The following is a 283,644-nucleotide window of genomic DNA, read 5'->3' on the forward strand; positions in this document are numbered from 1 at the left end:
ATTGAGGAATGCCAAACGAAAGGGCACCCTTGCTAAAAGGACACTCCCATTCAAGTACATTAGCAACCGAGCAAACATGAGTTCTCACAACACCCACCACAACCCATTCTCTAACAACCTTCAAAGGCTTGCCAATGAAGAATTGAAGCTGGAGAGGGAGATTATTTGGAGAATAGAAAGCGGGAGGATCGAGACCCTGAACCCTAAGAATGATGAGGAGGAACAGAAACGGAGACGAGGCTGGAATTTGGGCCTGGGATATCTGATCGGCGAGAGTTCACTAGAATCGGAATTTGGGTTCATCGAAATAAGGTATAGGTTTTTCTTTCTGTATTTTTTTTTATAGTGTTGTAATGGGGTTAATATATTTGTCCCCGTATAAAGTTTTTTTTTAATATAAAATAATTGTGGGTTATTTTCAGTTTCTTGGAATTTTGAAGTAATATACATGCTCGTTTGTTTGATATTAAGATTCATAGGCATGTAACAATGAGAAGTGGAATGTGTTTACTGTACAATGGTTGCAATATAGAATTTCTAAACTGGCAGAGGAGTTTCTAGTAATGTGAATGTGAGTATGGTCTAACCATAAGTGTTAATTATCCACATTTAAGGTTAGACAATAGAATGGTACTCCTAAAATTGAAGTGTCTAACACTCCTCACTCCTCCATCCACCCAAGTTGCTGCATGAATTTCTGTGTTTTTTGCGTTCATAGGGAACATGATTCAGAAAAAGGCCACAAAAAGCAATGCTATGCCACTTCAAAATATTTGCATAGACGGTACTCCTAAAATTGCAGATCACTCCCCCCCTCAAGTTGGTGCATGAATATCTCTATGTCTATTGCGTTCATGGGAATATCTCTATGTCACCGAGGTATCCCACGGCATCACACCTTAGGTTGATCGGTTGGAGAATTGCTCATCCAAGGCTTGCACAGAGCAAATGGGCTTATTCATAGCATTCATATCTCCTCTCAAAAATAGGAAGAAGGCCTTACACGTATAGACCCTTAAACTATGACTAATTAGGACTCTAATTTGCTTAAAACTTGGACTCTTCAATTTACTAAAACATTACATGGTCTCTCCCACTTAAAATTTCCGTAATACACTCTTAGACTAAATAAAAGACTTTTAACTCTTGTGATGGGCTCCATCTTCCTAGTTAAGGAGGATATCATTTCCCTTTGTTTGTCTTTTTTTCCCTAAATGTTGTTGCATTTTCATCAACCTTTTGTTTGTCTTTTTCCCATAAAAGTTGCTGCATTCCATCTCCTCTTGTCTGTCATTTCCTGAAAATGAAGCCATTCTCAGGAAAAAGACAACCAAAAGGGAAATGATTGCATGGCTCTCTATATGTATGTGTGTGGTTTTTGACATTTTAGTCTGTGACTAACTTGAATTTTCTCTAATCAGGGAAATAACTTTGATCACCATTGATATCTTGGTGGAGACGTGTGATATTATCGGAAATCCTGAGATTTTTAGGGGACTTCACACAGGCTTCAATGCAAACTCGCCAAAGGATATTGAGCAGTTTGAAGCAGAAAGAGATGAGTTGATTCGGGTGCATGAAAGGAAGAAGACTGAACTGAGGCGCAAGTATTTGGAGGAAGAGGTGGAACTTGAGAAAGAATTCAAGGAAACACTCACTCAACTTATGGAGAGCTTTGTTTCCCCACCTGATCCTCAGCAATTCTACAATCAACAGCCACAGCTGGGAGGGACACTCTTTCATTCCTATGGAAAGAATTCAAGGAAACACTCACTCAACTTATGGAGAGCTTTGTTTCAGGGCTGATCTTGTAGGTTAGTCTCATAATTGGACACTTATGTGTAATCAGTACAATTGATGTTGTAGGCCTAGCTGAACATCCGATGCCAATAGACAATTTTTTAAGAAATAACAAATTTGAAATAGATGGGGCTATTAGGCTCCTTCCTAACACACACTCTATAGATCAAGGGTTAGGATCATCCTATGGAAATTTTTTTTCAGGAATTTTAAATTCCCCAGTTTGGTTTCACCCCTTACGAAACCCATAAATTCCAATGACACTTTCTACCTCTTGCCTCAAATCCAGCTGAAGCTGCTTCTCTTGTTAATTTTGGACTTGAAAATAAAGAGCTATTGTGTTGATTTTGGCCAACATAAATTCAGAAGAACCACGTATGGAAAAATCACTCTTATTGGCAAAGTTGTTGATTATAGAACATATCCCTTGTAATTTAGAAAGGACGAGAAACGAATGAGGGGAACGGGTGCAACTCGGGTCGGGTTGAGGCCAACACGAACCTGACCCGAGCAACCATTTGGTCAACCCGAACCCGACCCGATCCGAGGAACCCTTTTTGCCAACCCCAACCCGAGATTTTTACCTAAAAAAATTATTAAAAAAGTCGGTTCACTTGGGTCGAGTTGCCCAAGCCCTCAACCTGAACTCAACCCGGGTTGAGAAAACCCAACCCGACCCGACCCGAACTGAACTCAACCCAACCCGACTTTTTCCTGGGTTGAACCCGTCGGGTTCCGGTTGAGCCCGCCCAAGTTGCACCCCTATTGAAGGGTGTCAATTATGAAAATAAATTTCATATTTTCAGCCCCTGCCAAATACAATTAGGCATGATTTTAAGGCACGGTGTGCTCTGTATAGTTTTTCAGTCTATGATCAACCACAAAAAATACACATTACTAGAAATGATTGGTGTGATTTTGGGGCAAAAATCAAGAAAGGACATGTAGTTACTGTGAAATGAACGTTTTGGGCTCGAAAATTAGGAAGGGCTTCTTCAGACCCTCATTCACAGGAGCCTATGAGGGTTCCGTGACAGGAGAAACACGTGATTTTCCGACCTGTAGGTCCACTAACGTAAAGCGAGGAGTTGAGCCTGAACCGAAGTAACTTTCGGAAACATTTACTAGTATTCTAGGCCCATGCTATGCATTGATGTAAAATGATGGGCCTCACACCATCAAAACATGAGGGATAAAGTGGTGGGGTCCACCATGATGCATAGGTTTGGATAGAGATGGACCCTACATCATCAATAATATTAGGAGTAAATAGTAGGCTCCACCCTATGCATTGGTTCAGGTAGAGATGGTGGGTCCTACCCACCAAAACCTGAGATGTTAAATGGCAGGCCCCATCCCATAAAAAATACGAGGTGCAAAATGTTGGCCCCGTCCCATCAATAACATGAGATGTAAAATGGTGGGTCACACCCTATGTATGGGTTTGAGTGGAGATGGTGGCCCTACCACATGAAAACATGAGGTTTAGAATGGCGCGCCTCACCCATGCCAGGCATGATTATAAATTGTTGGCGCCAACCCCATCATAGCATGAAGTTCCGACCGTAAGTTCTATAGGAAGAACTCTAGTTGGCTTCTTGCCACCTCCCATGAATTGATGACCATGACTTTGGCCGGGATTAAATTTCTTTGTTCTTTTCCTAGTTTCCTCATCATAATGGACGGAATGATTTTGACCATTGCACCGTTGTCAACCAAGACCCTAGTTATAGGCCGACCGTTCACGTGGGCTTTAACATAGAGTGACTTAAGGTGGTTTTCCATCTCATCAGTCACTCGTTCAAACACAATCTTTGGTGCTTCACTATCATTATTCATCATAAATTTTGCTGTTTTCTCTATCTTTTCAATTGGCTCGTGGATGATTTCCAAATCCAAGATCTCAGAGATCTCTTCTCTTGGTATCTCAACATCATCTTCTACGTACGAAGGTTTCTCGGGTTGGTCCGGGTACAGTTTGGGCAGGATGCATACCACATTGACCACCACCTTGTCAGGCAGAGCTCTCAAGGTTCGGACTTGCCGCTCGAAGTCCCCATCCTTTGAATTGTACATTTTCACCCTCAACCCATTTGTACTCAGATTACCCAAGGTTCCTTCATTGGCAGTGATTCCTTCAGAGATCCCATTCTGGGGGCGCTATACCTTCCTTTGTCAGTCTTTCTAACCCATTGGAGCGGTCGAACCTTCATCGTTTGATCCTGACCAAACTCAATTTATAGTCTTCTGAAGAGTGCATGCTGCTGTTGCAACCTCCTTTTCTGAGTCTTGGTCAATGGCATAAGATCATGTGGGTACTGATAGAGACTGACTCGGGTTCATTATATCTAACTCTGAAAAGTTTGGAAGTTCCATATCCATAGGGATCTAGAAATTGATCACTCTGATCGTCATCCGAGTCCGGTATGCATTTGAACTTTGCTTTTCTAACCTTGTGTTTGCACCAATGACAAAGGGTCTTAAAACAATCCGTTTTAAACTTGCACATCCGTTTGGAGAGTTTCCTGGCATTATCAGGGGCTTCGTCAATTTCATTTTGAGTTAAACTGAAGAAAGTAAGGCTAACATTCCGGTCAAAAAAACACTATGTGACCGAAAGTTGTCCTTCGGTGGTGTCTCGGCCTTGCCCTCAGTCTCATTCCGATCCGGCACTTTGGTTGTTTTAACAATTGGGTTTTTCTTGGATTTCCCATATCTATTTTAGTGAGTTCAAGATCACTTCAATTTATAAAGTTTTTTATTGTACGTTCTTCATTTTATGAAAGCCTGTGAAATTATTATTCCCCACGACTATACTTTTTAGTCTTTAATTAACGGATTCTTAATTTTTGGGTTTCTAATGTGCATAGTTTTAAGGATTAATCTTCAGTAATTGCTGAGTTCTATCCAATAGATATCTTCATTTTCCTATCTCCGTGTCTCAACAAAATTGAAAACTTATTCTAAATAATGTTTTGCCATGTGTTATTATCATTTCCTCCTCTGGCAATTTCAAAAATTCAAAATAACCTCCTATTCAAGTTTTCAATCTAATGTATTGGGTATTTCTATTTTGGCACACTCATGTTGTTGTTAGCCGCACATTAATTGTGCCTTTGCGTGAATACAAGGATTTTGTTTGATTTTAGATGTAGAAACGGAATGTACATGGCTTAGGTGAAATTTTTGTGTTTGGTACTAAAATCTAAGAATTAGGTTTTGGGCAGGACAATATTACTATGGATTGTATGTTGAAAATGGCTGTTTATAGGGAAAAATATTAGCTATTTTGATAGATATTATAGTAATTTATTGATTATTGAATAAAAACCACCGTTTGCCCCTCGTGGAGCAAACTCCTAGCTCTGTCCTTGATGTGAGTCCAAAGCTGAATATTGGACTCAAATTTACATTTTACTTTTGAGACAAATAATCGGTTTGAGACTCACAATCAGTTATCACATTATAAAACAAGCTTGTCCTAAACCTTAGGCTGTGTTTCAATACCGAAATCTGGAATTGGAGGCCATGTCCTATTTCAATTCCTATGCTGGTTCCCTATAAACTGAATGTAAAAAATTAATTGAAAAAATCTAATAAAAATTTTACTCCGGAATCAGAATACCACATCTTGGGGGCGGTAAACACATTTCCCCTTTAATTTTGCTCCGATGTCATTTCCACCCCTAATTATGTTCATTTTTCGAACTTATTAGAGTTACCTAGAATTAGAATTGGATCCCGATTCTAGTGCCTCATTCTTGTAATGGAATCGCAAGTGAAGTATATATGTTGGAGTATACGAGTATGTTAATCCAATGCCTTTGAAACACACATGAAATCCTTAACGTATCTTTGTCGATTCGAGTATGCTGATTCTTGCAATCTAAAAAAACCCTAAAAAATATTTGTTAAATTTGCCATTTTTGCAGGGATGGCACATTATAAATAGCTTCACCATCAAAAGTGAGGAGAAATAGAGCACAATGAGTTCTTCTTCTTCCAACAACAACCTCTCCTTCAACCCTCCCTATCTCAAAACCATGTCCTTTCCTTCCCCTGTCAGAGCCTGGAAGATTTAACCATCCTCATTCCTTACATCCCCCAATCTTTATACAAACCCTATAATTGGGCAAATTGTGAAGGCATAAGAATGGCCATGGAATCTGGCCACCAAGCGAATTCCAATCACCGATTAGACTCCCAGCCCCAAATTCATGGAAACCCCAACAAGGGTGTTTTGAACCCCCATCACAAACAAAATACAATCTCAAACCACCCCCTCCAGTAAATAAAAAAATACAAGAAAATACAGAAAGAAAAACCCTATACCTTATTTCGATGATGAACCCACATTCCGATTCTGGTGAAGAATTCGACCACTGAACGAACTCGCATCGCCAATCAGATAGCCCAATGTGGACCCCGATCCGAGGATGGCGAGGGAACGGGTCCCTAACACCATCTAGGATCATCCACGTGAATGGAGAGCTCTACCAAGGAACTCTCGAAACGGTTGCCACCCTCATAGCATAGCACGAGTGGCGATGTAAAAAGAAAGAGATATGTCTTGATCAGGAGCCAAGGCTCGAAACCGAGACATACCTAAAATAAACTCAGAGTCGTCATCCATGGATATGCCATAGAACCCTAAAATCAAATCCTCTGTGCAATGGATAACCAGAAATATATATATATATGGGTTCATGCCGGGTTACGAATGGAGAAGGTCTGAGAGCACCCCCAATTCATCCGAGTGCAAGCACTTGGTCTCTTATGCCATTTTCATTAACTCCAAAGAAGTTTGGGTAAAAATCATGTGAAATGGAAACAATCATCAGGAATCGTCTACCTAAGCATGCATTTCTTGAGGATAAAGATAATAAACACACATAAAATAAAATGAAAGATGTGTCACCTAAGCATAGCTAGATTATGAGTGACAAGCTTAATGGGTGTCTAAGTTCTGATGTGCAAACACATGCAAGCTATAGCTAAAAGGTATAGGATCAGTACGAGAAAGTAAGAAAACACATCAAAACATATAATAACAACACAATAAATCCTAAGACTCTAAATGATTAGCCCGAGTCCTCGGATGGTCTGGTATTCATTCAAAGAAGCCTACGTATTCCCGCCTCCACGAGAATCAAGGCAACGTAGTTCTTCGCACCTATTCTAAGCTAGGATGCCTAAGACACCTAGACCTCTATCCTAGACTTGATCTAAAAGACCGGACCAGTTCTTAAAGTTTCTTGCACGATTATTTAAATTCCAGTGAATTGTGGATTTTATGACACCCTATATGCCCTAACTAAATGCAGATTAGCCTTAAGCTAATGTAAGTGGCTCCTACAACCTATGTGTAACTAGGCTGTGTTTTCTGAGGAAAACAAATGGTGGGCTAACGTATCCTACTCTAGTCATCACTCGGCGATGTGGATCGCCGACTGACCGGACGAAGGCGATCCTATAACTCTAGGACAGACCCCTAACTCTAAAACAAGCACACAACAAACAAACAAACAAACAACCTATCAAAAGAAACTCCTAACTCTGAAACTCTCTATTTAGGAGAAACTCCTAACTCTAGAGGAAGATCTTTTGAAAACAAGGTTTTAAAGGTTGCTTATTCAAAAGATTTAAAAAAATGCTATTTACAAAAGTTTGGCTGGACTTGGGATATAAATCCCAAGCTGCATTACGTACCTCGGAAGAGGATCAAGCCAACGTAGTTCGAAACAAACTCTCCTAATTACTACTTTTAAAACACTCAACACTTTAGGCTTTTTTTAAGGTTTTTCAAATATTTTTTATGTTTTAAATTTCTAATGTTTTTGAGTTTTAAACGTATTCAATGTTTTTGGTTTTAAAGCTTTTATATGTTTTTTGGATTTCGAATTTCTGATGTTTTTTAAATTTTTAATTTCTGATTTCACCCTTTTGGTCAAAGACCTAAGGGAAAATGCAAAGCAACACCCTAGGGTCAAACCCTAGGGCTAACAGGGGAAACCCCTAAACTGAATAAGCTAGCTATCAAAAGTAATGAGATGATCTAAGATCACAACTAAATAAAGCTTTAATAAGACTGTGCTAGTCTCTAAAGAAGAGAAAAGACACCAAAACTAAAGACAAACTCTCTCTAAAAATAATACCAAAAGCGAAGGTAAATGAGTTAAAGACTCTCGAATAACGCTCCTAAAAGGACAGATGAATCAAGGACTCTCTAATAACACTCTCTAAAGGACGAGCGAGTCAAAGACTCTCTAATAAAAAACACTAACGAAGATAAATGAGCCAAAGGCTCTCTAATACTACAACTTAAAGGAGGAATGAGTCAAAGACTCTCTAAAAGGAGCTGCTCTAATATAAGGCTGGGTAAGCCTTCTAAAAATGAAAACCCTCTAAATGAGACAAGGCTTGTCTCCAAATAGGGGCTCTATAAATGAGGCAAGGCATGCCTCCTATGGGTATACTCCCTATCAAACTAAAGGCAACCTCCCTGAGGGTAGGCTCTAAATGAGGCTTGTCTCCAAAGGAGCATGACCTAATGAGACATAGCATGTCTCCTAGTGATGACTCTATGAAGAACCCTAAAATGGAAGTAATCCCTTAACCTGCGAAAGTTCTAGGCAGGAAGGGAAGGGGTTGGGTCAAGAAACATTCCGTCATAGCCCTTCCCACAAAGACAGATTCCCAAGTGAAGAGAATCACTTCCCTTAGAAAAAGCCACTCCTAACAACTAGAAATGACTTCTAATTAAACAGGTTGCAGGAGACAGTCATATCATTTAAAACAAGTTTGGGGGAAACCACGAGAGGCGATATTCTGATGAAAATCCCTAATCATTGATAACAATGGTATTGATGTCAAGCTTTTATGAGAGTACTGAAGCAAAATATTCCATTATAATCTGAGCACAGGAAAACCAAACTACACTATTCAAATAATCGTGCTAGGATGTACTGTCACTTTCAAGGTCATACTTTGTTACTTTGTGCACTAGTATCCCATTACTATTGTCAGGTTGCTTGATTAACTGCTGAACCTCTATGAAGGAAAATGGCATCACAAAGTCTTAAACTTCAAAAATGAATGCCATTAAACATATGTTCAATGTCACCTCCAGGCTATCGTTAGAATATCACCTCCCATGGATTCTCTGAGCAACAACAAAATTGGTATACCATCTCAAAGTGAGGACAAGAATATTTTTGGGGAAATAGAACGCCAAGAAACATAAAGGCCCGACTCTTAGCAAATAAGATGAATCTCTAAAAGCACAAGTTTTAAACCTTTTGAGGAGAATTCAAGATTCAATATTGTGAAACTGGGCATGACAAACTATGCAATTCACATACACATGAGTACATGAGGTGTATGAAGATAATAGCAACCAACCCTCTATTCTATTACATTGATCTTCAACAGATTGGACAACGACAATTAATAACACAAGTTGGGAATTTAATTGACAACCAAGATAACCTGTTTTAGCAATAGCAATCATTCAAATTTATAATCATTTAGAATACTCTTGAAAAATATATAGTTTAAATCAAAGCAGAATGCAAGATCCATGAGTCCTCATGTAGAGGTGCAAAAATCACTTCAAGAATTACAAACACACAAATCACAAGGAAAGTCACAGACCGAATGACAGACCCATGACCATGCTCTAATGATATGGGGGGTCAAGTATCAGCCTTCCAATGTGATTAATCTCAATGAAGGCCAATCAACATGTAACTTGAAATAATACCATGTTCATGGTCTTCCCTGTTGTAAGGTGCTTATTAAAAACATGTGAAATTTGAACAAGTCCATGATCCAGCAACAATATTACCCAATCCAAACCAAACCACTAGCTTCAATTAAAACAAGAGTATCACTAAACTTTATCAGTTTATCCAGATTTCGAGAATCAAAAACACAGAATTAAAACAAGCTAAATAACAAACATATTTAGAAGCTCGATTATCTCGACACAAGCGCCAAAATCATAAGAATTCAGGGTAAATTCAAAGCAAAAGCTGTATTGAAGATGAACAGAGAAGATACCTGATTTTTTTTTTGTTGAATTATGCTTCTTACCTTCGCTCTTTCTTTTCTTAAGCTCACCTCATCAAGCAAACAGAGCTAATCCCCTTGATTTCTGCCAGAGCTCCGGCGGACTCACTAAAGAAGGAGAACACATATTCCTTCTCTGCCAAACCCCAATTGAAGAAGGGAAATCTCCGGATCTACTTGGGATAAGTAAAGGATGGTCGGAATCCGGAGGACTTGCCGAAGAAAATGACCAATTCTCTTCTCTCCTATTCTCTACTCTCTCTGCTATTCTCTTTCTTTCTTAATTTCTCAGATCTGTAAAAAAGAACAATAGAGAAACCTCCGAATATAGGGTCTCATTGAAAGCTTTTAAGTAGAATTTGAAGGTGGGAGAGATAGATCGGATCTGGGGTAGATGGATTTTGGAGAGGGTTATGTAGTGGATGGAATGGCTCAGCCAAATAGAGGTACGGGGTAGGGCGGATTTAATGGAGGAGGTAACGAAAGAAATGGAGGTGATGGTGTGGTGGTTGATTTGGGTAGGGAGGTAGGATTCTGGCAAGCTTGCCGGAATCGATGGAGATGGCGATGGTGCTGGCTGACGAAGATGGAGGAGAAATGGAGGAGGGTTTAATGGGGTTGTGAAGATGGAGGTGCGACCGGAGTTGGGGTCGATCGGAGAAAATGGGTATTGACCAGAGATGGGTGGAGGTAATGGTGGCTGAAATCAAAGGAAATGGTGAAATGGGTTTGGGGTAATAGGTTTTGAAATGGATTTGGCTTGGGATTATAAAGGTGGATGGGATGAGGGATTTGAGGAATCCGGTGGGTAGTGGCCGGAGAAGACGACGAATCGTCTGGGTTCGCAGAGAAGAGGTGAAGGTTTTGATGGTGTGGGAAGATGGCCGGAGGTTTGGGGTTGATGAGGCCGAAGAATGGCCGGAATCAATGGCCACCTTCTTCTCCTTCGATCTTCTTCTCTCTCTCTCTCTCTCTCTCTCTCTCTCTCTCTCTCTCTCTCTCTCTCTCTCTCTCTCTCTCTCTCTCTCGGCTCTCTCTTTTTTTCAGAAAATCCTATCCCTCTCTGTTCGACAACGAAAAATCATCTCCCCTCTTTTTCTTTTCGAAAAAACAAGAAAAACCCTAGATAATTTCTGAAAATCTCAGATCCAGATCTGAGATTTTCTCTCAAAATCTCAGATCCAGATCTGAGATTTTCTCTCAAAATCTCAGATCCAGATCTGAGATTTTTTATTTTTATTTTTTTCAAAATCTCCTCCTTCTCTCCTCTCTGCTCGAAAACGAAAATGATCTCTCCTTTTTTACAAAAAAATGATATATTTGCCCCCCTTTTCCGTGGACAACCCCCGACTTAACTAATACATCCCCCTTCCGGATTCGCATCACGCTTATTGTTTCGGTTTGCTGGCTAAGTGAATGAGCTCGGATCTTGACGAAATTTTGCAGGGACCATGGTGGGACCCTAACCTATCCTAGGATGAAGATTGGGACCCTAATGAACTGATTTGGCAAGCTTTCGATCAAACAAATTTAATAAGGGAGCGGTCAAAATGGGGTGTCTACACCCAGCCCCAAATTCATGGCTTAGCTTCATTTTTTTTATTCTCATCATCGTCATTCTCATTTTTTGTCATTCCTGCCGAATTCGAAATCCAATCTCTCATAATAATGTCCATAAATGTATTCCTGCCTATACCTGTTTTGCTCATCAGAGAGGATTATGTGGTCATGCCACTGCCACACCCGATTGTTTGAATCCCTATCAACATGGAATGCAATGGATATATGGTGATCACCAATTGTAACGCCTTGAGGAGAATTAGGATTTAGGGTCTCGGTCTTCCCACTGTCGATTATTCAAATAATCTTCCTCTCCAACCTCCATTCTTCGTTGGCAAGAGGCTCGAGGTAGTCACAGGAGTTGTTGCTGTTGTTGTTGTTGTAAGAACTCATGTTTGGAGGAGTCTTACCTACCCACTTAAAATTTTTGGAGTCTTCTTACCTACTTACTTAAAATGTCAAAATTACATTTATCCCTCTTTGAGTTTTAATTTATTGCAAAGAGAGACAATTCTAACTCATTTCCTAAAACCCATTAGCGGAAAATTTTCCTTTTCAAAAACATTTATCCCTCTTTGAGTTTTAATTTATTGCAAAGAGAGACAATTCTAACTCATTTCCTAAAACCCATTAGCGGAAAATTTTCCTTTTCAAAATTGATCTCCACTCCCATCTCTTCGATTTCCCCTCTCTCAAGGCATCAAGTTTTCCCTATCCGACGGTGACGGCTAAGGCCTAAGGTATGCTCTCTCTCTCTCTCTCTCTCTCTCTCTCTCTCTCTCTCTCTCTCTCTCTCTCTCTCAAACCCCCTATTGAATATGGCAGTACTTGTATGGCTCGTGTGCTGAAAATGGTAGCAAAAAATGACATGGTTTTGGGGCCTAAAAAGATTTCATGATCATGATTTTATTTTATTTTTTGGATCTAGGGTTTCATGATCAAGGTTGTGGGTTATTTTTGACTGGATTATACCTATTGAATCGAATGGATTCCTTCTTGCTAAGGTTTTGAATTTTCTGGATCTCTGCATATTTCAAGTGCATTTTTTCAATTTGAGTTCCAAAATTTCTTCAAAATAGGATAATTCTGAGTGTTTTTAGTTCTGATAATGTTGAATGTTTCACATTCAATTGCTCATGATTTTGAACTTCAGTAATTGTGTAATTTTTTTTTCTCCAAGGCTGTCTCTGAGAGATACATCCTTGAATTTTTCCTAATCTAATTATAAATTTCATGAAAGTATCTTAGTGAGTTCAAGATCACTTCATTTTCTAAAATCTATTTGTTGTGCATTCTTTAATTTTAAGAAGCTTATGGAATTATTATTTCCCATGATTATATTTTTGGCCTTTAATTAACGGATCCGTAACATTTGTGTTTCTTTTGTGCTTAGTTTTGAGGATTATTTCTCAATTGTTGAGATCTAATAGATATCCACATTTTCCTATCTCCGTGTGTCAACAAAATTGAAAACCTGTTTATCAAGTGTTCAAAAAAAAAAGGGAAGAAAAATATTGAAAGCTTGTTCTAAATATCATTTTACTACGTGTTATTATCATTTTCTATTTTGTCTCAAAAATTCAAAAGAGACTAGCTACTATTCAAATTTCCAATCTAATGTTTTATATCTATCTCTTTTGGCACAGTTAAAGTTGTTGTGAGTCACCCACTGAGGCCCTGTTCGTTTAAGATTATTACAACCGATTGCGACTGCCAAACTGATTGTTGGACTCAAATTTAAACATAATTTTAATTCCAATAATCGGCTGGGCACTCATAATTGGGTGTCATATTCTTTAAACGAACAGGGCCTAATTGTGCCTTCGTGTGAATATATGAATTTGTTTTGATTTTGCATATAAAATCGAAAATGTAGGAGACTTAGGTTATATTTTTGTGTTTGGGACTTAAATCTAAGAATTAGGTTTCGGATAGTATTAATGTGGATTGTCTGTTGAAAATGAGTTTATTAGGACAAATGATTAACTATTTTGGTGGATATTATAATAATAATTTATTGGACTCAGATTTACATTTACTTTTGCGTCCAATACTTGGCTTGGGACTCACAATCCGTTCTCAAAATCTAAAACAAACGCCCCTTAAACCTTAAGGTTGTGTTGGATGATTGAAATCAGGAAAGAGAGTCGATGAGGAAAAAGTAAAATAAGAAAGATGATTCCTAGACTCAAGGGCGCCCTTGCAAAATAGAGAGGAAAGGGCACTCCATTGGTCCATGTCATTTTTACTCAACCGGGATTTTTTCCCTTTTAGCACATATATTATGATGTGGACCAATTGGAGCACCATTTCGGCTTTATTCTGTAATGGCACCCTTAAGTCTAGCGTTCCACAATAAAAAACGAATTAAAAAAAAAAAGAGAGAGAGAGAGGAAAGATAGACTGAAGGGCGCCTTGCAAAAAAACCAGTTACAAGGACACTCCTATTGCTCCTTATAAGCAAAGTGCATTGATGATTACAGTTGTCAACGTTATTTTCATATTCCTTTTGTGTAACTTTCTTGCTGGGGACCAATGAGAGTTATGTTTTTGGAAGGGTGCCCTTCAGTCTATCATTCCTCTAAAAAAAATCTAATAAAAATTTCATTCCGAAATAACATCTTGCTTTGTACCTCTAATTCTCTTCTGTTGTTTTTTCCAACCAGTCATGCGGAATTGCAACGGGAACGCACGCGAAATCCAAATATATCTTGATGGGTAGGGGTACGCCTATTGTTGGGTTCATAAAATCTTTGCCGATAGTGAGAGCATACTTTGGAGCATTATAAATAGAGGAATGCCAAACTAAAGGGCGTTCTTGCAGATATCAGCTAAAAGAGCTCCCCCATCCAAGAACATTAATACCAAGAGCAAAAATGGCTTCTTCCAATAGCAACAACAACTCCTCATCTAAGCGTCTTACCAACGAAGAATTGAAGCTAGAGAGGGAGATTATTAGGATAATCGATAATGGGAATACCGAGTACTTTATTTTTTACGGTGACGCAATTTTTTAAGGAAAACTCTTGTTTGGCAAGGCAACTCAACTCATAGAAGTAGAAAAACTCAAGCATGGCAAACTCTAGTTGGAAAATGATTATATAATAACTAGTCCAAAGAGAATAAATTGATGCATTACCATTTGAAAATGATTATACTCATATGAGATAAACAACAAACTATTTAGTGCATTAACTATTTAGTTGAAACTTGAAACCATAGAGCTAAAGGGGGGAAACGAACAAAAGATGGAAATAGTCCCTGTGATTGCGTGCGTTCGTGAGTTTTACTTTTAAGTTTTCACTTTTAAAGTAACAAAGTTTTAGAGAAAAAAAAATACACATTATAACTTAAGTAACTCGGGTCGGGTCGGGCCCCTTCAAACCCGGCTCGAACCGAGATTCATGCGGGCTTTTGGATCGTAGACCCGGCTCGACCCGAAACCCGAGAAACATGAACCCAACCCAAGCTATTTTCGGGTTGGGTCGATGCGGGTCTTGTAAAACCCGACCCAAGTTGCAGCCCTAGGTGTGGCAGTGGCACGACCACATTATCCTCTCCGATGAGGAAAATGGGTATAGGCGGGAACACATTTATGGACATTATTATGAGAGATTGGATTCCGAATTCGGTATGAATGACGGAAACGAGAATTACGATGAGGAGAATCAGAAATGAAGCCGAGCCATGAATTTGGGGCTGGGCTATCTAATTGGCGATGCGAGTTCGTTCAATGGTAGGATTCTTGACCGGAATCGGAATGCGGGTTCGTCATCGAAATAAAGTATAGGGTTTTTTTTTCTGTATTTTTTTGTATTTTTTTATTTACCGGAGGGGCTGGTTTGCGGTTGTATTTTGTTTGTGATGGGGGGTTAAAAATACCCTTGTTGGGGTTTCCTTAATTTTACAGTTTTCTCTTAAATGGGATTAATATATTTGCCCCCATATAAAGGTTTTTTTATATGAATTAATTTTGGTTTTTTTCAGTTTCTGGGAATTTTGTAGTAATATGATATTAACATTCATAGGCATGTAAAGATGAGAAGTGGAAGAACTTTCCTGGAATGTGAATGTGAGCATGGTCTAACCATATGTGTTAATTATCAACATTTATGGTTAGATAATAGAACATATTTTGACTGGCAGGAACATTTTCTTGAAATGTTGATGTGGGTATTGTATAAACAAATTCGTTAAAATTATATTCAGCGTGGAGTTTGAAGATTCTAATTTTAGGTAAACACTTGTGATTCCAGTTCACTAGAACTAGTATTCTAGTTTTTTGGGGCACAACCTATTTAGGCTCTGGCCCATCTAATGGACGGTTTGGATCATCCTATGGTGCGGGCCATACCACACCATAAGCTTATACTTTAACAATAGGGAAACCGATTCAGAAAGTATGTGATAGCTCGTTGATTACCATAAATTATGTCCATAAATGTTAAAGTAACGCCATCTCCAACAGCATAAGCTTATGGAGTAACTGGTAGTTTCATATGGTATCAGAGCAAAGGTCCTTAGTTCAAACCTCCCAGATAACAAAAATACACATGCAATGGCCAAACCCAAAAGAGGGACACATGTGCCACGTGTAAGCCAACCCTAGAAAGAGGGGCCACACGTGACGGAGAGTGTTAAAGTAATGCCATCTCCAACAACTTAAGTAACTGGTAGTTTCAAAATAAATTAATGAATCTTCCCTTTTTAATAATTTTTAGTGTATTACATATCATATAGGCTTAGAAATAGTCAAGTCAAAAACTTGTTTTCTGTTTCTTAATGAATTATGTAGAACATCTTTAATCCATGTACAAAGTCCAACACTCAAAAGGGAAAAGGAGAAGGAAGAGAGAAAGAAGAAAATTAAAGAGATCTCTAATTGATCGACTTTGGAGGACTGAAAATGTTTTATTTTATTTGTTGATTGAGGGAATATTAGGGTATTTAATTCAGTTTAAGGAACTTTTTTAAAATCCAGAAATTAGAAACAAGAAATCTGAAATTTAAAATATGATCTCCCCAATTTCAAATAGGACCATTGTATCAATCTGAAATTTAGACCGATGCGGTTCAACACTAAGAAAATCAACCACGTCCTATTTCAATTCATATTTTGGTTCCCTATCAACTCAATGTAAAAAATTAAAATAAAAAATTGATTTTAAAAAATCTAATAAAATTTTCATTCTGGAATCAAAATACCACATATGGGGCAGGAAACACATTTCCCCTTTAATTCTTCTCTGAAGTCATTTCTAACCCTAATTTTGTTCATTTTTCGAACTAATTAGAGTTATCTACAATCAGAATCAGAATTGGACCCCGATTCCAGTGCCTCATTCTTGCAATGGAATCGCAAGCGATTTATATATCTTGGAGGATTCGAGTATGTTAATTCCATTGCCTTCGAAACACACCCGAAATCCTTAACATATCTTTGTTGATTCGAGTATGATATTCGTGCAATCTACAAAAATCCTAAAAAATATTTCTTCAATTTGCCATTTTTTGAAGGGATGGCGCATTATAAATAGCTTCACCATCAAAAGTGAGGAGAAACAAAGCACAATGAGTTCTTCTTCCGACACCAACAACCTCTCCTTCGACCCTCCCTTTCTCAAAACCAATTCCTTTCCTTCCCCTGCCAGAGTAGAAGATTTCCGGCAAGAAACCATCATCATTCCTTACATTCCCCAATCTTTATACAAACCCTATAATTGAGCAAATTATGACGGCATAAGAATGGCCATGGAATCTGACCACTAAGCGAATTCCTATCGCCGTTCAGATTGCCCAGCCCCAAATTCATGGCTGGGCTCTGTTTTTTATTCTCCTCCTCATCATTCTCGTTTTTGTCATTACCGCCGAATTTGAAATCCACTCTCTCATCATAATGTCCGTAGATATACTCACGCATATACCCATTTTGGTCATCGAAGAGGATTATGTGGTCGTGCCACTGCCACACCTAATGGTCTAAATCCCACTCAGCACAGAATGCAATGTATATATGGTGATCTCTGATTGTAAAGCCCAGAGGAGAATTAGGGTTTAGAGTCTCGGTCTTCCCACTGTCGATTATCCTAATATTCTCCTTCTCTAGCTTCCATTCTTCGTTGGCAAGACGCTGGAGGTAGTCACAGGAGGAGTTGTTGTCGCTGTTGTAAGAACCCATATTTGCTATGTTATTAATGCACTTGAATGGGAGTGCCCTTGTAGCTAATATTTGCAAGGGCGCCTTTAAAGTGACATTCCTCAATATATAATGCCCCAAAATATGCTCTCGCTATCGGTAAAGATTTTACCCCTATCCACGAAGATACGGGTAAGGCCCTGCTTGTTTTGGATTCTTAGCAATAAGGGAGTGAGTGGGGGCAATTGGACCCCTGGAAATTTTTGGATGAGTCATACCTACTTACTTAAAATGTCAAAATTACCTTTACCCCTCTTCGATTTTTAATTTACTACAAAGAGAGACACGATTCTAATTCATTTCCAAAACCCATTAGCGGAAATTTTTCCTTTGCAAAATTGATCTCCACTCCCATCTCTTCGATTTCCCCTCTCTCAAGGCGTCTAGTTTTCCCTATCGACGATGACAGCTAAGCCCTAAGGTATGCTCTCTCTCTCTCTCTCTCTCTCTCTCTCTCTCTCTCTCTCTCTCTCTCTCTCTCTCAAACCCCCTATCGAATATGGTAGTTCTTATATGGCTTGTGTGTTGAAAATGGTAGCAAAAAATGACATGGTTTTGGGGCTTAAAAAGATTTCATGATCATGGTTTTCCTTTTTCTGGATCTAGGGTTTCATGATCAAGGTTATGGTTTATTGATTTTACCTATTAAATCGAATGGATTCCTTCTTGATGAAGGTTTTGAATTTTCTGGATCTCTACATATTTCAAGTGCATTTTCTCAATTTGAGTTCCAAAATTTCTTTAAAATAGGATTCTTCTGAGTTTTTCTTATTTCCGATAATGTTGAATGTTTCAGTTTCAATTACTCTTCATGATTTGAACTTTAGTGATTGTGTACTTTTATTTTTCTCTAGGCTTTCTCTGAGAGATACATCTCTGAATTTTTCCTAATCTAATCATAAGTTTCATGAAAGTATCTTAGTGAGTTCAAAATCACTCCATTTTCTAAAAGCTTTTTGTTGTGCATTCTTTAATTCTAAGAAAGCTTATGAAATTATTATTTCCCATGACTATGCTTATTGGTCTTTAATTAACAGATCCGTAACATTTGGGTTTCTTTTGTGCTTAGTTTTGAGGATTATTTCTCAATTGCTGAGATGTAATAGATATCCACATTTTCCTATCTTTGTGTCTCAACAAAATTGAAAACCGGTTTATCAATTGTTAAAAAAGAGAAAAAGAAAAATATTGAAAGCTTGTTCTAAATATTATTTTGCTACGTGTTATTCTTATTTTCTCCTTTGTTTCAAAAATTCAAAAGAGACTCCTATTCAAATTTCCAATCTAATGTTTTGTGTCTTTCTCTTTTGGCACACTCAAGTTTTTGTGAGGCACCCACTAATTGTGCCTTTGCGTGAATACGAGAATTTGTTTTGATTTTGTATATAAAATCGGAAATGTACAAGGCTTAGGTTAGGTTTTTGTGTATGGGACTTAAATCTAAGAATTAGGTTTCTGATAGTATTAATGTGGATTGTCAGTTAAAAATGACAGTTTTTTAGGAAAAATTATTAGCTATTTTGGTGGATATTATAATAATTTATTGATTATTGTATAAAAACCATTGTCTACCCCTGCTCGAGCAAATTCCTAGCCTAGCGTGTGTCCAAAACTGATTACTAGACTCAAATTTACATTTACTTTTGAGTCCAATAATAGGTTTGGGACTCACAATCTGTTATCAAAATCAAACGGAGCCCAAACCTTATGCTTTATTTGGATTGCCAAATTCAGGAATATATTGGAGTCGATGCGCTATTTCAATTCCTAATCAGGTTCCAATAAACTCAATGTAAAAATATTAAAATAAAAAAGAGGAATTCTAGATTCAAGGGCGCCCTTGCAAATAGAGCGAAAAGGCTCTCCCTTTGGTCCACATCATGTTTGCAACCCAGATTTTTTCCTTTTAAGCACATTTAAATGATGTGGACCAATTGGAGCAACCTTTCAGCTTTATTTTGCATGGGCGCCCTTGAGTCTACTGTTCCTCAATAAAAAACTAATTCTTAAAAAGGGAAAGATAGACTGAAGGGCGCCTTGCAAAAAAACCAGTTACAAGGGTGCTCCTATTGCTCCTTATAATCCAAGTGCATTGATGATTACAGTTGTCAACGTTGCATTTTTTTTGGGAAATATTATCAGCACTACTGTATTTTGATGAAGGGCACTCCTCACTTTATTAAAAGTACGGTATGGCCGCACCATAGGATGATCCAAACCGTCCATTAGATGTACCACAGTCTAAATAGGTTGTGCCCCAAAAATTATTTTCATAGGTTGATCCTAACCCTCCTATCTATAGAGGTTTATGATCAACCCTCTATCCTTCAGATCAGAGGGTTAGGATCAACCTATGGAAATTATTTTTGGGGCACTACCTATTTAGAGTGTGGCCCATCTAATGGATGGTTTGAATCATCCTAGGGTGCCGACCATACCATACTTTTAATAAAGTGAGGAGTGTCCTCATCAAAATACAGTAGTGCTGACAACATTTCCCTTGTTTTTGTGCAATTTTCTTGCTGGGGACCAATGAGGGCGCCCTTGTGACTGTTTTTTTGCAAGGGTGCCCTTCTGTCCATCATTCCTCTCAAAAAAATCTAATAAAAATCTCATTCCTCTCCGAAATAACATGGAAGAAACAGATTCCAACATTTCCCCTTTCATTTTGCTTATTTCTATTCTACCTCTAATTCTGTTCGTTTTTTCTTCCAACCAGCCATGACTCATGAGGAATTGCAACGGGAACGCACGTGAAATCCAAATATATCTTGTTGGATACGGAAACCCACGCCAAATCCTTACATATATCTTCATAGATACGGGGGTATGCCTATTCTTGCCATCATAAAATCTTTCCCGATTGTGAGAGCATGGTTTCGCCCACTATTAATTGAAGAATGCCAAACTAAAGGGCGTACTTTCAATTATCAGCTAAAAGAGCTCTCCCATAGTCCCACCCAAGTGCATTAATAACCGACCAAACATGGCTTCTTACAACAGCAACAACAACACCACCTACCGACAGAGGCTTACCAACGAAGAATGGAGGCTAGAGAGCGAGATTATTCGAATAATCGACAGTGGGAAGACCGAGTCTCTAAACCCGAATTCTCCTCAGGGCGTTACAATTGGAGGTCACCATATGTACATTGCATTCTATGATGAGAGGGCTTCAGACTATCGGGTGTGGCAGTGGCACGGACACATAATCCTCTCCAATGACCAAAATGAGTATAGGCGTGAATACATTTACGGTCATTATTATGAGAGAATGGAATTCAAATTCGGCGGTAATGACGAAAATGAGAATGACGATGAGGAGAATCAGAAACGGAGCCCAGCAATCAATTTGGGGCTGGGCAATCTGATTGGCGATGCTGTGAGTTCGTCTAGTGGTCAGATTCTTCACCGGAATCGGAATTTGGGTTCATCATCTAAATAAGCTATAGGGTTTTGTCTCTGTATTTTTTCGATTTACTGGAGGAGGTGGTTTGAGGTTGTATTTTGTTTGTGATGGGGGGTTAAAAACACACTGGTTGGGGTTTCCATAATCTTACAGTTTTCTCTTAAATGAGATTAATAAATTTGTCCCCATATAAAGGTTTTTTTTGTATAAATTAATTTTGGTCTATAATAATTTGGAGATTTATTCGAGTTGCCTTGACCTAGATCCAAATATCAATGCTGAAAATTCCAGACGTTGATGATAATAGTTGTATGAAAAGATCTCTTATTTAGCGAGAACATTTGCTTGTAATACTAACATTAAGTTACAAGTTGGGAGAGATGCTTAAATGCCCAAGAAAAGATAAAGTTCCCAACTTCCTCTTGTTTTTCCCTTCTTTGCTATAAGATTTCATCATGGTTATACTGCATTTTTCCAGACCCTTGTGTAAAGCACTAAATAGCTGTCAGTGTTTGACTTGTTAATGTCTAATAAAACGTTGCATTGGAGAATAACACATAGTTATTTGCATTTGAATTAGTTCCTGGCACCACAAGATAATGGCCACCAAGTCATTTTTTATTTTTAATCGGATTAATATGTTTGTCCCCACAATACCAATTTTTTAAATACATAAATGAATTATGGTTTATTTTCAATTTTTTGGGATTTTGTAGTAATTTGCATGTCCATTTGTTTAATATTAAGATTCGTGGGCGTGTAAAGATGAGAATTGGAAGGTGTTTACTTGTACATATGTATGTGGTACTATGGTTAGATTGTAGAACTCTCTAAAACTGCAGAGCATGGTATAGCCATAGTTATTACTACTATAAATTTCATTATTGTTGGAAATTAATTCGTGTAGTGGTTGAGAAGAAGATAAGAAGATGCTTCAAGGCGAGTAAACGCTCTCCTTAAGACGATATTCGCCCCCACCAGTAGTTTGCAGGGAGGTATATATGCTTAGATGCCCAAGAAAATATAAAGTTTGCAACATCCTCTTGTTTTTACCTTCTTTGCTATTAGCGTTCATCACGGCTATATTGCATTTTTTTCAGACCCTTGTGTAAAGCACTATATAGTCGGCAATATGTGAATGTCTAATAAAACGTTTGCATAGGATAATAACTCGATCATGGGTATTTGCGAATGATTAAGTTGTTCCTGGCACCACAAGATAATGCCAACCAAGTTGTTCACTTGTTTGAAGTGATAAAGGACTTTATTTTTGGCAATGCATATATGATAGACAAAGGTTCACTTGGTTTCTTTAAATTAAGGATTTGTCATCCATAGATGGTATGACACTTGGAAATTCATTGTTCAGTAGGTGAAGGTGCCCTTTTGGGAACTAATGTTGGAGAACTTTTTTTTTTTTTTACCCCATCCACGAGCTTTTTGGTTGCTTATTAGAGGTTTGTGCACCTATGGTCGTCAAAATTCAGCTTGGCATTTGGAATTAACGCGCTCATCATTATGGGTCACACAAAGCTTAATGTTCTCTATGGCAATCAATTTAAAAAATGGGCCGCATGAGGGTCTTAAGCTATGATGTGAGGGAAACAATGTGGGGATGGCCACAAAAAGTAATGCTATGCCACTCCAAAATATTTGCATAGAATGGTACTCCTAAAATTGCAGTGTCTAACACTTCCCCTGCTTGAGTTGGTGCACGAATATCTTTCTGTTTATTGCAGTCATAGGGAACCCTATTCAGAAAAAGGGCCACAAAAAACAATGCTATGTCATTCCAAAATATTTGCTGAGAATGGTACTCCTAAAATTTCAAAAGTGCAACACTTACCCCCTCAAGTTGGTGCATGAATATCTCTATGCATATAAGTATATTGCATTCATAGGGAACCCGATTCATGAAGATATGATAGCTGGTTTCATAAAATATGTCCATAAATTAATGACTCTCTTCGTGTTTCAATAATTTTTAGCATATTGTCTATCTTATGAGCTTAGAAATAGTCAAGTCAATAACTTGTTTTATGGTTCTTAATGATGTAGAACATCCTTAAACCATGTACAGCGTTCAAGGCTGAAAGGGAAAAAGAGACGGAAGAGAGAGAATAAAAAATAATAAGTTCTCTAATTCGTTGACTTTGGAGGACTGTAAATATTTTATTTTATTTGTTGACTGAGGGAATATTTGGGTATTGATTTCAGTTTAAGGCACTTTGTTAAGAGGTTTTTGTTAAGAGGTTTTTATATGGTGGCCGACCGTCAAACAACAAGGCAGAGAGACAGAAAAAAACCTCCTCCTTAATATTTGATCCAGGTCAAATTCTCTTTTTTGACTTTTACCTTTATCAAAAATCAAAGTGTTTGATTTTTTCTCTCTCCGCCCTTTATATGTAAAGGGCGGCCACTATATAATTTCTCCTTTTTTTAAAATCTAGAACTGGGCAGTATTCATTATGTGAAAAATTAAAGTTATAGTCCCAATCTGATCTCAGTTCCAGATCCCACCTTCGGATCAATTTGAAACTTGGATGTGTGGATGGTGCTTGAAAGGGATTCTAGAATTTGAAGCAAATCTAGTTGTTAGTTCAATGGGTAGGATTGCATGACTAGGACTGGTTGCAGAAACTAAAAACTGAAGAAATGAATGTAGAGAATAGAACAAGAGATGGAGGAACTTTCGTAGGATAGATGCCGACAGGGCATCACATGTAGGTATCCCATGACAAATAGGGGAGAAGGTTGTTATAGCATGTTGGTGCCTGCCATTTCTTACACTTCATGTTTTGATAGCTGGGGTCCACCATCTCCCGTCACAATTTACACCTTTGTAGTGGGCCACTATTTAAAACTCATGTTCTTATGGGCGGGGCCCACTATTTTACACCCTATGGCCGAAGATTGTTCGTGATTTAACTGAGATTTTATATGTTGAGTGCGTTTAGTCCAGTATTTTTCAAAAGTACTATGTAACCCACTTCATAGGATGATCCAAACTGTTCATTTGTTGGGCCACAGTGTAAATAGGTTGCACCTTGTAAATCGTCTCCGATCCAGATTGTGACAACTGATGGTGAGGGCCCCGGCCGTTTATTGGCCCAAATTTTCTGAAAAAGTTTGTAAAGGAAAAATATTCCTAAAATTTCTTTCTCTTTTACACACTAAAAATATAATGTGAACCAACCCACTTCAATTTTTACTTGAGGTGGCCGTTTGATTTATGATAATATTCCTCTAAATTAAACATAATCATATTATTTTCCGCCCCTCATAGTGCTAATTCCTAGCTCCCTCATGTGAATCCAAAACTAAATATTGGACTCAAATTTACATTTTACTTTTGAGACCAAAAATCGGTTTGTTACTCACAAGTCACAACAAGTTAATAAAATCTAAAACAAACATGGCCTAAAAAAATCTAATACAAAATTCATTCAGAAATCAGAATAGTACATCTTGGGGGTGAGAAACCGATTCTAACATTTCCCTTTTAATTCTCCTCGGTTGACATTTCTACCCCTAAATCTGTTCATTTTTTCAAACTAAAAAGTAACCCGGAATCGGAATCGGATTTCGATTCCAGTTCTTCATTACTACAATGGAATCACAAGCAAAATTCTAATTCCAGTGCCTTCAAAACGCACCCCAAATCCTGACATATCTTTGTGGATTCGGGTGAATCGAAATCCGGCATAAGGTATATATAACCCAGCTCTCCAAAGAAGAATCAAAGCTCAAGAGAAGATCATTCGGATAATCGGCAGTGGGAAGACTGAAACCCTAAACCCTAATTCTGGGCAGGGCGTTACAATTGGAGAGAACCACGTCTGTGTTAGATTCCATGAAGAGAGGGATTCTGATTATCGCGCCTGGGAGTGGCACGGTCACATAACCCTATTCAACAAAGAAAATGGGTACTTGCCCCAATATATTTATGGCAATTACTTTGAGAGAGTGGAATTCAAATGCTGCGATAAGGAGGAGAAACAGAAACCGGCATAAGGTATATATAAATAGGTTTTACTGTATGGGTATGGTTAAGATTCTGGGTTTAGTTTGGTGGTATTGACAGTGAAGGGATTTTGAATAGTGATTTTAATTTTAAATGGGATGATATGAGTTTTTTTTTTTATATAGATGAATTGTGGTTTATTTTCAGTTTCTAGTAATTTGGGTGCTCGTTTGTTTGATGTTAAGATTCATAGGCATGTAAAGATGAGAAGTGGAAGGTGTTTATCTGTACATATGTATGGTATATGTATGGTACTGTGGTTAGATTATAGACCCATGAGCATTGATGATTGATCCAATCGAGATTGTGGTGTATCTCAGTTGGTTGGTTCTTTGTGTTGCAACCAAAAGATTGTGGGTTCGATGCCAACCCTTACCTACCAAGAAATAATAATAACAATCCAAGCCCATTTGGTAATGAGGTTCTAATTTGTGACAAAACCAAATTGGTGAGTCGTTATTGTTCGTCCTATTAGTATTACACAGTGTTTAAAAATGCGGATTTGACGCGGAACACGGCCAAGAAAAATCCTTGTTGACTCGGCGCGGACGCGGCCAAGAACGCGGTTAACACGGTTGACAAGGTCATAACTCGGGAGAGTCAAAGGAGTATATTGACTCTGTAAGGCAAAACGCGGAACGCGGATGTGGTGAAACGCGGAATGCGGCCGAGGTAAAAAGGAGTCGACTCGGGTGAGTTCCTTGCCGAGTCAAGGAGTTTTTAAACACTGGTATTACATATGCCAAGAAGAGGGCTCATTTTCAATGTCTAGGTAACTTTCAATGATGCTTCTCACACGCCACCTTTCTACTTTCTTTAGAGTTTTTCCCTTCCCGCATTTTCTCTTTTCTAAACACCTCGCTTCATGCTTCCCGCATCGTTTCACACACTCTCTTCCCACGTTTGTAGCTATGTGTTTTACTTCTTTTCATGCTTTTTTTCCCTCTCTTTTTATCTTTTTCATGTTATTTTGCATTTTCTCTGATGTATTTGATTTTGACATTCATTGAGCTGGGCCCAAGTATCCATGGATATCAAAATTTTGAATTTTTTAGTTGTTATCAGTCTTTGCTCTTTTTCTTGTTATTTTTTAGTTCCCATTTATTTTAAAATCTTTGAGGCATTATCATGTTAGGAGAACATATAGACATTCCAACAGTTGAAAGACTAATAGTAAGACAATAGCCATACCAACAAACATTACAAACAACATATGAGTTATCATTAGAAATCTAACTGTAGAAGAATCCATAAGTCGGCCAATACATGTCAGTTTAGCCATTGGGCAAATACAGTGCCCAATTGGATATTCAAAAGCCTTCCTTGAGACACGTTTGCTGGAAGTCAATTCATGATGGCTGAAGGAAGAGTTGGAGTGCAGAGGTAACTTCATCCCTACACCTTTTCATCTAAAAATAGCATAACCCATATTACACACATTCTTCTGAATTGGTGAAGTCACCATGTCGGATTTCAATTCAGGATTCACTCTTTTATCTGTTTTTATTTTGCCAGATACCACTACCATAACTTCATAATCACCATAGGTATGAGCTTAAACCATTCTAATATAAGTTTTTTTAGTATTAAATTAAAATATTATTTTTACTTAACTTATTAAAATTTTGAATTTTTTAGTTGTTATAAGTTAAACCACATTATTATGTAAAAAAATAAAATTTGAGAATTGATTAAAATAGTTTGGACTTTGGAGAATCCACAAATCTTTCTTTTTTAGGTTTGCCTAATCCAATACTCGATACCTATGTCGGATTCTGACACTCATACTCGTACTGATGCACCATAGAGCATTGATGCAACATAGAGCATAACCTATGGAATTCCCTTGCCCTTATGAATGAAATAATCGAGGGTCTTGCTAAACCTTGCCACCTAGTGTCCAAACGTGATGGAAACCCAACAAGTGCATGAACCTTTTTCCATGGAAAACTCCTTCATGGAAATCTCTGTTTGTGGAGTTTCCTGCTTGTAATCCATTATAACTTTGTTTTCTTCATAGAGTTGTCACCCCTCTTTGACTTTATGGGTTATTGAATCTAGAAGCACCTTAGAAATGGTATTTACTTGCCTTAAATATCTTGAAAGATGGAAACCCGGAAGGGTGTGGCTCTTTGGCTTAAAGTCATGGGTATGCTCCCCAGTGACGCGAGTTCGAATCCCCCTTTAGTAAACCTGATGTGCGTGGTTTACGGGTGATTGTGCACATCCATAGGGATTAGTCCTGCCCTAAAATGGGGTGGGGATACCCTATGTCATCAAAAATATATTGTAAGATGGATTCCACTCTTTTCCATTTGTTTACTTCCCTTCTTCAATGGCAATGTGTTTACTGATTCTTTATGATCATTGCCAATATCTCATTTTGCTTACATTTTTGGCAGCAAACTATGGACATTGCACAGCTCTGATACCAAATGGACATCAAATCCTTCTTCAAACTGGGGTAGCCTTGAAAGGGGCCTTGGCTAGGGAAGCCTAGAATCCAATTTTGGCTCAATTATCAAGTAGGCTTAGCATCAATATTCTTTTTCAATTCCATTATGTATTTCAATCAAATCAGGATGTCTAGGTCAGCCAATGTAGAAAATGACTTTGTAGTGCTAATGAATAGATTCTCAGGCATGCATGAAGGGCTCGGTTAATGTCACAACATTGTAATTCTGTCCCATCTACCAATAGAAGATTATGAAGAACTCAAAAACTTTGCAAATTTAAAGATCATGACATCTGGAACTGGATTTAGAAAAGTCTAAAATTCTAAGATGTTCAGGAGTTGCTCAAGGCAACACTTCCGCTAAACACTAACTGCCATGCATTTAGAGGCCTTTAAGGCTAATGTGCAAACTTGTAACCTGTCAACAAGGGTATTCTTAGGCCTTATGGTTGTCGTGTAAGTGTAGGCATTACAATGAATATTTGATCTAAGCTAGAAGAATCAATGGGAAACAGATCAGAAGCTAAACTTTAATCTTTAAACCTCATCTTTGAGTGCAGGTCAAGTGACAATATATTATCTTCGTTTGGGACTGTGCTTTAATCAACATCAATTAGAACAGTGGCTGAAATGTGTGGTCATGTTTCAATTCCAGAAACATATAATCTCTAACTGATGCAGGTGCATTCCTCCGAATCTCAAAGATCAACCGTCAAGATTGCCAGAACCTTGATCGGACTGCTTGGGACCCTCAGATCACCAATCCTGCGATCTAGATCGTCGATCAAGTTCATGTTATTGTGAAGGAATGCGTTTCGAAGGCTGATTTCCAAAATATCAGGAGATCACAACACCGACCAGATCAACGGCCCATTTGATCAAAGAGTTAAAATAGTTTCTTTATTTTATTAGGATTTTATTTGGGACAAATTTTATTTTAGGTTGGTCATCCAAAGAGTTTTAGCAGTTGAGTTATTTTAGGATTTTGAGAGATTTTTAGGTTGGTCATCCAAAGAGTTTTAGCAGTTGAGTTATTTTAGGATTTTGAGAGATTTTAGGAAAGTGTGAATTTAGATATGTTTTAGGATTTCTTGTTTGAGTAGAAATAGGAAACCTAGTTTTGGTAGGATTTGATATGCGAAAGCCACCCTCTTCTTTAACAATCTAAGTACCTTCTTTTCCCTTATCATCCACCCAGATTCCATCTATTCTCAGCTACCCCTTTGTTATGACAAAACCCAATAATTTTAATCTTCTTTAACCCTTCTTATTTGGAAACCCATCACTTCTTGATCCTTCTTTTAACACCTCTTCTTTGATTCTTCAATCAAACAAGATCCTTCCTTCTTACGCAATTAACTACCCTTTCTAGAATATTTAACCTCCACCATTGGTTCTTGATTTTATTAACAACCTTACAACCTTACCTTCCCATTTTTTGAAACCAACCCTTTCCACCTTTCCATTAGTTTCAACCCTATCAAGTGCCCTTTTCCAGCCCCCCCCCTCTCAGCCTTTCGTTCCATTTTCTCTTTACCCCTAGAGTTTCTGCCTAAATTGCCGATGGGGGACACAAAAAAGCAGGAATTGCCAACGGGGGACACAATTTTGAAAATTTGTTAAAGAGGATTGATAACCCCCTTTTGAGAGTTTGATAACCCCATTTAGAGGGTTGATAACCCCCTTTTAGAGACTTGATAACCCCCATTTCGCCCCTCTCTAACAATTTTTCAAAATTGTGTCCCCCGTTGGCAATTCCAGTTATTTTGTGTCCCCCATCGGCAATTTACCCTAAATTAATATTAAAGCTTCTGCATCACCAACTCTCTTTTTAATTCCGACCTACTGGTTCACAAAGCAACAGCTTGAAAACAGATCTGGATTGTTGCTTTCTTGTAGAACTCCAAATAACATTGCTTCTAGCCAGGGGCGGAGGCACATATAGCATGAGGGGGGGGCATGCCCCCCAATGACTTGCAAAATCCCTTTTATATTGCATGGATGTACATGCATGCTTAGCTAGTTTAGTGGCCAATGGCCCCCCAATGACCAATGCAGCCTAGTGTAAATTAGCGCCCCCCCCCCCCCCCCCCCCCCCCCCCCAAGTTTAAATTCCTGGCTCCGCCCCTGCTTCTAGCTTGGTTCAAATGTTGTCTCTCTCACAATGTTTAATAAGCAATGAACATGCAAGATTGCAGGCATGATATAGAAGAAAAAAAATTCAGCAATTCGCAGGGTAATGCACGAACCGCTAGTCATCGACAACTTCAATTAACCGATCACAAGTTCATTCCAGATTTTCCACTATATGCTTTTCTTTTCTAGGCTGAAATTAGTCTACATGAATTCAACAAAGAGAGATCCAAAACTGGAACTAAAGGATCATTAGCTTCAGGCACAATTTTTCCATTCATTTGCTTGCAACTTTAATCAAATATTTCCGGATTTAGAGGATCTCAACATTAGATGAGGAAAGATACTCATGCATTTCGACGGCCGTTGCAATCTTAGGACAGATCACTCCAAACGCTCTCCTTTTATGATTTCTTGAGTCTTGAACAAATGATCTTCAGCCCTTGCATGGAGATGTAAGGTCAGTGTTTAATGAATACCTTGTGACCTTGTGTTCAACAAGGTAAAAGAGATAGAACTGGAAGGAGGAAACTGAATTTCCTGCTTGAAACCCTAATCCAAACGAAAATTTCACATGATAATCCTCTTTTGCAAGAGGCTTGCCTCCAAATTTCCAGAGTCTAGAATCTAGATCCAAGATCTAAGAGCAAGTCCAAATTCAAATTTCAATTCGAAATGGCAAACTAATACAAATTGTGGGAAAGAGGCTATTTATAGCCTATTACAACGAGAAACTACCTATATACCCCTCCTTAATGGTCTCCTCTAAGAATAGCAAAATGAATAAGCTACCCATCTTTATCCAAAAGACAATAAAGACATGAGAAAATGCTCAAATTACCAACCTTGAGCTAAGCTGGGATAGAACCTGTGAACTCAAGGTTGAGAAACAAATCCCCAACCGTTAGCTATAGGTTCTCAATCAAAATTACCAACTTACCACTAGCCTAATGCATCAAATGAAAAAAAATCCTATGCTAATGACCTATCAATGGCGAATGTAGAGATTCCCAGGGGATGCTCATCCCTGCATCAGGAAGCAACCAAGATTCTGGCTTCTCTGTATTTCTTATTTGTTTTATTCCATGAAATAGACAGAAACCCAAGTAGTAGAAGCAGTTTATTGTTGCTTAGGGATGACAAAATTTTTGTTTCCTATTTTTAACTAATTGCAATCCTTGCCTTCATTGTGACCTGATGGTCACAGGTTCGAGTCACAGAAACAGCCTCTTTGCGAAGGGGTAAGGCTGCGTACATCTAGCCCTCCCCAGAACCCGCAATGGCGGGAGCCTCTTGCAGTGGCTCGCCCTTTTTATTTTTTGCAATCCTTTCCTTCATGTTTCTGTCCTTTACAAGATGGTTGACATTGTTTTCCAAAAAAAATTTCATGCTGCAACAACTTCCCCTTGCACGGTTTCGCGGTGAAGTGTGAATGGTTTGTTCATTTCTCTGGTGAAGTGTCAAAGTTTTTGTATGATCTCGTTTGTCTTATCCATGGGAACTTGCATGGTACCCCTGGCCATAGTTATTGAAAGCTTTATAGTTGGGTGGGAAGCTCGCTTCATAAGCTAAATTCTTTTCGCTTCTCAAATTTAGAAGAAGCATGATTTTTATTTAGGTGATTTTTTTTTTCTAATGGAGTATTTTCTCTTTTTGATAATGCTGACAGAGTGTATTTAAAACTTAAAAATCTCATCTTAAAGTTTCAAACAAAACTTGTAAAGATTCTTTTTTCCAAAACCTTAACATTAAATCTGCACAAATAAAACATGTAAAACCATAAATTCCTAAAACCTGTAAAATCACAGTCCGCCTTACTACTTGTAAACCGTAACCTACATTAGTCCTATCTCTTTAGATATGTGCTTACTACATCACCCTCTACTTCTCTTGGAACTTTTCAATTCCTGATTCTTTCTTTTCTTTTCTTTTTTCTTTTAGGTCTCATGCTTCACTTCCACTTCTTGCGTCGCTTCTCCCACTTGTTTTTCACTCTGAAAAGTATGATACTGACTGTAGTAGAAGTGTCAAATTGATTTTTTTTTTGTGATGGCGATTGGATTTTATGAAGTAGATCACTTTCAGCCGTGTCAACAATCTTCACCTATCTCATTTGGTTTAGTGTCAACATTCTTGTCAAATTTGGGAGTGTCAACCACACCACAACCATACCTTTCTACTTCTACATTGGTTGCTTCATGGATTTGCATAGATTTCTTTGAGAGTGATCTATGTAAAGCTCTATAACTGTATAACAATCTGCACAAGATTGATGATGGAATGAACATTGGGTTTGTATGGCTTTTGGAGTTTTCACTGTGCAGGTATTTCAATTTGGACAACTTTCTGAAATCCACATAGGACCCTGCACATTAGAAATGCTTCATTTGGTCTCTGCAGGTATTTAGAAGTATCCAATGAGGCCCCAAGGGGTCTCTGTGTGTTCATCAAAAAAGCCTCTACCAATTAGAGGGTTAGAATCATCTAATGGGAGTGGATTTTAATCCAGTCTATTCAAAGCAAGGCCTAGTAAATAAATAATTTGGATTACTGAGCAAGTGTACCCTACTTGTCCTTGTACTGCTCATATTTTTCTTTTTGTACCCAATGCACTTCCTTTGGCAGCTGGAGACTAGTAGCAACTGAGCTAAAAATTGGGCTAAAAGTAAACATTAAAGGCCTACTAAATGCTACTATACTAATAAAGGCGTTTATGACGCTAGAGAATATTGTTTTACAATGAGGTCTAATGAAGCATTCCTCATCATTTCTAACACTATTATCACAAGGGAAGTGATATATTCGCCCCCTTTTCTTCCCTGGGCCAACCCCCTCTATTGTATTTCTGAGTTATGGCCGAGGCTTAAAATTTCGGTTTCGGTACCAGTTTCGGACCTTGAAATTTTGAAATTTTGGTCGAAATCTGGTACCAAAAAAAAACAATATTTTATTCATTATTAAATTTCGGTCGAAATTTTGGTGAAATATTAAATTAATATTAAAAAAGACAGATTTTTTGTGTCAAATTTTGGAAAAACCGAAATTTCGACCGAAATTCCCAAATTTTGGCCGAAATAAATGACCATTTCGGTTTTGTGTGGTTTCGGTGTCGGTCTCCACCGAAATCCAAAATTTCGGATTTCGGATTTCGGTTGAAATTTAAAACCATGGTTATGACGACCTTTTTACACTACAAGGGGTGACCCAAGGAAGAAATTGGGGTGAATATATCATATCCCTCATCACAATTAATTGCAAATAATCTTATTTAACTTCAAAACCATTTGCATATAATAAGATTAGGCAAATTATTTCTCCAAGGAGGCCCTCAAGCAGTACCTATTCTGTCATAGGTACCACAAATTTTTATGGATTGACTAGAGAATATAATGGTTGAGAAAGAGACTCTTTATCTTTTCTCATTTCAAGTGGACAAATGGCAAGGTGAGAAAGCATAGTGACGAGATGTTTACTTCAGTAGGAAAATAGAGAGCTTCTCATCTCAAACGAAGTCTACATGCCTTCCAAAACATTCAACTATAGAGACAGGTCAAACAAGTTGTTTATGCCTTCAATTGTCTTTCCTACCATTCATTATATCTGGTAGCATCTTCACTAAAGTAATCTCTACAATCCTTGTTTTCTTAATACCACTCTTTCTTTATTTACACTTCTCTAATGGGTGGTTAAAGGATATTATAATTCCTAAAGGGTATGCTCCAGTGGGGTAAACTAATCATTTACCACCTAGGAAAAAGTGGGGTTGTTTTAGTCAGTTGTGCATTTTAACCATCAGGAGGTTGTAAGTAGCTCCTTTCTTTGACTATCACTTACCCCAAAGTAGACTAAGTCATATACCCCTTTGGAGGTAACTAGAAAGGGGGGGGGGTGTGGGTGGGTGGTCTGATGTGCAACAGCTTCTGGATCACCGGTGATTTCAATTCCTTTATAGAAACAAAAAGAAAAAAACAATTAGCAAGAATGATCTCTACACTCTTATTTTTTACAAGGGTTTTGCTAGGGATTTTTGGGGAAAGGCATTTCACGGCTAATTTTTGCATAGGATAATAGATATGCTAAGGCAATTTCGCGGCTGACTTTTGCAGGAGAGAACAGCCACATGAGATGAATTAAATGAATAAGACAAAATCTGGTGAAAAGTGAGCCTCTGTGGCTGTTCTCGAATGCAAAAGTCAGCTGCAAAATGGCTTTTCCACGAACGAGTTAAATTCCTTTAAAAAAACACTTGCAACAGCCAATTTGATAAGAGTTATAATAAAGTTAGGCGTACCGTTATTAAACAAGGGCTATCTACACTAGGGGTGCAAGTTTGGCCCTGTCAGCCCTGACCCACCCTGAGCCCGAACAGGGTCAGGGCTGGATTTTCCAACCCTGAGGGCCGGTCAGGGTTCATTTTTTAGACCTTGACTCAGGTCGGGTTGGATTCTGGGTTAATGTCTCGGGTCATCCTGACCCGGCCCGACCTTAAGTTTTCTATTATAGAATTGAACCATCTGTGCATGTTTCTTTTGCTAATGTTTTCTATTATCTTGGATTGATGTTTCTTTAGATTATTATTATTAACTGTCTCTACTGCCCGTCATGTTGTTGAATTCATATTGTCTTATTTTGTTCCATTTCTCTGTTTATTGATCATTTTGTTCTATATGATACGTGGTTGCTTTATTTTTGGCACTCTTAACAGGTATTTGCACTAGGGTCAATCAGGTCTGGCCCGGCCCTGCCCAATCAAGGCCAATCAGGGCGGGCCAGGGCCGCGCTGAGCCCTGTAGGGTGGGCAATGGGTTGAGGTTTTTCGGCCCTGACCTGAGTCAGGGCCAAGATAATGGGATCCAGGGTTGGGTTAGGGTTTTGAAAAACCCTGTTGCAGCCCTAATCTACACCTTACCTTACCAAACATAAAGCTTATGTATACGTCGCTTGCTTATCGAAGGATTATAAGTCGGCACGCTTTCGCACGTGAGTGACATGGAGAAGCAGGTGCGCTATATTTGGAAAAGCAAAGTTAAGTCAATTTTGAAAAGGGAACCAATTCTTTACAGTAAGTTAATGCTCATTAATTAGTGTTTATGTTTAGGACGATTGTTCATCATAGTCTGATGCTCAAAATGCGTTTCAATAAATGTTCGAAAATGATATTGGCACTCCCTCACTTTATTAATAACTTTCCTCATTGGCTATACAGATGGTTTTAAATTTCGGTTTCAGTTACCAATTTCGGTCTCGGCCGGTAATCATAAGAAAAATATTATTTAATCATGTGCCAAATTTCGGCTGAAATTACCCAAATTTTGGAATATTTCTATATATTTTAAAAAATATAATCAATTTCTCAAAATTTCGGCCGAGATGTCCGAAATTTTGAAATATGGTAAATCCCGGTATTTCGGAGCTCACCAAATTTCGGATTCGGTCTCAACCGAAATCCGAAATGTTAGATTTGGGCCCAAAACAATTGGCTTAGCATTTTTTTGGAAGAAAAATGTTAAAATGATGGTGACTGTTAGGCTCTTTCCTATCAACATGTTGGGCCCCAAGTTTCCCATCGTTATCTGATGATCCTAGCCCCTTGTTCCATCAAGACTTGTTTTAGGGTTCTAACAAGAAAAATTAAAACGTTGAATTTTCTTTCCTTTCAATGTAGGAAAAGAAGATCTGGGTATGGGTTTTTTCCAAGCTTTTCTACTGAAACAAATTTACTCAAAAACTAATTTATCCAACTTCAGAAAAATAAATTGAAAGGTCATAGTTTATAGACCTATTTCTTGCAATCTAGGGCCATAGTGCTCCTCTATGGCCATCTCAAGCCCTCTTTAGGGTCCTATAAAAAAGGATCAAGTGAACCTAACTGTGAACCCATAACATTGTTAAGTTCAAATCCCTAGCATTCCATCTTAGCTATCATTAGTAAATAGTTAGAAACTTGAGGAGAGGAAAGCTTTTTCAAATCTAGTATTAAACATAAAAGAAATACAATAAAATATATTTAAATTGTTATAAAATCACATTTGCTTTAGATTGAGCTTTTTGGTGGGTCATTGCAACCACAAAGATAGATCAATCCGACATCTCGCCGTTCAATAGCAAACGTTTGTTCATTGAACGTAGAACATCGATCGCTTTTAGAATGAAAATTTTTTTTCTAGAATTTTCTATTTTTCCGTTGTTTGACGACACATGAAAAAAATTAACTTGACCTAGCGCAGTTCGATTTTTTGTACAAGGATCCTTCAAGTAAAATATGTTATCCTTTTAAATTACCATAACCATATCATTTTCGTCTAAATCGTGTAAACACAAAAGTTCTCCATGGCTGTCTCTCTATTTCTTTCGACGTAAAATGGGCCAAATATAAATTTCACACCCTCTTTTGTATTTAAAAATGGGCGCGCGCGCACTTTGTTTTATGCCCATTTTACATTGAAGCTCTTTTTCGGCGTAAAAATGGGCATACAACAAATTTTAAGTGAGATGGGTTTAAAGTTTATTTTCCACCCATTTTATGTTGAAAGCCGATGTAAAATGGGCGTAAGACAAATTTTATGCAATGGAAACATAAACGGAAACAGAGCCCGATGAAAAAAAAAAAAAAAAATCTGCCAGGGATTATTTTTTCCTCCAATCCAAATGGTGGTTGGAAGGAAAAGCTAAAAGAAAAAATTAATTTGAAACCAACATGTAAAAAGTTTAAAAGCAAAGAAAATTAGAAAAAAATTCAAAGCGTACTAAAATAGTTACAATGAAGAAGGCAGACCTAGCTTACCTACCTCAAAAAAACAAGGTTAAAATGGAGAGAAGATTCTAAAAATAAAGTATCTAACTTGGGTAGATCAGCACTAATTAATACACAATTAGACATAATAGAAGATTAGTACACATTTTTTTTCTTTCTGAATGGTAAGATTAGTACACATGTTAATCTTTTAAAGTTACTTAATAAGCTAATGTATCACACAAAGCATTATAGTACAAGACAAGAGCTAAGTGCTTTTGACCTCAAACTTCAAACCTAGTCAACCCATTAAAAAATAAATCAAATAAAAAATAGATGTATAAACAAAACCAAACAAAAATATAGTTCAAAGTCTTATGAATCTTAATTTCTTTCATTGTCTCATGTGGAGGAGTAGAAATTAAATAATAAGATGAAATTACAGTTACACCCAAGTTGATTCCTTGGGTTTCCTTACAAATTATTAGTGTCTAATGTGTTATCAAAATAGTTTATTAGTTGTGGATCATTGTGATCTTGATGAACGAAAATGATCATGAATTAGTGCAATTGCGGAATGTTTATTAGGCGATCTTGACCGTTGATCTGAAAGGACACCAGCTCTGATGCCAAATGGAGATCACATTCATGAGATTGATCGCTTTTAGAATGATCTTGATCGTTCAATAAGCAAACTTATGTTCAAAGCGTACTAAAATAGTTACAATGAAGAAGCCAAGGAGGCAGACCTAGCTTACCTAGCTACCCCCAAAGAAAAAAAAGGTTAAAATGGAGAGAAGTTTCTAAAAATAACTTATCTAACAAGGTTAATAGAAGATTAGTACACATGTTAATCTTTTAAAGCTACTTAATAAGCTAATGTATCACACAAAGCATTATAGTACAAGACAAGAGCTAAGTGCTTTTGACCTCAAACTTCAAACCTAGTCAACCCATTAAAAAATAAATCAAATAAAATATAGAATATTTTTAAATTAATACAAAGGTTGAAAAACACATGTAAAAACAAAACAAAAATTTTATAGTTCAAAGTCTTATGAATCTTAATCTCTTTCATTGTCTCTCGTGTGGAGGAGTAGAAATTAAATAATAAGATGAAATTACAAATACACCCAAGTTGATTCCTTGGGTTTCCTTACAAATTATTAGTGTCTAATTTGTTATCAAAATAGTTTATTAGTTGTGGATCATTGTGATCTTGATGAACGAAAATGATCATGAATTAGTGCAATTGCGGAATGTTTGTTAGCTGATCTTGACCGTTGATCTGAAAGGCCATTACAGGACGAACAAATGGGTCTAGGTAGATTCGTCCACACATCAATCCGGATCATTCGCATGATCAAACCTTATTCCATGGTATTTCCATGAGATTCCTCTTTCTTATTCTTAAACAAGCCCCCGAGAGGGCTTAGTTGATCCATGATTTATGTTTCATCTTTCTTTTCCTTTTCATTTGTTTCGAGAAAGAGATCGATCAATTCCGATTCTTTCTTTTTCTATTGATTCTTTTCCTATCGAGATGTATGGATCCGTGGATCTATGTGTCTATATAGATCCTGCTCGTGGATTAACGAAAATGCGATCCAATAATTCCCATTAAGAATTGAACGGTTAAAAATAAAATGATAATGAATGGCGGAAAGTCACGGTTGGGATAGGGAAGTGATATATTCTCACCCTTTTCTTCCATGGGCCATCCCCTCTAGTGTATTTATGAATTATGACTTCTTCTTTCACAATACGAGGGGGTGGTCGAGGGAAGAAAAGTGGTCAAAAAAGGTGTTTTGACCAGATCAAAATCCAAGGGCAGATGGTTTGCCACCTAGCCCTTGAGATTTTGACGGTCGGGCACAATATAAAAACTCTATTAAATCAAGACTATTGATCTTGGAGAACAACATTTGGAGAACCACATGGGCCTATTGACATCCCATGCATAAGATAAAGGACTACAAAATTTACTGGTTTAGCATTTTCTAGCGGAACCCTAATTGAAATTTGATGGATCAAGGGCCTAGGATCATCCGATCAGTGTGATCTCAATGACATTTGGGATCTTTGTTCAATCAACGGAACTGATCGCATACAAGTAGGCACAAGAAGACCCAATAAGTGCCTTTTAGGAAGGAACCTTTATTTGGACGGTTCAGATCGATGTACACGTGTTATTATGTGATGAAAATCAACCTCGATTCCCTCTCCCACGTGCTCCATATTTTGTTACAACATCAGGTTTATTTTGGTAAATCCACCACCCCCAGTTTGAAAAACCAGGAGTCAACCCCAGTCGGACCCGGAGAAGAAAACATTGAATGCCGTGACAAAATAATCAAACAAGACAGAGAAGACAAATAGACGTTTTTTTTTTTTAAATAAATAAATAAATCTTGGGCGATGATAAATTCGCACCCCACACTATGATGATTCGCACCACTTGTGCACGTAAAAAGCGTTGTGTCTTCCCCAATTCACGTGTTAACAGAGGAGCGCATCATCCTACAGGGGGTGCGAATTTATAATCTCCCTAAATCTTTTATAGTCAGAAATCGAAAATAGCAAATTAGCATGTACTGAAAGTGAAATAAAACTGAAAGGTTTCTAAATAAAAACAACCCCCCTCTATATAAAGGGCGCACCCCTTTTTCTAATCTTCTTAGGCAGAGCATTCAATGTCCTTCAACCACAAAACACCTTCAAAAGGAAAGACCTGTTGCAGCACTCCAAAACCCTTCCCCTCAATTAAAACCCTAAACAGCCTCGATTTTCAGATCCTTCTCTTTCTCAGCAACTTCCGATTCCGATAGTAAGCTTTAGAGATTTTTTTTACAGAATGCTTAACTTCTTTAGCTCAAATCCGAGTTGATTTCTTGATCTTTTGATTTAGATTCTTATAGATTGCAAATACTTTGAATTTTCGTGACGTTTCAGAGATTTTTTTTTTTTTTTTTTTTTCCATTGCTGTTCTTCGTATCTTTCTCGCTTTCATGTTTTTCGATGTTTGAAAATGAGTGAAATTTTAGGTAGAGATTTCAGTTCTCATCAGAGCGATGTGATTTATTGAGAAAAAAGAGGGAAAAATGCATTTTTTTTGGTTCGTCTACGTAATTTTCTTTGAAAATGCCTTTCTGTAGATCTTTTCTTCTTAAAATTAATCGAGTATTCTTCTTCTACTTGATATTGGCACTGCTATGTTTTAATAATTGCACTAACTTACCTTTTTTTACTTTTCAAGATCTGTCAAGGTTATTACACTTCCCAAAAGGCTCTCGAAAGTCAATTAGAAAAGAAAACGACATGGTGAGTTAGTGCAATTATCAAAATAAAGCAGTGCCAATATCAGTTGCCATCTTAAATCTTCATCTACAAATTCCCCAAATTTATTTGATTTTCTCTAACAAAAGTTTATGGTTCGATTTTTTCCAACCTGAATCTATTTTCAGATCGTTTCTTCAATCCTCGCGAGATCAAAAGCTCTGTTATTTCGTTGAATTTACGACGGAATCTCAATCTTTTGGAATGAGAAACGCTGTCTTTCCGTCTTTTCCTTCACCTTTTTCAAGCTCCGGTATAAAACTTTAAAAACCTCCTTAATTCCTTTTTAATTTTCATCAAGCTTCTTTTTTAATCACGGGATTAACTAATCACTGTTTACTCAATTTTTCAGGGAAAGAAGAAGCTCAGATGCCGAATTCCAACACTTGTATTGATCTACAGAGAATGTACGTATACAATTATAAAAAAGAAAAGCGTTCATGCGCTGCACCGCAGGGAGCTGAACTGCGCCTTAGTGGTTTATAAAGCCTCCCATTTGTTCGTATAGCGGGTCCTCTTTGAAAGGTATAGCGGGCCCACAGGAATGGAACCAATGGGGGCGGCTTTATAAACAACTAAAGCACAATTAAGCTCCCTGCACTGCAACGCAGAAACGCTTTTCTCATTATAAAATTTTATTAAGAAAAAATTATATCCTCAACTCAATCTATCTTTTTTATAATGGCACTCCATACTTCAATAACCCCATTCCTGATTTGGTTACTACGAGTCGACATTCATGGAAACCGTAAGTTGTACTTGTAAGCTTAATAGCCTTGAAAATCTGATTAGAGAAGTGAAAAATAAATAAAGAATTGCCATTATCAATTTACTTAATTTTTATTTATTTAGGCTATTGATGTTGGCACTACCATGCATGTTATGGTAATTGCACTAACTCAGCATGTCTTTTATTATGTAAATAGCTGTCAAAGGTTAACACAGTTCCCAAAAATCTCTCAGAAGGTAATTGAAAATGAAAAGACAAGCTGGGTTTGTGCAGTTATTAAAACATGGTAGTGCCAATATCAATAGCCTTTATTTATCTTTATTTTTAGTCCCGTTTAGTAGTCCACTCCACCCTACGTCTGACCAGTGGCTTGAGGATAGACGGTTGAAACAAAAATTGCAAAAATTCACATTCTATTCGTAACAGGAACAAAGTCCATCGATCCAACGGCTACGATCATTTTGTGGGCAAGATTTTTGTGCTGTCCATCAAATTCACAACAACACGTGTACAAACTAGATTGGGTCTGTGTTCATGGTTTGGTACTCCACGGACAACAGCCTCCCATCCTCTTTCTGTTTTTTCTTCAATTTTTTGAACTTTTGTCTTCAGAATTCCTTATTGGATCCGTACAGTTGGGCCCACCAAAGACTGGAGAGCTCAGTTCGTGTACTTACCAACATGAACTTATTCTCCAATCAATTGTACTTTCATGCAACTTCCCAAGAATGTGAGAATATTTTTTGAGAAATGGTTCCCACATTTGATAATGGCACTTCTTCAATTCTACACTTTTTAAATCAGCACCTAAAAAGCTGTTGCACTTCCCAAGAGACCTAAAATAAGCTAAAAAATGAAATGAAAGCCTAAAAATAACAAGCATAATAAATGAGCGAGTGTCGTCACACATTATGTTTTTCACACCCCCTGGCTGTACTTGCACACCTCCCTTATAAAGTGGCACAAAGTTGCTCACTTTTCACTTCAAATCAGGTCATAAGGGGTGTGCATGTAACGCGGGAGGTGAAAATATCATCTCCCTTAGACTTAATATTCTAAACTAACACATTAATTCTTCTGCGCTTCGTGTTTTTATTTTTTCCAAACAGGAACAACTACAGCGGATTTTTTATTGATTCTCATGTCTCAAACGATCTTCACTTGGGAAACTTTACCCCACTTTCGACTAAAGAAATTTCTCATAACCTTGATCATGTCCCAGGTTTGAAGAATCAAACACAAACCCCTTTTTTTCTTAAAAAATACGAAAGATCTTATAAATATGGACTTGGTTTTGTGAGCAGGAGAAGATTTTATGACAGAATTCGCGTCCGAGAATGCTTCTCTAGTTTCCCGTGAAGAAGTAAGTTCTTCAATCTCTTCTTATATATAATATGTATGATTATAGACGTTGAAATAATATTTGAACCTGTCAAACAAAATGTCATATGAGGTTGCTTCTTGGTGGGTCCTACTGTGGACTGCCCAGCATATAAAAATCATCGAGTTCCTGCAATTCTAACCGTCCGATCAGTAGACCCCATTTTCTATCTCTAACCGTGTCTTCGAAGACCATTGATATGGTTAGGATAGTATATGGGTGTGATTTTTGTACTAAGCAATTTTTATTTTTTTTTGAAAGGTAATTTTTGTTCTAAGCAATCAACAATTAAAAACCTTATAAATGTAAATTTTTTGTAGCTGTTAAATATCTTATACCTATAAATTTTTCTATAGATATTATGTAACTTACATTTTTAATCTCTGGCTATATTTTTACCTCATAAAATTTTAAGGAATGCTAAAATGAAGGGTGCCCTTGCAAAATCCCAGCCGCAATGCATTCCATTGGATACACGCCACCCAAACATTTATTGTTCTTTTAATTTTTCATCTTCACTGCCATTCAATCTAGCATCTCTCTAAAAAGTTGGTCATAATAACAAGTAGTGCGCATGAATAGTAGTCAAATGAAACTTTTCATTCATAAAGTATGTAATAGTTAAATGAAAGGAAGTTCATCCTCCCTGGGCCAGCCCCCTCTAGTGTATTTAAGACTACCCCTTTTCACTAAAAAGGTGTGGCCCAAAGAAGGAAAAGGGCCGGATACATTATTCCCCTTAAATGAAACATTACGTTTATACACAACCAAGCTAAAGGGCCCAAGCTTTCCATTATATACAATTTAGTGTAAAATATATATATAAGCTCAAATAAGGACAAGTTTTGGGCTTATGCAAAGCCCTAATTTGCGGGTTTTATTTATGTGATTTGCTAGGCAATTTCCTGGAGATTAACGATTCCGGCTGGCTTTGTAGGTGAGAACAGCCACCTCAGATGACTTAAATGAATAGGACAAAATCTACTAAAAAGTGAGCCTATGTGGCTGTTATCTCCTGCAAAAGCCAGCATCTAAATGGCTTTATGAGAAATTGCCAAGCAAATCCCTTTAATTTATTTATGGGATTCTTTATGGGTAGGCAAGCTACTAAGCTGGGGTTAAACAGACGATTTTATTATTAGTTTGCTACCCATCACACTTCTTTTCTTTTTCTCCACTTGTAGAAGTCAAACCCCATTTTTAATCTGTATTTTGAACTCTTCTCTCTTTCCATATCCTCATTCTAATGGTAGAAGAAGATTAAGGGCCTCTATGGATACCTCTAAAATTTATTTGTATACAATATTATATGCAAATTGTTTAGAATTTAAGTATGATTACTTATAAATAATGGTTATAATAGTTTTATAAATGCTATATTTAATGGCTTCCAAAGAGGCCATGGTGTTCTATTTGGAGATGAGATAAATTTAGAATATGATCTTAATTGTAAATAAGGAACCAAAAATTTTTGGTGCCATCCAAAGAGTCCTTTAAGTTTGTAACAAAAAGCTTTTGTCTGATGCTTCTGTTTCTTAAAATAACTTTCGTATGTGAAGGTCATGGGAATGGATATTCTAATGAAGGAAGAAACAACCATGAAAGCATCCAAGAAAAGGAAGACCCTGTACACAGATTGCCATCAACAACCTTCTGAAGAATCATCATGGGCAACTCAACAAAAGAGAGTGAGTCAAAAAATGAAGAGAGAGATGGGAATTCTGAATTGGCTTTTGTAAATTCACCATTGTTGGGTTTTTATGAAGCTTATGTTTTAGTTGCAGGCACCGGTGAGGAGGAGCCTCAAGATAGTAGACAGGGTAACTGCTCTTCAAAAGCTTGTTTCGCCTTATGGGAAGGTCAGAAATGAAGAGGAAATAAACAAGAGATTGATTGGTTATTCTTTTCTGAGAAAACTTGTTTTTTTTTTTTCACTAAGAAATGAATGTTTCAATTGCTTGCAGACAAACACAGCTTCAGTCCTTCAGGAGGCTGCTATTCACATAAAGCTCCTTCAAGAACAGATTAAAGTATGTGGCACAAATTCAACTTAATCTTATTTATTGTAAGAAGCATCTTGCATAGCGATGTGGCCCTTAATTGATCTGAACCGGCCATTTGATAGGCTTTGCTTTTTATCTCCAATTGTCCAGAAATCATACCAATCATCTCCTAACATCTAGTAATGCTTATAGCATGGACGGCTAAAAAGTGAAAACTACATACAGACAATGGTTCACATTCAACGGCAAAAAATAAAAATTATTGGATGTTAGGATTGACTGATTGGGGTGATTTTTGAGCCATGATCCAAAGCAAGGCTTATCAAATGTAAAGTTCCAATCAATCAAAGGTGGGACCCACTATACCCTAGTGTGGGACTGTCACATTGTATTACAAATTTACAACGAGGATGCACCCTAAGTATTCCATGCTTTGCATGGGCACAACCCATCAAAACATGAGGTGTAAAATGGTGGGCCTCACCCCCATCAAAACGTGAGATGTAAATGGTGGGCCCCACCAATGCTATGCATGGGGGTGTACAAAAATCCATGGAAAATAATCCAAGGTCTATTGAGTTTTACAATATTCCTTGAAGAGGGAAAAAGTTTTATTTTGGAAAAAAGTTCTATGGAAAATGAGTTGACAAAAATGCTGGAAAATTTTTTGTACAGAAAAATTCCAACTGAAACTTTCAAATGAAAGTTTTCCATAAGAAAAATCATGACAATTTAGTATAGGGAAATGATATATTCACCTCTTTTTCTTCTGCAGGCCACCCTTTGTAGAGTAATAAACCAAAATTCATAAATACACTAGCGGGGTTGCCCTGGGAAGAACAGGGAGAAGATATATCACTTCCCTTTAGTATATATTATAGGGGATTTGCTAGGGACCATGGCAGAAGGCATTTCGCGTAGCGTCTGTCGAATGCAAAAGTCAGCCACGTAGGCTCAGATTTGTCTTATTCTTTTAATTCATCTGAGGTGGCTGCTCTCTCATGAAACAGACGCTCCGCGAAATTCCTTCTGCCATGATCCCTTGTAAATCCCATATTCTAGATAACAACCCATTTGTATGGGAATTAAAATTTGAAAATGATAGTCACCCATTGTGATTTGTGTTGGTCTTTTCCGCCCTTCACTTTTGTTTAGAAATTTTTCATTGGCTCATACAACTTACCAGGAGTTGTACCAACCAAAGTTTTCGAAATAGAAAGGGAGTGGAAATGACCAAAACAACTGAGTGTGAAATCCAGTCTCATTAAACTAAGCCTGCTTTGGTATTTTGCTAACAAAAACCCATGCCATTTCTTTAAAAAATGAAAATTCCTCCCCATCTTTAAGAGGAATGATACCAACCCATATGCATTCAAGAGGTTGAACCATATATTTATATTTATTCATCTGTTTCAGGTGCTGAGCACTCCTTACTTCAGATTTGGTCCTTCTCTGCATCAACAGGTAAACACATATAAATATGCCCTTAATGATTTTAATATCCACATGCCAATATTAGCACTTAATAAATGATGCATGTTTTTATAAAGGGAAATGATAACTGCACCCACCCCATTTTGTTTGCATAAAACTTGCCCTATTGATATTATTATCCACATGCCGATATTAATGATGTATGAATAAAGGGAAATGATACTTGCACGCACACCATTTTGTTTGTATAAATCTGCTCTTTTTGTCTTATTGGATATTAGTATCCACATGCTAGTATTAGCACTTAAAAAATGATGCAAGTTTAAATAAAGGGAAATCATACATGCACCCAGCCATTTTGTTTGTATCTTCTGATTGCAGGAATTTTTTTTTTTTTTTTTTTTTTGTTGGAAAAGTTTGGAAAGGAAAATTTTTCTAAATTTTTTTTATAATTTTTTACATACGGAAAAAAAAAAAAAAAAAAAGAACCAACCCTGTGACCTTCAATTTATGATACTATCCCTCTAATTTAACCACAGACATATCATTTTCCTCTAAATCATGGAAAGAAAAGATTTTCCAAAGAAAAAAAAAATCTGCCATAATATTTCTCTTGCAATCCAAAAGGGGCCTACAACATTTTCCACCCCATTTTTGTCTTCTTCCTTAATCCAAATTATGAACAAAAGGAGGTGGAAATATCAAGAGGAAAACTTCATAGAAAACTTTTCAAAAACAAATCCAAGCAATTTCACATTTTTTACCCAAACATATTATATAAGTTATCTTGATCTTTATTCTTTTTTTTTTCCTATCAATGTTCAGGAGGCAAGAAAGGAGAAAATGGACCTACATAGCCGAGGGCTTTGCCTTGTTCCAATTTCCACCACAGTAAATCTCACAAAAGAAGTAAGCAGCCCCAAAGTGAGCACCTCGGGAAGAACTTTCACCTCTCAATTCTAATCCCATATTACCCAACAACCTCTCTGTCTCCATCTCCTTGACATCTTCATCATACACACGTTTCATGACCCTAGAAAAATCAACAGATGACACAAATGAATGGAGGTTAGGTGTTTTCATACTTCTTTATAACTTATATTCATTTTCTATACACTCTTTTGCATTTTCTTTTTACTTCTCTCCTGTTTCCTTGAAATGGGTTGTTAAGATGGAGTATAATTTTTACATTGCTTCTATTATGTATGCCATTTGGGTCGATAGTAGACAATGTCAGAGCTCTAATTTGATGAGTAGGGCATCACAAAAAAAAAAACTATTTAATAGGCCTTTATTTTGATATTAGCACTCTGTTTGTACCCTTACTTTCTTTATATTAACTTTACTTAAATTTTCTTAAAATGGTTGTTAAGATAAGACTATAATTTTTAAAGGGAGATGATTTCAACACTCCAATGTTTTAATAACTTGTGCGAATGTATCTTGTCTTTTACAATTTAGAGGGCTTGATAGAGCTTTTTGAGAAACGTAGTATTCTTCTGACAGCCATTTAAATGCCACCAGCCAAGATACGTCGTCCCTCTTATTAAAATTGCAGTGTTGATATCATTTCCCATTTTTCAATTGCTATGTATGCCAATTGTGTTCATAGTAGATAATGTCAGAGCTCTGTTCTTCAGGATAGAGCATGACAAAAAAACAAAAAGATACACTCCCTTGTTTTGATATTGGTACTCTACCTTTTTTTCACGTTTCTAATTACTTGTTGGATAGCATTTTAGGACATGTGATCTAACATGTAATAACACGTAACTAGAAAATGTAGAATTAAGTAGTGTGCATCTATTGAAACAAAGGAGTGTGGACATCACTTGCCTTTTAATCAAGGTTTACAATTTCGGTTTCGGTACCGGTTTCGGACCGTGAAATTTCGACCGAAATTTCAAAATTTCGACCAAAATTTCAAAATTTCGGTCGAAATCGGGTACAAAACCAGAAACCAATATTTTATTTAATATTAAATTTCGGCTTCGGTCAAAATTTCGGTGAAATATTAAATTAATATTAAAAATAACAGATTTTTTGGGTCAAATTTTGGAAAAACCGAAATTTTGACTGAAGTTTCAGCCAAAATAAATGACAGTTTCAGTTTTTTGTTGTTTCGGTGTCGGTCTCCTCCAAAATCTTATTTCGGATTTCGGTTGAAATTTAAAACCATGCTTTTAATACGGTGGATGGTATTGCCACCTTAAGATTTAGGCACTTTCTCCTAAGCCAATCTGTCATGTACATATAGAAGAGGCAAGCCCACTATTAAATAATGGGCCCTACTTTTTTATTAACTTAGATCGTCCATCTAGTGGTGCTATGTTTGATCTCTCACGGCCCAAATACTAAACTCATTTTTTGGATTTTGAGAATTAATTTTGAGTACAAAACTGATTATTGGGCTCAAATTTGGGGTTTTGATTCAATCAATTCTCAAAAACCAAAATAAATAGGGCTTAAAAAGATAATTGCATAAAATAGATACACTAAAATGGGTGGAATTGGCTAAATTAATGAGTAGAATGCAAGGGTCCCTTGGTATTTGGTTGTGGACGCTGATAAATTCGCCCCCTGCCAGAAACTATTCGCCCCTTTTTTATTAGTTTGTAAGCCTACGACGGGCACAGCTAGTATATACAAATTTTCTTTTTCTCCTCTCACCTATAGTGTTCAGACCTCTCTCTCTACACAAATCCTTGGTAGGTCCAATAACTAAATGTTTTAGATAAGGAAATGATATAACCACCCCGTTTTTTGTTTTGGACAGCCCCCTCCGGTGGAAAAGAGAAGTCATAAATATACTAGAGGGGGCTGTCGCAAATAAAAAAGGGGGCGAATACCACTTGCCTTTAGTTATTTGAAAAGGTAGACCCCACCAAGGTTTTAAAAAAATATGTGCATCTACGCGCGGAGCCCCTATACTAGAGCCCACTTTGGTCAAAATCCAAACCAAATTTGTTGGGCCCCAATGCAACTAGGCCTCCTCGCCCATAAAATCATCTCTATAGGATGATCCTATATACCCCACTAGCCTTTAGGCCTCTCATAATTACCATGTCCTCTCTTCTTTAGGTCCTGAACATGTCCTACTTTATTAAGATTTTGTACACTTTAATCGAACGTCTTAATGTTTATGCTCCCATTCCCAATAGATTTACCAGTCATATTAACACGGATCCACCATTGCAAAGTTGTTGTACCAAAAATAACTTGTTTCTGAGAGATTTCGTCATGTATAAACTTCCTAACTTTTTCTGAAGTTTGGGTGTCTATTCTTCAGCGATTACATTGTTTATAATTTCGTCTGCAAGATATAGTCGAATAGTACTCACCATTATCAACTCCAACTCTTCCCAATAAGCATCACTCATTGATTCAGGTTTCTTTGATTTTTCATCCAACACCTTATGTAATCCCTATTGCACAAGAGGATCCATATCTCTTCTTTTCCATAAAACAAAATTTACCTTTCCTTTGAACTTTGATTGTAAACTTTGATCCCATTTCCATCTACGAAATTGTAGGCTCTGATACCACTTTGTGAGAAAAAATCATGTCGGACTCAAAATCCGATCAAAGAACACAATCAATGTCTAATTAACTGAAAGCAACCACAAACTCACAACAAAGCAACACACACAAAACACACACGGACTTACGCGGTTCGACACAATGGCCTACATTCATGGGCGAGATCACTTCCTTCCCACTATTAGAGAAATATTACAATATTCATCATTAATATAATCTCTTTTTTTTTTTTTGCCTTTTACACTACAAAAGAAACTCCCCTTTTACACTCACCTTCTTGTCTTCTTCTCCATACAAGGAAATAATCTGAACAATACATGTACTCTTTTCATCTTCATCTTCTTTCCAAGGCCGGTACTTTTTGAAAAATACTGGACTATAAAGCCTTTCATCATATAAAAACTCTACCAAGAGATAGATCTTCATTTTTGTATGTCCAGAGGAAATATACACGAGTCATATAAAAGTTATTGTCCTGTCTGTACTCAACGGCCACTAGAAAGGAGTGACTCTTCCATCGATGAAGTGGCCACAAACGTATTGTCCGAAGAAGGATGTGACAGGCCATGACCCATACAACTTTTGTTCTTCCCTAGTGATAAAACACTACCATTCAAACCATCCGAGGAAAGTTGAAGCAGAGTAAAACCGTTTAAAATCTGCATTACTTGTCTCATGTTTGGCCTAGCCTCTGGCATGGGGTGAGAGCAACGCAAACCAAGCTTCAACACCAACTCCATTTCTTCCACTACATAATCATTTCCCAATTTTGGATCACTCACCTCTAAAATCGCCCCTTTTCTCCACGATTGCGACACCCAATCCACCAATCTAGGCTGCTCTGGGTCGGCTCGAAGTGATATGGGCCTCCTTCCACAAGCAACCTCAAGCATAAAAACCCCAAATGAGAACACATCAGTACTTGTACTTGCCTTTCCAGTTCTAGAGAGCTCAGGAGCAATATAACCCAGGGTCCCCACAACACGGGTCGTTCGAGGATCGGTCCCATGATCGTATAATCTTGCTAAGCCAAAATCGCCTAATCTTCCATTAAATTCACTATCTAGCAAAACATTACTAGCTTTGACATCCCTATGAATCACAACTTGGTCCCACTCTTGGTGCAAATACAAAAGCCCAGAAGCTACTCCTTTAACAATTCGAAATCACTGAGCCCAATTGAGCAGTGTCCTAGGTTGGCCAAAGAGGAACTTGTCAAGACTCCCATTAGACATGTAGTCATAGACTAAGAGAAGCTCTCCTTTACGACGACAATAGCCAAGTAGCTGCACCAAGTTCCTCTGCCGGATTCGACCGAGGCTCACAATTTCGGCAACAAACTCCTTCATTCCTTGTCTAGAATCATGAGAGACTTTCTTCACCGCAATTTCTATTTCAGAATTGGGTAATATGCCTTTGTACACCCTACCGAAACCTCCTATCCCCAAACACTCTGTGTCTCGAAAGCCCTTTGTGGCAATGGATAAGTCCCTATAGGAGAATCTATGAGGCCCATGCTCCCAATCTTCTAATAATTCTGCAAATTTGATCTTCCTTCTAACTATAAGAATGACAGTAGATATTGCGGTTAACACTAAAAATGCCGAAATTAAAGGCAACCCAATTGTCAAAACCTTGGATTTCTCTTTATGACCCGTCCGAGGCAGTGAGGGAAGGTGAGAGAGATCAAGGGCTTGAGCGTCTCCATTCATATTAAAGCTCCATCCAAGAACATAATGAGACGCCCTAATTGTACTCGTGCCGGAAGAGAATCCCACATACATGGATTCAAAGATGATTGATGAAAGATCAATGTTCAAAGACAAGAGTGGCAAACTGGGTTTAGGTATGTCTATAGGAGATATTGTTACATTTAATTGCTTTTCCAAACCATTATATTCTACCCAAACTAGCATAACTTTTCCACTTACAAGGCTTATGTTATGAACCCGACCATTTTCATTAGAAAAATAAGCTGTAGGGGAGGATTTTGTAGAAATTAAACTATTAATATCAATTCCAACATGGTTACCATTTATATCTCCAAATTCTGTGTTTGGACCTGTGTCAAGCTCAATGGCAACAACATGATTAGAAGAATGACCTATGTTGCTCAAATTGAAGAGGCCTAGGTATTGAGTAGATAGAGAGGTGGGGAGAGGACCAGAAGGAGATATGTAAAAAGCCATTCCATGACCATTTGTACTAGGATACTTGGGGACTATTGCAAAGGCAAAAACTGTAGAGAAAGAGAGTGCATTACCGTTTGAAGTGTTCTTGAAATGGAGGGGAATGGAATGGCAAGCATGGGCTTTCTTTGAGAGGTTTGTATTGTTGGTCAGCCTCAAGAGGCCATTGGGCATGATCTCTGCTATGCCCTCTAGGCTCATGTTTGAATTTAGAAATCCGTTATACGTGAATGAATCTTCCTCCCCTGATGCTCCTAACTTTATCAGGACAAACAATAACAGAATCCTGGAAAACATAGTTGGAATCTCAATGTAACCACAATGACCTAATCTATACTTTTATCTGTCCGTGTCTTCTAAATGAGAGAGAAGTCAGAGTAATGCCGTAATGGGACTGTTAGGTCTAAAATCCATCCATCCAATAAGTGCACACGAGACGTGGCACTTAGCTGACCTTGATGCCAAACTTGCCACTTGTGGTACAAGGGCAAGGAGGTCATTTCACCTATTCTCCATGTATATCAACCCCAAGCAAAGAGACTCAAAGCACATCAGGCTTACCACACCCTTGTTGGGACCAGAGTAGAACTCACCCTTCGTCATTTGGTGAGATCCACGTGTTACGAACCCGAATCGGTTTGCAACACAATTGATCTTCTTAGAGGGAAGATCGGCCTCTTGATCAACTTCGAGGGAAGGATCAACACGATCGATCTTCTTAGAGGGAAGATCGGCCTCTTGATCCACTTCGAGGGAATGATCAGTCCTCCTTTGTACACAAGACACACTTTGTCAAACTAATTTGTTCCTTCATTTCCATTAACAACAACATATGCTTATGTAAAGCACTTCATAATAAATATAGAAAGATCTTATTATAAGAATAGAATCCTATTCTAAATTCATATTCTAATCTACTACTAAATATATAAGATTTTTCCATTATTTTACTATCCGTAATAGTGTGAAAAGAAGGCCCGGCTCCAAGTTGTTCAGGAATAGTGGAATAGTGGCGTTGGGTTAAAAAATAGAAGGTTCTTTTCGTGGAGAACCAAAAGGTAATTCAGTTTCCATTCCCCGGACCGTTAAAAAACATTTTTTTTCCTTTTTTCCTTTGTTTTCCATTGGATCTCTATGATGAAATTAAGTGAATATTAGTTTCTTATCATTCAATGAGCATCTTGTATTTCATAGAAATTGGGGGCAATATAATCCTCACGTAGGGGCCAGCCTATCCAACTTTCAGCCTTGCAATGGCGTCTTTATCTCTTCATGTTAAAAAAAACAAGATTGTTTAGATCCGATGGGACTAAATCTCATCAAGGATCATCGTACCAAATTCCAATTGAAATGAAATCTTTAGGAGGAATCAATGGAACAAGAATTGATGAAACGACATCAATTCAAATCTTGGATCTTCAAATTGAGAATAGAAAACAAATAAAGTACGATTGGAATACTCGTATCAATTGTTATTGCATTCATTGCTGCTCCTCCGGAAGATATTGATGGTATTCGTGTACCTGTTTCTGGTTCTTTACTTTATGGAAACATTATTATCTCTGGAGCCATTAATCCTACTTCTGCAAGTCATAATCTATATTGGATTCCCAAAGTTATTAATACAGGGTCAAATGCGAGGAATCGAAGAATTACGGATCAATGTACAAAAAGGGTTTCGTTCTGTGAACCGGAGACTACCATTGTAACTGTTACGGATGTGCGAGGTCGGGTGGTTTCTTGGTCCTCCGCTGGTACTTGTAGATTAAGAGGCACAAGAAGAGGGACACCATTTGCTGCTCAAACCACAGGGATGGGCTTTCTCTCGCTTTTGGCATAGTGGGCCTCCCCGTGACTAGCTATCTCTTCCTTGCTCGACTTTCCAACTTGCCTTTTCTATTGATTCCTACAGATTGGATAAAAAAAACGATCTGGTCTTATTTTCTAAAATAACAAAGTAATTTATTCCATTCTAAATGGGACCCATCTAGGCACGTATCACCACGTGCCCCAAAATTGAACATAGAAGAAGATCTGCAAATGAAATGGCAGACCAATTGGCTAAGCAGGGGATTTGCTAGTGTCCATCGCAGAAGGCATTTCGCGGATGGTCTGTTGCATCTGACAGCAGCCACCTCGTGAATGAAGACAAAATCTGCTGAAAAGTGAGCTTGTGTGGCTGTTGTCAGATGCAACAGACCATCCGTGAAATGCCTTCTGATGGACACTAGCAAATACCTATTAGTAAATGTTGATTTTCAAAAGAAAAAACTTGGAGCAAAAAAGCAAACGCCCTAGAGAAAAGGCCGAGTTTAGCAACGACAATTTTCCTAAAAGTTCAGAAGTTTAAATAGAAACTGAGTTCCATGAGAAAACTCAAAGATCTCTAAGATAGATATGGAAACTCTCCATGCTTGGAAGAGTCCCCGCCAGCAAGTTGTTAAAGATTTTTCAAAATCAAGTGTTTTGTGGTCAAAACAAATTTTGAAAAATATTTTCTTTTAGTTGTTTTGGGAAAGGAAAAACTATTATTTGAAAAAGTTGCTTTTTGCTTTTGCTTTTGGAAATAGTGTAGAAGTGCATTGAAAAGATAGTTCCACATTGCTCCAGAGAAAAGTTGGAGATGGGCATATATTAGTTCACCCATTCCTTTCTCTTGTTTGTGTGCATGTAGGGTCTTAGCCATGGTCGAACCGCGGGACGGTGCAACGCACCGTCAGCGCTCGCGCACGCACGGCGTGGGCGATGGGCAATGGGCTATAGGGCGCATAGTGACGCTTTATTGGAGCTTTTTAAGCGCACTTTGCAGATTTGAGCCTAAAAAAGCGATTTGAGCCTTTAATTTTTTCAGATTTGATCTGGGCCGTTGGATCTAGACGATTGTGGATTGGTCTAGTGGGTGGGCCGAATAGGTCATAGGCCCATCAAGCCCAGTGCCGAATAGTTCGGTTAGGTTGGGCTTTGATTCGAGCCTAACGGTCGGCCCAGCGGGCCCAGTACTCCAACGGTTAGAGGGTGCGATCCATTGGGTTGTGTCCCTTCCCCTAACGGTCAAGAATCTAGGGGGTGTAATCTGTACCGTAGATGTATCATCTAACGGTTACTGAGGAGGACGGGATTTAAAATATCCCAACAGTCACCCCAGGATCAATCTGGATCATTCAATCGGGTATGAGCGTGATCTAACGGCCAGAATTCAAACCGAACTGGAAAGACACTATTCAGGGGTGCTTTTCACACTGGAAAGTCACCAGAGGCTCAATAAAAAGTGCAGAACCCGGTCATTTCAAGACATAAATGAGTTTACCCATTTCTGGACAAATTCTAAAACTTCCAGTACACTTTTAACTCTCTTTTCTATCCCACCAAAGTTATTTTTCTACTGTTTCATTCTTGTTTGTCTAATAACTGTTATATTGCAGAAACAATAATTAGATTGATTCTCTAAGGCTTGTTATTCTCTAAAGGGCATTTCGGATTTGACTCTGTTTGTGCATAGCATCGTCAAATATAGCAGGACATTTCTACTGGCTTCATTGTATCTTGGAGGCAGTTCGCAGATCTCCTTTGTACACTTCTAGTGAGGACAAAATCTGTCTTAAGGAAAGCGATTTCGCGCCTTGAAGCAAACTGGTTTCTATTCTTTCTTCTCCGACAGATACAAATTATCCCCAACACAAGCTCCAAAGGACGAGTGAACAACAGTATCGTACCATATTTTCTACTACCACCTGTGACAGTGATTGAATGAGAGACATTTTTGAAATGCAAGTCTTCCACGGTGGTTGAATGAGAAAGACGTCTCTGAAATGCAAGTCTTCTACTGCAATTGGATGAGAAAGACCATTGATAATGCTCTCTCCTTCAATATGAACGGGTCTAGCCGTTTGTTTCTTATTGGAATCTGCTGTCTTTGCATCTTTTGGTTGTGTGAATCACAGGAAAAGGCATACGAGGTTGAGACGATTAGTCTATGCATGTCTCCTTTGGAAGTAGGTAACACATGAACGTGGGGGAAAGGTGGCTGCCCAGGATTTATTGGTCGACCGCAATTTCCACCTTACACACTGAGCTCCCGTTTCTATTTAGCTTTGGTTTCAATGGTCACTGAAAAAGTTAATTTTGTAGAGAATTTATATGGTGTAAGATGGGAGCATTTTTCACAACTTGTTTTACGGACCGCATCATAGGCTAATCCAAACCGTCCATTTGATGGGTCACAATGTAAATAGGTTGTGCCCCAAAAATCATTTCCATAGGATGATCCCAACCCTTGATAGAGGTATGCAGTTCCTCTGTAGATCGGAGGACTAGGATCTTCCTATGGAAATGATTTTTTGGGCACAACCTATTTACATTGTGTACCATTGAATGGACGGTTTGGATCATCCTATTGTATGGGCCATACGGTACTTTTTGACCACTTAAATTCGAAAAGATTATGTAATTATCAGTCGGGTTCGATTTTCAACTTAGTACCAAAAAAGTCCAAACTATCCTATATTGTGCATTTCCCCGAATTCTACCACATGCGATCAGCTTTTTCTTCACGGCAACACGCTGAAGATATTGACGTTTCTAACTTCTATCGAATTGGTCTACTTAACATTTAATGCTATACGAAACCTCCCTTCTCATTAGGGGTGGACATGGTTTGGTTCGGTTCGGTTTTGGGCTAAACCCAGAACCGAACCATGTATAATCGGTTCCCTGGAATTGGAACCAGAACCGAACTATATATGTGTGGAACCGAACCGAACCAGAACCATATATAATCGGCTCGGTTCGGTTCGGTTCTGGGTTTACCCAACCGAACTACAAACAGCCAAACAGGTATATATCCCTATCAAACATGCCCTATCAAATTATATGTGAACAGTATATATGGACTACAAACAGGTATATACCATTCGTATCAAAGTTTTGGGCAATTCCTAATATACAATATCCAATGCATATCAAAGTTGGGATAACATTTATATATGTGGACTACAAATAGGCCCTATCAAATTATATATGAAGTTATGAACTACAAATCGGTAAAAGGGGGTGAGTTAAAATTTTAAAGGCAAAGGAAAACGTTACAGAAGGGTGAGTTAAATGGGGGAGGACTGATTTTATCAAATCCCTAAGTAAGTAGTGTCGGTTCTCGGTTCGGTTCTCGGTTCCGGGATCCCAAACCCAGAACCGAACCGAATATCCACCGGTTCCAAATTTTTAGAACCGGAACCGAACCATAAATAGCTGGAACCGAACCGAACCGAACCAAATGTGCCGGATCGGTTCTGTTCCCCGGTTCGAACCGGAACCATGTCCACCCCTACCTCCCATCATCTTTAGTTCCCCCCTTTACCCGAAACCATCAAACATAAAACTGACCGCCATCCTCTGCTACAATTTTTAGATTCGCATTTTCTTAACTCCATGAATCTTGAAGCTTGGCATCACAATTCGAAGACTACCTCTCTCTCTCTCTCTCTCTCTCTCTCTCTCTCTCTCTCTCTCTCTCTCTCTAACTTCGTCCTCCTCTATAAGGAACAGAGTAGTGAGGGGTTTTTTCTACACCTAGATAGAGGAGAAGGGACTTTAATCGTCACGGCTATTTTGTGAATGAGAAAAGCGTTCCTGCGCTGCAGAGTAGGGAGCTTAACTGCGCTTAAGTTGTTTATAACGTCTCCCATTGGTTCCTTCTTGTGGACCCGCTATATGTTTCAAAGGGGGACCCGCTATACGAACCAATGGGAGGCTTTATAAACAACTAAAGCGCTTTTCTCTTTGCGAATTAGTAATTTTTCTCTGTTGTTTTACGGAAATATCTTGTCGCGCAATGATTGGGTACTTGAACATCAAGATGAAGAACAAGAAAACTAGGAAGACGGGGAAGACAACGCGGAGAAATCAAAGATAATCTTTTTCTTTTGCTGAGTGGTCATCTTTTCTTTGATGTTACGTGTCGTCGTTCATGACTGTAAAACAAAGACCCTCCAAACAGCAGAGTAAAAAGGCAATCATAGCAGAATTACACTGGATGTTTTGCAAATCATTACTTGTTATTCTATAAAATCAATCCATGTCAAGTCATTACTCAAATATTGGATGTCCAAAGCAAGTGTACAGGCAAAATCAAAGTTAGAACTCTGCTTTTTGTAGGCAGTAATGTTGAGAATTCCACTGATGAGACAGAACAAAAACAAAACATGGCATTTCTCATATACCACACCGTAAGTGCGACAATGAAATATCCTGTTAGCATCCTAGCAGAAATGTCCATTAAATAGTATTACACTCAGACCCAAAACAGCCTGAAGAGGAAAGAGGTTCATTAAACTGATAGTAATCAAGAGTAATATAACAAACTAAGAGATTCCAAATCCTCTTCTCAGATAATCCAATTTCTGGCGTCTTCAAGTTTCTTCAATATCTCACCTGGAGTTCTATCAAGTTCATCAGGGATCTTCCTCTTCAGATCTGGAGGCAGTGTCGGGAACTGTTCGCAGAGATCACCATCAATTACATCCCGCAGAATTTTTCAAACATCTCAAGGTTAATTTAACCCTTCTTCCAAGAGAAAATAGTTTACAAGATTGATTTTTGAACCCAACACATAAAAGAAGCACCTTGCATAGCGATGTGGCCCTTAATTGATCTGAACCGGCCACTTGATAGGCTTTGCTTTTCATCTCCAGTTGTCCAGAAATCATACCAATCATCTCCTAACATCTAGTAATGCCTTAGAGCATGGACGGCTGAAAACTACCTACAGACAATGGTTCACATTCAATGGCAAAAAATAAAAATTATTGGATGTTAGGATTGATTGATTGGGGTGATTTTTGAGCCATAGGAGATCCAAAGCAAGGCTTATCAAATGTACAGTTCCAATCAATCAAAGGTGGGACCCACTGTACCCTGGTGTGGGAGTGTCACATTGTATTACAATGAGGATACCCTAAGTATTCCATGCTGTGCATGGGTGTAACATGGGCCCCACCCATCAAAACATGAGGTGTAAAATGGTGCGCTCACCCAATCAAAACGTCAGGTGTAAATGGTGGGCCCTCCCAATGCTATGCATGAGCTGTACAAAAATCCATTTAAAATAATCCAAGGTCTATTGGGTTTTGCAATATTCCTTGAAGAGAGGGAAACATTTTATTTTGAAAAAAAATCATGGAAAATGAGTTGACAAAATGCTGGAAAGTTTTCTTTACAGAAAAATTCCAACAAAAAATTTCTATATAGGGAAATGAAATCTTTACCCAATTTTCTTCCCTGGGCCACCCTTTGTAGGGTAATAAGAGAAGTGATAACTCATAAATACACTAGCGGGTGGCCCTGGTAAGAAAAGGGGGAAGATATATCATTTTCCTTTAGTATATACTAGTAAAAATGCACGTGCGATGCACATGCTTTCCATTTAAATTATCCATTTAAAATTGTACAGACCACATCATAGGTTGATCTAAACTGTCCATGTCACACAACATCAATAGGTTATGCCCGTAAAATCATTTCCATAGGCTGATCCTAGCCCTCCAATCTATAGAGGTTTTCATGATTGTTGTTTCTCTTAAGGTACCCAGAATTCGTCAGTATTTTTACAGGTGTCCTGCATTCGTAATATCAACATTTCTGTAATTTGACCCGCACATAGTGAATAAGGAAAAGTAGTTTTTTCGTCATCGTTAGGGGTGCAACTTGGGTGTCAACCCGACCCAATTCGAGTTGGGTTGGGTCGGGCTGACCCGATTTGACATGGTACCAATTGTTGACCCCATCAACTCAAGCCGGGTTGTTTTGGATTTTGAGAACCAATAATGAGTCACCAATAATCAGTTTTTAACTCACAATCGGTTCTCAACATTCAAACCAAACAGGAACTAACAATTAACAAAGGGAAATATTATCCGCACTACTATATTTTGATGATCACACTCCTCACTTTATTCAAGTACGGTATGGCCCGCACCATAGGATTATCCAAACCGTCCATTGTGGACTGTGGAGACTATTTTAATGTTGAAAAAGAAAAACACAAATATACAGAACTTCTTCAGATGGAACCCAAATTCGGGTTTCGGGTCGGGTCGGGTTGCCCGACAGCCCAACCCGACCCAACCCGATTTCCAATTGGGGTTTATTTTTCCCAACCCAATTTGCGAAAAAGCTTAATCTGACCCAACTCAAATTCGGGTTGAACCCGACCTGCGTCGGAACATCCAAGTAACAACGATGGTTTGAAATTATATATAATGCTAATGTTCTCACTACCATATTTTATAATGGCACTACTCACCGTATTTTGATGATCGCACTCCTCACTCTATTAAAATGTACGGTATAGCCCGTACCTTGTGTCGGTACTTTTCGTATGTAGATTACGATTTTACCCTGAAATAAATTCTCATAGAGATAGATGTTAGATACCAACAAATGGGTTAATGGTAAAAGAGTAATGCTGACGTATAAATCCCAAACAAAAAGAAAAGAAATTTCTTTTGGATGGGCCACTTCCTACATAGGTTGTGCCCCAAAAATAATTTTCATAGGTTGATCCGAACCCTCCGATCTATAGAGGGTTATAGGTTGATCTAAACCGTCCATGTGATGGAACACAACATCAATCGGTTGTGCCCGTAAAACCATTTCCATAGGTTGATCCTAGCCCTCCAATCGATAGGGGTTTCCATAATTGTTCTTCTTCTTCAGGTGTCCGGAATCCATCAATATTTTGCAAGTGTCCTGCATGAGTAATATAAAGTAGGTCTTTCGTCATTGTCATATGCATTTACCTCTTCTTGGTAGTTTTTTGCTGTAATTGTCATAGACAGGTACCCCTTGTCGGTACCTTTTGTATGTAGATTACGATTTTACCCTCAAATAATTTCTCATAGAGACATATGTTAGATATCAGCAAAGGGGTTAATGGTAAAAGAGTAATGCTGACGTGTGGATATAACGGCACATGACACAAATGCCTTTACATGTGGGATACAATTGGAATTATGGCAGTTGGACACAAGCAGAAATAACGGCAAAGGGTGAAAGAACTTAACCCATGATTTTGCCTTTATATATAGTAGTTAGATTAGATTAGATTATAGGGGATTTGCTAGGGACAATGACAGAAGGCATTTCGCGTAGCGTCTGCTCCATGAGGTGGCTGCTCTCTCATTTAATTCATCTGAGATGGCTGTCTTATAAATGCCTTCGCATATTATAGGTAGAAGAGAACAACCCATTTTCTATGGGTATTAAAATTTGAAAATGATAGTCACCCATATTGTGTTGGTAATTTCCAATCATCACTTTTGTTTGGAAATTTTTCATTGGATCATACAACTTACCAGGAGTTGTACCAACCAAAATTTTTGAGAGTGGAAATGACCAAAACAACTGAGTGTGAAATCCAGTCTCATTAAACTAAGCCTACTTTGGTATTTTACTAACAAAAATCCATGCCATTTCTTTAAAAAATGAAAATTCATCCCCATCTTTAAGAGGAATGATACCAACCCATATTTATACAAGAGGTTGAACCATATATTTCTATTTATTCATCTGTTTCAGGTGCTGAGCACTCCTTACTTCAAATTTGGTCCTTCTCTGCATCAACAGGTAAGCACATATAAATATGCCCTTATCCTATATATATTTACTACTATAAGCCGGGAGGAAAAGACGAGAGTTTTTTCCATTTCTTTGAAAATTACATGAGAATTACACGTCACATTTTTTGACTTTTTTGAACAAATGCACCCATTCAACTCATATAATTTCAATCCTACCCCCTCCTTTATGCTTTTAACAAAGGCACCCATTTAATCATATAATTTCAATCCTCCCTCCTCCTTTATGCTTTTAACAAAGGCACCCATTAAAGCCATATAATTTCAATCTTACCCCCCTCCTTTATGGTTTTTTAATAAAAAATCTATAGGGTGATCTTAACCATCCAATTTAAGAGGAATTATGGAAACATCTATAGATTGGAGGGCTAGGATCAGCCTACGGAAATGATTTTTTGGGGCACAACCTATTTATGTTGTATTCCATCACATGGACGGTTTGGATCAACCTATGACGTGGTCCGTACAGTTGTTTGTCGGCCCGTGCATCGCACGGGTTTTTTACTAGTATAAGTAAAGCGGAATCCTCGAAGCCGTGGTGCTGCCACGTGGCACCCCCACTTCATCCGAAATTTAAAAACGCTTGGCTTTTCTGTTTTTTGTTATATATATATAAATTTAATTTAATCTTTCCACAATTCAAGACGTTTCACCTAGATATTTCATCCCATAAATTAAGGGATATCTCATATCTTCAAATCGTTTCCATATCGTTTGAGATTATTTTCTAATATTAAATGAGGCGTTAAAATCTCTCTCAGATATAACGTTTGGAACACGTCGTTTCTAATATTGACCATATCATCCCAACCCTTCATATTGGCCATGGAATTTCCAACATTTCATTGATAAGTCAATTGAAATTACTAAAAACATTTGGTATTCTACAATATTACTATTTCGGTTCACCGCACGATACCTCTAATATAGAAAACTGACTTTTACCAATTTTTTCCCAGCTACGTTTCTCTTAACCCACCACGAGATTTTTTCCAAGATTTTCTCTGTCTCAAGGATTTTTTCAAAATTTCTGGGGAATTATCCCTTACCCAAGGTATATCTTCTACTATTCCAGGGTTCTCTCTCTCTCTCTCTTTGACGTCACTACCACAAGCACCAATTTGGGAAACACGTTGGTGGGAAAGATAAGACACTAGGTTCATTTTCTTCTTCTCCCACACCCATTATTGCAATTTCTACTAATTTCAACGCCTTTTACGTTACCCTATTCATGAGTTTTTTTCTTTCTTTGGTATGTTTTTTCTGTATTTTTCATTCGTCCTTGGTGTTGATTTTATAATAGTTTTTTTTTTTTTTTCAATTTTCTAATCTTTTTCTTTCTACATGTCTCCAAAGATAGCCTACTCCTACAGCTGCCAGAGAAGATAAAGCTGAGTTTATATTACTGTCTTCAATGCAGGGTCACTTCAAACCTGCTTCTAATCGGCTGACAATGGATCGGTTCATAGTAAAGAAGACATTCAACTGGAAAGTATTTGATTTTTTAACCTTTGATCAAAGTTTAATGCTGGTTTTATGCAAAATATATCATTTAGGTATGTCCACAAATGCTACCAATTTGATGGTGAATAGAATACTTTATGTTTTATTGTGGAAAATGGTAGCAGAAAATGATGAGAAAAAAGGGTTAGGTGTAATTGATCTGGCCAGAGGCTCTTTGGCAGTATAAACTGCATAAAACTTTACTTATCTAAGAGGGGACGAGAAGCGATGCATGATAATCCTCAAGTGAAGAAGATACAAAAACATATATGCAAGAAAAAGAAAAATAATGCAAGAGCTTGTGGAGCCTAAATGAGGATTGCAAAAGACAAGAACAAGAGTTAATGGTTGCATGACCCTCGGCCAGAGTGAAAGCACCCTGTTTTGCCGATTGTAAGTTTTGAATTATTCTTTCGATGATCTATGAGGCTTCAGCCTTAACGAACCGCCTTCACAAGAGTTGAACTGGCCTATTAACAATGACCTATCTTGCCTACAAGGCCCAAAGATGAATGACCTAAATAGAAGATACTGTTCGTAGGTGAGTATGTGAAGGGGAAAAGAGGATTACTAGAGGTTTACAAAATGAATTTACTGTCGCATATCACTCCTTGACTAGCTAGAGTGTAACTAGCTAGTCCGTTGTAATGATCGTTGGATGATCTTCTAGTCACTAAAGAATTGACCATTCACATAATTGTGAGAATGTGTTGTGCAGCAGAGGAGACAATGGCTCATATCTTTACTGACTATATCGATTTCAGAGGTGATATGGTATTCGACATCCTTAGCCTAAACGGTGTGGTTTGGACTTCTCCAAATTATATATTCGTTTGTGTTGAGTCTTGGGCTTTTGCTCCATGGCCCACCTACTACCTTGGATCCTATCTCCCCAGGGGTTATTGTGGTTGATTTGGAAAGATCTTCAAGGGAGGGAGGGTGGAAACGAGGGGAGGTCCCCTCTAGTCTCAGGTTTGTCACTTTCAAGGGTGCAACACGAGGACTTCCCACGAGATCACCCATTACTACTCTTTCTCAAACACGCTTTCATTAATTGGCATGAAAAAGTGCAAGATGGGAACATCCCCGCCTTACCTCTAAACCCAAAGAAAAGAAAGTACTAAAACTATCTACAACAAATGTTAGGAATTCTCAAAGAAACACTTCTCGAAACACCCCTAGACACTCTAGTAAGATCTTTCCTGGTCAAGTAAATATGGCTATTTTTCCTCATAGGAGAACAGTTAGCAAGACTATCAGAAACTGGCGTGATGTCCCAAAACAAAATAATCCACTCTTTAAGGAACTAAAGAATAAGAAACAAAATAATCCACTTATGTAAGAGCTCTAATTTGATGAGTAGGGCATGACAAAAAAAAAAAAAAAAACTATTTAATAGGCCCTTATTTTGATATTAGCAATCTGTTTGTACAGGTTACGTATTTTCTAACATTCTTTATAATTACTTTTCATTTTCCATCCAATCTTATGTATTTATTAACTTTACTTAAATTTTCTTTAAATGGTTGCTAAGATAAGACTATAATTTTTAAAGGGTAATGATTTCAACACTCCAATGTTTTAATAAGCTGCGCGAATGTATCTTGTCTTTTACAATTTAGAGGGCTTGATAGAGCTTTTCGAGAAATGTAGTGTTCTTCTGACAGCCATTTAAATGCCACCAGTCAAGATACGTCGTCCCTCTTATTAAAATTGCAGTGTTGATATCATTTCCCATTTTAAATTGCTATGTATGCCAATTGTGTTGATCGTAGACAATGTCAGAGCTCTGTTCTTCAGGATAGAGCATGACAAAAAAATAAACCCATAACCCTTTTTGCTCTTTCATGGACATTCCTCTCTCTCTCTCTTTCTCTCCCTCTTAAAAACTCCTTTCTTGCTACAAAAGAAAATCCCCTTTTACACTACAACAGAAACTCCCCTTTTACACTCACCTTCTTGTCTTCTTCTCCATACGAGGAAATAATCCGAACAATACATGTACTTTTTCATCTTCATCTTCTTTCCAAGGCCTGTACTTTTTGAAAAATACTGGACTATAAAGCCTTTCATCATATAAAAGCTCTACCAAGAGATAGATCTTCATTTTTGTATGTCCAGAGGAAATATACACGAGTCATATAAAAGTCATTGTCCTGTCTGTACTCAACGGCCACCAGAAAGGAGTGACTCTGCCATCGATGAAGTGGCCACAAACGTATTGTCCGAAGAAGGATGTGACAGCCCATGACCCAAACAACTTTTGTTCTTCCCTTGTGATAAAACACTACCATTCAAACCATCCGAGGAAAGTTGAAGCAGAGTAAAACCGTTTAAAATCTGCATTACTTGTCTCATGTTTGGCCTAGCCTCTGGCATGGGGTGAGAGCAACGCAAACCAAGCTTCAACACTAACTCCATTTCTTCCACTACATAATCATTTCCCAATTTGGGATCACTCGCCTCTAAAATCGCCCCTTTTCTCCACGATTGAGACACCCAATCCACCAATGTAGCCTGCTCTGGGACTACTCGAAGTGATATGGGCCTCCTTCCACAAGCAACCTCAAGCATAAAAACCCCAAATGAGAACACATCAGTACTTGTACTTGCCTTTCCAGTTCTAGAGAGCTCAGGAGCAATATAACCCAGGGTCCCCACAACACGGGTTGTTCGAGGAGCGGTCCCATGATCGTATAATCTTGCTAAGCCAAAATCGCCTAATCTTCCATTAAATTCACTATCTAGCAAAACATTACTAGCTTTGACATCCCTATGAATCACAACTTGGTCCCACTCTTGGTGCAAATACAAAAGCCCAGAAGCTACTCCTTTAACAATTCGAAATCGCTGAGCCCAATTGAGCAGTGTCCTAGGTTGGCCAAAGAGGAACTTGTCAAGACTCCCATTAGACATGTAGTCATAGACTAAGAGAAGCTCTCCTTTACGACGACAATAGCCAAGTAGCTGCACCAAGTTCCTCTGCCGGATTCGACCGAGGCTCACAATTTCGGCAACAAACTCCTTCATTCCTTGTCTAGAATCATGAGAGACTTTCTTCACCGCAATTTCGATTTCAGAATTGGGTAATATGCCTTTGTACACCCTACCGAAACCTCCTATCCCCAAACACTCTGTGTCTCGAAAGCCCTTTGTGGCAATGGATAAGTCCCTATAGGAGAATCTATGAGGCCCATGCTCCCAATCTTCTAATAATTCTCCAAATTTGATCTTCCTTCTAACTATAAGAATGACAGTAGATATTGCGGTTAACACTAAAAATGCCGAAATTAAAGGCAACCCAATTGTCAAAACCTTGGATTTCTCTTTATGACCCATCCGAGGCAGTGAGGGAAGGTGAGAGAGATCAAGGGCTTGAGCGTCTCCATTCATATTAAAGCTCCATCCAAGAACATAATGAGACGCCCTAATTGTACTCGTGCCGGAAGAGAATCCCACATACATGGATTCAAAGATGATTGATGAAAGATCAATGTTCAAAGACAAGAGTGGCAAACTGGGTTTAGGTATGTCTATAGGAGATATTGTTACATTTAATTGCTTTTCCAAACCATTATATTCTACCCAAACTAGCATAACTTTTCCACTTACAAGGCTTATGTTATGAACCCGACCATTTTCATTAGAAAAATAAGCTGTAGGGGAGGATTTTGTAGAAATTAAACTATTAATATCAATTCCAACATGGTTACCATTTATATCTCCAAATTCTGTGTTTGGACCTGTGTCAAGCTCAATGGCAACAACATGATTAGAAGAATGACCTATGTTGCTCAAATTGAAGAGGCCTAGGAATTGAGTAGATAGAGAGGTGGGGAGAGGACCAGAAGGAGATATGTAAAAAGCCATTCCATGACCATTTGTACTAGGATACTTGGGGACTATTGCAAAGGCAAAAACTGTAGAGAAAGAGAGTGCATTACCGTTTGAAGTGTTCTTGAAATGGAGGGGAATGGAATGGAAAGCATGGGCTTTCTTTGAGAGGTTTGTATTGTTGGTCAGCCTCAAGAGGCCATTGGGCATGATCTCTGCTATGCCCTCTAGGCTCATGTTTGAATTTAGAAATCCGTTATACGTGAATGAATCTTCCTCCCCTGATGCTCCTAACTTTATCAGGAGAAACAATAACAGAATCCTGGAAAACATAGTTGGAATCTCAATGTAACCACAATGACCTAATCTATACTTTTATCTGTCCGTGTCTTCTAAATGAGAGAGAAGTCAGAGTAATGCCGTAATGGGACTGTTAGGTCTAAAATCCATCCATCCAATAAGTGCACACGAGACGTGGCACTTAGCTGACCTTGATGCCAAACTTGCCACTTGTGGTACAAGGGCAAGGAGGTCATTTCACCTATTCTCCATGTATATCAACCCCAAGCAAAGAGACTCAAAGCACATCAGGCTTACCACACCCTTGTTGGGACCAGAGTAGAACTCACCCTTCGTCATTTGGTGAGATCCACGTGTTACGAACCCGAATCGGTTTGCAACACAATTGATCTTCTTAGAGGGAAGATCGGCCTCTTGATCAACTTCGAGGGAAGGATCAACACGATCGATCTTCTTAGAGGGAAGATCGGCCTCTTGATCCACTTCGAGGGAATGATCAGTCCTCCTTTGTACACAAGACACACTTTGTCAAACTAATTTGTTCCTTCATTTCCATTAACAACAACATATGCTTATGTAAAGCACTTCATAATAAACATAGAAAGATCTTATTATAAGAATAGAATCCTATTCTAAATTCATATTCTAATCTACTACTAAATATATAAGATTTTTCCATTATTTTACTATCCGTAATAGTGTGAAAAGAAGGCCCGGCTCCAAGTTGTTCAGGAATAGTGGAATAGTGGCGTTGGGTTCAAAAATAGAAGGTTCTTTTCGTGGAGAACCAAAAGGTAATTCAGTTTCCATTCCCCGGACCGTTAAAAAACAAATTTTTTCCTTTTTTCCTTTTTTCCTTTGTTTTCCATTGGATCTCTATGATGAAATTAAGTGAATATTAGTTTCTTATCATTCAATGAGCATCTTGTATTTCATAGAAATTGGGGGCAATATAATCCTCACGTAGGGGCCAGCCTATCCAACTTTCAGCCTTGCAATGGCGTCTTTATCTCTTCATGTTAAAAAAAACAAGATTGTTTAGATCCGATGGGACTAAATCTCATCAAGGATCATCGTACCAAATTCCAATTGAAATGAAATCTTTAGGAGGAATCAATGGAACAAGAATTGATGAAACGACATCAATTCAAATCTTGGATCTTCGAATTGAGAATAGAAAACAAATAAAGTACGATTGGAATACTCGTATCAATTGTTATTGCATTCATTGCTGCTCCTCCGGAAGATATTGATGGTATTCGTGAACCTGTTTCTGGTTCTTTACTTTATGGAAACATTATTATCTCTGGTGCCATTAATCCTACTTCTGCAAGTCATAATCTATATTGGATTCCCAAATTTATTAATACAGGGTAAAATGCGAGGAATCGAAGAATTACGGATCAATGTACAAAAAGGGTTTCGTTCTGTGAACCAGAGACTACCATTGTAACTATTACGGATGTGCGAGGTCGGGTGGTTTCTTGGTCCTCCGCTGGTACTTGTAGATTAAGAGACACAAGAAGAGGGACACCATTTGCTGCTCAAACCACAGGGATGGGCTTTCTCTCGCTTTTGGCATAGTGGGCCTCCCCATGACTAGCTATCTCTTCCTTGCTCGACTTTCCAACTTGCCTTTTCTATTGATTCCTACGGATTGGATAAAAAAAACGATCTGATCTTATTTTCTAAAATAACAAAGTAATTTATTCCATTCTAAATGGGACCCATCTAGGCACATATCACCACGTGCCCCAAAATTGAATATAGAAGAAGATCTGCAAATGAAATGGCAGACCAATTGGCTAAGCAGGGGATTTGCTAGTGTCCATCGCAGAAGGCATTTCGTGGATGGTCTGTTGCATCTGACAGCAGTGACTTCGTGAATGAAGACAAAATCTGCTGAAAAGTGAGCCTGTGTGGCTGTTGTCAGATGCAACAGACCATCCATGAAATGCCTTCTGATGGACACTAACAAATACCTATTAGTAAATGTCAATTTTCAAAAGAAAAAACCGAGAGCAAAAAAGCAAACGCCCTAGAGAAAAGGCCAAGTTTAGCAACGACAATTTTCCTAAAAGCTCAAAAGTTTAAATAGAAACTGAGTTCCATGAGAAAACTCAAAGATCTCTAAGATAGATATGGAAACTCTCCACGCTTGGAAGAGTCCCCGCCAGCAAGTGGTTAAAGATTTTTCAAAATCAAGTGTTATGTGGTCAAAACAAATTTTGAAAAATGTTTTCTTTTAGTTGTTTTGGAAAAGGAAAAACTATTATTTGAAAAAGTTGCTTTTTGCTTTTGCTTTTGGAAATAGTGTAGAAGTGCATTGAAAAGATAGTTCCACATTGCTCCAGAGAAAAGTTGGAGATGGGCATATATTAGTTCACCCATTCCTTTCTCTTGTTTGTGTGCATGTGGGGTCTTAGCCATGGTTGAACCACGGGAAGGTGCAACGCACCGTCAGCGTTCGCGCACGCACGGCATAGGCAATGGGCTATAGGGCGCATAGTGACGCTTTATTGGCGCTTTTTTAGGCGCACTTTGCAAATTTGAGCCTAAAAAAGCGATTTGATTTTCAGATTTGATCTGGACCGTTGGATCTTGACAATTGTGGATTGGTCTAGTGGGTGGGCCGAATAGGTCATAGGCCCATCAAGCCCAGTGCCGAATAGTTCGGTTGGGTTGGGCTTTGATTCGAGCCTAATGGTCGGCCCAGCGGGCCCAGTACTCCTACGGTCAGTGGGTGCGATCCATTGGGTTGTGTCCCTTCCCCCAACGGTCAAGAATCTAGGGGGTGTAATCTGTACCGTAGATGGATCATCTAACGGTTATTGAGGAGGACGGTATTTAAAATATCCCAACAGTCACCCCAGGATCGATCTGGATCATTGAATCACGTATGAGCGTGATCTAACGGCCAGAATTCAAACCGAACTGGAGAGACACTATTCAGGGGTGCTTTTCACACTGAAAAGTCACCATAGGCTCAATAAAAAGTGCAGAACCCGGCCATTTCAAGACATAAATGAGTTTACCCATTTCTGGACAAATTCTAAAACTTCCAGTACACTTTAACTCTCTTTTCTATCCCACCAAAGTTATTTTTCTACTGTTTCATTCTTGTTTGTCTAATTACTGTTATACTGCAGAAACAATAATTAGATTGATTCTCTAAGGCTTGTTATTCTCTAAAGGGCATTTCGGATTTGACTCTACTTGTGCATAGCATCGTCAAATATAGCAGGACATTCCTACTGGCTTCATTGTATCTTGGAGGCAGTTCGCGGATCTCCTTTACACACTTCTAGTGGGGACAAAATATCTCTTAAGGAAAGCGATTTCGCGCCTTGAAGCAAACCGGTTTCTATTCTTTCTTCTCCAACCGATTTCTATTCTTTCTTCTCCAACAGATACAAATTATCCCCAACACAAGTTCCAAAGGACAAGTGAACAACAGTATCGTACCATATTTTCTGCTACCACCTGTGACGGTGATTGAATGAGAAAGACATTTTTGAAATGCAAGTCTTCCACGGTAGTTGAGACTTCCACGGTAGTTGAGACGATTAGTCTATGCATGTCTCTTTTGGAAGTAGGTAACACATGAATGTGGAGGAAAGGTGGCTGCCCAGGATTTATTGGTCGACCGCAATTTCCACCTTACACACTGAGCTCCCGTTTCTATTTAGCTTTGGTTTCAATGGTGACTGAAAAAGTTAATTTTGTAGAGAATTTATATGGTGTAAGATGGGAGCATTTTTCACAACTTGTTTTACGGACTGCTTCATAGGCTAATCCAAACCATCCATTTGATGGGTCACAATGTAAATAGGTTGTGCCCCAAAAATTATTTCCATAGGATGATCCCAACCCTCGATAGAGGTATGCAGTTCCTCTGTAGATCGGAGGACTAGGATCTTCCTATGGAAATGATTTTTTGGGCACAACCTATTTACATTGTGTCCCATTAAATGGACGGTTTGGATCATCCTATAGTATGGGCCATACAGTACTTTTTGACGACTTAAATTCGAAAAGATTATGTAATTATCAGTCGGGTTCGATTTTCAACTTAGTACCAAAAAAGACAAAACTATCCTATATTGTGCATTTCCCCGAATTCTACCACAGGTGATCAGCTTTTTCTTCACCCCAACGCACTGAAGATATTGACGTTTCTAACTTCTATCGAATTGGTCTACTTCAACAATTGATGCTTATACGAAACCTCCCCTCCCACCTTCTTTAGTTTCCCACCTTTACCCGAAACCATCAAACATAAAACTTGACCGCCATCCTCTGCTACAATCTTGAAGCTTGGCATCACAATTCGAAGACTACCTCTCTCTCTCTCTCTCTAACTTCATCCTCCTCTATAAGGAACAGAGTAGTGAGGGCTTTTTTCTACACCCATATAGAGGAGAAGGGACTTTAATCGTCACAGCCATTTTGTGAATGAGACAAGCATTCCTGCGCTGCAGAGTAGGGAGCTTAACTGCGCTTAAGTTGTTTATAAAACCTCCTATTGGTTCCTTCTTATGGACCCGCTATACGTTTCATAAAGGGACCCGCTATACGAACCTATGGGAGGCTTTATAAACAACTAAAGCACTTTTCTCTCTGTGAATTAGTAATTTTTCTCTGTTGTTTTACGGAAATATCTTGTCACGCAATGTTTGGGTCCTTGAACATCAAGATGAAGAACTAGAAAACTAGGAAGACAAGGAAGACAACGCGGAGAAATCAAAGATAATCTTTTTCTTTTGCTGAGTGGTCGTGTTTTCTTTGATGTTACGTGTTGTCGTTCATGACTGTAAAACGAAGACCCTCCAAACAGCAGAGAAAAAAGGAACTGCAGTAAAGATCAGACAGGATTTGCATCTTGCTAGTTTTTTTTATTTCAGACTCATTTTTCATCATAAACCATATATTTTCCGAACAATATTACTTTCCGGTATATACCGCCTTTTGCCGGTCGTCTGATCATCGAATAAGATATAAAAAAGACTTCATATTTTCGTGTTCAAAACGTCTTACTTTCCGTCCAAAGTTTGTTAATATTCTTAAGTACGTTAGTTATATCTCTAACCCATTTACAGTGTTGAAGTCATTGTTTAGGAAGGAAGAGTTAGTGCCGTCCCGACGGCTTGCATTCATTACTTAAGGTAAAATCCCTGTACTTTCCTATGAACCTTACATGTGAAGTCTGCACCGCCATCGTCTCTGAGTGTTTCAAAACATGTTACGTCGGTAATTGAGATATTTACTATGAAAAATTATGGGTTTTGTTCATTAAGGTGCAGTGGAAATGTAAATCTACACATTGTTTGACGAAAAAGACTCAAGAGCCAAGTAAAACTCTTAATCCCTATGTAAATTTATTGTAGATTTACATTTCAACAAACGGGCACTGAGTAACAAAATCCAAAATTATTTAGGCGACAAATGCATCTCGATTTTCATCGTTCTATCCCCTCCTATTTGCGACTATGTACTACTCACAGGTCGGTTTATTGGTACTCAACATAAGGCCTTGTATACATGGGGCGGAAGCGTAGAGCTTGAGTTGGCCAACAGTCAACTATTGTACTCACATGCCCTGGATAATCCAAACCATCCAATCTGTGGAAGTCTCTATAATAGCCGTCCCTCTACGGATTGGACACGTGGGACCATTCTATTTAGTTGATTCTCAGATCCTACCAGTCTCGTGATGAAGAGAAGATGCCTTAATCATCCACTTCCCTCTATAGATCGAACGGTTAGGATCATCCCATGCTGTAGATTCTAAGATCCAGATCAGGCTTGTGACAAACAGAAGTCTAATCCGGTCTTCAACTAAGAAAGGATTGGATCATTGAAACATGTGGACCCTTGTATTTGTTTAAAAAAGAAAAAATACTTTACGCGAAGACACCGTATAAAAACTCCACTTTACTCTAACCCTAGCGTATAAAAGTTCCCATCAAAATCTTTTTCACTGCCTAATCAGCCCCACTTTCAACTGTTAAGAAGTGGTGGATCAAGTAGGGGAAGCAGAGCCCACTTCCCATCTCTTTCAAATAGGGCCCAATACCTAACACTATCAGATTGTAATTCATAGCAGAATTACAGTGGGCAGATTATCACTTGTTATTCTATAAAATCAATCCATGTCAGTTCATTACTCAAATATTGGATATCCAAAGCAAGTGTACAGGCAAAATCATAGTTAGAACTCTGCTTTTTGTAGGCAGTAATGTCGAGAATTCCACTGATGATAGAAAACAAAAACAAAACATGGCATTTCTCATACACCACACCCTGAGTGGCAATGAAATATCCTGTTAGCATCCTAGCAGAAATGTCCATTACCTAGTATTACACTCAGACCCAAAACAGCCTGAAGAGGAAAGAGGTTCATTAAACTTAAAAACTGATAGTAATCAAGACTAATATAACAAACTAAGTGCTTCCAAATCCTCTTCTCAGATAATCCTATTTCTGGCATCTTCAAGTTTCTTCAATATTTCACCTGGAGTTCTATCAAGTTCATCAGCGATCTTCCTCTGCAGATCTGGAGGCAGTGTCGGGAACTGTTCGCAGAGATCACCATCAATTACATCCTGCAGAATTTTTCAAACATCTCAAGGTTAATTTAACCCTTCTTCCAAGAGAAAATAGGATAACAGTTTAAACATTTACAAGATTGATGCATCATTGTTTTTCTGTTTCCTTTTACCAACGAGAATATTTATTAAGAAAGCAGCAAAATTATAGCAAATGTTTGAGACAGCCACAAAGAGTTTAAAAAACAGAGAAAATAACAGAAGAAAAATGAGTAGGTAAAAACGCTAGATGACATGTTCAAGGCAGACAACCACCCAACAACAAGGGGTCACACTACTAAAAACTATACTTTCGTTCCAAGATTGATCATTCAAAACCAATTTCAGGGTATCAGAAGATCTCCATGTTATCCTGCTGTTTAAAAACTCTTTTTCTCAGATAACTCCTGATTGAACTCTTATGATTCAAAAAATAACCAAAAAACTAACAGATTAAAAAAGAAAGGGGTCGAGCCTCTAGCTCATTGGTAAAAGGATTTGTTCCTCAACCAAGAGATCCAGGGGTTCGATCCCAGCTTACCTACCAAAAAATAAAATTAAAAAAAGAAGAAAATATTCCCACAAGCTCAGAGATTACCTTGACTGGAAAATATGCAGATCTATAGGCCATATGGTCCCTTCCGCACAGAGGAGGATGTTCCTGCCTCATATGCATCTCCAAGTGAGAAAAGAAGTCCACATCCTCCCTGGACGTGAACGCAAGCAATGCCCCTAAGCTTCCCATTACAGTACCATAGATGATACACTCACCACCTCCGGGTATGAGAGATGCCTTCTGCAAGGACGTGACAACATCACCTACATGGAATTGTACAATCTCCTCTACCTTGTTGGGGGCCCCATTCAGTTTACCCTGCTCCCACTTTATCTTACCACCCGTTGGATCCTCTTCAATTTCGTCTGAAACATCCTGCGGTAGCCGAACAAAGTATACATTCCCAAACTTGTCTGCACCCGCCATGGTGTCAAAGTCTATGTGGTATGATGTCGTAAGCCATCTAGGCACGCTATCGTCGGCAAATATATACAGCTGGTTTTCATCCCGTCTATACTTACAATAGTGGAATGACTGTAAAGAAACATCCAATGCACAGCCAATCAGCACCATGAGGCATGGAATATGATAAATTAACATATTAAAGATTTTATTTAATAACTGGAAGTAATGCAAACTTACAAAAAATCAATTGAAATGAGGGAGCATAGTGATGTCAAAGTCATATTGCCATTTAAACATGTACTACTACTACTACTACTACTACTACTACTACTGAGTTCAAAGAAGATTGGCTCATCTTCGAAAGAAAAAACTTTTATAACAAAAATAAAATTTGGGAGATGATTCCCCCCGGATTACGTGCCCCCCTTTTAAAGGGGGTGAAAAAATCATCTCCCTAAAATTTCTGCTATATTTATGTTTTCTTGGGATATTGGGCCAAGGTTCAGAACCATGGAAAATCCTATTCATAACATTCTGTTTTTATTTGTTTTTTGGTAATCAATGGTCCCAACCCCCAAAATCATATATCCGCTAGACAAGATGAGGTAATAATCATTCTAGGTTCGAGAGATCAGCTAGAGATCAGTGAAGACCAGCATAAAAATTTTGATCAATTAGACTGTTATCTTTACAGAAACAGATCTTATGACATTCATCATAGAATTCAGAGAATGTGTTCAGGACATAAGGGTGGAAACATGGAAAATGGTGGCAGAAAATGATGAGAAAAAAGGGTTAGGTGTAATTGATCTGGCCAGAGGCTTTTTGGAAGTATAAACTGCATAAAACTTCACTTATCTAAGAGGGGACGAGAAGTGATGCATGATAATCCTCAAGTGAAGAAGATACAAAAACATATATGCAAGAAAAAGAAAAATAATGCAAGAGCATGTGGAGCCTAAATGAGGATTGCAAAAGACAAGAACAAGAGTTCATGGTTGCATGACCCTCGGCCACAGTGAAAGCACCCTGTTTTGCCGATTGTAAGTTTTGAATTATTCTTTCGATGATCTATGAGGCTTCAGCCTTAACGAACCGCCTTCACAAGAGTTGAACTGGCCTATTAACAATGACCTATCTTGCCTACAAGGCCCAAAGATGAATGACCTAAATAGAAGATATTCTTCGTAGGTGAGAGTGTGAAGGGGGAAAGAGGATTACTAGAGGTTTACAAAATGAATTTATTGTCGCATATCACTCCTTGACTAGAGTGTAACTAGCTAGTCCGTTGTAATGATCATTGGATGATCTTCTAGTCACTAAAGAATTGACCATTCACATAATTGTGAGAATGTGTTGTGCAGCAGAGGAGACAATGGCTCATATCTTTACTGACTATATCGATTTCAGGGGTGATATGGTATTCGACATCCTTAGCCTAAACGGACCATTTGGACTTCTCCAAATTATATATTTGTTTGTGTTGAGTCTTGGGCTTTCGCTCCATGGCCCACCTACTACCTAGGATCCTATCTCCCCAGGGGTTATTGTGGTTGATTTGGAAAGATCTTCAAGGGAGGGAGGGCGGAAAGGAGGGGAGGTCCCCTCTAGTCTCTGGTTTGTTACGACTTCTTTTGAAAGTGGCAAGGGTGCAACACAAGGACTTCCCACGAGATCACCCATTACTACTCTTTCTCAAGCACGCTTCCAGTGCATTTGTGCTAGTGTGATGGCACCTAGTATCAGGTTTGTTATACTGACCTTTGATAGATCTAGCTTAGGTGACCAGGCCCTGGAAGGTGTTGGCGGTCTCCTTCATAGAACTGGGAGTGTCATGAGGTAAGATTTTTCAACTCTATCGGTGAGATTGATTTGAATGAGGCGGAAGTCATTTTCCGATTTTAAGAGGGATTCGTCTTGTGGACTCTTGGTGACTCACTCAATGTCATCCATTGGGAGAAGGATGGAAAGGGGTTACCATGGAGATTTGTGAATGCAATGAAAGAGATCTTCGTCTCAATGGACAGTCAAGTGGCGTCTATTCCAAGGTTGCCAGAGCGGGAATCGAAGGCTCCCAGGGAAGAATCCTGCTCAAGGTTGCCAGAGCGGGAATCGAAAGAGGGAATCGAAGGCTCCCAGGGAAGAATCCTGCTTCCTTGGTCTATTCAACATGTCTTCTACTCCTCTAACAGTGAGGTGGATTGGATTGGTTGGTTCGCTTCGGAAAGAAGAGCAATGTTTGAGGTGTTTGATCACCTCCCCATTTTGAGGGGTTCGCTGTTCCTTTTTCCTTTTTTGGGTGTAGCTCCTTGACTAGCTCAGTCAAGGTTTCTCTTTTCTTTATTAATAAAGCTTCACCTTTAAAAAGGATAAAAGAGTATGGCATAGCATAGGCATGCGATAACCTAAGTTGTGTAAATACTCCAATGATAAACAAAGTAAACTGAAGATGGTGTTGGTTAAGAGTAAGTCAAGTCATTTGTAGACCCAATTTTTTTGAATTCCATTAATATAGGTAAAACCCTTTGTTTAGTGATAGGTAATAACATTTTTTAAGACGGTGAATAAATTAAGTAGGGAGAAGAACTCCCAAGATCGAGATGGTCAAGAAATAGTGGTAGGTAATAACATACTTTACATTAATGTGTGAAACACCATGAATCACAATAGCAAGGCCAAATATGCCGCTATGATTACAAGATTTCGCATCCCTCCTGATGACGAAGTAGGTATAGTAAAAATTTGGGTTGATAAGAAAATAGGGTATATGCTGAGGTCAGATGGTTGGAGGGATGTAATGTCAAATGACACTCTGAAATAAACTTCTTGATTATTACCATTTTAACAACAATAGTAATAGAGCTCATGATTCTTGACCTAGTGAATTATAATCATAATATTAAATTTCCACCGAAACTGACAAAGACCGAAATGTTTATGTTTCTGTGAAATGTAGTGTACTTATTTTGTATAAATATTTATATAAATTACATGCGAAATGTGGTATCTACTAAATTATCACATGGGCATGCAACAACGCATGTCATTAGCTGTTCGATCTATTTAAATCATTATGGGTGTTTTTTTTCTTCTGCATAAGTGATGATTTTTTAAGTGTGGATTTGTGCTTATTCAATCACTTCCTAAGGTTACATCTTAAATAGTCATCATTTGCATATGGTTTCATACATTTTTCGGTATAGTGTGTATTTATGCTTATTATATCAGTTCCTAAAGCTTCATCTTAAAAAGTCATCATTTGCATATATTTTAGTAATTTTATAGGATTTCTAACAAAATTTCCATCCAAAACCACGTGTCTACATTTCCATAGCGACCAAATACATGCGGAAACTGAAACCGAAACCTTGATTGTAAGGTGTGAAATCCTTGCAAACCCAATTGCTCACAGGGCAAAGTCAAACAAAAGCATTTTTATAAATTTCCATGCTTATCATCCTACAAGGACAATATTTTTGAAATAAGATGATGCATATAATTCTGAAGATGCAGGTTTTAAGTACATGTACAAGTTGATTGACAAGGTGAAAGATGAATTCAAAGATCAAAATGCAGTTCATATAGCCAATAATAATTCCAAAAATCATTAGGCAACTTGTACAAGGTAAATGTAGAGGAGAAAGTATCTATATTTGGCCATGTGCATTCCATTGTGCAGACCTGATGCTAGTGGATAGTGCAAACATTAAAACTGTCAAGAGACAATAGAGAAGATGAGAATGACTACCAATTTCATAGGTGGTAACTATTATAAAAAGAGAAACGGTAAAGGAAAAACTTAGGACTAGAAATAATTGCAACTTATTGCTGCAATGCAACATGTCCTCATAAGACCGTAGATGAGGATAAAATGATTCACAACCCACCCCCACACCACCACCCCCCGCTTGCTCCTTCTATTTTATCTTTTGAAAGTTAAGGATGAAGTTTGACCCCTGACCTCAATTTGACACATTTAGGGGCATAACCAAGGTTACCTGGAACGTGGTTCGTTTCCGGTACGTGGGACGGGTATGGGGTACAATGGTAGCCCGGTACGATGAGGGTAGGCTAAGTCAGTTGGCTATTTTAGCTCGCGGTCGATTTGGAGTGCAAACCTGGGTTGCTCTGGTACTCTATATATATAATTCCATATATTTTCACAAAAATATCATTATGTAGTCCATACTACATACAATTAATAAACAAAACCAAAAACCTTGTGTATGCCGGTATGCCACTCATATATATTCAAAATGAAAATTCCAGTTCCAATCCAATCCAATCCATGGACGGCCCAGTGCACGAGGCTCCCGCCATTGTGGGGTCTGAGGAGGGCTACATGTACGCAGCCTTACCTCTGATTTGCAAAGAGGTTGTTTTCGTGACTCGAGCCCGTGACCACTAGGTCACAATGGAGCAACCTTACCTTTGCATCAATTCCAATCCAATCCATAATACATAAAATTTGAAGATCTCCAAATATCACTAAATTAAGTACCAACATATATTGCATTCTCGATCTTAAATGAAAGCAAACAGAGAATAACTACCCAGTTCTGAAATAAGAACATAAAAATATGAATAAACTAATAAACTATTGTGCAACTCTCTTTTCCTAGTCCACCGAAGTGTTCCCTCTCTCTATGCATATCTCCCTTTCGTGTGGGTCGCCCGGGTCGCCATTTTTGGTGATCCAGGTCGCAAACGACCCACGTTTCGGGTCGGCGACCCCGGATCGCGGGTCGAAGAGTGGGAGGGCGATCCCGGTAACTTTGGGCATAACCTTTAAGGAAATGCTTATATCAGGTGAATGCATTTTTTGAAAATCTTAAAATTTAGGGTGTAGAGGGCGAGCCTTGGCGCAACGTTAAGGTTGCTCCATTGTGACTTGGTGATCACGGGTTCGAGTCACGGAAACAGCCTCCCTGCAAAGCAGAGGTAAGGCTGTGTACATCTAGCCCTCCCCGGACCTGGTGGTCACAGGTTCGAGTCACAAAAGCAGCCTCCCGGGCGAGCCTCGGCACAACGGTTAGGTTGCTCCATTGTGACCTAGTGGTCACGGGTTCAAGTCACGAAAACAGCCTCCCTGCAAAGCAGAGGTAAGGCTGCGTACATCTAGCCCTCCCCAGACCTGGTGGTCACGGGTTCAAGTCACGGAAACAGCCTCCCTGCAAAGCAGGGGTAAGGCTGCGTACATCTAGCCCTCCCTTTAAGGAAATGCTCATATCAGATGAAGGCATTTTGAAAATCTTAAAATTTAGGGTGTAGAGGGCGACCCTTGGTGCAACGGTAGGTTGCTCCATTGTGACCTGGAGGTCACGGGTTCGAGTCACGGAAATAGCCTCCCTGCAAAGCAGGGGTAAGGTTGCGTACATCTAGCCCTCCCCAGACTCCCGCAATGGCGGGGGCCTCGTGCACTAGGCCGCCCTTTTTTACAAAAAAAAAATTGGGTGCGTTCGACAACCATTCCAAAACCCGCTTTTCCGCATTTCTTAGGTCCGAGAGAGAAAAACAAAAGAATGGTATTCGTTCTAAAAGAAATTGTCACATTTTTAGGTTACCAATCAAATGAATGCATTTTTTGAAAATTTTACAATTTAGGGTGTGTTTGGCAACCATTCCAAAACCCGCTTTTTCACATTTCTTAGGTCCAAAAGAATGGTATTCGTTTTTTTAAAAAAAAATTGGCACATTTTTCGGTGGCCAAGTTACTAATAACCGCAATTCTTTAGAGCGACAATTTGTCGCTTTTGACAATCCAAAAACACGATTTATCGGGTAGTATAACCCGTCATTTACTCTTACGCCCTTTTCATCTTCCTTCTCGTCAAAACCAGGTTGAACCCTCGACAATGGCGAAAAGGGCACATCCCTCCCTCCCTCTGCATTTTATTTCTTCTTTCTGCTCCCATCCACCCTCGCTTATTTCTGAGTCGGCATGGACCAAGAGAAGGTGGTGGTTGAGCCATCATCATCATCGACTGAAAGTTGACCTCTTTCCAAATAGCTGGAAGAGGAACGGTCATCTGCCTTTTGTTTAATACACCCTTTGCTTTTCAATTTTGAGTTGAATATGCCAGTTTGTGAAGTAGTAGTGCAGTAAGCTATTAAAAAAAAGTTGTGTAGTAATCCATAGTGTTCTTGTGTATGATTACTACAATTCTTATCTATTATGTATTTGCTTTAATATAGATGTTTACTTTGGGGCAATCTCTGTTTTTAAGTCTTGGGATCATTCCTTTTTACCTTCGCTTCGGCGTCAAAGCCTCTACCAAGCCCCGGAACTCTCAATCTCAAAAATGGAATACCCAGGTTGATCAGGCTTCATGGACTTGTGATAATATTTATGTGACAATTAAAATCTGGAATTCAATTTTTTGTCACATGCAAATGCCATTCTGCTCAAAAGAAAGGAAAATTGATTCTTGGACATCGGTTTGCCGAACATGATTCTATTGCCAAGAGCACTCAAAAAAATCCATTCGGATTCTTTATTCCACAATGAGAATGAAGGGAATGGTTGCCGAACACAGCCTTAGGATTAAATTCTTACAATACAAATCCAATCTTATGGATTTCGATTTTAATCCCATGATTGAATCTTAATTTATATGAAGCTCTCTGAGCCCCTTCTCTATTTCCATTGTTTCTTTCAACAAACCTTCGATGAAAAACCCTAAGGCACTCAAGCAAAGAACCACTTGGCTTGTACACCATAAAAATAGTTGAATCACAATCCGAGTGGGGCATCAGAAATTAGAGAAGCGAAGGGAGGAGGACTGGCAGTGCCTGCGGTGTCGCTACAATAATTTCGGAGGGCGGCGTAGCTGTAGAAGATGCCCGCAACCCAAATTGTTCATTCCCTCCTCTTCCCGCACATCTTCTGGAATGGAAAGGAAGCCGCCAGGGCAACCTAATCATGATTGAGACATTAGATCTAGTGCATGGTCTTGCTCTCCCTGTTAATATGTGAACTTTATAATTGTCAATGGTGTCATAGGACCCGAATCCCCTCAAAATGGGTTCCTCGCGCTACATCTAAAGAAGAATCTCTTGGTGGTGAGGTTGATCTATGGCCGGACACGGGTAGAGTCTCTAGTCACAATACTCCAGGGATTCCTCTTTTATCTATCTCGGGCAGGGAAGTGGATGTGCGAATGGGTTCCCTAAGAGCTTGCTTGATAGGAAAAAAGTTAAACCATTATGAGACCCTGCAGGAACTTTGGGAATGGGCTCAGGAGTCCTGGAAAATCCCATCCTTACATTGCCCTTCTTTGTTGGCGCAAAATGAAGTCCTTTTTATGTTTGAATCAGAATCACAAGCATTACAAATCCTCGCTAAAGGACTTGTGGCTTTGAATAAACACCTGCTGTCCCTCTCTCCTTGGACAAGGGGTTTTATTCAAGGAGAGGAAGTTCTCTAGGTTCACTTCTATGGCATCCCCCTACATGCCTGGTCTGTTTCTACGGTAGAGGCTTTAGGGGGCCTCTTTGGCAAGGTAGTAGAAATTAAGATGGAAGGAAATCACTGGAATTGTATGAGTTATGTCTTAGCTAAAATTCTAGCCCCCCGCTGGCTGTTCCCTATTTCCGGTGTCAAGCTCAGGATTCTAGACCAAACCTATACTATTGGGGTTGAACTTGTGAAGGAAACTCCTTTACCAGCGGAGTGCTTTCTGACGAGTAAAAAGTCTACGTCCGGTGAGCCGTTGGATCCCGTTTGGGGTTCAAATTCAAATTTCCCAGTTGGGTTGCCCAAGAGTGTGGCATTAGGGTTAGCCTCTTCTCCTTCTTCCTGGTTTTTTTAGATTGATTCCCTAGTTTTAATGGTGTTTCTTCACTGGATTTAGCTTCCTCTCTTCAGATTTCCCTGTTTTATTAGTTAGCTCCTGGTTAGTTCTAGTTTTGTTGTTCTATCATTACACCACTCCTATTGATCTGATCAATTCAGACATCTGGTTCTTATGGTCCACCTCCCCTCAGTTCAGCTATGTTCAGAATTGTTAACCTCAAATCCTAACAATGAGACCCAGCTTCAGTTCAGTTCGGGGGAAGATTCCACAGATGCAGACCAACTTCCCCGCTCCTTTGCAAACCTAAAGGAAGGCTGGTCTCCGGGACTTCATCGAACTACTCTTTCTGATGGACACTCTCCCCTGGTTCTTTCAGATTTACCAGTTGATGATGCCTCAAAAGCTCTTGGGAAGCACATCCTTGATGAGAACTTGGAGTCTGAGAATGAGACTTTCTCCTTTTCTCAGTTAGTCAAGTTCAAAATTGACTCCACACCCAATCCAAACAGAAATTTACAGAGAATCAGATCTCATATCACAAACGGGGATTTCAACCAGATCAGAGCATCAGTCTCAGAAAAAATGAATTTTCTGAAAGAGGTAGAAAAGGAAATAAGCAAAGATCAAGAGTCTTCATGCAAGAAAAAGAAAAAGCATGCCAGAAAGGGAGCCAGGAGATCTGCCCATAAAATCATTAATGAAGACATAAGTCTCTTCTTCCCCCGTTTCTCTGGATATTCTTCTCCGGCCTCCCCTTCAACCTTGGCTGAAAAATGCCTCACCGGAATACCAACCTGCTTTAATCCGGAAACCTCCTTGGGAGGACCCCTGGACACGGCAGTTTTCCCATCTTTGGTCCATGATTCACCTCCCAAGGCACCCTATGTCTCTGATTTGACTGCTCTAGCTGAGTCAATCAGCTATTCTGATATGGTAGGTAGAAAAGTTTTAGTCGGAAAGGACACAGAGCCTTCTTCTCTGCCTTCTCCTGCGATTAGAAATTCCAGCCCTGGATCTGAGAAAGGTGCTGGGCAGGTAAGTTCTAAATCTAATGAGAAGATTGATCCCGAGTCAGTCCAGAAGATGCAGACCCTTTCCTTTTGTATAAATGGCCAGCTTGAAAACATTCCCTGTACCAATGAAAACCATCCTCAGCCCCCATTAGCTTATAGTACAGATGGCAGGCCCTCTGTATTGATAGAAAATCCCATTGCCTTCCCATTGTCTAAAGGGCCTGCTCCTCTTGCCCTTTCTGCTGATAGAAGCATTAATTGATCTATTTCTGGCAGCAAGCATCCAAAGGCTCTTGAAATTTCAAACGACCCTTCCTGCCTAAATTGCATTAAATGCTCTTTGAAAGATGAGCCTGCTTTCCAGGGAGTGCTCTCATCCGATTCAGACCCTCTAAAAAATTTGAAAAACTCCCTTTCCCGCCCAACTCTTGTGAATCTATTCCCCCCTCTAAATCCTTATCTGACAGAGAAGGAAAAGGTTCCAGCTCATTCCGATCCTTCCGGCTCAGCTCCCCCCCATCTCTGCAACTCCCTCAGCGCCGGCAAACTTCCTCACTGAAGGAAAATGGAAAGATCTCTTCGGAAAAAGTTCATCCAAAGCCTTGGACACTTCTGTCCCATTCTTTACTCCAGTGACATCTACAGATGGAATCCAAAAGGCAGCTTTCATGGAGGATGACTTCAATGAAGCAAAGATCAAATGGGAAAACTGTCTCCTGGGCTATTTTTTGGGATGTAGGCCCTACTACACAGCCTTAAAAAATCATCTTCTAAGAATATGGCAGCTGAAAGGAGATTTTGAATTAATTGCCCTACCTAATAGTTTCTTTTGCTTCAAGTTCAACATGGAAGAAGATTGCATAAAAGTCTAGGAATATCCCACCACTTATGGAGGTCGTGCTCTCATCCTGCAGAAATGGTCGGCGGGATGTGCTATGGAGAAGCTGAAACTCTCAACAATTCCAATTTGGATTAAATTTCCAGCCCTCCACCTCAAGGACTCCAACTGGCATTGGGAAACTATCTAGCATTATTGGAAAGCCCCTAAACATGGACTCCCACACTGCAGAGGCCTCCAGATTGCATTTTGCTCGTGTCTGCGTTGAAATATCTGCTGACAAGGTCCTACCTGATGTAATTCACATCCAAACCCCAATTGGTGATGAAACCCAGATTGTTGAGTACGAATGGAAACCCAACCCTTGCAATCTTTGCCAAGATTTCAGCCACTCTTCTGATAAGTGCCCTCTAAGCCACCCCCAGCCCAGGCAGACCATAAAGCAGTAATGGGTTGCCAAGAAGCCGAGTAGTGCCCCTGATGGAGAGGTTACCAATGTTCAAAATCAAAGCAAAACCCATCCCCAGAGCTATAAGGATGCTGATGCTGATCCTGAGCAATCTAAACTGGTCAGTAGAGAACCCCTGCAAAAGAAAGAATCTGCAATTTCTCCTACTTCTCTTATTAGAATCCATAAGAACAAATATTCAGCCCTGCAAGATTCGGATCATTCACCCATCAGCATTGAAGATCACCACCATGGTTGCAACTCAATAGTTCGATCCGAGAACCCTGGCATGAATTCTAATCTTGGAGATTGGCAATTAGTTCAAAAAAGAAAGACAAAGTCTCCCTCCCTTCTCTTCTTAGCATCTACCTCTTGCAGGCTCCCTTTCATCCCCAAGTAGGCGTAGGATCTGCTTACGGTCCTCTTGGGTTTGTTTGGGTTCTGCTCTCTGGTTTATTTGGGCTTAGATTCCTTTGCTTCTTTCTGTTTGGTGTTCTTGTTGTTTGGTTATCTCTTGTCTAGGCCGCTTTAGGTCTTTGTTTTGCTGGTTTCCTATTCCTTGGAGCCTCTTTTTTCTTTGTTTTGTTCCCCCCTCATATGTGTTTGGGGTTGCTGTCTGCTTTCTTTTGTTGTATCTTTCTTTTTATTTTAATATATCTGGTCGGGGTCTGCCTAACCCCAGCTTACCCATCAAAAAAAAAAAGAGTGTCCCATTAATATGCTCTGACAAAGATGTGATGGGACCTAAAGAGAGGTGTGGAGACGCCTCTGAATTGTTGGTGGGTCCCAAGAATAATAAGCCTACAACTCCTAGACAGAACTCTTCTTTTCGTCCTCTCTCTAGAGCCAGGAAAAGTGGTGACTCTCGTGCCCCTGGCTTTAACCCACCGGTCACGAGGTCATTTCAGGAAAGTCACCTTATGAATTTGTTTGGAAAAATCTTGGTGTTAATGTCAGGATCAAGAAGGCTAACCTGTTGAAGCTCCAAAAAATCCTCAAGTCTGGCAGAATTGGTCCTCTCTAGCTATTTTTGTAGCGGTGGATCCTGAGGCAAAGATGTTGATAAGAATTATAACATATATGGTTGCATTGTCTAGGGGGTTGGGCTCAGCTTTGGTCGCTTTTCTAGTCTGGGGACTATTCTCTAAATGGTTCGAGGTTCAGCCATAGGGTTGGGGTAGTGATTCTTTCCTTAGTTATTTAAAGGTAGTTTGGTCAGGGGTCTCTCTTGGGAAGGCGTGAAAAGTCCCTAAGATGAGACGGCTCGTTTAAAGTAAATTTTAATGTCTTTGTACTAGGTTTTCGGGATGGGACACTTTCAGGCCGATTCATAAGACGGTGGCGTATCTTATTTTATGAATTGAGTGGATTTTGCAACGTTTTAAGTGTATCCCACATTCCCTTGTAAGTAAAGATGGAAGATCAGCTTCCCTTGCAGCAGGAATCATCGTCTTGCCAAGGGGGGCGTAAGAGAAAACTGTTCATAGAGCTCATGGTGTTGGAAAATATCCTTAACAAGATCAGAAGGATGTCCTATGATGAAAGGATAGCCTCTTCCAACGCATCTAGAAAATAGTGGAAATTGGAAGAGAGTATGGGATTTCTCGAAGGAGATGGCTATTTCTTACATGGAGGATGAGATTGAATCTCGAAGAAGTTCAGACTTTTTGGAAAGGAATCCGGAAGAGGCGAGCCTACCGATTTCCCACCTTCAAAGTCTACTTGATGAACTTGGTAAATGCTCCTCTTAGTTGATATCCTAGGAGGTTGCTTTTGTTTTAATCATCGTTGGAAGCCTTTGCGCTAGACAATAGGCTAGGGGCCCACTCGAGGAGGGATATAGATAAGTCCCCAAAGGAATTGGGGTTCCTTTAGTATTCACATTTTTGGGTCCCCGAATTTTTTTGGTCTCGGATGGAAGAACATGAGGGCTGTAGGTTGAATTAATCCTAGTGCAGGGCTTTTGGCTTGAAACGGTCGGGGAAAGCTCATGTTCGTCTAGAGTGTAAAACTGCACTGGTTTGACTCAGGGTATGCCCTCGTCAATCCTTTTCGATACTATGTAATGTTAAGCGGGACTCTGGTCCCCTTTGTAATTATTATAGTATCAATAAAAAAAATGTCATCTTTCAAAAAAAAAATTATATGAATCTTGTATGAACTAGCTCCAAAACTATTGTCTATATAAGACAAGAATCAAGAGCTCTATTACTATTGTTGTTAAAATGGTAATAATCACGAACTTTATCTCAGAGTGTCCTTTTGACATTACATACCTCCAACCATCTAATCTTTTAGCACAAACCTTAATGCTTATCAACCCAATTTTTTACTATAACCAACTTGTCATTAGGAGGGACGTCTTGTAGTTATTGGTGTCATATTTGGCCATGCTATTGTTTTTTTTTTCCTTCCTTCTCTGTCGCCTTCCTTCTCATGAGAGGGTTTCCAACGACTTCTAATGCAGAAAAGGAAGGGGGTCTTTTGAAAGAAAGTCCTATTTTAATTTGTAAAAAACTTAATTAGGACAAATCACATGAATCATATGAAGTATGAACGTACAATTGACGATTGAGTCGTAAGATTCAATCGAGAATCGCAAGATTCATACAAATTAAGATTGTGTTAGCATAGTATCATATTTCCACCGAAACCGACATGAAGAAATGTTTCTGTTTCCATCCCCCACCGAAATACATGCTGAAACTGAAATGCATAGCGAAAACATGGTATACTATACCCGTTTGTGTTACATAATTATATTTATATAATCGCATGTGAAATGTAGTGTACTTAATATGTGTAAACATTTATATGAATTACATGTGAAATGTGATATGTAGTAAATTATTAGACATGGGTGACAGTGCAGTGCATGTCACGAGGTGTTCAATCTTTTCTAAATCATTATGGGTGATATTGTTGCACATGTGGTGATTTTTTTTAGTGTGTATCTGTGCTTATTCTATCACTTCCCAAAATTTCATCATGTCAGCATTTGCATATTTCCATACGTTTTCGTAATTTTACAAGATTTCCACGGTAATCGAAATGCTTCCGTTTTCGTGCCGATCGAAACCGAAACCAAAATTTAAAACCTTGCCCAAATATGGCATTGACAAGAGTCCCAAGCCTTCATTAATTGGCTTGTTGTGATCGAAGAGTACCTCAACTAGTACAAAATATCTAAGGACAGTAGAGTCAGGTTCGTCGGGATGAAGTTAGTCGATCACGCTTGCATATGGTGGCAAAATTTGGAGAATAAGCTGAATGTGATGGATCACCCACCCATAGTTCAGTGGCGAAAGATGAAAGACAAACTGAAGGAGATGTACCTCTATAGATTATCAGAAAGAGTTGTACAATCAGATGATCACTTTACAACAAGGTTCTCTAACCGTTGCCGTGTAAACAAAACAAATTCAAGAAGTTGACCATGAGATAACATGCACCTGAAAGCCCTCCCAAATAATTTCACACTACAAGAACGCGTTGTTGCGTTCAGTGATCAGAAAAGAATTTGCCCTCTCACACATGTTCGATCTCGAGGATACTATTCATAACGCTCAGGAGATCAAGAAAGCCATGCGGCAACCCACTACGAGTCAGTTTACTCCGCAAGGTGAAGTAGACACTGGTTGAGGGCCCAGACCGACGCCTACTACTCAACTGAAGACGAAAACGCCAAGAGCCCACTATTGAGCACCATCGAGCACCGCGCCAACCACATCACCTACAAAGAAGGCTCTCGTAAATGAGACTGCCAAGAAAGAACCAAGCAATAACACTTGTTTAAAGTGCAACAGCAAGGGGCAATATTCTTTTTGGTGCCCTACGAGAAGTCTTCATGGTGTTGCCAAGGCAAACATTGAGGAGGTACCTGAAGACGATCCTACTCCAGAGGATGAATATACTGATGATGGTGAGGCCCTGGAGAACCTTGACACATCTTTAACTTGCATAGTAAGGCAGATCTTAACAATGCCTAAAGAAAAAATTTATGAAGATTGACTCGAAAGTTCAATTTTTCAAACCTTGGTCAAGCGTGATGTCAAGGTATGGAAGCTTATCATCAATGGTGGAAGCAGTGTAAACACTTTTTCCCAATCTACCTTTGACTATCTGCAAGTCAAGGCCGAGCCTCATCCACGGCCTTATAAAATTGCGTGGGTTGACAAGACCACACTCCCGGTAATGCAATGTGCCATTATAAATATATCTTTTGGCGCTTACCGTGACTCGATTTGATGTAACATAATACCCATGAACGTCGCACACATTCTATTGGGAGATCCTCGATGTACAACCTAGATGTGCGATATAGTGGCCGAACCAACACAAACCAAAGCAGATTATCCTGAAGCCCATGTTCATCGTGGATATCAGGAGTTGTGAAAAAAGTGAAATCGACAATTCCGAAAAACAATACACTGAATCTAATCGCTGTTTCCGATGAGGAGTCACCTATCATGCAAACCAACGAATCCGTATCAAAGCCACCAATGTCGATCCCTTCCACTTAGAATACGAAACTAGAACGCAAACCAAAGCCTCTTTCGCCGTACAATTTTGTTCCGACAATACTTAGCCCATGCACAATATACAGGGATAAAGATGGCGACAATCTTTATTCAATAAAAGGGCGGCCCAGTGCACAAGGCTCCCGCCATTGCAAGGTCTCTGTGGAGGACAATCTTTATTCAATATGCCAATAAAAGAAGTGTCGCTCAACAGAGTATGCGAGAGCTTCCGTTAGTACCAAAAGACATGGAAGATGTAGCGGGAATACACATGTAGCCATTTATCTCCCCAACAGTCGTGAAGTCCAAAGTCTAAAATGGAATTCCATATCCAAATTGTGCTCAACAGTAGATACAAGTCTATACTAATTGAATTCAAGATCCAAATTGTGCTCAACAGTAGATACAAGTCTATACTAATTGAATTCAAGATCCAAATTGTGCTCAACAGTAGATACAAGGGCTAGACGTATTTACTGCGATGGAAGTACTTGGTTCAATGGAAGGGAGAGCCGGCAGCCTTTATGTACTCATGCACAGGCCATGACTGATGAACTCCCACAAGTGACACCAACCACTATAATCGATGAGGTCAAGTCTTTTCAAACGGGGGAGTATGACGGGGACCATCCCTAGCCATTTCAAATGTGAGGGTGTCAATATCATTTTTGCCTATATTATTATCAACATTATCCCAAGTAGTTTTGAAACTTAAGCTACTTAAGTGCACACAGGGACCACGTGATTTACGTGAGAATTGGAATAGTAGTGTTCCTAATGTCATCAAGAATCCTAGTTGCTATTTGTTTAACGAAAGACAACTAGAGATCTAGTTTCCTTTTTCGTTTTAAGCAACTAAAAGTAGGTTTTCCATTTTAAAGTGAGTTACTTGTTACTTTTTTCTACTCCCTTCTCTTCCTCTCCTCAGCCCATCAACTGCATCTATAAACCACACTACAACCTCATTGACCATCAACAAACCTTCCCCTCGTCCTTGCTACCCTTCAACCTGTATCACTTTTCTTCCCCCACCGAATCCCAACCTGAAGCAATCTTAAATCCCACGAGTAAACTTTAACCTATAGCCAGGATGAAGTCCTGGACCCGCAATCTACTTCTTGCATTGATGACCCCACCTGAAAGGCTGAAACTTTCCCTAGCCTGTCCTAGTACCCCTTTAAACCCTAGATAACCCATAACTGAAACCTCTAAAACCTGCTACATTTATTGTATCGGTCTATGCGCAAACCTATAACAATCCAGATTTACTGCACATAGACCCCATAAACCCTGCCCTTATAACATTCCTAATTTCCTTCCGCTACCTAAAATTTACAGACCCTTTAACCTGAAATAAAACCAGTCATCATATCATCATTATAGACCCATCTTGAACCTGTGAAAATCCTTGTTTATTGTGGATTAATTTACAGTGACATGATTAAGCGTCTTTAGCAAAAGAAATCATACAAAACAAAGCATATTCATATTCGATGCCATAAAATAATTTTCATTAGGAAAAAAGACAGCACAGAGAGAAATTGTAAAAGACGATACCTCTTGGATGTCGCCAACATAAATCCTGTCACGATATGTGTGAATAGAGATAATTGTATTGGGGAAGAGCTTGTTTTCACATTTCCTGAGCAATCTCCTTTTTCCCAATTCATATAATCTCAGCACGGATCCAATTCCAGCAAGCAATCTTCCTTGGAACTGGCACAATGCGAGAGGGACACCTTCTACTTGGGTCTTGTGCAGAAGTTCAAGGCCTTTTCCATCCTCCACAAACCTATAGATATGAATGAACCCAGCTGAGAAACTTCTCTTGGGCCAAAATTGCAATGCCTTCGCAGTCCCAACAGCCAAGAGAGTTCCATGTTCCTTATCATGAAAATTCACAGTACATATGCTAAACGCAGCCTCATTATCCTGCAGCTCCAGTAGACATGTCGTTTTTCCTGACCTTGGGTCGAGAACTCTGATGCAAGACACCCACTTGTCTGACTCTGCCTTTGGATAACCGTACTGTTCATCAGAAAGAGGGTCATCTTTCTCCTCTCCATCACCACCATTCTCCATCTGCTCCTCATTTGTGTTTCCATTTTCCTCGGCTCCAACACCTTCCAAGCATTCTTTTCTCGCAACTTCACGCTCTTCTGCAGTGAAAGCTCCCTGATCGCTCTCAATAACAACCAATATCTTTCGCTTGGGATGAAGAACGAACTTCCTCGGAGTATATCTCAGAGGAAATACTGTCTCATTAAATGTTTCCCCTAGCCGCTCAACAGTGAAAACCCTCAATAGATCTCGAGCCACAGCAACCACACCTTCAGCACACTGATCAGATGAAAACGACGCAGCATATTCCAGGGTCTCATATGAAAGAGGAGTCAACAAGAAATGCCCCTGGTGAATATAGCCGAGCCAAGGCCGACTTGATAAACAAAGCATTGCTCGTCGGCCTCTTATAATGGCAGAGAAGAGTTTTGGGGCCCGCAAACCCAAGAATCGCGAACGGGTATCCGAAAGCTGACCCGTGACCATATCAACCACAGTTCTAAAAAGAACACCATTTTGTAGACCTGCATTAAGGAAAACACTAGCAGGGTGATCAGCACCATCCTCTCCACCAATTGACGCTTGAACTTCAAGTAAGAGAAGTGACTCAGGAGGCGAAGAGACACTCTGTACACTCAAAATCTGCATACAATCATCAGGGTCCAAAGATAAAATACGAATTGTGTTGTCATATGAACCGACAGCAAGAAAACGAGATCTTTGTCTTCCTTCTGGTACTGGGGCAATGTCCAAACATGCGACATCTCCAGGCATTTCATGCTTTTCGACCTCCATCAATTGACCTGTTGAGTCCATCTCGAAATAGATAAGCTCCCCTCCACTTAAAGCAATTACAACTTGCAGTCTGTTAGAACCAACTTTCACAATAGTCTTCTTTCCCGGTGTTTTCCACTCATTAATACGCCCATCCTCCCTTATATGCCTAATACCATTGGGGTGAACTTGCATCAGAGAATCGTCACCTAACAGCGAAACAGAAAGGGATGGAGTCGTATCAAGAAACCCACTATCACTTACTTCTTCAACTGTCTCACCAATCGAAAGCACAAGAGTCACGTTCGCGAAAGATACAACAATGTAAGCATCAAACTCATCATTTACGTTCTTTTTCACTGTCCACACAGCACTAGGAGTACCAGGAAGTGCAGACACAGCCATCTCACTAATGGCCAAACCAGGTCTCAGAATCCGTAGAGAAGAACGGGGTCCACGGCCACAAAGTGTGAAAATCTGAGGTGTTTCTTCCTCGAAAAGATTTATAACTTTCATATCCATGATGGGCATTAGGCTCCCAATATGGTCAATCCTAACAAGATTCTTAAGTCCCCTAGGTTGAAAAAACACAGGCTGAAAACCTTCCTCAGTTTCCATTAACGTAGAAGATGATGACTCAACATCGGCCCCATCTCCTATCGCCTTAAACTGATACAAAGCATGATTACCAAACTCCGACGCAGCAAACAAAAAACCCGTCTTTAAAACACACATCGCAGCTGTAACAGGAATAGTATCAAAATACTTAATCTTCAATTCACTAACATGGTCATTATCATGATCTAATGTTACCTTAAATATATCACCATACTCAGTCTGCAGCAAAAAGAAAAACATAGTCTTTTGTCTATGAGTAGCCGCGGAAACTATAAGCACACCACGCTCCGCAGGCAAATCCGCTCGCCGAGGAATCACAGCCCGAACATCAGGATGACCCTGATTCTTATAAATCACAAAATTCTCAGCACAAACAAGAACCCCACTTGGTCCATCACCCCCACCCGGAACAGTCACAAGCATATTAGCCCCATTATCGATCGGTTCAGACCATTTTCTCGAAACATGATTAAGACCCAAATCAAGCTCATAAAAAGTCAGATGTTTTTGGGCTGCATTCGCAGCCCGCCCAGTCGAATCCTGATCAGCCTCCGAGTAATCAAGCTCAATCGCAGCAAAAATCGGGTTATCAAAACCACAATCAACACCAGCAACAGAGTAAACAATAGTATAAGACTTATGAGCTTCTAAAGGCGAAGATATAGTTAATCTAGCAGAAGTATCCCTATTCAAAACATAAACAAGTTTCTGTTTTTCGCACGCACCGATCATAACAGCACGCCCTTTCGGATCAACGGCGAGATACTGACCGGGAACGATCCTACGGCAGCCTGATTTTCCAAAGGTTTCTTGATGAATCTTATCGAAAACGTTTTTTTCTTTGTTGTATTCAAGGATTACGATCCGACCCGAATCCGAACCTACAACGACATAATCTTTCTGAGAACCTGTTAACCTAAATTGGGCTAAGGATCTGATTGCGCCAAAGACTTCTACAGAGAGGATGGTTTGGATTTTGCCACTCTCGTCAGGGCGTAAGAGATCGAGGACTTTTCCTCTTGCTACTATGATTTCTTGAGATTTTCCGCCTAGAAAGTTACCGTTCGTGGCACAGACTACGCCTGTGGCCTGTTGTAGGGTTAGGTTGTAGAGATACATGATAAACCCTAGAAATTTTCAGAGAGAGTGTTGGAAGAGATTCGGAATCTCGAAACCCTAGGAAGGGTGAATATAAGTAAAAAAACTAGGTTTGGGAGCATAGAAGTAAAATTCTTAGGGTTAGGTTGTAGAGATACATGACAGAATCAGCGGATAAACCCTAGAATCTTCAAATCGAGTGCTGGAAGAATGTCGAAATCTGTAAGCCCTTAAATTCTTCGGAGAGAGAGAGAGAGAGAGATAGAATGAACCGAACGCATTTTATATGGTTAAGCCCTTATAGTCCCTTATTTTTCAAAAAGTAATGTACGGACCACACTATAGGATGACCTAAAAAATCATTTTCATATGATGATCCTAGCCCTCCGATCTATATTGCTTCCTTAATATGTAGTTTCTATATAGATCGGAAGGTTGGGATAATCCTGTAGAAATGATTTTTTTGAGGACAGCCCGTCATATGGACGGTTTGGATCATCCTATAGTGTGGTCCGTACAGTACTTTATGAAAAATAAGGGTCTTTAGTTTAAGGGCTTACCCCGTAACATATAAACCCTACTAGAGTAATTTTTGCAAATAAATGATATCCCTACCCACTGTTGGTTTGTCTTTTCCTAAAAATGAGCATTGTGGGCCCGCCCCATCTCGAAGCAGAGTCGTTTTTGTCCTTTTGCGTTGCTCTATTTTTCTCTCTCTCTTTCTTTCTAAGAAACGCGAAATTGGGCGGGTTCCATTTGGTTTCTGGGTTTTGTATTATCAAGAGAAGAGATGGGGAGTATTTTTGGGAGGAGAATGGCGGGAATTTGTTGTTTTGAAGGGTTCGTCTCTTCGAATCGGTTGCTTTTCTCCAGGAATTTCAGCACCCACCTCTTTGTTTCTAGTAAGCCCTCTTTTTATTTGTTTATTTACTGTGTAATCCATCCCTTTAGAGATTTTTTTTTATTTTTATTTTTTTTTGAATCAAATGGATGTGATCGTTTTTGTTAACTAAACCCTAAGTGCCTGTTTGGATTGCAAGAAAAACATTTGTGAAAGAATTTTTTTTTTTTTTTTTTCTTGCCACAGTTTTGAGGGAAATTAAAAGCAATGCACTTTGCTTTTTTAATTTGCGTTATCGTTGTGATGGTCATGTGCCAAATAAAGGACTTGCTCTGGTGTTTGATTTTTCCAATTCCTATGTTTCTGTTTATCTCCATACATGTAGTGATTGAAATTTGCTTTGGTGGTGGAAATTAAAGAAGGTCTTTAATTTATTAGTTGCTAAAGAGAGTAAGAGACCCAGGAAAGCATAAAAATCAAGTAGCATTTTCATATTCCATAGCTCTTGAAAGTAGAAGCAGATTGGAGTAAGTGTTCCATGGAGAATTGGGTTTACTTTTATATTGCCATGAAGAACTTCTTTAGGATATGTATTGACACAAGTGTTGAGAAAAAATTTTAATTCGTGTAATTGTGAACCTAACAGTCGTCCCTAATAAAGTATTACTAGAAAGAGCATGTAAAGTCATTCCATGATTCAACCCTGCTGGGAATATGACCTGGGTTACCAGGCCCTGAGCTCTAATACCATTTGTAGGGGATTTAACCGGGTAGAACTCACCCCTAAAAGCTAGCCATTAGAGGAAGGGTGCCCATTCCCTTATAACCCATCCCCACCCACTTCACTTCTCCGATGTGGGACTATTTGCTATTGTGTGGAACCCCAACAAACCCGTTTTCAAGCTGGAAGCTATTGTTTGCAGTGTCAATAGTCGTCAAGTGGAAAAAGTTTATATGCTTTCTCCATCTTATTTTATGGTTCTATTTCTCATATTAACAATAGTTTTTTCCTTTTTTATGCATTACATTTCTTGTATCTGAAAATGGTGCAATCTTTTCTTTATCTGTGGATATGCACGGTGGCAATTTTCTCGGATGACAATTGCAATGCTTTCACTGATCAAACTTTTAGCTTTGAATTTTCTTACTGCTTGGGAAGATCCATGCATTATGAACCAGCTGTTGGAACTTTGAAGCAACTTAGTTTCACTTCTTATGCAATGATCTTGTCACTTTATGTTGTAGGGTTATCTTTTTACACTACAGATGAGGAATTAAAGGAGGCGTTTTCACCTTTTGGCAAAGTCATAGAAGGTATTCACCAGAGGGCCTTGTTCATTTAAATTCTTGTCTGTGCTTCCCTAAAAGCCAGATGGTTTTGATTCTTTCTTTCTTTTTCTTTCTTTTTTTTAAAGGTAACACAATTTTATTCATTCAATAGCACAAATACTGGGAACAAGACGTCCACAAATATTGTGGTACAGAAATATTACACGGCTCTATGCCAGATTACAAATTTTCCCCACGATATCTGCCCCTCCAATAATGGTTTCTTCATGGTTCACCCCGGCTTTAGCCAACCCATCAGCAATGGAGTTCGCAGACCTCCATCTGCGAACGAGTTGTGGGCGTATGGATCAAACCAGATCCCTAATTTCGTCGATCTTGGTAGCAAGCCTCCATGGCCCACAACAACGGTTCATGGCCCACGCAATGATGTTAGAAGAGTCGCCCTCCATGATCAACGGTCCCTGATTGTGAGTGTCATACCATCTTACACCAAAGAGAATCGTCGTTGCCTCTGCTTCGTTCACGTCACAACTGCCGGCCGGCCCCAAGTATGCCATCACAATCTTGCTATTGTGGTAGTGTATTACCCCACCAAAACCAGCCCTTCCAGGATTTCCAAATGAACCCCCGTCAAAGGTGAGTTTGTGCCATCCATCAGGGTGAGTTTGTCTTCTTCTCAGTGACAACGGAATTCCAATGTCTAGGGATAGTTCCAACCGAATACGGTATTCCCCCTTTCGAAAGTGCCCATTGAATAATTGAAAGTTTAATGTCGAGAGCCGTATATTGATGTACCCTCGATTTATCATTAAAGATTCTGTTATTTCTCTCCATCCATATGTGCCAAGTAACTGCGCATGGGATAGAAATCCACATGGGTAGACCAAGGCAGCCAGAGAACGCTCCACTCCAATCTAAGATTACCTTTGTTATGCTTTTTTGAAATACCCAGGACATGCCAAAGGTTTTGATTCTTTCTTTCATTCTTGTTTAGTTGATCTTCTAACAAATAAATACCCTATCTTATACCAGAATCTGACAGCCAGTAACTTCTAATATTGTAATTTTGGTGCCATTGATAAAATAGCTCTTCATGACATCTGGTGACATGATCGTTTTAGTATTCTCTATGGTATTAATATTTCTATGATTTTCACATAATCAGTAGTTGCTCTCTTGGCATGCTTGCAAAAGCTCAACAATTTATTGTAATGTTTAACCTCTTTTGTGTTAATAGCCAGGCTTGTTATGGACCAGAGAACTCTAAGGCCGAAAGGGTTTGGTTTTGTGACATATGAGTCTGAAGTGGAAGCACAAAAGGCGGTGAAAGCTATGGATGGCAGGGTATCACTTTCTCCCCAACCCTTATTATCTGTGAAATGTTAGTCTATATTTAGGGGTGTGCATGGGATGATCTCCAGTTGAAATTTAGTAAAAAAAATGAATTGGTTTCTGCCCAAACCCAGCCCTTTCACAAGGTAAACGCTAGGCACAAACCTGGGCTATGTGCCCTCCTGACTATTAGGCATGGCAACGTGTGGCCCACGAGGCTAATTGGGCATCAATTTTACCATGTCATCGAGTGGGCTTGTTTATGGGCTCATTCATTTTTTTTGGAAATCTAAGCTCAAGTCCTGGCCATTGCAACCACTGCTGACTATATGAAAGGAATTAATCTTGTATTCTATGTTATATATAATGTTTCTGTAAAGTTGGTCAAAATGCTTTGCTGTTCTTTTGAACTATAAATTTCCTTGAGAAAAATGCCCTAGGTATGTTGAAATCGATATTATAGAAATTGTAAATTACTGTGTTTCGTTTAAACCCGTTTAAAATGAAAAGTTCATTCAGAGTCTACACTTAGAAAGTCCCCAATTTAGCATCAATACAAGAATGCAAATATATATATTTTTTTTGACAAAATATATGGAAAAAACCAACTTGCACCAAGATAAATACAGTATATTTTTATTATGAGCTGATAACATTTCTCATTGGATGGAATGCTTTTCACCTTTCTTGTTACAAAGAGCTTTAATATGACTCCTGTCTCTTAAAAATTTTTGTAGATAATTAATGGAAGGCTGATTTTTGTGGAACTTGCAAAGCCTAGAGCAGAAGAAGAGGCTGCCATGTAAGATGCTTTTATTGTTTGTTCCCTTGCATGTATTGTCTGTAAATTCTACGCATTTAATTTGCGCCGTTATCTTTTTTCTTTTTCTTTTTGAATGGTTGTGCGGATTATCTTCTTGGTGACTGTGAGACCGATTTTGTTTCTCTTGCATAAAAGAATCAGATCATGCTTACACCCAATGCCTAAAACTACCATATCAGCAATAGCATATCTATTGATACTACAATCTTTAAGCAATTCTAACAAAAAAATGGAGAATTAGAATCAGTAATATTGAAAGGTGGGTTAGTTCAAGATATAATGTTAAAAAACCGACCCCAACTAGTTTGGGACAAAGGCTTTGTTGAGTTGAGTTGAGTTGATATAATGTTAAATACCAGAGTTTATGTTGGAAATGAAAAGCAAACTTAGCTACTTGTGAACTATATCAGTTTGATCTGCACGTCGGGCTCCATGCCTTTGACCTTTCAACCATGTTCGGCAAGAGGATTTGAGATTCCATGAGCCGAATTGATAATGTTTTTGTTTTCGTTCCTCCCTAGCTGAGTGGGCCTTCCCTTTTCCTAACCCATTTTAGGGCCACCGGCTATTGCCGGTTTCTGGGTCATGCAAGAACGGCGGAGAAGGGAACTGAAGGCATACTGAAACCTATGGGTGGAGCTGGGATTTCAATATCCTCCCCACCGACTTTGCGTGATGGGCTATGTTTTTGTCAGGGATTCCAAATTGTTCGATCAGGCAGCCATTGTTTGTTGAATATGGACTGTTGATCATTTTTGTTTTTAACTACCCATTTTAGTCCATTTTTCAGAATGTTAGATCATATATAGTGGATCCCAGTAAATGAGTGATCTCAGACCCTGTAAATGCATACAGCGTGCATAGGCTAGGCTGGGGGGCATCAATTTCTGTTGTGCCTCTGGTTACAAAGAACCAATTCTATAAAAAATGCTGATAAATTCAGGAAAATTATTGCCCTTCTTGTCTGTTAAATGGCTTACGTTCTTCCTTGATAAAATGAATGATATCTTGCTGAACTGAGAACTCAATTTCCTCCGCACCCACCTTAGAATGGGGAGGAAGTAAGCACTGTGATTGCCGGTTTTCATAGTTTGAAATCTTAGAACTGAGCTAAGATTGCAATATCCCATCTTTAACATTTTTAGACATCTCCTCCATCATGGAAATGGCAGCGTTTCAAAAGCGATAGAAATCGTATGAGAAACATCTTTAGAAACGCGAAACGCATTAGAAGCATTTCAAAAGCAATAGAAAATATACACATGGAACACAAGGAAAACACGAAATATGTGGTTTTGTAGATTTAAACACGAAAAACATTTTTCCAATTTTTTTTTATCATGTTTCGGAAACGTTTCTGAAACGTGTTTCCTGTGTTTTATGGGAAACGAGTTCCCACCAGTGAGAAACGGGTTTTGGGGGAAACGGGTTTCCCACCTGCCCAAAAAGTTTCTGGCAACAATGGTTTTACACTCTAGACGAACAAGAGCTTTCCCCGACCATTTCATGCTAAAAGCCCTGCACTACAATTAATTCAACCTACAACCCTCATCTTCTTCCATCCAAGACCAAAAAAATTCAGGGACCCAAAAACGTGAATACTGAAGGAACCCCAATTCCTTTGGGGACTTATCTATATCCCTCCTCGAGCTGGCCCCCAACCTATTGTCTAGCCCAAAGGCTTCCAACGATGATCAAAACAAAAGCAACCTCCTAGGATATCAACTAAGAGGAGCATTTACCAAGTTCATCAAGTAGACTTTCAAGGTGGGAAATCGGTAGGCTCGCCTCTTCCGGATTCCTTTCCAAAAAGCCCGGGCTTCTTGGAGATTCAATCTCATCCTCCATGTAAGAAATAGCCATCTCCTTCGAGAAATCCCATACTCTCTTCCGATTTCTACTATTTTCTAGAAATGCGTTGGAAGAGACTATCCTTTCATCATACGACATCCTTCTGATCTTGTTAAGGATATTTTCCAACACCATGACCTCCATGAACAGTTTTCTCTTACGCTCCCTGGGCAAGACGATGATTCCTGCTGCAAGGGAACCTGATCTTCCATCTTTACTTACAAGGGAATGTGGGATACACTTAAAACGTTGCAAAATCCACTCAATTCATAAAATAAGATACGCCACTGTCTTATGAATCGGCCTGAAAGTGTCCCATCCCGAAAACCTAGTACAGAGACATTAAAATTTACTTTAAACAAGCCGTATCATCTTAGGGACTTTTCACGCCTTCCCAAGAGAGACCCCTGACCAAACGAGACCCCTGACCAAACTCCCTTTAAATAACTAAGGAAAGAATCACTAATCAACCCTATGGCTGAACCCCGAACCATTTAGAGAATAGTCCCCAGACTAAAAAAGCGACCAAAGTTGAGCCCAACCCCCTAGACAATGCAACCATATATGTTATAATTCTTATCAACATCTTCGCCTCAGGATCCACCGCTACAAAAATAGCTAGAGAGGACCAATCCAGCTAGACTTGAGGATTTTTTGGAGCTTCAACAGGCTACTGTTTAGCCTTATTGATCATGGCTTTAACACCAAGATTTTTCCAAACAAATTCGTAAGGTGACTTTCCTGAAATCTTGACCCCATGACTGGTGGGTTAAAGCCAGGGGCACGAGAAGGCCAAAGGTGGCCATTGCATCGTGAAATTTGCGAATCTTAAGAAAGCCCATTACCATGGATATCTCAAGAAAGCCCATTACCATGGATATCTCGCTGGCTGGAAAATTTCCCTTCTTCATGACCATATCAACAAGCCTAATCAGAGTGTCCTCCATGGATAATACACAGAGGCCTTCAGCTAGTATTGAAAATGAAGAAAACTCGGGCAAAAAACCCTTCTCCGCCCTCTCACCCACGAATTCGACAGCTTCTCCAATTGGTCCTCCTCCGGAACAAAGACCACGAAAAACAATCTTATAAGTGATAGCATCTGGAGGGTTACCTTTCTCTATCATCTCTCTAAAAAGCCGCATGGCTTCTTTTGTCTTCCTTTTCTTAAACAGTGTTTGAATAATGGGGTTATAAGCCTGTGGAGCTGCGACCATCCCTTTCATTTGTATACCTCTTAGGAGCCTAGTTGCTACCTCAACTCTACCAGCCTTGCAAAGACCACTGATGAGAGCTCCATAAGTGACTGTATCTGGTTCACATCCATTCGAAGTCATTAACTGGATAATATCGGCCGCTTTCTTTGTATTCCCACTCCGACAAAAGTATGAGAGAAGGGAATTGTATGTGAACTTGTCGGGTTTCAGTCCTTCCATTAGCATATGGTCCATAAGCTCAGCGGCTTCATCCGCCCTCCTCATCTTACACAACCCATCTATGAGGGAATTAAAAGTGACCACATTCCTCGAAATTCCTTGAAATTCCATCTGATCAAAGATCTCTTCTGCTTCTTCGACTCTATGATTCTTGCAAAGACTGTCGATCAGAGTATTATAGGTTACAACACTTCGCGCACAACCATTCAATTCCATTTCTTTCAACAAGTTCTAGACTTGCCCGAGTCTCCCTTTAGAACAAAGGCTTTCGATCAACACATTGTAAGTGAAATCATCCGGCGAGCAGCCACTATTCTTCATCTCCTCGAACAGTTCCATCGCAATTTTATGATTTCCAGCCTTGCAAAGACCATGCATAAGGGAATTGAATGTACATACATCTGGTGAAAGGCCCTTAACCGACAGCCAACGAGCAAGTTCCATGGCTTCTTCCACCCTGTTCTCCTTACACATGCTACTAATCAGAGTATTGTAAGTGACCATGTTTGGGAAGCAATCCCTCAATATCATCAGTTTCAGAACCTCCATGGCATCTTCAATCTCGCCAGATTTACAAAGTCCAGAAACCAAAGTATTGTATGTAAATATATCTGGATCAAAACCTTCTTGAAGCATCACATCTAAGACGTCAAGGGCATGCTTAACATGCCCTATTTTGCACAAACCATTGACTAATATGTTGAATGTGAATTTATCAGGACAAAATCCCTCACAAGAAAGCTCTTGTATGAGGCTCAGTGCTTCATCTACTCTGCCCTCTTTGCAAAACCCATTAATCATAACATTAACTGTAACATTGCTTGGCAAGAACCCGATCTCCGCCATTTTTTCTCTGATTTTTATTGCACCTTCCATATTCCCATCTTCAATAAAACCTTGCATAATTGTAGTGAAGGTTTTTTCATCTGGTACTAAACCATAGTTAGACATCTCCTCCATCATGGAAATGGCAGGCCTAATTTGATGGGCTTTACAAAGGGCCTTGATCAAGATATTGAAGGTAGAAACATCTGGTCTAATTTGTTTATCACTCATCACAGAATAAACAGACTCAACCAGTTTTAGCTTGCCTCCCTCAACAAGAACATTCAACAGAAAATTATAACTAAATGTATCTGGTTTGAGCCCAAATTCGTCTTCCATCAGTCCTAGCACACTAATGGCCTTGTCAACATACCAAAACTTGCATAATTTTCAATGAAAATTAGTAATATACCTTGGTTAATCTCACACCCAGAGAGCTTCATCTCTTGAATGAGAACCTTCATCAAATCAAAAGATCCTGTCTTCCCAAGTTGCTGAAGGATCTCTCCATATATGGAGGAATTGGGTATGAAATTTGGCTGCTTTGAGGACCAATTAAAGAGATGGAGTGCTGATTCTGCGTCTTTTTGACTGCGGAGGATCCTAAGGAGGTCTTGTGGGGTGAAATTTGGATGGATTTGATGGATATTAGAAGAGGACAGAGGATTAGAATTGGAGTGTGAAGATGTTGTGAGTTGTTCATGTTGTTGGAGGGATGACATGGAGATGAAGCTAGGGTTTTTGTGAAAGAAAGAAAGACGTGGGTGTTTTGGATTTTGAGAGAGAATCAAAGGGTGGAATTTCAGAGAAGAAGAAAAGGCCATTGGGACAAATATGAAGAGGCCTGAAACTAGAGTAAAATGATGAAATAACAGAAATAAAAAAACAGAAATGGGTCTGTAACTAGTTAAATGAAAGATAAAGAGATTGAATTTAACTGTGAAATGGAAGAAAGATTAACAAACTGCAGAAAGAAGGCCCAAAAGAGAAGAAAAAAAAGGAAAAAGTGGTAGAAAGAAGAGAGTGAGGAATTAACGTGGATTATCAGAAAGAAGTATGCAATTGAAGATATTAAAAGGGAAGAAAGAAGCATGTGGATGGAGGAAATGAGGATATGAGAACTCTGAAACTTCCAACGGATAAACCCTTTTGAGGTTAGTTTTGGGTCGAGGAACATACACACACTAGGTCTACTCGAAGGCTCTAATGACAAATTGACAATACTGCCATTCAGTTTTGACAAGTGATACATTTGCCCCTTTTCTTCCCCATTTAGTGTATTTACTACCATAGTTAGCAAAACGTGATGGCAGTGTGATACCGAAGTGCACATATTCTTTTAAAAATAAAGTGGGGTCCACCTTGTTCAAATATATATATATATATACTCTAGAGATCATCTCCGGATGTGACTTTTATACAGATCCATGGACTTATCCTCGGCATCGAATGTGACTTTTATGCCCAAAACGCTCTTATATCCATGTACTCTAGAGATCATCTCCGGAGTAGCAAGGAAGGACACACAAGTTAGCAGAGGAGGGTTTCAGGCAAAGGTGACTATGACAGGAGACCCTTTGTGGAAAATGCTCTGATTCACATGTATGTATCTTGAGTCCTCATCTCGAATCTATGCTGAGAAAATCTTCCAGCAAATGACAATGGAGAAGAGCGATTTGGTGACTTGGACTACTATGATTTCTGGGTATGCTAGATATAAAGCTGGGGAACCTCGCAATCACAGCGTTCCGTTATATGCTGCATTGGGAAATTGGGAGACCGGTTCCTGTTGCATTTGCCGCGGTAGTGCCTGATGTTGGGTCTCTTCAGCAGGAGAAAGAGATGCATTACTTCACAATTAGGAATGGATTTGATGATTCAGTAAAGGGCTCCCAGATAAGAGCCTGGTTCTAGCTCGATTCATGTATTTGACAGGAAAAAACAGTTGCTTAAACGAGTGATGTAGAACAGATAACTGGTGCTTATGGGCGGAAAACATGATGCTTCCCTGTTTATTAAAAGCTTTGGAGTCTCTTGGGTGTTTCAAAGGTCCATCAAAAAAACAAAATATATGTCATTTTAAACTGGGCTGGTGGAAACTTTGTGCATACGGGAAGGGGAAATAGAAATTCATAATTTGTGAGTAACTGCTGACCGGTCCTGGAAAGAAATCAATGATTTTCTTTTGTCTATTTCCTCAATAGAATCCTTTGGAGATGAAAAACAAGAAAAAAAAAAAGGGAAACGATTTCAGCACAAAAATCTTTTGATACAAGACGCTCGTGTTCCTTGTTTTTTATATTTAAAGAGCTGTAAAAGGGTTTTTACTGTCCCGAAAAAGCACTTATCAAAACATAGTTGTGCTGAAATCATTTCCCAAAAAAAAGAAAAAATGGACAAAAACAAATGCGTAAAAGAACAGCAAGGGTACTGAAAGGATAACTGCTTGATAAGTTGGACGTAACTGAGATACATGTACTATTTTGCTTTGTTTTTGGAGGGTAAACTTTGGTTTAGGGAAAAAAAAGAAAGAAAGAAAGATGGCTACCTCTCCGATACCACTTGTTGGGACTCGGGTAGAACCCACTCTCAAAAGCTAGCCGATAAGGGAGGGTGCCCAACCCCTTTAAATGCCACATCTGTTTATCTTTCCAATGTGGTATCTTTGCTTTCAAGTGAAACCCCCAACATCTCACCCGGGTAGAACTCACGCTCAAAAGCTAGCCATTAAGGGGACGGTGCCCAACGCCCTTTAAATGCAACATCTCTTTATCTTTCAGATGTGGGGATCTTTGATTTCACGTGGAACCCCAACATCTCTCTCTCTCTCTCCCCTATGCCCTAGCCAATTAGCCATTAAGCTATCCTAGTGGCTAGATTAATTCTTTTTACAAGCATTATTTTTCTTATTTAGAAGTTTAGATCAGCCACAGCGAGACTGCCCGTAACTCAATCCATACAAACCAGTGTTTCAAAAAAAAAAACACTAATCACTAAACAGAACCCCTGTAGGAATAATCCAACAACATTCTTTTTTAAAAGATAATCTACCAACATTATTTTTCCAGATTTAGCCATGATAATAGTATATTAAAAAAAGCCACACCCCCCCGCTCCCCCACAAAAAAAAAAAAAAAAAGAAGAAGAAGAAGAAGACTATAATTCCACTGGATCCTACTCATTAAATATTCGATCCGATCAATAAGTAGAGGTTGGGGAATGGATAGCAAGAGACGGGAGGGTTGATGGACAAACTTTTCCAGAAAATTCCAATAATCCAAACAGGGCCTCAGTTGATAGCCAATTAAAGCTTCTTCCTAATTTGCTATCAAATTTCCAGGCACCAATGCTGAAACAAATATCACAACTGTGTACAACAACTAGCCCTCCACATGACCATCTCCAAAAGTCACCAATGGGGGCAACAAAGATCACAATCCGGCCACACAAGTGTACCGTTTAGCCATGAAATAGACAATCAGTACCAGAGGATAAAAGATAAAGAAGGTTGACCACACTGCAATCCTTTATATGTAAGGTTTCAAGCTTCAACCTCCGTGTATTTTTGCACATGCCAAAGACATTTCACAGACAACCTCACATACTCACCTACATCCCCAATGCATAAGTTCAAAAAACACCCCGAACAAAACCCCATTACGAAAAAAAAAAGTGTGGCATGTCAACAGAACCCATGTCAAAAGAACCTACATAAAATTTGTGATGATGCCGAATGAGAAACAGCACTACACCTCAAGCCCAACAAGTAGCTATAAATCAGTTGTAACTCTTAAGTTTATTGACACACAAACATCTACACCATCCCTCTTCTATGAGAGTGCCATATAATCAAGAATGACTTCCACTCTTTTTCTTCCGCCAATCATAGTTGCTACAAGCTCCATCAACAACTTTGTCCAAGGATAAAAACGCAGATTTCCCGAGAAAAGAAATTCTAAAAACCTTTTCGAATCCAAGTAACAAGGAGGGGTTTTGGAGAGGCAAAATGGATAACTTGAGCTCTTCGAGCATCAAAGGAAAGAGGAAGAAGGAAAAACCAGAGTTTCGTATGGGAAGGGAGGAGAAATGGAAGAGTGACACAACCATAGAAAGGAAAAAAATGAATCACTTCTTTGGGATAAAGGACATAAGAGGAGGACGAAACACGTGGGGGAAGAGTCTATCCAATCATCACATAACCTTTGATTACCATGACTTATGTCCTTTAGATTTCAAATTGCCAAAATACCCTTATTCGGTCTTTTCAAACCACTTATCTACAGGAACATACACAGATAATTTGTTTTGTCTTTATAAATTGTCATTATAGAAACAGCCTCTCTCTCTCTCTCTCTCTCTCTCTCTCTCTCTCTCTCTCTCTCTCTCTCTCTCATGTGAATCTCACTTAAGGCCCGCGTTAGCATTTAACTCAAGTGAATCTTATAAACAACAGATAGAGCAAATCCTCCTTTAAGTTAGATGCATTTTAGTACCCATTTAATAAAAAGGTGAATGTAAGCGCAGTCATTCAAAACAAAAGGTACATGTTACACCCCCCTCAAAAACTCCAGCTCCAAAACCCACTTCCACACATTGGAACCATTAATACCAAAATTCCCACCCTCTTTCATCCCTTAATTCCAATTCGTCTCCAAATTGCAAATCAACCCCTCCGATCCTCTATCTTCTCATCCCACCATTGTTTTACATCCTTTCCTATTACAGGGTCTCTACTTTCTCATCCACAATTGTTTTACATCTATTTCCTCTTGCTCCTCAAATATGAGCATTCCATTCACTACCTTATCTCATCTTTTTTTTCTTACAGTGACAATTTTCATTGATATTGGAATAGCATTAGGGACCAAGAGTCCCGTCCTACTTTACAAAATATCAGAGATAGCTCGAACGGGCATACCCGAAGACCAGTGATAAGAATACAGTAAAACAAGGCATAATATAAACATTTCTCTTCTTCCCTTCTTAGAGCCTTTAGCTACTCTTCTTTTCAGACTCCAAAAAATCTTACTACACCCTTCAAGCTTCCTTTCAAAATAAAGCCCACTAATACTATTCACTTTTCACTTATCAAGAGCTCTAATGCTCTAATTGAAACTCTGAGTAAGTTTCCACATCCCAAAACACGTAGCAAAGCAAAAAGAGTCCAAAATAATAACCAGTTTAAGTGAAAGACATAGTCTCTCAAGCCTAAACTTGTGGGAGTTGTTGTCTACAGGCAAATTTGTGAAGGTTTATACACGTCCATTTTACCTCCACAAATCGTAGGGTTGGGATGATCCTATGGATCTGATTTTTTGTGGACACCCTATCTATGTGAGGACCATTCAAATGAATTGTTTGGATCACCCAAACAATGTGGGCCCCCACTGTATTTTAAGGTAGTGCTTAGGTAACTTACCTACACAAGTGTGTAGGAAATGCTCTCTCTCTCTCTCTCTCTCTCTCTCTCTCTCTCTCTCTCTCTCTCTCTCTCTATATATATATATATATATATATATATATATATATATATATATATATTTTATTTTATTTTTTTTATTTTATTTTATTTTATTTTATTTTTTTTTGAATGGTACTATCATATATATATTCAACCCCTCAATGCTGATTCGATACAAGTTCCCGTCCTTACCTGCAAGTCTTACTACTCCGTAAGGCATCAATTTCTTAGTCTTCTTCTCCAGATACTTATGAAGCTTTCATTCAGCTGGCTTGCCCAACACTCATAGTCGTGGATAGGGACGTGGACATGGACAAAGCAGATGTCGTGGGAATTCTCATTATCAAAATCAATGGCATCCCATGGTGGTCCCTAATGTGGTTTCTGACCCAAAACCTACACCGAAACATGTTGCTCGGCGCGATCAACTTCGATGTGGTTCTAGATTTTGTCATTATAGAAACAGCCTCTCAGGGGTAAGGCTGCGTTCATCTAGCCCTCGCGAGACCCTGCAATGGCGGGAGCCTCGTGCACTGAGCCGCCTTTCTATAGATTATAGCTGGAATGCCAAAAGATCTAATATACATATCTTTTTCTCAAATCTAGAAAACCTGAAGGCATCTTTAATAAAATTAAAAAGCATGGTTATGCTTTTAGCAAAACCTATGTCACATGCAACACTCAATTACCTCATTTTCCATTACAAACATCTCTCTCTCTCTCTCTCTCTCTCTCATGTGAATCTCACTTAAGGCCCACGTTAGCATTTAACTCAAGTGAATCTTATAAACAACAGATAGAGCAAATCCTCCTTTAAGTTAGATGCATTTTAGTACCCATTTAATAAAAAAGGTGAATCTAAGCGCAGTCATTCAAAACAAAAGGTACATGTTACACCCCCCCCTCAAAAACTCCAGCTCCAAAACCCACTTCCACACATTGGAACCATTAATACCAAAATTCCCACCCTCTTTCATCCCTTAATTCCCATACCTCTCCAAATTGCAAATCAACCCCTCCAATCCTCTATCTTCTCATCCCACCATTGTTTTACATCCTTTCCTATTACAGGGTCTCTACTTTCTCATCCACTATTGTTTTACATCTCTTTCCTCTTGCTCCTCAAATATGAGCATTCCATTCACTACCTTATCTCATCTTTTTTTTTGAAAAGTGAAAATTTTCATTGATATTGGAATAGCATTAGGGACCAAGAGTCCCGTCCTACTTTACAAAATATCAGAGATAGCTGGAACGGGCATACCCGAAGACCAGTGATAAGAATACAGTAAAACAAGGCATAATATAAAGTATAAACATTTCTCTTCTTTCCTTCTTAGAGCCTTTAGCTACTCTTCTTTTCAGACTCCAAAAAATCTTACTACACCTTCAAGAAGGGGTGTTACGAGGAACTTATAGCAAGGAGAGAGAAAGGACTTTGTTTTAACTGCAACGAAAAATTTAATCAAGGCATAGATGCAAAAAATTATTTCTTATTGAAGGTAGCTGGTCTAAAGGGGAAGATAACGAGGTGGAGCTAGAGGAAGGGCACGAACTCTCAGACGCTACCCCCTTGAGGACAAGGGTGTTTTCTAGGGGGAAGGGGTGTTACGAGCAGCCACATGCCACATCAGCCACATGTCACCTATTTAGGAGAATAAAAATCATCCAAGCTTATTTTTTAGGAGATTGAATAAGTCTCAGTGTGAGACTGTAAGGCAAATCGAGAGTTTGTTTTGACTTCGAATAGCTTAGGTTTTTATCTTGAGAAACTGTAGGAGCTATGCTACGTTGTTTTTCTTTCTTTCTTTCTTTTTTCTTTTTTTTTGAAAATTGACAAATTTTATTCATTAGAAAGCAAACAAAAGGGACGAGAAGTCCCAACAGACCAAGACAGACAACCCAAACATAAATTACAAGATTCAAATTACAGTAGATTCTCTGAAAGATCCGAACTAGATACCACCACGGAAGATAAAGAGACACCCTCGTTCGCTAAAATATCAGCCTCTGAATTGGGCAATCTTCGCCTATGAACGATTTGCGGATGAAAGGTGGACACCAAATCCCGGATTTCATTCAGAATATTGTGTAATCTCCAAGGACCACCTGATTGATTAGAGGCCCAAGTAACAACATTTGCAGAGTCGCCTTCTACTATCATGGGACCTATGTTATGAGCCACATACCATTTTAGACCGACAAGAAGCGCCCTTGCCTCCACTTCATTAGCATCACAAATACCCGTTGGCCCGGAATAAGACATAATAACGCGACTATCAGAGTCACGGATGACACCCCCAAATCCAGCATCACCACGATTACCTTTCGAGCTTCCATCAAAATTGAGCTTGAAATAACCATCCGGGGGTGCACTCCATTTCGTCTTGATCGACACCCCATGCTTCCTTTCCGTCATGATCACCTTCCAACACCTTAGTGCGGTTCCAGTGGGATAAGGTAACAACCCCTTACCACGCTTAATAGTGATCTTTATATCGATAACTAATAGATTCCATGATCGTTTCAAATCCGTAAACACCCTGCTATTACGTTGTTTTTCATATCTAGCATTTTCGTTGAATGAAGAAGGGGAGACGTTTTTCCATCAAACATTGTGTTTGACGGAGGTTTTGGATTTCCCTCGAAGCAAACCTATATTCTTAACTTCTTCTCCTACTTGCTTGATCTCCATTTCTACTCTTCTTTCTGCAACACTTTCAGCCACTACCTCTAGGTGATAGCCTAGCAAACCTATATTCTTAACTTCTTCTCCTACTTGCTTGATCTCCATTTCTACTCTTTCTGCAACGCTTATCAGCCATTACCTCTAGGTGATAGCCTAGCCACTACATGTAAGAAAATGGAATAAATGCATTGGACCTTCGATACCCATTTTGAAATTTTGATGTTTGAAGTCATAAAAGATATTGTATTGAGGGTTCAGTTTCAAAGAAGAAGAAGATGCAAAAGGTCTCCATCATTTATTAAGTTAGAATTTTACTAAGTTGGGAGAAGAATAGTAATACAAATGGAGCTTGTGACTAAGTCATAATTCTCATAAATCACAAAATCCTTCTTGTAAGCCTTTTTCATCCTAAATTTGCAACAATCTTGTTAGTGTTTGTGTTCAAAAGCTAATTTGCAGACTCTCATATACAACCAAAAGACAAGTTCAACCACTTCCGAAAAGCCTTTAGGAAAAGAAAATGAGAGAAAGAACAGGAAAATAAATACATACATTGTCTGTTCATTTCTTGCCTAACGCAAACATTCCAAGACCTGAGGAATTCAAGTAGGCATGCCACATTTGTTAATTTTGATTCTTTTGATGGAGTACGGACGAAAAAATGGTTCCTTAAAAAGAAGCTTATCTTGAACAGCTGATCGTAAAGGTTTCACTTGAACTGAACTAAATCAAGAAATGAGAGATGCAGTACAGTGTCAAGCAAACACCAATCATTTCTTGATTGCAACACTGATCTTATCAGATACGATGAAATAAGGATGAGAAGCTTACATGAAAACACTCATCTTTGTCTTGAATCATCTATTGGTCATCCTTTGTTTGCATAATCTACACGAATATTTCTGCCATCCAGTAACTGAACAAAGTATTGGACCCATTATTGGTATTCTCACTGGGACTTGGACAAACACATACAGTATGACTGGAACACTGGAAAATTTACCTGATCATCCATTTTTTGCAAAGCAGTAGTCGCTTCAGTTTCTAAAGTGAATTGCACGAACCCAAACCCTTTTGATTTCCCACTCATACGATCACATATAACTTTAACTGCTAGATTCAGGAATTGGTTTTCCTCAAAACCTCTTAAAATCAGCAAAGGATATTAAAGTAGGAGTGTGGTTGAGTCCAACCAAAATTACCTTCAATAATTTCACCATGCTGTTCAAAAGCTGCTTTTAAGACAGCTTCATTGGTATCGTAAGAAAGTCCTGCAACTCAAGATAGAACAGTAACTTACAACATAGTTTTCATCATATAGAAAGGGCTGTCCCAAGTAAAAAAAAAAGGCAAATATATCATTTCCCTTGAACTTATGTATCCTGAATTCTGAAAGCATTAATCTTGAACAGACAACCAATAATGAAAGGAAATCATGCTAAAAACAAGGTCAAACCAGTGGAACAATGAATCAAAAGGATAGGATGGAAAAGTACAAAGTCGAACAAACTATATTGACATTCTTGTGACCAAATTGATGGACTAAGTGTTACACATCTAGGTGGAGGTTTGTCTGTGACGTATGCAAGCATTAGGAGCAGCAGACATATCTAGATCTGATGCAAGAGGGTGGCAGGCCCACATTCAATGCAGATGACTAACCTCTAACTCTAATCACAGAAGAAGAAACAAATCTGACATCTATATCAATGGAGATTTCTTTTAGCCAAAAGATGCAAATGCATGAATTCAGAATACCGATACATAGATGTAAAATTGAACCCTGACAATTCAAGACAGTTTTTAAAGGTGTGAAGTTTGAACGCCAATAGCTATAACTCTTACTAAGATCCAAAAGTATTAATTTAGAATTTATAAAATAAGCAACAGACTACTTTAATTTTCTATGAAATTACCGACGCTGACGAATTGAAAATTTTCTTTTTTTTCTTCGATTAGAAGCATATTAAATTGGGGTTTTCTTTTATGTTCTTGGAAAAAAAACATTAAAAAAATGTAACAGATTGGTGCATCTAGGATTAATAAAAAATCATTCCTATCTTGCTTATAAATAACAAAGCGAGCTAGTTGTTTCCCAAACTTCTACACGAGCCTTGGACAACCTATTACCAGATAAAGTGGCAAGCAATATCAGTATGTTACATCATCTTATGAAATAGGGGATTGCAGGCAACGAAAATAGTACTTTGATTATTGATACGCCAGAAGTTCTGTCATACAGCCCATATCTTCTATTGCTCTTCCATAAAAGTTCTGTCATAGATACGCCATCATTAGGACTCCCCTCACAACCAACACTGTGAAAATGAAAACCAAGTACTTGAATCTTAAAATGAAAATCAAGTACTTGAATCTGAAAACAGTAACCTTTTCCCTAGAGTTTTCTTTTTTCCGAGATGCCTTAGGATGAAATATGGACTCTAGATGAGGTTCTAAAGGACTACGCATTAACTTCTTTTTTTTTTTGAAAAGGAGGACAACGCATTAACTTACAATTACAGATGTGAAGTCTTTGTTTGGATGAGTGATGGTAAGATATGAGACTACATTCAAATCTTCAGTGCATAAAGGAACCTCATGTAAAATCAGATCTTAAGATGATATGAAGAAGAGGGAGGAAGAGATAAAAGATATATTAATGAAATCTGCCACCGTTCAAAAAAAAGAGAGAGATAAAAGATTTATAGACAACCACAGACGCGTCGAGAATGATTTTTCTTAAAGGTATGCGAAGCGAATGATTCAACTTTTTTTTTTAAATGAGAGTACAATGATATTTATACAATGACAGAAGGAATGACCAAAATACCCTTGCATGGTAATTTCTACCCCACACCAAAAAAAAAGGGTGTCCCTTTGAACATTTTCAATCAAGCTATGATGTTGGTATCAATTGAGTCCTTCCGCGATTACGGCTGCAGGTTGATTTTGACTACATACATGCAAGGGAAGCACTTACCATTCTCAACTTTCTCTTGAATAAAGTGGTAGTCAATCTCAATGTGTTCGGTTCTAGCATGGAACACGAGATTCTAAGACATCTTGATTGCACTCTGTTTGTCACAGTATTCTACTTCTACACTGGATCGTGCTATCGTTCACTGCTTCTTACTTATCCATGATACACGGCAGACATTCAAAAGCAAAAAAAAAAAAAAACAATTACAGGTCAGAGCATATCATGATCACCAGCCCACAGTGAATTAGTGTGCCCATCTATACGAATATCCCTTTCCGTGCGGCATAGTGAACGCCATAACTAACGGTGTCTCGAATATATTGAAGAATCATCTTGGCTGCTGGAGATGTTTTCTCTCTAGGGTCATGAAGGTGTTCACATACCTGTTTCACTGTATATGTGATATCAAGCAGGCCTATTGAAGGTTAGGTACTATAGTACGCCAACTATGCTGTCATAAGTAGCTGAATAGCCATTTACCACTCATCTTTTTGTTCAAACCGCATGAGTGTTGATCAGTTTGCAATTCATCATCCTAAACCAGTCAAAAAATCATGTGCATATTTTCATTGAGCTAAAGTTATAACATACTTGGTTCGAGCAATCTCAACACCAAGGAAGTAGCTAAGTTGGACCAAATCTAGCGTAATACCTCTATGATAAGGAATAATACTTCGCTCTGGTAAACGCAAGACCGTCTATAAAATAGAGTACCTTCCAAATAATAGGGTCCAGTTTTAGTCGATCAGGGTGAGAAACAAGGAATTGACAAAGAAAATGGGCCATGAGTAGGAATTTGACTTTACAGGAAAGAGTAAACTGTTGTTGTAGGGGAATAGCGTAAAAATTAGGGTTTTGGATCCTAAACTACATGATTAGATTAGAAAAATATTTCTACTAGATTTAGAGTAGGTTGGAGGGGTTCAGAAGTATGTGAAAAAGTACAGACGTATGCTAGGAAGGAGCAAACATACGCCGTTACGATGGAAACAAAGGTTTTGGCGATATTAAAGGACATGTGGTTAAGGTGAGATGGAATGTGTAACTGTAAACCAAAAAGAAAAAATAGGGTTTTGAAGTTTTAGGTAAGAGGAAAAAATATTTTTGATTCAAGAGCAGATTGTTGATGTGGAAGAAGCCAAAAAAAGAAAAGAGAAATATAGATTGCAAATAGTGAAGAAACAAGATAAGTATGTCAATGCGTCCCATCAAGAGTTTTCCTTGGCATCTCACCAAAGAAGAAAAAGATTATACTAGAATCATTCTTACAAACCCTAGGCATCGCACCAAAGAGATCAAGGCATCACACCCTAAAAAACAGACATTACATCAACATATGCTCAACTCAACTAAGCCTTTGTCCCAAACTAGTTGGGGTCGGCAAATGATCCTTCAGAAAATTTTCATGAAGAAGGATCTACCCGACTCAAATTGACCAGGTCTAATCCTAACACAAGTTGGGTTCGTCTACAAGGATCATTTTCTTCCATTCTCTCCTATCAAGGTCGTGTTCCATGTTATGTTCCTAGCCATCAAGTCTTTCCTCACTGTTTCTACCCAAGTTGTTTTCAGTCTGCCCCCACCCCTTTTTTACTCCATCAACTTGGCACGAGTCACTTCTTCTCACTGGAACATCCAAAGGCCAACGTATATGCAAGAAAAAAAAACTTCAAGTCTTTTTCTATTCCATCACAGCATAGCATTCATTCATGAAAGAAAAGTATCTTGAGGCTACGTATATATAAGAGGGATTTACGATCGAATCATACGGTTGATCCAGTTTTAGATTATAATAGAATCTCAAATAGCTCGTTAAATGCCTTCTGCGATGGTCCTAGCAAATCCCTATATAAGAAAAGAAAGAGAACTGTAAAGTTCTAAAAACCCTAAACAAAAAAGCTCAACACTTTTGGACTAAAATACCCTCTAATGATTTAAAGACCTCCACTTAAAATTTTCGTAATATATTTGTGGGCCTATTTAAAACACTCATAGCTCAAAGAACTTAAGGCCACGTTTGGATACCAACAAGATTTAGATTTGGATTTAGTTGATATTTTGAACTGGATCAGATCCTTAGATTTCCAAATCAGCTACAACAGTGCAAAAAATTCCGATTTTCAAATCTGTTCTGCGAGACATTATTTGGAAATCAATATTTGTGGCAACTTCCTTCATCATCTCTGCTCCTCGACATTGCTCCGACAGCAGCAAGACATCCCTCCCTCGCTCCCTCTCTCTCTTTCTTTCTCTCTTAAAACATGGTCATGAAGATGATTGATGTGTTTTGTATCCAAAACTCAAATCCAAATCAAAATACAAATACATGAGGTATCCAAACAGGCCCTAAGTGATTTTGATGGTAAAAGATTACCACCCCTATGATTTAAAAAATACTTAAATAACATCCAAAGAAGTAAGAACTAAATAAAACTCTTTTAATATTAGCAATTGGGCCTTATCTTCTTAACTCCTTGATTCTTCATGGCGTATATTGGATGGTCCCCCATTAAAATCTTCCATAGCAAAATTCTTCTAACAAATCTAGTTTCAATGTCTGAAATTTCAGCAATATCACTCTCAGCAATTATGATATCATCAATATAAACCAAAAGCAACATCATACCTGAGCTTGTGTATCGTACAAAAAGTGAGTGATCAAATTTATTGTGCTTGTAATTCCGTCATCAATTGACCGATGAAGCCTATCCATAGTTATAAATTTTGTTTCGTTCCGGACATTTCGTTCCATTCTGGCATTTCAACTCGTTTTGTCCGAAACAGGGTGAAATGTCCTGTTTCGGACGAAATACACCTTTTTTATAAAATTTATAGAAATACCCATGTAACGGCTAGTTTCTATTTTTGACCATTTTACCCTCTCTTTTTTATTGTTTTTTACCGTTTCAGCCATTGAAAGGGTATTTTGCATCTTTTTCCATCTACAAGCACCTACAGATCTATATAAACCCATATAAGCCTTGTTTTCTACTCCTCCTTCAACCTCTCTTACATTAACTTTTCTCTACTACTTTCTTCCACTCTCTATTATTCTCTACAACATTTTCTACTTTCACCTATAATAATCTCTCTACTAAACTACTACTTGCAAGTCCAAGCTTCTACTCCATCCAAAGATCCAAACAAAAGGCTTCTACTCCAAAGGCTTCAAAGCACTACAAGTCTATACTACTACTCTCAGGATGAATATGAAAAAAAACCCTTATTTTCTTTGATCATTATTCATCACAGAAAAGACCCAATTGAAAGGAGCAAGAGCACCAAAAGAGCAAAAAGGACGAAGAAAACAAATTCTGAAAGGGGAGATAGACGTCTGCTCCAAAGAGACTTTTTTTTTTCAAAAATTTTGAAGTTTGATAAAGTTCTATTGAAATAAGAAAGTCAATAATACATTTCCGACAAAAAAAAAAGGGAAATAAAACATATAATAATTTTAAGAAATCACAAAGCGATAAAATCGATTGTACGGAAACAAAAGAAAGGTAATGAAAAGAAGAATTTCCACAATCAAGAAACTTGAAAAGTAAAGCAGAGAAATCACTCCAATGTGTTTATGAGTGAACACATGCATTAGAAAATCTATGAGGATTAGCATGAGAAAATCCTTTATTTTTTCTATGTTTTAAACACGGGAAGCTGATCATAAAAGAAGAGAATGAAGAGAAATGTGTACCTCCGACGAACAATCTGGTGGAAGCTGGTCGTGTAAAGAGCTTTCTTGAAGGAAGAAGAAAGGGTTTGGAGAGATTTCGAGACCTCAGATATTGCATTTCCCTATCCTACGAACCCCTCACGGAGTCGATCGAGAGAAACGAGATTGGGGAAATGGGAATGGGAAGAGCACAAGGAGCTACAGGTTAGCTCACAGAAACTACAGAAAATATACGTTTCGTTGCAGGGAAACTCAATAGAATCAAAAATCGACAGTAGGATGATCACCTGCAAAAGAAGAAAAAAAAGATGAATAACAAGAAAAAATCATATTTGTGGAACCTAAATCGACGCAAAATCAAATCAAATAGATCAGATGTTCAAATTGATAAAACCAATTGAGTGTCAAATGAACTCAATCAAGTATCAAATAGACAGAGACTTGCATCAAACACTTTTAAAACTTGGAGAAAAAAACACCCACAAAATACTCAAGCTAATATGCTAAGCTAAAATACATGGAGAGTTCAGTGTGGAGTGTTTCCTTCATAGAACAAAATTAGTCCAAGAAAAGCAACTAAAAAATACATGGGCCAATCAACAACAGGAAGACATAAGGAATATATGAAACATACATGGAGTTTTTTGCAAAAAATACATGAAAAAAAAATACAACTGATTTTGCAATAACCCAACAAATACAAATAACCAACTGATTTTATCATAGCCCTACAAATAACCAATTATCACTACTATAAACTGATTGTAGCACCCCTAGCATCCAAAAAATGGAGAGGAACAATAAGAAATCCTAATTAAATACCCAAAAACATCATATGGAGAACTAGAATAAGTTGATTTTGCAGTTTTAGAAACCCTTAAATCTGTTTTAGCAACCATAAAAATAAAAAATCAGATTTCCGATTTTGGAGATTTCAGATTTTCGAGGGGGTATTGCTCACACCCATACTCATTCAAAAAATCCGAAACCCTAAAAAATCTGAAACCAAAACCCCAAAAAATGAAACCCTCAAAATATGTACAAAAGAAGAAGGGGAGTGTTGAAAAGAGAAGAAGAAGAAGAAGGTATCTCGATCGAACCGACCGAATCAGAGAGAGATAGAGAGATAAAGCGAGAAAGAGAGAGAGATAGAGAGAAAGAGAGAACCAGATGAGAGAGAAAGAGAACCAGGCGAAAGAGAGAGAGAGTGAGAGAAGGACAGAGTCTTACCGGAGAGAAAGGCCGGAGCGGTGGCAAGGAAGGAAGACGAGAATGAGAGGGTCTCTCGTGAGTTTTTGTGGAGGAAAACTAAGGCAAAAGACAGGTTTCCGATAATTGGGCGCGGAAATGGGGTTTCCTTTCAATCGAGGAAAAAATGTACACGTATTTTTTTGGTTTTCCGCAGAAAATAAGCTGGGTTTATGTGGAAACCAGGGACAAAGGAAATCCAAAGAACACAGCATTAGGGAACGAATTAGAATTTGGACAAATAAACCAAATTAAATAATGGCACTCTCGTTAATATTAGACCTGGCAAACGGGTGGGCCGGGTTTCACCCAACTAGGGGTGCAACTTGGGTTGGGTTGAACCCGAATTTGGGTTGGGTTGGGTTTTTTTCAAAATCGGGTTGGGTTGGGTTGGGAAATATCAACCCGAATTGGAAATCGGGTTGGGTCGGGTTGGGGTGTCGGGCAACCCGACCCGACCCGAAACCCGATTTCCAATTCCGATATATGCTTAAAATCCGATTTCAACTGAACACATTTCCCATTGAAGCTAGAAATGTGCTTAAATTTCAACATAAATTTATCCTTCAGTTCAGTTACAGAGTTTTTATATGGTGGATGCCTCTGTGGGAATGTGAGCAAAAAAAAACAGTAGGGCCCACAAAAAACATGTGCATAAATTGAAAATTGGGTTGGGTCGGGTCGGGTTGACCCAATTGCAAATCGGGTTGGGTCGGGTTGGCAAAATGGGTTCCTCGGGTTGGCCTTAACCCGACCCAACCCGACCCGAGTTGCACCCCTACACCCAACCCGTACAGGTCCAGGTGGTACGCACCAGTAATCTTACGGGTCACCGTTTTGTGAACCCATATGAGCCGGGGGGACCCGTGGGTTACCCAGTTTTTTTAATTTTTTTTATTTTTGCTGTTTTTATTCCCACACAATAGGATGATCCAAACCATCCATGTGATGAGCCATTACGTAAATAGGTTGTGCCCAAAAAAATCATTTCCATTGGCTGTTTGCGTGACCATCAGGTCAAAATGGAGCAACCTTACCGTTGCACCAAGGCTCACCCTATGGTGTAAAAATAATTTACACATAAAATTTGTTTTGGCCATCACAAGTAGGGGTGCAACTCGGGTCGGGTTGAGGCCAACCCAACCCAAGGAACCCTTTTTGCCAACCTGAACCCGACCCGAACCCAACCCGGGTTAAGAAAACCCAACCCGACTTTTTCCCGGGTTGAACCCGTCAGGTTCGGGTTAAGCCCACCCAAGTTGCACCCGTAATCACAAGTCCTACCCTGTTCGTTTGGGATTGTGGCAACCAATTGTGATCATTGGACTCAAATGTAGGCCCTGTTCGTTTGAGGAGATTGTAGCACCCGAATGTTAGCCCCAAACCGATTCCAAGACTTGAAATTAAATGTAATTTTGAGTCCTATAATCGGTTTGGAGCACCCACAATCGTTGTCACAATCTCAAACGAACTGGGCCTTAATGTAAGGTCGATCACCAAACAGATATGGCCATGTATGTATTGTCACAATCAGTTTTGTTCATCGAGACGAGATCGTCTTGCTACTTATCTCTAGAAATTATTGTACATATTTTTCAAAGAGGGGTGTGATGCAGGTGCATCTCATCCGAGCATGCAGATCAACGGCCTACATTGATTCCTAATCCTGAAGAGTTTGTCTTATTAGGATTTTTAATTTCTGCATGTTAGACGAAATTCATTAGGAGTAATTTTAGGAAGTTGATATTATCTAGGAGGTTAGCTACAATTTAGGAAAAGATTGAATTGTAGTAGGAGAGTGCACGTTTTCTTCTATACAGTCTTACTAGATTTAGACTCCTTGTTAGAATAGAGAAATTTTAGGAATAGAAGTTTTAAAGAAAGTAGGACGTTTCTTTTCTCATTATTTTAGTATCTTTGGTCTCCTAGATTAGCTAGGATTTGGCCAATGGGATTTCTTTATATACCCCCTACATGATGTAAACGATTTAGCTTTTTGAATAGGAAATAACGAATTTCTGTGGGTGGAGAAAATGTCTCTTCTATCCTTTGTTTGTGAAGAAGAAGATCAAAGTTTTCCATAGTGAGAACTTATCCTCCTCTTTCACTTTCCTCTGACCTGTTTTATGCAGGTTTTAGATCTTGTTTAATGCAAGATCTCCACCAAAGAAGCAGCCGTCTGCTTCAGAACAGCCCTCCTTTCCTTTCTACTTAGCCATCCGATATTTGTTTCACCTCCATAGTAGCAACCTGATTTTAAACCAAACTCTCAACCCTTTGTTACAGCCATGCCCATATACCATTAGTTTAGTAGATTAAAACCCAACCGTCACTAACCCAACAGCGATACAACCTTCCTAGTTTCACAACCTCTTGATTTAATTCCACTCGATTTAATTCTTAATACTCGTAACCCTTGAACCATTATCTTTATTTAGCCTAATCCTCCCATATTTCCAACTTTTCATAACCCGTTTCCGCAACACATCCATGCATCAAATTGTTTAAAGCTTCACCCGCCCCCTACGTCACTTGGTATCAAAGCTTCCGCTATCCTATCCGCCCCTGCGTCAGGGTGCTACTTAAAATGCGACATTCCAAACTATTTTCACATGTATGCATGTTTGAGGTGCATCCCTAGACTTTGCTTCTGCAGCTAGCATTCCTTTTTTCTAAAGAATATAAGAGCGAGTGAAACTACAATTGTGAACAATTTTTTATTTTGAAAGATAATGGTAATGGCAAATATCAAAATTACAACAAGGGAAACAATCATCTTAATCTTACTAGGGACAAGGGCACCCTACTACAGAAAATAATTGAGTCCTTGGACTAAAAGAGTAAAGGTAGAGCTCGTCTTTGCTCCCATAACATACCAACAATCCAGAACTCAAATGTTGGATTGGGACTACAGAGGCTGTGCATTCCCAATGAATATCTTTTATAGAGATAGTTGTTCGATTTTCTGTGTACAACCATGTTTTTTTCGGATATTTAGTTATGATGTGCAGAACATTTGCATGGATTTACAAAAAGCAGAGAAAGGACTTAGCTACAATCCTTGTGCAGCATATAGTTTTTGCATGAATAATGTTATTAAAAGCACATTTGTTCATATGAATAATGTAAAGCACATAGTGCATGCAGTCTACTTGTATATAGTATAGAGAATCCTATTTGCAAATAAGAATTAATTTTGGTGGCATCCAGGTGCATCATCTCCTACCTTCTTCCTAATTTTCTTTCCTTGGCCCTGTAAGAACATCAGAAAATGTACGCAAATTTTTTTATTTTTTTTGTTTTTTGAAAATGGTAGCCCAATTTATTAAAAGAAACGACCAGGATGGTCAAGATACAAGGCGAAAGATAAGAAAAGGAAAATGAGAGAAGATACAAGGAAAAAGGGATTGAGGGGGAAGAGAGAAAATGTACACAAATTTACAGCTTAGAACACCAATTTTGCAAGTCTAAGCCTAACATACCATGGCCGACACATTAAGACTCAACTAACTTGCACCACGAGGAAGAAAAAACAGAGAAGAAGCCCTTCTTATCACAATCAAAACACTGTCATCATGATCAAATAAACTAACTAACAATTAAATAAATGGAAAGTGATATATCCGCCCCTTCTGATTACTTGGGACACCCGGGGCCAGTGCACGTGGCAATCAGTCCCATTGAATCCTTCTGACGTGAAGTACGTCAACCCTTCTACAGTCATTGATACACTGCTGTTGGGTTTCCCAAGTAATCAAAATGGGCAGATATATCAGTTCCCTTAAAAAACATCAGAGAATAAAAACAAAACTACAAAAACAGGATTATGGTGGGAATTAGATACAGAGGTACCCCTCCCTCTCTAAGTAGGTGTTCCAGAATGAGATAGTAATGAACTCTATTTATGATTTTATTATTTCTATCTTATCGGCAGTTGTTCCGTATTTCAACATATTGATTTCAGCCACGATAATTCTCTATAGGGATATAAGATACCGAATACGATTTTTTTTTTTTTGAAATGGTATGTCAACTATTAAAACAGGGAAGACCGAGAAAGACTCCCTAAAGGATTACGAGGAAATAAAGAAAATAAAAATACAATAACCTCAAGGAGGAAAAAAATCAAAGATCTCCAACTCTAATCTCTCAACCCCGGATCTAGCCAAAGAATCCGCCTCACAATTTGCAGATCTGCGACCATGGTTAAAAACAATGAATTGGCCCTCTACAAGATCACAGATTTCGTCAAAAAGTGACCAAAATCTCCAAGGAGGAGCCGTGGTACCACGGAGCCACCTAACCACATTTAATGAAGCCCCCTCCACTATAGTAAAGTCGATATGGTCTCTTGCAATTCTTTTAATACCCTGATGTACCGCTCTGACTTCCACCTCATTTGAGTCACACAATCTCAACGGCCCCGAATAAGCCTACAAGGTAGCCCAACTGGAATCCCGATAGATACCACCAATACCCGCCGGACCAGGATTGCCCAAGCTCGAACCATTAAAATTAAGTTTCATCCATCCAATGAGTGGAGCTTCCCACTCTTGAACCACCTGTGATCGGTATTCTCCACTAAAACACACCACCCTCCAACCCTCCCATAAGTCATAAGCATTGACAAAGCGGAACAGAGGCAAGCATTTCGCCCAAGAAATGGTAAGAGCAATGATATTTATGTATAACCGATAAGGCGATCTTTTGAACCCCTCAAAAATCCTTACATTTCACTCCTTTCAAAGGACCCACAATGTAGCAAGGAGACAAATCTTCCACAACATCTTACCCTTTTTCTTCCATGGCACGGACTCCTAACACAAAAAAACATCCAAAATAAAGAAAGGAAACACCCAACAAAACCCAAATGAGCTGCCTTAATATGAGTCTCCCTATCTTATACTTTTGAAAAAGATAGTCAAGGGTTCCAGAAATTGATTTTCCTCCAATAAGAAAACAGGATTCATGGCTACAATGGCAGGAAGTTTACGGTGGGAAAATGAAATGAGTTTTCGTCCAATAAGAAAAGAAGAGGCATCGCTAGTGGCCAAGGAGAACATCCAACCATAAAGACCCCAACAACTTCAAAATGACAGAAGATCCAGAGGAAGAAATTGGGGGTAAAATTGAACTTGAATTGAATGGAAAAACGGGAAACAGAAATTTACAAGCCAAATGAAGACCATCCCTCCGTAACAGGTCTATGAAGGGAAAACCAATGAGACGGACGTGAGTAGATCCAATGTCAAAGATGCCTCAGAAGATGAATTGTTGATGGAACACAACAAGGTGAACAATGCAAAAGGTTCCAACAAAGAAATACTCCTGCTTTCCTTTCCCAAGACACTCACAAAGATCCCAATACGCACCCATCAAGCCAGCCGATTATGTAACTTAACACTCATCCATTGAGCATTGAGCTACATCTACAACATAAATTGGGTCATTGGAAACCCAATTCTTTAGTTACTCCCTTTAGGGTTAGCTTGAAGAACTTAAATTACCTGAAAATCATTTGTTCCCCCTTTTCTTTTGTTATGGTCTCTGGTGTCTTTTTTTTATTGTTATTACTAATACACTAGCAAAGGTCCTGCCAACCCAAGCTTAACTATCAAAAAAAGGTCTACAATGGCAGAAAGCTGTATCTGAGTTACAATATAAAGCCAATGTTTATTTTTGTCCATGGATAAAAAAGCTTGCCACGCCTGTTCTTCACGTAGATAGCAACCAGGCTAACCTATACTAAGAACAGCTTATCAAAAGAAGTCTATCTTAATAGAGAATAACCAAACCGGTCCTAATTTGAATATAAAGCGTTTTTACCCGAATAACATTATTAGAATGTGAAATTATCAGCAGGTAACTTTTAGAGGCTACAAAAAGAGGCACCAAAACCAAATTTCAATCAAAGAGATTTACAACCAAAAATCATATGGGAGTCGAATTCAGCACATATAAGTTTTAATACTGGTTAAGAATAGAAGTAACCAATGAAAACATGAAAAACCACCAATTCAAATTTGAAGTTCCCTCCCTTTAATAGAGTGGGAAAAAAAGAACTACAGGAAAAGGGGCGCGAAATTTCAAGGTACAAAGGATAAAAAGCTATGAATCAAAATAAAATGAAATTTCAAATTCCCGCCAAGAGAGGAAACATAACAGAATAAGCGTTGTACACAAAAACACCAAAAAAGGAATCTCTCTCCTCTCTCTCTCTCTCTCTCTCTCTCTCTCTCTCTCTCTCTCTCTCTCTCTCTCTCACACACACACACACAGAGAAGAAGCCAAAGAAGATTCAACCATAAGAGAGAAAAGAAGTATCATTAACAGAAATAGCAAGATAAGAGTACCCAAGTACATTTTTTTTTTCCAACTTCTTATCCCCAACAAAAACAACTACAGAGACAAAACAAACCCAAAATTAAATACAAGGGAAAAACACTATTGTTCCTGCAGAGGTTGAAAATCCAATCAAGTTGCCTTCTTAGGAGATTTGCCTGCCTTGGAAGGGGATTTGGGCTCTTTAGCAGCCTTCTCAGCCTTCTTAGGAAGAAGAATAGGGTTAATGTTGGGTAAAACACCTCCATGAGCAATAGTAACTCCAGATAAAAGCTTTCCAAGTTCCTCATCATTTCTCACAGCCAACAAAACATGCCTTGGAATTATCCTGTTCTTCTTGTTGTCCCTCGCAGCATTTCCAGCCAACTCCAAAACCTAACCAAAAAATTATTAATAATACGATTGTTTAATTGGAAAACTATAGAAAGATAATCGATTAATAACTTAAAAAATTAAATAAACATAATCAGAGGAACTTTTATAAAGAATGTGACGGGAAGAAATAATTGAAACGGGAATTTTAAGTGAAATAGGAGAAAATAATAAAGGAGAGAAAACGGATAAAAATCTAATTTCTAGGAGGAATTATTGGAAAGTGATATTTCGCCCCACATTTTACTTGGGACAGCCCCATATAGTGAAAAGAGTAGGCATAAATACAGTAGAGGGAGCTGTCCCAAGTAAAAAGCAGGGCCACATATATCATTTCCCATAAATAAAATAAAATACAGCACTAAATCCGTGAAGAAAATAGCAGAAAAAATAACAAAACCCATTAGCCAAACGAGATCCAGAAAGAAAATAGCAAAAAAATAATAAGAAGAAGAAGAAAATTACCTCAGCAGCGAGATATTCAAGCACGGCAGCAAGATAAACTGGGGCACCGGTTCCAACCCGCTGCGAATATCTACCCTTCTTCAAATACCTTCCGATCCTCCCAACCGGAAACTGGAGACCGGCTTTGACTGACCGGGAAACCGGCTTCTTCTTAGGGCCACCTCCTTTCCTTCCTCCAGCTCCCTTCTTCACCTTCCCAACTGCCTCCATCTCTTAAATTTCTCAAACTAAAATCTCTCTAAACAATCTGAAGATTAAAATTGTGAAGCAAGCGAACGATTGAGAGTATCGGAAAATAGGGTGGTGTGAGACAATTTTATATACCAATGAGTGAACTCCGTTTCAGGATTTATAACTGGAGCCGTTCGATCTTTTGACTAATCGACGGATGAGAATTTTTTAGGGGTCGATCCGTGCTGTCGAGAATGGACCAATCAGGTGAGAGAGTTTGTTTTTATAATATAAAAGTAAGGATGGGAAAAGGCGCTTTTACACAACGATTGGTGGGACCCACTTTTCACTTACCCAATTGTGAGTCTATAGTAATCAGAATGTGTTCCTCCAAAGAAACATGGCCTTTGGATTTTGAGAACCGATTGTGAGTCCAAAATCGATCATTGGTTCTCCGTTGGGGATTTCTTCCAAGCGAAAAGGGCCTTTGGATTTTGAGAACCCATTGTGAGTCCAAAACTGATAATTGGGCTACACGAAGCAAGCAGGGCTTAGCTAAATTGTTTTGGATTTTGAGAATTGATTTTGAGTACAAAACTAATTATTCGATTCAGCATTGCATTTAACTTTGAGGCCAATGATCAGTTTTGGACTCAAAATCAATTCTCATAATCCAAAACAAACACGGCCTGAGCATAATTTCAAGTTAGATGGTCAATGCTGGACTCAAAATCAACTCTCAAAACGAAAATGAACAGGGCTTAAAAACTGGACATAGTGTGAAAAAAAAAGACCAAAACGATCCCAAAGAGCATTATTTATGTTACCATTTTGTATCAAAGTAGGGGTGTGTTTATTATTTGAGGAACATTAAATTCACCTTGGTGATTTACAAGCAATTGGGGACCCTCTCATCCCTTTTTTGCAAGGGCGCCCCTTTTTTGTAAGGACGCCCTTCAGTTTATAACTCCTCTTATTATTTTTGTCACTTTACGTATGGGTACTTTGTCTTGAATGTGTCCATGAACATTTTTGGCCATTACAAGTTTGGCATATCACCCTTGGTCGCATCCGTCTTTCGGTCTTTCTTCAGTAGCCTGAGAAAGAATTCTTTTTGGGTTCGAATGTAAACTAGAAGTGTGGAACCACCGGTCACAATCCTTCCTGGATTATGGGTTGGCTGTAATTACAATCTTGTTGTTGGATCACATGCTCTGATACCAATTGTTGCGTGCTGATCCGTCAATTAATATGCTTAATGATAAGAGTTGCCCCAGACATGCTGTAGTAAAAATTAAGGATTTAGAGGGAAAATCCTTACTTTTTGTCTAGCGACCCTATCATATTTGGTAAAAACATAATTTGAAAAATAAAAAATGAGGCCAAGTTGAAATGTACAGTAACCAATCCCCATCGTACAAGTAGTGTCGTGGCCACGCAAGCCCCACCGATCAAATGGTCAGGATTCTCTCATCTTTCATTAATCCGGTCATTGCACTAAGTGAAGGGCTCGTGTCTTAGTACAGTTATGTTGGGAATTGAATGCATTTCTTTATTTATTTGATTTTTGTTAATAAAAATTGTTGGGTGTTTCTATTTGTTTATGGAGAATGCTAAAAAAAGTCACTCTTACGCTCCTTCCTCGCAGACAGTTTTTGATTGGATTATCCTAAGCCGTTCATCCATTAATCTTCATCTAGGGTTTTACTGAGAAAAATCTAAACTGTTAATTTTTGTAGTCCTCTATCTTATGCATGAGATATTTGATTTGGGATGGACAAAGAACATATAATCCGCCTCATGATGATCTACAAGATCAACGGTCTTGATTTCACATACATTCCCCACTACCCCCATCAGGAGCCAAAGAAATATAGTTTACCATTGATCATAAAAGTGGCTTCTGCCGTTTTCCCTTTATCTACGCTTTGCCAATATTAGGTAGGAGATTTTATATGATGTGTGGCCAAGGTTTAAAATTTCGGTTTCGGTACCAGTTTCGGACCCTGAAATCTCCAAATTTTGATTGAAATTTCAAAATCTGGTACAAAACCCGAAACTAATATTTTATTCAATATTAAATTTCAGTGAAATATTAAAATAATATTTTAAAAAAAAAGATTTTTTGGGTCAAATTTCGGTCGAAATAAATGACCGTTTCGGTTTTTATCGATTTCGGTGTCGGTCTCCATTGAAATCCGAAATTTGGATTTCGGTCAAAATTTAAAACCGTGTGTGTGGCCCTATGAACCCATATTTTTCAAAAAGTACGGTACGACCCACATCATAAGATGATACAAACCGTCCGTTTGTTGGGACACAACGTAAATAGTATCTATAATGTGCAGTCCCTCTATAGATTGGAGAGTTAGGATCATCCTATGAAAATGATTTTACACTTGCAACCCCTCTATAGATCAGAGGGTTAAGATCAGCCTATGGAATGATTTTTAGGATCAACCTATGTAAATGATTTTTGGGGCACAACCTACTTACCTGTGGCACAACAAATGGATGGCTTAAATCTTCTTAGGATGTGACCCGTGCCGCACATTTTCAAAAATATGGGTTCATATGGCCACATCATATAAAATCTCCTCAGTTAGATGTTGTTCTTTAACAGTCACCGTTTAAAAGAAAAGCAAATAGAGTAATAGTAGGGTGCAAATAAGCCCTCTTTCCACCAACCTTCAAAAGCATTTGTGGGCTAATTCGAATTGCTTGTTGCCAGCTGTATCTGATTTTCTTTCCATAAACTAAGTTCTAAATGACTCAACTTAATGACAATGACTCCACTAATAACAATCATCACTGGTGTATCAGGAAGGGAAAGGACATTTAAGCCAACATTTCGAATGACCAAATTAGACTACGGATGTTAGAAATATTACTTAAAGCATGTAAACTATAGTTATGCATCTGATAATGAGCAATTTATCTCTTCTCGATGTAGATTTGATAAATTTACGATTATTAAAATGTGATATTTATTTAATAGGGAAAATTACATTTACACCCCCTCTAGTTACACATCCACTTCCACCCCTATAGTTTAAAACGTGACAAATACACTCCTGTAGTTTCAATTTGTTTAAGGTAGGCCCCCTCAGCTGAAGGTTCATCCATAGATTGAAGGGTTAGGATGATCCGATGGAGCTGATTTTTTGGGCACACCCTATCTATGTCAGGACCCATCAAATGAACGCTTTGGATCATCCAAACAATGTGGGCCCACATTATTTGGATGATTTTTTGGTAGTGTTTGGATTCGGGTATGGGTCCACATTATTTGGATGATCCAAAGCGTTCATTTGATGGGTCCTGACATAGATAGAGTGTACCCAAAAAATCAGCTCCATCGGATCATCCTAACCCTTCAATCTATGTATGAACCTTCAGCTGAGGGAGCAAACCTTAAACAAATTGAAACTACAGGGGTGTATTTGTCACGTTTTAAACTATAGGGGTGGAAGTGGATCTGTCAGAAACTAGAAGGGGTGTAAATGTAATTATCCCTATTTAATAAAAGTCTAAAAGAACTTAGACAATCTCTTAGTTTGCGGGCAACCATGCTCTTGATTCAAATTTTGAAATCAAGAATCAGAATACATTTTTTTTAGCCCTCCCGTTAATAGACGAGTTCGAAAAACTCACATTCGAGATTATTTTTTTTAGATTTTTCAAGCAGAACGAAGTTTGGCGTCAACAAAAAAAAATGATTCATCAAATCAATCAAATATTGGTCTATAAAATCCCAAGTCAATGAAAGAGAAGTTCTTTTTAATGTATTTACAAAAGACACGGTACATAACGAAAGACGCATATTTAATGAATTTACAAAAGACTGTAAATAAAGAAAGAAGATGCATATCAAATCCCTTGAACTCTTATAAGTGCCACTGCTTTTCTTTATCTAATAACATCCATTATTTTTTATGACTAGAGCGATTGTTTCATGAAAACTCATAGGCAATCTAAAAACTTGCAATGAAATGTAAACATGGGATGCTTAACTCTCATAGACTCGGCACATGATGGCGTCCTGCGCGCCGCCGTGTATCGGTGTCATAGACTTGAAGGTGTCAAGGCACTTGTTTGAAGGTAACCAGCCCTAAGTCTCGACATGCCACATGGTGGTTTTCGACTAGGGGTTGTCGTGGGCCTCGAGCCACACATCAGCACGCGGTTAGAGCCTGATTCCGAGCCCAACACCGTGATACTTGCAATAACTCACATTATCTTTTATTATTTATGTAAGCTTTCAAAGGTTGTTACTATCAAGGTTTAAAATTTCGGTTTCAGTACCTGTTTTGGACCCTAAAATTTTGAAATTACGGCCGAAATCTGGAACAAAACCCGAAACCAATATTTTATTCAATATTAAATTTCGGCCGAAATTACTGGTGAAATATTAAATTAATATTTTAAAAAAACAGATTTTTTAGGTCAAATTTTTGAAAAACCGAAATTTCGACCGAAAACCTGAAATTTCGGCCGAAATAAATGACCGTTTCGGTTTTGATCGATTTCGGTGTCGGTCTCTACCGAAATTTCGGATTTCGGTCTAAATTTAAAACCATGGTTACGACTTACAATTAGCAAAAAGCTTTTAGAAGCCAATAAAAAGGAAAAGACAAGGTGAGTTAGTGCAGTAATACACATAGCAGCATCAGTACCTTTTCCAAAAATTCTCAGCCAGAGTAAAACAAAGTGAATAGTGTGATTATCAGTATGAAAATATGAGAGTGCCGATGTGAGTGTCCAAAAGAAAATGGACCACCATCCGGAGTCCGGACCTCTTTGTTTTGGATTTTAACAATCGATTTGTAAGTCCAAAACTAACTGTGAGGAATAAAAACATATCAGATGGCAAATGCAGTAATTTTTACCATAATTTCAGATATTCAGGTAATTACACTCCGCTCCCAAATAAAAATCCGAAGCATAGAGAAAGAGAGCGACACTGGAGCAACTTCATGGTTCCAGCTCACCCATGACGTGGCGAATTCGGATTGGACGAGTGTACTATTTCTTTTCCCCAGCAGTCATACATGACCATCATCATGTTATTAGAGAAGCCCCATTTGAAGGGTTTCATGTTATTAGACCTTGAATTTGGTGATCTCTCTCTCTCTCTCATATAGATTGCCCTAGATTTTCATCAAGATCCCTCCCCTCTCTCTCGCCCTGCGATCCCTCTCGTTTATCTCCGATCATCTTCTCAAAAAATGGTAAGTTTTTCCCCTTTTGTTTTACGTTTTTTTTTCCTTCCTTTTTCATGTTGCTAGGGTTTGATTTTTTCTTTTCTTTTCATATCGTTCTTTTGTTTTTGTTTTTGTCGTCTGATCTTAATTGTTTTGCATGCCGTGATTGATTCCGCTCAAATCCGAGTGATTTCAAAGGATTTTGATCTGATTACTGCAGTTTCTCGTGTACAGTTCTGAATTTCTTTTTGTTCCAGCTCCGATTCTTGATTTTGTTTAGCTGATTGTCTGATTTTATTTCTCGAATCTATCGACTGATTTTCCCTTGGATTTTTGTTGCTTATTGGAATTTTTCCGGGATGTACTACATCTTCTTTCGAAAAGCCGTGTTTTTGGAGGATTTTTCAGTTTTGAATGGATTCTTGTGCTTGTCTTGTTCTGGAAATTGTTACACGTAGTCTGTTCTTATATTCGTTGTTACGGTTTTTAATTTTAGCTTTTGTTGGATTGATCTGTGTACTTTCTCAAGCGATCTGAGTATGGTTAACGGATCTGGTTTCTGGAACCTCCAGAACTAATTAAAAGCACAAATCTAATTATATTTATTGGACATGCATTCGCACGGACATTGTTAGTCCCACTCTGTTTTGTTATCATTTAAGCATAGTTTTAAATTTCGGCCGAAACGAAAGTCTCACGTAATAGGTTTTTTTACAGGATTTCGCTGAAATTTCAAGTTTTTTATTTTTTTTTACGAAATTTCCACTAATTTTTTTTTACATTTCGGTGGAAATTTAAAAAAAAAAAGATTATCTTTTTTTTTTTCAAGGTTTTACATGATTTTGAAATATTTCGGTTTCGGTGGTGGCCGAAATCGACATTTAAAACCTTGCATTTTAGTATTTTGTGATCTATCAGGCGTTATTGATACCTCTTGCTGGTAGTTTCTTTACCTATGGTGTCCATCTTTGCCTAGTCCTTGATATGCACGATTTTTATCAGTTCGAGCCAATTGTATGGTTATCTTCTATGACTAGAATTCATTTCCAACAGATCTTCGAGTATCTTTTGCTGCATGACTTTTACTAAGTTCATCCCATTTTATAGGCCAATGCAGCATCGGGAATGGCGGTCAATGATGACTGCAAGCTCAAATTCTTGGAACTGAAGGCTAAGAGAACCTATCGTTTCATTACCTACAAGATAGACGAGAAGCTGAAACAGGTCATCGTAGAAAAGCTTGGGGAGCCCGCACAGAGCTACGATGACTTTGTTGCAAGCCTTCCTGAGAATGAGTGTCGTTATGCCATCTACGACTTTGACTTTGTAACCGCAGAGAATTGCCAAAAAAGCAAAATTTTCTTCATTGCATGGTAGCTTTTCTCTCTCAGAAACATTTAAATAATTCTCAATGATTTTCCCGCACTTGAAATATTGTTCTTTGCTTTTCTTTGTGAAGGTCACCTGATGTAGCGAGGGTGAGAAGTAAGATGCTTTATGCAAGCTCAAAGGATAGATTCAAGAGGGAGCTGGATGGCATTCAGGTGGAGCTGCAAGCAACAGATCCAACCGAGATGAGTATGGATGTTATTGTAAGCCGTGCCAGTTGAGTACGTAACACAGTCCCTGCAATGGAGATTTCCTCCATATAATCTGTTTGCTTAAGTGAAGTGTCTATAGTTTCGTGAGACAGAATATTTGGATAGATATGATATTGGTGTGTTAATTGTGTTTACAATACAGTTGTTATATTGCTCTTTGCTTATTCTTGGCATTATCATGTGATTTCTTATTTGTGGAACCTATTAGACAAGTGTGTCTCCTTGTAGTACTGTGATGCCTAAAAGCTAATGTTAAGCAACAGTTGTGTGGGGGTAGTCAACACCAGTAGCTTATTTCTATAGCTTAACATCCATGTTCAACAACAAATTGCCGTCTTGATTCGGATTGCAGAAGGGTGAGGTTTTGAGGCCTTAGTTGGCGCTGATTGTGGCTTGTCCTGCTTTTGCACAGCTAACCAATCTCCTTGTCAATGTTAATTATTATTCTGCCATCCTTTAATTTAGGGTACATATTATTGGATGAATGCTTTCTCGAGGGTCATGGTAATTTGCAATTTTGGTTTTTTGATACTAGGTCATGCATTATGGGTTGCACACAAAGATTATTTGAAAGGTGATAACTGCTTTTCGGATGATGACTGCTTCTCCGCTTCTTCCTTTTTGTTTTCTTTTATATTTGGGAAGTGATATATTCAGGCACTTTTTTCCCCTGGGAAACCCCCCTTCTAGTGTATTTATGGGTTGCATACAAGATACATTAATTAAGACTGTGACACTAAAGACTCTAAAGTATGACTATTGGTATGGCGTAAGCGATGGAGCCACGCTGACTACAATGAAGAGGATGTAGACACAGAAAGAGCTTCAAGAGAGTTAGCAGATGAGGATGAGGATCTGAAATGAGAAGCATTCAGAATGTATAGGTTGGTCCATGAACATAGTCACTGAGGAGGGTATATACTTCACAAAAACATTGGAAGGTGTATAAAACGTAATAAAATGAAAATTTTGAAGTGAAATGCAAGAGAAATATCAATTTACGTTATATATTTGGAACCGGATACACGTGAGGAACATGGAAGGAACAAAAGTAAATGAATGGAAGCTAGATCGACATGGCTAATATGTATAAAGGCCCATCACTCATGACACTCTGTGAGGAATCAAAATAGGGAACTACTGAATAAAGATTGTGTCATCAGTAAAATGATGGTTTGCACCTGGAGGTGCCTAGCTTATGAGCAAGGGTTGTCTAAGACTCTAAGGATAATGTTGTTCTTCAAAATTGTATCGGTGATAGAACTCAACGTCAATGTGGTTACCATGACCATGAATATGACAATTGGCGATGGTGGCCTGAAATTTCCCCGAAGCGACCGAAATGTTTCCGTTTCCATCCCCACCGAAACAAATCACGATGAATTCCTTTCACGTCATTATTTCTGACCGAAATTCGACTGGAATTCTTGAAATTCAACCGAGAATTTGAGATTTGAATTCATTGACAATTGACCATGAATATGGCAATTGACGATGGTTCCCCGAAATTACCCTGAAACTACCGAAATGTTTCCGTTTCCATCCCCACTGAAACAAATCTCAATGAATTCCTTTCACGTCATTATTTCCAACCGAAACTCTTGAAATTCAACTAGAATTCTCGAAATTCAACCGAAAAGGCTGGAACGACAAAAAAAATGGAACGATGTTATGATTTGCATTTCATTTCATTCTATTAATGTAAAGAATTATATATGGTAGGCAACATCATTGAATTGTTCGGTAAAGTAATCGTATCTTATGCGTAGGATGTGAGATTGGCTGTAGACCGATAATACCTTGTAACTCTATGTGGTATTGACATAGAGTTTTTTTTTGAATAGCTGGCATTGACAGAGTCATGTGACAATGTATATCATTCGGTGTTCGATGTGATTAAGCCGTTGTGGATGGCTTTCTCGCTTTTGTGATGGTTTGTAAGTTTATGTTTGCATTTCCCATAGTTTCATCTTAAAATTTCATCATTTGCATATGTTTCTGTACGTTTCTGTGATTTTACAAGATTTCCACCGAAACTGAAATGTTTCCCTTTCTGTGCAGACCGAAACTGAAATTTAAAACATTGTAAAATAGGAGCCATGACACGTTACAGAGGCGAAAATCTAGAACCAAATCGAAGTTGATCGCGCCGAGCAACATGTTTCGGTGTAGGTTTTGGGTTAGAAACCACATTAGGGACCGCCATGGGATGCTGTTGATTTTGATAATGAGAATTCCCACGACATCAGCTTTGTCCATGTCCACGTCCCTATCCACGACTATGAGTGTTGTGCAAACCAGCTGAATGAAAGCTTCATAAGTATCTGGAGAAGAAGACTAAGAAATTGATGCCTTACGGAGTAGTAAGGCTCGCAGATAAGGACAGGAACTTGGATCGAATCAGCATTGAGGGGTTGAATATATATGATAGTCTTCACCAAGTGCATTAAATGTATAACGGACCTTGTCATGCTCACCAAGGAGCTGTTTGATCGCACCTAACTGATAAAAAAATTCTTTATCAACAATAAATATTCATGAGTTGACGAGGATCCTATCCAACTAAGTGGGTGAAGGAGTCTTCAATGGATTCCCACAGGTCACATGTGGATCTAATGTCCAGAACTTGAGCTAGAACTTTCAATGAAATCAAGAAGTGTAACCAAGCCATGACATACGGACACCCTATGATTTGGTCGACACTTTGAATTTATTGCTAACACACGTTTCGTGTCGTGTCCACACGTGTCGACACTCCTTTAGACACTTCTAAGTGAATTGCTAGAAGTGTCAGTAACTTTATATGTATGTACGTGTATGAGTGTGCCACTATTTCTATATTTTTGGGGGTTTCCATGTCAGATACCTTGTATCTATGTTGAAACTCGGCACACGAATCTGTGTCCCAGATCATGATTATATATACTTTCTATTTTAGACGTGTCCCTGTTTCTAAATTATGGAAGCTTGCCGTGTCCGATGCTCTGTGTCCGTGTCGACACTCGTGTCCGTGTCCAGAAATCATAGCCGACACCATTTTGAGCCATGCCTCATATTTTGGATTTTTCTTTCAATGATTGGTCTTCATTTCGTCTATAGTACTCTCCCTGCCTTTTACATGTTCCTCGGGTTTGAGGACTTGCCAGATTGCCCTGAGCACTGAGCACGGACATTAGGGAGGATTTGGTCTTTCCAAAGGAGATAGTGTTCATTGGTAAGTTTCATGGTCACAAGATTAGGTCAACCACAACCTATGGTCACAAGATGAGATAAGGTAGTGTTCGGGATTGGGTTTGATGATGATTTAGAAGCCACCAAAAAATTGTTTCTGTCTATGGCGATAAGAGATCTGAAAGAAAGAGGAGGCCTATACGGAACAGGAGGTGGGGAGAAATGATGAAGCATCAGGGGCCGAGGGTAGCAAACCCTAAGGAAGGGCCTTCCGGCCCTGGCAAATAGATGGTGAGCTCTTGTAAATTTTTAGCAGTTAATTTGGAAAAAAAAAAGAAAGGGAAAAGAAAAGGAGAGAAAAAAATAAAAGATAAGAAAAGGAAATAGGAGAAAAGATATAAGAGGGGAGAAAAGTGGTTTTAAAAGTCTGATAAAGGCAAGAAAAGAGTTAATAGTCGGGAAGTAGATTTCCCTGGGCTTGAGAGATCTATGTATCTTTCGCCCAGGGTGTAATCCTTCCTCAGTTTCTTTTTGTCTATAAATGGTTTAGTAGATTTCTTGAAGTTTTTTTGGCGGTTGCTAGTTGCAAGAGTGGAAAGCTTTATGGAGCTTGTTTAGTGTTGTGAGGATTTTCAAGGATAGAATGTCATGGTTATATAGCAAAGGGGATCAAATTTGCCTGTGGACAACAACTCCCACAAGTTTAGGCTTGAGAGACTATGTCTTTCGCTTAGACTGGTTATTATTCTGGACTCTTTTTTGCTTTGCTACGTGTTTTGGGATGTGGAAACTTACTCAGAGTTTCAATTAGAGCTCTTGATAAGTGAAAAGTGAATAGTATTAGTGGGCTTTACTTTGAAAGGAAGCTTGAAGGGTGTAGTAAGATTTTTTGGAGTCTGAAAAGAAGAGTAGGTAAAGGCTCTAAGAAGGGAAGAAGAGAAATGTTTATATTATGCCTTGTTTTACTGTATTCTTATCACTGGTCTTCGGTTATGCCCGTTCGAGCTATCTCTGATATTTTGTAAAGTAGGACGAGACTCTTGGTCCCTAATGCTATTCCAATATCAATGAAAATTGTCACTGTAAGAAAAAAAAGATGAGATAAGGTAGTGAATGGAATGCTCATATTTGAGGAGCAAGAGGAAAGAGATGTAAAACAATAGTGGATGAGAAAGTAGAGACCATGTAATAGGAAAGGATGTAAAACAATGGTGGGATGAGAAGATAGAGGATCGGAGGGGTTGATTTGCAATTTGGAGAGGAATTGGAATTAAGGGATGAAAGAGGGTGGGAATTTTGGTATTTATGGTTCCAATGTGTGGAAGGCTAGTTGTTCATGGCTATTTCATGGCTAAACGGTACACTTGTGTGGCCGGATTGTGATCTTTGTTGCCCCCATTGGTGACTTTTGGAGATGGTCATGTGGAGGGCTAGTTGTTGTACATAGTTGTTTCAGCATTGGTGCCTGGAAAATTTGATAGCAAATTAGGAACAAGCTTGAATTGGCTATCAACTGAGGCCCTGTTTGGATTATAGGAATTTTCTGGAAAAGTTTGTCCATCAACCCTCCCGTCTCTTGCTATCCATTCCCCAACCTCTACTTATTGATCGGATCGAATATTTGATGAGTAGGATCCAGTGGAATTCTTCTTCTTCTTTCTTTTTCTTTTTTTTTTCTTTTTTTGGGGGGGGGGGGGGTGGCTTTTTTTAATATACTATTATCATGGCTAAATCTGGAAAAATAATGTTGGTAGATTATCTTTTAAAAAAGAATGTTGTTGAATTACTCCTACAGGGGTTCTGTTTAGTGATTAGTGTTTTTTTTTTGAAACACTGGTTTGTATGGATTGAGTTACGGGCAGTCTCTCTGTGGCTGATCTAAACTTCTAAATAAGAAAAATAATGCTTGTAAAAAGAATTAATCTACCCACTAGGATAGCTTAATGGCTAATTGGCTAGGGCATAGGAGAGAGAGAGAGAGAGAGAGAGAGAGATGTTGGGGTTCCACGTGAAATCAAAGATCCCAAATCTGAAAGATAGAGATGTGGCGATGTGGCATTTAAAGGGGCTGGGCACGCTCCCCTTAATGGCTAGCTTTTGAGCGTGAGTTCTACCCGGGTGAGATGTTGGGGTTCCACGTGAAGCAAAGATACCACATTGGAAAGATAAACAGATGTGGCATTTAAAGGGGTTGGGCACCCTCCGTTAACGGCTAGCTTTTGAGAGTGGGTTCTACCCGAGTCCCAACAAGTGGTATCGGAGAGGGAGGGAGAGTGCAGATAGCCATCTTTCTTTCTTTTCTTTTTTTCCCCTGAACCACAGTTTACCCTCCAAAAACAAAGCAAAATAATACATGTATCTCACTTACGTCGAACTTATCAAGCAGTTATCCTTTCAGTTAGGGGTGGACATGGTTCCGGTTCGAACTGGGGAATCGAACCGAACTGGCACATTTGGTTCGGTTCGGAAAATCTGGAACCGGTTGAAATTCGGTTCGCTTCTGGTTTGGGATCCCGGAACCGAGAACCGACCCTAATTAGGCATCTGATAAAATCACCCTTCCCCCTTTTAATTCACCCATCTTTAACGTGTTCCTTTGCCTTTAAAATTTTAATTCACCCCCCTTTTACCGATTTGCTTCGACTTTAAGTTGTAAAAGGTTTAAAACCAACAAAAATCACAATCGTAAAATTAAAAAAAAAAAAAGAAACCCTAGCTTTCCACTCTCGCCACCTCCTTCTCTCTAACCCCGCCTCCTTCTCTCCAACCTCGCAACCTGCAACTTGCCTTCATCTTCTCTGATTTTACGTGAAAAACCAAGTATGCTCTGCTTTTATTCAAGGTCAATGGGTTTAATCTTATTCAAGTTCTTTTCTAGTTGCTTGCCCACATGAGAAATTGAGGGTTTTAAGATTTTCAATATGCATGGCTCTCTGTGAGGGGTTACATGGTTTTTCAGAGAAGAAAAGCTGAGTATGTCATGAGATTTTTGTGTTCTGTGAATTTCAAAGGCTATTTTCTCATTGGGTTTTTTCTTTTTTCTTCTTTTCTTGCATTTTTCATCATATGTAGTGCTTTTTTTCAAGGTTGGGTAAACCCAGAGCCGAACCAAATCGAACCGATTATATATGGTTCTAGTTGGGTTCGTTCCAAACATATATGGTTCGGTTCTTGTTCCAATTTTAGGGAACCGATTATATATGGTTCGGTTCTAGGTATGCCCCAAAACCGAACCGAACCACGTCCACCCCTACTTTCAGTACCCTTGCTATTCTTTTACGCATTTGTTTTTGTCTATTTTTTTTTTTTTTTGGGGAAATGATTTCAGCACAACTATGTTTTGATACAGCTCTTTAAGGGCGCTGATATCTCCCCCCCTGACGGCTGGCTAATGTTAAACGTTAGGATATGTCACTTTCCCACCATTTGACCGGTCTCTCTCCACACACACACTCTCTCTCTCTCCACACACACACACAACAGGAACAGTTGGTGGGCCCAACAGAAACCGTTGGTGGAATGGTGGGCCCATCTTTACACAATGTAGACCCCACCCATACCACTGTAGGATAATCCAAACCGTCCATTTGATGAGCCATAAACATAAATAGGTTGCGTCCCAAAATATCATTTCCATTGGCAGATCCTAGCCCTCTGATCTAAATAGAAACTACATCTTATACAACCTCTATAGATTGTAGGGTTGTGATATTCCTATGGAAATGATTTTTGGGGCACAACCTATTTATATTGTGGCCCATCAAATGAATGGTTTGGATCATTCTATCGAGTTGGTCATAAAGTAACATTAAGGCCCGTCCACAACATAGGACGATCCAAGCCGTCCATGGTTTGGATAATCCTATGGAGTTGGTAACATTAAGGCCCAATCATAGGCCCTGCTGATTTTTTTTCAAATTGAAGCGTACCGTCCAGAACATAGGATGATCCAAGCCGTCCATGGTTTGGATCCTCCTATGGTGTGGTTCGTACAGTAACATTAAGGCCCAATTTAGGCCCCACCCATATTTTTGAAAATGAAGTGTACCGTCCAGACCATAGGATGATCCGAGCCATCCATTTGATGGGCCATAACGTAACTGAGTTGTGCCCCCAAAAGGGTTGGCCCATCAAATGAATGGTTTGGATCATCCTGTGGTCGTACAATAACATTAAGGCCCATCCACAACATAGGATGATCCAAGCCGTCAATGGTTTGGATAATCCTATGGAGTTGGTCGTACACTAACATTAAGGCCCAATCGTAGGCCCCACCGATATTTTTCAAATTGAAGCGTACCGTCCACAACATAGGATGATCCGAGCCGTCCATGGTTTGGATCATCCTATGGTGTGGTTCGTACCAATTTAGGCCCCACCCATATTTTTGAAAATAAAGTGTACCGTTCAGACCATAGGATGATCTGAGCCGTCCATTTGATGGGCCACAATGTAAATAGGTTTTTCCCCAAAAATCATTTCCGTAGGATGATCACAACCCTACAATCTATAGAGGTTGCATAGGATGTAGTTTCTATTTAGATCGGAGGGCTAGGATCCGCCTATGGAAAAATATTTTGGGACACAACCTATTTACGTTTATGGCCCATCAAATGGACGGTTTTGATTATCCTATGGTGTGGTATGGGTGGGGCCTACGTTGTTCAAAGATGGGCCCACCATTCCACCAATGGTTTCTGTTGGGCCCACCAACTGTTCCTGTTGTGTGTGTGGAGAGAGAGAGACCGGTCAAATGGTGGGAATACGTTAGCCAGCCGTCAAGGGGGTGGAAAATAGCCTACAAAGGGGGGGGGCGGGGGGGAATATCAGCGCCCCTCTTTAAATATAAAAGACAAGAAAGACAAGAGCCTTGGAGTAGACCTAGTGTGTATGTTCCTCCACCAAAAACTAACCTCAAAAGGGTTTATCCGTTGGAAGTTTCAGAGTTCTCATATCCTCATTTCCTCCATACACATGCTTCTTTCTTCCCTTTTAATATCTTCAATTGCATACTTCTTTCTGATAATCGGTCGAAATTTCGATTTTGCCCAAAATTTAAACCAAAAAAACCTTTGTTTATTATTATTTTAATAGTTTACCGAAATTTCGAAATTTCAGGGTTCGAAACCGGTACCGAAACCGAAATTTTAAATCATGTGCCAAACACGCCCTTCATTCCTTTTGTACCTTGAATTTCTCTTTCCAAACTTCTTTTTTTCCATCCAAACAGTCCCTCAAGAGGAAAAGCTAAACCGTTGTTTTTCAACCTTTTTTGTAATTCCTTATCTATGCATGGGATATGTCCGTTCTGGATGGATCCAATACCAACGATCAACGGTCTCGAATTCACATGAATGTTTCCCGTGTTACCCAAAACTTCACTTCAGGGAAGATCATATTTTCCACACACCCCACTGACGGATAAATCCCCCCCTTAACGTTGTTCGTTAAGTTTTAAAGGCAAAGAAAAACGTTAAAGGGGGTGATTTTATCCGTTCAGGGGTGCATGATCGCTCTCTTACATTATCTCTTCCGCAATTAAAACTCCACTTTCAAGCTCTGTAACTCCCTTTCCTCAACCACCCCTCAATGAATCCTCCCCTTCTCAATCCCAATGAGGCTAATCCGCTCCCCTCGCACTCTCCCAAGCCCTAATCTCTCCACAAAATCCCTCAAAACCCTCCGAAATTTCTCCAAAACCCCCTCTCCCGAATCCAACGAACGCGACGAAGGATTCATCACAATTCTCCGAGAAATCGTCCGCGGAAATCAAAACTGGAAAATTTCCTTCGAAAACGCCTTCATTCAGCAGCGATTAAAGCCTCACCACGTCGATAAAGTTCTCATCCAAACCCTAGATGATCCGAGGTTAGCCCTAAGATTCTTCAATTTTTTAGGTCTTCACAAAAATTTCAATCATTCAACATTTTCTTTCTCCATTTTAGTTCATTCTTTGGTTCAATCTAATCTCTACTGGCCTGCAACTTCTCTCCTCCAAACCCTCCTCTTTCGCCCCGTAAACCCTAACGATGTTTTCGAATGCTTTGTGAATTCTTATTATGAATGCCGGTTTAAGTCTACTCTAGGGTTTGATTTTTTGATCCAAGCGTATGTTGAGAATAGAAGAGTTTTAGATGCTGTTAAGATTGTTAAGCTTATGATGCGGCGGAGAATGTTGCCGGAGGTTAGGACTTTGAGTAATGTTTTGAATGGATTGGTGAAAATTCGGCGGTTTGATATTGCATTGTATGTGTTTGATGAAATGACTCAGTCAGGGGTCTGTCCTGATGTTTTTGTTTACACGACGATGGTTCGTTGTTTATGTGAATTGAGAGATTTTGTTAGGGCTAAGGACATGGTTGGCCAGATGGAGAGGACTGGGTGTAATTCGAGTGTCGTTACTTATAATGTGTTGATCAATGGTTTGTGCAAGAATAGGAGAGTTTCAGAGGCCATAAAGTTTAAGAATTCATTAGGGGGAAAGGGGTTGAATGCCGATGTGGTTACCTACTGTATACTGATACTTGGTATGTGCAAGGAGGGAGATTTAGAAATGGGTATAAAATTGTCGGATGAAATGATTGAATTGGGGCTTTTTCCGAGCGAAGCCGCTTGTTCTTGCCTGGTTGAGGCGCTTAGGAGGAAAGGAAAGGTTGTGGACGCTTTCACTGTGGTTAATAGATTGGGAAAGCTTGGGGTAATACCCAATTTGTTTGCTTACAATGCATTGATCAATTCTCTATGTAAGGTTGGGAAGTTAGATGAAGCGGAGTTGCTTTTTGCGAAGATGGGGACGTGTTTATTGCCCAATGATGTTACTTATTCGATTTTGATTGACACATACTGCAAAAAGGGGAGGCTGAAAGATGCACGTCTTTTGCTTGATAAAATGGCGGAGGTGGGAGTAACGGCTACTGTTTACCCATTCAATTCTTTGATAAATGAGTATTGCCAGTGCGGGGAATTGATTAAGGCAGAGGGACTCTTTCATGATATGATCAATAAGGGCTTGGTGCCTACTGTAGTAACTTATTCTTCGATGATAAATGGGTATTGCAGGGAAGGGAACTTGAGCAAAGCGTTTGAGATCCATTATGAGATGTCAGAGAGAGGTGTCATGCCGAACACTTACACATTTACTACGCTCATCAGTGGTCTTTGCCGTGTGAATATGATGGTTGAAGCGGGTAAACTGTTTAATCAAATGGTGGAGAGCAAAGTGGTGCCAAATGAAGTGACTTATAATGTTATGATTGATGGGCATTGTAGGGGAGGAAACACTGTAAGAGGATTTGAACTGTTTGATGAAATGATAGAAAATGGTCTTGTACCAGATACATATACTTATAGGTCCTTGATAAGCGGACTATGTATGACCGGCAGAGTGTCAGAAGCCAAAGAATTTGTGGATGACCTCCACAAAGAGCATCATAGTCTGAATGAGATGTGTTTAAGTGCACTTCTACACGGGTACTGTAAAGAAGGAAGGCTAAGCGATGCCTATGGTGCTTGTAAAGAGATGGTGGAAAGAGGTGTTCAAATGGATCTTGTTTGTTATGGTGTGCTTATTCATGGAGTTCTGAAATATCACGATGATGTGAGATTATTTGAGATGTTGAAGGAGATGGCTCATAGAGGTTTGAACCCCGACATGGTGATTTATACAAATATTATTGATAGATACTGTAAACTGGGAAACCTTGCAGAGGCCTTTGGTTTTTGGAATAAGATGGTCAGGGAAGGTCAATTCCCAAATGTTGTAACATACACAGTACTAATAAATGGCTTGTGTAAGGCTGGCTTTCTGGATAGAGCAGAGATGCTATGTAAGGAAATGCTAGTTCAAAAATCCCTTCCTAATCAAATGACTTTTGGTTGTTTTCTTGACCATTTTGCCAAGGAAGGAAATGTAGAGAAGGCTGTGGAACTGCATAAAGGGATGCTTAGAGGGTTTTTAGCAAACACTGTGACTTATAATATATTGATTAGTGGTTTCTGCAAATTGGGTAGGACTGGGGATGCGACAGAGCTCCTGGTTGACATGGTCAATGATGGTACGTACCCTGATTGCATAAGTTATTCATCGCTTATTTATGAGTACTGTAGAAAGGGTGACTTAGGAGAGGCTTTTAAGCTGTGGAATGAGATGCTAAATAAGGGGGTGAAGCCTGATACACTAGCATATAATCTTCTGATATATGGGTGCTGCATTAATGGAGAACTTGTGAAGGCTTTTGGGTTGCATGATGATATGATGATAAGGGGTGTGAAACCAAATTGGGTTACGTATAATACCCTCCTACATGGAACTTGTTCAATGGGTAGTACAAAAGGACTTGTCTCATTCACAGGACAGCAATCATGAAAATCATGCTTACACTTTAACTATAATACCCTTCTACATGGACTTGTCTCAATGGGTAGTGCTACTCATCTGAAGCCAGACAAGAAATTCTGCATGATGCTCTGGCTACCTTCATGGCCATTTGAGAGGCAATTCTCTAAGGTATTTTTTTCCTGATTGACTGCAACAAAATTTTGTAAAAAGGAAGAGAAGAGAAGTACAAAGAGAGTACCTAAAGACTGAAAAAGGCCCATGGCAAGTCCGGAGGTAGCCAATAATTAGACAAGATGCCCCTTGAATTGTTGTATTTGTAGAAGCTTGATAAAAAATCTGTGCTAGAGGGGGATCCTCATAGGTATTAGATTGGTCGCAATTGTAATTATGTATTGTAGGGATTGGGCGTCTAGCTCAACGTTAAAGGCTTTTGCCCTCCACCTTGAGGTCGGAGCTTCGATCCCAGATTACTGGCCAAAAAAGAAAATGTATTGTATCATATTCTTTATCCATACTTAAATTCATGAATGAACATCTTGAAAGAACTGTTTTCTGATAGACATGTCTGTAGTTATGTTTCATTATTGAACTTGTAGTTTGTTATTCACCATACAAAAGATTTGAGTTCAGTTCAGGTTTTGAAAGATTTGTGCAACATCTCTCTCTTGGGCAAGTGGTCGTGGTTTGGTGAGGAAAAGGAGACCTTATGGCATGCTATTATCTGTAGAAAATAGAGGAGTGGGCGTGGGGATTGGGAGTGCAAGATCTGCCTTCAGGAAGAGCATCGGGCTCATGGAAGTCAATCTGTGCTGCGAGACCGTTCTTGAGCCATTGGTAAGATTGCACGCGCGTGTGGGTGCTGGTGTGTTGGGGGGCGCCCGCGGGGGGGGGGGGGGGGGGGGGGGGGGGGGGAGGAGGGGGGTTGGTGTTAGTTTTGCTGGCTTTGTACAGAGCGAGAGTTTCTGACTATATGTACAGAAATAGGGAAGGTAGGGTCGAATGACTGTACGGAAGGACTTGTTTCATTTACTAGACAGCAATCATGAAAATCGTGCTTGCACTATAACTTCACATATGTATTCGACGCCCTGAGGAGTTGCATATATTAGTCAGTCTGGAAGCGGCATGGAGCTAAAAGTTGTTGAGAAGAGTATTCAAATCAAGAGCATGGAAGCATTGCTACCAGGATTTCATGAGAATCATCATTTTCTTTCAAAAAGGACATCATGAGAACCCTCCTCATCAGGGCTCATCATTCTTGTGTATTGCAGAATAGCTGGTGGAAAATGTGAAGTTGTAGGTCAGAGACCTTTAATCCTATGTGAAGATAGTGCTTCTCATCTCAAGCCAGACAAAAAATTCTCCATGAAGCTCTGGCTACCTTCATGGCCATTTGAGAGGCAATTCTTTAACCCCATATTTGGATATGTGGATTTCAGAATCCAGGTTTTAGTTAGAAAGCAGTGTAAAATTCTGGATTTTACAATGGAAATAGGTTGCAGATGTGGGGGAAGTAGGTTGCAGATGAAGGGTTTTAAGTAAGAAATCCAGGTTTTAGAAATCTCTCCTCCATCCTGAGATTTCTAAAACCTGGAAACAGGGGCGATCTCCAATTCTCTTGCTCTACGAAAAGAAGGATGAGGAATCAGAAAATGATGGACGGTCTCCTCTCCTCTCATCTTCCATCCGCGATTTTGAGGAAATCTAAGATTCTAAAATCTGCAAATCCATGCGGCCGGCCATTTTTTTCCATGACTGACAGTAACAAAATCTTGTAAAGAAGGAAGGGAAGAGAGTAGTACAGAGAGACTACCTAGAGACTGAAAAAGGCTCGCGGGCAGTCCGGAGGTAGCCAATAATTAGACAAAATGCCCCTTGAATTTTTGTATTTCTAGAAGCTTGATAAAAAAACTGTGTTAGAGGGGGATCCTCACAGGCATTAGATTGGTTGCAATTGTAAATATGTATTGTATCATATTCTTTATCCATACTTAAATTCATGAATGAAAACTTGAAAGAACTGTTTTCTGATAGAACTTGTCTCTAGTTATATTTCATTATTAAACTCCTAGGTTGTTTTTCACCATATACAGGATGGAAGTTGGAAGCCAAAGATTTGAGTTCAGGTTAGAAGAGGAAGCACTGACAGTTAGCAATACATCCATCCATTATCCATTTGGAAGTTAAGACTTCAAATGTGCATATCATTCCAAGCTTGCAAGTTATTAATGCTAAAATGTTTCTAACTTTGTAACTTAATGAATCAAAATGATTGCTCTACCATTATGAAGCTAATTATTACTGAAGTAATTAGACCAAAGAAGCAAACTGACGAAGGCAGTTTCATCAGTGTTAACCTTAGTTTGCACTGGGCTAGGTCACTTGTCTTAGGCTGACTCGGGATAATGTTGGGGTGTGGCATGTGCCGCAATGGTGCAAGCATAGTTTCAAAACTGCCCCGTGTCATCGTGGACTCCTCCGGGTGGACTCCATTTTATCTTGACCGTGCTCTTGTCTGAGTCTGTCTGAGTCTGCATTTTACCCTACAAAGTTAATTAAATCTCCTTTGGCTCTCCTGAGTTATGACTACGTCAACTGAGTACCCAACCCTGTCAACTGAGTACCCAACCCTGTCAACTGAGTACTCGACTGCGTCCTGCTGGGCCGACTAGGTTTTACTTTGCCCGCATTTGACCCGCATCCATGTTTTGGAACACCATGCAATGCAAGAGTTCTGCTGACCCATGACATCCAGTTATTTGGCACTTAAAATGAGTACCACAAAGGGGTGACATTGGAAGTTTTAGGACCTCTTTGGATTACTAAAAATAAATAAATCTGCATATAATCTTACATGCAAATGGTTTTTAAGTTAAATATGATTGTTTGCAAATAATGGTTGGTGAATAGTCTTTGAAATGATGTAGTTTATTGGTGAATGTCCCGTTTGCAAATGAGATTAACCTAACAACATTTATTTTCAAATGAAAACCGATTTTTGTGGCATCCAAGGAGGCCCTTAAGCTGTGGAGTGAGATACTAAATAAGGTGAGGATGCTTGATATACTGGAATGATAAGTTTTGTATGAGAAATGATATTCACTGTTAGAAATATTCCTTTACCTGGAAAGGGGATGAAGATTATGGCTGCACCTAGTTGGTCTCCTGCCACCGGGTTTGGTAAAGTTCAACTTCGATGGCGGTCAGAAGTGATAGTGTTTTCCGTGATGATAAGGGAGTGTTGTACAATCCTTCTCGGGTCCAGCTGGGATTTGCGACTCAAATGAGGAGGAAGCCAAGACTCTCCTTTGCGGTCTCAAATGGTTCTCAAATGTTGGTTTAGGCCCCCTGATCATCAAAGTTGACTCTTCAAATGCCTTCGCATGGGGCAGCTTCCAAGGCCATGGACCATATAGTCTAGCTAGAATTATTTTGGAGATTCGCTATCTTAGTTTAATCATAGGAAGCTGTCAGCTAATTCTATGACGGATAAATTAGTGAAAGAAGAATTAGAAAGGGATTACTTGAGGTTCACACGGCTGTAGCCTGTAGGGGTAATCCTGGGCAATTTGTGCTGGGCTGTTTGTTACTGATTTACATTGCTGGGACATCTTGCCCCCTATCTCTGTAATCAGTTTAATAAAAGTATACTGTTGCCTTCTCAACGAAAAAGAAATATTCGTTTACCCTTCGTTGAGGGTATACATTCCCAACTTAGGAATTGAAATCCTAACCGAAATAAAAAGAAAAAAGAAAAAAACTTGACTTCATAGTTTCCGAGTTAGAACTCAGGAATTACAAACCCTAACACGTCTAAACAAATCATAAATCAAACTAAGTTCTTAAACAAAGGGTAGGAGCCCTAATCACACTTGAACTCCTTCTCAAGACCCAAGATGTCCAAGTCCAAGTCCAACAGCCTAGTAATCCTCTCTATGAATAAAGTTTTGCTCTCCACTTGCAGACCCTACAGTCGGTTAATGTAGGGATGGTTCAAAATCCATCTAGAAAATTCCAGAGATGGAAATGTTACGAACCCGAATGGTTCGTAACGTGATTGATCTTCTTAGAGGGAAGATCAGCCTCTTGATCCACTTCGAGGGAAGGATCAATCCTCCTTTGTGCAAAAAGACACAATTTCTAAGATGATTTCTTCATTTATTTCCATGAAATGTAATATGTGCTTATATAAAGCACTTACAGATAAGCATAGAAAGATCTTGAAAGATCTTATGATAATAAGAGAAATAACTAAATAAAGATTATTTTAATCTAAATTAGCATCCTAAAATATCCTAACTATTAAATATATCCGATGTGGTAAGATCTAATCTTATTCTCTAAAATACAAAAGTAATTTATTCCACCCCAAGCGACCGTCTAGGCACATAACAGGAAAATCCACAAAAATTCCAACCCCAGAAAATGCTTAGCTTCCTCAAGTGTGAGCCTTTTCTGACATGTTACAGTATGACCAACCCTTGACCCAGAAATTTCTTACCGCCTCTTTCTTCTTTCTTTTGAAAAAAAGGCATGATAAATCTAAGGGTGATTTGGGTCTGATTTCTTCATAATCCTAAGCGTGATTTGGGTTTGATTTTCTTCATCAAGCTTTCTCATTCTTAAACTGGTTCTATCTTTCCTGATCGAGATGGATTTCTAAATCGCAATCTCACCGGTCTAATTTGGCTTGGCTGAATCAGTACTTTAATTACATATTGGCTATGCATACAATGAAGAGGGACTGGGGACAGGCAATTTTATATTGTGTAGAAAAAGATTAAGAAGCCAATAAGAAACCAGGCAAAACATCTTTAGAAATTCTAAAATAGAAGCTTAAATTCTTTCAATTTCTTGCATGCATTTCCTTAATTTGGCCATTTCTTGTGCTTCTTGTAAAGTTGCAGGCCTGTAAATCTTTGGTTGTACGTACTGCTTCAGTTCAAAGCACAGAAATCCGTCTTGAAAATTGGTTGTATATGATAGTAATTAACTGAAGGTAATATCGGAATCTAGTATTTTCAAGAATTGACCACGGGCCCGTTTGGATGCCGAGAAGATTTTGATTTGGATTTCTCACATTTGCAGCCCTTTTTGCACTGTAATTTGGATCGGATCAAATTCTTGGATTTCTAATTCAGCGACATTGAAAAAAAATCAGATTTCTAAATATGCTGTGGAAATAAGAAATTGGAAATCCACAGATCTGGCAGTTTCCTTCACCCTCTTTGCTCCTCAACCTCTCCCCTCCACTAGGAAGTACCCCCTTCCCTCTCTGTCTCCCTCTACATGAGCTGCCGGATCTATTCAATTTGTATTCAAAACTCAATTCCAAATCCAAATACAAAGTGGGAGGTATCCAAACGGGCCGTAACTGAAATGAAAATCCTTAATATTTTATATGCCCTTAAATCTTCCTAAGGGTGCTGCATGGGCTATTGGGCCAGAAGACCTTATGCAGTAATAGATTTGAAATCCTCTGAAGAATTCAAAGACCCTGGTTAAAATTCCAACATGGTCTTGATTCAATGTTCATTATCAAGAAACTTGCTGGAAGGAATTAATCTAAATATTGAGAAAATTTGAAAAATGAGCACAAATCCATGTCTCTGACAGTAAGTAGCAGTTTTACTTACAAATACCAGGTTACAATATCAAGTGAAACAGCCATTGTACAAAGCCAATAATTCGTTGTCGTACATTTGACAATTCAACATTACTCATGTTTTTTATGCCTTTCCATAAAAAATTGCAGTTACTACAGCTGATAAGATTATAATCTGTTGGAAAATGAACTACCTTGAAGAAGTACCATGGCTTTGGTACCATCTCAAAAGAGATATTTAAGGGTATGAGATGCATAGCTCATCCCAGAGAGTGATTTTTCTTTGTCTTAATAGTTCTCTAAGCAGATGCTTCTCAGCCAGCACTATCACTTGTAAACTTTTCTGGGTTTTCGGTTGTTCAGGAGACTGCCAAAGGTGGCCATTGCATCGTGAAATTTACGAATCTTAAGAAAGCCCATTACCATGGATATCTCGCTGGCCGGAAAATTTCCCTTCTTCATGACCATATCAACAAGCCTAATCAGAGTGTCCTCCATGGATAATACACAGAGGCCTTCAGCTAGCATTGAAAATGAAGAAAACTCCGGCAAAAATCCCTTCTCCGCCATCTCACCCACGAATTCAACAGCTTCTCCAATTGGTCCTCCTCCGGAACAAAGACCACGAAAAACAATCTTATAAGTGATAGCATCTGGAGGGTTACCTTTCTCTATCATCTCTCTAAAAAGCCTCATGGCTTCTTTTGTCTTCCTTTGCTTAAACAGTGTTTGAATAATGGGGTTATAAGCCTGTGGAGCTGCGACCATCCCTTTCATTTGTATACTTCTTAGGAGCCTAGTTGCTACCCCAACTCTACCAGCCTTGCAAAGACCACTGATGAGAGTTCCATAAGTGACTGTATCTGGTTCACATCCATTCGAAGTCATTAACTGGATAATATCGGCCGCTTTCTTTATATTCCCAGTCCGACAAAAGTATGAGAGAAGGGAATTGTATGTGAACTTGTCGGGTTTCAGTCCTTCCATTAGCATATGGTCCATAAGCTCAGCGGCTTCATCTGCCCTCCTCATCTTACACAACCCATCTATGAGGGAATTATAAGTGACCACATTCCTCGAAATTCCTTGAAATTCCATCTGATCAAAGATCTCTTCTGCTTCTTCGACTCTACGATTCTTGCAAAGACCGTCGATCAGAGTATTATAGGTTACAACACTTCGCGCACAACCATTCAATTCCATTTCTTTCAACAACTTCAAGGCTTGCCCGAGTCTCCCTTTAGAACAAAGGCTTTCGATCAACACATTGTAAGTGAAATCATCCGGCGAGCAGCCACTATTCTTCATCTCCTCGAACAGTTCCATCGCAATTTTATGATTTCCAGCCTTGCAAAGACCATGCATAAGGGAATTGAATGTACATACATCTGGTGAAAGGCCCTTAACCGACAGCCCACGTGCAAGTTCCATGGCTTCTTTCACCCTGTTCTCCTTACACATGCTATTAATCAGAGTATTGTAAGTGACCATGTTTGGGAAGCAATCCCTCAATATCATCAGTTTCAGAACCTCCATGGCATCTTCAATCTCGCCAGATTTACAAAGTCCAGAAACCAAAGTATTGTATGTAAATATATCTGGATCAAAACCTTCTTGAAGCATCACATCTAAGACGTCAAGGGCATGCTTAACATGCCCTATTTTGCACAAACCATTGACTAATATGTTGAATGTGAATTTATCAGGACAAAATCCCTCACCAGAAAGCTCTTGTATGAGGCTCAGTGCTTCATCTACTCTGCCCTCTTTGCAAAACCCATTAATCATAACATTAACTGTAACATTGCTTGGCGAGAACCCGATCTCCGCCATTTTTTCTCTGATTTTTATTGCACCTTCCATATTCCCATCTTCAATAAAACCTTGCATAATTGTAGTGAAGGTTTTTTCATCTGGTACTAAACCATAGTTAGACATCTCCTCCATCATGGAAATGGCAGGCCTAATTTGATGGGCTTTACAAAGGGCCTTGATCAAGATATTGAAGGTAGAAACATCTGGTCTAATTTGTTTATCACTCATCACAGAGTAAACAGACTCAACCAGTTTTAGCTTGCCTCCCTCAACAAGAACATTCAACAGAAAATTATAACTAAATGTATCTGGTGTGAGCCCAAATTCTTCTTCCATCAGTCCTAGCACACTAATGGCCTTGTCAAACATACCAAAACTTGCATAACTTTCAATGAAAATTAGTAATATACCTTGGTTAATCTCACACCCAGAGAGCTTCATCTCTTGAATGAGAACCTTCATCAAATCAAAAGATCCTGTCTTCCCAAGTTGCTGAAGGATCTCTCCATATATGGAGGAATTGGGTATGAAATTTGGCTGCTTTGAGGCCCAATTAAAGAGATGGAGTGCCGATTCTGCGTCTTTTTGACGGCGGAGGAAGCTAAGTAGGTCTTGTGGGGTGAAATTTGGTGGGATTTGATGGATATTAGAAGAGGACAGAGGATTAGAATTGGAGTGTGAAGATGTTGTGAGTTGTTCATGTTGTTGGAGGGATGACATGGAGATGAAGCTAGGGTTTTTGTGAAAGAAAGAAAGATGTGGGTGTTTTGGATTTTGAGAGAGAATCAAAGGGTGGAATTTCAGAGAAGAAGAAAAGGCCATTGGGACAAATATGAAGAGGCCTGAAACTAGGGTGAAATGATGAAATAACAGAAATGGGTCTGTAACTAGTTAAATGAAAGATAAAGAGATTGAATTTAACTGTGAAATGGAAGAAATATTAACAAACTGCAGAAAGAAGGCCCAAAAGAGAAGAAAAAAAATGGAAAAAGTGGTAGAAAGAAGAGAGTGAGGAATTAACGTGGATTATCAGAAAGAACTATGCAATTGAAGATATTAAAAGGGAAGAAAGAAGCAATATGAGAACTCTGAAACTTCCAACGGATAAACCCTTTTGAGGTTAGTTTTTGCCGGCTAACCTTGGATCATCTAGGGTTTGGATGAGAACTTTATCGACGTGGTGAGGCTTTAATCGCTGCTGAATGAAGGCGTTTTCGAAGGAAATTTTCCAGTTTTGATTTCCGCGGACGATTTCTCGGAGAATTGTGATGAATCCTTCGTCGCGTTCGTTGGATTCGGGAGAGGGGGTTTTGGAGAAATTTCGGAGGGTTTTGAGGGATTTTGTGGAGAGATTAGGGCTTGGGAGAGTGAGAGGGGAGCGGATTAGCTTCATTGGGATTGAGAAGGGGAGGATTCATTGAGGGGTGGTTGAGGAAAGGGAGTTACAGAGCTTGAAAGTGGAGTTTTAATTGCGGAAGAGATAATGTAAGAGAGCGATCATGCACCCCTGAACGGATAAAATCACCCCCTTTAACGTTTTTCTTTGCCTTTAAAACTTAACGAACAACGTTAAGGGGGGGATTTATCTGTCAGTGGGGTGTGTGGAAAATATCATCTTCCCTGAAGTGAAGTTTTGGGTACCACGGGAAACATTCATGTGAATTCGAGACCGTTGATCGTTGGTATTGGATCCATCCAGAACGGACATATCCCATGCATAGATAAGGAATTACAAAAAAGTTGAAAAACAACGGTTTAGCTTTTCCTCTTGAGGGACTGTTTGGATGGGAAAAAATCTTGGAAAAAAATAACTTTGGAAAGAGAAATTCAAGGTACAAAAGGAATGAAGGGCATGTTTGGCACATGATTTAAAATTTCGGTTTCGGTACCAGTTTCGAACCCTGAAATTTCGAAATTTCGGTAAAATATTAAAATAATAATAAACAAAGGTTTTTTTGGTTTAAATTTTGGGCAAAATCAAAATTTCGGCCGAAATAAATGACCATTTCAGTTTTTGTTGATTTCGGTGTCGATCTCCACCGAAATCTGAAATTTCGGTCGAAATTTAAAACCATGGTTCTGCAAGTGTCAGGGTGAAAATCCGAGCTCTAAAAAATCAAGGCCAACTGATGCAACACCATCCAATGCTTGCTTGTTTGGAGAGACTCGACATTGATTTTGCTTGTTTTTTCATTGCTTGGATGCAGGGGTAGCTTGGTTATTTTGTACTTTTAATCATTTTACCATAAGTAAGTATATTTTTAAATTGGGCGATGATATTTTCACCCCCGGCTTTACGCATGTGCCACCTTATAACGTGATTTGACGTAAAAAAGTATTAAAGTTGCCCACTTTTCACGTCAAATCACATTGTAAGGGGAGTGTGCATGTAATGCAAGAGGAGTAAAAATATCATCTCCCTATTAAATTTTTACCTTGTATTACGGGCTACGCATATAAAGCCTCTTGATCTCTCATTATCATGACTTTTTTTGGATAATTGTAAAGTGTAGAGATTCTTCTTTGGAGAGAGACTTGAGAGATTTTTATCTCCTCTGTATTCCTCCGTAAGCTGTGTTTGCATTGCAAGAGAACCTTTCCAACGGGAAAAAAATTCTTGGGAAATTTTTTTCTTTCTACGATTTAGAGGGAAAATGATATGATTATTGTTAATTTTAAGAGATGTCATCATAAACTCAATGTCCCTCTAAAATACAATTTGAATTGGGTTGGTTCATGATATCTTTTTTCGTGGGTTAAAAAGTTAGCAATTTTAGAAGGGCAGTGATAAATTCACCCCCTTCAAACAACAATACACAGTGTATTGTTGTTTGAAGGGGGTGAATTTATCACTGCCCTTTTAGAAATATTTTTCCTTTCCAAAAATTTCCAAGAAAAAAAAAGTTGCAATCCAAACATAGCCAGTTTGGAAATTGTAGATTAGAGTACTAATCTTTTTCTTTTTTTTTTCTAAATCTTCCATTTTTTTCTTATTTCTTGTTGAATGCAAGAATTCATCACCCATTTTCGCACTTGAAGTGATCTCTCCCTTCCTCTCGCTTAATGACACATCAAAAATTCAAGAACAAAAAGAACACTTCCGGATTCACTGGGGATCCGCTGTGTCACCAACGTGTGGAGCCGAAATGGTCGGAGATATCGAAACGACCAAAATGACAACCGAGGGCATAGAGGACATTTTGCACCTCTTCCAAGATCTTAGATCAAGACTTAAAATGCGCGGACGGATATATTGAGAAACCGACTTTTTAAGTAAGCTAGCCAATCACAAGACTCAACAAAGGGCAAGATTCCCAAGGATGCGTTCTTTAACCATTCTCCAGATTTTGGTTCTAAAAATTAGGATTAGTTTTTATCCTTGGAAGAGGTGCAGTAAAATTTAAAACCTAGGAAGTTTTAGTAAAATTTTCGTCCCATCCCATGTTTGGTTGCCTTTTAGCACTAGAAATTTTTTAAACCCACTCTTGTAATGAATGCTTATGAGTATGACATGGACTCCTTGTCCCCTCTTTTTCTTTCATATGGAATGATGTCCTCTCTCTTTCTCTCTCTTCCATCTCTCTCCTCCCTTCCCATATTTGGTAATGACACTCCTAAATTTTGTCGGGAATTTTAAGAATTGTAGGGAAAAAAAATCACCTAGCAAATACCGTTGACTTCATTGTTAGGATTAAAAAGGTCCTAGGATAAAATTTTTACTGGCAATCAAACAGAGCGTAGAGTCCTTCCGAACTAGAATTGTGTTTTTTTAACCTTCTCTAAAAAATTTCAATTTTGTGTGGCAGGTGACATGGAAAACGTGGTCTCACGCTAAAAAGTTGGAGAGTTGACAAGTTTTAGGCTACAAAGTTGAGTGGAGAGAGGGGAAGATCGTGAGATAACGCTCAATTCCCTAGAGCGAGAGACTTTCGCTCTAGAAAATAATGCTTAAAAATTAGGATGAATTCTTAGACGCGTTGTTGAAATCGCTAAAGAACACACTTCTCATTTTGTCTAGGCAAGATGCGCATCTCATAATCATTGTCGTAAGCTCTTCTTCCCTCGTTCTCAGTTCATACTATCTGGACAGCTTTGTTCTGACTTGAGCGTTGGAGGGTCCTTGGGAGTCCAAACTCAGGGCTTTCAAACCTTCTGCCATGAGAAGGAAGTTTGCTCTGTCCGAGAGCCCAAACCGATAGTCCGTCTGCCCTTGAGAAAGAAAGCAGTCTTCTATTGTGCAAAGAACATTAATAAAACAATCAATTTTTGGATACTTTAATTTTCTGTAAAAAAAAAAAACCCCAGATTTCTCTACCCCACCCTTCTATAAAAACCAAGGATGCTGACTTTCTTATCTTGGGCCAACTTATATGGGCTAAAAAAGACGTGGAATAAAAGGACGCCTGACAAAATGTCACTCCAAAACCCTAGCACTTTCTTTCTCCTCTTTTGCCTAAACCAGTCCCCTGGTCAAAATATTTGAATAAATAAAAAAAAGTTATATGCTCTCAAGCCTCGACCTCTACTTATTCTCCCAATGACCCAACCATCCATATGTTCCCATTTACTTTTTATTTCTTTTCCCCACGAAACCTCATTTTCATTCCCAAATCTCCATAATCATTTACCCAGAGTACCATATTTTTCTTCACTAAATCTTTCATCCCTAAACTCTGTACCCTTTTAGGAAGAGACACTGGCTCTCTCCTAACTTAATTTTTTAGTCTTTTCTTTTCTTTTCCATACCAAATTAAATTTATTGTATTTCTCTAATTTTTTTGCAACTCCCATTAGAATATTAAATAATGACATAAAAAGGTTGGATAAAGCTTCTTCAACAAGTGTGATGCACCCCCACCCTCCAACAAATCATAAAAAAGATTTTGCCAACTTACTATTTTTTTCTCTATCCTTTCATATATTGGGTTCCATAAAGATCTCAACAGATTGTCTGAGCCCAACGTAATACCCGATGTTACACACAAATACTGAAGTTTTTCACTTATCTCTTAGCCCTAGGATTCGGCCTCTAACTCAATGGTTGAGGCTTTGTATCTCAACCTTGAGGTCCCCATCCCAGATTACCTACCAAAAAAATCTATTAGCCCTGTCACCATCTTGACCCATCTCATTGTGACATGAGTTGCTACTTGAATCCGTCTCAAGTTGATCAAAGGCCCCTCCTCGGATCCAGAGGGAGCAAAGAGGCAGTTGTAAGGCATATTCAAGCAGGAAAAGGTTAAGAATGGCCTGAGCCGTGGCTCCAGGGAAACCCTTTGACACTCAAGTAAGCAGAGGCGACAGATGGAGATAAGCATCACAAAAATACTATAAGGGTTTGGTCCAGCGTACATGTATTCAATCACTGAATCAACATTCAGTTTCCCCAACCTCCCAAAATCTTATCGTCCTTTTTTCTTTATGGTGTCAGGGTTAATTTCTGTGACGGTTGAATGGCCGGGTGCCTCTTATCGACCTCCTCCTCCTTTTAGGCTGGGTTCTTATTGGTCCTGTGCCGTGTGATGACACCTGGTTTTTATCCCTAACCGCATGTAAATAATAAACTTGATCCTGAACAACCTTGCAAAAAATACGAGTATCCTTTGCAGTTTGAAATGGGGATTGACCCCGCATCCCTAAATTTCACCGAGGAGAGAAATGTTTACGTGATTGTAATTTGTGTAATATAAATGTTGGAAATTTTAAAGAATTTTGAAAAGTCAAAAGTGCTTTTTGCCTTTCTTTAAAATTTAGAGGGAAAGATTCAAAATTTGGTTTCCCTCTTATTTCAAAAGCTAGTGACTTTTGAGTGCTATATTGAGTTTAAATAAAGAGATTTTTTTAATGCCCAAACGGTTTATATTTTACCTCGCGTTTTTGTTAAGGACACCCCCATTAATTGCTAAACGTTTTTATTGACACCCCAAAACAGTTATGATAATAACACCCATTAAAGTTGAAAAACCGTTTCATCTCCAACAGTCACAAATGTGAACGTTGGAAGAGAAACATTCAAGGCTGTTAATGGTGGCTTTTCTCAACGGTCATACCAATAAATGGTGGCTATTTCCAACAAACACTTTGAAGTCTATAAAAAGGGGAAGAAACATCTTTGGAAAAACACGATGGTGTAGGCTTAAGATCTTTGGACGGACATTTGGGGGTGGCTTTTGCCAACAGAAAAGAAAGAGATTTACACAGAAAAAGAGTTCTGTTTTTCTGGTTTTGCTTCATCTCATTTCATATGTTTCATTCCGTGTCTGAGCACAGTTCTAAAGTGGTTCTGGATGGACCAGTCAGCGAGTGCACGGGGACTAGAGCCATATTTGGTTGTTTTTATCTTCGATGGTCAATTCGCGGATCCCGGTTGCACCGGTAGAGGGCGGATACAATTCTTAAGGAGAGTGACTAGTGGCACGAATAACCTCCTTATCTCTTTAAATCTGATCTTTTCAAACGGTTTTCATCAAAAGAGATAAGTGCAATATGTTTTTCCATGTCTTATTTCAATTATGGTTTAATTTACATTACATGAATCTTGGGGCTTCGAGTTGCACTATTTTGAAGTTGAGTAACATGTTTTGGGTTCAAATAACTTGTTTTGACTTCAACTTTCTGTTTTGGGTTCGACGAAACCATATATCATTTCTTCATTATTTGTTTATAAGATACGTAGAAATCTGATCTGTCCATTTAATCCAACAATCTTCAGATATGGATATTTTTCAACAATAAATGACAAGATCGTAAATGATTAAATTTAAATGACATGAAATGTAAATGATAAAAACATAATACAAAAAAAAAAAAAGACAATTTGAAAGGAAACCAAGCATATGCACCCATGTCTGCACTCCGACATCACTCGTGTTCAAATTTTATTTAAAAGTACCTTCAATTTATAATGAGAGATTTTATATGATGAATGAGCATGTAGATCTGTAGACAGCTGGATCAAATACTGAGGGTGGCACTTTGGAGTTCTGCATTCCACTTTTACCGTATAATTTCTCTTATAATGATATCCCTCTAAAACTCTTAAAACAGAGAAATTATATAGTGGCCCACTGTCAAGTCCCATGAAGGTGGTACAATTGGAAGTACCATCATTGATATTTGATCGGACAACATACTCTTAAAAAGTGATTTGCTGTTGGATCAAATATCAAGGGTGGTACGGCTTTGACAGTACTTGACAGCATGGTTTTAAATTTCGACCGAAATTTCGATTTCGGACCTTTTGGTGGGGACCGAAACCGAAATTTTCCAAAATTTCATTTTTCGCCATTTACCAAATTTCGGATTTCGGTTCGAAATTTTGATTAAATGCCATTATTTATTAAAAAAAAGTGTTACAAAATTTTGGCCGAAATTTATGAGTTTTGGACTGGAATTTCGAACCAAATTAGCAAAATTTTAAACCATGCTTGACGGTCGGGCACCAAATAATTTCTCCCTAAAACAATTCATAACTATAGATTACTGATATTCACAATTAATTCCGCCCCGTTAATTTCTCACATCGTCTCTTATTATTTAACCAGCGGTCAAGTTGAGTTTGATTCATTGTGAAAACATGTTAGTGCAAATATCAGTTCCCTAACTACATGACATCAGCACAAAGCTGATGTAATCCAGAACGACCATATGATACAAATCCATCTCACCGATCCGCCGCATTTAAAAAAGAACCAATACCCATTCCCCACGTGTCAACCTCGCAATTAATTCCGCCCCATTTGTTTCATCGTTTTCTATGACCATACCAACGGTGAGATTAAAAGACACGTCATCAATCCGTGCCTTTTAACTCCCATCCAATTAAACCCATTTTTGTCCCTCTATAAATAAACAAACCGAACCCCTCCTTTCATCACCTGTCAATCAACAATCAACTTTTTCCGTCAAAATCTGTCAATCTGTCATGGCGCCCAAAGCCGCTGGGAAGAAACCCGCCGAGAAAAAACCAGCTGCCGAGAAGCCAACGGAGGAGAAGAAATCCGCGGTGGCAGAAAAAGCTCCGGCTGAGAAGAAGCCGAAGGCCGGGAAGCGGCTTCCGAAAGAAGCCGGAGGAGCGAGTGGGGACAAAAAGAAGAAACGTGTCAAAAAGGGGATCGAGACGTACAAGATCTACATCTTTAAGGTTCTCAAACAAGTTCATCCTGATATTGGTATCTCGAGCAAGGCTATGGGGATCATGAATTCATTCATCAATGATATTTTTGAGAAACTCGCTCAGGAATCGTCGAAACTCGCTCGGTATAATAAGAAACCGACTATTACTTCTCGGGAGATTCAGACTTCTGTTAGACTTGTTCTTCCTGGAGAGCTTGCTAAGCATGCTGTGTCTGAAGGCACTAAGGCTGTTACGAAATTTACTAGTTCTTGAATTTCATTAGGAGTTAGGGTTTGGAGACAGGAAAATTAGGGTTTTTTTTTTTTTTTTTTTTGCTTTCGATGTAAAGATAGGCTTTTGGATTGGAAATTGATATTCTCCTTTCTTAAAAATCTGTTTGATGGGAATGCTTTATTTGCGTTTATTCTTGGCTGTTCTTGAATCGGAAATTCACCGGTTGTTGAGTTCCCCTTTGAATTTAGGGTTTGGATTCTTTGATCTAACGATAATTAGACAATAATTATATAATTTTCTCCTTGGTGTGTACGTATTCGAATGGTTTGGTTTTTTGTTTGATGGGATTTTCTATCTTTAAGATGATCCAAACCGTTGATTGGCCAATGTAAATAGGTTATATATATAGTCTACACAGTAAATCGATGATAATGATGATCCTAATCCCCTAATCTCCCTGATATACAGGTTTGGATCATCGTAAGGTGATGATCTGTGGGGTGCAGCCTTTGATCTTGTGGCCATTTGAATGAACGGTTTGGATCATCCCCTTATAGTAGGTGGGCCAACTGCAATTTTCTAGTTCTCAGACTACCTTGTTATTGTTATGGTGAGACGCCTCTGCAGGTGTTCCTTGGCTTGCTGTATTATTATAATTATATAATGGGATTGCGTCTAATCTCGTCTTATAGTTGGTGTCTTACCATATCATGTGGATGCTTGTTTTCCAGCCGGTCTTTTGTTTCTTCATTTTCACTCCATGTGAGAAGAACCTGCCAAAAACAAGGTAAAGTCGGAAAATTTTCAGATACTCGAGAGAAAAAAAATGAGGAAAGAATCCCTATCCGGTGGTTGTAGCTTGTTTTCTACTGATCGTTGTGAGTTTTAAATTATTTTTTCTCTCGATAGTTTCGATGAATATATTAGGGTTCCATTGATTAATGAAATCTAACCCATGAAAGAAAAAGAAACAATAGGGATTGAACTGTTACATATGTCTTTTAGTTCTCAAGATTCTGGCCGGCAAGTGCAACCCTTAATTCTCTTCAGTAGATCGACTGTATTTAGGATATTTGGGACTTAAGTTTGGAATTGGGAGAGTTTTGGGAAATCCCATTGCCATGGATTCTGTGAATTCTAGTGAAGAAGAGGCGCCACTCGTTGCCGTTGAGGATTCTCCGAAAAACCATGCTAGAGATGTTCATATATTGAGCTTTGCCTTCTTGTTCATATTTCTGGCTTATGGGGCCGTTCAGAATTTGCAGAGCACTGTGAATACGGTGAGTAGTCCTGGTTTCCTTAATACGTGTCATTGGGTTGTTTTCTTGTTGGGTTGGGTTTTTTTGTGAATTTGTTTTGAGGTTTAATTTCATGGGTTTCTGATGCTTTTTATTGATTTTTCCTGATTGTTTTGCAATTGGGTTTATGGTTTTATTGATGGGTTTTACAAATTTTGTTAGGATTTTTCGTACTGATTGATTTCGAATGGGTGGTGAGCCATTGTATTTTCTCAATGGAGTTTCCCTTTTTTTTTTTTTTTTTTTTTTGAGATAAGTACTGTAGTTTTGGACTTTGGGTCTTTTGTTTTCTTCATGGTTTGTGATTGGTGGCTGCTCTCTCTCTCTTGGTGGGGTTCTCAGCTGGTGATTAGTGTGCATTTGATGGGTTTTGAATATGGTGATTGTTTTTTTTATTTATTACTATGTGTTCTTTTTAGTTGTTGATTTATCCTTTTTTCCTTGTATTTGTTGAGTGAATTTGTGATTTTTTTTGTTTTTTCTGGGTTTCTGACTTTCTGTTTTGGTTTATTCTCTTTTCTCTCAATTGGGTTTTGCAATTGGCAGCTTGGTTTTTGGTTTTCTTACTTGTTTTTGCAATTGATGCTTGTTTTACCTCAGGAGGATGATCTAGGTACTACTTCTATGGGAATATTGTATCTTTCCTTCACTTTGTTTTCGTTAGTGGCTTCTCCCATGGTTAGGTTGCTGGGAACAAAGAGCGCTCTGGTGCTTGGCACTACTGGTTATTGGTTGTTCATTGCGTCGAACTTGAAGCCATCCTGGTATGCATCATACTTATAGCTATAGGTTATTCTAACTACTGATGTAAATTGGGGGTTTGAGTTGATATTGTGCATTATATTCGAATTCCAGACCTTATTTCTCTTTATTTTAATTTGTTTTCCTCTTCAGTTCTCTTTGCTGTGTCATCATTGTAATTCCACTAGTTCCACATCTCTTGAAGGAGTAAATTCAACTTTTAAAGCAGAAATTTTTGGGACTCAATTTTCTTATTGTTTAGTTGTTGAACCTATGCAAGTTACCTCTGCTAATCCCCTAATTTATTTGCATCAATTAGCATTTAGGAGAGTCTAGTTCAATGGTTTATCCATTAAATGGCTTTACATAAGCCTTATAGGCTTGAATCTTGATCAATTAGCATTTAGGAGAGTCTTGTTCAATGGTTTATCCATTAAGTGGATAACCCTTATAGGCTTGAATATTGATCAATTAGCATTTAGGAGAGTCTAGTTCAATGGTTTATCCATTAAGTGGCTTTGCACAGGCTTGATCCAATGTGGAAGGCCAGTTCCAGTGTCCAACCCTAAGGCCATGGACATGGTTGGTGTTTGCAGCTGTCACACACCTTGGGTTTTCTCCATGGGAGAGCGCAAGCGAGATACATAGAAGGACGAGGAAACTCTATACAGGACGGAAAAGGGGCACTCTTATGTATTGTAGCTTTGATTCCGAATGATGTAGGATAGCCAACTGAAACAATCTATTCTAGGTTTTAGGCTCCGATCTGGAGCAAATAGGTTATAGAAATAAAAGCCTTTATCAATGAAGAAGAGAATGTACAAAGTAACAGAGAAATAGGACAAGAATTACAACCGTGGCCAGAATTCCCTATCAGAAGTGGGACACTCCAACAAGTGTGTCAGTGGAATCATGTAGCTCCCATGTGAACATGATGAAAAGGGAAATCTGAAATATATATCACGCGCAGCTGTTCCATCATATTCTCTTGTCTCCTACGAACCTCATGATTTACCCATCTGATAACACTAGCAGAAGTTGCTTCCACTACAACTGAGGATTTTGAAAAAATCCAAATGCCCTCCAATCAAGGTTTTAAATCTCGGTTTCGGTTTCGGTACGAAATCTTGTAAAATCAAAGAAGCGAAATTTCCGACTATCTGTGAAACGAAATTCCACCCGAAATTTCGGGTGAAATTTTGTTCTTTTCCAAAACTCTGCGCATTTCGTTTCGTTTTCTGCAGAAACCTAAATATTTCGGCCGAAATTTAAAAGCATGCCTCCAATAAGCTACATGCCAAAGCTTCAGGAGAGTTCCAGCCTTGATTGGACCTGCGCGAGCAAATTCAAACTACCTTTTTCACCCCTAATTATATCTATCATACAACAATGTGATCCATGTATAGATTCATAATCCTGGTCCCAGCAGTTTTGTGTTTGTAAGCAAGAAATGATTAGAAGAAACCTTTCTGAAGTCATCTTGCTGAACAACTTCGCTAATGTAGCAAAATGAAAGCTTCCTCCTCCTCCTACTGGTAGTGTTGGAAGCCTCTTGGATCCTATTCACTCACAAAAAATAACAGGAACTATGGTATGGACTTACTGTCATGTAAACTTCCTTCGTAGTGTTTCATGTATGACCACTACCTTGTTTTGATCTTGACACTCCACTCATCATTAATCACTTTCTTACTGGCTTTAGGCGGCATCTTGAAAATTGCATTTTTTTGAATAGCTTCATTGTGAGTATTGTAACAGCCTTCAAAATTATTTAGAAAAGTACAAAGGAGTGGAGTGCAATTAATGAAACAAAGCAGTGTGCATATCAGTTCTGTATAAATATTGCCAACATACTATTAACCATATAGATTGATCATGTCACGATTCTCTGTTGCTACGAGTGCTTAGATATGTTCTTATGCGTGAAACAATGTATAATACTTCTATAGTTTTACCTTGCCCACATCACTTCTATTGGATCTAAATTTGCTTCTGCCTGTAGGTATACAATGGTGCCAGCTTCTGTATACCTTGGGTTTGCCGCATCAATAATTTGGGTTGGACAGGTGGGCAGCCATATGCATTAGATTGCATGCCGCTTTCTTCTTACCTATTTTGACGGAAGAGAAGGAATAATTTTTTGGTTCTTATTCTGTTCTGGTATCTCAGGGAACGTATCTCACTTCTGCTGCCCGTAGCCATGCAAAAGCTTCCCATTTACATGAAGGAACAGTCATTGGTAACTTCAATGGAGAATTTTGGGGCATGTTTGCAAGTACCCAGGTGAATTAGCTAGTACATTTCATATAGTGCACCATTACGAGAACGTTCTATTCTCAGTTTATTCATGTCATGTTTGCATGATTAGCCAATAATGCTGAGTTTTGAGTTTTCAGGTCATAGGCAATTTGATCTCCCTCGCTCTGTTGACAACTGGAAAGGTATGTTTCACCGTGAACCCTACTTATTTACTTGTAAATTGCTCTTTATCAGTTATATTTATCCTTTGTAATTATTGTGGATTTCTTGTCACTTTTTTTGTGGTTTGTTATGCTTCATATTTAGTATTGCAGTTTCTCATAGAAATCATCCCTCATCGTGTCTCATATGCAGTTCCGCCACATTTTACTGTCTGCATTCTGAATTCTCTTCCCAAAACATTGAAAAGTATTATCCACTTCTTAGATGAGAAAATTTCAGTAAGAGACTCTCCATTGGACACCATATGTTGTTTTCTCTCCTCATTCTTTCAAATGAGAAATTATATGATGCCCGACCGTCAAACAACAAGGGCGGAGAGAGAGAAAACTCCCCGCCCTTGATGTCCGATCCAGCAAAAAGTCAAAAAAAGGTGGCTTTTGCTGGATCGGAAATCAAGGGTGGAGGGGTTCTCTCTCTCCGTCCTTGTTGTCTGACGGTCGGGCATCATATAAATTCTCCTTTTAAATATACCCCTTAATAAACATCCAGGATATGCTTTTTTTAAAGCATCTTTTCTTGTGCAGAATAGGTAGGCCTTTCCTTGTACAGTCCTGAGGCTCTAGGTATGCTATATTTCAATAATAACATTTATAAAAGGGCGGCCTAGTGCACGAGGCTTCCGCCATTGCGGGGAGGGCTAGATGTACACAGCCTTACCTCTGCTTTACAGAGAGGCTATTTCCATGACTCGAACCCGTGACCACCAGGTCACAATGGAGCAACCTTACACAATGGAACAACTCAGCAACCTTATTTTAAATTCTATAATAACATTTATATTTATATTTATTTATGTATATATTTATATTTATCTTCAATAAAAATTTGCTATACTGACATCTCTGGTTGGGTCTTGAGTTGTGTTTGACCCCTCGAGGACGTCCATGTTTGGGACAATTTAAACATCCACGCCACTGGTAGGTTTTTTTTTTTTTTTTTTGGGGAAAATTTAAAGGAAAAATTTATTAAGAAAAACAAAATTACATCTGGGCCAGAGATTGCCCCACATACAAGGGGGCCCTTCTAGCACTTCCATTTGCAAGCAAATCAGCAATTTCATTCGCATTGCGAAGGATGTTGAAAAAGGAAAACGTATTAGAAATACATGTTTCTGAAATCTCATCTATGATTCCTGCTAATCTCCATGGGTCCGGTGAGGTATTCTTTGCATGTCAATGTTAAATAGCATGAAAGAATGTCTCTTGGATTACAACCATCTCCTTGCTCTGATGGACCAGTTACTAAAGATTTTTCTTGTCTTGCATTAACATAGGCTACCCAATAACACCAAATTTAATATTTGTTGAATTTGTAAACTTTATCCAAAAAGCCCTTTTTGGTTGTTAAAATTTATTTAGGACTAAAACTTGAACCAACGGACTGGAGTACCTTTTGCCACTTAGCTGTTGAGGCTATTAGCCCGATTTTGTTCATGTAAGTGTTGGATTTAACATATTTAATCATCTATGTCTCTCTTTCCCTTCCTTTGTACCCTGTGTATATCCTAGCATCGACATTTTCTTGCAATTGAATTTGATTGAGTCTCACGTAAAATAAGCCTCAGGTAGGTTGTGACAATTGCAGGTAAATGGAAGCATCAGTTGGCTGTGGACACTAATTATCTCTGTTTTGGATCAATTTGCTGGTTCACCTATTGATCCACTCAGTCTCCATTGAGCTTTAAAAAAAGTTTCACGCCTTCACTTTGATTTTGTAGAATTTCATTGGCTTGGTTGGGAACTGGGGACCATTTGTGTAGGTCAAGTGCTTGTAATCCTTATTTTGATTCCCACTCGGACCATTATGATACCCCTACACTAACATACCATACCTTTTTAAAGGAAACTTCCATGAATGGATGCTGACTTTATATTAGAAAAAGAGTGCATAATTTGTCATCTAGCATGAGATAATAACAGAAAGTTGTTTACTTACTGAAGAAGGCATGTTATATCCTTTACCACAAAGAAGTCCAATTACAATTTGAGATACGTGGTTTCATGGACCACCTCAAAGTTAAGAATTTTAAGCAAAAAAGAAGAAGAAAAGAATCAATTTCTTCCAATTACAATTTGAGAAACGTGGTTTCATGGACCACCTACAAAGTTAAGAATTTTAAGTAAAAAAGAAGAAGAAAAGAATCAATTTCTGTGGCCTTTTTGAATCGACTATATTGCATCATCATCATCCTCTCTCTCTCTCTCTAACTATCTAATTGATTAAATGAACATTAAAGTTTTGCTAATAAAGAAGAGTATGTGGATCTAGAAAACCTAAAAGAACCATACCTTGCTAGGCCAGTTCATTCTGGTCACTAGGGGCACGTGGTGCTTTGTTATAAGCTTGAGTTTTCAGGCTTGATCCCAACTTAATTACTAGGAAAAAAAGTTATATGTTGGAGTCCCCTATCTGGACAGTCCTTTGTGCAACTTCCACATGGAGCTCGATACTATTGCGTAATATGATAATCTCAGCTTCAATGCATTATCGTATCCAGCCAGCTATCATAAGCAACTATGTTGTTAATAATCAATAATATCGTACTCTTGCATTCGGTGTTGGCAAAGCCAATGTCTTAACCAGATTGTCCTATGTTGTCATTGTCCCATAATATTTTCCACTATCCTTTTTTCTATTTTTTCCATTCTTGATGTCCTTTTTTCTTCTTCATTTTTAATTCTGGTAGTTACGGACTTAAAGTGAACTTGTTTTATAAAAAAAACGAACTTAAAGTAATTTTTTATTTCTTTTGTACTATCGAATTATTGGTCTTAGTAAAATCTGTGTAAGGGTAGTAACTTAGTAAAAAATGAAGCAAACCATGTTACATGGATTCTTCGGAATGGGCGACGTATTCGTGTCAGACAGGTGTCAGATTCCAATACTTCAGGATTCTTTGCGACACTTCTAGATCGCTTTTATCTGTTTTCCTGAATAATACTGCCATAACTTTACAATTACGGAATTACCACATCTTTTGCGTTTTGTCTATTCTAATAGTAAGTTGCTCATATGGAAATAAAACATTATAATTACTTATTTGATTAACATTTTTCAATATATTACTTTCTGTAATCATATTATAATGTTAAAAAATTAAAATTTGAGAATTGATTTGAATATTTTAGCAAATCTGCGAATCTTTATTTTTGAGGTGTGTTGAATCCAACACTCGTATCTGTATTGATGCAACATAGGAAGGAAAAGTAAAGTAAAATGTGTGGCAGGACATACTTATATAGATTTTTTCTATTCGATTATTTATGTTTATTATTTTACATTGTTGTCCTATGCATATAGCAAATGATGTATTATTAGCTGAAAATATTAATTTGTTTCTTTCTAGTATTATTAACCTTTTCCTTTCATAAAATTTGAGAATTGATTTGAATATTTTAGCAAATCTGCGAATCTTTATTTTTGAGGTTTGTTGAATCCGACACTCGTATTTGTATTGATGCAACATAGGAAGGAAAAGTAAAGTAAAATGTGTGGCAGGAAATACTTATATATAGATTTTCTCTATTCGATTATTTACGCTTATTATTTTACATTGTTGTCCTATGCATATAGCAAATGATGTATTATTAGCTGAAAACATTAATTTGTTTCTTGTAGTATTATTAACCTTTTCCTTTCATAAAATTTGATAATTGATTTGAATATTTTAGCAAATCTTCGAATCTTTATTTTTGAGGTTTGTTGAATCCAACACTCGTATCTGTATTGATGCAACATAGGAAGGAAAAGTGAAGTAAAATGTGTGACAGGAAATACTTTTATATATACTAGGAAAAATGCACGTGCGTTGCACGTGGGACCCAAATATCAGTTCAAATAGTGCAAAATGAAGTGGCAATCTAATATTGGAGTTGATTAAAAGGAACAACTACTTAGGATCTATTCATATAATAGGGAAAACAATATTACTTTACCTTTTACCGAAATTTTCATCTGAAACCGAAACGTACACATTTCCAAGACGATCGAAACTTAAATTGAAATTTAAAATCTTGCTCTTAAGCATGGTTTGAAATTTCGACTGAAATCCAAATCCGGTCAACCTGAAATGGAATGAAATTTCTAAAGAAATTTCGTTTTGCCTCGAAATTTTATTCCGAAACTTAACCGAATTTTCAAATTTTCGATCGAAATTTCATTTCCCCCCGAAATCCCGTTCCGAAATTTAAGGAATATCCCAAAAAAACATGGATTTTATCCCTTATTTAATATTATCCTGAAATTTCGGCCAAAATTACTGAAATTTTGACCGAGTTAAAGTATCTTTTAAATTTATTTTTATGGATTTCGCCTGAAATCCGACTTAATCAATGAACGACTATTTTTTTCGTATAGAATTTTGACCGAAATTTCGGTAATTTCGGCTGAAATTTCGAGATAATATTAAATAATTATTAATATTATTTAATATTTTCCTAGCCCTCCAATCGATATAGGTTGATCCTAGCCCTCCCATCAATAGAGGTTTCCATAATTGTTGTTCCTCTTGAGGTGCTCGGAATCCGTCAATATTTTGCAAGTGTCCTATATGAGTAATATAAAGTAGTTGTTTCGTCATTATCATATGTCTTTACCTCTTCTTGGTATATTTTTTTCGTAATTGTCATAGACAGGTACCCTGTGTCGGTACTTTTCATATGTGGATTACGATTTTACCCTAAAGAAAGTAGTTAATATCATAACTTATTATTAAAGAGAATAGGCATAATACAGCTGGGATATAGATTGGATTTTTGGCAAAGGGTGGAAGAACTTAACCCACGATTCCGTCTTTATATATAGTAGTTAGATTTTCTCTATTCGATTATTTACGTTTATTATTTTACATTGTTGTCCTATGCATACAGCAAATGATGTATTATTAGCTGGAAACATTAATTTGTTTCTTCTAGTATTATTAACCTTTCCTTTCATAAAATTTGAGAATTGATTTGAATATTTTAGCAAATCTGCGAATCTTTATTTTTGAGGTTTGTTGAATCCTACACTCGTATCTGTATTGATGCAACATAGGAAGGAAAAGTAAAGTAAAATGTGTGACAGGAAATACTTATATATAGATTTTCTCTATTCGATTATTTACGTTTATTATTTTACATTGTTGTCCTATGCATACAGCAAATGATGTATTATTAGCTGGAAACATTAATTTGTTTCTTCTAGTATTATTAACCTTTTCCTTTCATAAAATTTGAGAATTGATTTGAATATTGTAGCAAATCTGCGAATCTTTATTTTTGAGGTTTGTTGAATCCGACACTCGTATCCGTATTGATGTAACATAGGAAGGAAAAGTAAAGTAAAATGTGTGACAGGAAATACTTATATATAGATTTTTCTCTATTCGATTATTTACTTTTATTATTTTGCATTGTTGTCCTATGCATACAGCAAATGATGTATTATTAGCTGGAAACATTAATTTGTTTCTTCTAGTATTATTAACCTTTTCCTTTCATAATCTTATCATTATTTGATGTGCATTCAATAAATACTGGTTTGATATTATCTGAAAACATTAATTTGTTTCTTCTAGTAATATTTTTAACCTTTTCTTTCATAATCTTATCATTATTTGATCTGCATTCATTAAATAATGGTTTGATTACGCCTGCGTCTTCCTTGAGTCATCGAGTGTAATTTGGCTCGTGGGAGTGCCTTGTGTCTGATACGACTTGGAAATTTGCCAATACTAAGCATAAATGAATCAAATGATTTGTTTCTATCTCTTCTGCAATATGCAAGTCAGAAATCGAGATGGTTCACTGTTAGAAATGAATCAAATGATTTACCGTCTCAGATTGCCCGATTTAAAAGTTTGTCGTAGCGCAAATTTATGGCCTTCAAACCTCCTTGCACAAACTGTGCTATCAGTGTATTGACGATAATGATTTTTGAGCTGGAGCATGTAGCAACCTAGGATATCACTCAGCATCCCATTACCTTTTTATTGGGGTGACCTGTCTGAGCCATCGCCTTTCCCTGAAGAGATCCAGCAAAGCAGAACCTTTTTTTTTTTCATGAATAGAACTGTACGTTCTTGCGTAAACAATAATAACACAATTCCTTTTGAAAGAAATCCTAAACAAGATACATGTGGATGTGCCGGAAGCTTTTCCTTGATGTTGTGAGCCATGTACTTGCAGATGAGATCAAATTTCGGGCATTAATGAATTATTTTATGCATTCGATAAGATATATTTAATTGGTTCTCTAACACTGACTACCATAATAGTACTTTATCAATAATTTGACATGCAATTTTTAAATTTTTACCGTTGGTTCATACTTAGTCTAATGCTACCTTTTTATTTTTATTTTTGACACATAAGAAAAGAGGGGGGGGGGGGGTGTTGTTACAGAGCATTGGTTCTCTCTTTGGAACTTTTAGGTGGAAGACTTAGAGAACACAAAAGGAAAATACAGATACTGAGCTCAAGCAAATAAGTTTGCATGATCCCAAAAGAAAAAGGGAAACCAATCTACGAATAGGCTGAAACACTGGTATTAAGGTCACAGAGTTTAAGTTTAAGGTGGAAAATTTAGAGCAGTTAATAAGTAAAAGAAGATATCGGGCAGAAAGCATATAAGTTGCGTACCATCAGTTGTGTTATACCAGATTCCACCAATACCCACTCTCTATGCTTATATATGCATGGATAATTATGAGGTTTTGATTTATGACAGTTTCTTGTGTATTTGAGAGATCCTATTGTAAACCTTATCTTTCTATGCCGTATTTACTGATGATTATCATATGCATGTATTACTACAGGGAGGTGGCACAACCTTGTTATTCACTGTCTTCCTTGGTAGCATGACTTTGGGTACCATATTGATGTGCTTCTTAAGTAAAAGGGACAGTGAAAAAGAGAATCTTCCAACACCTTCTGCCAGTGTCTTTTCTTCTGTCGTACCTCTATTGAAGTTGGTCATTGCTCCTCTGTGTGACAAACGGATGCAGTTGATTATCCCTCTTCTTGCATATTCTGGCTTGCAACAAGCGTTTGTGTGGTAAATGTTTGACTTATGTGGTATTTATGGGTTGAAATTTCGGCCGGGAGGACCGACACCAAAAGTAACTTGAATCGGCGTCGGTCCAAGATTTCAGTCGAAATTCCGAATTTTCGGCCGACATTACAAATTTTCGGTAATTTCAGCTGAAATTTAAATTGTAGCCGGAATTTAGAATTTTAGGCTAAAAATTCGGATTTTGCCAATTTTTTTTACGGAATTTTGGCCGACATTTCAATTTGGGCTGAGTCCGAAACTGATACCGAAACCTAAATTTCAAACCTTGATTGTATTTTACGTATTAGTTGATGAATCTGTGCTTATAGTAGTCCCACATGTTCTTTTTGTTCTTTTGGTATTTTACTTATGCCTTCTCATTAACAGGGCTGAATTCACTAAGGACATTGTAACTCCTGCACTTGGTGTGTCAGGTGTGGGTGCTGCAATGGCGGTATATGGGGCTTCTGATGCAATAGTAAGTATTATCAGGCAGATAATTCATTGCTTTTCATGGTAAAATATGTCTTTGATCAGTGATGTCATGCAGTTTATTTTAAAGTTGCCAATACCCAATAATGTCTGAAAAGCTTAAATGAATCACCTTATAAAGCGCTCGTAAACTCTTGAATGCTTAGAAGCAACCTGGCTCTCAGGAATGGATCGAAAGAAAGTAAAGGAAAGAAGCAGAAATGTGACACTAGGAAAAAGAACTATAAGTAGGTTACCATGCTTTTTCTTTATGGACTGGTAAAAAAGAACGTGGTAGGTTACCATTCTTTTCATGGTAAAATATGTCTTTGATCAGTGATGTCATGCAGTTTATTTTAAGGTTACCAATACCCAATAATGTTTGAAAAGCTTAAATGAATCACCTTATAAAGCGCCCGTAAACTCTTGAATGCTTAGAAGCAACCTGGCTCTCAGGAATGGATCGAAAGAACATAAAGAAAGTAAAGGAAAGAAGCAGAAATGTGACACTAGGAAAAAGAACTATAAGTAGGTTACCATTCTTTTTCTTTATGGACTGATAAAAAACAACGTGGTAGGTTACAGAAAATTCAAAATTCTAAAGCTCTAAACTCACTGTCTGACTAAAGATCCAACTTCTTCCAAAACTAAAAAAGGCAACCTAACTTTGGGATTGCGTCACTTCATATAGGCGTGATCCCTTTCATGCAGGATCCATCCGACAATAATAACTGAACATGTCATATTCCTTTACTAAATTATTATTTTTTGAATGGATACTTCATTTATTCAGCAAAGGAGGTAATCCCGGGGAACTAAGATGGTCGGATAGAAAGAAAGAAAAATAGAGAAATGAAACCTATGCAAAAGAACCCTCAAGGAGGGAGAAAATTAAATATCCCAAGATTGGGTCTATTGACCCCGTCGATAGCCAAGCGTTCGACCTCACTATTGGCCGATCTTCTCATTTTGGGATCTAGCATTATGAATCTCAATCCTTCCCATGATTTCTTCACTAGTGTCAGCGAATCTCAAAGGATAGAGACATTCCTTGCTCAGCCACCTGATGAATTTGAGCGAGTCTCCTTCCACATTGATGCTTTAGAGGTCCCTATGATCTACCAACATGATCCCCTGAAGTATAGCAGCCACTTCTGCTTTTATAACATCTTTAATCCCAATGGAACAGGAGATAGCCCACTTGGTGATGTATTTGTCATCCCTAAGAAGAACCCCCCCACTCTTGCTGGACCTGAGTTTCCAAAACTATAGCCACCAAACTTAAGCTTGACTTGACATGGACTAGTAGGGATCCAGCTCGAAGTTGGAATGTTCTCCTCCTCTAAGGTGCTTCACACTTCAATTCATTAGATGTTCTGTTGTAGGAGTTAGGAACTTAAAGCTATAATGGCTTGTCATCCATTTTATACCTTATTAAATAGCGGACTGTGGTTACTTAATGTTAAGCATTTTGTAGGATATTAAATATTTACAGTGGTTAGTCCCCCTTGCTATCTGAGTGGGAAAGCACTTTGTAGGACCCCTACTAGCGAGGGAGTGTCATGGGAGTCCTATGGGTTTCTTGATACAGGTTTTAGTCAATTGACTTACCTACAAGAGAGAGAGAGAGAGAGAGAGAGAGAGAGAGAGAGAGAGAGAGAGAGAGAGAGAGAGAGAGAGAGAGAGAGAGAGGCCAACATTTGTGTGCTACATTTCATATGTCTAGAAATTTTTCAATTACCTCATGGAATTGAAAAAAAAATATTCACTTATTTGATTCAGGGTCTGGATCCATTTGTCTAGTAGGCATTTATCACAACTGATATTTGAAGGTTCATCTGATATTTGGAATATTTTAGATTGTTCACATGCAGCACCCAGCCAAAGTCTTTTTTTTTTTACACATGCATCGTTTCAGTTTAATCCAAATGGATTCTATAACTTCTCATGGGATGGTTGAACTGGTTGTCAGTGTTCATTGGTTGCTGGGCGGTTCACATCTGGTCTGTCTTCAATCACTTTGATTGTTTGTGGAGGAGCTTTTCTTCAGATCCTTATACTCTTATGGCTTTTGCTGAAGTACAGGTGAGGTTTGCCATGCAACCCCCCTTTTTGAATAGTTCCTATAAAAATTAGGCATATATATACGTTTGTCTATCAAAGTTGTGTACAACTGTAGTTCAATTATATTCATCTTTGTTCCTTGATTATTTCCAGTAACTTTGGTACTTATATCTAATTTTCATGCAGCTTAACAAGTGGTGTACTTGGAACCGTATATCCACTACTTATGGCCATGATATGGGGTGTGGGAGATGGAGTGTTCAATACACAGCTGAATGCAATACTTGGAATGCTCTTCAGACATGATACGGTAGTGGTTAAAAATTTATTAGCATATTTAAACTTAAGAATTTTACTTTTTGTGTTCTTTCATTATCTGCATATTATACTTGTGTAAATTCTTAGAACCTCTTAAGCTTCTTAATCAAATTAAATCTCATTTTTAACTTGATATCAATTGGCATCCTTGTATTCATAACTTCACTGTTTTGATTGATTTGTCCGTATTATGTTGCTAGTATATAATATCGGAACCTTACATGTACTATAGACCTTCCTTTCTGGTGTTCATGCCAGATGTGTTAGGTTAGGTGCAAGTTCTTTACTCATGTTTTAGTTTTAAAATTCTTGGGTTAAACTATTGAAGCGCCACATTTTACCATAATTATGTTGGATGCATTTATAAAATGCTATGATTTGTGGACACGGACACGAGTGTCGCGTGTCGACACAGACACGGCAAACCCTCAAAATTTAGAAACGGGGACACGGTCAAAACAAAGGTATGTATGATCATGATTTGTAGACATGGATTTGTGAGTTTCAACACGGATACTAAGTGTCTTACATGGCAATTCCTAAAAATCTGGAAATGGTGACACACCTATACACCTACATGCATAATTACTGATTACAGTCATAATCTACAACAATAACAAACTAATAAATCTTAGCATTAATCAACTATAATCTGAAACAAACATGAGATAAACAAAAACAACACATTCATTCATTTAATCTGTTCACTTCCATCTCTAATATGCAGCTAGAAAGGAAGGCTAGTAGGATACAATGAATATGATATTGGAATAAGAGTTTGTCTAGGGTTTTTGGTTTAGGGGAGGGGATATAACAACAAATATTAGCTAAAGAAGAGAAGGGTTAATAATAAAAGAGGTAAACACAATATTCATTAATAAAACAGAATCTGACTCTTGACATGGTAGAAAAACTTATTGACACGCCCACATTAAGTCTGACACTTCTAGTAGTACATTTAAAAGTGTTAAAAGGAGTGTCGATACGTGTGGACACGCGTGTTGTGTCGGACACGTCAGGACACATGTTTCAGCAAAAAATTCAAAATGTCGGCTAAATAATAGGTACAATGGTGTTCTATTAATGCTGCATGCTTTGTCTGAACAACTTTTCTTGAAACACTTGTAATTGTAGACCTTTAGGCACCAGGGGTATTGTAATTTCTCTTTTGGTTGGTATAGGTAACTTTGTGATGGGGACCATCATAAGACCATATTTTAATTTTTAAGTGTGTTTTAGGTGTCTTTTAAGTTCTTTAAGTTATAATAGAGGTGTTAGAGTCTTTTTACATCAAAATAGCTAAGTTCTTTGGGTTATGTAAGTTTTAAAGAGGTCCCACATGTGTATTATGGTATTTTAAGTAGGAAGCAAGTAAGAGGGTAGTTTGGTCCAAAGGTATTATTTTTTGTAGGGTTTGAGAAAGTTCTAGTTCTTTTCTCCTTTCTTATATATTGTAAGCCTTAGGGCATTTTTCAAAAGAGAGAAAAAAAGAATGCTATGTTATGCTATGGATGAATGAAAAGATTTGAAGTTTTTTCCTCTGTGTGGATGTGATGCATTGGTGAATGAAAAGATTTGATGTCTACTCTTGCAAAGGTGCGATGCCTTAATCTTCCCTATGGTGCGATGCCTAGGAACCCCTTGGTGTGATACATTGGTTTTTGGTTGGTGAGATTCCGACCTTGCTATTTATCTCTTTCATGTTTCTTTTTTCTAGTTTTTCTCATAAATCACCTTCCCGGGAACCCGAAAAACCGCTCTTGCATTTTTTTTTGCGCTCATCTTCTACACAAAACCTCTAAAATATCCATTAAAAAAATTTCTCAATAGTAGGAACATCATTAAAATCCATCTGTATGCTGCTTCTCTCTCGTTTTTCCCCAAAACTCATTTTGCACCTCCCCGGCATCCTTTGAAAGCTTCCTGACATATGTCTGCGGCACTCTAAACCTACGCTAAACCTAGTAGAAATATGTTTCAATCTCATAACATATTTTAGGAACCAAAACGTAATTTTTACCCATCATTTGCAACCCTAGCATTCCTTCTATAGACCCATCCTGCATCAGATTTGGCATCCGAGAGAAATATCAGTTCAACATTCGACCATCCTCCTTTTAAAAAAAGTATGACGATCGAATGTTGTCCCCTCTTTCGTTTCTCTAATAATATTTCGTTACCTTTAAAAAAAAACATTTGATCGTCCTCCTACGTCACTCTGATTATCTGAGTACAGTCTCCCTTTCGATAAATCTCTCTTGCAATGAACTCTTTACTTGTTCTAAAGGAAATCACACTCAGAGTACAATATTCGGTCTGAGTAACTTCAGTTAGTTTTAGTGAAAAACTTGGCAATATAAGATATGTTTTGGCTTTTAACTCGTAAGCGGATTATGCTTAGAGATTGAAGTTGGAGACAGTGTCCCTCATTAAATAATAGGCAGATAGTTTTTCATGTAGAGGATTGAGAAGAACCAAATGGCACGAGCATCTCTCCGTTGATCAAAGAATTCCCAAATGCAAGAAATCTGAATTACCCATTTACCATTTTATATTAGGGAAATGTTATCAGCACTACCATGTTTTTATAGTTCCACAGTCATAGCTCGTCTTTTCTTTTTTAATTGGCTTGTGAGAGCTTTTTGGGAACTGTAATAACCTTTGAACAGCCCTTTAAATACTAAAAGTCTAGAAGCTTTAGCGGAAATATCAAAACACGGGTAGTGTTGATATCATTTCCCTTTATATTATCACCGAAACGCTGATAATAATCTGTCACTTGGGCCACCTTCAAGTTTTTTTTTTGAACAAGGCAGATTTATACAAAAAACAGAACCGAGATGGTCCTGAAGAGATACAATGAGAAGAGAAAAAAATTACAATAAGTCAAGGAGGAAGATAATCAAACCACTCTAAATCTGTTCTAAAAATACCTCCCCTAGCTAGAGAATCTGCTTCAGCATTGGGCCACCTTCAAGTTATCTCATTGTTTGCATACACAAGATTCAATTTCCATAATTATCAAAACACAAGTCCAGATTACTTTCTTTTGTATATTTTAGGAGCATTAGCTAATAGATCTTGCCATAATGAAATACTAATGAGCGTCTAATGAAATGTTGTACAGGAAGCAGCATTTTCACAGCTGAAGGTTTGGCAGAGTGGTGCGACTGCGGTTGTGTTCTTTCTGAGCCCATACATCACCTTTCACGCAATGTTGATCGTGATGATCGCTTCTCTCTGTGTTTCAATAGCTGGGTTTTTATTTCTAACTCTCAAGGTAGAAAATGCATTCTCTTCTGGATCTTGATATTGACAATCCATTTATTTTTCCTGTAAAATAATGTCTGACTTCTCTATCAAGATTTCTTAATTTCAATGTGGCTTTCTTAATTGAGCTTTCTGAGCATACTCATGGATCCCAATAGAACAGTCATAGAATGTGGGTCATCATCTAAAATGGGAATTTGCTACTATGGCCCACACTGGGACTATCGAATTGATTCTCATTTCTTTACTTTCCTTTGCCTCTTGATTTGAGAGGAAAGTCAAACAGTAAAAAATAGGTTGCATTTGGAAATTTATGGCCAGTCATGTGAATAGTAATTGGCAATCAAACACTGATAGGAAAAAGAAAATATATCCTTTTACTCTGATTTTCTCAGCCAATCAAACATGTGGAACCTTAAAAAAAGGGATTTCGATTAGCTAGCATGTGTGCATTATCTAAGACAGTTTCAAAATCCCCCCCCCCCTTAAAATTGTGGACTCCCTCGAGTTGACTCCCTTTTACCGCAGTCGCATTCTTGTTTGAGTCCGTATTTTTTCCTACAAAGTAAATCAAAACTCCTTTGACTTCTGATTTATGCCCACATCAACCAAGTACTCAGCCGCATCCACCTATTACTTGACCGTGTCGTGCCGAGTTGATTTTTGTTTTGAAACACTTGTCTAAGAAGGAAGAAGAAACACTACCAACTGATGCTTCATTCTCCCATATCAAGAAAACTACGGTGTTCTACTTCTATCACAGGTGATTTTGGTACATCTTGAGAAGGTTATTCCCCATTGAGGGGACCTTTTTTTGTATCATTAGAACAAATACTTTTGGCGCTCAAGTCCTTTCGCATTGGCTTGGCATATTTGAAAGGAGAAGAACAATAGAATATTCAATGATCATAGTAAGCACGTGGGATGAATAATAATGGAGATGAAAATTGATTTAATTCAATGAGCCAGGAACAATAAGGCTATATCCCCACTTCTAACTCAAAAAATACACTAAGGCCCTGTTCATTATGGATTTTGAGTCCAAAACTTTATTTATTGGGCTCAATATTAAAACATAATTTTTAGCTCAAGAATCAGTTTTGGACTCACAAATGGTTCTCAAAATCCAAAACAAATAGGGCCTCAGGAATTGGAAAAATGAATAATATTATGTCCTCCGGTTTGGGAGCCCCCCGCCATGGATAGATGAAGCTGAACTTTTACGGTAGTTCTTACGGTAAATAGGCGCAGACCGGGGTTAAGTCATATTTCGAGATGACTCCTCTCCTTTGTTTCCTCCGTATTTTCAAGGCAACTTGAAAGCAATCTTCAAGTTAAAGGTGGCAAATGTGCTTTCAGAGGCACACATAGCTTCATTAGGAAAAACCATCAACAACCTTCAATCTTTAAGATAGACAATCAGAAAGAAATACACCATCCCATTTTTTTTTGCATGAATAGAATGATTCAGATAAGAACTGTCAAAGATTATTGAGATTAATCTGTAGGATTTAACATTGCTAACAACAACTACAAACTGTATTGTAACTTCTTGAGTGAAAATAGGAAGTATTAGAACTTCATATTGAAGTCCATCATCGTTCTATATAGTAGAGAACACTCTAATCTTTAAAACCATACTCATATTATCAGACATAGAAAATACCTGGAAGAGCATTATAGCTTAGTAACATATACTACTAAAGGGGAGATCTCAGGCTAAGATTGCAAGATGGAAGTTATTCAAATATGTTGCGCTGACTTAACCAACTTGTGGCTGAAGACCCATAGCTTTTTCACAAGAATTGTGTCACTGGCCAACATGCTCGGCTTCATCTCATTGCAGTCAAGGAAGTACTTTCCCGTTGTGCCCTTGAGACTCGGATGCAGTGCAACATAGCATGTTGTTGCCGCTTCCTGAAAATAAGTAGAATCCATGTGTAATTGTACTAGTTTAAAATGCTCCTTAACATATGATGGAAGGTTATCCCCTTCCGGCAAGATCACTATGCACAGCGGAACAAAAATTGCATAGAATTTTAAAATTTTCTTTTGATCTTGCTTTTGTCCAAGATCCTAGAGTCTAGATTAGTTAATTAAGTTAATCAAACATAAATAAATACCTCTTTGAAGAAGAAATCAAGTAACCACGCTGCTTGATCTACTCTTCGAACGGTTGCGATCTCGTTCTAAACGCCGCGGACCCCACAAGTTGAACTGATGGATTGTTTTTCTTTACTTAGACTATTGTGAATGCGAATAACTCTTATTCACTTATTTAAGGTCTGACCTAATCAGTACCTTTGTTATAGAGAATAGAGAAATTGATTTGAAACCTTTCTATTTGAAACAATTTAAATTGGAAGAGAGATAGAGAGAGGGAGAGAGATGAAAAACTATTTTTCAAAGGGAGAAGCGAGGGAGAACGAATTTTTGAGTATTCCATACTTGAAATTTTGTTCTTCCCTCTCTCCTTTATATAAAGTAAAGTTTTGGTTTGATAAATCTCTGTTTCTCTCTCCCAATTCCAATCCAATTGAGAAACCGACTTGAATTGAGACTCCTCGAGTGAATGAGACTCTCCCAAACCTCGAAGGCTATGTGGGGACACTAAAGATACATGTAAGAACGTGTATGGAGGCCTCCCTCCAGCCCTTGTGGCCTTATCTCATAAGAGTTGGTGTTGAAAACAAATTGCTTACTTTGTAGATCCTACAATTTAGCAATTCTTATCCAACAAGGAGTTTGAGTGCAACTCAAAGTCCTTGAGCAATTTGGACTCAGTGTAGCAGCCACTTCTGCTTCTATCATTGATTTGTTCTACTCCCCGTTGCTATCTGAGTGGGGAAAGCACATCGTAGGACCCCTAGTGAGGGAGTATTACGGGGTCCACTGGGTAATTTTGTCACAGGTTTCAGTCAATTGACTTACCTACATTTGTGCACTACATTTCATATGTATTGAGATTTTCCAAGTACCTCATGGAATTGAAAAAAAAGAAGTTATTCACTTATTTGATTCACGGCCTGGATCCGTTTTTGTAATAGGCATTTATCACAACTGATATTTGAAGGTTTATCTGATATTTGTAATATTTTAGATTGTTCAAAGTCTTTTTTTTTTTTTAAACGCGGTATCGTTTTAGTTTAATCCAAATGGATTGTATAACTTCTCATAGGATGGCCATTGAACTTTTTGTGTCAGTGTTCATTGGTTGCTGGGCGATTTACATCTGGTCTGTCTTCAATCACTTTGATTGTTTGTGGTGGAGCTTTTCTTCAGATCCTTGTCCTCTTATGGCTTTTGCTGAACTATAGGTGAGGTTTGCCGCACAACCCTTTTTTAAATAGTTCCTATAGAAATTAGGCATATATACTTTTGTGTATCAAAGTTGTGTACAACCTGTTGTTCAATTATATTCATCTTGTCCCTTGGTTATTTCCAGTAACTTTGATACTTTATCTACTTTCATGCAGCTTAACAAGTGGTGTACTTGGCACTGTGTATCCACTACTTATGGCCATGATATGGGGTGTGGGAGATGGTGTGTTCAATACACAGCTGAATGCAATACTTGGAATGCTCTTCGAACATGATATGGTAGTGGTTAAAAATTGATTTGCATATCTATACTTATGAATTTTCCTTTTTTCTTTCTTTCATTATCTGCATATTATACGTGTAAATAGAACCTCCTAAGCGTCTAAATCAAATTCCATCATTTTTATCTTGATGTCAATTTGGTATCCTTATATTCATGACTTCGCTATTTCGATTGATTTATCCATATTATTTTGCTAGTATATATAATATTGGAACCCCTACATGTACTATAGACGTTCCTCTCTGGTGTTCATGACATATGTGTTAGGTTAGGTGCAAGCTCTTTACCCATGTTTTATTTTTAAAATTCTTGGGTTATTGAAGCACCGGATTTTACCATAATTAAGTTGGGATTCATTTGTATGATGGTGTTCTGTTAATGCTGCGTGACTTATCTGAGCTACTATTCTTGAAACACGTGTATCCCTTTACGCACCAAGGGTATTGTAACTTTTCTTTTGGCAGGTATGCTAAGTATAGCAACTTCTCTTTTGGTAGGTATATGTAACTCTGACTATCTGAGTACAGCCTCTCTTGCGATAAGCCTCTCTTGCAATGAACTCTTTACTTGTTCTAAAGGAAAAAAAACTCGAGTACAATTTTCACTCACTTCACTAAGTTAGGAGTGTAAAACTTGGCAATACAAGCTATGTTTTGGCTTTTAACATGTAAGTGGGTTATGCTTAGAGATTGAAGTATTTATTTAATTATTTAAACATGCATCTGTGTGATTATAATAGTCAATCATTGGAGATTTCCTGCCAGACTGCAGTAAGGCCATCCAAAGAAGTTTTTAAAGGCAAAAACCAGTTGAACACTGGTGTTCATAACTACTAAACTGAATGTCTCATCATAGTTGATACCATGTTGTTGGTTACAACCTTTTTCCACAATCCTAGCTTTGTACCATTCTAAACCCAATTGCATCAAACAATGTTCTTACCTGAAGGTCTAGACACAGCATCCCATGCGCCATTTCCGTGCAGGGATCCCATCTTATCACCCACAGCTTTGATCCATCAGTCATTAGCGATGGCCACTTTGAAGGATGGCTCGCTGATGGTTGCTGCTGTTAATATCAATGCTTGTTTGTTTGTTTGTGTTGATGACTATAGAACTTTTCATATCATTGAAGAATTCCCAGTGCGACAAATAAAAGAAGCCATCAGTCTACAAATCAAAAATTATCAACCTCTAGATCAGCAATCAATGTGTTAGAATGGGAGTTTGCATCCCCCCTCTTTAATCTCACGACCAATGACAAGAGGATAAGAGTGACTTATCAAGAGAAACATAACATGAGATTAATACTCAGGATGCAAGAGAGTAATACCTATATTTACGGTGTTCATCGGTACAGCCAACAAATATGCATAGAACTGCCGTCAGAGGTAGCTTTTTCCTCTGAGTTGATGAAATGTATCTCACCTTGATCTAAGTGATGCATACCTGTCAATGCTTGAAGCAGTGTCTGCTTGCAAAGAGTGGAAGAAGTTGGCATATTAATAACATGGGCAGCAATATGAAATGCTTTGGAGCATCAGAGTCGAACACCATCAAAAGGTCTGCCTTAATAACTTCATATAGTGCCATTCAAGACAGAAAACAGACGGAGATGCTGAAAAAAGAAAAAAAGAAAAGACATTCTCTGATTTTGCGTGAAGTTTTAGAGAGTGTCACTCTTTAATTCACAAATAGGCAGAGTTCTTCATGCAGAGGATTGAGAAGAACCAAATTGCATATGACTATCTCTCAGTTGATCAAAGGATTACCAAATGCAAGAAATCTGAAATACCCGTTTTATATTATCACCGGAATTCCGCTTATGCCGTAAATAATCTGTTACTTGGGCCACCTTCAAGTTATCTCTTTACACACAAGATTCAATTTCAGGCTAGATTTCTTTCTCTTGTATATTTTAGGAGCAGTAGCTAATAAATCATGTCATAATGAAATACTAATGAGCGGCTAACGAAATGTTGTACAGGAAGCAGCATTTTCACAGCTTAAGGTTTGGCAGAGTGGTGCGATTGCGGTTGTGTTCTTTCTGAGCCCATACATCACCTTTCATGCAATGTCGATCGTGATGATCGCTTCGCTCTGTGTTTCAATAGCTGTGTTTTTATTTCTAACTCTCAAGGTAGAAAATGCATTCTCTTCTAGATCTTGATATTGACAATCCATTTATTTTTGCTGTAAAATAATGTCTGACTTCTCTATCAAGATTTCTTAATCTCAATGTGGATCTTGATATTGAGAATCCACTTTTACAGCCCTTCTCAATGCATTTTATTGGATTTTCTTAGAAATTACATAATTTTTTGGAAAAGACAAACAAAAGGAGTGGAATTGCTGCAAATAAGGGGTGGGAATATTATTTCCTTATGAGGAAACTATAAAACGACCAAGGAGTGTGCCTATATTATAAGAAAAGAGAGTGCAGATATCATTTTCTTTGTATTTTTATTTGAAAAAATGTTTTGGATAGGGGTGTGAACAGATCCACTTCAGATCGGATCCACCTATTTCTTGGTCTTCCAAAGAGTTTTCGGATCCTATTTTCCGGATCTAGTCAGGGAAATGAAATCTTGTGTCCCTTTTGGGAATTGCTAGCCTAGGGTCCTTTCCATCGCGTTGTGAAGTCCAGTATATTTCAAAACAGTAGAGTGGGCCCACTTCTTTGGATGATCCAAAGCGGGCTATTCTTTTTGAAAATTACTGCGCTTCACGAGCACTCTCCATCTGATTTTGTGACTTGGTATATAAATCCAAAATAATTTTCTGACCTGAGGTATAGATCAAATGGACACCCCGAATCCATTTCATTAACATTCGGATCTTTTGGATCCATAGGATGGTCCAGCTCCATTCACATACCTTCTCTCCCCACACTACCAAGTATCAACTATGTCTCGGTTGTAGGTCCGACCCCCAGAAAGAAAAGATTAAAAAATAAGGACTTTGAACTACGAGCGGCCGTGGCTAATGTACGCCATGACGTGGACGGCATTTGTTGTGTCATTCTCACCGGAGATGGCATTTGCGTCGGCTGCCAGATTGGAGAGGGGCCCATGAGGCCCGGTTCTGTAATTAGGATCCCGCTGGACTGGCCCGGAGAAGCGTTCTGCTTTCCTGCTAGGCTTTTCGGAATATCCGCCATGGATTTCTTAGTTCCTCCAGTCTTTGCCTTGTGCATCGTTGTTGGGTCTTCTTGTTTCGTTCGAGCCATTTGGTTGTGGGAAGACGGATGACTCCACCTCCTAACAAATTGCGCTTAAGAATGCACTGTCCTGCATTTGATTGTCGGAATGGGAATGATATTTCCCCTCACTTTATCTAGGAACTGAGGTGGGCACCTTAAATTTTATTAATGGAAAATAATAGATACACTGGAACACATTCGTGTTTTGAAACATGATTGCTTTGTCCGCATTTTGACCCACATTCGTGTTTTGAAACACTGATCTAAGAAGGAAGAAGAAACACTCTACCAACTTATGCTTCATTCTCCCATATCAAGAAAACTATGGTGCTATCACAGGTGATTTTGGTATATCCATGGGGGGTTTCACATGTAATTGAGAAAGTTATTCTCCATTGAGGGGGCCTTTTTTGTATCATTAGAACAAATACTTTTGAGCTTTAAGTCCTTTTGCATTGGCTTGGCATATTTGGAAGGAGAACAATAGAATATTCAATGATCATAGTAAGCACGTGGGATGAATAATAATGGAGATGAAAATTGATTTAATTCAATGAGCCAAGAACAGTAAGGCTATATCCCCACTTCTAACTCAAAAAATACTAAGGCCCTGTTCATTATGGATTTTGAGTCCAAAACTTTATTTGTTGCGCTCAATGTTAAAAGTTAAAACGTAATTTTTAGTCCAAGACTCAGTTTTGGACTCACAATTGGTTCTCAAAATCCAAAACAAATAGAGCCTCAAGAATTGGAAAGGTGGACAATATTATGTCCTCTGGTTTGGGTGTCCCCCCTGCCATGGATAGATAAAGCTGAACTTTGACGGTAGTTCTTAAGGTAAATAACGGCAGGCCGGAGTTAGAGTCATATTTCAAGATGATTGCTCTCCTTTGTCTCCTCCGTATTTTCAAGGCAACTTTGAAGCAATCTTCAAGTTAAAGATGGCAAATGTGCTTTCACAGGCACACATAGCTTCATTAGGAAAAACCATCAACAACCTTCAATCTTTAAGATAAAAAGTTTGAAACCATTAACAATCAGAAAGAAATACACCATCCCAATTCTTTCCATGAATAGAATGATTCAGATAAGATAACTGTCAAAGATTATCGAGATTAAACTGTAAGATTTAACATTGCTAACAACAACTACAAACTGTATTGTCACTTCTTAAGAGAAAATAGGAAATATTAGAACTTCATATTGAAGTCCATCATCGTTCTATATAGTAGAGAACACTCTAATCTTTAAAACCATACTCATATTATCAGACATAGAAAATACCTGGAAGAGCATTATAGCTTAGTAACATATATTACTATCTCAGGCTAAGATTGCAAGATGGAAGTTATTCAAATATGTTGCGCTGACTTAACCAACTTGTTGCTGAAGTCCCATAGCTTTTTCGCCAGAACTGTGTCACGGGCCAACATGCTTGGATTCATCTCATTGCAGTCAAGGAAGTACTTTCCCGTCGTGCCCTTGAGGCTCGGATGCAGTGCAACATAGCATGTTGTTGCCGCTCCCTGAAAATAAGTAGAATCCATGTGTAATTGTACTAGTTTGAAATCCTCCTCAACATGAAGGTTTCATATCTGAAATCCAAGCACACAACCAACCTAAAGGGAAAAACCACTTATATCAAGAAATGGACCTAGAGTTGGTTTGTGGCAAGCTGCTGAGAAAGCAAGCCTGAGAATATACAACTTCTTTTCAAGTCCATACAATTTTACCAACGGTGTATGCGATACAAGCAGATAATTTTTTATATAAAGGGAATGGTATATTTTTTACAGTAAATAATAATGTAAGCACTCTGTCAAACAATTGAAGAGGATCCAACTTCTTATTTGTTTCGGAATTTCCTTCACCCTCCAATTTGCCAATCAATTCAATTGGCAGCCAATATCATATCATAACCATGAATTATTCTCTTACAAAATAAAGTTGATGAGAACAGAGGACAGATGAGAACCAAAAGCCTATGTAACATAGTGTTGGAGTGAAACATTGCATACTGTGTTAAAGCGAGGGCACAGGAGTTAGTTGTCAAGCATGGGGGAAAAGCCAAGATGTAGCAACATCCGTACAGATATATGAAACCATTGAAAGTAATTTTACTGAATAATATTAGTTCACAAAATCAAATAATACAGAGAGATGCATCTAAATGAACAGAAATAAACAAACACAAACAAATTTATGGGTATGCATATGCACACACAAACGCGTTTATGGGTATGTGAGATAATATGATAAATAGTACTACATAGAAATATATTAGTATATAAATATTTGCAAAAAATAATAAGAAATTAAGATTTACATGAAGTAGTGGGGTTGAAAGTGTGTTTGACACAGCACTTTCTAGGGGAAAAAAAAGTCTCTGTCTCAGAGCCATAAACTGAAATTTAGTTTTCTAAGCAATGGAAATTGGTCACTGAAAGTTCTCATCAACACACATACCAGTAATTATTGCTTGGATAGAAAATTTTGAAATGAATCTCTATATTAATATGGTTTTTTTAAGATTGTACATATCAGTAAATGGGAGAATATTTCCATGTATTTTTCATGATTAAATATCACGAAAAAATCTTAAGCCGAAATCTTTCATTTATGAAGCTGGTTAAACGAAAATTCAGTGTCCATACTGTGAGTGGCATCAGTTTTTTTGAACTATAATCCTATTTTAATTACGATAGGACCAATGAAAACCACAAACCAAGCTACAGGGTACTGCAGGCCAATTAAGAAGCAAGTGCCTCATTTTTCTAAATTTCGAAACTGGGCATCTATAAGTGCTCATGAAAACACACCCATTATTGTTAATTTAGTAGCTAATTTAATGGGCACATGGCTGCATACCTGTGGTACACTCTTCCAAAAGAAATATGTGAATAGTTTCACCACCTCTGCAAGAAGAAGAAAATTTTATGGAATTATGTCTTGCCAAGCCATGATTGATATCTTTTAAGCAAAGATAAGCTAAAGAAAGTACGCATTAGAAGTGTAGAATGTCTCATCAGATTTGTCATTATCAGGCCAGGGTGAACAGAGTTTGCTGTAACATTTGCACCATCCTCCTGGTTTCAGATATGTAAAATAAGATCAGTAAATTTTAATTCTAAACTTTAGGTACAGCCTAAAGATACACTGTCCTTCCAAATATCAAAAGGTTATAAGAATTATTGCTAAATGAAAATCTCATAAGATGGTTCATGTTCACTGAGCAAGATAAACAGCACTGGCCATATATAATAATATGAACCATAAAAAACATGAACAACTACCATCATTTAACCATTAGAATATCTTTCGTTTTTTGGAAGAAATAGTGAAAGAAAAAGAAAAAAACTGCATATACCTGTAAACGTCGAGATAGCTCGTTGGCATGTAATATGTTGGCTAATTTGGATTGCCCGTATGCCTTTTTGTCAGAGTATCTGATAAAAAGAGAAAAAAATTCAATCCTTCATCTATCAAGCTACTATAGTTTACTCCAAAAATATGTAATGGTAAATGAAAAAGAATCTATACAAGTCTGTTATATGGCAATTGGTTCATCTTACAAGAGGGAGTAGGATGGAGCACCCACAACCATAAGTTATATGCATCTACTTATATTGCAACAAGTGGAACTAACATACCCTGACTGGTCGTTGATTTTGTCAAACCGTATCACTTCTTCATACGTAAGAACATGCGCTATGGATGAAAGGTTCACAATCCGTCCCTCAATTCCAGAAAATTTTGCAGTGCTTTTCATTTTATCAAGAAGAAGGTTCGTCAAGAAGAAGTGACCTATTAGGAAGAGCAGGAAATGATGATTGAGATTTATTTAACCATAAACCATATCCTACAGGGAAAAAATAAAGTTCAAAAGTTGGTCTTGAGTAGATGAACACACAAAAATAATAATGAATTGATCAGGTTTTAATTCACAGACTATAAGAATTGAAACTTTCATTCCCAAAGTCTTGCCAAGGCTGCTTGGGATTGCCCGCCCCTATGCAGATTCATACCCAGCCCAAATGAAGCATCAGGGTCAGTGGATGCAAAAAATAGGGCGGCTTACGTGTAATGGTTGCCCATGGAGGCTCAGGAACCTTTCAAAAGTCCAGGCCATATAATGATTTACCAGGTTTTACTGAAAAAAGAGAAACGTCCCAGGCCTTTGCGAAGATCCATAACCTCTTTCACAACATTGTGAAGGTGAAGTCCATCTATACCAGTTTGAGAAGCCTGTGCAAATCACTATCCTTTTTTCAAAGTTTGAGATTTCCTACTTATTCTTGGTAAATCAAAATGCATAACCAGTTTCTCTTATAGAACCAATGTATAGGCCTGTATACCTTAAAGATCTGGAACTGATAATTAATCTTGGAAAAATATCTATAAATTTGGAGATAGATACATATACTAACCAAGATGATTCGTCGCGAATTGCATCTCTATTCCATCTTCTGAGAGTTGGTAAGGACAGAACATAACGCCGGCATTGTTTCTGAAAAGTAAGCCAAAAAGCTTCTGATTTAATTTTAACTAGTAGAGATGCTCAACACAAAGAAAAAGTGGCCCATAAATAATAATCAATGCATGAAAGCGTTCAACTGTTCTTAGAGAGAGAGAGATTACATTAAGATGTTAAGAGGGATATCCAGAGCATTGAACTTATCAACAAATGCCGTGACAGATTTTAACGAGCAAAGATCGAGTTTCAATACATCCACACTTGCAGCTTTGTTTTCCTTGACAATGAGTTCTTTTGTTTCGTTTGCAGCCTCAGTGTTCCTTGCAGCAATTATAACATGGGCTCCACGAAGTGCCAATACTCTCACTGTTTCCGCACCAATTCCACTTGTCCCTCCTGGAACACATTAAATTTTTCATTTGAAAACGGTTTGGATGCCATCTAGAAGTGGAAATTAGATAATCACCAATTCCACTTGCCATCCATTCCTTATGTTCAATACATCATTAACATAAACATCTAGTAGGAGAAAAACGAATAAATCCGCAAAAGGTACAGCATGGTGATTTGAAATACACAGCAAATTAAAACCTAGATGTAGTAATAACAGTTCCTCCTACATGTAGTCGAGGCTTAGGTATTTGAAAACTGTGGAACAGACATACAATCTTTAGTTATGATATGTCGCAACACTAACTCCAACTATCCCTTGATTTTTATTGAAAGTGAGCATTTGGGAATATCACCACTAGAGAAAAATAAAAGAAGCTTACACAGGATAAACGCCTTGATAATTCATCCATGAAAAGAGGGGCTTGTTGCTAGCTATGTTGCATGAGTACAGGTACAAGTGTTGGAATCCGACAGGGGTATTGACTGTCAAATTCAGCTAACCTCAAAAAAGAAAAAAGGATTTGTGGATTCATCCATATATTTTAATCAATTCTAGTTTTATTTTTTGTACAAGATAACATGGTTATAATAAGTAATATTAGGAATTTTTGTAGGAAGTAAATATAATGTTTTATTTTCATATAAAAAGCTTACTATTAAAATAAATAAAAGTCAAAATATTTATAATTGTAAATTTGTAAATTTGTTGTTGTAGTATTTAATAAAAAAATATATAGAGATAAAAAAGATCCACGAGTGTTGTAGTAAATCCCATAGTATTGGAATCCAACACGGGTACATCGTCCATTCAGAGGAATGCACGTAACATGTTGGTAGTCTTATTTACCTGATCATTAGTAGACCCAGATGTGGGCGTTGTCATCACTACTCAGAAGTACTTAAAAGGAAGTTAAATTCCCAACCCCTTCCTTTTCTATGGCTCCCGCCCCATGAAAAGGCGTCATGTGATATACTGTTAGATACTAATGAATTTCCAGTTATTTTGGTAGCAAGCGGAATGGTGCAGACAGTGCTTCAAAGGTCTGCAACTGGGTTATGTATATGCAAACTAAGCATTGGAAGAAATCCAATGCACCATAAGAAACACAACACTGCTACAAGATCTTGTATTTAAAACAGAGTAATATCCACAAATGGATGAATTGCAGAATAGAAAACATTAATAATGAAGTGTACAATACATTGTCAAAACAGCCATTGGACCTGAGTTCCTGTTGTATTTTAAATGGTCTTGTTCAGGCCATAGTCTTCTACTTGGAGTGCCGATCCTACTGACTAATCGCTGTGCTTCTTTTTCAAGTATTTTATTTTCTGATTTAATGTTGTCTATCCAGCTTCCAGCCATTCTATTTAATAAGAGTAATTAATTATACATGTTCACTTGTTCCAGATCCTTTTCTGTAATAAAGGTCACGTCTTAAACACAAACTAGCAGAAATCTCAACAAAATTCCCAACCTATAGCCATTAACAAAAGAGATATGAGCCCAGAGCATTCATCTAACTGCATCATGAACTAGACCTGTGCTGCATTTATAGTAAGGCATATGCATTTCTTAAAAACTCTAAATACCACTGAAAGGGGCTGTCATTATCATCGTCTGTGCGAAAAATGAAAAAAAGAAAAAAAATAAAGAAAATGGTAGAGGAGCAAACCCCTAACTAGAATCAAGAGTAGAATGTCAGCAATAACAGAAAAATACATAAAATACAGAGTTAAGATCACAAACAAGAAAATTAACAAATTCAAGACCAAAACACCCATATAAAAGAAGAATAAGAAAGTCCAAATTCAGTGTTTATGGAACAAAATAAAAGATCCAAATCAGATGCCAGGGAAAGAAAACGAAAAACAGAATCAAGAACATAATCCCAGAAATAGAAAAAAAAAACACTAAAAAATTCAAAGAAAAAAAACAGATTTCCATGAATCAATACCATAAAAAACTCAAACTTTAGAAATGTGGAATCAATTCATAACTGATTCAAAAACACAACAATGTCAATACCCAACCACACAAAATAAAATAAAATACAAAAAAGAGACAAAAAACAAAAAAAAGGAGAGAAAAGGAACACTGACCTGTAACAATAGCTGTTAGATTAGCTGCATCAATTCCCTCAGTAACCTGTTCAGCAGTTGAAGCAGAACCAAACCCACTAGGCCCTGGCCTTCCAGTCATCAATGAAATAATACCCATCACTCAAAACACTCCTTAAAACCCAATATGGACAGTTCTTCCTACAACACAAAGGAACCCTTCTCAGATTAATATAGTTCCTATAGAAACAAAACAAATTCAGGAATATGGACAGGATAAACCCATCAATGCATGAAGAGAAGAAACAATTATAGTTGGGGAGTGGTTGGTGAATGGGTTGCAATTTGCAAAGACAAAAACAAATTGGGAATTAAATGCAAGTCGATTTCTTACGAATTTTCTCAACAACCCATAATCTGTCACACCATTTTATTGCCTTCAATTCATAGGTACGGTAAAGTTTAATTCATCCTATTTAGTTGATCCTTCATTGAAATAACTGTTGTTCTTTACTGTTGTATTTGCATTAATGGGAATATCAATTGTCCTTTATAAAAATTATTTTAGTACAAATCTGGAAAATCTAATGTGCATAGTCCTGCGTTTGCTCTTAGGAGTTTATTGCATATCTGCTACACATGAATGAAACTAAGTGGCCAGGCAGGATAGAATCTGATATCAATAAATTCTCAATTCTGTACTACAAGAAAAATCCTACCAAGAAAGTCACTTTTATACTCCAACTTGGACTTGAAAGACACTTATTTGGGCCCCACTTTTGCATGGACTACCATGATCAGATCCCTTGATTTAACTGCAATCATAGGCCCTTGAAGCAGGCCTCTTTTACGGTTTCGTCAAGAGAAACTCAACCGTTGATTTTTGTAGTCCTTTATCTTACATATTCATTTGTGATGGACTATGACCATCTTGGTTGCCTCATGATGTTCTACAAGATTGACGATCTTAATGTCACATACATGCCCTGCTATGCTCCTCTGTAGGACCCAAAAAATTGCCTTTTACCATGGATCCTAAAAGTGACTTTCAGCATGGTCGTTGTATATGTATGTTCGTAGGATTGTACATTTATAATTTAGGGCTGTTGGGAACTATTCTTTTGACGAAAGCCAAAAAAATCTCAAAAATCTCGTTCGCTGTGTGACCTACTGAGGTCTGTTTCTAAAAATTTGTATACTTTTTCGACTCAAAGATAGGATTCTACAAAGGGATTAATAACCGTTTCTAAAGATTCTCATCACTCCATCAATTTATAATCTCTTACATCTTTTTCTTTAGACTAGGAATCACTTGCAAATCCCATCAACCTTTTATCTCTTTTGCTTATTTTATTTTTGGGATTTGCTAGCGTCCATCGCGGAAGGCATTTGGCGGATGGTCTGTTGCATCTGACAGCAGCTACCTCGTGAATGAAGACAAAATTTGCTGAAAAGTGAGCCTGTGTGGCTGCTGTCAAATGCAACAGACCATCCCCGAAATGCCTTCTACAATATATAAAGAGAAGGGAAATGATATTTCCACCCCTTTTTTCGTCTTTTCTTGAAGCTGACTTTATTTTCAAGAAAAAGACTAGCATAAAAAAGTAGAGATGCGCCTATTTTTAAAAGGGGACTGATATCCACAAAGCCATATTTTGATTATGGGACTAACTCATCTTGGTTTACAGTTTGTAACATGTCAAAGGTTATTAAAATTGCCAAAGAGCTCTAAACAACCAATTAACGATGTAAAACAAAGTGAGTTATCCCATTATGAAAAAAAGGGTTTTGCTAACGAGTGCCATTAAGTGCATTAGAAATGATATTTTACACTGTTTTGATAAAACATCTCAGAGAACATGTGTATTTGTATCAAAGCATGTGTAAAATGATTGTAAAATATCATTTCAAATGCACTCGTTAGCACACAACAGTAGCCTATATTTAGTGGGGGTTCTGATAGTTAGTCGATCACCACATTTTATATAAGGTATTAGAGAGTATTAATTCTCAGAAAGGTGTTATTCGTTACTCTCGCCCCTACCCACGTATCTGGTGCACCAAGTTTTATACATGTCTGCATGGTAAGAAGAAAAAATGGTAACCTCCTATTGCCACTTTCATGCAGGAATATACCCATCTACATTTGGCATTGGTATCGCTGCCACTACAATGCTAGAGTCCGTGACTGTTGTGACTACCACAAAGGATTCTACTGAAGAGACTGAAGAATGTTTCCTAAGTAGTTTGAATATTGAATGTCATTAATATCCACTTATGTACTTTCAACAACGTTTCCTAAGAAGGAGTTCTCTTTTAACTTACATCACCAGATTTTTGTATTAGGGATTCGCTAGGGACCATCATAGAAAGGCATTTTGTATCCGGCTGTGGCATTAGAGAGCAACCACACAGGCTCACTTTTCAACATATTTTGTCTTGTTGATTGTAGTCATTCAAGGTATATACAGCCTACTTACGTTGTGGCCCAATAAATGAACGGTTTAGATCAACATATGAATTGCGCTTCTCAGTACTTTTGGAAAAATATTGGTCTTCTACTCAAAGTAAGGGTTAGATTTTCAAACAAATGCTAGTTACAAATGCCATTGTTAGGGTCCTGAATGGGGGCTTGCCTAGGTATGGGACTCGGTGGGACCCAACCTGGTATGAGACATGTTTAAAGGGACCTGCCTGACATTTGGTGTCAAAGCAGCAACGATGCCACGTGTTCGAGTTGCGGAATGAGCGACATGTGGAAAAGGCAACCTATAAGAAAGGCTAGAGTGAAAGCGATCACAGAGTGGGCTACCGAGGATGGCAGATGCATAAGCATAGTGGAATGTTATGGGGCCTGAGTAGGATTTGCCTAGGTATGGGACTAGGTGGGACCCGGCTTGGTATGGGACAAGCTTAAAGAGGTCTAGCCTAACGTGTTCCATTAGCTCTGGAGCTTTTGGCATATTGGTTAGGAAACTAACACACCACCAACGGCTGTGTAAGACAGCTGCACGGGCTGCCGAAAAATTGATAGAAAGTAAATGTTGTATGTTGTATTAGTTTCCCGGCATTCGAAAGACCACCGTTCACTGGTCCTTGTTTCCTCTGGCACTGTTTCAGCCCGGAGGATCACCTGGTCGCATATGGCTTTCAGAGATACTTGGTTATTACTTTGAAAATTTTACCTCATTTTGTTGGATGTTTAGGAGAATGTTACCCTATAGAAGTTTTGATGGGATTTTAAAAACTCAAAAAGATTTTTTTTTGGCATTTGAATGTGGGCCCTACTTAATGTTGCCCGCAGAACACACTGATTAGTGAGTAGTAAAACCTAATTGTAAGGTCCAATTTTTTTGTCTTATTCATTGATTGGGGGTTGTAAACTGATACCCACTTGTAATCAGTAGCGAGCAATGTCAGTTGTCTTCAGCTTGTAAGTCCACATTGATGGGGCCCAATTAGGGGGTTGCAATGTCAGTTGTTGTCATTAGATTGCAACCCCAATGGGGCCCAATGGGACCCATTTCGTTTCTATAATGTTGACCCATCCAAGTTGGCCTACCCCACAATTACAAGTGGGTATCAGTTTACAACCCCTGAAAGTTCAGTGGTGAAATGGCTTTATGAGAAGGAAAATGATATGGAGACTTAGAGTACCACCTAAGACGGGACCTGCAATAAGAATATTATTATGAGGAATTGCCAAGCAAGTTCCTTTTATCATTTAGCCCTGAAATGTCATTTGTCATTAGAGTGTAAGTCCACAACTTCCTATGGGTCTGTCTGGTTGCTTGCTTTCTAGGTATGGAAATAGAGAGGAAAGCTAGAGATGTGATGTGGCATCCAACACTTTCTATTCTACAAACGTGGCGCTCCTCTGATTCTTCTTCTTCTTGATTATTCAAAAAAGAGAAGCCCCTACTAGGTTCAATGAATCTAATGACCATTCTGGTCTATTTATTCGTAAAGTCTCTCCCTGTGAATTACCAGATGTAGAGGTATTCTATTCCTACTAGTGTTCTACAGTCTTGTAGCATTCCTATCTTTGTATAACCAGAAAAACTAGATGGGAGATAAGAGAAGAAGCAGACCGTCCGTTTCGCTTCTCTTTAGAATCTTGGATTTTTAAGTAAGAAATCAGGTTTTAGAAATCTCTCCCGCATCCAGAGATTTCTAAAACCTGGAAACATGGGATGATCTCCTACTCTCTTGCTAACAGAAAGAAGGGTGAGAAATCATAAAACGATAGCTGTCCTGCTTTTCCACGTCTCCCATCTACAATTTTGAAGAAATCCAAGATTCTAAAATCTGCGTATTCAAACAGTCCCTAATAATTCAATAGATAGATATGTATTTAGCCTAAAGTTTACAGAGAATCGAGATGGAGGATAGAAATGGAAATCACCTCAGCAAAGATATAATTACAGTAGAAATTCTTTCTCGTCACAGCTAAATCTCTTTTCAAATTCATAAGTTTATCCAAGAATTCGTATAATTTCATCTGATTGGTACCTAACCAAAACGCTAAAAGCCACATGGAACTTGTTAGATTAAGCCTAAACTTGACTCATACCAAGCCGGGTCCCACTCAGTCCCATACATAGGCGGGCCCCACTTAAGACTAACATCATCGGATGCAACTTGGGTCCGGCCAGGTCGAGCTTTTGCTAAGAAATGAATTGGAATCAACCCCAACCCCGTCCCAGTTTTATAGTATAAGGTCAACCCAAATTCCCAAAAATCAGCCTGGGTTGCACCCCGTCATCTCTAGGGTGCAACATGGGCTGAGCTCCACCCGAACCCAACGGATTCAACACGATTTCAGGTCGAGTTGGGTTGGCATTTCAGCAGCTTAGGTTATTGTGACTTTATTGCGGTTTTCAAAATATTAGGGTTATAAATTTCGTTTAGAATTTTTTTACCTAGGCCAACCCAAACCTAAGCTACCCGATTTGGATAATCGGACTACACGGATTGGGATATGGTTAGGGCCGGCAATTTCACCCGAAAAAGCGGGGATCCGCCCCGCCCCGTTTGGGGAGGGGATTCCCCGATTTGAAAGGGGAAGGGGAATATAAAAATTCCCCGGTGCGGGGAGGGGAAGGGGAAGGGGAAGGGGATGGAGTTGTCCCCGCCCCGCCCCGCTAATCAATGCCATTTTTTTGTAAATTTTTAAGTGTTTTTTTTAAGGAAAACTACTAGAAACTCTGTGGATCGGCTACAAGATTCCCCCAAACATAAACTTAGCTTGTCTTTTCCTTTTAATTAGCTTCTGAGAGCATTTTGGGAACTATAATAACCTTTTCACAGATGTTGAAATAATAAAGACAAGCTGAGAGCCTGAGACGCTGAGTGTATGCAATTATCAAAAAATCGTAGTGCCAACAGAATTTTAGGGTTGGATTGCAGGTTTTAATTTTCAACAAGAAAAATTTAGCTAGTAGAAATTTGTTTCATGTCAGCACTAGACTGAATTGCAATTAAAGAAATAAGTCATTTGTTGATTTTGTTCTCTTCTCCATTCTCATTTCTCATGCTTATCTGGGGGTTAACATGCTATACAGAATGAACTAATGAAGATTATTTTGCGTGTGTGAGCGCCCACTTATGGACTTTTAAAGTTCATTGTGACTACTGAAATAGTTACTTTTTGCACATTGGCTGCCTGTTAATGAAGGTAATCCTGGTGCTCATTTCCTATTTATCATTCCATAATTTATGCAGAAAATTGCTGAAAGATGAGGTCCTATTGTTATTTATGTTTGTTGTCTCATCCATGCATTTCTGATTTTGTCCATCTGTTTGTTGATCACATGAATAGAATCATAGCATTCATCACAATATTGTCTGTAATGGACGTAGAAGAAAGAAGCTCTGTTTGCTGGTTTGGTTAGGTTCCAAAGAGGGGGCGGGGCGGGGATTTTGTCCCCGAAGGATGCGGGGAGGGGAAGGGGAAGGGGATTAGATATTCCCCGCGGGGAGGGGAGGGGGATTCCCCACCATCCCCGCAGAGGGGAAGGGGAAGGGGACCCCAACATCCGGCCCGGCCCCGCCCCGTTGCCACCCCTAGATATGGTTGCGAGATTTAGGAGGGCCGGGTTAGGATTAACCCTCCTTGTATATAAACCTGTTACCAAAGAATGGTGAATCCATTTGAAACCTCACAAGAACATTGGCTTATCGCCGGGCATTGCAGTAGCTTTCAACCTCATTTGGCCATAAACAGAGAAGTAGGTGAAATGGTCCGGCCAGAGGTCAGAGGGATTTCCCTAGAAGTGCAACTCAGGTCCATTTTTTGGGAATTCAGGTTGAGCTTACACCTTAAAATTGGGTCAGGTTCAGGTTCGATTCCAGTTCATGTTTTAGCAAAAGCTCAACCCAACCCAATCCAAGTTGCAGTACTAGATTCCCCATTTTCTTTTTAATTTGTGCTAGGTAAGTTGGGATTGAACCGCTGACCTCTAGGTTGGAAGAACAAAGCCACATTTACCCTCCTTCCTATAAGACACTTATTGGGCATCACTCATGTCTCGTTTACGTTGATACAAAAGGCAAACATTAAGTCCGGCCAAATTTCATTTAGAATACCTTGATCGGATTATCCTAGGCTCTTCAGCTCTTGATCCATCAAAGCCTCGTTTAGGGGAAAAGTTAATTTCACATAGAAACCCCCCCTTTCGGACCCAAAAATCGCCTTTTACCAATGATCATAAAAGTGACTGTGTGTAGTCGTTCTTCTTTACATACCAACGGTGCAAGAATTTTCAATGAAAAGTTGATAATGAGAATAAGAAGACAGATTTCCATGGCATGCTGGTTGGGGTCTCTGGCTCACTCTGAGTTCACTAGGCCAACCGCTCGGTCAAGCCAGCCAGGCTTTACCTCGCTACCTATGGACAAGGAACAACATACACTGGGTCAGTCAGTCGCTACGGTTATCGCTGGCTACCCTCCGTTTTTGGACTACGGGCTAGCCAGCGTATGCCTGCTCTCCTTCCCTCCTAGTAAAGCCAAACGGAGTGACTTTCAGTTGCATAAGGTTTAAGAAACTACATTGCAATTAAACTAACAGACAAAAGCTAAGCGCGGCGTAGGCTCTCAATCGGCGATTCCTCACAGTCCCAACCATAGTCACAAATATTTGTAATAGGAAATTTCTCAGTAAGGGTGCATGGGTTCATATCGGAATATTTTTAAAAAAAAATTCCAGTTTATATTGGAAAAAAAACTGAAGAAATAATATAATTAAATTATATAAAAACGTAAACTTAAGAACAAAATTAAGAGAACAAATAATATAGTTAATTTATCATGATATTATAGTGGTAAAATAAAATATAAAGATCTTACTTCTAAAATCTATGGAAATTTTTGGAATTTTATCAATTGATAAAAAAACCACAAAATATCACCATATTTAGAAAAAAAATCGGAGATATATGTGACTATGCTCCCAAGTCCCAACCCAACCACATACATGGCATGTGTACAATGAACATGACTATTCGTTCGGTGGACTCCACTGTTCACCAATTAGAAGATCCTAACCATCTCATACTTTGCTTGTTTCATAAATATTTAGTAAAGTTTGTATAGAATCTACTAAACGATGATAAGAAGAGTATGATTTTGGAAAGCATAAATAAATGTCCTCTGAAGAGTGAATATGTTTGGTATGTGTAAAGACAGCAGCAAGGAGACAAGTTATTCTTGAAACAAGAAAACATACCCAACTACTACAAAATTCAAGGCGCCAACGGGGCCGGATCTATAGACTAATCGGATCCATGAATTTTATACTGTAACCAGATCGGATCCTGGTTGGGTTTGTTCATTTTTGGACAAAACCTGTGATTGAGTCCGGCCCATGACATCCCTACATGATTCAAAAACTCAAACCATTTTACTTTACAAGAGGAGAGATGAATTTCCTTACTGTTTAATTGAATTTGGCCCCGGGCTTTGCAGTTTCTTCATCAGCAGTCAATAGATGCTTTTGCCGCCACACCCACCAAGTTCCACTGTTAGGCACAACCAAGCAAATGAAACCATTTTCAAATAACTCCGAGCAACAATGACATACATAGATTGGAGTGCAGATGGTGGAGTTCGAATAACTCAAGCAATAAAGACATAATAAAGACACATTCTAAGCATTTTCACCCCATTTAAAAATGAATAGTTGAGAAATGATAAAGCTAATTGGAACAGTTACTACAAACTCACATTTCAAGGAGGAAGTAACGCTTTGCACTTCCAAGATAAGGCCTCAGATTGGGGCGGTTCACCTCTTATTTTTTGTACGTAATGCTCCAAAGTGTGGGTATTTTCATCTATGGTCTCATTGAGCACTGTATCTTCGGCCAGTTTAACAGCAGCACGTTGAGATAACTGGAAGCTATCTCCCATGCGTTGCAGCTTTCTAGCAGTTTCTTCCTCGTTGAACATCAGAAGAGCAATTAATAGGGATTTAAGCTCACGCTGAGCACCGATAGTTAAAGACATGCCCTTCAAATGATCCACCAGAGCCATCTCCTCGCCCGGGCTGCATTGTCAGATATTTAAACAGGAGTCAAATGCAAGATTGAGATTGATGAATACCACTCCAAGAAAAAATAAAAACTGGAAAAAAGGAATAAGTAATATAATCGGACCTCCCAGCACGGATTTTGCCTCCCTTTTTCCTCTGGCGTCTTATCTCTTTCGCTTTGCTACCTGTGCCTGAGATGACAGATGCGCCTGAAGTTCTCCTTGACCTTTCCAAAAATGTAGTAGGATATTCACTTGAAGGGTACAAATTTCATTATTGTTCAAGTAAAACTCAAAAATATCACAACTTGAAGATACTGAAAATAGTCTACAATAACTGAGGCATGCAACCATTCCTAAGTGGGGAATGGGGAAAAATGGAGAGTAGGCAAAAAGCTAACCAGATAAGATCCATGTAAGTGAATTTATTTAAAATTAAAATAAAAAAAGATATGATCCATGTAATTTATTTAAACAACACATGGTCCAGACATTGAGTAGAGATTCAATTTGGGATTATTATGTCTAAGGTTCAATATATGTCCTCTATGAAATGTTATTGCTGTCATAAAGATCAAACATGGTCTATGGAAACAAGTGGTAAAAAAAAACAGCAGAGGCTTAATGTAGAAAATCGAGAAATACCTTCTCAACAAGGATCAAACACGATTTGCAGCAAGCAGCATGCAAAAGATGCAAGAAACACAATCACAGAAGAAAGAAGACAAGATTTACATGGTTCGGAAGTGTGCCTACGTCCACGCGAGAAGAGCTTCACTATTTTGGTTTTAGGGTAACAAAACTCTCCTTCTTGGCCAAGAAAAGCCAGTGAAAACCTAGCTACCCGTAACCCTAATGCGTGGCTTCTATATCAATCCCACTACATCAAGAAAATTACCAAAATACCCTTTACAGCAAAACCGTAAATTAAATTTCCTTCCAGGGTCCTGCCCCTTGTACCCCAGCAAGCTGACTGCGCAACTCGATCCGCGTGTGCGTCACGCACATTAGTCTGCCGGGTGCTAGATAATGCCAGAATACAATACATCAATACATCTGCACAACACTTAAAACACTCACAGTAACTGGTCACGAGGGAAGCAACAGTTTAGATGCTAAAGAGAGACGGTAACCGGTACACCCGAGTGCACACACACTACTCGACCTTTCTCTTTTCCTTTGCTTACATAAGCCTCAATTTAAGTGAGGTGAATGCTAGCATCCTAATTCAAGTTCGTCCATAACATGATAATAGTCCACCTTAGTCACTTCAGGTAGTTGCACTTTAGGATAGCTAGGGAATGGAGAAAAACTCAAGAAAATTATAAGCGCAGAGATTTCCAGAATTTGCATAAGCTTGGTATCAGATCAATGACTGAGTTGAGGATGTTGAAACGTTGTTGTAGGATTTCAACGGGTTATGGAACGTATGTTCCATAACGAAAAACAGATTTAAAGCATAGTCATAGATTCCTTTTAATTTGAAGCAACAGCAGCTGAAAGAAAAAACATAAACGGCCCTACATGCAAATTTTGTAATAGAAAGAGAGCCATACCCTTTGGTGTAAGCACTCATTCCACTGAAACTACTGCTAGTCTCTGAAGCACTATCATCATCAGTATCATTTATTGACCTCTCCTCCAATTGCAGCTTTGCGGCAAGGAGTATCCTTCTCTGACGAACAGCTAAGTATCGGGCCAAGTACTTCCCTATTTTCTCCAATCCCTCTTCATATTCACATATCAGGGTGCTGGCACATTCCAAAGCCGCATTCTTTGTTTCATACACCAAATCCTTCCTCTCATGCATAAACCCAACCCTCAGAGCCTCTTCCCATTCCCGTGCAGTTACAAGATATCCAATGCCAGTAGCAACATCTCCACAATAATCTAGAGCCACTCTGGCAGCCTCTGCTGGCTTCCCAAGAGCTTGAAGTTCTTCACAAAGATCACCCGCAAGTCTTAGAACCTCGTCTTTCCCAATTTTTAGAAGACCGGCTACTGAAAGCACGCCTTTCCAATTACCACAAGCACGATATGCCTTCAAAGCTTTTTGTAAAGAGGAACAACATAAATATGTTGTCGCGGCATCTTCAAAACATTTTTCACCATAAAGATGGTCGCCCCAAGCCTCGAGTACTTGACTCCTCTTTCCATCGTTGGTGAAAAGTTGAAGACCCAGCGGGAAAAGGTGCGGGTTATTCTTCATAAGGTTTATGCAATCTTCATAGTTAGCCTCACCTGCTAAAAGCATATGTCTAAGTGCACTCTCATACCGGTGCAGTCTAAGATCAATTGTATACTGCATAACAACGGGTGGCATTTTTTCCAGTCCCTGTAGAAAAGGGAGAAACTCCTTCGGATCCTTCTGAGAGTTCAATGCCACAATGGCGGTAAGATTCAAATCATAGAGGCCTAATGCGGCTTCATAAACAGCCTCCGAATCTGATAACCACAACAGATGCTTTAATGCTTCTTCTGCAGAAGGGTAAGACTTTTTCCAAGCGTCATCTGTCCACAATAGTTCCTTTTCACGAATCACTTTAACCCTCTTTAGGGCATCCTCTAAAGCTGGAGGTTCACTACGAGCTAAAGTGGTCAATATGCAAAGCTCCCTTGCAGGGCTTTCCGGTACTTGTTCCTGAAGGGCTTTCCTTATAGCAAGCAAGACAGAAGAGACCTTGCTCTTTGTATCAAGCCCATCGGAATTTCCTAAATGTGTAGCCTTGGAATCATTTGGGGAAGGCACGGATATAACATTCTTGTATAGTGTCTCCATAACATTTTCATTCTTTATAGAACAAATAAATTCTGTGATGTGGGTCAGATTATCTACATGCTTGACAAACTCTGTGGCTGACTCGAGAAAAGTTTGCCAACCACAGTGGTCAACTATGACATTGAAATCTATCCTATGCCGCCTTACCATGAGTATGGCATCTTTGAAACGCCTTTGGACCAGAGCATTAACAATTGATACAAGGACCAATTTTCTGGGATAGATACATTCTAGGTTACCGCGAGCAGCTTGTAAAATAACGGCTGCTTCATCTCCATGAATAACACCAACCAACTTTGCACCTCTTTCCCATATATTTATACAATCTCTATTTTGTTCCCCCGTGCTTTTGGTGTTACCCCGGACATTGTTTTCAAATTTTACTTCTGGGTTTCCATGTAAAATGTCATCCATGCTGATAATAAATAGCAAATCCTGTTTGGTTGTGAGAATCAAGTGTGTAATCACTTGCGGCATAATCCCTCTAGTGTTTGAATAAAATGAGAAAGTACCGCAATTGTTACATAATATCCTTCCATTGACATGCAGCCTTCCAATGTCGTCCAGCCCAAAAATCAAAGGCTTTAGAATCTCATTGTCGCAAACAGAAATGGCATTCATCCAAGGGCAAGATGAAGAAAATCCAATATCATAATCAAGCTTCTTAAGGTAGTGCTCTTTTGGAGCCCCTGTGATACCCAACTTTGAAGAATATTCAACAACTGATCCTCCATCGAATTGAACAAAGGCGGAACATATTTTGTCGGGATTAGGGACAATACCAATTACTGGCCCTTGTAAAGAAAACTGCTTGGAAATCTTTGCATGCCAACCTGAGGAAGTCACTAAACCCGGGACAGAGTTCTCAGAACATACAAGCTCAATCTCCTGCAAGGAATAGTGAGAAACACCGAGAAGAATGTGTGAATCCAACCAAATAAGGTGCCTAAATGTCCTAAATGTTACATCAGAATAACAAATTTCCATATTGTAATCTTTTCCTTCCAACTGTTCCCAGGTATCCAGCGCAGGAAGCTCTACAACACACAAACTACCATCTGACAAGCGCACGGCCAAATGGTTCTTAGAGCTCTTAGAAAGAAAAGCTATGTCCTGAACAGCACTCGGAAATTTCAGGTTGAATAAAGACATGGGAGGTGGCATAAGGGATAGAGCAAGGGGAGTTACTAGTATGTTAGAATTGTCAATGACCAAGGCCGTCGAATTATCCATGACAGCCATCACCCAAATAAAGTCATGAGTGACGATCTTGCCACTCAGAGTCCAACAAATCAAACGAAATGGCTTTGTTGGATCCCAGTTGAACTTCACTCGGTCCTTCCTTGAGTATCTTATTTCTTGTTTCAAGTACCAGTGGTTGTTGCTAAAAGACCAGATTTTGATGGCATCATATCCTTCACATGAGACAGCGGCAGCAAGAAGGTCGGACGAACAATTCCACTTTAGGATTTCAATCATGGCCGTCGGTTGCTCGCCAATGCTAAATGAGCCTCTTTCTAAGCCATTTCTCTCAAAGAAAACAATCAAAGGGCACTTATTCTCAGTCTTCCTGTCATACGCAGCCACCATTTTCGCACCACTTGGCATCCAATCCAAGGACGCACCCATGAAAACCTTGGACTCTGAAGCTGCATGCAATGTCCCAGATTCTCGTTCCCAAATCTTAATCTGTTGCAATGAGGAAGAACTAAGCACTCCACTCAGCGTAGCAAAATATTTCCCATCGCCTTGCCAAGAAATGTGACTTTCATGGAGATACTCAGGAGAATCACTCATGTCACCTGAAACCATAGTCTGTTAACAAGCTTGATCAGATAACTATATAAGGAAATCATTTGTACGCATTTCTTAAAGCCATATTTGCACCACAGCCAACATTATGCAAGTCTGAGACAAGAGTACAAATATTTAAAATAATCGCCATGATCGATAGCAAGGGCAGCATGCAAGCTTGAAAAAAGAGCAGGCGAGCTTATAAATAAAATCGTGCATGACAGAAGGGGCATAAATATGGCGTTCATTCGTAAATTTAATAATCAAATTGAGAAGACAATCTATGGAAGATTTTCATAGAAGAAACCTCCATGAATTTGGAAGAAAGGCCACAAGTCACAATTTATGTCGCAGATATCATTCTCGGGAATTTCTCGGTGAGGACCAATCTTGGGATGTATTAAAGATTTTTTTAAATTTTTTTCAGGTTTATATCGGCAAAAAAAATGATAAGAATAAAATTAATTAAAGAATATATAAAAAATTAAAATTCCAAAAAAATATCGTAAAAATATCAAGATAATATCGTGATATTATCGCGATATTTTCTGATAAAAATGAAAATATCGCTATATTTTAAAATCTCAGGATTATTTCAGGATTTTGTTATTTTATCAAAATGACGGGATAAAAACGCGATATTTTCAAAATGTCGGAGATATTTGTGACATAGGTCACAATGTCCAAGATGATTCTAGCATGCGTTTGCAAAAGCTATGGTCTCGTTCTAACCGATACTGCACAGAGGTCAGTAGAATGAAATGCATGAATGAAAAAGTGATGGGTCCAAATCAAAGGATGGACCGGATCTTATGTTTACAAAAGGAATACATAGGAACAGAGCAAGAAGTCCTTGCGTACCGTATAAAATTCTTGAGGATCTAGTGTATTTTCATAGAGCACTTCCCAATCATTAGTCATGACTAGTATCTGCCCAAAACCAGTTGTTACAGCAAGAAGAGCTCCATCTGGGCTGGGAGCAATACTTCTGACGCCACCCTCGACTCTACCAACAATTTCAGTTGTATTGTCATCCACATTATGGAGCAGTAGATAACCATTTGAAGTCCCCACTATAAGTGCCTCCTTCTCCATGATATAGTCCAGCGCAGTTATACAGTCCCCGGGTTCTAAATCTATGGGTTCACCCTCCACAGCTGACTGAGTATTGCTCCATAGCCTTTCTGTCTGTTATAAACATCAAATATTCATAAACACGAAGTTCTACTAAAGGAAAAAAAATTATAAAATAAAAACCATGACACCTTTACAAAACTAGCCTTTTATAGTTCTAAACCTACTATCAACAAAATGAACTCACAGAAGTGTCAATGGTGCATATACTAATACATTTACTCGTTAGAATAGAAAAGCAATTCAAATTAATAGAATTGGTAACCTAAAGATATAATTAATAGAAAAATCTAGCTGAGACAACTTAGCGCATTCCTAATCACACTAGGGAGAATATAACCATAACCAATTTTTCATGATTATTCATCCATAATTTAACCAGGTCATACGAAACCATAGCAAAATAACCAGAACCCATAGTTACAACTTACAAGCAAAATAGTGTATATGTGGCCTCGTAAAAGAATAATTAAAGAGAAAGCCATCAATTGTTTGGTCATGCCAACAAAGTCTTGATACCACAATCAAGATCAACTCGACTGATACTAGGAGTGATGTACGCCAGCATCTAAAATCAGGTTACAAGAAAAGAGAAGCATTGGTGCCTTAATCGTCAACATTAAAAATATCTATAATCACGTGGGTTAAAATGCCCCATCCTAGCCATGTGTAGTTTCTTTGCTGATTGCTTTTGTTTATTTTTCTGCTTCATGTTGGGACTCCTCATTCCTGCTGGTTCTAGCTTTTCAATAAATTTTGCCTCATCTCAAAAGCAATGTAATGCTTGCTATAACCCTATGATTTGTGGACACGGACACGAGTGTCGCGTGTCGACACGAACACGAGTGTCGCGTGTCGACACGAACACGGCAAACCCCCAGGCTTTAGAAACGGGGACACGGCTAAAATAGAAAGTATATGTAATTGTGATATATGGATATGGATCTCTGTGTCCAGTTTCAACATGGATACGAGTTGTCTAAAAGAGGTAAACACAATATTCAATAAAAAAACAGAATGTCACACTTGACACGGTACAAAAACATGTCCACACACCCACATTAAGTCTAACACTTCCAGCAATACAAGTAAAAGTGTCCAAAGGAGTGTTGACACGTGTGGACACGGGTGTCGTGTCAGACACGGCAAGACACGTGAGTCGGCAATAAATTCAAAGTGTCGGCCAAATCATAGCTATAACCAATTGAAATAATTGATAGAAATAGGGGAAGTTTGAGTAATACATTCTGAACTTTGAGTGAGATTTTCAAATTTTTACCCTAGAGGAAAAATGCTCGCCCATACAGGCACGCTTATGAACGGTTCTGAAATTACACATAAATCCATCTCATCCTTTTCCACTGGATGGTATATCTTGAGCATAGTTTTAAAACTCCCCCACGTCATCATGGACTCCCCCGAGTCGACTCCCTTTTACTTTACCTTGGTTGCATTCCGCGTTTTGCCCTACAGAGTCAGTAAAAACTCCTTTGCTTCCTGAATTATGACCGCGTCCACCGAGTACTCGACCACGTCGTGCCAAGTCGACTAAGATTTTCTTCAACTACATTTTGACCCGCATGCGTGTTTTGAAACACTGATCTTGAGGTTTGAGATGCAAATGGGACTGAAGTGGGATAGTGGAAGAAGATTTCCAGGAAATGGAAATTAGGTTGGAATCAACCGCAAGAAACCCCAGGTTCGTTGATAAAAAAATGATTAATAAATGAATCAAAAAACAAAACAAAAAGGAACATAAAAATCTCTCTCTTACTGATTGTTTATATAATCATAGAACGCGTCATCCAAACAGTGTAGATTAATTTAATCATAATCAATTTCACTTGAAATTTATTTGCACCAGGCGCATCCAAACGACCCTTGAATATGAAGTTAATTATGTTTTTAAAGTTATTAGCACTTATGTAATCGATCAGAACAGCTTGAACAAGTTTATGTGAACAAACCAGATTCAGAAAAATGCAAAAGAAAGAATTTTTCAGCTACAAATCCTCGCAAAAATTAACGCAATCTCAACAGTCGAACATCATGACCCTATCTTAATAAAATAGAATCATAACTTGAAAGTAAACGGGACCAAAAATATAATACTGTTTTGACTGTAACGAAATTTTAATTACTTACTTGAGGTGGAGAAAGATGAAGAGCGTATAAAGCATTGGCTGAAGAAGCGAAGAACATTCGATTTCGCTCGATATCAATTGCAGAGAAGAGAAGGATTTCTTCCTTCGACTTCAGTTCGATCTCCAATTCAAACTCGGAATATAGCTTTAGATTCTTCATCTTTAACCTGCTCTAGCTTCAGGAAGGAAAATTTAACAAAAAAAAAGAGAGAGCAAGGAGTGGAAAGAAGAGAAAACCCTAGATTTCGTTTAGGGTTAGTGAAACGGCTTGATGCGGGGGACGCCGAGAAAATAAAAGTGGGGAAAAGACGTACAACGCGATAGGTTGGGAGAAGGGTTTCCGATTCTCACCAGTCCTAGATTTTGTCAGTGTATACTGTATATATGGTTCACAGGATGTACAAGGTAGACCCCTCTTATGAAACACTACCAATGCTAATGAAGACCCCGTACCCCCTTCTAAAACCCATACCCGAATCCAAACACTACCAAAAGCACAGTGGGCCCATATTGTTTGGATGATCCAAAGCGTTCATTTGATGGGCTCTGACATAGATAGGATGTGCCCAACAAATCAGCTCCATAAGATCATCTTAACCCTTCGATCTGTTGACGAACCGTCAGTCAACTGAGGAGGTTTACCTTGTACAAATTGAAACTTCAGCCATACCCCCTTCTAAAACCCATACCCGAATCAAAACACTACAAAAAACACAGTGGGCCCATATTGTTTAGATGATCCAAAGCATTCATTTGATGGGCCCTGACATAGATAGGATGTGCCCAAAAAATCAGCTCTATAAGATCATCTTAACCCTTCGGTCTGTGGACGAACCGTCTAAGTGAGGGGGTTTGCCTTATACAAATTGAAACTTGAGGGGGTGTAGCTGGTTAGTTTTAAAAGTCAAGGTTATAGTTGAAAATGTTAGAAAGTTGAGGGAGTGTATCTGTATTTTTCCCTAAAAACTAATCTTTTTACACTACAAGTCTACAAGGGAGCGCCCTTGTCTTCTAATAAACTCTCTCTAACAGCCAATTGAAAAGGACAAGGTAAGTTCGTTCCATTAACAAAATACGGTAGTGCAGATGCCACTAGCTAATTAAAAAAGGGAATTTTCTACCACAATGGACTGAATGGAGAGAGCCTTTTTAAGTGTCGGCTTTCCACAAAAACCCTCGAGAGAAAGAAGGGGCGTACCTGAGAAGAACACAAAATCCCCCCCTCAAATGCCTCGCAATCTCTCCTCCTCAATAACAAATACCCACTAGTTTAAATCCCCCCCTTTTCTCTCTATCAAAATTAGGGTTTTTTTTTTTTTTGGCCCCTTTTTACAGAATCCAATCCAGATCCAAATCCAAATCCCCAATGGCCGCAACTCGCAGGCTACGAGACCTACAATCCCAACCCAGCAACAAAACCTGTGTAGATTGTTCCCAAAAAAACCCACAATGGGCCTCGGTCTCATACGGAGTCTTCATGTGCTTAGAATGCTCCGGAAAACACCGTGGCCTTGGGGTCCACATAAGTTTCGTCCGATCCGTTACAATGGATTCATGGTCCGAAATCCAGCTCAAAAAGATGGAATCGGGCGGAAACGAAAACCTCAATTCCTTTTTATCCCAGTACGGAATCCCTAAAGAAACCGAAATCCCATCCAAATACAACACCAATGCGGCCGCGGTTTATAGAGACCGAATCCAAACCCTAGCCGAAGGCCGCCCGTGGCGGAACCCACCGGTTGTTAAGAAGGAAAATGTTCAGAAAGCTAAGAAACCGCCTTTGGGGAAGGGGGGTGGTTTGGGGAATAATGGGGGGTGGGATAATTGGGATAATGAGGATGGGTTTAGGGGGAGTACGGATATGAGGAGGAATCAAACGGTGGGGGATTTTAGGGGGGGTGGAGGAGGGAGAGGCGGGGTGGTGAGATCGAGATCGACGGAGGATATTTATACGAGGGCGGAGTTGGAGGAATCTGCGAAGGGGAAGGAGGGTTATTTTGCGACGAAAATGGCGGAGAATGAGTCGAGGCCGGAGGGGATTCCGCCTTCGCAAGGTGGGAAATATGTGGGGTTTGGTTCCACACCGAGTCAGATGGCGCAGAGGAATAATCCTCAAGGGGATGTTCTTAGAGACACTGTATCTGTTGTTTCTCAGGTGAGGGATTTTGGTTTTTATTTGGGTTTTTGTAGTAGGGAATTGTGAATTTGGTGGAAGTTTGAAGTTGGTATTTGGGTTTTAATTTCAACTTCTTAGTGGGTGTTTTGAAAAATCTTGCTTTTTTTTTTTTAAGTATCTGCTGCTTTGTCTCCTGATTATTTAAATTCATGTTTACTGTTAGGCCTAAAATCGGTAACAGGTTATGGTAGGGCTGGGTGGTCCGGGCTAACGAGCCACGGCTGAATGGCTGGTTGAGTCCTGCGCTGCACAGAGTACAGACAAGAAAGAAAAGGGTCAGAGGACCAACCCGGAGTGATACTCCGGACGGGCGCTTCGACACTCAAGTCAGTATGAGCAGGAGTGTAGAGCAATGTCAGAGCAAAAAGCTTAGAGTTTTGGTTCTCAGATTTTCAGGACCCTCACCTTAGCACAAGTGAAGGCTATTTATAGTGATTCTGAGCCACCTGTCTAGGACAGGTGGTAGTTGTGAGCCAGGTGGTGGCCTCTGTATGGACCAGGTTTCATACCTAAGAAGGGCAGGTGGAGGTCCCTGATTGGTCCAGGTGTCACACCTAGTGGAGACAGGTGTTGGCCTTCCAACGGTCCTTGTGAGGGCCACGTGCCAGAAGCTAATTGGATGCTGAGTTTGGACCCCTCAGTGCTGAGTCCGGATTGCTGAGTCCGGATTGCTGAGTCCGGATTCCCTCAGTGCTGAGTCCGGACCCTATCAGTTGCCCCCTGGTTCTTCAAGCCATGAAAGTGGCTAGAAGAAGCAAAGAGAAGGTAAAGACAGCGTCGGGCCGGCCTTAAGACCTCCAGGCAGCTAAGGCCGGGCTCAGACTCAGCTAGGAGAAATAGTGGCTTGACAGGAGACTCCTGGCGCCCTGGCCTGGCCTTGGCGCTTGGCCTGAAGGAGTACGGCCGGGCAGAAGGCATTCGACTATCCAGCACGGCTGAATTTTTGACCAGAGGCCTGGGCGGCCAGGGGTCCTGGACGTCCTTGGTTCAGGAAGTCATGTGGTCCTGCTCGGCTAAGGCTGTGAACGGCCAGCCGGGCAGGTCTTTGCTGGTGAAACCTTTTGTCGCCTAGCGCTTTTGTCGCCTAGCGAGCGCGCCATATCCTGTCCGGACAGCCGGACAGGTCTTTTGTCGCCTAGCGCTTTTGTCGTCTAGCGAACGCGTCATATCCTGTCCGGACAGCCGGACAGGTCTTTGTCTTTTGAATTATCCTGTCCGGACAGCCGGACAGGTCTTTTGTTGCCTAGCGCTTTTGTCGCCTAGCGAACGCGCCATATCCTGTCCGGACAGCCGGACAGGTCTTTGTCTTTTGAATTATCCTGTCCGGACAGCCGGACAGGTCTTTTGTCGCCTAGCGCTTTTGTCGCCTAGCGAACGCGCCATATCCTGTCCGGACAGCCGGACAGGTCTTCGTCTTTCGAATGCACCATATCCTGTCCGGACAGCCGGACAGGTCTTTGTCTTTTGAATTATCCTGTCCGGACAGCCGGACAGGTCTTTTGTCGCCTAGCGCTTTTGTCGCCTAGCGAACGCGCCATATCCTGTCCGGACAGCCGGACAGGTCTTTGTCTTTCGAATGCACCATATCCTGTCCGGACAGCCGGACAGGTCTTTGTCTTTTGAATTATCCTGTCCGGACAGCCGGACAGGTCTTTTGTCGCCTAGCGCTTTTGTCGCCTAGCGAACGCGCCATATCCTGTCCGGACAGCCGGACAGGTCTTTGTCTTTCGAATGCACCATATCCTGTCCGGACAGCCGGACAGGTCTTTGTCTTTTGAATTATCCTGTCCGGACAGCCGGACAGGTCTTTTGTCGCCTAGCGAACGCGCCATATCCTGTCCGGACAGCCGGACAGGTCTTTGTCTTTCGAATGCACCATATCCTGTCCGGACAGCCGGACAGGTCTTTGTCTTTTGAATTATCCTGTCCGGACAGCCGGACAGGTCTTTTGTCGCCTAGCGCTTTGGGACCTGTGCCTTGTATTTAATGCAGGCGGCGCATTTAATGCGAGCGGCGCATTTAATGCGAGCGGCGCATTTAATGCGGAAGGCGACGTGGCGCACTCCGGCTGGCGGAAATGGGCGGGATTTTTCCCGCTCTTCCCAGCTTCTCTATAAATACAGGAGTTTACTCTTCATTTCTTACTTTTCATCTTTTACTCTCCTCCTCTTCTGTTCGGCTGCTCAAGTTTTCTGCCCGCTTCTGATCAGTGAGCCCGGAGGTCCTCGTCCAACACTCCAGTTCGGTAATCTTTTTTAGCTTTTAGCCTTTCTTTTCTTTTTTTCCTTTTTATGTCTAGCACTAGTTCGGAGACGGACTCCAGTTCAAAGGAGTCCGGTTCGACCAGTACCGCATCGGGGTCCGAGGCATCGGAGAGGGCGGTTCCGGCCTCACCTATAGTGGAGGCCGGTGTTGAGGGCGAAGAGCTAGTGATCATAATAGACGAGGAGAGCGGTGAGGAAATGAGTGTGGACTTAGACACAATCCCGGCCTGTGGGGACGGACCGGACCGGGTAGAAACCAGCGACGATGATGAGGACGTCGAAGCGGCAGTCCCTCAATCGTCGCGCATGCCAGTCGAGGTGATAGCGGAGGCACAGATGGAAGCCAACCCGCAGTATAACATCGGGGCCCTATACGAGGTGAACCATCTGTGGCCGAACAGGCTTCAGATCGTCAGGGACAAATACTGTATTCCTAGCCGGTACATTCTGAGGGCGGCTGTCGAAGGGGATCGGGCCAGCAACGATAGCGCAGACCTCTGCGTGTATGAGGAGGCCTTCCGGGCCGGGCTTAGGCTCCCCTTCCACCCCTTCTTTGCGGATGCACTGAATTACTACGGGCTGGCAGTTACACAGGTCGTCCCGAACTCTTGGAGGACACTGATCGGCTTCTTGTACCTTCTTGAAGTCCGGCTCCGTAGGAACCCCACCGTGCCCGTCTTCAGGATGTGTGCGCACCTGAAGAGGCATAAGGACGGCGGCTGGATCTACATTAGTCAGAGGCCTGAAATGAAAATGATCACTGGGATACCTTCTTCCATTCACACATGGAAGAACAGGTTCTTCTATGTAAAGGACACCGCGCCGGGCTCGCAGTGGCCGTTCTCATTACAATGGAGAACGCCGGACACTCGCCGCCTTAGTAAAAAACCAGCTCTCGAAGACTATGACCATATGACCTTCGCTCTGATCAAAGAAGAGCTCAAGCGAGGTCCAGTTCACTGCTCAGAGTTCGAAGAAGAGGCCGAGCTGGTCGCACTCGGGGTCAGTCGTGCGACGCCGGCACGTACGTAGATACTATAGGATAGCATTTATTTTTCTGAAGTATTTTTCAACTTTCATATTGCTGACTGCGCTCCGTTCTCTTTTGCAGAAATGGTGAAGCAGATGTCCCTTTTGGACAGAATCAAGCAGTCTTCGGGCGCGTCCCCAGCGCAGGAGCAGCCCCAAACAAAGGGCAAGAAGAGGAAGGTGCCGGAGTCGACCCCGCCGATGGTCGCGCTGGCTAAGCCTCTTAAAAGCAGCCGGGCGACGCATAAGCTTGCCCTATCGAGCCGGGCAGACACCACGGGTCAGACCTCCAAGTCCGGAGCGGCGACAGGGTCAAAGCACGGCGGGGCCGTACTGGGTATGCCGGCTACTGCATCAGTTGGAGGCGACAACGTCTTCCGCCCGAACTGGGCCGTGCAGAAAACGGACACCGGCCTGGGGGATACCCGGGTGGCCGCAGAGTTGATGTACAAGGGTGTCCTCGCCCGCGACCGGCTAGCAGTCGAAAAAGAGGTGCCGGAGACCTGCGAAGCGGCAATCAGCTCCGCCCTCTATCAACTCCAGGTCTACTCAAGGGATATGGCCAAGAAGCGATATCTCTTCTCGGAGACGATCACAAGGATCGAGTCCGAAAAGGCCCAGCTCCAGAAGGAGAACGGCGAGCTCAATGAAGCCGTCCAGATCAAAGAGGCCGAGCTCAACAGCTTACAGGACGAACTGCAGAGGGTCAAAAACCAGGCCGTGCAGGATCTCCTGAGTGCGGCTGAGAGGGCTGGAAGGAAGGAAAAGGCGGCCGTGGAGAAGGCCGTGAAGGAAACTGAGGAGAGGAAGGAGGCCCAGCACTTCGACTTAGGCCTCCAGGCCTACAGGGCGGGTTTCCTTCTCTGCTCCGAGCAGGTGAAGAAGATTCACCCCGACATCTCCTTGGACGGGCTAACCGTCCCGTATGCACCTCCAGAGGATGAGGAAGATGAGGAGGAAGACGAACCGGACTCCTCCCGGCCTATTGAGGTGGATGCGGAGGTGACTGTGGCCGCCGTCTCCTCGGCGGAGGGTGGCGAGCTCGCAGCCCTCACTCCCGAAGGGGTCGTCACCGAGGTGGTGGCCGACGAGGAGGCCTGAGCAGCAGCCTTCTTTCTTTTTTTGTTTGCACAGTCGGTAACGCCTATTCTTTGTAAGCCAGCTCGGCGAAGAGAGCAATTTTGTAATACGAATATGAATACTGAATACAAATACATTTTTTGTTCAACTGTCTGTACAGCATTCTTATTTTTTTGTACGTATTATTTCTGTGCTGCATCGAGAACCGAGCTGGGAATATTTGAAGGTGGTTTCCACTGCGGGCGTCCTGGCTGGAACTGATCTCCAAGCCACTAGGATGAGCCGGAGTGCACCACTGCTGCTCGTCCTAAGTCTGCGAGAACCGAGCTGGAAGCTAGGTACTCAAACACTTAGGAAATATTTGAAGGTGGTTTCCACTGCGGGCGTCCTGGCTGGAACTGATCTCCAAGCCATTAGGATGAGCCGGAGTGCACCACTGCCGCTCGTCCTAGGTCTGCGAGAACCGAGCTGGAAGCTTGGTACTCAAACACTTAGGAAATATTTGAAGGTGGTTTCCACTGCGGGCGTCCTGGCTGGAACTGATCTCCAAGCCATTAGGATGAGCCGGAGTGCACCACTGCTGCTCGTCCTAGGTCTGCGAGAACCGAGCTGGAAGCTTGGTACTCAAACACTTAGGAAATATTTGAAGGTGGTTTCCACTGCGGGCGTCCTGGCTGGAACTGATCTCCAAGCCATTAGGATGAGCCGGAGTGCACCACTGCTGCTCGTCCTAGGTCTGCGAGAACCGAGCTGGAAGCTTGGTACTCAAACACTTAGGAAATATTTGAAGGTGGTTTCCACTGCGGGCGTCCTGGCTGGAACTGATCTCCAAGCCATTAGGATGAGCCGGAGTGCACCACTGCCGCTCGTCCTAGGTCTGCGAGAACCGAGCTGGAAGCTTGGTACTCAAACACTTAGGAAATATTTGAAGGTGGTTTCCACTGCGGGCGTCCTGGCTGGAACTGATCTCCAAGCCATTAGGATGAGCCGGAGTGCACCACTGCTGCTCTATACTGATGTCTAAATGAGTTACTCAAAGAAAGACAATCATTTGGGAAACTTATTTTATTCATTACAGAATTTGGATGATTACAGCAGTTCTTTACAAGCCTATGAAGGCAAACAAAATTACTGGTAGTAGATCCGAAGATTTCTAGAATTCCAAGCATGTGGCAGCATCTGTTCGTCGAGGGACTCTAACCGATAGCTTCCTGGGCGGATGACTTCCTTGACTCGGTACGGTCCTTCCCAGGTTGGAGAGAGCTTGCCCACGCTTCTTGGATGGGAAACGGAGGCTTTCCTCAGGACTAGGTGGCCTGCACGGAATTCTCTTGGTCGGATCTTGACGTCATGATATCTGGATATTTTCTGTTTATAGGCCGCCGCCCTGATTTGAGATTCCTCTCGGACTTCCTCAAGCAAGTCAAGGTTGGCACGGAGTCCGTCCCCATTGAGCTGCTCACTGAAATGGACGATCCTTGGGGAGGGGACGCCGATGTCAACCGGGATCACTGCTTCTGTTCCGAAGGAGAGATTGAAGGGTGACTCGCCTGTGGCCGTACGCGGAGTGGTCCGATACGCCCAGAGCACATGATACAGTTCGTCTGCCCAACGCCCTGCCTTGCCATCCAGTCTCTTCTTTATCCCCTGCAAGAGGGTCCTGTTCGTCACCTCTGTCTGCCCATTCGTCTGAGGATGTGCCACAGATGTGAATCTCTGCTCTATGTGCAGGTCAGAACAAAACTTTCGGAAGTTCCTCGAGTCGAACTGCTTGCCATTGTCCGTTATGAGGACCCGGGGGATTCCGAACCTGCACACCACTGATTTCCAGAAGAAGTTCTGTACATTCTGTTCAGTGATCTTGGCCAGAGGCTCTGCTTCTACCCATTTGGTGAAATAATCAATGGCGACAACGACGAACTCACGGCCTCCTGAGGCCGGTGGAAAGGGGCCCAGAATATCCATTCCCCATACTGCGAAGGGAAGAGGACTGATGATCGGGGCCATTGGAACGGGTGGCTGGTGGACGGCTGGAGAGAACTTCTGGCACTTCTCACACTTTTTCACAAGGCTCAGCGCGTCCTTCCTCAGCGTAGGCCAGTACAGACCTCTCAGGAGGATTTTAATGGCCAGGGCCTTGCCCCCGAGGTGCTCTCCGCAGATTCCTTCGTGGGTTTCCTGCAGGGCTAACAAGGCATCACTGGGGCGAAGACACTTCAGATAGGGGAGGGTATACGACCTCTTGTATAGAGTCTCGCCATCCAGTGAAAACCTCGCTGCCCTCTACATGACCTTACGGGCCTCCTTTCTCTCTCCCGGGAGCTCTCCGCTGCGCAGGTACCTGATTATCTCATCCATCCAGCACGGCTCATCGTCAATCTGCATCACCACGGCGGACTGGGCGTCGATACTGGACCTCTTCAGAAACTCCATGCGAATTTCCCTGAGGGCGGTGTAACCTGAGGCTGCGAGCTTTGATAGCACATCTGCCTTTACATTCTCTGCTCGGGGGATTCTGACGACCTCAAAGCTCTTGAAATAAACGGCAAGACTGCGAACCCTCCCCAGGTACTTGATCATTCGCTCTTCGCGGGCTTCATATACTCCCTGGATCTGACAGACGACGAGCTGTGAATCGCAGTACGCCTTTAGCCTCTGAGCACGGGTCTGCACAGCAAGATTCATCCCGGCGATGAGTGCTTCATATTCTGCTTCATTATTGGACGCACGGAAACCGAACCTCAGGGCATAGTTCAGGACGAAGTCCTCTGGTCCAGTGAGAACTAGCCCTGCACCACACCCTGTCTTGTTCGATGACCCGTCCACATAAACTTCCCAGAGCGGCTCTTCATCAAAAACTGGGTGCGCGATGACGGTCTCAGGCCCGGGGGGCGGTGATGCTCTGGAAACGACCCGAGGCTCTGGCACGGCCAGCTCTGCTTCTGGAGATGGAACTGCTACTAGCCCGGGGTCTGGGTCCGGAACTGTGCACTCGGCTATGAAGTCAGCGAGGATCTGAGCTTTGATCGCCGGCCTGGGTAGGAACTTGATATCAAACTCACTGAGCTCCACGGCCCACTTGACAAGCCGGCCCGAAGTGTCTGGCCGGTGGAGGATCTGTCTGAGAGGCTGTCCTGTCAGGACCTTGATTGTGTGCGCCTGGAAGTACGGCCTTAGCTTCCGGGCCGCCGTAATGAGGGCGCACACGAGCTGAGAGGTACAGAATCAGCTCTTCTCCTGGCTCCGGCGTGGACAACAAGGGAGGGGAGGACAAATACTACTTCAGCTCCTCGAACGCTGCTTGACATTCCGGAGTCCAGGGCGCGGTTTTTATACCTTTGATCGCATTGAAGAAAGGGAGGCATCTCTCGGCGGATTTTGAAATAAACCGCCCCAGGGCTGCCACCAGCCCGGTCAGCCGCTGTACTTCTCTGATAGTGCTGGGAGGAGTCAGCTCCATTACCGCCTTGATCTTCTCCGGGTTCGCCTCTATTCCTCTCTGGCTCACCATGAAGCCCAGGAACTTGCCTGCTCCGACGCCAAACGTACATTTGGTCGGATTAAGCTTCATGTTGTGTTCCCTCAAGACTTGGAAGGCCTCTTCGAGGTCGGAGACGTGGTTGGAAGCACTTCTACTCTTCACTAGCATATCATCAACGTAGACCTCCATGTTCCGGCCAATCTGATTTCTGAACAGCTTGTTGACGAGACGCTGGTAAGTGGCTCCCGCATTCTTCAGTCCGAAAGGCATCACCCGATAGCAATACGTCCCCTGGTCGGTAACGAATGATGTCTTCGGGATGTCAGACTCGTACATTCTGATTTGATTGTATCCCGAGAAAGCATCCATGAAACTGAGCAGCTCGTGACCTGCTGTAGCGTCAATGAGCTGGTCTATTTTTGGAAGTGGGTAGCTGTCTTTTGGGCAGGCCTTGTTCAGGTCTGTGAAGTCTATACAGGTCCTCCACTTCCCGTTGGACTTTTTTACCATTACCACATTCGCGAGCCAGTCCGGATACTGGATCTCACGAATGAAATCGGCCTTCAAAAGCCTCTCCACCTCTTCTCTGATGGCTCTCCGTCTCTCCGGTGCAAAGTGTCTACGCTTCTGCTTCACGGGCTTGCAGGTCTGATCGACACCGAGCTCGTGGGTGCTAATCGACGGGTCAATGCCGGGCATGTCTGAAGGAGTCCAGGCAAAGACATCTGCATTGGCCCTGAGGAACTGAGCGAGATCCTGCTGCGCGGCCTCTGGCAGGGCAGAGCCGATCTGGACAACCCTCTGTTCATCATCGATGTTCAATTGAATAGAGATGAGGTCCTCTGCGGGCTGGTTGACTGTGACCTGCGCTTCGTCTCTCAGATCGTACAGCTCGATTGGAAGAGACTCAGACGCATTCTTCCCTCTCAGTGCTGCCGCATAGCATTGTCTTGATTGGGGCTGATCCCCTCTGACTTCACCTACGCCTCCTGGCGTAATGAACTTCATCTTCTGGTGATAAGCGGAGGGAATCGCTCGGAGGAGGTTCTGGCCGGGGCGTCCTAGAATGGCGTTATAGGCCGACTTGGCCTTAACCACCAGGAAGGTCACCATTGCGAAGGACTGGCGGGGCGGCTCCCCGATCAGAACTGGAAGCTCAATCTGCCCTTCGACCTTGACAACTTCTCCCGAGAACCCGAACAGATCTGAGTTGGCCGGCTTCAGACGGTCAGCTCCGATCATCATCTGTTCGAAGGCGTGGTAGTAGAGGATGTCGGCGGAGCTCCCGTTGTCGACCAGGATCTTCTTCATTTCCCAGTTCGCCACTAGCATTGTGACGACCAGGGCATCATCGTGCAAGAGGATCAGACCGTCAAGATCTGCCTCCGAAAAGGATATCTCATTTTCTGGCTCGGCCCTCTTGCTGCAGGCATGGACGGCGTTGACCTGCCGGGCATAGGTTCTGCGGGCCGATGAAGAGGTCCCTCCCGCGGTCGGCCCTCCTGAAATGGTACCAATAACACCATGAGGTTGGAGTTGAGGTTGAGGTACCTGAGGAGGGAGAACGGCCGGGGCTGGAGCCTGGATGCGGTCGCCCAGGGGTTGGGCGTCTCGAGGACTTCTGTCTCTGGGTCTCGGGTTGTCCTGGCGCTCCCTTCTGTTGTCGTTATTTTTTAAGTACCTCCCGAGGTACCCTCTGCTTATCAGCTGCTCGATTTCCTCCTTGAGATGAATGCAGGCGTTGGTGTCGTGGCCGTGGCTCTTATGGAACCGGCAATACCTGGACATGTCTTGGGTGCCTGCCTCCGACGTCTGCTTCTTCGGCCACCGGATGAAGTCTTCTTTCCGGATGGCTGCCAAAATTTGAGCCCTAGACGCGGTGAGGGGCGTGTAGCGCTCCCTCGTTGGGGGGCTCCTCTCCTTTCGAGGCCGGGGGGAGCTCCTTTCCTTCCGGGACGGACTGCTCTCCTTCCTCTGGGGTCTGTCATCCCTACGCTGCTTGGCGGGGTTCTTCTCCTCTGGTCTTCTCTTGCTGACGGAATCCAGGGCAGCGAGAGTCTCCTCGACGGAGATGTACTCTTCCGCCCCGGTCATCAGATCTGCCAAGGACTGCGGATTTCGCCGGGCGACTGCTCTTCGGAAGTCGGTGGACCGGGCTCCGGCCAGAAGAGCATTCGTTGCCGCGGAGGGATCCAGGTTGGGTACCTGAAGGGCCTCCCTGTTGAACCGGCCAACGAACGCTTTTAAGGCCTCACCGTCTTCCTGCCTCAGGGCCATCAGTGAAGCCGTCGTCTTTCGAGGCCTTCTGCTGCTCATGAAATGCCGGGCCAAGTCGTCCCCGAAGTCGTCGAAATTGTCAACGGACTTGGGCTTGAGCCGTGAGTACCAATCTCTCGCGGCTCCGGTTAATGTGGTGGGGAGTGCCCTGCAAAGGAACCCGTCTGACGCCCCGTGGAGAAGCATCGTGGTCCTGAAGGTCTGCAGATGATCCACGGGATCGGTGGTCCCATCATACTGCGGGATCTGCGGCATCTTGAAGCCCAAGGGGACTGCCGCACCGAGTACCCGATCTGTGAAAGGGGGATTGCTACTAAAGATCCTTGAAGCAGGGCGGCCATGATCTCTAGCCAGCTCCTCGATTCTGTTATCGATCTTCTGGATTCTTAGCAACATCGGATCATCCCTCTGTTCGGCCAGACGGGCAGGTCTACTCCTTACGGCTGATGGGCTCCTTGCGGATCCGGACTGGCTGAGGGGACTCCTTCGCCGGTGCCGCGATCCCTCTCCGTGCATAGGGTCTCTCTTGCTGCCCCGCTTCTGCACGGAGGGAGATCGTGACCGGTGATGCTGTCGACGAGGCTCAGGACGCACGCTCCTGTCCCGCGACTGGTGGTCTCTTCGGGTGGAGTGACGAGTTTGGTCGCGGGGTGGAGACGCGCGTTCTCTGCGGGAGCTTTCTCCCCTCTGAACAGGTCGAGAAACCTCGACGGGGTGTTGCTGGAGTGCGGGAGCCGCATTCCTGAACTGCGCAACTACCGCGGTCATTTCCTGAAAAAGAGCCCTCATTTCCCTCGGGGTCGGGGTGGGATCTGAACGGTCCGAGTGGGGCGAAGTCCGCTCCACGGCCGCCCCGACCTCCACCTGTGAGGCCAGACGCTCACTTCGTCCTTCACGGGGGGCCGTAGCCCGGGTAGCCCGAGAAGTCGGAGGTGCTCGCTTGCCGGTCTGTCCTACCATTTTTATCTGGGTGAGATTTCGAACAGCTTTTTGTTGCGTGGTCCCACGGATGGCGCCAAATCTGTTAGGCCTAAAATCGGTAACAGGTTATGGTAGGGCTGGGTGGTCCGGGCTAACGAGCCACGGCTGAATGGCTGGTTGAGTCCTGTGCTGCACAGAGTACAGACAAGAAAGAAAAGGGTCAGAGGACCAACCCGGAGTGATACTCCGGACGGGCGCTTCGACACTCAAGTCAGTATGAGCAGGAGTGTAGAGCAATGTCAGAGCAAAAAGCTTAGAGTTTTGGTTCTCAGATTTTCAGGACCCTCACCTTAGCACAAGTGAAGGCTATTTATAGTGATTCTGAGCCACCTGTCTAGGACAGGTGGTAGTTGTGAGCCAGGTGGTGGCCTCTGTATGGACCAGGTTTCATACCTAAGAAGGGCAGGTGGAGGTCCCTGATTGGTCCAGGTGTCACACCTAGTGGAGACAGGTGTTGGCCTTCCAACGGTCCTTGTGAGGGCCACGTGCCAGAAGCTAATTGGATGCTGAGTTTGGACCCCTCAGTGCTGAGTCCGGATTGCTGAGTCCGGATTCCCTCAGTGCTGAGTCCGGACCCTATCATTTACTTTGCTTGTTCTTCAGAAGATCTAAAGTGGAATTATATGACATCAATGTGCTTACCATAGTTCTGATTGTTGAACCTTTGGATTTTGAGGTGGCTGGATTTGTATGCTATGCTACTTCAGCTATTAAATGAAACATGGGAAAGAAAAAAGCTTTTTTTTTTTTTTTAATAATTTCATGAAAACTGCGTACGATTTTTAACAGTGATACTAGAGGGTAATAGATTAGTAGATATTTCGGGTTGGGCCTGTAGCTCAATGGTTGATGCTTTGTATCTCACATACAGGTTGTGGGTTCAATCCCAGCTTACCTACAAAAAAAAAAAGGATTAGTAGTTATTTGTAAGATTTTTAAACCTGGTGGTGGAAGGTGATTATTCGTGCGTGATCTCATGGACCCTTAACAGGTCTCCCTGTCCTTTGATATTGGATCTTTTATCTCTGAAGACGTAGATCTCTTCAATGTCATAAATCCCGCCCTCCGTCGCTTGTCAAGATCCATTAACAACATGGAAGACAAGCCCGCTAGTGGACTGCCCCCTTCTACTTCTCGGCTGATCCCTCTCCCTATAGCTTTGGGGATTGTGTTTCTTCTCTGTTTCCATCCCTCTCTGTTTTTGTTTGTATCTGTTCTCTTTGTTTGCTACTTTGTTTGCTTTTCTTTATCTTAATGTGCAGCGACATCTCATTCTCAGCCTCTTGTAATCCCCCGTATTCATGTTTATCACCTCTCATAAATTTGTTGTAACCTCTCCGAAGAAAAGTTATTTAGTGATTGAACTAAGAAGTTTTAGTTTATAAAGAGGTTTAGAGTTGCAAAATTCGAAACATGCTAATGGAGTTTCAAATTCAGAACTGCGAATGATACTTGTTGCGGTTCAAATCCGATCGAGTGTTCAAGTGGCACCTTCCTTCAAGCGCTCTGGGGTTCAGAAGGTCTGTAAGCTGATCTTGGGAGAAAGACCTGCACTCAAAGACAAAGGGTTAAGGTCAACGGAGTTTCAGAACTCCGGGGGAATCCTTTGACACTCAAGTCAGCTCTGGAGGTAACAGATGGAACTAAGCTCAAATCAAAGGCTTAAGCGTACATTGGATACACTTACCCTCCTGGTTGGGTGTGAGTTCCCTTTTATAGGCGAAGTTCCCTGGGATTTGTGGGATTGCCGTGTGTTTCGGAGAAGGTTGCATTGGTGCCTTGGCCGGTGCCACCGGTCTGTGCAGCCTTTTCAGGGTAGCACTGACCATAGACGGGACCTTTCCGGAGGTTGCCATGATTGACATTGTGTTGCGTCTTTCCCAGATTCGTCGGTGGATTTTGATAGGCCAGCGGGGTGGTGAGCGTGACCTTTGGCAGTTTCCTGCTGGAGGAGACTACCGTGCTGATGTGAAGGGGTCATCATGTTTGATGGTGACGTGACTTGCCACGTTGCCTCAAGGTTCTTGTGGGCTCAGGAGCCACATGGCGTTGTGCAGTTGGTGCTCTGATGTCAACCTCAACAATACTCTTTCCTTCTATCTATCGTATTGCACTTTTCCTCTTGGTATTCTATTATTTTGTCTTGGAATTGAATTTTTTGACCGTGTGATTGTTTTTTTTCGAACTTATTGCACCGATTTTGGTATCATAGCAATTTCATTTTAGTTCCATTGTTGGGAGGAATCCGAGTCATTTTGAGTCTAGGTGGTGCAAGAAGAATATTGGTTAGTTCTTCAATTTAGTTTGGACCTGTGTCGCAAATATCATTCTCGGGAATTTCTCGGCAAGGGAAAATCTTGGGATATGTTAATTTTTTTTATTTTTTCGGGTTATATCAAGAAAAAAAGATAAATTAAAATGATTTAAAAATATATAAATTAAGAAAAATATAAATATTGTAAAAATATTGTGATATTATCGCAGTAAATGAAAACATCACTATATTTTTTAAATTCTTGGGATTATTTCGGGATTTTGTCGTTATATCAAAATATCGCAATAAAATCGCTATATTTTGAAAATATCGGAGATGTTTGTGACATAGTTTATTACTACCCTTTTACACTACAAGCAGGTGGCCCAAAAAAGAAAAATGGGTGAATATATCATTTTACTTTTGTAATATGTTGAAAATAAAGGTTCTATTGTATTATTCCTTCCTACAGGAGTTGCTATGTTTCTATATTAGCTGTTGTCTCCATTCACGAGGTGGCTTGTCTGACATGCGACAGACCAGCCGCAAAATGCCTATTGCGATGGGCCCTAGCAAATCCCTTATATATATATGAGGAAAAGGATTGTACGCTCGACCGTACCTAAAGTTAGGTACGGTAGAGTGCCAAATCACATGGGTCCCCCATTTTTGGTGGGCATCTAAACCATTCATTTGCAAGGGCCTATCATAGATAGGGTGCATACCAAAAATCAGCACCATTGAATCATCCTAACCCCTCCAAAATTGGAGGCCAAAATGGGCAGATTTGTGGACAAACACTGTCTGTCCATTTTCGCCTCCACAAATGGATGGGTTAGGATGATCCTATGGAGCTGATTTTTGGTATGCACCCTATCTATGATGGGGCCTTGCAAATGAATGGTTTAGATGCTCACCAAAAATGTGGGACCCATGTGATTTGGTACTCTACCGTACCTAACTTTAGGTACGGTCGAGCGTACAATCTTATTCCTCATATATATATATATATATATTTATATTTATTTATTTATTTTATTTATTTATTTATTTATTTTTTATTTTTTTGTAATTCTATAGATAAACCTCATACTAGATACTATTCAAGGAAACTGCCATGTTTTTTTATTTCTATGTTGAAAAGTACATTGGTATTTGTTAATATTTATTGACACATAAGCCAGTAGGATGCAGTTGGAGAAGTTATCATTTCATTGTAATAAAATTAATCTTCTTCTTGTTTGTTTTTTTATAGGGATTTGGTCGATTGTCCCTTGTTGCAGCTTCTGCTGCTAATGTGGTGCAAGCAGGCACAAAGGAACTGACTTCCAAGGTATTCACCCATTTATCATTATTTATAGCGGCAAAGCATAACTATTTAGCAGATATATTTTTCACACTCTACATAAATTTCATCCTCCTTTGATCAGAAATAATGACTGATAGAAATCAGCCACACTGCTTGCCGTGTTTTCTTTTATTATGATGCCTTCCATGTTCTATTTTGTTTTTGAATTTTGGGTAAGAAGTGTCACATGAATCACAACAGGTGTTCTCATCTAACCAGTGTGAACATTTTTCTATGTTGATAACATGTAACCATTATTCTGCTAGACGTTTCATATGTTCTTCTAAATTCTATAAGGAAACTCAACAAGATTCGCTTGTCGTGCGAACTTAAGGTTCACATGTTGACTTGTGAAGGTTTAGGAGCAATAAAAAGGTTATAATTCAATTATAATAGCAACATGCAACTCATGAATAATCAAAATCAGCAAAGGTTTTTTAAAGAAATTCTAGGCTGGAAATTCCAGTCACCAATAGAAATTAAATTATCCATACCATGCTCCATATTGTAATTCCCACCAAGAAGTAGAGATAAAAATCAGTCCTTAATTGTAAATCGGTCCCAATAATCAGATCTATGAAATCGTCTAAGAGAGGAAAGAGGGCAAGCTAGAGAGAGGGAAAAGGGGGTTCACAACGAAGATAAAGTGAGACAAAAAGAAAATATAAGGTGGGATTTAAGAAGGGAAGGAAGGGAGAAAGGGGTGAAAGAAATGGGGGGGAAAGGGGGCTTACAAACCCAACCTAGGGGGGCGAAGACAAGAGGAAAAGTGGAGAGAAAGGGAGAAAGGGGGAAGGTAGAGATGAGGCGGATGTGCCAGAGAGAGAGAGAGAGAGAGAGAGAGAGAGAGAGAGAGGTTGGGCCCAACTCGAACCCGTTGGGTTCGACCCGATTTTTTTCTCCGGTTGGGTTAGTGTTTGGTCAGGTTTGGTCAAGTCAGATTAGGGTTGGAAAAATGCAACCCAGTTCTATTTTGGGCCGGGTTAGGGTTAAGGTGTCAGCCTGTCAGGCAACCCTGAGACAAAACCCGATTTCCCTCGACATTTTACAATGTTTTTGAACTAACAACGCCTAAATAACATAATTCCAAAGACATCCTCGAAGAACAAAATCTCCAACGCATCCTCCCTAAATTAAATTCCCATTGCATCCCTCACGCATTCTATAAAACTCAAAAACTCGAGAAAAAACCCTTCCCCTCCACAACCACTTCTCAAATCCCATCTCCACCATCGACACCAGTTCCATCTCCACCACCTCCACTCCCTTCACTGCCACCGCAAGCTCCATTCCCGCCACTTCTCTGCCAACGCTACTTGTGATGTCTTCTCCTCCGATTTTTTTTTGTCGTGGATTCCGATTAGATTGGGTTGTTTAAGATCGATTCTCGGTAGTTAAAACGTCAAGTATTGTTTTTTCGCTTTCTGTGGAAGTTAGGATTTATGTTGGTGAATGAAACACAAAGTAATTGGAACTGATCATGAGAAATTCAGTTCAAGATATTGTGCTAGTGAATGAAACCCTTTTGGTGGTTACAATACAACCCGCCTTGAGTTGCTCCAACAAGAGGAGAAGTGGAAGAAGAAAGACCCATAGTCAGGTATATTTTTCATTATTTTTCTATTTTCTTCATCCTCCTCAGGTTGGACGTTGGGTCAGGTTCGAGTTAGGGTTCAGGTTAATGCTCTTTGGCTTGGGGCTCATGTCGGCTCGGGTTAGGGTTGAATGAAAGTTTGTTCAGGCCGGGTTGAGATCAACCCGGCCCGAGTTACACTTAGAGAGAGATCGCCAAGGGAGTGTTTTCTTTTCCAACCCGTGCCGAGTTTCACTCTAAATTGCCTATTTCCACTCTAAATATGCTCCTTTCCACTCTAAATTGGCAATTTAGAGTGAGACATGGCCAAAGAAGATGGTGATATTTTCTCCTCTCTTTCCAATTAAATAGGAAAGAGACACATCCTCCTAGATGTATTATGCTACCTCATTAATTATTCTTTGCACATGCAACAATTACACATGTGAAATATTTTCTTGCTTGTGGGACTCCTGATCCATGCAACAAGTACACATGTGAAATATTTTCTTGCTTGTGGGACCTCTGATCTGGTTTCACGCATTCTGATATCCACCCGGATCACTTTTTCACTCTAAATTGGCTCGTTTCCACTCTAAATTCGCTCTTTAGAGTGTAAAAGGGCCAATTTAGAGTCATAAATTTGGAATTGGAAAAGATCCCATTTAGAGTGAAAAGGAGCCAATTTATGGCTCTAAATTGGTACTTTTTCACTCTAAATGGCCATTTTAGTGTGGAAAAGAGCCAATTTAGAGTGGAAAAGATATATGGGTGGATCTCAGAGTGTGGGACCAGATAAGGGGTCCCACATGCAAGAAAATATTTCATGTGTACTTGTTGTATGTGTAAAAAAGCATTAATGAGGTGGCATAACACATCTAGGGGATATGTCTATTCCCTATTTTATTGGAAATAGAGGAGAAAATATCTCCATGAGAAAGTATCCCCAAGAGAAAATGTCACCATCTTCTTTGGCTATGTTCCACTCTAAATTGCCAATTAGAGTCAATTTAGAATCATAGATTTAGATTGAAAAAGAGCCAATTTAGAGTTAAAGTGGAAAAGAGCCAATTTACGGCTCTAAATTTGTGCTTTTCAACTCTAGATGCCCTCTTAGAGTGGGAAATAGCTAATTTAGATTGGAAAAGAAAGCAAGTGGAGGTGATCTAGTCCTTTGGGGCTCCTTCACCGGGTGGTGCAGTGCAGCCCACCATTAAAGCATTGTCCAATCTCTTGTAATTACGGTTTTAGGGGACATTATGTCCCCCTTTTCATTGGATATATTATTGGGATTAATGAAGTAGCCGTTCTCCCAAAAAAAAATGAGGTGGTAGGAAAAGCCCTCTTATTGGAAACTCGCCAACATCATAGCAGAGATTATGGATCTCGTCCATTAAAAAAAAAAGGTTATGGATCTCGTCCAACTCAGTAATCCTCAAATCCATCATCAGAGGAAGTCAGCAAATGAGAATGCGGACAAATTGGCAAAAGATGGAGTAGAAAAAGAGGATGTGGTTATCATTATCTCATCATCAGAGGTGGGAGGAACGGGATGGAAGGGTAGCAAATTAGAGGATGATACTGCTGGTTCAGGACTCAATAAGATCAAAGGGACTAAGCTTCCAAACGGTTGTCAGAACGAATTCACTGTTAGGCAGAGATGTGCTGTTTCAGCAGGTTAGTCGAAGGCTATTGTTGAAAGTTCATCATCTGAAGGGTCACGGCTCCAAGAAATTCAAGGCTTGCTGGGTGTGCAAGATCTATCTGCTCTGAACAGTTGGGAGCCAAGTGGGATGGAATTGAGGCTAGGGTCTTGGATTATAAAGTAGTGGCACATTTTAAAGCCTCAAGTCTTCTCTTCATGAGCTCAATTTGGAGTTGCGTCTTAAAGCAGCAAAGACTGATGCAAATTCAAAACCAATGCCTGCAGCATCCACTATCACAGAGAGAGAGAGGTGGTGGTGGTGTGGTGTGGGGGGGGGAGGATGACTATAATATCGAGTGACAATGCGCAGATTGCAGAGCTAGATTTTGGCATCGGGTTCGAGGCGTCAGTAGAATTTCACTAGCAATGAGTTAAAGTAGTTCTTTGGGAGCTGGATTGGAAAGGAAATTACGCCTTGGCTGGCATTACATAAATGAAGGGGTTTCTGTTCTGTGAAAATTAACTACTTTACTGGGTTAGAGTGGTTTTTGGGAGTTCTGATTGGATGCTTTAATGGGAGCCACACTCTTTTCCTTGTACTCCAGAGGGACACCTTGTGCCCATTGTTGTATCGTCAATCAAATACTCAGCCTCAACCAAGTACTCGGCCCCTCAGCCGAGTACTTGATTGCACCTCGTGCCGAGTTGACTAGGATTTGCTTTGGCCATGTTTTGACCCCATCCATTTTTTTGAAACATTGTACTTTTCAATTTATGTTATCCACGCAGAACCTTCTAGCAATCATATTAGTGTCCATTATTATACGATCGCCTTTCATTCGAAAATGCACCTTTAACTGTTTTACAGGTGAAAGACGGGGGATATGATCAAAAGGTAAATGAAACAGTTAATGTTGTCGCCACAAAAACGTCCGAAATTGGACAGAAGACTTGGGGCATCATGAAAGGGGTCATGGCCATGGCTTCGCAGAAAGTCGAGGAGTATAGCAAGGAAGGAATTAACTGGAATAAAGATAATTGGCAGCAGAGCGAAAGCGAGAGAAATGGATACTATCGAGAATTTGGACAAGAGAACAAAGGGTGGAATTCTTCTGCTGGGCCTTCGTCGAACAAACAGTCTGATTCTGTCAGTTCCTCGAGTTCTTGGGATGATTGGGACCGGAGCGAAAAAAAGGAAGAATCTGCGAAGGAAGCCCATGGTGGGGAGAACTGGGCCGGTTGGGATGACGTCAAAGATGACGGCTATGGTGATTTCTACCACAGCTCGTCCAAGAAGAGCGCCGATCAGAATGGGAAATCGGGATCCTCATGGGCAGAGGGTGGCTTCCTGTAAGTTTGATTTTCTGCTTCTTTCTGTGTTTTTTTACTGTACCAGAGAGGGTTGTGTGTTAGAGGTAAGTATGATATTGTTCTTTACAGGGGGCTAATTGCCCAATAAAATAGGACTCAAACCATTTGCAGGAATTGGTTTGGAAATTTGAATTGCAAGGTTTATGACTGTAACTGTTATTATTTTTATTGATCTTATCATTTCATTGTGCTGCTTAAATTATCCTACATTCAGTGTTTGATTCCAAGTTCATGTTCTCTTCCTGCCTGATATGGAATCTTCCTTCTTTGGAGCAAGGCAAGCCTAAAGGCTCTGTTTGGACTTTGGATTGCAGGACTTTTCTGGATGGGTGACCTCCCGGGAAGTCCTCATGTTGCACCCTGTTACTTTTCGGTTTCAAAAGAAAATTAGGAATTTTCTGGAAAAGTTTGGATAGGAAAAATATTTCTAACATTTCTTACTTTTTTACAAGAGAAAAAAGAAAAGTTGAACCAAACAATATGATAATATCTCTATAAATAAACCGAAACCATACTATTTTACTCTAAATCATGAAAATAAATTTTTTTTCCAAGATAAAATTTTCTATTACAAGGTTTTTCTTGCAATCCAAACATGTAAGGACCTATCTTAGGCATGTTTGGGTTCCAAGAATTATTTGTAAAAGAAATTTTTTTCCAGGATTTCTTGATTTTCCCATCTTTGGCTACAAATGAAAAACGGTAGCTTGAACCACCACAGATGGGCCTGTTTTGGTTGCAAGAATTATTTGAAAAAAGAAAAACTTTTCAAGGATTTCTTGCTTTTCAATTGTTTGACTACAATTGTAAAACAGTAATACTAACCATCACAGTTAAAGTTTTATTTAGAGGGACCTTCTATTAATATAGGAAATGAAAAAAAATTTCTCGGAAACGAAGTAAACTTTTTCCATGAGAAATCACGACTGTTGATGTAGGCAACCCCCATGATCTTGGTCCCATCTTGAACGGACATCCCATCCATAAGACAAATGACTACAAAAATATAAAAAATAACTTTTCTTGGCGAAAGCCACAAGGTCTAGGTCAAATCTTCTTGAACAGATCGATTCATGTACCTCAGGGTCCGCTAAGTGTCTTATAGGAAAAAGCCTAAAAGCCCATCTTTTTAGCAATTTACTTGCATATATCCCATATATGTTTTCTCTACAACACAAGATCTCAGCTCAACAGATCCCATTTCCACTGAAGACTTCGGGGTTGAGTTTGAAGACACTTTATATCCCATGATTTGATGAATTTTATCAACAGGAAGAGCTAAATAAAAAGAAGAGAGAACAAAAAGGAAACAAGAGAACACACTCTCAAAGGAGCAGATACCCATCCCTTCCTAAATTTTTTCCAAAAGTAAATTTCTGAAAAAATGGAATGAAATTTATTTTGAGGAACTCTAGAGGATTTACTAAGACAAATGTCAATGACAAGTTCCCGATAAATTGTGTTTAAAACATTTTTTTTTTTTCAAAGAAAGCGCAAAGTTCTGCCAACATAGGTTATAACCATAGTTTCAAAACTCCCCCAAGTTCATGTCAGAGTCCATGTTTCGCTCTCCAGTTATGATAGCATCAACCAAGTACTCCACAGCAACGAGGAGTTGAACACACCACGCCTAGTTTTACTAGGATGTGATTTGTCCGCATTTTGACTCATCCACGTTTTGAAAAACTGTTATAGCATTTTTTTTAACCTTTTTGGTAATCCCTGAGATTCTAGGGAATGCATGGAAATCTTTTAGACTTCATATTTTGTCCATAACAATGCCCTATATGTGATCCTGACTGCCAGATTCTTACTAGTAACCGCACCCTCTCTCTTTCTCTCTCAATAATCAGAACGAAGAAAGAGTCCTCCTATGTTGGTGCTTATATTATTCTCCTTTCCATTACTTTAGTATTTTACTTCTAGGGAAAATCTTGAAAAATTACGGAATGGGGCATTAATTACAAGAAATTACGAATCATAGGTGCCCATTAAAGTAATTATTAAACACGTGTGATTCTCCAAAAACAGGAGAGAAAGAGACCCAAATACCGTTATTACATTACAAGAATGAAGATAGTGTCTTCTTATGTTGATGCTTACGTGATTCTCCTATTCATTATTTTACTACTTAAAAGTACGGAATGAGTGCGTTATTTACAGGAAATTACGGATCACAGGTGCACCTAACAGTAATTATTAAACACGGGTGATTCTTAAAAAGGGGTAAGAAAGAGACTCCTACAACCTTATGACATTATCAGAACGAAGACAGAGTCCTCCTATGTTGATGCTTACATGATTCTCCTTTTCATTATTTTAGTATTTTCTTTAAAGCGAAAATCCAGAAAATTACGGATCACATGTACCCATTAAAGTAATTACCAAACACGGGTGATGCTAAAAAATGTGTGGGAAATAGACCCCAATAACCTTTCTTCATTTTCAAAACGAAGAAAGAGTCCTCCTATGTTGGTGCTTATTATTCTCCTTTTCATTACTTTAGAATTTTACTTCTAGGAGAAATCTTGCAAAATTACGGAATGAGCACATTAATTACAAAAAATTACGAATCACAGGTGCCCATTAAAGTAATTATTAAACATGTGTGATTCCCGAAAATTGGGAGGGAAAGAGACCCAAATACCGTCATTACATTACAAGAATGAAGATAGTGTCCTCCTATGTTGGTGCTTACGTGATTCTCCTTTTCATTATTTTACTACTTTCTTAGTAGAGAAAATCCGGAAAAAAGTACAGAATGAGGGCATTGTTTACCGAAAATTACGGATCACAGGTGCACCTAAAAGTAATTATTAAACACGGGTGATTCTTAAAAATGGGTGAGAAAGAAACCCCTACAACCTTACGACATTATTAGAACGAAGATAGAGTCCTCCTATGTTGGTGCTTACATGATTCTCCTTTTCATTATTTTAGTATTTTCTTTATAGAGAAAATCCAGTAAAAGTATGGAATGAGGGTAATAATTACAGGAAATTATGGATCACAGGTGCCCATTAAAGTAATTACCAAACACGGGTGATTCTTAAAAAACAGGTGGGAAATAGACCCCAATAACCTTTCATCATTTTCAGAACGAAGAAAGAGTCCTCCTATGTTAGTGTTTACATTATTCTCCTTTTCATATTTTAGTATTTTATTTGTAGAGAAAATCCTGAAAAATTACGGATTGAGGGCATTAATTACGAAAAATTATGAATCACAGGTGCCCATTAAAGTAATTATTAAACACGTTTGATTCTTCAAAAATGGGAGGGAAAGAGACCCCAATACCCTTTTGACATTACAGGAATGAAGATAGTGTCCTCCTATGGTGCTTACGTGATTCTCCTTTTCATTATTTTAATTTTTTCTTTGTAGAGAAGATCCGGGAAAAAGTTCGGAATGATGCATTAATTACGGAAAATTACGGATCGAAGGTGCCCCAAAAAGTAATTATCAAACACGGGTGATTCTTAAAAAATGGTGGGAAAGAGACCCATACAACCTTACGACATTATCAGAACGAAGATAGAGTCCTCCTATGTTGGTGCTTATATGACTCTCCTTTTCATTATTTTAGTACTTTTTTCGTAAAAGATATCCTGAAAAAAGTACGAAATTAGGGCATTAATTATGTGAAATTACAGATCACATGTACCCGTAAATGTAATTATTAAACATGGGTGATTCGTTAAAAACGGGTGGGAAAGAGACCCTAATAACCTTACGAGTTACGACATTATCGGTAGTCCTCCAACGTTGGTGCTTACATGATTCTCCTTTTCATTATTTTAGTAATTTCTTTGTGGAGAAAATCTTTAAAAAAGTTCGAAATTAGGGCATTAATTACGAGAAAGTACGGTCCACAGGTACTCGTAAAAGTAATTATTAAACACGAGTGATTCTTAAAAACGGGTGGGAAAGAGACCCTCATAACCTTACGACATTATCAGTAGTCCTCCAACGTTGGTGCTTACATGATTCTCCTTTTCATTATTTTAGTATTTTCTTTGTAGAGAAAAGTACAAAATGACGGCATTAATTATGAGAAATTACGGATCACAGGTACCCGCGAAAGTAATTATTAAACATAGGTGATTCAAATAAAGACGAGTGGGACTGATTTTCCAATACCCTTACGACATTATCAAAACGAAGATAGTGTCCTCCAATGTGGGTGTTTACATGATTGTCCTTTTCATTATTTTAGTATTTTTCCGAGAGAAAATCCTAAAAAATTGCTGAATGAGGGAATTAATTATGAAAAATTACGAATCACGGGTACCCACTAATGTAATTATGAAACACGAGTGATTCTTCAAAAAAGGAGGGAAAGTGACCCCAATACCCATATGACTTTATCATAACGAAGATAGAGTCCTCTATGTTGGTGCTTACATGATTCTCCTTTTCATTATTTTAGAATTTTCTTTGTACAGAAAATCTCAAAAAAGTACGGAATGAGAGCAATAATTACAGGAAACTATGGATCACAAGTGCTAATAAAAGTAATTATTAAACACTGGCGATTCTTCAAAAACGGGTGGGAAAGAGACTCCAATAACCTTTCAACATTATCAGAACGAAGAAAGAGTCCTCCTATGTTGGTGCTTATATTATTTTTCTTTTCATTACTTTAGTATTTTACTTCTAGGGGAAATCTTGAAAAATTACGGAATGAGGGCATTAATTACAAAAAATTACGAATCACAGGTGCCCATTAAAGTAATTATTAAACACGTGTGATTCTCCAAAAACGAGAGATAAAGAGACACCAATACCGTTATTACATTACAAGAATGAAGATAGTGTCCTCTTATGTTGTTGTTTACGTGATTCTCCTTTTCATTATTTTAGTACTTTCTTAGTAGAGAAAATCAGAAGAAAAAAAGTATGAAATGAGGGCATTATTCACGAGAAATTACGGATCACAGGTGCACCTAAAAGTAATTATTAAACACGGGTGATTCTTAAAATGGGTGAGAAAGTGACCTACAACCTTACGACATTAGCAGAACGAAAATAGAGTCCACCTATGTTGGTACTTATATGATTCTCCCTTTCATTATTTTAGTATTTTCTTTGTAGAGAAAATCCAGAAAAGTACGAAATGACGGCATTAATTACAGGAAATTATGGATCACAGGTGCCCATTAAAGTAATTACTAAACACGGGTGATTTTTTAAAAATGGGTGGGAAAGAGACCCCAATAACCTTTCAACATTATCAGAACGAAGAAAGAGTCGTCATCCTATGTTGGTGCTTACATTATTCTCCTTTTCATTATTTTAGTATTTTATTTCTAGAGAAAATTCTGAAAAATTACGAAATGAGGGTATTAATTACAAAAAATTATGAATCACAGGTGCCCATTAAAGTAATTATTAAACATGTTTGATTCTTCAAAAATGGGAGAGAAAGATACCCAATACCCATTTGACATTACAGGAATGAAGATAGTGTCATCCTCTGTTGGTGCTTACGTGACTCTCCTTTTCATTATTTTAGTTTTTTCTTTGTAGAGAAAATCCCGAAAAATGTTCGGAATGAGGCATTAATTACAGGAAATTACGGATCACAGTTGCCTGAAAAAGTAATTATTAAACACAGGTGATTCTTAAAAAATGGTGGGAAAGAGACCGCTACAACCTTACGACATTATCAGAACGAAGATAGAGTCCTCCTATGCTGGTGCTTATATGATTCTCCTTTTCATTATTTTAGTACTTTCTTCGTAGAGAAAATCGTTAAAAAAGTACGGAATTAGGGCATTAATTATGAGAAATTATGGATCACAGGTACCTGTAAAAGTAATGACTAAACACGGGTGATTCTTTAAAAACGGGTAGGAAAGAAACCCTAATAACCTTACGACACTATCAGTAGTCCTCCAACGTTTGTGCTTACATGATTCTCCTTTTCATTATTTTAGTATTTTTCCTACAGAAAATCCTTAAAAATTACGGAATTAGGGCATTAATTACGAAAAATTACGGATCACGGGTACCTATTATAGTAAATATTAAACACAAGTGATTCGTCAAAAACAGGAGGGAAAGTGTCCCCAATACCCTTATGACTTTATCAGAACGAAGATAGAGTCCTCCTATGTTTGTGCTTACGTGATTCTCCTTTTCATTATTTTAGAATTTTCTTTTTAGTGAAAATCACGAAAAAATTACAGAATGAGGGCAATAGTTACTGAAAATTATGGATCACAGGTGCCAATAAAAGTAATTATTAAACACGGGCGATTCTTCAAAAACGGGTGGGAAAGAGACTCCAATAACCTTTCAACGTTATCAAAACGAAGAAAGAGTCCTCCTATATTGGTGCTTATATTATTCTGCTTTTCATTACTTTAGTATTTTACTTCTAGGGAAAATCTTGAAAAATTACAGAATGAGGACATTAATTAAGAAAAATTATGAATCACAGGTGCCCATTAAAGTAATTATTAAACACGTGTGATTTTCCAAAAACGGGAGGGAAAGACACCCCAATACCGTTATTACATGACAATAATGAAGATAGAGTCCTCCTATGTTGGTGCTTATATGATTCTCTTTTTCGTTATTTTAGTACTTTCTTCGTAGAGGAAATCTTCAAAAAAGTACGGAATTAGGGCATTAATTACGAAAAATTACGGATCACAGGTACCCGTAAAAGTAATTATTAAACACGGGTGACTCTTTAAAAACGGGTGGGAAAGAGACCCTCATAACCTTACGACATTATCAGTAGTCCTCCAGCGTTGGTGCTTACATGATTCTCCTTTTCATTATTTTAGTATTTTCTTTGTGGAGAGAAGTACGAAATGACGGCCTTAATTACGGGAAATTACGAATCACAGGTGCCCGCGAAAGTAATTGTTAAACATGGGTGATTCATAAAAGACGGGTGGGATTGAGTCCCCAATACCCTTACGACATTATCAGAACGAAGATAGTGTCCTCCAACGTTAGGGCTTACATGATTCTCCTTTTCATTATTTTAGTATTTTATTTCTAGAGAAAATTCACAAAAATTACGGAATGATGGCATTAATTAAGAAAAATTATGAATCACAGCTGCCCATTAAAGTAATTATTAAACATGTGTGATCCTAAAAAAATGGGAGGGAAAGAGACCCCAACACCGTTATTACATTACAAGAATGAAGATAGTGTGCTCCTATGTTGGTGCTTACGTGATTCTCCTTTTCATTATTTTAGTACTTTCTTAGTAGTGAAAATCTGAAAAAAAAAGAGTACGGAATGAGGGCATTATTTACCGGAAATTATGGATCACAGGTGCACCTAAAAGTAATTATTAAACACGGGTGATTCTTAAAAAGTGGTGAGAAAGAGACCCCTCCAATCTTACGACATTATTAGAACGAAGATAGAGTCCTCCTATGTTGGTGCTTACATGATTCTCCTTTTCATTATTTTAGTATTTTCTTTATAGAGAAAATTCAGTAAAAGTATGGAATAAGGGTAATAATTACAGGAAATTACGGATCACAGGTGCCCATTAAAGTAATTACCAAACACGGGTGATTCTTAAAAAACGGGTGGGAAATAGACCCCAATAACCTTTCATCATCATTTTCAAAACGAAGAAAGAGTCCTCCTATGTTAGTGTTTACATTATTCTCCTTTTCATTATTTTAGTATTTTATTTGTAGAGAAAATCCTGAAAAATTACGGATTGAGGGCATTAATTACGAAAAATTATGAATCACAGGTGCCCATTAAAGTAATTATTAAACACGTTTGATTCTTCAAAAATGGGAGAGAAAGACACCCCAATAATCTTTTGATATTACAGGAAAGAAGATAGTGTCATCCTATGTTGGTGCTTACGTGATTCTCCTTTTCATTATTTTAGTTTTTTCTTTGTAGAGAAGATTCGGAAAAAAGTTCGGAATGAGGCATTAATGACGGGAAATTACGGATCACGGTGATCCAAAAAGTAATTATCAAGCACAAGTGATTCTTAAAAAAGGGTGGGAAAGAGACCAATACAAGCTTACGACATTATCAGAACGAAGATAGAGTCCTCCTATGTTGGTGCTTATATGATTCTCCTTTTCATTACTTTAGTACTTTCTTCGTAGAGAAATCTTGAAAAAGTACGGAATGAGGGCATTAATTATGAGAAATTACGGATCACAGGTACCCGTAAAAGTAATTATTAAACACGGGTGATTATTTAAAAACTGGTTGGAAAGATACCCTCATAACCTTACGATATTATTAGTAGTCCTCCAACGTTGGTGCTTACATGATTCTCATTTTCCTTATTTTAGTATTTTCTTTATGTAGAAAATTACGAAATGATGGCCTTAATTACGGAAAATTACGGATCACAGGTGCCCGCGAAAGTAATTATTAAACATGGGTGATTCATAAAAGACAGGTGGGAATGAGTCCCCAATACCCTTACGACATTATCAGAATGAAGATGGTGTCCTCTAACGTTAGGGCTTACATGATTCTCCTCTTCATTATTTTAGTATTTTATTTCAAGAGAAAATCCTTCAAAATTACGAAATGAGGGCATTAATTACGAAAAATTACGAATCACATGTGCCAATTAAAGTAATTATTAAACACGTGTGATTCTCGAAAAACAGGAGGGAAAGAGACTCCAATACCGTTATTATATTACAAGAATGAAGATAGTGTCCTCCTATGTTGGTGCTTACGTGATTCTCCTTTTCATTATTTTAGTACTTTCTTACTAAAGAAAATTCGAAAAAAAGTACGGAATGAAGGCATTATTTACAGGATATTACGGATCACAGGTGCACCTAAAAATAATTTTTAAACACGGGTGATTCTTTGAAAACGAGTGGGAAAGAGACCCTCATAACCTTACGACATTATCAGTAGTCCTCCAACGTTGGTGCTTACATAATTGTCCTTTTCATTATTTTAGTATTTTCTTTGTGGAGAAAAGTACGAAATGATGGACTTAATAACAAAAAATTACAAATCATAGATGCCCACGAAAGTAATTATTAAACATTGGTGATTCATAAAAGACGGGTGGGAATGAGTCCTCAATACCCTTACGACATTATCAGAACGAAGATAGTGTCCTCCAACGTTAGGGCTTACATGATTCTCCTTTTCATTATTTTAGTATTTTATTTCTAGAGAAAATCCTCAAAAATCCTCAAAAATTACGGAATGAGGGCATTAATTAAGAAAAATTACGAATTATAGGTGCCCATTAAAGTAATTATTAAACACGTGTGATTCTCGAAAAACGGGAGGGAAAGAGACTCCAATACCGTTATTACATTGCAAGAATGAAGATAGTGTCCTCATATGTTGGTGCTTACGTGATTCTTCTTTTCATTATTTTAGTACTTTCTTAGTAGTGAAAATCCAAAAAAAAAAGTACGGAATGAGGCATTATTTATGGAAAATTATGGATCACAGGTGCACCTAAAAGTAATTATTAAACATGGGTGATTCTTAAAAAGGGGTGAGAAAGAGACCCTTATAACCTTACGACATTACCAGAATGAAGATAGAGTCCACCTATGTTGGTGCTTATATGATTCTCCTTTTCATTATTTTAGTTTTTTCTTTATAGAGAAAATCCAAAAAAAGTAGGAATGATGGCATTAATTATAGAAAATTACGGATCACAAGTGCCCATTAAAGAAATTACCAAACACGGGTAAGTCTTAAAAAATTGTTGTGAAATAAACCCCAATAATCTTTCAACATTATCATAACGAAGAAAGAGTCCTCCTATGTTGGTGCTTATATTATTCTCCTTTTCATTATTTTAGTATTTTATTTTTATAGAAAATCCTGAAAAATTTCGGAATGAGGGCATTAATTACGAAAAATTATGAATAACAGGTGCCCATTAAAGTAATTATTAAACACGTTTGATTCTTAAAAAATGGGAGGGAAAGAGACCCCAATACCCTTTTGACATTACAGGAATGAAGATAGTGTCCTCCTATGTTGGTGTTTACGTGATTCTTCTTTTCATTATTTTAGTTTTTTCTTTGTAGAGAAGATCCGGGAAAAAGTTCGGAATATAAGTACGGGTGATTCTTTAAAAACGGGTAGGAAAGAGATGCTAATAACCTTACGACATTATCAGTAGTCCCCCAACGTTGGTGCTTACATGATTCTCCTTTTCATTATTTTAGTATTTTCTTTGTGGAGAATTGTACGAAATGTGGCCTTAATTACGGAAAATTACAGATCACAGGTGCCCGCGAAAGTAATTATTAAACATGGGTGATTCATAAAAAGACGGGTGGGAATGAGTCCCCAATACCCTTACGACATTATCAGAACGAAGATAGTGTCCTCCAACGTAAGGGCTTACATGATTCTCCTTTTCATTATTTTAGTATTTTTCTAGAGAAAATCCTCAAAAATTGCGGAATGAGGGCAATAATTATGAAAGATTATGGATCAAGGGTACCCATTAAAGTAATTATTAAACACGACTGATTCTTCAAAAACAGGAGGGAAAGTGACCCCAATACCGACTTTATCAAAACGAAGATAGAGTCCTCATATGTTGGTTCTTACGTGATTCTCCTTTTCATTATTTTAGAATTTCTTTTGTAGAGAAAATCTCCAAAAAAGTAAGGAATGAAGGCAATAATTACAGGAAATTACGGACCACATGTGCCAATAAAAGTAATTATTAAACACGGGCGATTCTTCAAAAATTGGTGAGAAAGAGACCCTAATAACCTTTCAACATTAGCAGAACGAAGAAAGTCCTTCTATGTTGGTGCTTATATTATTCTCCTTTTCATTATTTTAGTATTTTATTTTTATAGAAAATCCTGAAAATTTTTCGAATGAGGGCAATAATTATGAAAAATTATGAATCACAGATGCCCATTAAAGTAATTATTAAACACGTTTGATTCTTAAAAAATGGGAGGGAAAGAGACCCCAATACCCTTTTGACATTACAGGAATGAAGATAGTATCCTCCTATGTTGGTGCTTACGTGATTCTCCTTTTCATTATTTTAACACTTTCTTAATAGTGAAAATAAATAAAAAAAGTACAGAATGAGGGCATTATTTACGAAAAATTACCGATCACAGGTGCACCTAAAAGTAATTATTAAAAACGAGTGATTTTTATAAAAGGGTGAGAAAGAGACCCCTTCAACCTTACGACATTATTAGAACGAAGATAGAGTCCTCCTATGTTGGTGCTTACATGATTCTCCTTTTCATTATTTTAGAATTTTCTTTAAAAAGAAAATTCCAAAAAAAAGTACGGAATGAGGGCAATAATTATAGAAAATTACGGATCAAAAGTGCCCGTTATAATAATTACCAAACACGGGTGATTCTTAAAAAACGGTTGGAAAATAAACCCCAATAACCTTTCAACATTATCAGAACGAAGAAAGAGTACTCCTATGTTGGTGCTTACATTATTCTCCTTTTCATTATTTTAGTATTTTATTTCTAGAGAAAATCCTGAAAATTTACGGAATGGGGGCATTAATTACGAAAAATTACGAATCACAGGTGCCCAATAAAGTAGTTATTAAACACGTTTGATTCTTCAAAAACGGGAGAGAAATGGACCCCAATACCCTTTTGACATTACAGGAATGAAGGTAGTGTCCTCCTATGTTGGTGCTTACGTGGTTCTCCTTTTGATTATTTTAGTTTTATCTTTGTAGAGAAAATCCAGGAAAAAGTTCGGAATGAGCCATTAATTTCGAGAAATTACGGATCACAAGTGCCCCAAAAAGTAATTATTAAACACGGGTGATTCTTTAAAAAGGATGGAAAAGAGACCCCTACAACCTTACGACATTATCAGAACGAAGATAGAGTCCTCCTATATTGGGGCTTATATGATTCTCCTTTTCATTATTTTAGTAATTTCTCCGTAGAGAAAATCTTTTAAAAAATACGAAATTAAGGCATTAATTACTTGAAATTACGGATCACAGGTACCTGTAAAACTAATTATTAAACACAGGTGATTCTTTAAAAACGGGTGGGAAAGAGACCCTAATAACCTTAAGACATTATCAGTAGTCCTCGAACGTTGGTGCTTACATAATTCTCCTTTTCATTATTTTAGTATTTTCTTTGTGGAGAAAAGTACGAAATGACGGCATTAATTACGAAAAATTACGGATCAAAGGTGCCCGCGAAAGTAATTATTAAACATAGGTGATTCATAAAAGACGGGTGGGGCTGAGTCCCCAAAACCCTTACAACATTATCAGAACGAAGATAGTGTCCTCCAATGTTAGTACTTACATGATTCTCCTTTTCATTATTTTAGTATTTTTCCTAGAAAAAATCCTAAAAAATTGCTGAATGGGGGCATTAATTACGAAAAATTACGAATCACGGGTACCCATTAATGTAATTTTGAAACACGAGTGATTCTTCAAAAAATGAGGGAAAGTGACCCCAATACCCTAATGAATTTATCAAAACGAATATAAAGTCCTCCTATGTTGGTGCTTACGTGATTCTCCTTTTCATTATTTTAGAATTTTCTAAGTAAATCTAGAAAAAAGTACAGAATGAGGGCAATAATTACAGGAAATTATGAATCACAGGTGCCCATTAAAGTAATTACCAAACACGGGTGATGCTTAAAAAACGGGTGGGAAATAGACCCCAATAACCTTTCATCATTTTCAAAACGAAGAAAGAATCCTCTTATGTTGGTGCTTACATTATTCTCCTTTTCATTATTTTAGTATTATATTTCTAAAGAATATCCTGAAAAATTAGGGAATGAGGGCATTAATTACGAGAAAAACGAGAAATTACGAATCACAGGTGCCCATTAAAGTAATTATTAAACACGTGTGATTCTCGAAAAACGGGAGGGAAAGAGACCCCAATACCGTTATTACATTACAAGATGAAGATAGTGTCCTCCTATGTTGGTGCTTACGTGATTCTCCTTTTTCACTATTTTAGTACTTTCTTAGTAGAGAAAATCCGAAAAAGAAGTACGGAATGAGGTGGCATTATTTACAGGAAATTACGGATCACAGGTGCACCTAAAAGTAATTATTACACATGGGTGATCAAGGGTAGATGTTGAACACATGAGGTGCCACATAATAAGACCAAAATGGGACATATATACCTTTAAAACTCCTCCTTAGATAATGACTCATACAATGGATGCGTCTAAGGGATGTCCAAACATAGTCCTTAAGGGATAACAATGAGAATAGGTAAAGAAGAACCCTTGGGCTACAAAATTGCATGATTTCTAAATGAGAATATGAAATAATTTAGCATACACATGCATTGAAAAATTATTTTCAAAAAGATATTTCATTTAAGCACACCTAACAAGATAAATGATCAAGTCTTAGTTTTAGGTACCCAAACCTTTTTGGGTCCATCTATGTTAGTTTCACAAGACTTATCTTTTCTCACCCAAACATGGTGAGACGATCTTCTAAATGTACATGCATAGTTGAAATGTCCACGTACACCACAATAGTGACATGTAGGGATGAAGATGCTTATGCTAGCATGAGTATAAACATGAGAATAGCTAGCATATGAAGCTTTGGACTTGACAAACTTATTTTTGTAAGCAACTTTCTTTTGAGAATTTTGATAACCGAGACCACTCTTTCCAAAAGAAATTTTACTTTCTAAGATCTCATTAAGTTTGTTCTTGCCATAAGAATGTTTGAGAATAAGCTTATCATGATCACATTTTAGGCTCTTATTCTCCAAACACAACTTGTCAATATCATTGCAAAGCTTTTCATTTTCTTCCTTCAAATGATTAAATTTACAAATAAGATTCACATTTTCCACTCAATAAATGGTTTTCCATAATTAATTTATCATTTAAGGAGATTTTCGAATCAAGTTCATTTTTCAAGTTTCCAAAGTCCTTGGTTATCTTTTCAAGAGACTTTTTTAATTTATCATTTTGGCTTTTGGAAACTTCAAGAAGTAAAGCTTCTTTAGCTTGTTCATAAGCTTCAATTAATTCTTCCATGGTAGGTTTTTCTGCATCACTATCATTTTCACTACCATTATCACTATCACTTTCAAGGAAAGAATCTAAAATTTGACTTACATTGAGTTGGGACGGATCGCTTGCCATGTAGCATACAAAGTTGGACTTCTCATCCTCACTTGAGTTGCTTTTGGATGAGTCACTCAAGCCATCCCAATTTGCGCTAAAGCTCTTCTTTTTCTTGTCATCTTTCCTTTTTCTTCTAGTCTTGTCCTTTTTAAGATAAGGGCACTCCGGGCAAAAGTGTCCGCCTTTCCCACATTCATAGCATTGGACGGAATCATCATCTTCTTGTCTTCTTGGGGAGTTGCTTCTTCTAGCATATCTATTCTTCCGGTTCAATCTCCCAAGCTTGTTCGTCTTCTTGGTAAGGAGATCCAATGCTTTAGTCAAATCCTCAAGATTTGACTCTTGGTCACTCTCGTCTTCCTCACTATCAACCTTTGCCTTGAAGGCTACTCCTCTCTTCGTTGTTTCTTCTTTTTTGCCTTGTCTTTTTCCTTCCCTCTTGTTCATCTCCATCTCATGGGTAATGAGGTTTCCTATGAGGTCATCAAGTCTAAGGGTATCCAAATCTTTAGATTGCTCGATCGTCGTAATGATTAGAACCCAATTGTGTGGGAAGCATCGAAGAAGCCTTTGGACCAACTCGTAATTTGTATAAGTCTTTCCTGATGTACTCAACTCATTAACAATGTCAGTGAAACGAGTAAACATATCGGAAATAGACTCCTTTTCATACATTTCGAAAGATTCAAAGTCACTAATTAACATATTAACTTTTGATTTCTTAACTTGAGTTGTCCCTTCATGGGTTGTCTCAAGTGTAGTCCAAATTTCTCTTGCCGTCTTACAATTTGAGACTCTATTGAATTCCTCGGGAGATAGTGCACAAAACAATAGTGTCACTCCCTTGGCATCCAATGAATCCCTCTTCTTCTCCGCGGCACTCCAATTCTTCCTCTCTGCGGTAAGTTCAACATATCCTTCTTCAATTAGTTCCCACATATCAAAATCTATGGATTTAAGATAAAAAGACATTCTAATTTTCTAATATCCATAGTTTAGTTCATTAAAGTATGGGGGTCTATTTGAAGATTGACCTTCGACGTACCCGGAGGAACTTAACAACAAAGCGATGGTTGCCATGAATCTTCCTCTTGTAGATTTTTGGATAAAAAAATCTATATAAGAGCCTTTGCTTTGATATCAAATGCAATCCCAATAGGCAAACCAAGAGGGGGGAATGAATTGGGTTTAGTTAAAAATCTCTACAATTTGCAATTTGTTTAAGCCCTAGAAATTTAAAGTGCGACTAGCCCTTGTTGATTAATGAATGAACAAGTAAAAGATATTACCACAATCTTGCACAAAGGAGAAAAGAGGAGACAATGTACACGAGATTTATAGTGGTTTGGTTTATCACAAGACCTACTCCACTCTTCACGTCCACGCGCGAGTTCCACTATCTCGATCCTCCTTCAAATGGCCAGATCAATAAGCCAATTACAATGATCAAGCTTCTCCTTTCGTGGGCCGAAGCGTAGAACCCTTTACAACCAAGCTTTTATTTTCTCAAGGGCCAAAGCTTAAAACCCCTCTCACAAGCTTCTCCTTTCTCAAAGGCCAAAGCGTGAAACCCTCTCCTCAGACAAGCTTCCTCTTCTATAGGGTTGAAGCGTAGAAACCCTCTTTACAAAAATTGGAAGAAAGAAAGAAATGAAAGCTCTCAAGCCTCTTAAATGAAAATACAAACAATCAAAGCTCACAAACACTCCAAGGAATAGATACAAATGTAAAGCTTATGGAGATCCTCTTGATATAATGTAAAAATACAAGTTCAAAGAGGTTTAACCTTTCATATAAAAGTTTAGGTTCAAGAAGATGGGATTTGATCTTTCCAAAAGGTTGTTTAGAGAGGTTTGGATAGTGTATATATAGCCCACAAAGAAATATGACCGTTTAGAGGTAAAACTGTAAATTACAGGGTTGAAAAAGTCAACCTGCGAAAGCCCCAACGGATCTATTTTCAAGCCGTAGCGATCGACCGAGGCACGGTGGTCGCCCGCCCTTATCGGGCTCTTCTTTTGAAATTCAAAATTCATACCGGCGCGATCGCCCGACGAAGGCAATTTGTTTGAATAAAAATTCAGCTCAAAAACACTATCGCGGTCGACCAGACCCATAGAAGTCTACCACCCAAACCAGACTGGATTGTTTCTGTCTGAAACAGAAACGTATCCGCGCTCGCCCAACTTACCCTGGTCGACCGGCCCGATAAATTTTGAGATGCCCTGGAATTCCAGTTAGCATCCCGTGGTCGCCCGAAATAGCCCGGTCGACCGGCCTCGAGTAAAATTCCATTTTTAACTTTAAAAATCATGGGCTTTTGGGCTATGGTCTTTGGGCTTAAATCGAGGGTTTTCAAACACATTTTTAGGTGTGTTGATGGTTTTTAAAGATGTAAAATGTTAAGTATGAAAACCATTTTGAAAACCTTTTGAGAGTGCATTTTAAACATAAAATCAAGAGAACTCCAAATACATTCTAATAGTGTATATCATTGAGTCTTCTTGGAATGTCTTGGCTCCTTTGCACTTCCTCGGACTTTTTCATCTTGAGAGTGAACATCTTGAACTTTGTTTGACTCTTGTGACTCCTCCAATCTTCAATGTATGTTGGAAGGTGCATGAGGTGTCACCAATGACTTGTTCAACTCTAAGCTTCTTCTTGACACTTATTGGGAACTTGTAGGATCTTCATGTTGAGCTCCTTCACTTGATCATCTCCAAATGGTGATGACTTCAATATAGGTGCAAGCTTTTTGTTCCTTGCTTTCTTGATCCACAAGCTATGTGTTGAGTTGAGTTGTGTAATGGCGATATAACATATCAAATTCTTGTGTAGAGCACAACATCTCAAAGCAACACATTAGTCTGACAATGCTAATCAATTTGTATTTGCTAGCATCAAAACAAGAAGATAGGATGATTGATTGAACCCTTGGGGTTACAGATAAACTATCACTTGCATGAGCCATGGATGTCTCTCTCAAACTTGTTATTTATAGACTATTCATATTTTATCTGAGTTCTATAGATTTGTGCTTAATTGATATATGTGTATAAAGTCTATAGTTATTTCCCCTGAATGGTATTAACACATGGTAAAGATGGTAAAACTTAAAGTTAAAAGCTACTCAATTTGTGCTTTTAACCTTTTTACTAGCTAAGAGGGAGATTGTACCTTAATCTTAATTAAAACATCTAATTACTCTGGCTTCTAGCCAAGATCTTAACCATGATAAGCCATATGTGCCTTGTATGTTATACTTATATATTATATGCATATATTTAGGGGGAGCATGGCTTGCTAGGTTGTCATCTCTTTTGATATCATATGACTATCTATAACAATCATGCATGTGAAGCCCAATGGTGGTCTATAAATCATTCACCCTTAAATCCCTTGGTGCTTTTGTGTTAGGACAGCCATTTGGATTCATATCATATAAGAGTCTCTAACAAAGGAGGAGCTTTACATTTATATCTGTCATTTCCATCTTATCATATGTAGTTAGATATGGGTATCACACTACATGTGATGAGTTCACCCATATGGAGCTTTATTGCTTCATATGTGTGGTAGTTGGGTTTTTCTCTTATGCTTACATTTTTTTAGATCATCTCTTTTGTGACAAAATCCCTTCGCCTGTGCCTTAATGACATATTATCTTAGGCTTTATACTTATCTTGGATGGACTCATATGATATCATCATTTCTAATGATAAGTATCTTGTTCTAGAGTTTGAAAAACCTCTAGAACTATCCTTTATAGGGCAATGCTTGAGATGATCATCTCATTGCCTATGAAGTAGTCTCTTATCATGTGTTCTTAAAGCTAAGAACATCTTTCATCATGATAAGATCCAATGGCTATACTTTTACAATTATATCTATAGCCATTGTGTATTGCCATGCCTTATCCTATAGTTTTTTATCTAAGGCCAATGACAATTGTTTGTTTGTCATGCCCCATTGCTCATCAGCTCGCTTGTCTGTGAAAGAAAATACCAGTTCAAATAATTGGTTCTTCGCAGCTTGTCTAAGGTACTTGTCTCTCTCCATCATGCCAGCTGTAATAAGATAGTAGATGTACACAATTTTCCTCTGTCCAATCATATCTCTTTCCACAGTGAAGGATGAACAGAGACTATGGAAATTGATGATGCATGACTAAAGGCTGGCATGTGCATTTTATGAATCCTCTAAAGGATTATCTTTTGATGAGAGAAAAAGGTTTAAGTACATAGTCCCTCAAACCTGGAAGATTGTTAATGATGCCAACTATGGACAAGGATGAAAAGATCAAGCACTGATTGAAGTTCTTCTAAACCCTCATCTGACAGAGTCGAAAGGCTTTGCGTGAGAGCTCTAACTATATGTAGAGAGTATTGTAGAGCTCATCTAAATGATTTTGAAAGAGTTCCAGAAATGATGATTCGCAGTTCAGTCTTACTTCTTTCGAGAGATTTTCAAATTATCTCGAAAAATAACAGATCTGTCAATTCCAAGAGGATCGTAAATCCTGTCCAAGGCTTCCTTAACAACCTTCCAAGCAAGGTATATGCTTATCATTTATTATGCCTAATCCTTATAAGCATATCCTTTGCAGTTTCATGGGTCACAGAAGTGCTTTACAGTAATTCACTTCTTCTATACCCATTCTCAAACATAAATGTGCCTTACACTGACATACCTCATGTCTATGTTTGAGTGTTCTTATCATGTATGATTTACCTTAGACATCTCATATACATGATAAGTTCTTTGGGAGAAAAATCACAATATTATAACTTGAGATTTAATGGTTAAATCTCTTCCATTTTCGGTTTATGTATATAAAACTCTATTTTGCTTTATCTATATATACATGTTCCATTATTTGCCATGGATAAGGTATTCACTCTTCTATTTTTGTATCCATGTGCATTTTTATATCATACCATATTCATTTCATTTGGTATATCTCTTGTCTGATATTCATCCATTCACATTTTAAATGAAAATTTCTTTGCATTTTTATATCAGACCATATTCATTTCATTTGGTATACCTCTTGTCTGATATTCATCCATTCACATTTTAAATGAAAATTTCTTTTGAATGGATTAATAATGAATGGTTAAAGGTGAAAAGTGGCAACTCAATTGCCCTATGTGCTTGAACTATCACATTTAGTCCATTGCACATAGTGAGGGGGAGCTTTAATAATTTTTTTGATAAGTAATAATAATTCCTCCTCTAATAATAAATAAATTTAAGTTGAATTACACTAGTAAATGAGAACTCACCATTTTTCAGCAATGCAGATCCACACATTATATCCACTGAGAGATATAAACCTTGAAATTGATGCTCAAAATTCTCTTCTCATTTAAACACTGTAAACACAATTTCCTGAGTAATTACAGTGAGTTCATGATAATCCCACATCAAGAGGCCACTATATGACAGTTACATGAACACTAAAAAGCTACACTATTTAAACTATAGAAAAAAAAAAAGAACAGAGGGAAAAAAATGGTAGATCCCCTTTACAGAAAAAGCCTCTTCTTGTGTATCCAGTGGCTTCGCATGGTTATAAACTCATGCAAACGCGTACACTTACCTGTGCAGTTTTAAGGGTGTGAACTGACAGAAGAAGAGATTGAAATCTTCTAACTTTTACACACGCAATTCTGTAATTATATCTCAAAATCACCACCATCCAATGGTGAATGATTGACCAAGAGCCTCGTATTGTAATACTACAATATTTGAAGTTAATTTTCTCCAGAAAAAAGGAAATTCAGATCAGTTTGATACCTCTTTCCGCCATTGCTCCCAATCTCCTACAATGGAGCCGCACTGCACTCCCAGTAGGTCCAGAAGAAAAGGCTTAAAAGGATCCCATACCTTGTATATATTCTACTCTCAATTATACCTCAATATGGCTAATATCTAGCAGTGGATGTTAGCGTACCAAAAAAGTGCGTCCCCAAGACTGAAAGTATACTCCCAGAAAAAAATGTCAATTCAGTTGGATACCTCTTTCTTTGGCTGCTTCTAGACCTCTTTCTTTGGCTGCTTCTAGAATGGAACTCACATTCCCAGTTATCTTAGACAATTTGAGATAGGATTGACACAGTTCAATAGAGAAGGGATAAACCGATACAGCGTGCTGATGAAACTTCTCAGAAATATCCTGTATTTCTAGCTTGCCCAAAACATCAGCTGCCTCTATCCATATCTGTTCGGATGCCACCGGAAAAGCCTGACAAATGGAATTAACCAAAAGAGAACCAGCCCAAAATTTAGTAGTTGCAGAAACAATGGCACTATAATTGAAATTCTGGGTCAGCTTGCACACGGACAAAGCTAGCCGATAATTGGCCGGGAGAATTTCCATCAGAGCCTCAACAAAATCAACTAGATCCTTAAATTTGTCAAAGTTTTCAGGCAATAAAGACGGGCCATACCATACTTCAAGAATCGAATTCATTAGAGATGAGTCCATGGATACGGGTCCCAACAAGTTATTGATAAGCTGCCGGACTCTAGGCTTCTTGATGGTTTTGTAGAAGTTTCTAGATAATGGCTCTGAGGCGGGAAAGGCTCGGGCATCCATCAAGTAACCAATTAGAAGGCTCAGGATTTTACTGGAATGAGTGTCCTTTATCAAGTCTGACCCATCAGAGAGAAGAAATGCAGCATGTTCTTTCACACAATGCTTAAAATCCTCACCAGAAGCAACCTTCAATGCTTTGTCAATGGTTGAGCGAGCTTCAACTTGATTTTTCAGCAAAAATGAATGAAGAGACAGATTAATCAACCCAAATAACTCATCCTCTGGGTTAGAAAAAGGTAATTTGGATGGACTATACAAGCAATCCTGTCTGTCCACATTTAATTTCCTGTTTTGAGAACCTTCACCTTTCCAAACAGATTGATACCAGCGAGTCATTAGCTCTTCCGCCAAACTCACTTTTGCGTTCTCCAGAACATGTTCAGCATACTGATTCCAGATACACTGAATGCCAGGTATTTCTTCCGGCCAGTTACACAAAGCCTCTTCAAACCCTTTAAAACCCACATCTCCTAAACAAACTTTCTGCAAACAAGCTGATGTCAGAACAAGTTCTATGCACGTTGGGTACAGTTTAATGTATTTGGCCAACAAATTCTTAGTAGAGTCTATGTCTTCAAGTGCTGCTACACATCTAATGTGGCTAACAGCCAGCGAGTGTATCGGTCTAAGAGCAGTTTTCTGCAACTGGGTTCTTTCGTATGAGTCGCCATCCATTCCAACTGCCACTGTATCCACAGCCATTTCCATCAATTTTATCGAACAATACTTTTCATCATCTTTTAATTGAGTGGAAGGCCATTCTATCCCAAAAAGTGTTTCTTGTTCTAACTCAAAATGTCCTAGAACTTCGTCAGGTAGTTTTTTATACATCACTAAGTAGACACAACAAACCCACAAGATACATTTATCTGATATTGTCAAGCACGCAAAGATATCTAAGAGTAATGTGTCACTAGAGTTGTCAAAATCCATCGTAGAGGGGAGAAGTCCGTAGATTCTTGAGATGGCCTTTTCCACATCCCCAGACATGCGTAAGAAATCAAGCATCTGTAAGGACAGGTCCGTGATGCATGCGCTAGAATATTTGATATCCTTGTTAGGAGCGCGGGCAATGCGGGAAAGTGTTGACAATGCAGTATCGTAAGCGACCAACCGATCACCAAGCTCCAAGCGACTGTTAATGTACATAAGCCAGAGCTCATATGAACCTTCATTATGCTGGACCTGGAAAGCACAATACAGTGTCGCCGTATCATATACGACTAATATAAGATCGGACAGAGACAGAGACAGATAAAGCAATAAAAATATATAAACTCGAAGAAGTGTTCCATCAACTCGATAAAGCAAAGAATGGGGTTTTAAGCTTTGAATAGTCAAAATATTGAGAAGAAAAATGTTCAACTCATGTATAACTCATTTACAATCATGGTCACGCTGCTACCCATAGTAATGGAAGTGAGAGCAAAATAATAGGCAATTTTTTCATAGAAAATTAGTGTAATATTGAGCCAGTTGAGTTGCTGAAAATAATATAAATAAATTTACTGTTTCACAAATAAAAAATTAGGAATCAATGAATTTACAAATTCCAATCCCGATCCACCTTAAATCTAAGAGAATAGAGAAATAGCAGCATACCGCGAGAAGAAACATGTCATCCTTCCCAATAACCTTCTCTTTCCTATAGTAAATATGTAGATAAGCAATCCATAGTACAACGGAATTTGGATCAACCTCTAGAGATCGTGATAGCACTGCTAGAGCCTACAAAAATTGAATACCAAAATAACAACCTGTTTGGAATTACAGAAAGAAATTGCAAAAGGAGATTAAGTCACAGTCAATATTTCATCAGCAAGCTGCAAACCTTTTTCTTCCCCTCTTGTTTATTTATACTTCCATTAAAAAGATCAAGTGCCAGCTCCAAGGATTGTTCAGAATCAGCCAAACCTTGCATGATTTGTTTCTAGCGGGAAGAGGAAGTTAGAACAATTTGGATTGTAGCACAAAGAATAAGAATACAACTACTCCACATCAGAACAAGAGCAATTCTAAGTAATTGATAGCATATTTTAAATGTTGCATGAAATAAAGAACTAAGGGGTCAAAATTTTAAGGGACGACAGCTTAGAAACGACAGAAATATTCAGCAGGAAAGCAATAAATGGGCTACAGATATCTGAAGAATAACATGGTCAGAAGATGCTAGAGTTATGCATTTAGTGAAGGAAAGAATGAAATTCCCGGATCTTTGTACTTGCTACTAAAATTTCAAAAAAGAAGGTATCTAAAGCATGTAGCCCAGTAACTAAGCTTTCAAAAATGTACGTATTAGCCCAAATGCAAGAATAAAAAAAGAACTGCATAAATATATTATATGTTCAAAACTTAATCATGTAATAATAGAGTGCAGCCTCCCTAGCATTTTCTCAACGCAATCCATGTTTCACCCATTTTCTCAAATTATTAGACAATGACATGTAATAAGTTCATCTATGACCTGAACAATCCATAGGCAAAGAAAGGCCGTTAATCAGGCTCAACAGCAAAGCGTCGGCAGTAATTCCAAGAAGAGTGCACTCACCACAATGTGTACCAAATTCTTAGGCTATGGTAAATACCAATGGATCAAGGCTAGGTGAAATCAAATTAGAAATTTAGAATGAATTGACAAACCATTGTGCCTTCGTGACTTCGAAAATATGAAGATAGCCTGTTCCCACTCTTCTGGTCCTCAACACAACCATCACCAGCAAGCAAGGATGGCACATTTGTAGGTAGACTTCTCTGAACAGAAAATGGTAAAGAAAAAGAAGTGCAGAAACTCCTTTGCCAGTATTGCCAAATACTCGGAGCCAGAACATATCCAGATGAATGTCTATCAGCTTTTATAAGATTTGAACCAATTTGATATGTTGGAACTGGCGTGATATAATGACGGAGACAACGAGAGAGCCCGTGTGCATTAGTAAACTTTCTAAGAGCTGATGAAGGATCACTCTGACCATCTGCAATGGCATATTCCGTTAATAAGCATGTAAAACATGGACTTATACTTCGCAAGAATTGTAAGTTAGAATGCTATGGCATCCCATGGTTTTAAATTTCGGCTGAAATGCCGAAATTTCAGTTGAAGGCCGGGGGCAACACCAAAAGTACACATTTCGGTGTCAGCCAAGATTTCGGCCGACATTTTGGAATTTCTGCTGAAATTTCGGCATTTTTTTTTTTAATTCGGAATTTCAATTTTTGCCAAAATTTCGAAAAAACTCATATTTTAATGATTTTTTTTTACCGAAAATTTTAAACCTTGCAACATCCCTACCGGAGCTAGCGGAATCATTAAGCAGCTTTGAATTTCTCTGAGTGTAATCTTTAACATGCTGCCATGAACATTCATCATCGTTACATTTTCCTCGGAGTTCAAACATGCAATGTGGCCAGAAGGGATCAATTGCAAGATCACAAGTGTAAGAGTCATGTGTTGCATGTGCTGCGAAAAACCCTAGCAGGCTCTCATAACGGCTAAGGTTGACGGTTTTTTCATGCGAAATTCCATCAGGGTATTCTTGGTGATTATTGCTAAACTGGTATCCTTTACAATTGCTTAGGAGTATATCCTTTGGATGTCTAAACACAATCTTGAGAACTGAACAAGGTAAGGAGAAAACAGAGGAACACATTGGCCTGTAAGAATCTTTTAGAGAGGAACTACTTTCCTCGTGAATAGGACTCTTACGAGAACCAGAATCAAAACAGGGTTTGTCGCAATGACACGGATCACAAGTAGAAGGATGGCAATTTTTTCTTCCAGACCTTTCAGTACCTGAAAAATAGAAATACTTGATAATGAAGCTGTAAGATATGTAATAAAATAACATTGAAAAAAGTTATGGACTGCACACAACTTGAAGATAACAAAAACAAAGAAATTAATGCTTCAGTGTACTGTACAGTCAACAACGTAGTCACAAATATTTGTCTCGGGAAGACTATCACGGGATATTTTAAATTTTTTTTGTTATTTTCGGATTTATTTCAGGAAAATGTGAAAAACATATAAAAATATAAAATTCAAGATTTAAGTACAAAATTAGAACAGCAAATAATATCATGAATTTATTGGGATATGTTCGTGATATTTTCGTGATAAAATATAAAATATGAAGATATCTCGGTATTTTTCTAAATCTCAACAACATTTCAGGATTGTCATTTTATCAAAAAGTCAATATTGGAGAAATTTGTGACTATGTTCAGCAACTTACCTCAAGAGTTCACATCTGAAACTGCAAAATAACCTGCTAGTTTTGACTTAATATGAGTTCACAACTGGAAAAACTAATATCTAACACCGGAGCAGCTCACGATCGTGAAGGTATGCCACATTCAAACCAGTACAATCATATCTTCAAAATTAGTAATAGGTCACATGTAGGTACCTAAGATCCTAGTTGTCTAAGACATCATTTACTATTAAGTGCACATAAACATTTGTATACCGAGCCTAATAATACTATTGCTTCTAATACAAGTGATTCCAATTCTCGCTAATTTGCACATTTTAGACATGCCAATGTTTCCCCTCATAAAGTACTGCTTTTTTGTCTCTACAGTCATTGAATCGTCACATTGCTTTCAATAAAATGTCCCAAAAAATAAAAATAAAATAAAATCTTATTATGGTCTGTAGCCTTGTGTTCAAGAAGTGAAAATCTTCAAGTGAAGGCTCGAAACAACAGAAACTGATCCACAACAAATTATGTCATCACCATGTAAACTGTCATTCATGTGCTTGCCAATATTTCTATTAGCAACAAAATTTAATCAGCTATACATTCATATCATATAAATATGACATGAAAAGCAACACATTGGCATGTGCAAATTTATGTTTCCTTCCAACAGAAATTACAGATAGCAGATTTATCGCATGAGAAGGTAAACAAAACAGAACTGGAAGAAAATAAAACAAAAACGATAACAATAATTTGAATAATCCCTTAGGGGCCGTTTGGATACGCAGATTTTAGAATCCAAGTTTTTAGTATGAAAACAGTGTAAAAGAGGGTTCATGATCAAGCTGCTGTATGCTGTCCTGAAAGCGTTTCTTTGATTTTAAGTGAGAAATTCAGGTTTTAAAAATCTCTCCTCCATCCTGAGATTTCTAAAACCGGGAAATATGGGAAGGTCTGCTACTCTCTTGCTGACGGAAAGAAGGGCGAGAAGTAAAAAACGAGTCAAAAACTACGGCTGGTCGGCTTCTTCTCACGTCTCTTAGATAAAATTTTGAAGAAATCCCAGATTCTAAAATCTGCGTATCCAAACGGTCCCCTAAACTTATGTGTAACTACTGGAGAACAGTCCTCAGGCTATAAAATCTCGATTTTATTTTTTTTAAATGGTAAAAGAATGGATTAATAAGGAGAACCGAGAAGGTCCTCAAAGATACAAGCAAAAAGAAAGAAATACAAGACAGACTGAGAATTCAGGGGGGGAAGGAAATCAAACCATTCCAACCCCACCCTAAACACACCATCCCTAGCTAGAAAGTCTGCCTCAGAATTAGCAGATCTCCTAACATGCTTGAATACAATAGAGGTTCCAGAAGTTACGTCAGCAATTTCCTCAAAGAAAGAGGAAAATCTCCAAGGGGGAGCCACCGAACCCAAGAGCCACCGCACCACATTTTTAGAATCACCCTCTACAATTGTTTTGTTATAAAGAGCCTTGTCAATTAATAATTCCTTGATACAATACTTTAACCTCCACCTCAGTTGCATCACCAACTCCAATGGGCCCAGAAAAGAACCATAAAGCCGACCCAAAAGAGTCTCTACATAGACCTCCAATACCCGTCGGCCCCGGGTAATGGAGATTTTCCTCAATTGCTATAAAAACTCGATTGCCAATTCAAAATGTCAAATTGCAGCACAATAACAATAAGGGAAGATGAAATACCTTTCATATTGGCCATTTGTTTGTGATCGGCCTCTAGCAAGGGCTGGTTAGGAAAAGTTGATAGCTTCTCCGCATTTATGTGGGTTTTCTTAGAATCAATTTCAGCTCCTTTTTCAGCAGTAGGCTCTCGGTTTAAATCTAGGCCACTGTTCTTGGACGGATTTCTCATTCCTATACGTGCAAACAATTCAGACCTCAATGAAGCTTCAAGAAGCGCAAAATCTTGGGAGTTTTCACTGGAAGACTTTATTTCTGATCTCCTATTCATCTCCGCTCCCCTTTCTTCAAGATTCTCCTCCTTATTTTCACATACTAATCTGGATTGAACAGCTTTCTGATCAAAGGGGAAAGTCCCTTCATCTTCATCTGCAGACATATTGGGCTGGTTGGAAGGTGTGAAAACACCATTAATTGCACTATTATCCTTACGCTGTAATTGGTCTGATGTACTACCATCGGGTTCACTACAGGGGTCAGTCCCTAAATTGGGCGCTTTCATAGGGCGGTAAGACGTATTAAGAGTATGATCTGTGCATTGACCTTTAGATTCATAGCCCACCTGATCCAACACCTCACGTTCGGCCTGCATTCGGTAGCTTAAACTGGGAAGCATATTAGCTTTTGGAATATTGTTCAAGGAATCCAATCCAGTGTCCCGGTGATTATGCCACCTAGAAGACCATAAAGAACTGGATTCCTCCATTATAAAAGCTCGAAGCCGGGCTGAAAATAGTTCTCTTTTCCGATATAGATAAGAGCTTCTCTCATTAGCATCAACCAAGGCCCTCTGAGCTTTACGATAAGTTCTCAGTGCACTTCTTTCTTCAACCTCACACTTGCGTCGGAGCTCTTGAGCTTCTTCCAATTCCTTGTCTAGCAACTCCTCCATGTTCGCTAGAGATTGCATGTCCATGCTGCTCTGTCCCAAGAGGTTCGGATCATCCAAATAAGTCGAGAAGCTACCGTTCTGTAGAGATAACTTCATGCAGCAGAAAGAACATATTTTAGCCAGCAAACTGAAAAAAAACACAAGAACAAAGGAAAAAACAAACAAGGGCTTGCCTCACAAAGCACTCTGACTTACATCACAAGTCTTCAAATTATCGCCGGATGTGAGCAAAAGCATTCTATCACCAGATATAATTTCATTCTGATTTAATTCTTCAGAGCACTGTGAATTTCAAGGATAAAATGATAAATATAAAGTACTTATTTTTATTTAAAACAGGGAAGAATATAAAGTAAGACAGTAAGGGTGGTTGCAGTATTTAATGCAGCGATGCCATGAAAGAATTGAAGCAATTCATTTCCACTTCTACAAAAGTTTAAGTTTTCACTTGTAGAAGATCTTTATCATTCCAACTGCATTTTGAGCAACAAAAAGTGGTTATAGGCAATCAAAGAACATTTTGCAGCAGCACAGCATGAAAATTTGTATAGCACACTAGTCTAAGCTCAAAAATTGGGCAAAAGTGTTCATAAGCATGCATTCCTGCAATATTTAAAAACTTGATCAAGTACTCAAGAAACTTGACAAATAAAGTAATAAACTCAATTCGATCAACATACATGATACATGTCGAGTTGAAGTGATAATTTAGTATTTTTAAGAAGGCAAAAAAGTCAGTCAAGTACCCAAAAGCTCAAGACTAAACGAATACTAAATAAACTCAAAAACTAGATCATACATAAAAACTAAGACAGCAAGTTTTTTGAACTCAAATAACTTGGTTGAGTACTTGACTGAATTCAAAGTGGAATTGGGCTTGGCCATCATCAAGCCTATGCCAAGTTTCACGTTTTTAAAGCTTTGTGATTAGTAGATGAGTATAGAACTAAAAGTTCAGAATTCCAGAAAAATGGTAATAAACTCCACTACAGAACTACATGAGCAAAAAGCCAAAAGGGCTTCACAAGAATGTTCTCCCTGACATCACCAAAAGATTGCTCCAGCCACTAAGAGATTTTACCAGCATTCAATAACATCAATAATGTATCTAAGCAAAGCCAACCGGTATATTGTGTTTTATTGGAAACATATCATGGTCGCTAAAAATAGAATGCAAACAAATGATTTTACAGATACTGCAGCAAACTGGGATATTGTGTTCATTAGAAACATAGAATGATTGCTAAAAATAGAATGCGACCAAATGAATCTATAGATGCTGCAGCAAATTATTGATATGGACAGTGTATATTTAACTGGTAGATCTTTGGCATAGTTTAGCAGCTTCAAAAATCAAATAAGTTAATAGTCAACATGAACTAGAAAGAAATTAAGTCTGAAGTTCAAACAATAGAATGAAGTCTTGATTCTTAACAATCATTAGGAAAACCTTTTTTGGCTCACTCCAGACAGCGAACAGCTAGCGACAACAAAGAATTGAGAAAGGAATTAAGCTTTGAAAATTCCATGAAGTGAATAATGTAAAGGGAAAACAGTTACATGCTTCCAGCTTGTGACAGATCAGCATCGGTTATCAACCAAAAATATATGACACAAGGCAAGTGGTTTGCGCCTTTGCGGGCCTTCACAATTTGTGCTTCTCCCTAATCTCCACCATGTAAGTGCCACATGTACGAAGAACAGAATTAGTCAAAGAATCCGGCTCTCTAATGGATGAGCCATGGGCAAAAAGTCACACAACATGGCAATCCCAACAGTTCAATCAACGGACATTTTCCTCTCGAATGTGAATCATAGGACATTATTGTTTTAACCATAGTTACCAGAGCATGAAGCGAATGTGAGAAGTTATGTGGGAAGCGGAAGATAGAAGTGAGTGCTCTGAAAACAGAGAAAATCTGGGACCCGAGAAGCAGTAAAAAAGGGAGCGGGCAAGCAGAGAGGAAGCTCATGGGAAGCGAACATGAAGTGCGTAGAAAAGTATCATTAGAAGCCAACAAGAAGTGTACAGGATGAGACAAGGTTGTGATAAGTCAAGGGAGCAACAAGTTTTTTTAGTTTTAATTTTGAAATTGGTAGATAGAACTTAAAAAAAAAAGGGAAAAATACAGATACACCCCCTCTCAACTATGGCCAAATTCCACTTCTAACCCCATGGTTTCAAAGTCACCAAAGACACACCCTAAACTATCCGTGGGTTTTTTTAACGCGACGGAGTGGACTGAGAGGATGAAATGACTATAATGCCCTCATCTTCTCCAACTAAAAATTAGGGTTTTCATACGTGAAAACTGAAAATTAGGGTTTGATTCACAGTTTCACACCCTCGTTTATTTATCAACACAAACCCTCGATTTAGGGGTTTTATTTGTCTTCATTCACATCATTATCATGCTTTGCAAGAAAACCCTAATATTTTACGGCTTTTTTTTTCTTTATCTGTGTTTTTTTCTTGAAAGGTGGGGTTTGATGTAGCCATGGAGTGGGTTTTCGTTGTTTGTGGTAGAGGCAACGGCGGCAGTGGATGGAGATGGCGACGGCGGCGGTGGCAGTGGCCGGAAGTGGCAGCGGCGGCGGGGAATGGCGTAACCCTAATCCCTCTACAAATGGCTTAAAACCAGTGATGAGGGTATTTCTGTCCTCAAAATATTAACCATGGTTAGTTTTAGTCATTCTGTCAGGTTAAACTAACGGACCGTCAACTAGGGGTGGACATGGTTCGGGTCCAACCCGAGGAACCGAACCGAACCGAACCGGTCACTTTGGTTCGGTTCGGTTCCAATTTTAAATGGTTCGGTTCCGGTTCAGATTTTTGGGAACCGATTATATATGGTTCAGTTTTGGGTTTGGGTTCCTGGAACCGAGAACCAAGCATGATGCGCCCCCTAACGGATAAAATCACCCCCCTCCCCATAACGGTTCCATGAGAATGGTTTGCTTATGCTTGAGGATAAATTCACCCCCCTGTAACGTATTTCTTTGCCTTTCTAGAAAGTAGAAACTAGAAACCCTAGTTTTCCACTTTTCCCCTTTAACGTTTTTCTTTGCCCACCACCAACATTCTCTCTCTCTCTCTCTCTCTCTCTCTCTCTCTCTCTCTCTCTCTCTCTCTCTCTCTCTCTCTCTCTCCAACCTCTGGTTTTTTTGTCTTTTTTGCTTCGATAAAACTAGTTGTAGAGGCTCCTATGCCAATTTGATGTGGACGCAATGATGAATATTTGATAGAAAACCACTTTAAAAAAAAAAAAAAAATTTCATAGAAAACCAATATAATTGTTTGTAGTTCATGGAGCAGAAAAACACACAAAAATTTTCTCTATTGAGAAGATTAGGAAAAATATAAGATTAGGCAAAATATCTCCATTTAGTCAAAGGTTGGGTAAACCCATAACCGAACCGAACAGAACCGATCAAGTTTGGTTTTGGTTCGGTTCGGTTCCAAAGATAAATGGTTCGGTTCTGGTTCCAATTTATGGGAACCGATTATATATGGCTCGGTTTTGGGGTATACCAATGTCCACCCCTACCGTCAACGGAGGGGGTCTACTTTAAAATGTCAGAAAGTTGAGGTGGTGTCTTTGGTACCTTCGATACCACGGGGTTAGAAGTGAAATTTGGCCATAGTTGAGGGAGTGTATCTGTATTTTTCTCAAAAAAAAAATTGCCCGCATATGATGAAATGCCATGCACCCCCTTCGTGGATAACACATTCGACCCATTGGGGTGGGGTGATAAAAGTACAAAAGAAATATGGAAATGTATCAATGATCACTCTTATCTCCTTACTCAAACACCGTGAGGAAAGATCACAATCTGAGGTGGCCCAGGAAGCCACAAAACCAGTTTTCAAAGTCCGGTGAAAAACTAAAACAGAATGCAAATGATCAACAAAAAAAGGAAAAATAGAATAAAAAGAACATAAAGAAGATGACATGCAAAAAAAAAAAAGAATAAAAAAAGCTGAAAGAAGATGATACGCAGAACGTTTTAGCATTAATGGCAATTATCTTTTGCTCAGTAGAGTCAAGAACCAACATAGGCTTGTGAAAGGTAAGAAACTAAATTTAAGAATACGAAATAAGACAAATAAAAGATCATAACAAGCTTACTGATTTCATTAGGGAAGGCATCTCAAGCCGGCATGCAACTCTATCCTCTGCACTGGATTTCATCTGTGTTAACCCTGAGGTTGTATTCAACAAGGGAAAAGAATGCACCTGCCTAGGAGTATCATCAGCCCGACTGCTACTAGCAGAGTTGCCCGGACCAAATAAGCAATAACTTCCCTGCTAAGAAGTCATTGCAAAGTTAGGTAGAGAATATGGACTTAACAAAAAGAAAGTTCTCCATGTTTCAGACCAATAAAAAAAAGACTCCAGATAAAATAGGAACCTGTCCATTCTCTTTCCCTTGCCGCTTGTCAATAATTGGATCTGTTGTGCCCACAGCATTTCCATTGGCATATTGGATGCAATCCATCATATTCCTGCCTTTAAGATGATCACTGTCCCCCAACACTTGCTTTTTTATTTCTGACGTTGATTCTTTCGCCGATACTAGTAGTTGGCCATTTGCATTGACCTTACTGTCAGAAGATTCATCGAGCTTTAGATGTTTCTTCTCCGGCTCCTTAAGTGGTAATCCTTCAATACTAACAGATGCTTGTTTGCTTGTCCTAACCGCCTTGCTGTCGTGATAATCCCCATATGAACCTGAAATCATTTCCTTACTTTGAGGCATAGGTTTGCTCTGAAGCTTTAGTTCATTTTCTCGTATAGCAATTTTTTGGCGCAGACTTTCCAGCTCATTGTCAGTGGAATTCTCACCACGGATATACCGACGCTTCCGACTTGCCAAAGTTTTATGGAGGGAATTATGTCTCTGAATGTGAGGCTCCCGCTCAAATGAAGAAGCTCCCAAAACCCTTGAACTGTGTCCACGGATTTTGGTCCCATGTGAGACGAACTTACTACTTGAAGAGATTTTCTTTGGCATCATCTCAATTTGGTTATTTACCTGATGTTGCAAGATCTTCGATTTTATATGTGATGAAGCCATTGGTCTTTTATACCCATCCACTCTAACTATAGTATCTTTACTTTCCGTCCTTTCTACTTTATGCTCTTCAGAGTCACTTCCAGTGTCATCATCTGAAAAGCTTATCACCAAGTTATCGTTTGCTTCTGAAGTCACATACCAGCCAGGAGTGTGATGATTGCTAGATTTAGATGGCACTGGATTCATCTCAAAGTGCTTACTATAATTTTGTGGAACAGGCATCTGGACTTGCAGATCAACAGAGCTTGAAGGACCATTGGCAGAAAGACATTTCCCTGTGAATTACAAATAGAGACAAATAGAGAAGTCAGAAGGATGCAGTTATATTACTAATAATTACATCATACATCACATAACCTAATTTATTAACTGAAAAAAAAAATGCAGCTGAGGCCTTCCATTGATCAAGAAAAAGTCATCCCTTGCAAACCTATTGAAAGAAGCATGTTTTCATCAACTATCGCAGAAGCAAAATTTTATATTTGTAAAACATGAGTGGGGCATGAAAAATAAAGGTCTGATTAAATGCACAAAAATGTTATTATATTGTGATATGTTTTCATTGCAAAAAGCACAAAATACTTCAAAGTGCTTGAAAGATAGCAGAAAAGAATTCATCCTGCATGGTTGCATGTTTGCAATAAGAATTAGTGCTTCCAAACTCGGTCTCGGACTAGAACTCAGCTAAGGTAAAAGAAATTCGACTGGGGCAAGTCAATGATTGGCACCATAAAAAAATGATTGGCGCAATCAACTTTTCAGAAGCAGTTTTGATTAACTTGGTAGGGCAAAACTCGAACTCAGACAAGAATTTGACCTGGGTAAAAAGGTAATCGAATTAAGGTGAGTCGATGACTGACTCGTGGAGTTCTTAGACAGTGATAAGAATATAACTCATCGAAAAATTATGTTCTTGTAATGTATTTTACATATACAGGATAAAAAATATCATAACAAAAAGGATATTTTATTGCGCATCCAATCAGACCATAATTTAACAGTAACTCCCATAAGAGAAAGCTTTTAAAATTATGTGGAACATTTCACATACTAATGCTAGAAAGACACTTATGCATAGCCATAACGAGTCAAAACCATAGTTACTAGAATCTTCCTACATCTTAAGTATCAAAATAAAAATTATGTGGATTTTTTTCCATTAACATAAAATTAAACCTACATGAATAAAACATGTAAAACTAGAAATCCCTAAAATGAACAATTCTAATCCGTCCTGAAGTCTTCTTTTACTACATGTAACCCTAAACTACATTAACCCTTCCTCCCTAACCTACTATAACCTTAACTCTTCCTGTACGTTTCTTGTTCGCTTCCTATGAGGCTTATTACATGCTTCATGTTGACTTTCGATGATACGGTTGCTCTTTACTTTGAGCTTTTTGCTTCCCCGATTTTTCTCTTTTTTAGACCCCTTGCTTTCCATGTCGCTTATCGTACTCGCTTCTCACTCTTGCAACTATGGTCAGAAGACTCAGAACCATAATAATAAAGATAGCAAAAGAAATACACAAGAGATTTTTATAACCATAACAAAAACCTACCCATCTGAATGACCTAAAGATTCTTTTGGATACATACTTTCTTGAGAGAAGAAGCCTCTCAAGTTTCAAGTTGTAATATAGGACATAACAAAGGATCATAAGTAACAGAAAGATATCGGGATCGAATAGAATATAACAGTGAACTTAAAATATGGGAATCATCTACAAAGAAAAAGTAGGAGTGAATCAACATACCAAACTCACTTAAATATATTATACTATTGCCACTCTTGCCCATTTGTCCTGCTAGCTGGGACATGTAACAAATGACAAGAGGAAAAAAAGGAAACAAAATTACGAAAAACATCTCCAATCAGCATCCATTGAATATCAGGTCCTTCACATCAAAAGACATTAAGAATATGAAACAGACACTACTTGCAAGTACATAAAAAATGCTACTACTACCATGCACCATTGTAAGAACTCTGGCATATCTTCTCGTGGGGACCCTAAAGGAAATCCATTGCAAGAATGAAATTCATGTGAGACAGCAAACTGGATCATTGCCTCCTTTCTAGCAATGGCTATGGATTACCTAGAGAAGGGAAAAGGGTCCTCCAAATTCCTGTTTAATCCTGTGTTATTGCAACCTTTCACTTTTAAAGAGCGAGCATAGTTCTCCCCAACCTGCATAAGTGAACCGATGGAGTTCTGCCCATCCCTTGCTAGATGGGAATGCATTGATGAGAATAACATCTGTAGTTAACCACCTACGGGTCCCTCCAAATTCCATGTAGCTCTCCGAATATGAAACAAAGAAGTCATCAGCCACATTAAAATTAGAAAGAACACCATAAGTAACAATTAAAAGAAGGTATGGGTGAGTTAACATTCATATGACTAGGTTTCTGATGGACACATATGTAACCTTAGAACTAGTCATGAAGAATAGCCTTGTTTGGTCTGGCTTAGAAGGGGGAAGACGGCCGTGATCTCAGGAGCTAGGAAGAAAACCAAGAGAACTAAAAGTGGGGAGTGGGAGTTTCTCCCCTGTGAGAAGATGGCCATTATAAAGGACTCTCTCTCTCGCTCATCCTCAACAACTCTATTATGCATCTCCAAAGTGTGATCACATCCAAGACTTTGACTTTCCAAGGCTGGTTTCTTAGATATGGTTGTGTAGAGGCTGTTGTCAGGATAAGCAGTGTAGTGCTCACAAGCACCAATGGAAGACAGAATGTGATGCTTTCTGGAAAGCCTTCACATAACACGGGAAGAATAACTCATGAAAGAATAGAAAGAAGATAAAATAGAAGTGGGGCTCCATGTTGACGTCAGCATTGGAGCCCATAGTTCACAGTTCAACTCAAAATTGAGAAAAAAATGATATTTTACAAATTTAAGAATTAAGATGAATTTTAATTGAATTTAGGAGATGATTTATCTGTTCTCAAAATGTACCAATTAGGAAAATACATGCAAGTGGAACTGTTTTTGGTGTAGGAACTTTCTATTTTATTTTAATAAAAGGTATGTTTACAGTAGTTTTAGCTGCTATAGGCCTAAGATAGGGTTAGAACTGGAGTCTTACATATAATTCTTTCATAGTGTCTTTGGGCATTTTACATAACACAAGTTTTCCTATTAAAAGAGTTTCCCTTTCTAGAGCAGCATATAATATCAATGTTCCCCACGCCTCTTAACTGAATTTGGTGGATATTCCCTCTTGATTTTTTTATTATTTGTTAATTTTATCATCATCAACAACTCACCTTTTTCTACTATTTCTATTAGAAATAATAACAGTTCCTATTTATTCTCTCGTCCTGACATTAGTTACCAGCTCTTCAAGTTGACACTATGGATCAGGATGAGGTGCAGACGTGATACTCTCAGTTTGCAGGAAGTTATCACAATTGTTATTAGTTATTCTTATCGAGTCCAGGCTCGGATTGATAATTTCTTCAAAATGCTACATAACTGCATGGGGTTCTTGAAAACTAAAAGTATTAAGGGTGAGTTGGAAAGCCAATGGCATTCTTGAAAACTGTGTTATACACTAACTCAACCTAATAATATTAATTATCTAGCTAGATAAGGGGTTGGCAATTCAAATTGTCACATTGCAGGATCATGCATACTGAGCAAGAACCAAGAAGCAAACACAGTTGCGGTTACACTCACTAAACCTGATCTTCCTCTGTTTTCAATATATATAATCCCACATAACCTACCTAATGAACCACTACAATCTAGTCAACACTACTCTTTTGGTGGAAAAAGGGACCCAACCACTACAATCTAGTCAACACTACTCTTTTGGTGGAAAAAGGGACCCAAGCCCTGAAATGACGGGACCTTCTCCATATTTTGAATATATACCCCTTGATTGTAACCTAAGGAAAGGCAGCAATGGTGCTATGCATAGCACCAAAATGATACTCTTTATTCTACTAATACAGCGGACTAAGGATCCACCAAAAGGTCCAAAACCTAATTCAATTATTAGTCGAGGTTATCCATTTCAAAAAAAATGTCATAATCCTTAAAGTAACCCATTAAAAAATGCACAGAGGAGCACTTCCAATCAAACATATTGAATAAAAATTACCTGCGTTTGAACTTTGAGTATGTACGTTCTTCGAAGCTGTGGGATCGGCCTCTGCCTGAAGTGGAGCAGCAGTATTAGTAGACTGAGAAGCATCCTAGACGACCAAATCATAATAAGAAAAAATAAAAGAAAATCAGTCACATCCAGTATATAAACATAATCAGTAACATCGAATATATAAACAGCAATTAAATCAGCCAAAATTGATCAAACATCCTCCGTTTATAGAAGCTTAAAAGAACAACAAGAAACCCTAAGTAGGTCAAAACTCCATTCGGCACGAACAAATTTCAAAGCTATTCCAGATAACAAGGTCATGAATAAATCAAACAAACAAGACAAAAAAAAATCAACAAAATCGCTATAGATCGATACAAATTATCAAGAAAATGAAAATTAAAGAAATTACGTAGCAAGAATACCTAACCGATTCTTGAAAATAAGAATCACCAGAATCGAACAAAAACAGAAAGATTTTTAAGAATACTCAAAATAAAAGAAAATTAGGGCAAAATAGAAAGAGATTTCATCGATAATGAAAAGGAGGTGAGATTTGAGAGAGAGAAAATTACCTCGTCTTCAGAAGAAGAGAGCTCGCCTTCTTCTCTAGGATTTATGGATTTAGTTTTGGGTTTGGGATTAGGTTTTCCAGATATAGACATAGAGGCGATGGCTTTTGCTCTGAGCTTCTCCTCGATCTCCTCCATGCCCTTTTCTGGCTTTCGTTATGGAGTTTTTGCTATTTTAATAGCCTTTCTTTTTTGCTGTAAAAATGGCGGTTAGATACGGACCAAGTAGGAAGCGGAAAGCAAAACGAACGAAAAGATGAAGCCAGGATCTTCTGGATTTGGAATTACTATTATACCCCTGTGCATTTTATTATTTACCATAAAAAGGGCCCCTCTGAGTTCTGACTTCTGACTTCTCAGTAATAAGTAATAACACGTAAAATGCAAATGCAAATGCAAAATGCAAAAGTCAACATTAGTGGGTGAGGGTGATGTAAACCAGAGATTTTATATGAGGCGCGCGCGTGAATTCTAGTATATATGGGGCTCACTTCAAAGGATGATGAGATCATCCCAACCGTTTGGAATTACTATTATACCCCTATTCTTTTTCTTATTTACCATGAAAAAGGCGTTGCAAAACCAGAGAGCTCGGTCGGCGAGCGTGATGTGAACCAGAGACAGATTTTATAAAATGCGCGCGCGTGAAGTCTAGTATTTGTGGGGCCCACTTCATAGGATGATCCAGACCGTTCATTTGTCCGGCCACAATGTAAATAGGCTCTACTTGTAAATCATCTCCATAGGACGTTACTATACTAACCATCGGATCAAGGTTTCCATGATGTGAAGTCCCTCTAGAGATCGAAGGGTTAAATGGGCCCCATTTCCGGTATCACCTGAGAAATGAATGGTTTGGATCATCCTATTAAGTGGGCCCCACTTCTTTTTAAAAACTACTGGAGTTGACATGCGCAAAGTGCACATATAGATTCTAAACCATTCCTTGGAGTTTTATAAGGCGTCGGCAGTCCGCACCTGGGTGCAATAATTTTTTTTTTTAAACATAGTGGGGCCCATGTGATTCGATGATCCAAACCATTCATTTGTTGGGCCCTGAATTACATAGGTGGCACCCTAAAAAATCATCTCCAAAATATGATCCTAACCATCTGATCCGTAGAGCTTTCTATAATATGTTGTCCGCCTACGGATCAAAAGATTAGGATCATCCTATGTAGATAATTTTTGTGCACCACCAATCTATGTGGGGCCAACAGATGACTGGTTTGGATCATTGAGCCATGTGGGCCCATTATACATAGACATGCGCGCAGATTCACTTGCACATGTGTGTAGACACCATGTAACTCTTTTTTGTGGGCCTTGTCATCAGATAAGTGAGAAAGTCATATCCCGAAACTGTCCTGTCATGGTTTAAAATTGATAACACGATATATAAACTCGCTCGCCGGTTAAGGCCTCCTCTGACTCGAGGTCGGAGGTTCGATCCCAGCGGTTCAATCCCAGCTTAACTAACAAGAAAACAAAAACTAGGGAGTTGGGGCTTTAGCTCAATGGCTGAGGCTTCTTATCTTAACCTCGAGGTCTCAGGATCAATGCTAAATATGAGTTTATCTCGAAGTCCATTCCTATGGTGTAACCTAGCATGATATCCTGAAGCTTTTGTGAGGTTGAGTATTTTACTCTTAATGAGATTTAAAACTCATATGAGTGGGATGTCTAGGCTACAAGAGCATTCTTGATAGACTCGCATACGTGTTTGCTAGGAAATTGGCCGCTTCCAAAGAGAATGTGGGCTTAATTCTCTTTTGCTTACACGGAATTGGGATGTGCACAGGGCCGTAATGTGCAAGCTTGGAAGAACCAATAGAACACTTTAGCTTCATGCGTGTGGCGTATTTCTTTCTAGCCCCAAAGGGTTGTAGTTCAAGACATAGTCACTTCAATTCCTGGCAGTTAGAATACACTTACACTAAGTAAAGGTTCAAGACATAGTCACCGTTATTATGCGTGTTGCTTCGCCGGTTGCCCAACACAGGTTATATTTTATTTTAAAATATTTTCCATTAAAATAAGTGGGGGACTGTTGGTATTTTAATACCAAATAGTCCTTGTTGGTATTTTACAAAGTTCTTTTGTTTACAAAAAGAAGCCACTTTGTTATGAAAAATGGGTTTGCTTACTTTCTTCACAAAAGTGAATAGTCCCGTATTGGAAAGTGAAGAAAAGCTTCATGTGTTTATATAGCTTTTCAATTCCTTAGCTTTGTGAATGAGAAGAGGAGAAAGGAGGCCTACACGCATGAGCCACCAAGTGGACCCGGTGAGCTTTTGGCTAACACACGCGCTGCCCGGCTAGGCTCGGCCGGCCGCGCATGTGAGCAAAGGTTTTTACATTCCCTACATTTTAATTTTGGTTTCTGTCCGTTTAACTTCACTGTTACCTTCGCAGTTTAAGCCGGTGTACCTGAAGTAAGCCGGCTTACTGGAACGTCATTAACTGGGTAAATAACGGCGCAGTTCTTGAGTAAGCCGGCGTAACTTAATAAAGCTGGCTTACCTGAATAGCGCCGACGTACCTAAACGTTGTGACCGTTGGGGAAGTGTCTCTTCGCATCTGTAATGTTTTTTAAACGGCTCTTTTCTTAAAGGTCGTCTTTACTCCATTAAAGGGTGTATTGAACGGACATGTTTGGCTTTATAAAAGATGATGTTCTCTGTGTTTTTTATACACAACAACAGAACGAAAAAACTATTGTTTTCTTCTTGCTTTTCTACTTTACTGTAAACGGTGTTTTCTTTCTTCCTCTATTTATTTTTCGTATTTTGTGGGCTACTGGAGTGTTCATGTGGTTCGAATCTCTGAGCGTGCAGTTCTCGAAGATCGACGGTGCGTCGGGCTGTTGTATCCTGGGGGTGATTGCGGCCAGTAATCTGCTGCATCGGAATTAGTTTCCGCAAAGGCGCAAATTCACCTTAAAGAGAGCGACATAGTTCGTGTCTCATCTCGCCGCATCAGAAAATGTTTTACTAACGCTGTTTGTTTGTTCTTTCTGTTCTTCAACGGAATCTGGTAAGCCATATTATTCCCTAAATTCTCAACAGGATTAAAAAAGTTCTAGTGCTAAAAGGCAACCAAACATGGGATGGGACATGATATGCCAAATGGGTCAATGGCTTGTATGAGTTTCTTGTATGTCATTTTCTTGTTTCTTGTTTGCTGGACTTGTCTCTGGCTTCTTGTTTGGCTCATTGATGTTTGTAAAGTCATGGGGATTTTTGTTCTCTGTTTCTTTGTAATGAAGATTTTACTCCTTCGAGCCTCGATGATATTCTGTTCATTGTTTCATCATTTCTTTATAAATTTCATCATTTAATTGCACCCACCGTAGTAAAAATTAGGCCTAAAGAGAGAGAGAGAGGGTTCTTCTCTTTCTTTTACATCATAGTGTTGTGGTAAAGAGAGGGAAATGGCATTGCCACCCACCTCTAAGTATGTGATCTATTAACTGGTTTCTACAGCTCAGTTAAGAGTTTTACAGACCAATGAAAAGCAGTAAGAGATGGGTGGAAAAGACCGAAATAAGGTGGTGGTAATATATTCCTTTCATTAGAAGATGAAGCTGGGTAGCCTGGCTTTGCTGCCATCAACAAAATCCACTTTACATGCGTGTTAACAATTAGAATCCTCAGCCTAAGGGAGCAACAAACCCCTCGTAAAAAGCTCCGAATAAATTACATCAACGGCCCTTGCTGAACGGCAGATAGCCTAACCATGAGTGCCCATATCAATTCGAGGGCTACTCCTAATATGGGCCTCTCATGTATTATTCCCATTAACATCATGAATGTGACTAGAATGGAAATATTATATGCAGGAAAGAAAGAGATACACAAAGAAAGGAGCAATGATAGAATAAAGGGCGCCCTTGCAAAAACTAGCTTCAAGGGCGCCACATTGGTCAATTTCAGCAGAAATCAAAGACGTTCCACTTTTTATGGCGCCAACCACTTTTTTCGGCGCCATCATAGACACACTTTTGCTGAAATTGACAAATGAGGGCGCCCTTGAAGTAAATCCCTGTATAAATAAACGAGTAGGTTGAGCCTGTTCCCATTCATAATTCGATTGTAACTGATGAGACAGCTGAAAAATGGGTGTGAGAGGAGCCTAGCTAGCATTACAAATAGGGGGGCTTTGAACCTCCCTATCACATACCATAAGAATTAGGGCGTTTAGGGGGGTTTTGCTTCAAAATTGCATACAAACTTGCGCCCTATTACTTTGCTAATAGGGCGCACCAGAACTTATAATTAGCAAACGTAAGTAGGGCGTCGTAGTGGGCTTTGCACTTTGGAGCGTCCCCTCCCCTCCCCCCCCCCCCCCAATTAGTAAGCGAAGTTCGCTTGTCGATGCTCTTTTCTCACTTGCCTAATCTAGCGATGTCCGTAAGGTGGCATTGTCCGAAATAAGGAGTCTGTAGTCCTTGGTCCCCATAACCCATAGGTTCAAAATCCCCAATTAGTAAGCGAAGTTCGCTTGTCATGCTCTTTCCTCACTTGCCTTATCAAGTCTAGCGATGTCCGTAAGGTGGCATTGTCCGTATGCCGAAGTAGGAGTCTGTAGTCCTTGGTCCCCATAACCCATAGGTTCAAAATCCCCAATTAGTAAGCGAAGTTCGCTTGTCGATGCTCTTTTCTCACTTGCCTTATCAAGTCTAGCGATGTCCGTAAGGTGGCATTGTCCGTATGCCGAAGTAAGGAGTCTGTAGTCCTTGGTCCCCATAACCCATAGGTTCAAAATGGACGCGAGTCCTATCTTGCTTGACCGAATGGATTTTTGCTTGCTATCAGTGAGTGGGACACCCACAGGAGAGTCTAATGTATCCTACTCTCCTGTGGGTTTTGGAAGCACTTTTTGGATACCATTTTAGGTTGAGAGGGACACTTGTCACAGACTCACACCTACGTTCCCCATAAGAAAGGGAGGTTAGATATCAGTGAGTGTTTTTCTATCTAGTGAGTTGTTTTGTGTAAAAGAACATAGTGGAGAAGAAATAGTTTGAACATCCCCTGGTACCCTGACCACTTCCACAAGCAGGGATTCTGCAGAAAGGCATATGGAGCTGTCTAATCAAAACCATTGGCAGGGAGTTTTGTAACAAGCAGTAAGTGTAAGGGAGCAGAGTGACCGAATAAAAGATTGAAAACCAATCGAATCTATGTTCTAGTAGTAATAAACAACTTTTCTTTTATTCCCCCTGAATACATTGTTACACTTTTCTAACATTGTTTAGATACAAGTTAGATAGATTTTAGCATACTACTAATTTTTACGCCTTCATTAATTATGTTTTCGTTGTTCTTCGCATTTGAACGCTTGTATTTTCATATCCTTACCACGTTACATAAGTGGGAGGAGGAGGCCTGTTAAGTGGCATGTTGGGAGAACGACGGTATTTCCAAATTTCGAACCGGGACGATTGGAAAGTCCGGGGGGTCGATTCGAGCAAGGAGAGGAGAGAGAACGCACATGAAAATTCAACAAAAAAACATAAAAAATGATGAATTTACATGTAGCCCTTTCCTATCTTGCTGTATGGATATGTAGGGTGCTTCTATGTAGGTTAAGAACTTCACATAGTAGACACAATATATCATTAAATAATGGCAAAAATATCATTTATAGGATTGGGTTTTTCCTCATTTGGAACAACTACACTAAATCACAAAATTGCGTTCAAATTTAACGACATACGCGCCCATTGCAAAAAAGATAGGAAAAAAAAACCTAAGCCTCTCCCCTCCCTTTCCTCTAACCAAAAGCCTATGAATTTTCTCCCCATGTTTCCCCTCGCCGATCTACTGCTTGACTAAGCTGTATAACTGAAAGGAGATCTGGCATACAATCTATAAGGTGTTAAACATATCCTGCCCACAATTGACAAGCGCTAGAAGGCGGTTGAAAACCCATATCGAATTCCCAAAACCAAAGGAGAATGAATGTTAAATCTTTGTTGGGACAATGCCTAGGCAATGGGCACCACTAGAACAAAAGCTAGTGTAGATGCCCCATTTTGCCTAGCTATGGCAGACGAGTTTGTTGTGATGACTCCAAAGATGAGCAACTCTCGAATGCATAGACAAAGGCCTTTATAGTCTGCAAAGTGCAAACCCTATGTTATGTATTTGGGTAAAACCTTAGAATTCATATCAGTAGCTATTTCTTATTAAAAAATATCTAAGTTTAAAAAAAAAATGGCGTCGCCCGGACTCGAACCGGAGACCTTCAGTGTGTTAGACTGACGTGATAACCAACTACACCACGACACCGCTTATTGTTGCTGTGTTGAAATGATCATATTTGGAAAATTAAATATTGCTTGAAAACGTAGGGCATTTCGCACGTGATACCCTAACTCTTCATCCTCGAGCCTCCCTCCCTCCCTCTTTCTCCCACGCCTTCTTCTTTCTCCCACGCCTTCTTTTTTCTCCCCACGCTTCTGCAAAACCCTAAAATCTCCACCATTTTTTGAATATGTCGAGTGCATTGGACATGTCGCTCGAAGATCTGATCAAGAACAACAAGAAATCTGGTGCTGGGAGTAATTTCAGGGGCAGAGGCAGAGGATCCGGTCCCGGACCGACTCGTCGCTTTTCGAATCGCGGATCTAATCGGAATACACCTTATTCTAAGGTCTGCTAGGGTTTCTTGTTCCGATCTATAGATCTACTTTCAGATCTGCTTGTTTTTTTTTACCCTTTCTCTTATTCTGATGCCTTCGTATGGAGCTAGGGTTTATGTTCTTGATCTGTTTTTTTTCTTTTTGTTCTCTTTCTTTAATTTTCCGACACCTTTTTATTTTTCTCCAATTATGATGCGTTTGTTTATGTTCCAATGAATTTTCTGCATTTACCATTAAAAAAATGAATTTTCTGCATTTGTTTTTGATGTGTTTGTTTGTTTTCTGATGCGTTCATCGAGAGCTAGGGTTTATGTTCTTGTTCTTCTTCTTTTTTAAAAAAAAATTTTTACTCTTTTTTCTGGCTCTCTTGGACGGAGAACAGCCGATTCAAGCACCGGAAGCAGTGTGGCAGCACGATATGTTCTCAGATCCGGTGCCATCTCTCATGGCGCCGGCTTCTCGAGCGTCCGCGATCGAGACAGGAACAAAGCTCTTCATCTCTAACTTAGATTATGGTGTCTCGAACGAGGACATCAAGGTATGATTTTTCCTTTCCTCTTTTGTTTTTTTTTTGTTGTTGTTTTTCTGCTGTGTTTTTTCCCACTGAAAGATTGCTTGCAATTTCCTTTGTCCTTTTATAAATGTAACTCTTTTTTCTATGTTTTGAACTTTAATTATATCTTATCAATGTCCTGATTCTGAATATTACTTAGTTTCAAAATTCCTCCGCATCATTGTGGATTCCCCCAAGTCAACTTCCTTTTACCTTGGTCGTGCTCTTGTTCGAGTCCGTGTTTTGCCTACAAAGTCAATCAAAACTCCTTTGACTCTCCCAAGTTATGACCGCATCAACCGAGTGCTCTGCTGCGTCGTGCTGAGTCAACTAGAATTTGCTTTGTCCGCATTTTGACCTGCATTTGGGTTTGAAACACTGCTTTTAATATCGATACTGGTCTTGTTCACCGGTCTTGCTTATTTTATAGTTCAACAATAGAGATAGATGAAGTGACTTCTCTCGATCTGTATCTTATCAATGCACTGAATCTGAATATCGCTCTTAATGTTGATACCGGTCTTGTTCATTTTATAGTTGAGCAGTAGAGATATCTGAGAACTCTCTCCATCTATCAGTGGTCAGAGAGCCACACAGACCATGGTTTTGAGAAGATGATCTTTTGATTTGGATAAGATCCATTACATTCTCTTCAATGCCACAGATGTTATTCTGGATGCATAAGAAGAGTCTATATAATGACAAGGAAATATAGCAGTAACTGTAACATATTCTTAATCACGATCCAATCATTAAATGCTGGCAATGAAGAGAATATATAAAATATTGGATCGAGCCACGTGTTGCTCTTGCTGTCCTTAAGGTAGATTTTTTCTCTCTAGATTGGAACCTTAGTGTAAAAGGGCTGTAGCATCTACCCCAAGGATGCATCATTCCCTTGCGGTGAAAGTTTGCACTTGTTAGTTTGTCGTGGAACAACACAGACATGCAGACCTTCCTACTTGAAAGAGAATCACTGGAAATAAAATGTAGAAATAAGAATAAAGCTACTTTTGCAGATAAGAAGGCCTTGTGTCTCACTATGTCTTTCTGCAAAGAGGGATCCTAAAGAAAAATTAATTCATGTATGCCGCTACACTAATACAGAATAGTAAACATTTAAAATAAGGGTAGTAAATGGGTTATCCACTTAAGCAACTAACAATGGAATATACCTGTTAATAAATACAGGTAAAACATTAATTCATTGTTTTTTTTTCTTTTTCACTCCTTTTATCATTGAAATATTTTGTATAAAGAACCCTCTTTTAGTGCTATTCAAAAAAATAAAAAAAAAGGAACCCTCTTTTAAGAGAAGAAAAAAGATTAATAGTTAAATAACTACGTGAGAGCCTTCCTTTAATTAACTACCTGAGTGATTTCCTTTAAAGAGAGTTGGACACATGGCGAGAGAAGATGTGAGATGCGTAGTTACATAGCTAACTGGTTGTTCTCCTTTAACGAGTTGGACACATGAAAAGAGAAGATGAGAGATGGTATGCCTATATGGGTGCCCTCCTTTGATGAGAGGACACATGGCACTCTTACCACATTGCAACATATAATTACAATATTCCATAGACAGAATAAAATTAAAATACACAAGCTAAAAAAGGCAACTTAAATGACACACTAAACTCATGTAGGACACATAAAAAAATGTTAAGCCCACAGTGTTCCTAGTGAAAGTCTAGCACTAAACATAAGAGATCTGGTAATCTCTAGAGCTCCGAACAATGTGCTGGTGGACATGGTTTTAAATTTCGACCGAAATCCGAAATTTCAGATTTCGGTGGAAACCGACACTGAAATCGATCAAAACCGAAACGGTCATTTATTTCAGCCGAAATTTCGGAATTTCGGTCGAAATTTCGGAATTTCGGTCGAAATTTCGGTTTTTCCGAAATTTGACCAAAAAAATCTGTTTTTCTTAATATTAATTTAATATTTCACAGAAATTTCGGTAATTTCGGCCGAAATTTAATATTGAATAAAATATTGGTTTCGGGTTTTGTACCAAATTTCGACTGAAATTTCGAAATTTCAGGGTCCGAAATCGGTACCGAAACCGAAATTTTAAACCTTGCTGGTGGAGTGACTAGAACATGAAACTCTGTCGGTGACATGGCTAAGAAATCGGGTCATGCGAGCGGGGATCCCTCCTGGGGGTTTGAATGGGACAAAACTGGATCTACGTTAGTTGCAATAGCCTGAAGATGAATCTGAGATGGATCTACCCCCTGTATCTACCAGAAACAAAGCTGGGGATGCCATCACCTAACCATATGGAAGTGAGAGATGGCTGCTGACCATCTCTCTCTCTCTCTCTCTCTCTCTCTCTCACACACACACACACACACACACACCCTCTATCTCATCTCTCTCCCCACCCCTCTATCTCATCTCTCTCTTCCTATAAAGTATTTCTTCACGTATCTTTCCCTCCCCGCCCTGCTCTTTACACCTTAAAATTTTCCTTCATTTCTTTCTGACCCTCCCTCACAGCTCCTTGCCATGTGTTTCCTTTTCTCACACATACCTGTGCACGTGAGTGCATTGTTGCATGCCTCCTTGCTTTGATAACGGGAATATTTTCCGAAGTTGTAGTTACCCTTAACTCTGTCATTTTCTAATCTTAAATTCCCTTTTTTCAATTGATCAAAAGATATCTTAGGTAGAATTTCAGAGGCTTGTGTGATATTAAGCCAGTACCTTGAATGCCATAATTACTTAATAGTTCTGATGCATTATGTTTCCCAACTTAGTGATCTATGACATTATGCTTAATCTGTTAGCTTCCTTTCTAAATATACTGTATATTGGCTTTCTATTGTTAACACATATCCTTGACTGGTTTTGGTTGTGCTTAATCCTTGGATGTGTCTTCTTGAACTTTGCAATTTCAGCAAATGACTTGATCACTATAAATTCCAGTTTTTTGGTCATCTAATATGAATTTAGCTCTGCAGGAACTCTTTTCAGAGGTTGGTGACCTGAAACGGTGCTCAATCCATTATGATAGGAGCGGAAGATCAAAGGTATCTCCTCAAGTTTGGCATTGTATGGTTCATCCAAGGAGATCTTTTGACCTGCATAGTTAAGAAGATTCTTTCTTTTAGGGGATGGCAGAAGTTGTCTTTTCGCGACGGCCAGATGCGATGGCAGCTGTTAAGAGATACAACAACGTGCAGCTTGATGGGAAGCCAATGAAAATAGAGATCGTGGGAACAAATGTTGTAACCCCTGCTGCTGTACCTCAGGTTACAAATGGCATTTTTGGAAGCCCTAATGGCATTCCCAGAAGGTATCTTTTTTTTAGCTATTGTGCAAAGAGAATATTACTCTTGTGTCCAACCAAAAGCTTGAACAGTAGAGATACTTTGAATTTTATAGAGTTAAGTGTTTATGAGTAAGTGTGGTGCTGATTAACAAATATTTGTTAAATTCCTCGTGTTAATTGTATATTCTATAATATCTTAGTCAGATTACATCCTTTTTTGTAAACAACTGAATAATGGAGAGATTTCTAACATAAGGAGAACTGATTTCTAGCCACTTACTGTTAAAAAGTCTACATGTTAACCATTTTCTATGTATGACTAAGTGTGGTGCTGATTAACAAATATTTGTTAAATTCCTCGTGTTAATTGTATATTCTATAATATCTTACTCAGATTACATCCTTTTTTGTAAAAAACTGAATAATGGAGAGATTTCTAACATAAGGAGAACTGATTTCTAGCTACTTACTGTTAAAAAGTCTACATGTTAACCATTTTCTATGTGAAGTGGTTTTTACCATTTTATGGATAGATGTTAGATTCTGCATATAAACTTAAAAAAATTGAGATTTAAAGTAGCTCTGGAAGTTACAATATATACAATGATGATGGTTACTGGGAAATTTCTTACTGTAGTCTGCCTGCTTTGGTGTTTCAATTTTGGTTTGTGCATTCATCCGGCTGGATTTGTGATGCATGACGATCAAAGGTTGAAATAATACTTCGCTTTGATACCAAATCTGATGGAGGATAGATCTATAGAAAGGGCATCAGGGGTGAAAAGGATGGACAAATTAGGATTTTGGGTCCTAAAATTTGTGATTAAATTGAAAAATTATTTCTCCTAGGTTTAGGGTAGGTTTAGAACGGCACAAACATGCCAAGAAAGTATAGACGTATGTAAAAAGCAGGGATCTACTCCTTTTCCAAATCCGAAGAAGTAATTGATTGAGCCCATAACAAATGATCGGGTATGAATGGATTTAAATAATGATTCTAAGGTAGGAAATTTTTTTACAATTGGTATTTTAGGGGTTTGTGTAGAAGATAGGTGAAAAAATAACGCAAGAGGGGTTTTGGGTGAGATTAAATGAGGTTTGGAGTTTTCCCGGAAGGTGGTTTATGAGAAAAAAGATCCACATAATTTTCATTTGATAGATACTTTTTTACGTGGTGCACATGCTTCCTTTCCACTATAGGCTCCAATAGGATTGCTTTAGGCACGCCATACCATAGTTGCTAGAGTGGGAAGCGAGATCTCCTTGACCTGAAACCAGTTCGAACCCTTCTTCTCAGAAAGCGACCCAGGAGTCTTTAACAGAAAACCTTCGTTGTCTTCGCTTGCCCACTTGCTTATGATGATCTTAGAGTTGGCCTTTTCTGATTTTTTGTGGCTTTGACTACCTCATACCATAAAAAATCAATGATATGAATCCCCAAGTTGGCTAGCTGTTCATAGTCCCCTTCCCACTGAAAATCTTGCAATCTTAGCCGTTGCATGCCCATTGTGATCGACTAAATCGGCAACATAAGCTCCACGCAACGAGCGTTGGATGGACCTGTGGTCTTCTAACGACACATCGTCCAACATTACCACACTTTCCTGCAAAGAACAGCAAATGTAGCTCTAGGCCTGTGTTTTGCGTTGAAGACTCTTCAGACAATTCGATGGCATCGAATCACCCTTGGACTTTTTTATCAGGAAATGGGCCTGGCATCGAATCACCCTTGGACTTTTTTATCAGGAAATGGGCCTGGCTTAAATCTTCCTCCAAATTCTCCTTTACCGTAGGATCTACGACTTCCTTTTTGCCTTTACGGATCACATCTTTTTGACAATTGAAAGGTCAAGAGCCTGTGCCGTCTGCACGATGTGCGGTTCATATCTCATTGCCTGTCCCACATTTGCTTTGCAACAAGGAGGCAGGGGAAACATTCTTTCTGAGCCTGGTGGTGACTCCATAGCCGGAAAAGATAAAGATGGCCCGGTTCCACCATTGATGAGAGCTCCTTCGTTGGCCTCCAACACCACTCTTCCAACGATAGATCCTCACGTTTTCTGTGTGTCACACCTCACGTTTTCTGTCGCCAACGATAGATCCTCACCGAACCCTCCTTCAACTCCTATGGAGTACCACCGGTCACCAACCTTCAGATCAACTAAGTGGAGAAACACTCAGTATGCTGTAAATATTTGTGCTCTTGCAAATTCGAGGCTCTCACCGAGCACCGAACCATTTCCACCTGTAGAATGTTATCGAATAGACAACCTAGGGCTTTAATAGTGGACCTTGCCCAAGCATGTAATGGAATCCCATAAAACCTGGCCCAAATAGATGTTGCTCCCGTTCTGTATATTGAGTTCCAGGGTTCCAATTTGAGAAGCTGATCCTCAAGCATCCTACCCACTTTACGATGAATCAAAGTCACTTGCACTTCCAATTCAAATCTGAATATCACCTCATCCTGGTATATATGGAGCTTTGCAAGGTCAGGGGTATCCTAAAGCCACCTCTCTCACCCCCATAGAGAGGGCATCCATTGACCATTGCCGCTTCACTTTTGTGATCAAACACAATTTAATGATATTGGCCCAATCTACCACTTCTTTCCCATTCATTGTCACCGCATGACTATCTCCTTCCTCCTTCCTATTCCATTGTCACCTTCCCTTCCCAGGCCATGGTATTATGGTTTCCTCTATCCTTGCCTTTGAAGCTTCATGAGCCCTTTTTCTTGCGGCTGATTTCTAGAGGACCTTCTACCCGAGCCGTCATAAGAACTTATGACACCCGCACTCCTCACGATTCAACTCTCTGGAGACCTCAGATATCCACAACGATTTCAACTTCCTTGGTTCCAGCCCCCCTTAGCAGATGCCATCTGGAAAAGGAACTTCTCTGGCCGTTTTGATTTTGGGAAAACTACTAGAAACCCCTTAAATCAAAAGGTATCTACAAAAAATCCCCCAAATTTTTCTTAATTAACAGTAGTATGTTCTTGTCCCTTAAAAATGTTAACATTAAATTGTTTGAAAATCTCTCTCTCTCTCTCTCTCAAATGATTCCATTTCCCTCCCACCGTACCCCATACAATTCTCCTCTTTTTTTTGGTAATTCTCCCACTCCCTCTCTCTTAAATGAATACATCATTAATTGAATATATCTCATCTCCTTCCCGCTATACGAAACAAGTAGCTCTCTCTCTCTCTCTCTCTCTCTCTCTCTCTCTCTCTCTCTCTCTCTCTCTCTCTCTCCATAACAAATCCAATAACAAATCTAGATCAGTGCTATGATCCACAAGAAACTTCATATGATGTTGTATACCCTCTTGACACTCGTCGCACCCTTCCCAGGTCGTCCGAAAAGGAAGCGAATTGGGTCAAAGGAAGTGAATATAAGGTCATTGCATTGTCGTAGATGACTAGATGCAAGGGACCCGATCATAACAAGGCAACTTGTAAAACACCCATTAGTTGAATAATCTGTTTGAAATTTCTATTTTTTATTTAATGTCGAAGTGGATTATTATTCCATCATTTATACGCTTATTATTTCAAAATAAATCCATCAGGTCAATATGGTGGGGTCCACATGGTTAGATGATCTAAACAGTTCGTTTGTCCCCAACTAAAATGGCATCAATTGTTTGGAAGGAACGTAACAGGTATGCATCAGTGACACAGGCAGAGCATTATGGTCGACCTTTCCCTACGCCATAATCTGGAACGTTTGGAAGGAACGTAACAGACGGATATTTGAGGAAAAAAGCAAAACTTCTGATCGCCTGGCTTCATACATTAAAGTGGAATTAGTTTCATGGACAAAGGCGAAGAAACGAACTACCTATGGGATGGGTGATCTTAAAAGGAATTGGTGGTCAGTCATATGAGACAAAGCAATCAGAACCAAGCCCAAACCCAAACGGGCTCCACCTCCATTGGGGTGACTGAAACTTAACTTTGACGGCTGCTCCCTCGGTAATCCAGGGAAGGCTGGTATAGGGGGAGTTATCAGAAACTCTAGCACCTCGATGGTGATAACTTTTTCTGGACCGGCTGGTATCTGTGATGCAAACTAAGCGGAAACCAGGGCTCTCCTATTCAGATTGCGTTGGGCTTTTGAGAATAACCAACGTCCCCTAATTGTCGAAGGTGATTCTACCAATGCTAGCATGGGCCTCTGGTTTCTCTAAGGGACCCTGGAAATTGGAGGAACTAGTTGCAGAAATATTGGATCTGATAAGGGTGCTTGATCCGAGGATTGAACACCGTTGACGATCGGCGAATGAGGTAGCTGATAGCTTAGCTAAGGCTGGAGCCCAAAGGGAAGAAATAGAAATATCATCCTTTCTGTAAGCCCCAATTCAGGCAGCTGAAAGGAAGGAAGTAGTATTCTAGGATATGGTACTTATCTCAACCTTTTGTTCCTTCCAATTGGCTTCGGGTATGCCCGTGCCTTTGGTCTTTGATATTTTGTAAGGCAGGTTGGGACTCCTGGTCCCGAATGCCATCTTAATATTAATGAAATACGTCACTTTTCAAAAAAAAATAAAAAAATGCATCAATTGTATTTCCTTGTTTGGGAGTTAGAGCGAGACGAATGAGTTAAGAGAAACAGAGTTACCAAAAAAGAGTAGATCTTATGGGGTATGGTAGGAGAGAGATGGATTTAATTACGACATATATATATATATGAGAAAAGTGTTGGTGCGCTTAAGTTGTTATAACGCCTCCCATTGGTGCGCTTTAGCGGGACCCAAACATTTAAACGAATGGGAGGCGTTATAACAACTTAAGCGCACCAACACTTCTCTCTCTCTCTCTCTCTATATATATATATATATATATATATATATATATATTCAAACTATTTAATATTGCCTATATTAATGAAGGGAGAGATTTTAGGGATTTATACACTTTTTGTAACTAAGGGAATGAAGGGTACAATAGGTAAAAGAAAAAAGTAAAAGCTATTTAAGGCACATAACTGTACTATTGGTAATTTAGAAAATTTTTGGGGGAATTCTTGTAGATACGTTTTTATCTGGGGGGTTTCTAGTAGTTTTCTCTTTGATTTTTTTGTTTATGGCTAGAGTGAACTTTTTGACGTTTGGATGCCTCCTTGGAACCAGACTAAGCAACCCATAAGCCGATCGGATGAATCAAAAGGATCCACCGATTGGAGCATTGCTGAGCTATTGAACTTGGTTAGGCTGAGTGTTTCTTCATGCATGGTGTGAGGCAAATATTGTGGCAGTTCTGCTTTCTGTTGGAATTTTTGAATGGTCAAACTCTGTTCTGTCTGGGTTTTTGATTGGTTTTCTTAATTTATTTTTCTTATCACAAAAAATCAGTAAAATGAGAAATTGAATTGTAAATTTTGCTTGGCTTTCCACGCTAGGTTGAGGTTGTCAATGCTTCGTGTGATTCGTGAAAGCCACAAATAATGGTTCGTCTATATGCACATTTCATTTTCATTGTAAATCAAGTTAGTTATTGAAAGACTAGACGACTACTCATTCTTATTTCCTTTCTTGATGAAGCACATTGGGTTTCTGAAAATACACATTGAACCCATGAGTTATCTGATCTAAAATGGCTGTCAATCTATGATAAAGCTCCAGGGCAATGATGAAAGCTATGCTTTTTTCCTCTATAATTGAACTAACTTCACTATCCTTACCTCTACAAATGTATGCTCTTGCATTATCCTATCCACTTAGATTTCACTCATGGCAGAACCACAGAAGCCTTACTAACCCAGACTGCCCCTTCATAGTTGTATCCACTGAATAGAGGCAATATTTGGTTTCAGCTTTTTGGATTTTGAGTCCAAAACTAATTATTGGACTCAAAACTTAATGCAATTTCAAGTCCAACAATCAGGTTTGGGCTCAAAGTCGATTTTCAAAATCGGGAACGAACGAGGCCTTAGTGTGCTGCTGATTGATTGTTGAGATTTTTTATGTAATGCTAACATGACTTAAATTCTCATAGGGAGATAGCCAATTTACACCTCACTGTTTCTATAGTTTTCTAAATCACATATATTGTAATATCAGTATTTTTGTGTCTTGCTACCTGTGCTGCTATGAAATGGCTTGTAAGAAAAACTATTATATTTTGCAGGTGCTCTCTTTAACTGCTTTTGCTCGAATGCTGGTTCACTGTTTGATACTCATTCTATTTGTTGAAAACTTCTATCCTAATGTCTTTTGATTTGGTACAGTACACAGGGAAGGGGTGCTGCTATGGGACGGCCTCGAGGCGGGGGCAGTGGTGCCCGTGGATGGGGGAGAGGAGGGGGCCGTGGACGGGGGAGAGGAGGTCGTGGTGATCAGATGGTATCTGCACTAGACCTCGACGCCGAATTGGAGAAGTACCATTCAGAAGCAATGCAAATAAACTGAAGCAATCAGACTTCAGCCTTGGCTTCTTAGGTTCTAATAGGGTCTTTTACTTTTTTGGATGATGCATAACCAAATGTTTGTGTATTTTTCTGACAGCTTCTCTTTATGGTAGTGGGACACACAGATGGGAAAACTGTTACTGATTTATGGGGCTTGGTTTCTTTATTTTAATATTGTTGCTTCTTTGAATTCGACATTGTACTTTGGGTTAATGGACGGCTACCGAGTGTACTGTGCACCCATGTTGGTTTTGGTTCACTTTTATTTTTCCCTCCTCACACTCAGCATAAGGGTGGGCAAGAAAATGGGATTTTGTTCATGCCTCAGTGATCCAAGCCAGTAAAGAACAGCCCCAATGGGAGAATTGAAGAACGAAGGGCGCTGCATACACGGGGAGATTTTCCATCAAGTGAAGGTAGTTTTCTTTGCCATCTTTCCCCTTTTGGGAAATTTAGATGCTGTAAATCTTGGATTTATACTTGCTGATTAGTGTTACAATTAGCTTCATTTTCTTCTGTTCATGGAAAATACTAAGCATGTAAGTAGATATTTCATTGATCAAGATCCATATCATCTGCCAGCCGGTTATATTGTTCTTTACACATCTGTTAGGGGTCGGTGGGTGCTTGCCCATGGTATTATTTATTTGTTCTTTGGCATTCTTTTTATGGTATCTAAGTTTTTGGGTATAGATGATATAGCAGAAGAAGTTCCAAGAACAAACAGCACTGCATCTAGGTAGACAATAGAAATTTAAGGATGGCTTCAAAGATTGAAGACATAGCATGGAATGAATTAAGGTGTATGTATTGATTCTTTGTATGTTGGGGAGCAATCTCTGCCATCTTGTAACTGTTGTTTTCTTTTGGCAGTGGAGGCTATCTTTTATTTTTTTTAAAAGAAGAAGATGGAATTTATTGAGAAAGAGTTGAGAGGAAAAGTTAAATAGAAACGTTGGCAATAAAGAGTTTTGTGGATGAGGATGATATGCATCACTAAACACATTATGTTAGGACAGATGGATAGAGGGTCAACCCAGATCATTTTTCATCAACAATGGTCTTGAAATTGGTCCAAAAGTAGAAACCTATCATTTTTTATTGGAGAACTGTTGCCCACTGAATATGGCCCATTAATATGTTAATTTTAATTACCATATTCGACCTTGGCCATGAACAATGCAATGGATGGTAAAACGCAGTGAATACATATGCTGGCATACACAAGATGGCCACCCACAGGTGATATTAGATTACTATTCTCTCCTGAGCACACTCAACTTCAGAGTTCTGACTGCATTTGTGCTCCGTATGATTGCACCCATATGTTGGAATCAAATTTTAAT

At 39.1% G+C, this 283,644-nt stretch overlaps 17 protein-coding genes, 1 long non-coding RNA gene, 1 other non-coding gene and 3 pseudogenes across 25 annotated transcripts; 9 read left to right on the forward strand and 13 right to left on the reverse strand.

Moving 5' to 3' along the window:
• Nucleotides 1-20,612: 20,612 nt before the first annotated feature.
• Nucleotides 20,613-21,071, forward strand: LOC143850087 (uncharacterized). The gene has a single exon (XM_077359399.1). The coding sequence runs from the start codon at nucleotides 20,613-20,615 to the stop codon at nucleotides 21,069-21,071; it is 459 nt and encodes a 152-aa protein (XP_077215514.1).
• Nucleotides 21,072-39,073: 18,002 nt separating this feature from the next.
• LOC143850794 (transcription factor bHLH119-like) lies at nucleotides 39,074-46,566 on the forward strand. Of its 3 annotated transcripts, XM_077360048.1 has the most exons (11): nucleotides 39,074-39,207; nucleotides 39,637-39,701; nucleotides 39,845-39,969; nucleotides 40,069-40,123; nucleotides 41,556-41,668; nucleotides 41,751-41,809; nucleotides 43,387-43,515; nucleotides 43,606-43,686; nucleotides 43,792-43,857; nucleotides 45,247-45,294; nucleotides 46,090-46,566. In XM_077360048.1, exons 3-11 carry the CDS (start codon nucleotides 39,921-39,923, stop codon nucleotides 46,225-46,227), a joined length of 738 nt encoding a protein of 245 aa, XP_077216163.1. In that variant the 5' UTR covers nucleotides 39,074-39,207; nucleotides 39,637-39,701; nucleotides 39,845-39,920; the 3' UTR covers nucleotides 46,228-46,566. The 3 variants fall into 3 exon arrangements, with proteins under 3 accessions (XP_077216163.1, XP_077216162.1, XP_077216164.1); XM_077360047.1 differs by lacking the exon at nucleotides 39,637-39,701; XM_077360049.1 differs by lacking the exon at nucleotides 39,637-39,701 and having other exon boundaries at nucleotides 43,612-43,686.
• A 2,723-nt stretch (nucleotides 46,567-49,289) lies between these two features.
• LOC143850088 (L-type lectin-domain containing receptor kinase IV.1 pseudogene) lies at nucleotides 49,290-51,596 on the reverse strand (annotated as a pseudogene).
• Nucleotides 51,597-64,200: 12,604 nt separating this feature from the next.
• On the reverse strand, nucleotides 64,201-66,354 carry LOC143850793 (L-type lectin-domain containing receptor kinase IV.1 pseudogene; annotated as a pseudogene).
• A 6,099-nt stretch (nucleotides 66,355-72,453) lies between these two features.
• On the reverse strand, nucleotides 72,454-93,244 carry LOC143850828 (spliceosome-associated protein 130 A). Its single transcript, XM_077360090.1, has 3 exons — nucleotides 89,980-93,244; nucleotides 73,445-73,936; nucleotides 72,454-72,864 (listed from the first exon to the last, which is right to left on the reverse strand). Exons 1-3 carry the CDS (start codon nucleotides 92,992-92,994, stop codon nucleotides 72,727-72,729), a joined length of 3,645 nt encoding a protein of 1,214 aa, XP_077216205.1. The 5' UTR covers nucleotides 92,995-93,244; the 3' UTR covers nucleotides 72,454-72,726.
• A 441-nt stretch (nucleotides 93,245-93,685) lies between these two features.
• LOC143850834 (small RNA-binding protein 11, chloroplastic-like) lies at nucleotides 93,686-97,417 on the forward strand. Its single transcript, XM_077360096.1, has 4 exons — nucleotides 93,686-93,875; nucleotides 95,060-95,128; nucleotides 96,342-96,448; nucleotides 97,174-97,417. The coding sequence occupies exons 1-4, from the start codon at nucleotides 93,764-93,766 to the stop codon at nucleotides 97,240-97,242; spliced, it is 357 nt and encodes a 118-aa protein (XP_077216211.1). The 5' UTR covers nucleotides 93,686-93,763; the 3' UTR covers nucleotides 97,243-97,417.
• A 725-nt stretch (nucleotides 97,418-98,142) lies between these two features.
• On the reverse strand, nucleotides 98,143-102,539 carry LOC143850830 (uncharacterized; annotated as a pseudogene).
• A 7,508-nt stretch (nucleotides 102,540-110,047) lies between these two features.
• LOC143850835 (glycine-rich RNA-binding protein 2, mitochondrial-like) lies at nucleotides 110,048-117,626 on the reverse strand. 3 transcript variants are annotated; one of them, XM_077360098.1, is made up of 6 exons: nucleotides 117,405-117,626; nucleotides 116,196-116,461; nucleotides 110,724-110,792; nucleotides 110,525-110,634; nucleotides 110,353-110,437; nucleotides 110,048-110,114 (listed from the first exon to the last, which is right to left on the reverse strand). In XM_077360098.1, exons 2-5 carry the CDS (start codon nucleotides 116,290-116,292, stop codon nucleotides 110,390-110,392), a joined length of 324 nt encoding a protein of 107 aa, XP_077216213.1. In that variant the 5' UTR covers nucleotides 116,293-116,461; nucleotides 117,405-117,626; the 3' UTR covers nucleotides 110,048-110,114; nucleotides 110,353-110,389. The 3 variants fall into 3 exon arrangements, with proteins under 3 accessions (XP_077216213.1, XP_077216212.1, XP_077216214.1); XM_077360097.1 differs by having other exon boundaries at nucleotides 110,048-110,437; XM_077360099.1 differs by having other exon boundaries at nucleotides 110,048-110,437; nucleotides 110,525-110,631; nucleotides 117,405-117,620.
• Nucleotides 117,627-123,729: 6,103 nt separating this feature from the next.
• On the reverse strand, nucleotides 123,730-124,894 carry LOC143850832 (histone H2A). Its single transcript, XM_077360094.1, has 2 exons — nucleotides 124,602-124,894; nucleotides 123,730-124,139 (listed from the first exon to the last, which is right to left on the reverse strand). The coding sequence occupies exons 1-2, from the start codon at nucleotides 124,809-124,811 to the stop codon at nucleotides 123,897-123,899; spliced, it is 453 nt and encodes a 150-aa protein (XP_077216209.1). The 5' UTR covers nucleotides 124,812-124,894; the 3' UTR covers nucleotides 123,730-123,896.
• A 4,940-nt stretch (nucleotides 124,895-129,834) lies between these two features.
• Nucleotides 129,835-131,779, forward strand: LOC143850833 (actin-depolymerizing factor 1). The gene is made up of 3 exons (XM_077360095.1): nucleotides 129,835-130,003; nucleotides 131,084-131,349; nucleotides 131,436-131,779. The coding sequence occupies exons 1-3, from the start codon at nucleotides 130,001-130,003 to the stop codon at nucleotides 131,584-131,586; spliced, it is 420 nt and encodes a 139-aa protein (XP_077216210.1). The 5' UTR covers nucleotides 129,835-130,000; the 3' UTR covers nucleotides 131,587-131,779.
• Nucleotides 131,780-140,188: 8,409 nt separating this feature from the next.
• LOC143850829 (Pentatricopeptide repeat (PPR) superfamily protein) lies at nucleotides 140,189-143,644 on the forward strand. The gene has a single exon (XM_077360091.1). The coding sequence runs from the start codon at nucleotides 140,363-140,365 to the stop codon at nucleotides 143,111-143,113; it is 2,751 nt and encodes a 916-aa protein (XP_077216206.1). The 5' UTR covers nucleotides 140,189-140,362; the 3' UTR covers nucleotides 143,114-143,644.
• A 5,023-nt stretch (nucleotides 143,645-148,667) lies between these two features.
• MEE40 (Pentatricopeptide repeat (PPR) superfamily protein) lies at nucleotides 148,668-151,992 on the reverse strand. The gene has a single exon (XM_077360093.1). The coding sequence runs from the start codon at nucleotides 151,326-151,328 to the stop codon at nucleotides 149,019-149,021; it is 2,310 nt and encodes a 769-aa protein (XP_077216208.1). The 5' UTR covers nucleotides 151,329-151,992; the 3' UTR covers nucleotides 148,668-149,018.
• Nucleotides 151,993-158,362: 6,370 nt separating this feature from the next.
• On the forward strand, nucleotides 158,363-159,014 carry LOC143851952 (histone H2B.4-like). The gene has a single exon (XM_077361467.1). The coding sequence runs from the start codon at nucleotides 158,431-158,433 to the stop codon at nucleotides 158,893-158,895; it is 465 nt and encodes a 154-aa protein (XP_077217582.1). The 5' UTR covers nucleotides 158,363-158,430; the 3' UTR covers nucleotides 158,896-159,014.
• A 554-nt stretch (nucleotides 159,015-159,568) lies between these two features.
• LOC143851950 (Major facilitator superfamily protein) lies at nucleotides 159,569-176,654 on the forward strand. Its single transcript, XM_077361464.1, has 11 exons — nucleotides 159,569-159,734; nucleotides 159,862-160,136; nucleotides 160,755-160,918; nucleotides 162,898-162,961; nucleotides 163,065-163,178; nucleotides 163,292-163,336; nucleotides 170,173-170,411; nucleotides 170,796-170,886; nucleotides 172,852-172,964; nucleotides 173,130-173,253; nucleotides 176,389-176,654. Exons 2-11 carry the CDS (start codon nucleotides 159,978-159,980, stop codon nucleotides 176,569-176,571), a joined length of 1,296 nt encoding a protein of 431 aa, XP_077217579.1. The 5' UTR covers nucleotides 159,569-159,734; nucleotides 159,862-159,977; the 3' UTR covers nucleotides 176,572-176,654.
• Nucleotides 176,655-178,007: 1,353 nt separating this feature from the next.
• Nucleotides 178,008-181,403, reverse strand: LOC143851953 (uncharacterized). Its single transcript, XR_013236570.1, has 2 exons — nucleotides 181,078-181,403; nucleotides 178,008-178,448 (listed from the first exon to the last, which is right to left on the reverse strand). It is a non-coding gene; the product is annotated as an uncharacterized LOC143851953 (long non-coding RNA).
• Nucleotides 181,404-184,661: 3,258 nt separating this feature from the next.
• Nucleotides 184,662-190,944, reverse strand: LOC143851951 (short-chain dehydrogenase TIC 32 B, chloroplastic-like). The gene is made up of 9 exons (XM_077361466.1): nucleotides 190,659-190,944; nucleotides 190,307-190,465; nucleotides 187,975-188,206; nucleotides 187,764-187,843; nucleotides 186,987-187,140; nucleotides 186,704-186,782; nucleotides 186,338-186,422; nucleotides 186,205-186,251; nucleotides 184,662-184,862 (listed from the first exon to the last, which is right to left on the reverse strand). Exons 2-9 carry the CDS (start codon nucleotides 190,422-190,424, stop codon nucleotides 184,689-184,691), a joined length of 969 nt encoding a protein of 322 aa, XP_077217581.1. The 5' UTR covers nucleotides 190,425-190,465; nucleotides 190,659-190,944; the 3' UTR covers nucleotides 184,662-184,688.
• A 6,947-nt stretch (nucleotides 190,945-197,891) lies between these two features.
• ABO1 (IKI3 family protein) lies at nucleotides 197,892-206,941 on the reverse strand. Its single transcript, XM_077361463.1, has 6 exons — nucleotides 206,646-206,941; nucleotides 204,228-204,554; nucleotides 200,350-203,387; nucleotides 198,919-199,020; nucleotides 198,491-198,809; nucleotides 197,892-198,285 (listed from the first exon to the last, which is right to left on the reverse strand). The coding sequence occupies exons 1-5, from the start codon at nucleotides 206,802-206,804 to the stop codon at nucleotides 198,494-198,496; spliced, it is 3,942 nt and encodes a 1,313-aa protein (XP_077217578.1). The 5' UTR covers nucleotides 206,805-206,941; the 3' UTR covers nucleotides 197,892-198,285; nucleotides 198,491-198,493.
• Nucleotides 206,942-207,805: 864 nt separating this feature from the next.
• LOC143851129 (putative ADP-ribosylation factor GTPase-activating protein AGD6) lies at nucleotides 207,806-228,330 on the forward strand. Its single transcript, XM_077360458.1, has 3 exons — nucleotides 207,806-208,799; nucleotides 223,442-223,519; nucleotides 227,621-228,330. Exons 1-3 carry the CDS (start codon nucleotides 208,011-208,013, stop codon nucleotides 228,104-228,106), a joined length of 1,353 nt encoding a protein of 450 aa, XP_077216573.1. The 5' UTR covers nucleotides 207,806-208,010; the 3' UTR covers nucleotides 228,107-228,330.
• Nucleotides 228,331-241,920: 13,590 nt separating this feature from the next.
• Nucleotides 241,921-243,195, reverse strand: LOC143850089 (uncharacterized). Its single transcript, XM_077359400.1, has one exon. It carries the CDS (start codon nucleotides 243,193-243,195, stop codon nucleotides 241,921-241,923), a length of 1,275 nt encoding a protein of 424 aa, XP_077215515.1.
• A 4,361-nt stretch (nucleotides 243,196-247,556) lies between these two features.
• On the reverse strand, nucleotides 247,557-265,641 carry LOC143851385 (zinc finger C3H1 domain protein). Of its 3 annotated transcripts, none has more exons than XM_077360791.1 (11): nucleotides 265,406-265,641; nucleotides 264,834-264,888; nucleotides 260,052-260,992; nucleotides 259,769-259,948; nucleotides 255,834-255,920; nucleotides 254,750-255,728; nucleotides 252,114-252,614; nucleotides 251,465-251,796; nucleotides 250,656-250,754; nucleotides 250,427-250,552; nucleotides 247,557-250,009 (listed from the first exon to the last, which is right to left on the reverse strand). In XM_077360791.1, the coding sequence occupies exons 1-11, from the start codon at nucleotides 265,538-265,540 to the stop codon at nucleotides 248,228-248,230; spliced, it is 5,217 nt and encodes a 1,738-aa protein (XP_077216906.1). In that variant the 5' UTR covers nucleotides 265,541-265,641; the 3' UTR covers nucleotides 247,557-248,227. The 3 variants fall into 3 exon arrangements, with proteins under 3 accessions (XP_077216906.1, XP_077216904.1, XP_077216905.1); XM_077360789.1 differs by having other exon boundaries at nucleotides 264,834-264,927; XM_077360790.1 differs by having other exon boundaries at nucleotides 259,769-259,945; nucleotides 264,834-264,927; nucleotides 265,406-265,640.
• Nucleotides 265,642-271,624: 5,983 nt separating this feature from the next.
• On the reverse strand, nucleotides 271,625-271,698 carry TRNAV-AAC (transfer RNA valine (anticodon AAC)). Its single transcript has one exon. It is a non-coding gene; the product is annotated as a tRNA-Val (tRNA).
• Nucleotides 271,699-271,764: 66 nt separating this feature from the next.
• On the forward strand, nucleotides 271,765-282,897 carry LOC143849297 (THO complex subunit 4A-like). Its single transcript, XM_077358286.1, has 5 exons — nucleotides 271,765-272,062; nucleotides 272,434-272,589; nucleotides 275,574-275,642; nucleotides 275,724-275,908; nucleotides 282,119-282,897. Exons 1-5 carry the CDS (start codon nucleotides 271,904-271,906, stop codon nucleotides 282,297-282,299), a joined length of 750 nt encoding a protein of 249 aa, XP_077214401.1. The 5' UTR covers nucleotides 271,765-271,903; the 3' UTR covers nucleotides 282,300-282,897.
• Nucleotides 282,898-283,644: the final 747 nt, after the last annotated feature.

The sequence above is a fragment of the Tasmannia lanceolata genome, unplaced genomic scaffold, assembly GCF_043159265.1.
Source record: "Tasmannia lanceolata isolate RefF3 unplaced genomic scaffold, GAP_Taslan_0.1 ptg000018l, whole genome shotgun sequence".
Lineage (NCBI taxonomy): Eukaryota > Viridiplantae > Streptophyta > Magnoliopsida > Canellales > Winteraceae > Tasmannia > Tasmannia lanceolata.

What these genes read in the sequence shown, in the direction of transcription:
- LOC143850087 (XM_077359399.1), top strand. Translation starts at nt 20,613, where the DNA reads ATGGCTTCTTACAACAGCAACAACAACACCACCTACCGACAGAGGCTT.
- LOC143850794 (XM_077360048.1), top strand. Translation starts at nt 39,921, where the DNA reads ATGAGAAACGCTGTCTTTCCGTCTTTTCCTTCACCTTTTTCAAGCTCC. An exon ending in TAACCTTGATCATGTCCCAG is followed by an intron (nt 41,669 to 41,750) that starts GTTTGAAGAATC and finishes TTTTGTGAGCAG; the next exon opens with GAGAAGATTTTATGACAGAA. An exon ending in GTCCTTCTCTGCATCAACAG is followed by an intron (nt 45,295 to 46,089) that starts GTAAACACATAT and finishes ATCAATGTTCAG; the next exon opens with GAGGCAAGAAAGGAGAAAAT.
- LOC143850828 (XM_077360090.1), bottom strand. Translation starts at nt 92,994, where the DNA reads ATGTATCTCTACAACCTAACCCTACAACAGGCCACAGGCGTAGTCTGT. An exon ending in ATGTTGGCGACATCCAAGAG is followed by an intron (nt 73,937 to 89,979) that starts GTATCGTCTTTT and finishes GTTTCTTTACAG; the next exon opens with TCATTCCACTATTGTAAGTA. An exon ending in CTGCATATTTTCCAGTCAAG is followed by an intron (nt 72,865 to 73,444) that starts GTAATCTCTGAG and finishes AAAATTCTGCAG; the next exon opens with GATGTAATTGATGGTGATCT.
- LOC143850834 (XM_077360096.1), top strand. Translation starts at nt 93,764, where the DNA reads ATGGGGAGTATTTTTGGGAGGAGAATGGCGGGAATTTGTTGTTTTGAA. An exon ending in CACCCACCTCTTTGTTTCTA is followed by an intron (nt 93,876 to 95,059) that starts GTAAGCCCTCTT and finishes TTTATGTTGTAG; the next exon opens with GGTTATCTTTTTACACTACA. An exon ending in TTTTGGCAAAGTCATAGAAG is followed by an intron (nt 95,129 to 96,341) that starts GTATTCACCAGA and finishes TTGTGTTAATAG; the next exon opens with CCAGGCTTGTTATGGACCAG.
- LOC143850835 (XM_077360098.1), bottom strand. Translation starts at nt 116,292, where the DNA reads ATGCAATATCTGAGGTCTCGAAATCTCTCCAAACCCTTTCTTCTTCCT. An exon ending in GCATGGTGAAATTATTGAAG is followed by an intron (nt 110,635 to 110,723) that starts GTAATTTTGGTT and finishes TCCTGAATCTAG; the next exon opens with CAGTTAAAGTTATATGTGAT. An exon ending in TGCAAAAAATGGATGATCAG is followed by an intron (nt 110,438 to 110,524) that starts GTAAATTTTCCA and finishes TACTTTGTTCAG; the next exon opens with TTACTGGATGGCAGAAATAT.
- LOC143850832 (XM_077360094.1), bottom strand. Translation starts at nt 124,811, where the DNA reads ATGGAGGCAGTTGGGAAGGTGAAGAAGGGAGCTGGAGGAAGGAAAGGA. An exon ending in TTGAATATCTCGCTGCTGAG is followed by an intron (nt 124,140 to 124,601) that starts GTAATTTTCTTC and finishes TTTTTTGGTTAG; the next exon opens with GTTTTGGAGTTGGCTGGAAA.
- LOC143850833 (XM_077360095.1), top strand. An exon ending in AAAATTTTCTTCATTGCATG is followed by an intron (nt 131,350 to 131,435) that starts GTAGCTTTTCTC and finishes TTCTTTGTGAAG; the next exon opens with GTCACCTGATGTAGCGAGGG.
- LOC143850829 (XM_077360091.1), top strand. Translation starts at nt 140,363, where the DNA reads ATGAGGCTAATCCGCTCCCCTCGCACTCTCCCAAGCCCTAATCTCTCC.
- MEE40 (XM_077360093.1), bottom strand. Translation starts at nt 151,328, where the DNA reads ATGGCCTTTTCTTCTTCTCTGAAATTCCACCCTTTGATTCTCTCTCAA.
- LOC143851952 (XM_077361467.1), top strand. Translation starts at nt 158,431, where the DNA reads ATGGCGCCCAAAGCCGCTGGGAAGAAACCCGCCGAGAAAAAACCAGCT.
- LOC143851950 (XM_077361464.1), top strand. Translation starts at nt 159,978, where the DNA reads ATGGATTCTGTGAATTCTAGTGAAGAAGAGGCGCCACTCGTTGCCGTT. An exon ending in GCATGTTTGCAAGTACCCAG is followed by an intron (nt 163,179 to 163,291) that starts GTGAATTAGCTA and finishes TTGAGTTTTCAG; the next exon opens with GTCATAGGCAATTTGATCTC. An exon ending in ATGGGGCTTCTGATGCAATA is followed by an intron (nt 170,887 to 172,851) that starts GTAAGTATTATC and finishes ACTGGTTGTCAG; the next exon opens with TGTTCATTGGTTGCTGGGCG.
- LOC143851951 (XM_077361466.1), bottom strand. Translation starts at nt 190,424, where the DNA reads ATGGGTATTATTTCATTGATGACTGGAAGGCCAGGGCCTAGTGGGTTT. An exon ending in AAAATCAACGACCAGTCAGG is followed by an intron (nt 186,783 to 186,986) that starts GTATGTTAGTTC and finishes TCTTTTTATCAG; the next exon opens with ATACTCTGACAAAAAGGCAT. An exon ending in ACATTCTACACTTCTAATGC is followed by an intron (nt 186,252 to 186,337) that starts GTACTTTCTTTA and finishes TTCTTCTTGCAG; the next exon opens with AGGTGGTGAAACTATTCACA.
- ABO1 (XM_077361463.1), bottom strand. Translation starts at nt 206,804, where the DNA reads ATGAAGAATCTAAAGCTATATTCCGAGTTTGAATTGGAGATCGAACTG. An exon ending in TTCATCTTTCTCCACCTCAA is followed by an intron (nt 204,555 to 206,645) that starts GTAAGTAATTAA and finishes TGTTTATAACAG; the next exon opens with ACAGAAAGGCTATGGAGCAA. An exon ending in ATCCTCAAGAATTTTATACG is followed by an intron (nt 203,388 to 204,227) that starts GTACGCAAGGAC and finishes GCTTGTTAACAG; the next exon opens with ACTATGGTTTCAGGTGACAT.
- LOC143851129 (XM_077360458.1), top strand. Translation starts at nt 208,011, where the DNA reads ATGGCCGCAACTCGCAGGCTACGAGACCTACAATCCCAACCCAGCAAC. An exon ending in CTGTATCTGTTGTTTCTCAG is followed by an intron (nt 208,800 to 223,441) that starts GTGAGGGATTTT and finishes GTTTTTTTATAG; the next exon opens with GGATTTGGTCGATTGTCCCT. An exon ending in CAAAGGAACTGACTTCCAAG is followed by an intron (nt 223,520 to 227,620) that starts GTATTCACCCAT and finishes ACTGTTTTACAG; the next exon opens with GTGAAAGACGGGGGATATGA.
- LOC143850089 (XM_077359400.1), bottom strand. Translation starts at nt 243,195, where the DNA reads ATGTCTTTTTATCTTAAATCCATAGATTTTGATATGTGGGAACTAATT.
- LOC143851385 (XM_077360789.1), bottom strand. Translation starts at nt 265,540, where the DNA reads ATGGAGGAGATCGAGGAGAAGCTCAGAGCAAAAGCCATCGCCTCTATG. An exon ending in TGCCTTCCCTAATGAAATCA is followed by an intron (nt 255,921 to 259,768) that starts GTAAGCTTGTTA and finishes TGAAATTCACAG; the next exon opens with TGCTCTGAAGAATTAAATCA. An exon ending in ACAAATGGCCAATATGAAAG is followed by an intron (nt 252,615 to 254,749) that starts GTATTTCATCTT and finishes TCTATTTTTCAG; the next exon opens with GTACTGAAAGGTCTGGAAGA.
- LOC143849297 (XM_077358286.1), top strand. Translation starts at nt 271,904, where the DNA reads ATGTCGAGTGCATTGGACATGTCGCTCGAAGATCTGATCAAGAACAAC. An exon ending in GGAATACACCTTATTCTAAG is followed by an intron (nt 272,063 to 272,433) that starts GTCTGCTAGGGT and finishes GACGGAGAACAG; the next exon opens with CCGATTCAAGCACCGGAAGC. An exon ending in TCTCGAACGAGGACATCAAG is followed by an intron (nt 272,590 to 275,573) that starts GTATGATTTTTC and finishes TTAGCTCTGCAG; the next exon opens with GAACTCTTTTCAGAGGTTGG.